The 288,358-nt window shown below is 33.6% G+C and overlaps 2 protein-coding genes across 2 annotated transcripts; one reads left to right on the top strand and one right to left on the bottom strand.

Annotated features, from left to right (window-relative positions):
* Positions 1-15,187: 15,187 nt before the first annotated feature.
* LOC143918990 (uncharacterized) lies at positions 15,188-19,784 on the bottom strand. Its single transcript, XM_077441138.1, has 2 exons — positions 19,398-19,784; positions 15,188-15,749 (listed from the first exon to the last, which is right to left on the bottom strand). Exons 1-2 carry the CDS (start codon positions 19,660-19,662, stop codon positions 15,343-15,345), a joined length of 672 nt encoding a protein of 223 aa, XP_077297264.1. The 5' UTR covers positions 19,663-19,784; the 3' UTR covers positions 15,188-15,342.
* A 170,111-nt stretch (positions 19,785-189,895) lies between these two features.
* On the top strand, positions 189,896-191,978 carry LOC143919189 (uncharacterized). The gene is made up of 2 exons (XM_077441406.1): positions 189,896-190,360; positions 191,506-191,978. Exons 1-2 carry the CDS (start codon positions 189,989-189,991, stop codon positions 191,878-191,880), a joined length of 747 nt encoding a protein of 248 aa, XP_077297532.1. The 5' UTR covers positions 189,896-189,988; the 3' UTR covers positions 191,881-191,978.
* The last annotated feature ends 96,380 nt before the right edge of the window (positions 191,979-288,358 follow it).

Here is a 288,358-nt window from a genome sequence, read left to right as displayed (position 1 = left end):
AATAAAAATCAAATTCAAAAATTTATAATAGAAGTAAGCTCGAGTCTCGATGATCACTATTGTATGCAGTAAAATGCAGCCAATCAGCGGTTCCTGAACATTTTTCCGCGAAGTACCCCCCTGTGAGAACCTCCCCAGGTAATAATAATTACACGTTTTATAATAAACATATAGCCGAGCAAGTATATGTGTATGTACATACATATATGAGTATATTTGAAGCTTTGTTGGCCCGTGAAACTTATTAAGTAGCGTCGAAACTTGTTTTCGTGTTTGCCCAAAACCCACCCCGGGGGAGAGGGAGGAAGGGCTTGCCTCTTCGCTATTATTCTCCCTTCCTTTTGGTCATGTTGTGTCGAAAAATATTATTTCTCTCGCTTTCACAATGTGGCTGTGGGGTATTAGGCGAGATCTGATGGATTACCGATAGGCGGGGACAACTTGGACCCAATCCTGAGAAATGTGTACACAGCAGATGTCTGCCTATCTGTATTCTCTGTGTACTGTCACACAAATTGTCAGAAGGATTTGCCGAAAAATATTTGTGAATTTATTTTTGGCATCTTTAAGAGCGTGGTATTGTTCACAGTGTCCAATTAGACATTGTATAATAATATCACAATGGAAGTGAATTCTGCTGTGTAGGTGGGCCAAAATGTATCATTGCATTTTGTTTTAACACAACTAGAAAAACATTGAACATATATTTAATTTATTAATCGATTATAGCAGTATATATAATGTAGATTTATAATATATAATAATATATAAACTTTAACGTAGTTTATATGAATTTAAATCTGCCGGAAATGAAAGTGAGCGTTTGGTAAACGTATGGCGCAAAAATACTTCATCTAAATTTGTTTCCGTATAATTTAAAACTATTAAATTGTGGAGTAAAATTATTTGCCAATTATAATCGCACATTTATTGCAAATTAGTAATTTTGGTTAATCACCTTATTACATTTTGATTTTTTTTTTTTAATAAAATTTATTCTAATTGCATTATTGAAACTATTCATAAAATTTCATTTGAAATATATTATTTATAAATAAATATATAATAAATTTTATTTATTATGTACGTATACGTCAATTCAAAAACCGTATGTGTGTATTATACAAAAAAGATTTTCGATAACATTAAAAAAAACCGGTGTACACAATGCAAATTTCTATTATCAGCAATTAAAATGCATTGTATGCAGATTGATAATTTCCAACAGAGTGGTGAATTTGACATCGTTCAATAAAAATAAAAATAAAACTGTGTGAAATGAGATCGAACGTGTTCACAGATCGTAAGCATGCTCAGGTGGGCCAAAATTAATCACCTTATTTTGAATACGTACAATTTTTAAATTGAACAATAAAAGGATAAGATTTGAATTGAACTGCCATCATAAAATCCACTAGATTAAGATTCTTTCAAATTACAGCCGATAATACACTTACATGATTCTGAATTTGTAGTACCATACATTGTATCAAATCAATCATGCACACATAATCATCGCGTATCGAATACGAATGCGTATTGAGTTCATTATGTGTATGTAAAAAAATAAATGAGGGTATATCGGTGAAGCCGATAATGAATGCGTCGAGCCGGTTGGCCCACGGAGCCGCTTATTTATGTCCGCTCGATCGCGTTCCGTGTGATTTTTAATGAGAATATCCTGGGCAGACCCTGTGTTTAGTCGTTGGCCAACGACGCCAAAGGGCCTCGACAACCCACCCAGAAGGGTATTATTACTTAAGTCTGAAAAGGGTATGCCAGATTAGGCGCAGGATCCTGATAACAGTAAATAGGGGAACGATTCGACTCGACTCGACTCTGGCCTCGCAATAAACTCATACATATTTATTTGCGCTGAGCGTTCGAGTGTTTAGCCCTGGCCGAAGCTGAGATTTATTACTAAATTTTATACGGGTTGTGAATATTATTGGTCGGGACAAGAATCGATATAATGATTCTGTGGGTTGGGAATTTGAAAGGATTCATGTTGAGTTTTGGGCGAAGGAAATATGACTGCGTAAAAAAAGTAAATTTTCTCGTGATCACCAAACTTAATACGTATATTTATACTTCGTATATATGTATATAAAGTAAGAGATTGAAATAGTTAGGAAATAAGTGAAAGAAGTGCTCGAATGGTACCCAAGAGAATGTAAAAGGGTGCAAGGAAGGCAAAAATGAAAATGTGAAGATGCTCAAAACAAAGACGAATGGAAGCATGATGGAGAGGCTTTCATCCAGAGAAGAGTGGTGAATGGATGTAAGTGATGATCAGATTTTGGCAGCCGAGGATGCCGCCAGAAAATAACAATAGACCTCTCCATTACCCTACAAAGCAAGAGGGCAAAACAATGAGCCATATTTTGTGCATAAAAGCATCCTCGGCCGCCGATTTCTAGTGATGATGATGATATAGGATAGTTAAAGTAAAAAGTGAGTAGATAGAAGATAAATTATCGGTACCTTTTAAGGTTACTATTTAATATTTTGAATATGTCCTTTTTAAAAAGACGACCTAACAATTGATAAAAATATATATATGTATATGATTTAATATTTAAAAAACAACTTTTTTTCTATTGAAAGACTTTTTTCTGAAAAGAAAAACGAAATTTCACTACCATGCATGTCTAATATTGGATATTGAATTATTAATTTAATCAAAATAAATGTGTATTTTCCAGCTATTACAATATTCCAATACATTTTTTTATTTAACATATTTTAATATTAAAATTTAATCTTATAATAAATATGTACTTGATTATTAAAAATAAATGTATTTAAAATCAACATAAAAATACATCTAAATTTTAATTTACATAGATGTGAATAATTTCATCACATAGAAACATAGATTTTATGAAAAAACTAAAAAAATGATTCAACAATAGACTAATGAAATTGTAAGGCAAAAATTCAATGCTTCTAAAGATGACATTGACATACAATGTTTTACAATATTATCAGTAAAAGAAAAAAAATGCATCCTTTTCATTTCAATCATTTTTGAAACATCATAAAAATCTACAGCCATTCCTCAACCACACTAGATGAAGTCCTTTCCATCTTTCATCCATCTCATCCCACACATTTTGATTGTGACCTTTCTTGCATCCTATTATATTCTCTCGGGCACCATTCGATCACTTCTTTCATACACACTTATAGCGATGTATACACGCCAATTATGGTTTATATGTAATTGTACAATTTAAATGAATCGATAATTTTATTTAGTTCAATATAAAATTCATTCAAACATAAAACGTATTATTATTTGTATGCCTGTATATTAGTTTGGATTTTTTTATTATCTTACAGCTTACTTGGGATGAATATTAAAGTGCAGTCATCAAAGACAGACCGGGCTGTATTTAATATGATTTCGAAACCGATAAGATATATGGCAAGCATTGGAGAATAGAAACGAAAGTACGGATCAATAAATTGAGTGAATGGCCGCAGTGTCGCAGATAAGAAAAGATCCGAATATATAAAGATGGGGGAAGCGGGCCTTTGGTTTGAAGACCCCTGCAGAGAGATTGTGTATTACGGTCCACCTCTAGAATACAATTCGCATTTATATTTTTAAAAGGATCGTAAATTATTTTCGCCGTCGGCCATGCGAAACCTTCTCTCTCTTTCGTCCCACAACTACTTGCATAGAATGTAATCAAAGGAAATGCGTACCTACCGTGTACCAAATCGCAAAAGTTAAATTACCTTTCCACACAAGAAAGTGCATTTCTAAAATAACAATGCAAAAAAATTCAAGTAGGAAGAATTTAAACGAATGCTTTAAGTAGCTAGCGTTTACGGGCGATTAGGAAGGAGCGGTGCATTTTTAACACGGCCGAAAAAAAGGTTTCGTATTAAATAATGTGCATAAATTATCCTTTTTTATTTTTTTTTCGCTTTGTATTGTGTGTATTATATGCATGTGTATATGTTGAAGTTTAAATGTAAAAATAAATAAGAGCGTAATTGCAAAAAAATATGACGAAATGGATATGGTTGAAATTCTAATTGAAGGTACATAGTATATAAAATTAGAATTTATACTAAAAACTTAAATTAATATTATGATACGATATTACATTATTACAACATTCCCGTATTGATCCAATTCAAATTTGACCCAATATTTTCGTTCGTAGAATATTTGTTGAACAAAGTTTACATAGCGGTAATATATGTAAATCGAGTTTAAGTTATCGATCCGACGTCTCGAGCTTTCAATTATAGCTTAACTCGTCAAAGTTGTAGTTTAAAAACTATAATCTGTATAAATCGTTGTAAGATTCGATCAAATCATTTTATGAAGAAAAGTTATTGATTGAATGCTTTTGTTTCAATTATAGCATTCCTGTATTGATCCAATTCAAATTTGACCCAATTTTTTCATTTGAATAAAGTTCAATTAGTTCAAATAAAATTACCGCATTAAAATTAATTAATTAATTGAATTAAAATAACCACATTGATGTAATATAAAGACTAAAGCTTTCAATTACAATCTCGATTAATCAAAGTTGTATTTTAATAAAAGCGATGTAACTTTAATCTGTACAAATCATTGCAAAATACGAAAAATCAGTTCGAATTTTAGATGTTTGGATTTAAATTATATCAATGTCTTTTATCAATTCTTAAAACATATATGTATGTACTTAAATACATAATAAACATATTATATATGTAAGAATTGTTCAGTTCTATGAGTTTGATAATACGAAATCGATTTTTTCTAAGTAGAAGATTTACTTAACCAATTTTGATTATTTGTTCCTTCACAATGTTATATTTTCCGTAGAATTATTTTACCCACCGCTTTTATTACATTTGGTGAATTATTTTTTACCTCAAACATACATATGTATACACCCATTTAGTACATATATGTTACAGTCGAAGTGTATTTTCAGTTGTAATATATACCAACTGGTGTTTTGGGCTTATCATATTCGAATACAATGCAAATAGTAAATTTTATGTCTATAAGCGCAAATAAACTTTCAACATTGTACGCCAGTTGTATATAAGCGTTGAGATTTTACAGCTCTGACGTTTTTACGAATACTTTAAAATTCAATAGTGCGTTAATATTTACTAAGTTTTACGAATAATGATAATGAATACCGTATTACGATATCTCTAAGAATGTGTTCAAAACAAAAAAAATATGACCTTCCAACTCACTTTACTAGTCGAGTGAAATTTTCACGAAAACCAAACCTCTCCATCTAACCTGGTACTAACGTGTAGTTGAACTGTATTTTCAGTTGTATTATATTTTGATCAGTTGAAATATAATTCGCCATATGAATCAACTTACGTGGATTAGACGAAATATATTTCAACTGGTCAAATATATTACAACTGAAAATACACTTCAACTATAACAGTAGTTGGTACCTGTTGAATGGAATATATTCCAATTAGTCAAAATATATACAACTAGAAGATAGATACACACCATCTCTAACATATGTATATACCGACATGAATTTACACGCTGGTTACGGAAAAAATAACTTAAAAGTACAACAAAAAATTGGTCTTGCTAAAAAAACATTTAGCTTATAGTACAGGCTATGTGCAAGGCCCCATACATATAAATTTCTAACTAATCAACTAATGCAATCAATCCTGTCCAGGAAAAAATCTTAAACACGCTTGATTGATGAAACATCCATGCAAAAAGTTTCAACGTGATTTCGACCTGGTCAAAAGTGTCGAAACCTTACAAGTTTTTCACACGATAAAAAGCACGTACGAACGTTTCAAATGAACTCGCACACACACACACCATCGCCAATCAAGAAAAGTGCAACACTTGCACATCTGTTGTTATTGTCGACGCGCATACCTTTGACGACACCTGGCCAGGTTCTCCGAGATATAATATAATATATTATGCGGGCGTGTATGCATGCATCGGGACCGGGAGAGTGCAACTGCATACTATACGTGCACACATTATCATACACATAGTACACGTACTCGTGTGCAAAAGTGCACCAGCTGCATCCCGAGCTCGGATGCATTTCGTGCGTTTCGCTCTCGTGGCATGTTTCATTAGCGCGAACAATGGGCCCATTGTAAAAGTGCGCCGATAAGTGGCAGAATGGGTTGAGAGACGCCAATGGGTTAATTCGGTTCCCAATATTGAAAAAAAAATCACACACAACTTTGTACAAGTATGCGCTTGTAAAGAGAGCAAGCAGCAGGCGACGTGCAAATGGGTTCGTTGAATTTCGCACACTTTCAAAGTAGGTTTTTATTATTCTGAGACGCTCTTTGGGAAGGACTTCAGTGTTTGGCTTGTTTGGAAACTTTTGAGGGTCGTCTTGAAAGCATTAATTATTTTTTTATTAAACTTTTCTACGCTTTAAGTAGCCCCTCCTGAAAATTTGTATCATAATAACTAGTCACCGGACCCAGAAGGTGCCGCGTATTGTTCAAAGGTTGTAAATGCATTGTTAAAGGTTTGCCGAACCATTTTTACAAAGGATTTACAACAATGGAACAGTGGATAGCACTGTGACTATCCGGTGACTAATAATAACATTTTAGTACTCATATTATGCTTGAAATTTGATAATCTTCTTCTACGGAATACAAATATGTTTATTTATCCAATAACAGTGCTTTTTCCATGAATCAGGGCGTTTTGGGTCTATTTACAAAGCTAGAGTGCAAAAACAAAGGTTTGGCGAACCTTTAACAAAGCACGACGAACAACTAACAATGAACGGCACGCTTCTGATCCGTTCACTAGTTATGACTAAAGTTCGGACCCAGAGGGTGCCGCATATTGTTCAATTGTTGTAAATGCATTGATAAAGGTTCGCCGAACGTTTTATTTGGACTCTAGCTTTGTAAATAGAGCTAAACCGCCCCGATTCCTGGAAAAAGCACGGTGTCTATCCGCAGTTATGACTAGTCACCGGACCCAGAAGGTGCCGCGTATTGTTCAAAGGTTGTAAATGCATTGTTAAAGGTTTGCCGAACCATTTTTACAAAGGATTTACAACAATGGAACAATGGATAGCACTGTGACTATCCTACCTCTAGTTATGACTAGTCTTCAACGGTGCAGTTTCCATTTCCCAAGAAAATGGGTTAGCTATTGTCAATTACTTGTAAACATAGAAGTAGAATGAATAGAATGGTCATTGTTAACAAAAGTGCCGTCTAAAAGCGAGCCATCGAAGAGAGAGACGGAAAGTCAGGAGAGAGACAAGAGAGAGAGAGAGAGAGAGAGAGAGACGAAGTTTAGCAAACAATGAACAAACTCTGCCGCGCATTGTTTTTGTAGCTACATTTTTGGAGGCTGAGAGCGATTCTATGCATTCTACTTCTATGCTTGTAAACTATTGTCTATTGTCCTACAAAGCTAGAGAGCAAAAATAAAAGGTTGACAATAGTGACAATAGACTTTTTTTTGAGCAAAATCATCCTGATCGCCTTTCCTTAGTGATGACTAAACTGCGGATACAGACCGTGCTTTTTCCAGGAATCGGGGCGGTTTGGCTCTATTTACAAAGCTAGAGTACAAAAAAAGGGTTCGGTGAACCTTTAACAAAGCATTTATAACAATTGAACAATAAACGGAGCTCTGTGGATCCGGCCACTAGTGATAACTAGTCACCGGACCCAGAAGGTGCCGCGTATTGTTCAAATGTTGTAAATGCATTGTTAAAGGTTTGCCGAACCTTTTTTACAAAGGATTTACAACAATGGAACAATGGATAGCATTGTGACTATCCTACCTCTAATCATAACCAAATATCGGCGTTGGGACGATGCTTTTTGCACAAAAAATGGTTTACTATTGTCAAACATGCTTTTTTGCTCTCGTGATTTGTACGTTAATGGAGTGGTCTTTTGTTATTTAAAAAGCACCAAGCCAACGCCTAAGAGCCGAGTCACACCATGCGACTTGCGAGCGATTTAGCTGAGGGCGACCAGACCATATGTATGCAGTTAGATGGAGCGTGCCTCACCCGTCAACTTCTTGGTCGCTCACATTTCCATACATTTTTTCTGGACGCGCAACTAGTCGGCCGACAAGGTTATCCGGTGTGGCCCGGGTCTAAGTCTAATAATTAGAGCCCGGAATCTGAAGGGGCTGTTTATTGTTCAAAGATTGTAAATGCATTGTTAAAGGTTTGCCGAACCTTTTTTAAAGGATTTACAACAATGGAACAATAGGCGGCACGTTTCCGGCCCCTTCAGATTCCGACCTCTACTAATAATAAGTAGAGGTAGGACCGGAAGCGCGCCGTCTATTGTTCCATTATTGTAAATGCTTTGTAAAAAAGGTTCGCCAAACCTTTAACAATGCATTTACAACATGTGAACAATGAAAAGCGCGCTCTGGGTCCGCTCTTTAATAATAAGTTAGTAAAAATATGCAAATCTAAAAAAAAAAGGTGATATAAATAAATCTTTATAAAATATCAACTTGGGTTTTTTTGGTAAAATCCTTTAAGTAAGTTTTAGCATACATAATATGATTACATTTATTTTCTGCTTAAGATTAATTAAAATTATATAAATTTTCACGCGACGAAATTACTTTGAGCCGGAATCAGGACAGGATTACATTAAACTTCGAAATGTAATTTTATTATGACCACTTTGGAATTTATTTTGTCGAATAACGACTTCACGCTACTCACGTTAAATGTCATTTCTTTCCGAGTGGATATAAATAGGTCGAACAAAATACGCTTTTCGGTACCGTGTTATAAATAATACAATAAAAATGTATGACCGTTTCGTTGAAGCGTAAATGGATATATTTTCGACGAGTCTTCTTGTACGCCCAGTCACGGTCTTCGCGGACCAAAAAAAAAAAGGAAAAAAGCCCCTAGCGAAGATAAAAGTGCTTATAAATTAGGTGATTTATTTCATTCACAAAAGAAGGGACCCATCTTTGCTGAAACCCCCGGTGGAAAAATACCCCCATACAATTTTCTATGGCGTCCATAAACGCGGCACGGCTCGTCCCAAAACCTAAATTACTACGGCCCGCCTATTTCGAAACCCCATTGTATGTATTTTGACCATTAGCTTCGGGGAAAAAAATTTAGAAAGACGTCGATCGGTGTCTATTGTTTCGCTCTCGATAATGGCTGAATAAATTCCTAGATTTTTGAAAGCTTTTAAATACGTTTTCAGTTGTGAAAACCTCGCCGTACTAAAACAATTTCAAAATGGACGATAATTTTCTAGTGTCGGTTCGGTGACTTCAAACGCTTTTTTTTTCTTCTTTCAAATGTTCCGGTACAAATTGAATCTCAATTATGCATTCTGCAAGTGGACATTACGAAAAATAAATTGTAAAAGTGGCTAACAATCGAAGTTTTCTTGGTAAAAGATTCAATTTATAAAATGTTGCCGGTTGTTGTAAAACAATTTCAAAATGAGACGGTGTATCGTTTCGGAATCTTCAAACGATTTTTGTGAATTGTACAATTTTTAGATTGGCACAGCATAGTCTCTAATACATTATGAAATAGTGGAAAATATAAAAAATAATAATTAAACTGGGAACAATGTTGGATTTATACCTACTGTACTTAAGTCAACGATAGAAAATATTTATTTTTTATTTATTTATTTAAGTAACGTAACAATATTGATATATAATATTATTATATGGTATAATAGACAGAAAAGTATTTGTAGTGGCCAACACACGACTCTTTCATTATATAGTTATGTATAAAAGTATTGCCAGGCGTTGCTTTGGTTGCATTGTAATCATAGCACAAAGGATAATAAATTTGTTATGTTTTTAGTTATTTTTATAAAAGCAATTTATTTTATATAATATTTCTAAGAAAGGACTATACAAAAAAATAATAAGAGTGGCCGAGAGATAACTGTTTCATTATCAAAGTTTCATTCGTTAATATCGTTCGCAAATAAGCAATGATATCAATTTACAGGCTTCAATGTGCATTTATGATTTTGATTTTTAGATGCTTTTTATCATTACTAAATTATGTTCACAATACATCTTATATATATTTTAATAGCTACCGATCTACTGATTATTTTATAATTTACAATTTTAATTTAATTTAGTTATTATGTTATTCTAATGTACAGCATAATAGGAAAAAGAGTTCAAAAAAACTATATTTGAATTTATGAAGTTAACAGCTATGATATGAAATACGCAAAATCGCGGTATAAAAATTTGCAAAAACGAAATTGAATGGAAAACGAAACTTTTTCATTCAAAAAATAGGTTTCAATGGTATGTTATGAAAGAAATGATCACATCTTTATACCACAATGATGATTTGATCAATCTGTTTTTTTCCTATTTTCATAATAAAATTATACTGATGTTTTTTAAAATAACGTCGACTACATAATTTATGGAAATGTTACAATTCGTTGTATAAATTTTTTTACTTTTACTCCAAAATTCATATCAATTCCTTTCCGAAACTGTGTATATGTCAACGGGTGAAACACTAGTATACCGAGAAGAGATAGGAAACGGTTCACATGGGTGTGAAGTATGACAAAACAAGCTGACATACTAGAAGGTAAGAAGTAATTGGCAGATCAAATTCTTAGAAGAATGGATGAAAGAAGGCTCGAATAATACCTAGAAGAGTGCAAAGAAAACCAAAGCGAGATGAATGAATGATGTTTGAAAAATAAATGAGATTTGATGTTAGCCAGAACAGAGCTTATGGAAGGTTGTAAATCATGATTACATTTAAATTGTACATCACTATTGTAAAGAGAAATGTTCAAATTCACTATGCTTTCCGGAATCGACGACGTGAAATTTTCTCAAAGTACCACCACCATGGGTTGCATTACTTTCCAAACAATCCCCCGTACATTTGGATTGTGGGCTAGAATGTCGCGTGGAGATATTTTGTCGACATCGTTCTAACGAATCGAATAACACGGTTGCGGAAATGTACCGAACCGGAAATGCAATTGGCGTAAATACGGTTTTATCTCCTAACGAGTATCAAGCCAAGTACGGCACAGCACAATACAAAAACGTGTACAATGTAAATGCATAATTCATCAGAATGACAAATGTGTACCGAATTGTTGTGTTCGGCGAATTTTCCCACATTGCACGCGCGCGGAAGTGTCCCGAGCGCAAAAGTGAATAATAGCGAGGGCCGATATAAATCAGCGGGCCCTCAGAACGGCCCTCTCGAATAATATTTCAGAGGGCTTTTCGATTTAAGGGCTATTCGTCTTACTTTGGACGCTGCGGAAAGTCGACTTTGGCTCTGTTGAACTTCTCCGATGACGATCTTTCACCGTAAGCGAGCTTACAAATGCATCTTGCCCTTTTTTTCGGGTGTTCCGTCTATTTCAAGAAATCTAGCTAGCTTACAGTCGAAATAAAAATCCGAATTTATAGTCAAGTGTTTTATCCTTGATTTTGTTATATTTAACAAGAGTAAAATAAATATATGCAATCATTTACTAAAGTTTAAACATTAAAAATGCTATTTTTCATTTAGAATTTTTTCCAACACATTCATCCCTTTATATAATATGTTTTTTATCTTCAAATGTTTATTATGATTGTGTTCAAAGTAGACAATTTTTTGTTTTAATATTTGAATGTTGGTTTAGAATGTGTGCAAACTTATAAGTCGCCCTCCTTGAAATTCTACCCGTAATGGTGTCGTCTATTTGTGCTGATCGATCAAAAGAATATTAACACTTTAGCCCCCCAGGGCATATTTTCATATGCAAGAATGTCAAATTCCCTCGAGCTTCAATTTATTTAAGAAGTTGCAATTGTAAAAGTTTTCCCGGGGGGCTTTCAAGCGATATTGCAGATGCAACTGCAACTCAAACCGGTAGCTCGCATTGTGAAACTTTTCCGTCTAAGGAAATACACGTATACAATAGCAGAGGCTTCAAACCATTTCGTTTTATTTTGTTACGAGTGCTACGTGCACAAAACTTGAAATATAAAGTAATACATTAATTGTATCTAATTTGAAGAGGAGAAAAAATTAAATTCTAATTAGAATCTAAGAAGACATTATTCTGTACGGCTGTTTGCAGTAGGAAAAAAATAAGCGATTCTTATTAGTCAGCTAAGATATTGTAACGTGGGAACATGAGAGAGACTACGCACTGTCTAAGTGCATTCGTGGGTGAACAATAGAGACCCTGGCTTAGGCTAACGGGACTCAGTAAGTGCCCGAACAAAGAATACGCTGGAGTTCTCACAGAATTATAGACAGCACGGTAGACTTTTACGTGCCTAGACAATAGATATATAAATGGATCAGGGAAGCTGTGGTGTGCAACTTGTCCTTTATAAGGAGGTACACACGGTAGATCAGATTATTCTGGAGTGAACGGTGGATCCGTGTGGATCTCTCGAATCGTTGAATAAATGCTGTGAAGCGACTTGGGCCTTTGATTTAGATCCTGAACCCACCCCTACGCAACAATATTCTAACCAATAGGAATTGCAGATTAGTATTTAGAGATTCAAAACCGGCGGCCAAGTTGGTTTTACCCACAAAAATGCTTCATTATTGTCAATTACTACTGCTTTGTAGATCAGTGGTTAGCATGTGATGCTTTCGATTGTGTGGTCACGGGTTTTATTCCTTTGTTGCTGGCCAGATCTTGAATATTTGACTCCAATGTCAATCGTTTTCTATCAGAGTTTGCCAGTTTATCTGATTTCATTGGAAACGATTCCATAAAATTGGAAATCCTGTTCTATTTCTCGTAAAATTCGAGTTAACAGCATCTCATAATTCGTTGATATTTAAAAATACTCCAAAAAGGTTGTCCATAGATGCCATTATGATGATTGTAATGTTTGATGATAGATGTTTGTAATTGACCTTGAATAATACTTACAAATATACAATGTTGACCATAGATGTCGTGCTAATAAAATAAAAATGAGTGTATACCTATCTGCATATATAAACCAGCAGCGTGGACTAGTGGTTAGCATATATGCTTTCGTACATAGTGGTCACGGGTTCGAGTCCCACCGGTTCCTGCTGGCCAAACCTTGGTTTGTGACTCCTGGTCGGTCGTTTCCTATCAGACTTTTCCCATTTCTCACAATTTCGCTGATTGTATAAAAATACTGCAAATTTGTCCCTAAATGTCTCGCAAATTTTCAGCATCTCGGAATGTGACGATTTATAAAAATATGCTAAGAAAATGTAAGTTTGTCAAAAATTTGTTCCTGTTGGCCAGACCTTGGTTTGTGACTCCTGGTCGGTCGTTTCCTATCAGACTTTTCCCATTTCTCACATTTTCGCTGATTGTATAAAAATACTGCAAATTTGTCCCTAAATGTCTCGCAAATTTTCAGCATCTCGGAATGTGACGATTTATATAAAAATGCTAAGAAAATGTAAGTTTGTCAAAAATTTGTCATAGTTTATCCATAGATGTATGTCTCTATGATGCTTTGTTAAAATTATATTAAAAATTGTATATCGATGTTTTTAATTGGCCAGAAAGGCGCACTGCCTGTTAGGCCTTCCTGGTATATATGTACGTAAAAATAAAATAAAAAAATAATTAGCAATCACTTGGAAGCATCTGATATAAAAATATTTTGATACCAAATAAACCCTTAGCTTTTTGATGATATATTTACATACATACATATTTTCTGCGCAATATTGTTCAGACTATTTATTAATAAAGTTAGTTTATGCCTGACACCACATTTTCCAGCTGTGGAGTTTCTTGCAAGCGAGTTTGATTTTTGAAACTCGCCGACCTTTATTTATGTACATATGTATGTATTAAATTTGTATGTATATACTGGATGAGACGATTTATGTAAAACGTTCGAAAATTAAATTAAAATATAATACTATACATATTTACGAAGTTATAAAATGTCACGCTTCATACTCGCAACGTTACTCTGCTCGGATGAGACGCTTTTATTAATGATTTCGTCGTCCTTTTCCACGGTCGCTGGGGAAGATAAGCTTTTGATTAATCGGCAGCTGCGACTTCTAAAGTCGCAAGCCGTAACTGAAGAGAGCCATGTACTGAATTCTCCTCGACGAAATATCAAATAAAGTTTTGCACACATGCCAAAAGCAAATTTGCTCATGCTCCGCTACTGAGTAAATCGATTCTTCCGTGACTTCGATGTGAAGTTTCTATCAAAGTCGATTCTTATCTATGTGGTTTTATTTTATTTTCTTGGAATTCTTGTTGTGTATATATTATATACATATGTACATATATGATATCGATTTTTCTGATTGATGCAAGAAATAGTATCGTATTATTATTGGTCAGAAATAAATTTAATCTATAGCGATGGGGAGTGGTTTCCTGTGTCACTTTATTTCGATCCTCATGTTACGTGACTACTTCTATGCCACAACATTGTATCGACGCACAACCGCAATTCTTCATGTACTGTTTTAATATATTCAAGTATCAAAATAAATTGGAACTTGGCAAAAAATAGCATTTTCAATTCAAATAATTTTTTGAAGCAAAATGTTGGTCGTGTATTTTTATCGCAGCAGCAGCAGCGTCGATTAGTGGTGAACATATAATCCTTTCAAACAAAGTGGTCATGAGTTCGATTCTCACTGGTTGCTGCTGGCCAGACCTTTGTTTATGACTCCCGGTCAATCGTTACCTATCAGAGTTTGCCAAATTATCTGATTTTCATTGAAACGGTTCCTGAACATTTGCATCCCTGTCCTATTTCTCTTGTAAATTTCGAGTTGTCCAGTATCTTGATTTTTCACTGGTTTGTTTAAATACTCCAAATTTCTCCATAGATGTCTCTGTGAATGTTGATCGTATTTGCCTTGTATAATGTTTACACTGCTTCTGTACAATGTTTGAACATATACATGTGTCGTGATTAATGTAAAAATGTATTGTTATTATGTATTTATTATTGGTATTTCTTGATCTGTACATCATATATATAAAGTGTTAGGACGTAGTTATCGGCGAGAGTTAGGACACACACACACATATGATGTATATGTGTGTTTTGATTTTTAGTGTATTAAAAACATACATATTTCTATAGACTTTTTCTCTTATTAGCATATTCTCACAATATACACATTATAATAAAATACATAAATATGCACATTATAATAAAAAACGTGTAATTCGTATGAAAATTAAATTTATTTTTATAATTCAATAATATAGCTATACTTAACCTAAATACACAGCCGACGATAAATTTTTAATAGAAAACTATAAAAAATTGATCAATTTTAATCTAAATTTTAACAAAAAACTTTAACTGATTTCACAACGTTGTTATTGTTCGTCAAACATGACACCAAACATTAATTCTTTTATTTTCATTCTAAACATCATCTTTTTCTTGATGGCCATTGTTTGAAAATGAGGTAGGAGGCTCATCAAAAAATAATAATCATCGTCCAATTCTATAGTTTTCGGCTTTAAAACGACTTCAATCAGACTGTTTTGTTTATTCGGGAAATCTGTACTTGTATTTGAACTTGTGCTAGGTAAATGAGCGATATCAACATGTTCGATTTCACGCATAAATTGCGGATACGGCTTTTCGTCGATGTCGATGTCTTGCGAGTATTCATTCGCCTCGTCTTCTTCGTCCATGATTTCCTCCTTTATTTTATCGACCGTTTCTTCGGCAACTTCTTCTTCATGATTGTTTTCAGCCGGTCGCGGCAATTCGGCCTCTGAAACAATTACAAAACGAAATGCGTGAGTATAATAAATTGTGAATTTTATTAGGAAAAGTTTCTCTTTAGACTGTTAAATTGTAGTTCGCCGCTGACCAAGTTTTATATAGGTCGTTAATAAAAACGCTTTTATGCATGTATATTTGTGTGTTGCCGGCACGTCTTAAAAACTAAGGAAATAAAACCATAATTGAAGTCATAAAAGTTCGCCAAAGCTACGATTTCGTGATGCGGAAAATTATTAACGTTGCAATGAAACGACCGATAATACAACATGGCTGAAAAGTAACTGTTAACGGCATTTGTCGCCGAGCTGGCTCTAAACCTTGTGCTCGGATAGCTTTATGAAATTATCTAATAAATTGTGCCATGGTGAAATGCTCGCCAAGATTGCCTATCGGTTGGATGTTATGCGGGAATCCCACCGTGCAACTTGCTGGACCGATTCGGTTGGCGTGAGAAAATCGGATGCTGTGAATCCTGCATTAGCTAGATAAATGTTTCAAGTTTTGGATATATCAAATTAATCATAAGTAGACAGCGGATGGTCATTAATAAACATCGAATAGCCGTCGGGGCAATACAAACAGACTGTTCCAACAGTGTTCAAAGCAAGAGAGCAAAAAAGCCTGTAAAAAATGAGTTTTCAAAAAAAAATTAACAATAGAAAAGCTCTCTGCCCCGATCCCTAGCCCAAGTCTATTCATTTGACTCTTATTAACTTTGTAGAAAAACCTTTTCCTTGCTTTCTTACATTCAACACTGTTGGAACGTATATTGTTATTTACGTAAGAGTCATAAGTTATGACTCTTACGTAAATAACAATAGACTCATAACGAGTATCCGTCTCTTAAACATAAGTTTTGTAAATATTTACTAGAATTGTTTAATTTTATTTTTTTTATTTTATTTTATTAATTGAAAAATCAACAGACAGGATGTACAGAGATAGGTATAAAAAACACAAAAAGTAAATAAATAATATATGTAACACCCGAGTCCAATAATAGATTTTTACAAAAATGAAAAAGATAAATATAAGGAAAACAAATTAAAAAGTAAAGAATAAAGGCATGACAAAATATGTAGTACATTGCATAATTAAACTATAGTATTAAAATATTTGGAAAAGGTTATAAGATAGAATATAAGAAGAAATTGAAATTTACAAATATAAAAAACAAATGAAAAAGGTAAATACAAAATAAACAAATGAAATGGAAAGGAATGAAAGCTATAATATGATTAAATAGCACATTACATAACTAAACTAAAGTATATTAATCTTCGCTATCCCATAATATTATTGTTCAGGTATACATTCAGCGTCTATTTTATAATCATTAACATTTGAATTTAAATCTGTGAAAATTTAATAAAACAATTAACCCGTTGGGTGCTAACGACTCGCCTGTCGTGATCACAAAATCACTTGCTTGATCAAAATTACTTGCCTGTCGTGATCAAAAATCACTTGCTGTAGTAACGCGGGAAGCATTCCATTTTTTCGCCTTAAAGTCTCTATACACTCAATTTTATATAATGTTATATTTTTTTTTACATTATTCAAAAAATATAGATGTTTTGGTGATTATTTTTTTTTATACAAAAAGTTTAGTAAATATTACTCACCAAATTGATGCTAATTGTAAATGTAAGTGAATATACTAAAACGTCTAATGGGTGATCTAAATATGATGCTATATAGCACTTTATATGTAAAAATGCCAATTTTTTTTCGATTTACCTGCTTACTCGATAATGGTGAGTCGATTCCTGGAAAATATCATGTAATACCATAGGAAAAGTACATTCAGTCTTAGCTCAACTTTCGTTTGAGACATTCATCCGTTTTCACATTTATCCGGTCTGTTTTTTTTATCAATTCGCGACTCCTAACTATTGAACCAACTGCTACGTATGTATATAACTACGACCTGGACCGTCCTTGGATTTATCACTTTACGAATTGACTTACATATCTACTTGACTTTCCGCTACACATCTACAACCTGGACTGCCCTTGGAATAAATATAGGTAATGTATAGCGTGCTTTATGCAAGGTGCAGGTAGACGCGCTTTCCAAGAACTGTCTAGACCCCCACACTGTCAAAACATTTGTGAGACATAGCCATAGATATATAATACACATAGATGGGCCCTGACGTGTGATTTTGGTCGGAGATCTTGTCTTCACTAACTGAGGGGTGCGGGGGGTTTAACTAGCGGGGAAGTTGGAAAAAAAAAGGTTTTTTCCCTACGACGCAGTGGTACCTACCTACCTACTGAGAGAAACTGTGCATGCGCTATGTATTTTGCATGCGCCAAAAGGGAGACCAGTATAAAGCGTGAGGGCGGATCTAGTGTATTATACATCAATGGACGGAGCTATTTTATAAAATATCAGCATAGCACGAAAACAACAGATTCTAGCTCAGCATTGAAAGTGACAGGATTTATGCAGTACAATATTTTTAATTTAAAGCAATAAATTCTTCAAAATTTACGAAAAATGTGTGATATAAAATTAAAAATGGTTTTGAAAATCAACAAATACTTTAATATGTAGGATATATGTATGTATGTAGGAAACAAACCGCACTCTCGAAGTCGACGACGTATAGTTTCGACGCTGATTTCACTTCCACCGCCTGCAATATACTCCGTTCGAACATCGACGGCACTTTTGAATCGGTTTTGTAAACAAATCCGTTTTAAAAGACGATCTTCTGCGGAAGTCGTCTTTCTTTTTGATCCCGAGCCTTGTTTCCGTTCTAAACATTCGGAATTCTGATATTTTTTAATGCAGTTCCTCACAGCTGTTGGGCTGCATCCCACTTCGCGCGCGATTGAACGACTGCTCGAATTTCGCGAAGCTAGGGTCAATATTTGGGTTTTTTTCAACGGGGTCAACTGTGGTATTTTTGGCATGTTGAATGCAAAATCGCTTTGAAAGATGTTTACACTTCGGAAACCAGTGGATAACTGTCGAAATAGTTGGAGGAGACCCTATACTTTTTTTTAAATATCCTTTTGTTCAAAGGGAGAGCGTTCGAAAAAAAATTCTACCTGCTATTGTCCGAATTTGAGGGGGTGAACACCTTTCCGTGACCGCTATTTTAATTTCTCAATACTAAACAAGTTTGTTTCATTAATAGCAATTTAAGCAGTATCAGGATAAGTTCATAAACTCATTCATGGACTATCAAGAGATCGTAATTTTATTTTTTAAAAGAACTTTTAAATAAACAATAAATTATTAAAAATAAATAATTAATAGTATATATCAGTGATTAGCGTATGTTTCTAGCAACCTTAAGGTCCCGAGTTTGAACCGTTGTCAGACCTCAATTGAAAAGAATCATACATTGTATGATTTGAAGTATTTTTGGTTATATTTGGATATACATATGTGACTCCAAGTTGATTATTTCTTATCTGAGTTTACCAATTTGTCTGATTTTATTGTTGAAATGGTTCCTCGCGAATTGACTACCTACCCTCACTATTTGTCACTACTGTCTGAATATAATTTCATATTTATATACATATGTATGTACATATAAGCTTATCATATTTATATACATATGTACATATAAGTGTCGATATTTTAAAAATTAAATAAAATAAAAAAAATACATACTTTCTATATTTTGTATTGTAAGCGATGTTATGAGCTCGCATATTTTACTTAGTCTTAAACTGCCGTTAAAGCTGTCAAATTTCTCTTTGTGTTTAGTTTCGTAGTGACGTCTAACGTTATATTCTTTTAAAACGGATAAGGATTCTCGACATATGAGACAGAATGGATTCCCATATTTGTTGATAAAAAAGTAATCCACTGTCCATCTTTCCTTAAATGTCCTTCTCTCACGGTCGATTTTTCTTTTATTCAACGTTGTTGCCATTGGGGATTTCAATTTGATGACAGTTGTGGTTTGTTTGGTTTGACTTCACAAAATATTTCACATCGGTTACGAGAACAAAAACAAATGTACACCCGCTCGTTTCAACGAGCGTTCTCGAACTGAACCAGTGTGGCCCGCGGGCCGGTTGTTATCGCATTTAATAGGGTTGCCACATTTAAAAATTTGAATCAAAATGACATTTAAAAAAATTTTCTAGAGAATATTAAAATGGGGGCAGGGTGGGTCTTAATGCATAACAAAGAATTTAAACTTGATGAAATGAATAAAAGCAGGTTAAGGTATTTGCAGGTACATATGTACATACATATGTCGACAAAGCTTTTCGACCAAAAGGATTTATGTTCTTACTTCAAAGGCTATTGAAATTAAAATACTTTGGTTCATTTGTATATAGACAATCCAATTAGGAAGTAGATATAGATAGTTCAGAAAAGATTATACAAAGGTAAGTGATTTCTATAAAGAAATTATTAAATATTAATTCATTCGTGGATTTACTTCAATAAAATTGGAGACCTCTGGTTGACACATACCGCAATACTATTAATTAAAAAAAAATAAAAAAGAAGTCGGGGTCGGTTTAATTTTTTACGACTCCGACACCGCTTGAAATTCTCCGACTCCACAGCCCTGGATTTTATCCGCCTATCTCCCCTGGGGCCTTCCTTGTACCATTTTATAGTATCTCTAGTCAGGGCTCGAAATGAAAATTTTCACGAAAGGGAGCGCTCGATAATTTCATGATTTTGATTTTTTTTTATTGTACCTATTATAATGCATTATATGCATATACATATATCAGAGGTTGTATTAGACATTTTGCGTTTCCAAGTGATTATTTTTTTATTTTCTTAAGCAGAAATAAAATATTATTCTTATTTAATATTTTATATTACAAATAATGATGCACCGCAGGCGAAAGTTTTTTCAAATGTTTGAGAAATCCTGTTGTAGAATATGACCTACATGGGCCATTGTTCGAAGAAGAGTATCTTCAAAAGTTTTCATACGTATGTATATCATGTTTCCCAATAGGGAACGCCACGTTTCTAGATTTTACGAAAGGGAGTGGCGTTCCCATGCGCTCCCGTCCATTTCGAGCCCTGTCTCGGGTACCATTCGAGCACTTCTTTCATATATTAATCGCCTGTTCTTCCAGCTATTCGGTTCATATATGTTTTCATAAATAAAAAACTACAAAATATTGAACGTACGATCACTCGTCCTTTTATATAATAATAGATCTCTTTAGGTTATATAATTTTGTATGCGATATTAATCAAGTGGAGCAAACAAAATCACTCACCGGATTTTTTCTTCATTACAATTCCATGACGTTTACGAAATCGCCAAATCCAGCAATCGTTCGGCTGGAAATCTATCTTCATCTGATTTGCCAATCTTTCCGCTGCCGATTTCAAATCGGCTGTTTGTATATCAACACCGCGAGAACGTTCCTGTTTATACCACTTATACACGGCCTCCTCTACAGAAGGTTCCTTTGACATCTTTATATTCTTCCTGGGCTTATTTGGGGAATTCAGATCGCACGTTGAAACAAATTTCTTCAACTCTTCTTTCAACTTACGAATGTCAGAAACAGTCTGCTTTTTGATACCGTACTCCTCACAGACACGCGAAATCGGAATCCCAGACTCCACTCTTTCGATCAATTCCAATTTTTGCCTCACATTCAAGTGCACTCGGGTTCTTTTCTTAAGGCTAGCCATCTTTGTTCTAAAGCAAGACTATACCTATATATTATAACTGACACTGTACGGAAAAGTACCACTCTCCACGATAGTCCGTGGAATTATGTCCGTTAAAAGCGATATCCGTTAAAGTGGGGTCCGTTATAATGTACTGTATCTGTCTCTGTCACTCTGGCCATACGCGCAATAGGTGTGAAAGAGACGCGTATACGTACAAACGCCTGAAGTAGATATTGAATTTGGTCGAGAGCGTTCATCTGCATTTACACGTTCTAGTACGCTCGACCGATCATCAGGCGAGTAGTACGTAGTCGCGTGCATTATGATGGCATTGTTCAAATGCCAATGCATTGTAAAGTTGCATCATTTGCAGGCATTTATCGCATTGTGATTACTTTGTTGGGTGCATTATCACATTCGATGCAATTTGAAAACTTTTATGTCCTTTCTGAACTGGGCTGTAAAAGTAAATAATAGTGCCGACATTGGCTTATGTTGCGTTTCTTATGATAAGTATGTTTATTTTATGATTATATTGTTATAAGTTTCGGAAAAAAAAAATAATAAATGATAATAATAAGTAATAATAATAAATAATAATAATAAATAATAATAATAAATAATAATAATAAATAATAATAATAAATAATAATAATAATAATAATTTAATATCTATTTTAGGCGGTCGGTGGAGTAGTTTCATCCATCGAACATACAATGAAGAATGCAAATGAGAAGATGCAGCAGCAAGAAGACAATTAGGCGATAAAAATATACGAAGGCCGCTCTCATCCTGAGAATGGCTCCAATAATTGGTTTCGTTTGGTAATTTGGTTTAATGTTGTGGAAAATAGGCATCATTAGAACATAGTATTATGATAGAAAATACGCAACCTTTCAAAAACTTTCACAACGAATGACCCATTTAGACTGATATTCAACTAGGTATGATTTTCAATCGTCTTCAAAATTTTCTACCGTTCACCAAATTAATACATAAGCGGTGCTTAATGTATTTCGGAAATGCGTACGTGCGCACATAAGCCCTACTGTATTTTATTATTGTCTGCGATATTTTGTAATAAAAGTAATGCGGTATTTGCACATCAAGTTCAAGGCGATAATGCTGGAATTTCCGGTATAAATAACGTATGGCCTGTTTTTAAAGCTCTCAATTTCAAAAGCTCGAAAGCTCCCGGTATGAAAAGCTCGAAAGTTTCCAAATTTTATGAGCTCCTAATTTCAAAAGCCCAAAAAATCAGAAAGTATGATGTCGTAATGGATTGGTATAGAAAAACTATAAAATTCAACAACAATTTATTTTACTCGGATTTAAAATGTCTGATAAAATCCTATTTATTTATTCTACTTCTAATGCCGAATCAAGCATCGTTTTTGGCCCGTGCGAATTCTGCCCTATTATGGGCAAGTCGAAATAATTTTTCGAGTCCTATTTATTTACTCTGATCAAAAATATACTTACGACCAGGATCCATTTCCGTATAGGTTTGATGGTGCAGATTAAAACGTCCCCTGAACCTGCGTCTCCAGCCGTAGCTTGCGCAAAATGTTTCCTGGCTTCCTTCGTGCTCTGCCTTGACCTGATCGAACAGAACCTTGGCTTGCTGATGGACCGTCGTATGATTCACGGGCATATTGAGCTTATGCTGTTCTCTGATCCAGTCCATCAGCAGCGTTTCCATGACTCCCATGACGGGACCTCGCCTTTTGCTAATTCTCATGGACATGCCAGTCCTGGCGTACTGCAGGATTCTCTGCTTGTCCTTGTGCACTGAGTTTATAGTGGAGCGACTCAAACCGAACGCTCTGCCCACGTGTGCTTCTCGCTCTCCGCTTTCAACTTTTCTGATGATGGCCATCTTCATGGCCATGGAAATCTTCTGTCTCTTGAGGCCGCTACGCATTTTGCGTCTTTCCGAGTTTTCTGACATTTTTTTCGCTGTCAAAATCAACGCAAACCGGACTTACGTACGACACGACGGTACGCGCCGAAATGGCCGCTTAGTGTACGTGCGCAAAACGAACGGTCAGCCAGGGGTCTATAACCTGCTACTATTACATACAGCCATTATATTAGAGCGTCTAAATTTGTAGTTGTAATTGTTTTTGGGTTTTTATTGCTGAAAATAATGTTTTCATTTAGAAAAACTATCGGAAGAAAGGGAGGGGTCAAACGAATGATGTACGAACAACGCAAACAACCAAGGAACATGCTAGAACCAGACCGTCTTGACGAAATTTTTACCATCGATCGATAAACCCCATTTGTTCTGAATCAATGTTGAAGATTTACAGTTGATTGACATTAAATCTTTTTAAAAATGGTCCTAAATAAATGACAATTTTAAAATGAAAAATGGTATGTCGAACTGTGGTGCGCTCCGTTCTACCGACTTGTAATTTCTCGAGACTCATTTGCTAAAATTTTCGTCTACTTGAGCACGAGTTTGTATATTGTGTACAAGCATGTTGTTTTTGTGTTACGGTGAAAGCATATTTCAAGTGAAAATATATTTTCACCAATTCAAGCAGTGAGAATGAGACCCTAACAACTCAATCATAAATGAATAGGGCCAACCCTTACTTAACATAACCTATCCTAACCCTTAAATAATGGCAACCCTAACAATCTAATCTCAAATGAATAAAACCAACCCTGAAAATGTAACTGGTTTTGATTTCACTGAAGAGTCAGTGAAAATATATTTTCACTTAAAATATATTTTCACTGTGACATATACCTACATGTATGTAATATCTAATATATAATTTCGAAAGAGACATTGTATGTAACTATTTTTGGTTCGTAGACAAACCAATGAATATTCAAATAAATTTAAATAAAATAAAACTACTCAAATAAATTAATGATTGCTCACAATATTTAAAAACGTTTGAGAATCAACTACAACTGTATTTTTCAATAGTTAATGTTAATCTCGTATTTCACTATGCAATTTTTTTTGTATATGTATGTAATTTGTATATATTTTAATCTGTTTTTATTTTATTTCATAGAGCATTAACAATCACTCGCCTTAATGGTGAGAATAGTCATTCTGATATCTCGATGATTTTCATTTCTCAAGAAATGAGAATTCATCTCAATTTTCTCGAGAAATTACGAGAAATTTTGATGAACGAAAAAGTGTATGTATTTAATAATATTAAATTACATGTAGTATTGCAGATAGCTTTGAATACATTGGACTGCTAACCACAACTCGCCATATTACATTTTGATTGGCATTACTTTGGAATTTGCTATAATTTTCAATAGTGAAATATTAAGCGGCAAATCACCACAATTTCATTTTAATTTTTAATAGTTCAAGAAACTCGCAAATGAGCTCGTATGTATACCTGACTGAGCTGTTCTGCTTTACACGAACAATATAAAAAAAATCGTCGGATAGAGTAATAGAAAACCATTAACAATTATTTGCCATTCGAATACTTTCGACCTAACAAAAAGTATGCATATTTTCAATAATCTGACACAAACCTTTTTTAGTCTGAGTGGTTCTTTTATTACCCAAGCAAAGATGTGAGTGCTAGATATTTTGTAAACAAATTTGCAAAAGACTGCATACAAACCCTTAAATCTTCCAAGAAGTATGGATATTTTCAAACATTAGACACAAACCCGCCATATCTTATCTAACGGCATAGAATAATCGTAAGTGAAACGTAATGGAGGTTTTTAAAAAGCAAAGATGCGAGTGCTAGTATTTTATAAACAAATACTACATACAAACCCATTGATGTATAATACACTAGATCCGCCCTCACGTGTTATACTTGTCTCCCTTTTGGCGCATGCACAGTTTCTCTTAGTAGGTAGGTAGATAGGTACCGCTGCGTCGTAGGGAAAAAAACCAACTTCCCCGGTAGTTAAACCCCCCGCACCCCTCAGTTAGTGAAGACGAGATCTCCGACCAAAATAACACGTCTGGGCCCATCTAGTGTATTATACATCAATGTACAAACCCCTTTAATCTTCCAAGAAGTATGGATATTTTCAAACATTAGACACAAATCCGCCATTTATTATGCAACGGCATAGAAATGGCTGTGTTTGCAAAACTTGGTAAAAATAAAATATTTAGTAATAAAAAATCGAGAAATCTAGAAAATTCTCGAGAAGAAACACTAGGTAAGAATTTACAAACAAATATAAACACGATGTAGCTTTTGTAGGCTTTTTAAGCCCACTTTTACTTTGCATTTGACACCCTAGCTTATACAATGTATGTAGGTATAAGTACATACATTAATTACAAACACCAAGAAAATGTATTGCTTGCAACAATCATAAATTTTTTTCTTAGGCGAATTTATATACGAGAAAGGGGGGGGGGGGGATGCCGATTTTACTATCGTCACAAAATTAAGTTAAACTTACTTTGTCTACTAAAGTTCTTACTTTGGCCATTGTTTCCGATTATTTTCGTTCTTTTCAAGTGAGGCATATATTAAAAAAAATTAAATTTTAAATAAATAAAATTAATTTCATTGCTATAGTCGAACCGATCTAGCACGAGACTTACGTAAAATGAACATGATATCGCATTCACCTCCCATTTGACCCGCGATGGCCAATCACATTTCGTTTCAGTTTCGCATTGCATTTTGGTCAATATTTACATCAAAACTTACAGTAATATTATTAAAGACCTTGCAATGGTATTTATATTATATTATAATATTGTAATAATATTATATAGTTAAATAAGAAATAATTAAAAAAAATTAAAAGAAATTATTTTACGACAGCATACTCGGTTATCGTAAGTCTCACGCTACATCGGATCGACTATAAGCCTTTTGATAACCTTAATTATATACTATACTTTATTAAAAAAAATAACAAAAATTTAAAAATATATTTATCGTATTTAAAAAAATAATTGAGAAAATTTTCAACGTTTCCATTAAAACTTTTATCATTTTTGTCAGATTTTATACGTAGGCGGGGCATTATAGGGAGTATTTATTTTATATATAATGACACAGTCCGCCAGTTTCAAACCCCTGTTCTGACATCACAGCGATAAGACCCGCTTCGTTTCGATTTAGAACGTACAGTCGTGCACACGTAGCTATCAAAAGCCAGCTAAAGTTTAATAGCGAGTGAGACTGTACGCTTTATCGATCAAATGTACGTCACGCGGACGAAGAGATAAACGCTCGTAAAATTGCGTACGTATCGACGAACTGTACGACCAACGGAAATAAGATACGTGTCATTGTATTGTCACACACTGAACGAGAATCGTAAATTAAATTCTATTTTTTTGGGAATTACATACGATTTTTGTTGCTCTCTTGTGACTTGGTTCTAAAAGGACAGATGTCCAAGCGAGCCTACAAAAAAATCTCAAAAATGGTATTCTCTTTCACGAGTCATCCTGTTTATGTAGTACACGATTAAGGAGCATATTGTTGATACGGTGGATAAAATACGTGTAAACAAAAACCAAGTTTCAATACCTTTGAATTAGTGGAATATATTTATTTTTCTTAGAAACTTTTTTAACACTTGCCGCACGTGATGGATAGCGAGTGACCAGGACTTATATTCTATTTTATTCCTCCAAATATACCGAATACAAGGTGTTCATATTTTCCTCGTCACAACCTGTATGATTCGAATTATGTCATATATAATACTTGGATTTGTCTTGAGATATGCTAGATTATTCTCCAACCCCTTGTCTTCTCGCTTGCTTTTCAACTCGCTTGTTAGAAGTAAGCTAGAGTATAATGCAATTGTGTGGAATCCGCATGAAGCAAACTACTCTCTTATTATAGAAAAAGTGCAAAAAGCATTTCTTCGTTTTCTTTATAAGAAAGAGTATGGGTACTACCCATATCTCTATCCTACTCCTTTCCTTTTGGGCATGCTTGGGTATAATTCCCTTGAACTTCGGAGAAACTTCTCGTTAATTCGTTTCGTTCTCCAGCTATTGCGTGGTAATACGTCATGCCCGTTGTTGCTGGAACAGTTGGGACTTTATGTCCCTAATAATTATGTGCGTGGTAGACATCATCATTTGATGGTTGTACCTGCTGCTCGCACAGTTCTTTTTCGAATGGCTCCTATTCCAAGAGCTATTCGACTTCTCAATGAAATCGTTGCTGCTGTCCCTGAATGTGATATTTTCCACCTTGGGGAGCGAAGATTATTGGATATTATCTTAACATATTTATCTGGTAACCTGCGCTCATCATTACTTTCTTAATTTGAATGTGATGAATGAGTGGAATCTTAATCTACTATCTTCCATTTGGGCCTCGCTGTGATTTTATTTTTTATTCATATTTTGTTTTATTTTATTTTACTTTTTCTTTCTCCTTTGTATATTTTTATATACTATTTTAATTTTGTTCAGTGTAAACAAAGAATGGGATTTATGGATTTTATTTTTAATTTTTACACTTTTGTTATTTTTTTTCTCTCTGAATGATGTATTATTTTCCTTTTGTTACTTTTTTTTATTATTTTATTTTACCATGTTTTCTGCTTTTGCTTTTTTCCTTTATTTACAGTTTACTTGTTTTTATATCATGTTTTTATATATTTTTCAAATGTAGGCCATTGTGGCGCATTAGGTTCTTCCTGTAATGCCACAATGGTCCAAAACTATTAAATAAATAAATAAATGTCATTACGAAATAAAAACATTGATCAATATTAACAGAAATAGTGATTTTCGCGGGAAGTCCCTTATAAACCTGCCGTACAGATACGAGAGAAAGGAGAAATTCAGTACGTGCCACGTTCAAGAGCCAGTATGAGAGTGATATTCACCTTGGAATGACGGCTCTGCTTCAGGCGGTTTTTTTCTTCTTTTTTTGCACTTAAACTTACTTAAATGATTTTTATAGCTACTTACAATAATTAATATATTATTTTAACCTAAAACACATATTTTTAATGGGATGCTTGGCGTCCAGCACACTGGCTAGCGAATTTTTTAGCACAGTAAGGTAAATGTTACATAAGTTGGCATTTTTTTTACAATATTATCATTAATACATTTACCACATCTGATTGGATCTAAAGATCAGTGGAAATTGTACAAGATGACTTTATTGTGATTTGAGCTATTGTGGTAGTTGTCATGATCTGATCTGGATTCCCTCGGGAATGCATTTTTGGTCCCTTTCCGGAGTTCGTCTTCACACATATGTACCTCATCTGCTAATGTTATTATTTCTATTTCCGTCCTTGAACACGTTTTATAGTAATACGAATTTCTAACAACACACGATATATGAAAACCTTTAGAAGAGAACTACACATATACATATTTAAAAATAAAAGATAAAAGTAAAAGAATTGTCCATTATTAATTTAATTATTCATAGTACTGAATTGTATACACACATAAATACACTTGTGTGTGTTTTGAATATTGGATCTTATTTCCATGACGTAGTAATGAACCAACAAAATTCACTACAATACAATATAACGGAAACGCTAGTATTGAATATCAAAAGGACAAAGTTCTAAGCGGGTCTGTTCGGAAATGCGATCTTCAAAAGTGAATTTTCCGCACTTTATAATGGATGCGTACAGTTTTGAAATACGATAAGATGGAAACTGAATGAAAAAAAGGCCAACGTGGTAGAAAATGTTGCAAAGAATGCACAACTATTAGAAATAACTAGAATATGTTGAATTTGATTTCAATGTATGCTCGAATAACCAAAAATAGTATGGGATATACATATATTCGTATAAAGGTCTTCTTCTTATCCAGCAGTGTTTATCGAAAGGTCCACCCTTTTAGCAATTCATTATTTTCTAACCACCTGTCAATATTTCATGTTAAGTCGCGTCTATCAAAAGCAGAACTTTTATAACATTTATAAATTTTCAGGATCTTCGCTGCATGAAAATTTACAAGAAGATTACCCTGTTCATCAATGATGACTTGGACTTGGTAAACATCTAATTACTCATCGCATTCATAAAAGGTACCATTTAATTACTGATTATTTTTCTCTTGCTTCTTCTTGTCATCCAGCTCTGCAATGATTCGTATCTAACCATCATCGCGACTGTTACTTTGACAATAATCATACAAAATCAACAAAAGATTTCTAAAATTACATCGAATAAAGATTTAAACCCACACTAGCTAGTATTACAATTCAATTTATATCTAAAGACTCAACTATTTTATCGGTCACAATCCACAAGAGTACCATAGAGACGCCGAGATTGTTCGAATCATCGCGTCATTGGTCCTTTTGGAACCGAAGCTATGGTCTTATATGTACATATGTGTGTCAGTGTCCGGTGAATGTCTCGAAGGTACATTTACCGGTCAGGCGTTTTCTGAAACACCCTCCCCGTCTTCAAATATATATGGATTTGCCCTTTAACGATTCGGCAGAGGTACTCCCCATTGTGTTGCTCACAATACCCATTCAAAAGATAATTGCTCGGATCATTTGTATGCTCTTTGTGGTTCCCGTCATTCAGGGCGCGTTACCATCGAGAATTCTTAATCGAAAAATGCAAAAGAAACGCTCGCACACACATACCGATAGACCCTCTGGGGATATTATCTATTATTTATATTTATTATATTGTGCGGCGAGCTGCCACTGGAGCGAGCTCGTTTCGATACGTCCTATGATACTTGTTTCTTCTCCACAGATTTAATTTAAAACGAAAATTTGTATGGAGATTTTATTTAGTAGCTTTCGTACGTTATTTATTTGACTGAATTGTGGAGGTTTGTAAAATGTATTATATGTATTATTTGGTCGTTAAGTTTGCAGGTATGATCTTTTATGGCAAAGTCGTAAATCAGTGTTGAATGCAATATTGCACCTTTACTGTCGGTCATCTTTTCATTACAATAAAAATTTACTTTTGTAAATGTAGAAAAAAACTAGACGTGTGTGAGACCATGCATGATAGAAATGAAACTTGCAAAAAAATACAGTTTTTTCATGCCAAAATTCTGTAACTTCTGTTCCATTAAACTTTCAACAAATAATATTCATACGGTTGAGTATTATCATAGTACCTATACATAGATCATTTTCGTGAACAATAGTAAAAACTAAAGACCCGCCCCCACTCCACACAAAAAGATGCGCACGTTAGAATCGTGTACTGACCATTGCTTTTATGAGGAGTGGGGGTCGGCCGTTGACAAATGGAACGAACTTTGTAGTTTTCCTTTAAAATCCACGAGGATTTTATTAAATCTTCTTATCGGTTTGTTTTCAAACTTCCTGGTTGATCTATTAACGATAAGTCTTTTTTAACCTAAGAAACTGTATTAAATCTATCTAGAATACGAAATCACCAATCTAATAATTGAAATTGAGAGATATATCATCATCATTTACAGCTATATATCATCATCATCTACAGCTAATTACCATCCACAGCTGGATTAAGGTCTGGCCAACACGCTTCCACTCGTTTCTGTTTTGCGCAACTTTCATCCATCTCACCCCACACACTTTCCTAATCTAGTCTACCAATCATCCCTGCAGTCTTCCTTTTATAATTTTGCATCATCTTTGGGTACCATTTTAACACTTATTTTGTGCACTTTCTTCCGTTTTTCATTTCCATTTCAATCTCTTCACTCTATCCGATATAATATGGATCATTTTCGAACCAAAAGTGCTCCTATTACAGATTAAGCCTTAAGAGTTGGGCATCAAGATTTAACCAACACGTTTCGATCAGTCAAATTACAGCTTTTCACTACAAAATATCAAAATCAGCAATTTTCTAGTTCGACAGACCGTCCATTAAAAGATTAGCCGAACGAATGGTTACATTTGGTGTATACCAGAAAGAGCCGCAATCTTCAAGCTGAAATCACGTCCAGTCCACCACCCACTGGCCTATTTAGTCAGCATACTTTCTTGGCGAGAAGCTTACGATATTTAGGTCGACATTTCTAGTAGCTAAAAGTCTACATAGCTAGCACACACGATTCTTTAGCACACTACTGTTACTATGGACACTCGAGCTTCGGACGAAAGAGCTTTCAAAAGCCCACTCCAAACTCAAAGGCAAATTCGCCACAGAGAAACCTACCATAAAATCGCGCACACACACTTAACGAGGCATTCTTCTAATTGCAAGCCAGGTAATTCGAAGGTACCTGAAACCCCCACTGAGAGAGAATACGAGTAGATACCACACCCACCCATTGGCGTATTATTACGAATCGTATATATCTCGACGGGCCATTGTCAGACTCTTATTTACGACGACCGGCCACTTATAAATCATTCGTGCATTACGTATTCAATTTCGCCTATCGACCTCGTGTGCCATAAATAGCCATAATAATGCCCCCACTTTACTTTAAACTTGATTCAAGTAAGGAAATTTCGCGGAATCTGACTCCAAGCTGCAGGACGCATTCCGTGTAGCGTTTGATATTCAAGGCGCGGGTTAGGGTAGGACGAAGAGACGATCGCCTTGCAAGGAGATGGGCTCTCGAGTGCTGTTTGGGATATTAATTAAGAGACACTGGGTTTACAAATGCCATTCGTGACTGTCAGATTCGTTTCGAAACGGACGGTTAACTTCTGCCGCACTGACTCTTGTCTTTTATGTGGATTGCTTTGCGAGATGTTTTTTTAGTGTATGTATATGTATATGTATATTTGTATGTAGAATGGAATAGTAGAGAATGAGCAATGGTTAGATAGTGCTGTTAGTGACATGTATATCAAGATTAAGGTTTCTTACTTCTAAAGCCTGTAGCTTAAAGAGAAGAAGGAATAGTATAATGGTGGTTGAATATTTGAATTAAGATTGTTTGTTCATGAAAGATATTCACTACCAATGAAACTATCGTTCTAATTTGTCTTTTAATGTAAGGTTTAGACACGTTGACAGTGTGGCTAAGAATTAATGATTCATATTAGGAGTACATAGCTCCAGGAGTAATCACTAGTCACCGGAGCCTGAGGGGGCCGTGTATTGTTCAAAGGTTGTAAATGCATTGTTAAAGGTTTGCCGAACAATGGATAGCACTGTGACTATCCTACCTCTAGTAATCACTAATCAGTAGAGATCGTATACATGTGGTTTCTTTTTTCTTGATTTGATTTTGATTTTTAAATGCTTTTTATTATTACTAAATTATGTTCACAATACATCTTATATCTATTTTAATAGCTACTGATCTACTGATCATTTTCTATTTTACAATTTTAATTTAATTTTGTTAGTAATCATCGTATTTTATTATTCTAATGTTTATGTTCAGCATAATAGGAAAAATAGCTCAAAAACCTATTTACAATGATCAATTTCTTAGATAATGTCTTTTTTTTTAATCAAAAATGAAATTTTTGTCCTTTCCTTTTTACTCTTTTATATTAAACATTTCGTAAATGCCTTTATTTAACCTTTCAGACCGAATCCTTAGTGTATTCTTAAAAGCAGTAATTTTGTCATTCGTTGAAAATACGTTACTTCGTGGACCATGTAGAGAAAGATTGAGATGATTCATATTGGAAAATACATCTTTGAGATATTGAGATTGGCTTCCTAATCAGCATTCTCAAAAAAATCATCTAAAGTTGATTTCTTCTCTTTCGAAGACTTCTTCTTTCATCTCTGTTTGTATATTTCGATAAGGCGAGACATCTCGCGGACCTCTGAGAAAAAACCCACGGACCCCATAGGGTCCGCGGATCACTGGTTGAGGAACGCTGCTCTATATGATCAAATCAGTAATCAGTAGAAAAAAATATTCCACATTCTTCAGTCGCATTGATTCAAATGTATTTATGGTAAATGATATGATTAATCAACCATTGTTCAAATGTCGAGATCCTGTGAAATTCTTTGGAGTTTTCAGTAGAGTGACAGTACAATCCTGTATGGTATAAATAATTACTAATACAAATTTCAATACAACACAACTCCGATAAGTTTAAATTCCAATACAATTCTGAAAATTCAAACTTTAAATACACAGAAGTCTACAGAGACTAAGATTCAAATACCTACAGCAAAATTTTGGACTGTTAAAATATCAAAAAGTACAATCCAATTTTTTCAAATCCGATATATGCACAGATAATATATTTAAAATAAATATGTATAGTATTGAAATATTGAGTGTTGAGATGTGATACAATATTAAGAGTTATAAATTCCTAAAATCCAATTCAATACAGATCTTAGCACAACACAAAACCAAGAAATGATTAAATGGTCACAATTAAAAATGTTAAATATGTAAGTAAATGAATAAATGAGCGAATAATCAAAAATACTACTTATTATCATTTTTCAATACGACTATTATATATGTATATTTTTTGATTTTTCAAACAAATATATAAATTGGATAAAAAAACTACTTATTTATAACTTCTTCATAGACATTGATTGGTAATAATTTCGGAATACTAAACATCCGAGTTGTAATTTTGAAACCATTAAATTTCGATAAAATGTTTCACACCGTTAATAAACCGTAGATTTATAGTTTAGATAATACATCCCACAGAATCCATTTGGTTATCAAACTTTATACTGTACAGTGTGAGTCAACAGCTTCGTCTAATTTATACAATTAATAAAGACTCCACGTGTCATCTGCCACGAAAATTATAATCTAATCCAATAAGTCTTCTAGTCACATTCTTTTTACAAGGTTTTTATTATTAAAGTTTTAAACACGTCATTAGTAATCTACGAAATGGCGCAAGTCGATGAATCGACGACCAGCCCACACCGTTCATTCCGAGCGTGTTGCGTGTCAAAATTTACATAGACCCGAATTGCATTGAATTTGCTCATGCTCTAATGTGTTTTCGTGGATGCCATTGTGGCGAATGACAAATCTATCTATCATTGCTAAAATGTACGGCGTAAATTTTGGCGAACGCCATTTCGATAGGATTTGTGGTATTCAGTGATTCAATAACAGAGCTAAATTTCAAAAACGCAAATTTCAAACAAATGTCCCTTCACGTGGAATGAACATTTGTTTGAAATTTGTAAATTATTGCCTCCGATTAAATATCGCAATAAAATTTCGAACTAGTTAATTTTTTTTATATTTATTACGAATACATGGTGCTTTTCAATGTATGGAACACCGATTCTTACAGATACCAACAATTCAAAATCGAAAACCAAACAACATATTTAAGTAAGTCAACATCTTGATCTTGAATTTCGTTTAGACAAATTCCAGACAAATAGAAATTATATTGTAACTAAATTCTTAAAGTTTAAAATATAATTAAGAACTATGTAGCTTAAGGGCTAAAGCACACAGCGGTGAACGGCACATCGTGTGCATGGCTCCTCGTTGTGGGTGGTCTCTTCCATTTCTTCATATATGAGATACACCGTTATCGATCACCGTCAAGCAAGGATAAATACAAGCATACAATTTTACCGAAAAAGGTCCAGAGGGTCATTTTGGGGCGGGGCGTGCCGGGCATTCAATGAATCTGTGCATGGTACGGCTCATTTTTACAAACCTCTTCTTATTTTTTTTCCAATTTTTCCAAAAATTTAATATTTAAATAAACAATGTTTGCATATTTGGGTAAGTCAATATCTTGATCAGCTGAAATTTCGTTATGACAAATTCCAGACAGATAGAAATTCCTTCAATCATCATGTTGAAATTCTTTGAATAAAGGGTCCTCAAACTATGCGTTTAATTTAGATTATAGCCTACTAACGAATCTCAAATCACAAGGATCGCTATAAAAATCATAAATGGTATATCTGAAAATATTAAATTTAAAATATTCCTTTTTATAAAGTTCGGGGACTCCTAATTTAAACCAAAATATGCTGAAAAGATATACATACACTTCAGTCTTATGTACAAACTCATATACTGTAACTTAGGAACAAACTTTATTTTTACAGTTACACTATGTAGTACTCATGATTTGGAAGTATAAATAATCAAATACCCAAATATATGTCGGCATTCTGAAAATCCAAAATTAATATAAAAATATGTAGGTTGATTTTTTCACAACATATTTGTTGAAATTTTGAATAATACCCAGATGATACAAAATTCGAAACGACTGAAATGTCGCATACCTAAGTTACGGCTCGATGTTCCTGAAATTCCAATATTCCAAAATGGATTATGTAATAATTTCGAACGTGATCGATGGAACATGAAAGTTTGGAAGCACCGACGCGTTGCAAGTGTCGAAATTGCCTACACATAGTAAACTTTCGATTCGTACGTAAAAACGGGGAAACGATCCCGCATAAAATTAAATGAGCCATTACAAAAAAATGGCGAATGGCGCATGCGCCGAGGCTCATTACCCATCCGCGAAATGTTCTATTTAACTACTGAATACAGGGCCGCCTCTAGGGTCATTAAACCCCCTTACAACCGGCTCGCCTTTGAGCGGATTAATCACTGCCGAGGGGGTTTGGGAGACCCACCTGCTATGTTCAACCCTGGCACAACTGATTCTGCGATTTATCCTCGCGCTAATCTTTTACACGGCTTGGCTTTTGAAACACAGCTTAATTAAAAGTGGACCAAGTATTTTGTAGCCTTGGACTTAAATTTTGGAGATTTAAAAAATTGATTCAATGAATACAAACAAGTAGCAATAATCTGTATATTATTAAATTCCAGAGTCTTCCAAAAGGATTAATCAAATTTGATCTAATACTTACGGGAATAGTTAAAATATCACAAAACCATTAATGATCACTGACATTTTGGCCCCTTTATATTTCATAAAATTGATGTTTTTTTTCGCATGTTTTTGTGTTTGATATAAATACAGATACCTAAAGAGGCTTTTAACAACTTTTATATCCAAAGTAATGATGGGAACATAAAACATATGATTTTCTGAAAAGGCCGCTTTCGCTATGGCCGTTGTGAATGTGACACGTTTTGTATGGAAGTTTCTGGCAAAATAGTGATTCGTTTTAACTGATTCCCATTAATCAGTTAAAACTAATCAATGATTAGTTTTAAATTGCAATAGTAGTAATCATCATAAACCCAATTAAATTGCAATAGTTGATTGTTAGGTGTTTATTCTATTAAAAATATATATGAGAGATAATGAGAGTCTATAATGCAAATTTTATAAGATATAGTGTGAAAATGATAAAGTTATAGACGTTTAAACAGTTAAAATCTGACAAGATGCGTGGGGGACGGAAAGTCAAACAAACAAGACTACTGGCTATTGGCAATGGATTAGCTGTCACCGTCTCCAAAATCAATTCTTATACGTGTTTATTACGATAATATTTCCCCATCGACTTATCGGACTCAATTGAAATCTCAATCGGCGGGCAAACCTCGCAAAATGGTAAAGTTTCAAAGCGATCGGAAGAGTGAAGGAAGTTTGTCCATCCTAACGAACGAAGAGAAACTAATAAAAACCTTGTAAATAAAAAAGGAGAACTGAGAATATAATTAAAAAAAAAACATATCTACATAATTTCAAAAGTCGATAATCGCATTATGAGTATTTGGAGATTTTGTACATACTTGTAATTTACTTAAACTGTTGTTTTTCTTTCAAAATATGATCATATTAGACATAATATATTAAAATAATAATGAGCATATAAAATATGTGCAAAAACTATAATATTTTTATTTTAAAATGATAAGTAAAGATATCGGCTTTTGAAATCGGACGATTTAGATATTTATTTTCAATCTTTCCTGTCTTTTAAATATAATGATGAAGCTTTATGTATGCAAGTATCAAACAAATCAAACGAATCTATCCAAAGATTAAACTGTACCAGTTTGTAAGGCAAAACCCACTTTTCAGGATTGGTTGGAGGCACAGGACATTGTTTAAAACCGATGAAAGTTTTTATTTAACGTTCCCTTGATACTACAAAAGTTTTCCATTGGGTATATCGTGACAAATCCAAAATTTACATTTACATATATAAGTTTAAATATGTTGGGTGAAGTTTGTTTCCAACCGGGTGAGAATATCACGAATTAGTGTATTCATTGAATATCTCATGCTTATTAAATACAATAATTATATATGAACCTGCAAACATTGAGTTCTCAATTGCTTAGAATTGCATACATACTTTTGACATTTGATCTTTTATCGCAGAATAAATTCAAATCTAAAACCAGACTTGGGTTCGTTGCAAATTAAAATCGACCTTTCGTGTATCTCTAGCGGCTAATTTACCTTCCTATTTCAGTACAGTGTTGCAAATTATACCCATTTTCACATTGCGTGTATGGATTCGACCATTTTGAACGAATAAATATATAAATATTCGGAACGAGACGACACGTGTTCGACGTACAGTTTGGAACGTCACGCCCCATAATTGATATATCCCCAGGGATATTTTTACAAATCACAAAAACGGTCCCAACTTTTATCCAAGTGTTTACGCAAGATAAATTCTAGGGTTAAAAGTATGGGAGCAAAAAAAACCTAAAACCACTTTTGCAATTTTTTTTTTCGTTTTCGTTCCATTTAAGTTCGTCCACACAATAAAAGCTCTATGAGTGGAAGACGGAGCTTTTAAAAATATCATTACGATTTACGAGACCTCAAAATGTGAAGTAGACCGCAAATAATTCGAAACGTGGATGCAATCTAGAAGTTTTTTTTGAATTAGACCGCAGTTTGGTTAACAGATCTTATCTCTGAACCTTTTTTTTATATCTATCCGCAAGGCACCTATCAAACTAAATTTGATTCTTTCGAATAATCACAAAGCTCAGTTGATTTACCATCATTTTAATACCGGTCTTGGTTCTATATAAAAGAACCAAAGCATAAATTATTTTTCGAGAAGCTTGATAGGAATACTAACGGACCAAAATGAATCACTCCATTTTTTTTCAATATACTTTAATAATGACTATATTTAGGACGAATAAATTATATTCCGATTAGTGCTATTTGAGTTTTGACTTTATGGAAATGGTGTCGATGAAAACTCGTTACATACTTTATGTGATTTCTCCGTTAGTATTGAATGACAATTGGATACAATTTCAAAATGAAATTTTAATAGAATGAAAGCATATTTAATACAGATATAAATCAATAAGTTCCTTTTGAAACTAAACCGCAGATTATGTTTACCCAAAGTCTCAAAGAATTTCGACAATCCGTCAAAGCGTTTCGTTCGAAATTTTCGATTAAAACGTTATAATAAAAGTACATATTTGCAGTGAATGCGAGGGGAGCGAAACTTCATTTCGGCACAAAAGTAAATTCGTATATAAAATATTCAGAAGTTTTTCAGCAATCGTACATAGAATGAAACTTTTCACGGATAAGAAAAGAGAGGGGGAGCAGCAAGAAAACTTTAAAACTGCTTCGCGAGCCGTATACATAATTTTTAACTGCTTTTCCGGACTACTTTCGCCTTATGTATACTTTAAACTCTACATATATATTTATATGTATATATGTACGTGTGTGGGTGCAGTATATTTTAGTCTGTGAGCAATTTCAGAAATGCAGACTTTAAAAACTTTAAATGACCTGTAAAGTGCCAGCGGCAAAAGTGCGGCAAATTAAATTTGCCGACTTGTGCGCCATAATCGATATGTACCTTTTTATTTTATTTCAAATATATAGCCGATTTATATTTTTTTTAATTTATTTTCAAATCCTTAAGATTATTCTGCTGCAATTTAATTAAAACTTCACCTCAACTGATGCAATTAAATATATTTAACGTTAGAGTACAAATATAGAGCACGAAGCGTGATAAGCAATTTTATTTAATTATAAATAAATATCTATAAGCGTTTGATTGAAGTAATATTTTGCTCACTTTTTGTACAAATCTTTAAGATTATTTCATTAAATTTTGATTAAAATCTGGTATCAAATATAGAGCTTATAATCCGAATGATAAAGGTTAAAATGTTTGGTGGTACGCTTTATATATATTTTGAGGTGTAATTTGTTTTATTTTTAATATATATTTCTACGAGTATTATTCGCACAATGTTTATTATTATCCTCAAGTTTATTACATTAAAATTTGATGCAAATTCTGTATCAAATTTTCAACTTTATTCTGGATCAAAAATATTCAACTGAGAATATGTATGTACATAGGTACCTTATGTTCGGAAGCGTCCTACTAAAATATCGTTTTAACTTAATTATATTTAAAATAAAACGAATGTTTCATAAAAATATTCACCGTATTTAATTTATTAAAATTTCGAACAACTGCTTAATTATTTACAACAACGCAACGAAATTGTATGCATGAACGTGTAATTCGCCGCATTCGTACGAAGTTAATTAGCGAAAATGAGCAGGAAAACGTTTTAATATACCTTTTTTTACACCTTATCAACATTGTATCTGTAAACCCTCGTTTCCTCAACGCAATTAATTGTTGCGAAAAAAATGCAAGAGCCATATGCGGTTTATTCAGTCGAAGGGTTGAATAAAAAAAACCATGTATTCTCGAGTAAGCGAAGGTAATAAATTGAGATTTTTATCTACGTGTAAATATGGTGTAGAAACTTTTAGATGTACGTAATATAATATGAATTATATTCGCTTAATTACCAGCTATCCAATTAATGTATAGAAAAAATCGTGTTTTGATCGCATCGTATAATATTATATGTATTTTTAGTAAAAGTAATAATATCATGCATCCCGGAATAAAGCGGTTAACCACACGAAAATTGTACTAAATTAAAAAATTAAAATTTAAATTAAATTTAAAATTTAATTTAAAATTTAATTTAAAATTTTATAAATTTAAAATTAAATTTACTAAATTGTAAAATTGTAAATATATTATTATATATTTTTTAATACGAAAAGAAGCGTAATATGTTTTTATACGATGTGTATAAAGTGAGGTTCTCACTTTGTGAACCTTGATTTCAATATAACCGATGTTCAATTCATGAAGGGACACGTGGTAGGTACAGATTTACATAGCAATGAGACATATGTATTTAACAATGCCAACTTAATCAGTTTTACATACAATCTTCTGAAATCAGAAACCAATCTCCAATACTTTCATTCATGTCTGTCTGCTCTGATAAGCTTACGTCCTTCTAATCCCATTAATTTTTCTTACATCATCTCATTTGTGAAACAAACTAGGCGAGTGATTATTTTGAATATGTATATCGATATTGATATTGCTTTTAAATTACCAGTGCGTGTACTCGAAGCCAAATTTGAATCAAGGCTCTTTTTGTACGTAATAATTCTCCGCCCAAGTGTTGCACGGGGCACATTGTACCGCAAAGCAGATGCTGTGGTACTCATTTTATCACGAACGCATGCCTCTATCGCCTTTGCCATATTTTCTGGATTCCATGACAGGCGGTTGCTTTTCTTTATATACGTTCGCACCATGGTTATCTATGGTAAAATAGATAAGCATTAATACATATGAAACCCAAGGTTGGGGCACAATGAGCCCCCTGCTCGTTGTGCCCCCATGCAGTGTATTTTTTAATGGAAGCAAGTGTTGCTAAAAATTCAATAATAATATATTATTAGCAAACTACCAGTGATAACTTACCCCAGTACTTAAAAAATGCTTTTGGTTAAACGTCAAAACTGTATATAGAACCATACGACTTGGGGAACAAGTCGAGACTGGGAGAGGAAAGAATCGATTGACTCATTCTGCCCCCAGTGAGGGCTGGTAGCGTGTTCTGTCTAGGGTTGTCACATATTATTTAGGATTTAGGAACTTTATCTACATATGTATGTACATATGTATTTGAGGAACATAAGAAACATATGTTCATACACGTTCGCACATACCGGCCATGAGAGAATTTTCGATACACATTGAGCGCAAATGTAGGGAAACTTACACAAGACAAAAGTTCTACTTCCGGTTGTCGGATTTTGTTTAATTTTTTTTTATTACTTAACATCACTATAAATATTATGAGCATAAAATAACAAAAAGGTATAAATAATTTAAAAGGTCAAAATAAATAATAATAAAACATTGTTTTAAAAAAATTACTACTTCCGGTTTACGAATTCTACCCAAAACCTAGCAATATTAGATTTTTTTTACCAGAAGAGGAAACAATTCCTCTTCTGGTTCAATAAATTTAGTGATTTTTATTTTTATTTTCATCACATTGATACAAGGATTATGCTTGAAATATCTGGTGAAGAGCACACATATTTAAAGTGTTAAAGAGCTATTTTATAAAATATCAGCATAGCACGGATTCTAGCTCAGCATTGAAAGTGTTAAAATGTCGAAAAAAATAGTGGAATAAAAATCGAACAATGTAAGTAAAGTAAACTGATACTTCCGGTTGACGAGTGCTCACCAAATTTTATATATAACTGATAAACTATATACTGTAAAAATGTTTATACTTTTACCCATTTTTCTTGCAAATAAATGTAGAAAATGGCGCCAAATCGTTTTGAGAAAATTTTTTAGGATTTTTTTCTTAAATTATTATTGTTTTTATATAAGTAAACGGGTTTGGTGCAAACGATCGATATTTAAAGTGTTAAAGAGCTATTTTATAAAATATCAGCATAGCACGGATTCTAGCTCAGCATTGAAAGTGTTAAAATGTCGAAAAAAATAGTGGAATAAAAATCGAACAATGTAAGTAAAGTAAACTGATACTTCCGGTTGACGAGTGCTCACCAAATTTTATATATAACTGATAAACTATATACTGTAAAAATGTTTATACTTTTACCCATTTTTCTTGCAAATAAATGTAGAAAATGGCGCCAAATCGTTTTGAGAAAATTTTTTAGGATTTTTTTCTTAAATTATTATTGTTTTTATATAAGTAAACGGGTTTGGTGCAAACGATCGAAAAGCGCCAGACAGATTGAACCACAGATTAACTGGATGGCTGCTTTAAACGCAATTCTCGACTTTACGAATGAAAAATTGCACATCAGATGACGAGTAACCTTTCGATGTGCACAGATGCAATTATTAAAATGGTAATTATTAAAATTGAGTTGGATCTTTCTGGCGAGTTTTTAATAATTTAATATGGAAAAATTCAGAACTAAAGTATCAGAAGCACATAACGTATACAGGGTGGGTATGTCGGGACTTCGGATATATTTCGCTTAGTGTAAGTGCGAGCAGTGCGCACGCATAAGGTACACGTGTCGTTAATTTGTGGTTCAGTCTGTCTGGCGCTTTTCGATCGTTTGCACCGCATCGAAGTAAACACGAATATGTGTATAAATTAAGTGAATTTATAGAAGTCATAGGATCATTTCGCTAGATTTCAATATACTTCACTTAATTTCAATATGGTACTGTAAAGTAGGAATTCCTAGACCAATTTGAAGGGGAGAATTCCGATTTTGTAGGGAATAACGTTTGTAGATTATTCAGAGTTTGTGAGGAATACCATGTGTGGGAAATAACTTTTATGGGGAATGCCAGCACAGTTCAGACTACTTCGTCTCCAAACACTCGGCTACATGCCTTTAAAGGGGGGGGGGATACACGGTGGACTGGGAACTCTAGAGCGAGTCGTAGAATAAAGCTGTGAACCGACTATGACCTATCATCCCTGAACCCACCCTTACGCAACAGTACTTATAGTTTTGTACATATGTATATCTGATCAATTAAATTAAAAACTGAACTAATGTTATACCATCAGTTATGTACATAATTCGACAAATCCTCGAATGCATATATGTATATGTACATATGTATGTGCATACAGGTGTTTCTGCCGTTTACAGGTATTTCAGGTGCATACCGTAATTAATATAATTTATAGCATACATTCATACATAAGTACATAAATAATAAGTATTTCTTACTTATAATACATACATAAGTATTTATATATATAAAATTCTGTATTATAAGTTATAATACATAATTTTATAATATGTATGAAATGGAATCAATATTAAAAATTCGATTTCATAATAAAAAAATAGTATTGACCATTAACAAACGGAGATGCAGAAATATGTATGTATCCGTTATTTAAATAAACAAATTTATACAACTTCCTGTATTAAATCGAGTCACAAAACTAACTTCTTACCTGTGTGTGTGTGTGTGTGTTCGTTGTGCAATTGTGTGACATTCTCAAATGGGGATTATTTCCGATGTCGGAATTGTAAATTTATGGAATACAAATGAGATCGTTTGAAAAATGGGGCCACGAACTTTTGTATTATATTCCAGAGGCGGACGGGGGACGCAGATAGATATTACAGATGGATAGACAGATAGAGAGCCCTCGCTGCACAATTTAATACATGACAAATGAATCACTTATAAATTTTCGACACATGAATAATACAAAGGGCCTCCCACTCGGGGGAATTTATTGATTCGATTAGCGTGCGCTCTGAACACAATTTTCAGCAAATGGGGCCACAATAAAACGAATAACAATAGATAGTTTGTTTGCAAATTGATTACGCGAATGTCGAAATGAAAAGCGCGTGGTTTTATGTATGTATGTAATTGTAATCGTACCGTACTCGCAGATATGATTTTGAGTGACTCTGATACGGTCTTTATGATTGACAAAACTATACTGCGTACTTTGAAAGCCACCTGTTTTGGTTTGATAGTGCCGTTATATCTTATACGTATATAAATAATTGGTTTTTTGCTATTTAAAGTGGTGAATGAAGTTTAAAAAGTGATTTCAAGTGACGCTTGTATGGACAGATTTAAAGATATGGCCTTTACGGCTGACCCAGCTGTACTGCATACTTTCAAAAACCACTAGCTTTAATTTAATATAATATATGTAGATAAATAACTGACTGTTTACTATTTAAAATAGCGAAAAAATGATTTCAACTTGTATTTACATAGCGTTGAAGATATGGAAGACATATATATTAGCCGTTGTATTTACTTTAAATTGGCGTAAGTCCACTTTTCTTTATACCGAGAAATAAAATATTTAAAATACTGCCTGTAAGTTTATTCTGCCTTTCTGAAATTCTGAACATATACCTTGTGATAACAATTCGTGAATTAAGTCAAACTGAAATAATGTTTTTGGAACTGATAATTGGACTTCCGTCACCTTAAAATATAACGGCTCATATCTTAATGTCTATAAAATGCAGATTCTTCGTATTAAGAACTTAAATCTAGCATTTGTAAAGAAATATTAATTTATAATATGTAAGTGTAAAGTTAATAGGTACTTTAGTATAAAATTAACGTAATTGCGTCAATTTTATACTAATATATAATAAAATAATAATAATTAATTCTATTTAATTAATTTTATGATAAAATAATTTTATTTAAATTGATTTTAATGTAATTTAAATTAAGTGCAAATTAAAATATATCGCCCATATAGACACTCCGCGCAAAGTGAAGAACACCAGGCATCAACTATGTAGACCGAAACTCTCATGTCTATAAAAAAAATTCGGGTGTGACCAACCCATGACTTTATCTATGTATTTGATGAATATAAGAAGGTTACAAAACAAAATTCAATATTGAACTGATGACTATGATAGCGATACAAATTGAGCGCAAATGTATGGAAACTTGCACAAAACAAAAGATCTACTTCCGGTTATCAGATTTTGTTCAAATTTTTTTTATTACTAAAAATCACTATCATTATTATACTCATTAAATATCAAGAAAATAAAAATAAATTTAAAGGTCAAAATAAAATAATGAAATATTGTTTTAAAAAAAAATACTACTTCCAGTTTACAAATTCTGACCAAAACCCTACCAGCTCTAAGTTAGTACATAAAGGATAGAAATATAAATTTTCAGCTTAATACGTTCAGGGGTGCGGACAGAGTAGTGGGCACAACATTTTTGACCTTTCTACGAGGAAAAAAATCCCACTTCCGGTTCATTAAATTAAGTAATTTTTTTTTATTTTTACTTAAAATCACTATTTTTATTATACACATTAAATATCAAGAAGCTTAAAACAATTTAAAAGGTCAAAATAAAATAATGAAAAAATAATGAAATATTGTTTTTAAAAAAAATACTACTTCCGGCTTACGAATTCTGACCAAAACCCTACCAGCTCTAAGTTAGTACACAAAGGATAGAAATATAAATTTTCAGCTTAATACGTTCAGGGGTGCGAACAGAGTAGTGGGCACAACATTTTTGACTTTTCTACGAGGAAAAAAATCCCACTTCCGGTTCATTAAATTAAGTAATTTTTTTTTTATTTTTACTTAAAATCACTATTTTTATTATACACATTAAATATCAAGAAGCTTAAAACAATTAAAAAGGTCAAAATAAAATAATGAAATATTGTTTTTAAAAAAAATACTACTTCCGGTTTACGAATTCTGACCAAAACCCTACCAGCTCTAAGTTAGTACATAAAGGATAGAAATATAAATTTTCAGCTTAATACGTTCAGGGGTGTGGACAGAGTAGTGGGCACAACATTTTCAACCTTTCTAAGTGAAAAAAATCCCACTTCCGGTTTATAAAATTTAATAATTTTTTTTCATTTTCATCAAATTGCAACAAGAATTATACTTGAATTTTTTTGTGACGAACAAACATGTTTAAGGGGTCGAAAAAAATAGTGGAAGAAAAATCGAACAAGAGTAAACTGCTACTTCCGGTTGACGGATGCTAATTAAATTTTACAATTAACTTGGTATTAAACTTAAACTTCTAGATATGAAATTTCAGTTCAATAAACCAAAAGGTTTCTGAAAAAAACATAAAAAACTTCGATTCTCTAGAGTAAAAGTACTGCTTCCGGTTCAGATAGAAATATTTAAAAAATATAAGATTATAAAAATGATTATTTGTATTATATTTAAAAAAAATTCAGTTTGATTCAATTAGTGGTTTGGGAGATAATTGAATTCAAAAACTTAAAAAAAGAGGACACCTATAAGGCGAGGTACCATTTCCGGTCAACTTAAAAATTTGAAAAAAATGTACGTCGTGTCGATAAGAATTTCAGTAACCGATACTAAGTTTCAGTTTGATAGGACTAACGGTGTTAAAAATATCCCCAAAATACACACCCACACAGACACACACACACACACACATTTTTTCTAGATCATGAAAACGTGATCAGTGATCGATTCTGAGTTCGAATCAGTCAAAATCTCGAGTTCGAATTTTCGCATGATCACAAAACTTCATCTATTGTTACTAAGTACATAGATAAAGTAAAAATAGAAAGAAAGATGATTTTTTTGTCAAATTTTACAGAAGAAAAGTTATAGAAAGTAATGCTGAAACTATTTTTTTAAATTTTTAATTCATTGTCTTTTTAAAATATTACAATTCATATTTGGTGTGCTTCGCTTTGTGCGGAGTGTAAATGCAATATAACCCCGACGTAGCTCACTAGAAGAGATATTATTTACCCATAGAGAGGTCGTGGGTTCAAATCCCGGTCAAATACGCTTCTGGTAAGATCTTAGTGGTTATTAAAACACAAATCGATCGTCTTCTACAAGAATTTTTCGATTTATCTAGCCATAAATTAAATAATGTAACCATATGTGTCACTTTGGAGTAATTCCTGTCATGATAGAAATTTATTTAATTAAATTAAATAAAACTAAAATAAGATTCACGACAGCAATACATCGAATTTGTTTATTTTCTTCTCATTGTAATATGAGTAGAAATTATTTGTATAAATGAAATACCTACCTACGATAAATTGCGTGTAGGATTGATCGAAATCATAATCGTCGGTGAGATTTCACCTCATACTACTCTGTCCAAATTAAGAAATGCTACTAAAATATATAATGCATTTAGGAGACGGTCTACTTCAGTCTGGATTGTTATGTTAACGAAACATTCGTCTGCTTCGTGTCTGTTTATTATTTAAAGTGGAATACATATACGACGCAAAGTGATTTCAATTGAATCAGATTCAAATGCACATGTATATACAATCAGATTTATTTACACATAAAATGATTGTTTTTATTGCTCCAAATACTGTTTATTTAATTTTTCAATACTGGGCATATAATTGCTTTCAATTGGTACTTAATGGCAATACAATCAAATGCACGTAGTTTTGATTAGAATTGCATCATAACTACATAAACAAACTCAAAGATATTGCCTTTACGGTCGAAGATAACTATTATACATATAATTTGTACCTGGAGACTATTTATGTCATCGTGATTTCGTTATTATACCTATTATAGTTTAGAAAGAGTCCTGATTATCATTTCAGATTCCATTAAAAACTATCGCAATTTTTAACGACTTCACCTTATCCATAAGAATTATGTAGTAGTTAATAGAACTTTTATCGAACTCTCGTTATATTTATTTTTCAATGGAAAATCTTTAGATATTCTCCGAGCTACATATATTGATGAAAAATATATCCTATAAAATCACAAGTTTTAAAAAATAATTATGGCATTATTAATGGCGAAACTTTGCAAGGAAAGTTTTTCTATTTAATATACCAAATGCTGCATTATACGAACGAATTATTCAAGTTTGATATCAAAACTTCTCATATACATACATACATAGGTGTGTTTAATGGGTTAAATACTTCCAACTTTTTAATGGGTTCATCTCACGATAATATATTAGTTTCCAGAATTAATACGACTCGTATACCGAACAATGGACTTTGAAAGTTGTAACGTCTAATTGAATTGTTTGCAAATTCCATTGCACCGTTTGTTTCATACTATAATACAATTAACGAAAGATTTCGAAACAGGGTTGCTGCTTTGTTTGTTTTTTTTTATTTAGCAGGTTTTTTTTCTTCTTTCACTTCTTTAGATTCTTTCACTTCACGTCAAAGGCGATGATTCGGTGAAATTCTCGAAATATCCTCATAATTGTTTCACGTGTTTATCTCCGTGCGAAGAATTGCTTTTCAGCGCGAAAACTCGGCAAAACAGGATGCAATTAGGCGGCATTGTTTTCCAGCTGGCCATTAGGGGGCCTCTGAGGCCTTGGGGGCCGGACGAAGGCCCCATACCACCGTCTGTTGTACCTTTACGAGGCCCATAGGCTACACAGGGTCCCCATTGTTACTGAACAAAGAGACCCTCCGATAGCGGCCGACGATACGGAAATAATGAAAATTAACGTAAGGACCAATTCTATTTTATTTGCACTTTCTCCATACGAGAAGAAAAGTGTGCTAGGAAAATTTATAAAAGAATTGTTCACCTAAGACCTCTCAGTATGAGATGGCGTTCTATTTATAAAGGCCCACTCCTACTCCGCAAAAAACCTGCGCAATACTAAAAGTCCATACAAGAATCGAGCGTGCGCATCTTTTCCCTAGGGTAGAGATGGGCCTTTATAAATATGTATAAAGACTTTTAAAATATCTGTTTGGTATGATAAGCCGAAAAGTTTTCAACACTAAAAGATTCAATATTTTCAAATTTTGAATCATGCAATTGAATATGAAAAGTGTAATGCTTTGAACGTTAAAATTTTGAACTCCAACTCCATGATTTGTTTTTTCAGTTAAAGTCACTATAAAAATATTGAGACCAAATTGAACACAAAATATCCAGAAGCTGGCAATTTGAATAATTAAAATTTTGAAAAATCCATATTGGTATTTAATAGACCGTATAAGTACTCATAATCTCAAAGACTCTTTGTTTGCAGCCTCTTGAACTTGTTATTCAAATTTTTTTGCAATTAACCTGATTTATAAGATCGGCTTATAAACTTATGAATCATATTCATAAGTTATGACTATAGGTAGGATAGTCACAGTGCTATCCATTGTTCGGCAAACCTTTAACAATGCATTTACAACCTTTGAACAATACACGGCCCCCTCAGGCTCCGGTGACTAGTTATGACTAGAGGTAGGATAGTCACAGTGCTATCCATTGTTCGGCAAACCTTTAACAATGCATTTACAACCTTTGAACAATACACGGCCCCCTCAGGCTCCGGTGACTTGTTATGACTAGAGGTAGGATAGTCACAGTGCTATCCATTGTTCCATTGTTGTAAATCCTTTGTAAATAAGGTTCGGCAAACCTTTAACAATGCATTTACAATCTTTGAACAATAAACAGCCCCTTCAGATTCCGGGCTCTAGTTAATATTAAAAAGTAATATCAGAACGACTTAATATTAAAAAGTAATATCAGACTTAAAAAGTAATATCAGAACGACTTATAAACTTAAAGTCTTAATTCTTGAAAGGTTCAAAGACAAAATTATGATAAGTAGCTGACCCAACTGATTGCCCATGGTGTATGTCAGTGGTAGCCACGCGGGCTTTTTTGGGCGTTGTTTATATTTTGATCTTGAGCCTTTTTTCCGACTAATAAAGGACGAATGAATACCTGTCAAGAAAGTGATATTGCTGTCGCATTTTTTAATTGGAAATAACTGCAATGAATACTTATGGTATGTTAGTACCTGCTATGCCCGTTCATAGATACTATTTTTGTATGAAATTACTGTACTAACTAAATATTGTACTTTTTTTTCTAAGCAAGACATTATTTAGGAATGTTCATTTTATTTTAAAATAATACTCTCAAAGGAACCGAATACTTAAAAACAGGAACCAATGTTTATTACGGACGGGCGGACAATGTCGTTAAATATAAGTGCAAGCCTAAATATCAAAGTAGGTATAAACCTCCCCGACAAAGAGAAAAAGGAAACGACGGATCTTATCTAAAATATTTACATTGTTATTGATTTATTTTATAACAATGCATTGTGTTTATTTTATTTCAATACACATTATATTTTATAATTAAAACCCCTGTCAACTGCATCTATAGAAAAACATAGGCCAATAAGATAATACTGCAAAAATTAACTTCGCCCAAAAAAAGCCCGCGTGCCCACCTCTGGTGTAAATATTTAAGATTACTTTCAAAAATTTTGATATCGGTATATTTTTCGAAATTGGGTACATTTACATTAGTCAATTACACAAAGTCAATGCTATACATATACATAATTCAGATTCAGATACAATCCAAAGAACCTACATATGTATAAGTTTCAAAGACTTTACTTTTTGGTTACAGTCTTACAGCCTCTTGAAATTACGACCCAAAAATGTTTGGATTTCAAAACCCGATTCATATGATTGTGCTAAGACTATGATTATCATTGCATTTAAGTTCAAGTTTAACCAATTCGATACGATAGCCCAAAATTTAGCTTTGAGTGAATAATTAATCAGGATCGATTGTCAGTGCCGTATTCCATTTGTGGTCTGATTGATGTCAATGAGCGTCTGTCCATCTGTCAGTCATTAAGCGCACGCATTTATGCACATACATACATATGTATGCAAGTACAAACAGTAGTAGTATATTTAGGTTTATATTAACCGCTTTGGCACGCAACGTTATCTCGACGTAATTACACCGAAATGCAAAGTAAATGTGTTTTTAATGCAGCAACGGCGACAGGGGCGGTTGTCTTGTCTCCTTGTCGTGCGTCGCGCACGCCACTGGCGAGATCGATCCCGTTAATTATATATAAATTCGCGCTAGGGCGACCAAGCGTCTCAAATCTGTCAATAAGAACTCGGCGAAGTTTGGGCTTTAGCTTTTTTGTCATTGAAATTGGAGTCTATGAGCCATAGCGAAGCATTGGACTTTTAAACTTTTGTATTTTGATTTTTACATTCATTCAGTTTGAAAGATTTATTCAATTTTTTTTTTAGGTTTTGAATGCTGGCTACTGACAAGCATTATCAAATCAAATCGATACGCGGTATGTCTTCAATATACCCAATAATCAACCTTCTTACCTCGTTATCATTAAAAAACACCATACTTCGTCTCAAGTAAAAAATAAATGCGATTTAAGGTTCGTTTATACCAACACAAATCAAGCACGGTACGAAAAATAATCCCTAGTACATTCTACTTATACATATATAGACACATATCAGAGATTCCTTATTTTCAAACGAGTGGTTTCACTTTTGAAAAGTCTTCCCAATAATGTAGTAATTTCTGAAAACCTTAATATTTTTAAAAACAAGCTAGATGTATTTCTTAAACTTAAAGGATTTCTGTAATTCTTCTTTCCCAACATCTTTTCTATATTTTTGTTTTATTTTATTTAATATGTTACTGTTCAAAGTATTTTCTTATTTTTTTTATCTTTTGATTTTCTCTCTTATGTCATATCGTTTAAAGTGTTTAATTTTTTGCCTTTTATCTTACTAATGTTATGAGTATTATTGTCTTATCTCATCACCCATACTTAGGCAATCCCCGGGGGCCTATCGGCTTTGCCGCCTTCCCCGTGTATTCTAATAAATAAATAATTCATACATTCCGTAATATTTAAGCAGTAATCGACACAATCGATTCATATCACCGAAACCTATCAAGCATAATCCAGTTGTGGAAATATTCATACATGACGTGACGTCACAGTGGCGAGTGCACCCGTACTAACGAAAGTGTTTCCATGTGAATATGAATATTATTATTTTTTTTTTATTATTTTTATTTTTTATTTTATTTCATACCAGGAAGGCATTACAGGTAAGCCCCAATGCGCCTTCCTGGCCAAATTACAAACAATACAGCATTTTTTATTATATACATAAGTCGCTAAATTACGAGACACTGACTTAAACTCGACAATTAACGAGACATCTATGAATTGTACATACATTTTTATTGTAATATTTACATTAATCATACTCAAATAGTGGTGACATAGTGGGTAGGAAGGATTTTTAGCCAATTTTTAATCGGGAATCGTTTCAACAATGAAATCAGAGAAAATTGGCAAACTCTGATAGGAAACGATCAACCAGGAGTCACAAATCCTGGTCTGACCAGCAGCATTACAGATATACTCAGAAAAATTCTTTTTCAATCGAGGTCAGCTCAAGGGATCGAACTCGGCGCCTCTCAGTGTTAAGCAGAAGCTTAACGACCGAGCCACGCTGCTGGCTAATATTTTCGAATATATTCATATTCGCGTAAGAAAATATAAAGTAGTCGCTACCGATCCGACTCCGACTCTACAGCCCTACAAGCAAAACCATTCGTGAACCGTATTGCGACATAAGGTCCAATGATATAAGATCCAACGACAGCGGTTCCACGAAAGAAGATATACTTGATTGAATACTTGAATAAGAATCTGATTGACGACACCTGAAGTATTCCATCGAGTATCGAGTCAAATTGATTCGATATCCTATTTAAATATGGAGCGTTTTATCAAACGTTATTACATTTTTACTTTATCTATGTTTTATATTTTGTTTTCGGACTTTTTGTGGTTGGACCTTTAGCCGGTTAGACGATTTTCGGTCGGACGTTTTATCATCTGGGTTTTTTATCGTCTGGATCACTTATCGGGTGGACATTCTATCGGGTGGATCTTCTTTCGTGGAACCTTTGTCGTTGGATCTTATATCATCGGACCTTATGTCGTAGAACCTTCGTGAACACATGCTATGAACATGGCTTAGAATACGTACAAAAAGAGCTAAATCGAATTAGTAGATAAATGTATGTCAATTTATATTGTTAATGGTTTCGATTACGCAATAAGAATGCAGAAAACGATTAAGACTAATGGAATACCCAGAAGGGATGAATTAAGTATAATATAATACATTCGTAGCGGGTGAAATGGCAAGTACGAATGCACTTTATCTCGGACGAAGTAGTACGTTCAGAGCGTGACTTTAGTTTTAATGGATTCTGGAGAAATTTCAATCGTGCGTCATAAATTATGTTTATGGTGCGATTTCAGTACGAAGCTCGAGTTGTAGGTATTATGTGTAATAATAAAAAAAATAAAAAAGCGCAGGTTCGGTCACCCTAGTTCCCGACAGCGAGGGTTGCAATTGCGGATCGGTAACGACCGGTTGTGCTACGTCGAATGTATGCAATAACACGATTCCGACAATTTGAATTGCCCTGGAAAATTGCTAAATTTCGAGAGCCGGCGAAAATGTGCAGAGTTTCTGCTCGCTGATACTTATCTGATGCGATTTTTGCGCAATTGCTAACGGTTGAGAAGCGCTTTACGATCGTTGTCTTTGTGCATACTACTTTGTGCATGGAAATCGTTCCACGGTTCCGGATGTACTTGTAAAGGGACTTTTTCTGTAGTCGTGTTTAAATATTATATAATATTATCTGGGATCAAATCTTTGACATGTTTTCAGGTTGTACAGGATGTGTATTCATATTTAAAGTATGTAATCAACGTCAATTAAATTTTAATTCCATACCTTACTATGGGAATCGTTTGACCCAAATAACACTATAAAGCGGGCCAAAATTAATCACCTTATTTTAAAAATTCATATTATTTTCATTTTAATGATTTTTCACAAAAATTTTCTTAAATATTATAGTTAAAGATTGGACAATTAAAACTGTTTATTTAAAAAATATTGATAAATTGATGTAATACTTGATTGACATGTGAATTGTGAGTGCACTGTTTTTCATAGAAACTGGTTCAATTGTGTTTTATTTTTAATTACATATTATTTAACTCAAATTGGATAGCCGATTGCGGGAAAAATAATGCGAAATATTATAAGAAGTTCATCATATGAGCCGTTATAATTGAAAGTGGCTTTCCTTCATTTCGGGAAATATCTCGCAAAACAATAAATACGTAATAATGTTTTGCGTTTAACAATATTTAATAATTCTGCTAACTAATTAAATCAACTAACAAACCAATTAATTAACTGACAAACAAACTGTGTATTGTTAAAAGTCCACTTTTCTTCATTCCGAGAAATATTTCGCAAAACATTAAATTTAATGTTTTGCGTTTAGCAATATTTTAAAATACTGGTGGCCTGTAAAACGTTTATTCTGCTTTTCCGAGATTTTGGACATATCGAATTAAAATAAGTGATAGCAATTTGTGAATTAAGTCAAACAGGAATAGTGTTTTTGGAATTGAAAATTGGACTATCGCCACTTTCAAATATAACGTAATGTAAATGTGGGTCAAAATGAAGCATCATATTAGTTGTATTAGTAAATTATTACTATGCATTGATTTATTTTTATGTCTTTATTCATAAATATGATTGAAAGAATGCTGAATGAGGTCCAGTGCACTTACAGAAGTATGGAACGCTGTATTCTTGGTATAACGAGGAGAGATAGAAGTGAAATACGTGGGTTAGAAAAATGGTGGAAGTAAATAAATTAAAATGGCAATAAGCAGGTCACGTAGTTAGAAAAATAACAATAGATGAACGAAAGAAGTGCTCGAATGGTATCCAAGAGAATGTAAAAGGGTGTAAGAAAGACCAGAGAGGAGACCATGGATGAAATCTGAAAAATGTATGGAATGAGATAGATGAATTTTGCTCTAAACAGAAACGAAGCGTGTTGGAGATGGATGACGAATGATCTTGATGATGTTAAAATTAAATATTAAAACGAGATATATTATTTGTTAATTGGCGACTATCCGAAATTGTATTGTCTTTATTCGACGTATAAAATATACTGGTCCAAAATGCTTCACCTCATTTTAAATAGCTATAAAAATTTTATTTTTAAATATTTTACGTATATGTTTATTGATAATGAAATTAAAAGATTGTAAAATATTTACTGAATTGACGTATTTCTTAAATTGTACAAAAATCTATACTATTTTTTCACTTGAAACTATTCATCAATACTAGTATACTAGGCCTAATTAATAATTTATTCGTAGTAACCGTTGTTAATTAAATTTCGTTTCAATTTATTTTTTCATAATAATTTCTTAAATCTTCACAAAAGGATTATTCATTTTGGCCCACTGACATGAAAATCTTCAAAGACTGCTATTTTTTTTTAATTTGTATCATGTCCTTTGGGTCAATACTGAGAACGCAACGGAAGGTCTACAAGTTCAGGAAAGGTTAAGTACCATTCGACGACACAAAGTCCCATTCGTTGATGTGCATCAAAGACAATGCGGCAATGAAACTAGAGAGCCAATTAAGTGCATCAGATGCATTCACTATACACGATCATCGCTGCAACAATTAACGGACCTTCGAGAGCGCGTTTATCTCCACAACTCCAGCAAATTACTCCAGCATTGTCCATTATCTCGCAAAAATACTTTCGTGGACGCTTCGCTAATGCAAATTTAATGACATGTGGAATCGTCTTTGCTAGTTTGTACACATATACACAGTTGCAGTGTGTCAATAGGATGGGGATTGTTTTCAGAATTGCCATTCAGATGGGTCATTAAAGCCCATCAAGATAATTTATTACGACAGTGAGAGATAATCAATTTAACGACTGCAAAAATAGACGTGTTATGTTGTACGTTACGCCAAATTTGTGAGATGATTGTATAATGGAGCTCAATGGTGATCTCTCTCCTCGTATTTTTAATTAAATCGTGATGGGAGTATTTTGATACTTTGACAGTTAAAGGATCGTCGTTTTTCGCCGTAAGAATCGGTCCGAAACAGGATCGAAAAGGGGTTGTAGTTGGATGTGGGAAGGGGTTATCTGCAAAAAGCAGCCACAGACGTTTACAAAGTGGATGGGTCTCCCTAGTCTGAATTATCCGCGTCGATTCGTCTCCACTAACCCGTTGGGCTCCCGTTGACACGTGTAATTCTTTTCGTCCCCTTTCATTTTTATCAGATGAAAGGACTCGGATCGGGTGCTGACAATCAATGCGAAAACTATCCATTTTCTAAAATTTCATTTTTAATAAAATCAAATAACAAAACACCTATTTTACGTCTGTTACTTATGCAGTGTATATGTGAAAGTATGACCTTCGCTCTAATGATCGATGGATTTCTTAGGCATTTCTGTAATCAAAAGTGTTATATTATATAATAGTGAAAAGTAATCATTTATAATAAAAACTCTAATGGAATCAATGCTTAATGTGATCAGTGTGAAAAAATTATTTAAATATTTAAACTCTGATCGGTGGGTATTTTTTTTTATATAAGCAAGAAGATCCAATTCAATAAAAAATTACGTTCAAATGAGACCGTCACGATGACTTTTAGACAAACCTAATTAGTATTTCATCATCATCATCTACTGCTGGATGAAACCCTCTCCAACACGCTTGCATTCGTCTCTATTTAGAGTAACTCTCATGTATATATCCATCCCACACATTTTTCTGATTTCATATTCTCTCAGGTAGCATTCGATCCCTTCATTCGTCGATTCTTCTAACTACGTGACTCGCCCATTACCATTTCAGTTTATTCACTCTCCGCTAAATCAACTACCCGTGTAATACTTCTCACCCGACAGCGGCTCATCCATATAGCCAGCAGTTTGGCTTAATGGTAGCATATATATTTAGCACCACTGCGATCGCTGGTTCGATTCACCAAAAAACTGCTGGTTAGATTTGGGGATTTGTGACTCCAAATCGATCGTTTCTCTATCAGAGTTTTGCCAATTTTATCTGATCATTGTTGAAACGATTCCTGAAAATTGGTAATATATCCTTTCCTGTTGTCACAAAAATCTTTGTGTATAATTTGTAGAAATTATGCACAGAAATCTGAAATCTATAGATGTCTCTATAATTTCATGTTTATTATGTGTATAAAAATTGTAATAATAATTGTGCACAAAATCTAAAAATAATCCATAGATGTCTCTATGATTATTATTTCTGTACTTGATTAATTATTGTATTCGATGTTTATTGAAGGTACTGTATACGTTGTCTGACCATTCAACGTATTGTATACGTTGTCTGACTGTTCTCGTACACTCGTCGCATTGGAGCGATCTGTAATGACGAGTGTACATTGATTGTAATAAAAAAAAAATAATAAAAAAATATGGGCTGTGGACTGCAGCCCTCCCAGTATAGTACATATGCATGCTACTTTTATCGTAACATATGATCTGTAGGGCTGCAGACCTTCTAGTATAGTACGTATACATGCTATTTTTGTTTAAATTTGGTCACCGGTATGGTCGACGAGCTACTACAGCCCGATTCATCTCTGCCCCCCCCCCCCCCAATTTGAATTATCACGATCCGCCACTGCTTCTCACCCACATTTTCAGTTTCCTATCATACAGATTTCCATATTTTTTTGAGTGTAAGTAAACTATAATCGATTTGCGAAGACATACTTCATATTCGTATGATCTGTCGTAGAATCTCTCGCTACGGCGAATTTCGTAGGTAGAGACTTATCGGCAAACTTTGTTTTATTTACCAAATTTTGTTTTATTTATTTATAATGCGATCAACATTTAATGTAATCAAAATTTCAACGACATCGACACTAACTGCCACTAGTGTTAAGTGAAAACGTCATTATAACGGCTATCAACAGTTATATGCCATTTCCGCAGCACACGTGTATAATTACACCCGTCGTTTACGACCGGCTATACCGGCAGTTTGCACGAGTATAAATCGACCCGTTTCCAGAACGTGACAAAACGGACAAAAACGGAACCCGCCCCGAACTCCGGCCCGACAAGGAAGCTGAGCGATTTAAGTTTTCAAACTTCATCTGGCAATCATCCACCCCATCCCACCCACCGCCACTGCGAAAGCTTCGGTCTTAGCAAAAACGAACTTTCCGATGGAATCCTGCCCTTCAAGTCTTTTAATTCGCAAAGTTCCCGATTCTGATTCGATCAGAAACGTCGGTCTGGTCTCAACCCCTACATTATAATTATGTTTTGCAACTTCAAAGTTGACGAGGAAAAATTGGATCATTGGTTTTTTTTTTGTTTTACACACACGTGTGTGTTTTCGACAGCACCTGGTATTACATGCATACATAGTTGTAGTGTGTAAAAAAATAACACGAATCTCAGCGAGGGACCTCACGCAACATCTCAGCATGAGGTCTCCAGTTCTCGTTATAAAATCTGACCAACTCCATGTTAATAATCGTATATTTTCCTCGCTCAACGTATTAATTGAAAAATTAACTTGCGCTCTTGTCGTCGTCGTCATATATAAATTCCGAAACTTTCTATTTTGTCGCTTAATTTATCACTTTCCTCGATTTGAAACGCAAAACTTGTTTCTGATGTTTACATGCACGTTAAAGGTTAAGTTTTATGCTTGTTTTTTTATTCTTCTTTTTGTTCTTTTCTAATTTATCGACTTCTTGATTGTTCGGCTAGGGTTGTCGAAACATTTACCATTATATGAATACATTGAATATCTTTATCATTTGAGAAATTTTCACATTATACATACATACTTAGAAGAGTTAATTACTTTCTTAAGTATTTTTATTTATCTTTTCTATTTTTTCTTCAAACCAAAATTTAACTTTTTTCACTTATCAATCACAATTCACAATTCATTAATTTCAAGTAACTGCTTCAGATATATTTTAAACTCATTGTTAATTTTCAAATTATCCAGCAGTTCTTATATTAATTATAGCTCGTTGGTTGCGTTAATGCTAATCACTGAGAGGTTTCCGGGCTCAAGTATTGGGTTGACCTCGATTGAAACCAATTTATTCCGAAGTATTTCTGTAGTGCTGCTCGTCAGACTTGGATATTTGTGACTCCAAGTCTATCGTTTCCTATCAGAGTTTGCCAATTTATCTGATTTCATTGTTGAAACGGTATGTCATCAAATTGGCAAAACACAATTATTTCAATATGTTTTCAGATTCATAATCTATAAATTCTATATGTACAAGTTTAATTCCATATATGTATATGTCGCTCAAGGGTAAAACCCGCAATGGTATCATGGTAAAATGTAAATCTTATATAAAAAAAAATCAATACATTGTCAACTTAATCAGGAGACAGTGAAATAAATACTTATAATAACTATAATCCAAATGATTTGAAAATATATCCATAGAGAATTTGTCAACCCTATAAAAATCTTTTGTATTCACATACTACTTCTCTTGAGTGAAAGTTGACAGTCACTTACCACGAATGATTGAAAAGGATAAGCATTATGTTTAATTAATTTTATTTTATGCACAAGAAATATCTAGCTAACTCTCTAATCCTGCAGTGTATTTATGCATGGCAAATTTCACACTAGATCTAGCATTTGAACGGATGCATTTATGAAATTCACTATTTAAGTACCTATACAGTAATCCTGTTATTCAAGAACACACATACACGAAGGCACATACATACACAATCTCATTTGCACGTGGACGGTCGGGCGAGCGTGCGGGGATGGAAAGAAGGGGAAGCGGGGGGAGGGGGTAGCGTGAGAGGGTGATGCAAATTGACCATAAGCCCGGGTGACTTGAAGCGAGTAACTTGGCCAGACCAAGTTACGAAATTGGTTTTCCAGGGCCCGGGATCCTTCTCGACGGCCCTGCTGAGCTGCATACATTTGATCTGGTCGCGCAATAGTCATCGACCTAGTTGCTCACGAGTCTCCCGATGTAACCTGGATCTAGCGACAATAGTCTCGGGTGTGGTTTATATATCAATTTCTTTCCAAAACCACCCGTGGAAATTTCAACGGGCACAACAGCACTAGTACTTATATATTTGTATGTTGAAGGCAAAACAAAATTACGTTTGAGGATTGGTTAACATTGTCAATTACAGTTTGAGGATTGGTTAACATTGTCAATTAAAGTTTGAGGATTGGTTGACATTGTCAATTTCGTAATATTTTATTTTATTTTATTTATTGAAAAATCAACAGACAGGATGTACAAAGATATGTATAAAAAAACAAATAGTAAATAAATAATATATGTAACATCCGAGTCCAATAAAAGATTTTTACAAAAATGAAAAAGATAAATATAAGGAAAACAAATTAAAAAGTAAAGAATAAAGGCATGACAAAATATGTAGAACATTGCATAATTAAACTATAGTATTAAAATATTGGGAAAAGGTTATAAAATAGAATATAAGAAGAAATTGAAATTTACAAATATAAAACAAATGAAAAAGGTAAATACAAAATAAACAAATGAAAAGGAAAAGAATGAAAGCTATAATATGATTAAATAGCACATTACATAACTAAACTAAAGTATAAAAATATTGGAAATATTGGAAAAATAGAATAGGAGAAGAAATGAATCAATCGGTCAAGATTCTCTTGATGTTAGACCTGAATTGATGTAGGGAAATACCAAATAGATCAACCTCATTCAGCTCTCCGTTAAACATACGAGAAACGCGCTGCAGATAAGAATATTTTTGGGAATTAGTATTGAAAGGATCAAGTGAAAAGAGTGCAACGCGTCTAGAGTACCGAACTGGGATTCTGAAATTAACCTAATATGTATGTAGAGTTGAAAATATGTAATATGTATGTAGAGTTGAAAGCTGCACTTAGTAGGGCGAAATCAGACAGCGGTGAATCTGGCACGTGGTTTTTTTTAGATTTTATTTTAGTTTTAAACATACACATAGATAAAATGTGGCGTTCATGGGACAGTGATCGATAACGAATATGGGATACACTGTTGCAAGCATGGATACAATTTTACCGAAAATAATCCAAAGGGTAGTTTTGGTGCGGATCACTGTCAAGCAAGGATAAATACTACCATACAATTTCAACGACAAAGGTCAAATGTGTCGTTTTGAAAAGACTATCCCATGCACGCGTCCCATGAACGCCAAATTTTTTCTATATGTTTAAAACTATTTAAAAAAAACCACGTGCCACATTCACCGCTGTCTGATTTCGCCCTTATTCATGCAAAGAGCCGTATGCGGCTCCTGAGATGCCAGCTCTCGACTACTGAGCTATAGTATACTTGTCTTATATCCAGTTTGGAGTATGTCATACATATTTTAGTCGGCCGTTGAATTATTCCGAGCTTCGAAAAAGTGGGTCCTTTTAAGGCCACCGCTCTGGTCAGAGGTCCACAGTTGCGTAATTTCTTATTTTTTTTGGCCTGTCCAGTTCCACGTACAATGTATTTCTTTTAGGCAGGACAGGACAGGACCTGAATGGGACATAGTCGAGCGTACGGAAAAGGATGTCGACGCCGGGTATGGAGTGCTCACCGGGGACACTAATAAGCGGTTGCCTGGTCAGGGAAATGTTAATGTTAAAGTATGCCATACCTATAGTTAGCCTGGAGGATATATCGCGGTTTCGGTTTCGCAGCGGACATAAATTGCATCATCGACTTTGCTTGTGACATTTGATTGTCGGTTACAGTTATCGCTTCTAGGGTTTCTACGTTTATTTTTTTTACTTTTGACTCGGTCGCCTGTTGCAATCCATTACTCATTTATTGATTGGTTTCGTCGTTTAGCAACTGTAATTGGATGAGTGCGAGATGAAAGTTGGATGACGAGGTCGATGAATGGTTATTGACGCCGGCGAATATCAGCTGTTATGTCCAATTTGAGAAGGTGAAATAAAAAAATAAAAAAATATTAATTAAATGGCCAGTATTTTAACCAATTTAGGTAAGTGTATAAATCAGTTTTCGGCCAGTATTTTATCAACAAAATGGTCAGTATTATATTGTAACGTGGGAACATGTGAGAGAGTATCCACTGTCTAAGAGCATTCGTGGGTGAACAATAGAAACCCCGGAGTAGGCTAACGGGATCAGTAAGTGCCAGAACAAAGGATACGCTAGGGTTCTCACAGAACGAGGCGAGTGCGGGTAGACCTACGTGCCTAGACAATAGACACGCCAACGGGTCAGGAATGCTATGCTGGGCAACTTGTCCTTTAAAAGGACAAGTATTCGGTATATATGTACATACGGGTCTACGTGACGAGCCAGAATGTTAAATTACAGAAAACACAAATATTGGAAGGCAAAGATCGAAAATCGAAAGATCTTAAGTCGAAAGATCAAAAAAAGGGTGCATGGTGAACGGTACATACTCATTCAATTTGCGCGAGCAGGGTACAACAGGAACCAGAGGAACAGGCTTTTCCTCCCGTATTCTGCGCGCGCACATTAATACGGGAGGAAAAGCCTGTTCCTCTTGTTCCTGTTATATCCTGCTCGCGCAAATTAAGTGAGTATGTACCGTTTACCATGCACCCTTTTTTTATCTTTCGACTTAAGATCTTTCGATTTTCGATCTTTGCCTTCCGATATTTGCGTTTTCTGTAATTTAACATTCCGGCTCGTCACGGAGACCGATGTACATACATATTCGGTATATTCAATATACATGGTAGATCAAGTATTCTGGAGGGAGCGGTGGATACGTGTGTACCTCCTGAATCATTGAATAAATGCTATGAAGAGACTTTCATTTGACTTCTGAAACCACCCATATGCAACACTATTATCAAATGTCAGTATAAATAACGAATGGACAGCTTAACAATCTGAGGTATATCCGGCAGAACAGATAGCGATATCTGTTGGATGGAATTGTCTATCAAGATCATATCAACCTTGTAGTGATACCAACCACAAAATAATACTGGCCATTCGTCAAAATAAAACTTACCATTTAACATTAATACTGACCATTTAAATACTGATCACGATATAAATACTGACCATTAATTTTGACCACTTGTATGTATACTGATCGATGGTTACTGGCTTTTTAATATAAATACTGACCTTTCATATTTAAATACTGGCAAAAATAGACTAAAATACCTACCAGTAATACAATAAATACAAGCCTTAATTAATCACGGCTGTAGACTCACAAGTTGTTAAAAATTCGAGTGACTCTGACTCCGATTGCGCGATTAAAGGTGCCGATACAGAGTGGCACGCCACATGTTTTCTTTTATTTTTATAATATAAAAAAAAAACGCTAGCATGCCTAATCTATACTGTCGCAATCCAGATTAAAATTCTTCCGTTTGTATTGACATTATTTTACAGTGTGGTCGATAGAGGTGATTATTATATTTGAAGAAATGTAGGAGAAACTTGTAGAAATCATTGCAAAAGTTGGTCTTACACCATTAAATTTGCCTTCTGATGTATTTAAACATTTACTACATACACTGAAGAAGATTTCAAAAATCTTTTATTGGAGGTAAAAGTAAACACAGCATTAATAAAAGTATCAGAAGTAAGTATTCAGAACTGATGAAATGAATGAAAGTATACTTTCACTGCCAGTATGAAATCACTGGAACATATTTACAAAATAATGTAGAAACTTACGCTTTTGATTATTTTAATAATTAAAAAATAGCATTTATTGCCTCAAACTTAACTAAACTTTATATAATTTGATAGTGAACTAAAGTCAACGTGAGATTAAACCAAACTTAAATCTAATATATGTAATATAATATAAATCGAAATATCACCAAAGCCGAATACATATGTATAACCAAAAATAAATTAATACTAATTCGAATCATAAAAGTAAACTAAGCCAAACTTGTAATGAAACTAAGCCCAATTTGAAAATGTTCTTATTATAATTTAAATCGACTGTACAAGTCACGTCTACATATGTATGTAATTTGAACACAGTTAACACAAAACCTACTAAATCTAATAATACAATTAAACTAATTTTACAAATGACTTGAAGCTAAGCCTAATGAAATCCAAAATAAATTCTAACCCACACTCAAACAAACCTCAACGAAGACTGCATAAAATTAACTTAATCAAAGGTCAAACCCAATAAAATTCAATCTAATATATAATTTCGAAACAGACTTTATATGTATGTATGTATGTTTGTTTGTTTGGTTCGTAGAGTCAGTGACGTTCAATTTAATAAAAAAGCAAATGAATTTTCAAATAAATTTAAATAAAATAAAACTATTAATATACATAGTTAAATAAAATGTGTACTATTAGATTGGCCATGTTTAAGCGGTTTATATTACAAATACCGAGCGAAGTCGGGTAAAAACACTAGTATATAATAAATGCCAGTTGTGCTTTCAAATTCCATTTACAAACTTATTAAAAAATATATCAACAATGCAAGTCAAAGTCCTAATATCATTAACAGTTTGTTTTGAAATCATTTTCCATATATGTATGTATGTATGTACATATATTTTCCATACATATAACATGGTCAGCGAAAACAATGGGTTTCATAGCCATTGGCCGACCGGTTATTGTCATAAATTTCCATTATACGATCTTGGATCACATCAAAAGTTCTATACAATGACTATGCATGTAATAATAAAGCAGAGGGTATATAGGGAAGAGTTAAACTTGCCGGTTAAATCCAAGACGGTTCGAACCCCATCCCCCCCCCCCCCCCGCCTCCCCTTCGCTCCGTTTTAACTCTAATCCAGTTTTGCGAATTTAGCAAAATGGCACCACCGTATTCGACGACAATATGGGGGATAAAACTGGGGCTTCACCAAAATTGTGCTCGCATATTAAATTTCATAACGCTCTTAGTCGAAAGTTATTCTCGGAATAAGCTTTCGCTTAGTCTCGCGGTCTCGAATGTTTTGTGTTTCGATATTAAGTTATACGCGATTAGAGCCCAAAAGGGAAACAAGACCAATGCTATTCAGTTTAACTAACACTAGACGTACATATGTCATGTTTTTTAAACAATATTGGACCGTATTTTCGTCTCCTTTACCTTTCATTTTGATAGTGATACGTTGACATTCGAAGATACAAGAAATTTTGCACAGTTGGCTCACATACATTTTGTAAAAGTTGTTCAATGCGGTTCTTGAGGGAGTTTTCAGGAATTTGGAATTGGACACAGCAGGAGTAAAAATTCGCTTCTTGAATCATCTTTGGTTCGCAGACGATATAGTTTAGACGCAATCCAGCTGACCTACTTAACAGACTAACACAGCTGGACAGGGAAAGTTGGAAATTAGGATTAAAAATGAACGTAGATAAGACCAAACTAATGTTCAACAATTATTGCATGCCTGATAGGATCTTTGCCGAGTCCCATGCCATATTTGTACTCAAAAAGTTCTGTGTAAATATGTGTTAATCAGAATATTCGTAGTGTAAATTCCATAAAGACTTGAAGACGGAACGCCTTTACATATAAAAATACATAAAAATTCGCCAGTACCGCATAAGCCAGTACCGCATAAGAGAAGGCCAGTCCGTGCAAGCGAACGACGCGGCGGACCATACCATAACAATCCACTACCACTACCACTACCTCAAGTAGGGAGGATTCCGGTTTCTAAACTTCGCTAACCCAAGTGAACAATACCAATATGGACAACGATTTAAATTTATTGTAATTGAATTGTTGATATTTTTAAGATTTTGGGGGACTAGCCTAGTCCCTCTAGTACAGTGACGGCACGCCACTGATATGCACTTAATTACATAGTTCTAGAAGATATTTAAAACATGAAGATTCAATTGATCTGAAGCTGCTACGATGGCAGTCAGACATTGATTCAACTGATCCAATTACATAAACAATTTTGATCAACTTCGGGTATTTTCAATCAACTTATGTCTTTGTAAAATCAGGCCTGCGTAACTGATAACGTATACTTATTGATATCGTGACGGCCTCGAGCGATTGCATCGGCCACTATAATTCATTTTTCTCATTTATATATTCATATAGAAAATATAGGGCCATACTATTTCCATTTTATTACTAATAATATACATATAAATGCTTGAAACCTTTGCCATTGAATTGTATTATGACAGTCGATTTCATTACAACTGGCAATAATTTCAAATCCGTCATCGAATTTCAGCCGTTATAACACTTCAATACACACACAGGGATGTAGTAAAATAATATCGACAATATTAAATTACTCGATTTTATACGCGTATGTACGGAATCGGGTTATTTATTACTTGCGCGTGTGCGGGTATAATATTACCCGTGCGCTTATTACTTATAGTACGTTCGTTCGATACGTATGGTTCGTTCGTGTATTTATAGCTTTTGATTACGTCGAACGGTGGATTTAATTAATCTTACGGTGCCACATCATTAATTCAGGTAATCATAATGAAGAGGAGAGTGATGATCGCCGAGACACGGGAAAGTCCATAAACGGGGAATTCATTAACGAAATTAATGATTAGGTCCAAATCGGCCATTACGCTCTCTCAAGGTTCGCACACTCGCAAAAGATTGTGAAAAAAAATTGGATAAATAAATAAGATGGCGATTATGTTTTTAAGTCGTGTTTTTAAGGATGAATGGGTCGTTTTGTTTTTGTTTGAGTTTTGAATAAGCGATGATGCGTGTTGATGCGAATTCGTGTCAAGGATTTTCGGATTAAAGTATGTATTTTTATGTTGAAAGAATTTTTTTTTTGGCATTTTTAGAATAACAGGAAAGCTTATATATGATAATAAAAATATCTCGAGTCGTTTAAGCTTGTTTACGAATACATTTGTAGATTAGTATCTAAGCGGAAAATACGCGGAAAACTTTCGACTTTATCTATTTGCTCTCTCTTATACATATTCCATGTTGAATAAATGACAAGATGAATTTATTTACCGAATTATACGATGTCTTATGTTATTATTTAATTCTTAATATTTTATGATTCATATGTATGATATTTACAATTTGAGTAATATAAAAAAAATACGCGGAAAACTTTTGACTTCATCTATTTGCTCTCACTTATGTATGTATATGTACATATTCTATGTAAATTTGAGTTTATGTTTGTATCAAATTATACGATGCTTTAAAATATTTTAGTATTTTATGATTCGTATATGTGATTTTTTACAATTCGAATAAGTGTGAGAATCATTAATTATATGTACATATGTATGTATGTATCTATTGGAGTAAAAAATAAAAATAAAATAATTGAAACATTTCATTATTGAAATTTATAAGCCATTTCCAACGTATTTATAAATGAGAAAATGATTTCTATAAAAATCTAAACGAATAATTGAATTAATTTATTTTTTAATATTCATTATAGACTTGTTGTATAAGGAAATTTTTCAATTTAATTCAATTGATTTTTCATCATACAATAATCAATATTGAATATAATTTAATTCATTATTTTTCCTTGATTCTTAAGTGTGTTTAATAATAGAATATTCTAGCATTTTTAGGAAAGCGTATATATAACTTTATAAAAAAAATTGTCGAGAATTTTAATCAACGCTGTTATAAATTTAGAATTTCCGACTTGATTGTGTAGAATTTGATAAGTTTACGTTAGATAATATAATAAAAGTAATTATTACATAAATTAATTTGAATTTGGAACAGATTCTGTTTTATTAAAGATAAAATTACAAGTTTATATTTGAACGCTGTAAGCGGCTTTAAGTAAAATTCGATTACATTTTAAGTACATTCTTAAGTAAGTTTTCAATAACATTACAAATTTGACTTTGTTCTCAATGGCTCTAAAGCTTAAAATGTGCTTAAACATTTGAGCATTATTTTGATAAAATAAACATACAAATTTACTATGCTGGAATGTTTTGAAAACATTAATCCATACTATTTGCGTATTGATTCGAACCTTTCATTGACATGATAATATAATACGTTCAGGTAGATTTCCGCCGAAATTCGTAACATTATGCTAAACGATTTCCAGCAGTTTTGAGAGGTTATTCAATGCTTTAAAAATCCCAAATATACATTTTCGAAAGGACGATATGAATTCGAGGAAAATAATGTATTCGAGTCCCTCGGGCGCCTTTTTTTCGAATTCTTATTCGGACCGCGCGGTGCCGTCTAATTTTACGTAATCAATTTGAATAAATTAAATTATACACAACGACCTGGACCACCTCCCGTCCCTGCCTTCGTCTCTACCCCTCCTATTGCTTCTCTAGAATTTTTTCCATCCCCCTTGTTGTTAGTCTGAGCCGGTGTTTCCATTCGGGACCGATTCAAAAGGAACGCTCGCGCGCCATGTGGATGGAATTTCGATTCATCATTAAATTCTACAAAGGAAATCATAAAGCATTATTTGAGTTTTTAAAATTCATCTCTCCGACCTTTGGGCGTCGCTTGGGAACCCTAGCCGATGTCAAACTGTGGCGCGCGCAATTATTTTTACCCCAAACGTGAGCGTGACTACTCAACTGGCATACAAATAATTCAATACCAATCAAACAAATTTACTTTCAAAGTACTATTATCCCATATACGTATTCAAAAATGAGTATATTAGACATACACTCATGTTAAGTATGATTATTCTATAAAAAAAATCGGTATATAAAGCAAATACATGATATTAGAATAAAATAGATGCAATCATAACTGGAGTTAGTTATGAAAACATGTCAAGTTGCCTTGAAAAATTCAATTATATTAGGATCTTGTGATTCATGCAAGTCTAATAATAGTAATAATTTATAATGGAAACTGTTTAGTAGTTTGATGTTTGCTAAACGATGTGATGGTGGAGTGTGTTCTGGGATGCGCCACGTGGAACTAATCCTCGGAAAGGGGACTTCTAACATCCCCGAAACCTCTCCACCTTTCCAACGACCCCATTTTATGACAAAAAACATTTTTGAAGTGACACTAATTGAACCCCTCCGTGTTTATGTGACGTTTAGTCCTGCGGCGCGAGCATTGCTTGCGGAATGAACAAAAAAACCCCACGGGAAGAAGCGAAGGGTTCCTTTCAATCCTTTTTTCCCCTTCGATCAAATTATTAGGCGAAAAAATATTATAACGACATCTCAATTTAATTATATGGCGAAGAGCTGATTAATTACCATAATTTCCCTTTAAAAATTTAATTTTCATTAAAAAAGAAAATATTACCTTCGATGAAAATTTCGTTAAACTTTTCCATTTAAAAATATGTATTAAATTGAGTTTGATTTTGATTTTGGTTTTTCAATGATTTTTATTGATTATACATCCATAGCTCACAATATATGTATGTTACAGTTACTGATACAGGGATCGTTATCTTTTTACAAGGTTTTTCTTAGTACTATCGAATTTCAATGTTAATTTATAATAGAAAATATATAATACATAATAGAAAAAAAAGGTTCAAAAACCTATTAAAAATTATTATAAATGTTCAGATATACAGATGTATGAATTATTTTAAATTTAAGATGTTTTAATGTTAAAAAATGAGATTCTTTCTATTTTTTTTCTTAACATACATATGTACTATGTAGGTACAAAGTACAATTCCATTTTTTTTAAATTAACCAAAAATGAACTTAATAAATTTACTCCGTTGTAAAGTTCAATATTTTCAATCATTCTAAATTTTTTTTTCATATTTTATGTATTTATTATGTGAGTAACTTCGTATGGTTTAGTCAGTAAATATAAAATATTATCAGTAAGTTACACTATCGGTTACTGACTATTTGATTATTATCTATTTGTCAAAACAGACAATAGACAACAGACAGTTCATTTTTATTCATATTTTACAAGATTATCACAAAATTTGCGTAAACGTTACTGACCATTTCATTTGTTGTCTTTTATATTCATTCCAAAACAAAAATCTTGTTTTAATGACTACTTTTTGAATACATTAAGATTTGATTACAAAAAAATCCATACCTGAATAACATTTTTTTATTTATTCAGCAAACTGAAAGATAAGCTTTTTCTGATATAAAAATCATAGTAAAAAGCTTGATTTTCTACCTACATATTTTACAAGAAAAAAAAATAGGACAAACTATCAAAACTCACTTGAAAAATCTTGACTGCATTAAAATATCGAAAATGAACTTTACTTGTTTCAAAAATTTCAATACATTTACTTCAAATAAATGAGACAACCCTATTTTACATCTCCTCGTTGGATTCAAACGCTTAAATTTGACATTAGACCTTTTAGAAGTAACCCAATGAAATGTTAATGAATATAACGACGTAATGACTTATCCGCGTGTAAAAAGCGTGGTGTCATTTTTAACACATGTAATATTATATTTTGTCATGTATAAAAAAATAATCTCTAGAATATTCATTTCCCATATGTTCATTTGAATATCTTTCAATATATAAAGTCTGTTTATAAAAAAAGTATCTATAATAGTATTTAAAAGTTTTAACTATAAAATTTACATAGTGTTACAGTGTGCGGAGCAGCAGGCGTGTTAAAACGAGAGAGGGTAACCAATATTGAATTTCTTTTGCATTAAATATCCATAGAAACGTTCGTGATGAATTATATTGAATACGTGAATGGCGTACTGCGATATGTGAACACAATGGTTCATTATTTGACCTGTCGGTTGCGGTGAGTATGCGATCGCGTCGGATTTTCGGAAAACAACTGTTTTTATTAAAATGGATATGCGTCAAAAACGATGTTATTTTTTCTTTTATGATATTCGTTGTGGTAAAATCAATTTAATTTAATATTTATTATCAATAAAAAATATTTTTATGATACCTAATGGTTTTTATTTACGACACAAAACTATGTGCATAGGTGGTTGATTTTATCGATTTCAGTAGCTATTATAAAAATAGTATTTTGTCAATAATAAAATATACAGCTAGCAGTATAGCTCAGTGGTTCCGTTAATACTGACCAACGAGAAGTCCCCGGGTTCAAGCCCTGGGTTGACCTCGATTGAAAATAATTTATTAGGAAGAATTTCTGTAGTACTACTGGTGAGGTCAGACTTGGATATTTGTGACTCCAAGTTGATAGTTTCCTATCAGAGTTTGCTGATTTATCTGATTTCATTGTTGAAACGGTTCCGCATCAAAATTCCGGCAAAAAACCATCCTACTCCCTATGTCACCACTATTTGGAAAAGTGATTTCAACATTTATAATCTATAAATTTATATATATATATATATATATATATATATATATATATATATATATATATATATATATATATATATATATATATATATATATATATATATATATATATACATATACAAGCTAAATATCGTAGGTTTCACTCAGGTGCAACCAGCAATGAAATCATGGGAAAATATTAATAAAAAAAAAAGTGGTCTATTGAATTGTTTTTAAAATTTGACTAAATAAAATTCATTCAAATCGTAGGAACTGAACTTCTGTATTTAAAAGAATAATATTTTATTATTAATTAATTCAAAAGGCAATCTAGTGGGTCCAAAGTAATTTATCTTCGCAATAAATTGGCCAGTTTATTGCAACGGAAAACTGGTAGTAGGTAGTTAAAAGACTTCTTTTATACGTCAAAAAACTCCCTGAATAGTAAAATGATATCTACAACAGACTAAACTGCTTCATTTAGAGACGTTAGAAAGACACTCCACGAAAAGCGAGTATTTTGATATATCATATTATGCAATGAAGTATGGAACGCTGCATGCTCAGCATAACGAGGAAAGACAGAAAGCAAAACACGTGGATGAGAAGTGTGACAAGGGTAGTGGACATAGTGGATAGCGTAAAGAGATTGAACTGGCAATGAGCGGGCCACGTGGCTAGGAGAATGGACAAAAAGTGGACAAAAGAAGTGCTAGAATGGTACCCGAGAGAATGCAAAAGGGTAAAAGAAAGACCTCAGGGAAGATGGGTAGATGAAATCAGGAAAATGTGTGGAGTGAGATGAATGAGAGTTTCGCCAAATAGAGACTAGTGGAACCGTGCTGGAGAGGCCTTCATTCAGCAGTGGATGGTGAGCGGATGTAGATGATGATGCTGATATTATGCAACAATTTCTATAAAATTACAGCTATAAACACTTGGTACAGTATATTTTGGAACGTGTCGGTATAAATAAACATTGTACTATGTACAATCCTAGGAACCGAACTTCTGTACTTAAAAGAGCACTTTATTATTAATTCATTAGAATGAAAATCTAATGGAGTGTAAAGTGATTTGTCTTTGCATTTAATTGGCCAGTTTGTCGCCAGGACAAATTGTTAGCAGGTAGTAAGTTGTTCAAGGACTCCTTTACTCGTTGAAAATTATCCAACTAAAGCGATCTCTACAACAGAATAAACTGATTTTTTGTGGACCCATTAGGAAGATCAGCCAGTATTTTAATTTTCTCTAAACCATTTCCATAAAATTATAGCTATGATAGTTTGGATCGGTATTTTTTGGAACTTATTGACACTCCGTTTTTAAAAAAATAAATAGGGTTCTTATAATCTTTGCTTTATTGATGACATTCACATGGTCTTTGAAAGATGCAGGCAGATAATATTTGGTGGGTAATTGACGAATGAAAATTCATAACCCAAAAGAGGTTACGGATTCGGGCAACCATTTTACAAGCGGTAATTAAACTGATGAACTCGTCTGTATTTAAACAGTGAGTATTTTCCAAAAAAAGAGGAACGAAAGTCACCCTAGTCAAAACCCGTACGTTCAGTGTCGGACAACCTGCCGGGATCACACCCCGATAAGGGTGCTCGACTGTGAAAAAATATTTTTTTTAGCCCTGCGCGAAGGGTCAGCAACAAAAGGGTCTTGTGTGTGTATTTTTTGGAAGCCGTGCAATCGAAAGCCATATTGAAAATTATTAATGTAAGGTCGAACGGAGGGTTCGATACCCCCACCGAAATCCCTATGTATGTATTTCGCATACAAAAGAAGCTCCACAGCATAATTTTTTTCCACGACACACATACCGGCATCGTTAAATGTTACGGATATCGAACTGAACTTTATCAATGACAAAAAAAAAGAGAAAAAAAAACATTTAATTTGAGTTTTTCAGCTAAAATTGCACCATTCACCTATAAATTGACCCGTCTATTGTGTTCGATGCTTCAATACCGTTCCAATTTACGTTCTTTTCGTTATTTTAATTGATACTTCAGACAGGCGCCACATTATCTTGATGTATGTCTCTATATAACGAAATGACGATGTATATTTTCGTATTATAAATTATGATCATCGCACCTATGTACAGTAGAACGAATCAAAGCTTCAATCTCTCTCTTTGTCCCGAGAAAGTCATATTACGTTTTCGAGTGCCTTTGGGGTCTATTGAAAATCGTTTGAGTCATCTGATAGATCGGTGATTGCCTCAAATTTTCATTGTTGATTGTATGGACGTGGTTTCGCCAGATAGACTTAACCCTTTTGAGCAATTTTGTATTATATAAAAGCATTTTTATAATATTAAGCAAGACTGAACAATGTACAGTTGCTTATTATCATTGAACTTAACAAGCTCGCTTTATATGTACATAATACATACATACATACATATGTATGTATGTATATATAAGGAGATGCATATGTCAAGAAAATACTCACAAGACGAAGGTTAGATCCATTTTCAAAAACTATTTAGCATTTGATTATAAATCTTGTATAAATTAAGTATATATCGATTCATTCAGATGTTGCCTGCCAACAATGGCAATGAATGAATCTGAACTTTTTTGCTGCCAAACCGTTTTCTATACGAGATTAAAGCTTATGCTTACAGCAAATTCTTAACATTTCTAAAGATGATTTCCATCGATATGAAGACCCAACAATTTTCAATCTTATATAACATACATACATACATACATAGATTGAAAATCATTGTCTATACTACTATAAGTTATAGCGATATAACGATACTTATCTTTTAGGATACGATTTGCTTAAAAAAATGACTTTGCTCCTTATAACGAATAATTTGCGCATTAAAATTAAAGAAATTGCGCATTAAATAAAATTTATTGCTGTTAAATAAAAAATCTTACATTGAGCAATATTTTATTTATAGTATGAAATAAAAATGTTTCGATCATTTAACAATTAAAAACTTCCATTATTTTAATTACAACAAATTTGCAGTTTAATTCACAAATATTTAACTCACAAATTATAACTTATATCTTGTAATAATAGGTGTTTAATCTTATAAATTATAAGATTAAACACCTATTATACAGAGCGGACCAGCTTAGACGGTTTCCGGTTGAGACGTTGCCGATCCTATATGCGAGATTTTTAATGCTCAGTTAATTATTCATTTTAGGTGGCTTTATATTTTTCTGTGTGTGAAAGTAACTAACTAACTAAAAAACGCTGACCTAATTAAAACAATGGATTTTTGACTTTTCAAATGATCTAGTATTTTTTATTTATTTACTAGAGGTTTTTATTCTTATTGATTATTATATTTTTTAAGTAAGTATATACATATTAAATTCAACTCTCCTTCAATATGTTCATACAAAAATGTTATTTGTGCTTGCATGGAGATATTAGATCCCTCCATATATAAATATTTTGTGATTTGTTGAAAACTTTTGATTGGATTTGTACTCGAAATGAATTAAGTTTAAATTATTAAAAAATAATAAAGGCAAAGAGAGATTAAGGCGGATTAATTTATAGACTACATAGTACATGATAAGATAAGGCACAGCTGTATACAGATTAGTAGCTGGATTTGGGCCTTCACCCAATCGAGATAATAATGAAATAAGACAGCCCTTTCACACAGACAAAAAGTTATCTTTTAATTGACGAAAGTATTAAGCGGATTATTCGTTTGAATGGAAAAGTTTGGCGACTCTTACAAAGCCATAAAAGTTTCAAATATAGCTAGCTCTCCGTATTTATAGGATGTGAATTGTGCATTGTGTAGATCCCACACACGTACACATTATGCAGATGGAAATGAGTCGTTTGAAGAGTCGACAATAAATCCACGATTCAATTCGGTTAGTCTCTCTACCTAATGAAATGTTTCCTTATTTAGTCCCTGTGTCACCGGGGCCGAATCTAAACACATGGGAATGCGGGTGTGGGATCTATAGGTAGTGTGTAGGATATGTTTGATTGAATCGTTCAGACAATGGGTTTCTAGAATGTTAAAGGATGTTCGGCGGTTCCCTTGATAGGCAGCTTCCCGGAACGTTATTCAGATATTGAAAGCAAAAAAAGATCAAGTAAAAATGGAGCCGAAAGTGGAATGGAGGAAGAAGTGTAGAAGATATACATACATATGTAGGTTCTGGGAACACCAAAATCGAAGGGTATTCATCCTTCTCATATAAGCCCTCTCTCTTCTCACGGCCGAGAAACTCCTTCGGGGAATTTGTTTTGGCGAAATAAATCTAAAATGCAAAATCCATCTGGGGACTTGTCAATCAATGTTGATTGTCCGCGCTACTCGGAACTGGAACTGAATGCACCTTTGTGTTCCGTCGACAATCGACTGCCAAAAAAAAGGTTCAGAAAGAACGCACACGCTAAAAACTTTACAGACCCTGTCTGTCGACGAAAGCTAACAAAGTTTCCATATAAACGGCTATTTCAGCTTTGAAACAGGGAATGTCAACTTGAGCAGTGGCTTTCAAGCGAAGTCGCACTGTCCTCCAATGCGATAGTTAAAAAAAGTCCATTAGATTTCCGTAAGCAAAATCTACTATGTATGTATGTACAAGTTGAGCGTATGTTGCTAGGTCTTGGGTTAGAACCCTGGTAAGACCTCAATTGAAAAGTGATGATGACGTATGGATGTGAAACTTAGACATTGAACGCCAAGTTGCTACACAAAGTCCAATGCACACAAAGATGTATGGATTTTCTACCTATTGATGTATCTTTTTCTATTAGTATGAGTTTGCCAATTTGTTCAATTTAATTGTTGAAACGGTTCCTTAAAAATTGGCTACGCACCTTCTATTTTATATAATATAATGAGGAGACATAGAAAAAGGAATACGTGCGTGAGAAGAAAGAAAAGCAGTTGATATAATGATGAGGTAAAAGGCAAGCCACGTAGCTAAAATACAGAAGTATTCAAATTGTACCCGAGAGAATTTAAAAGAGTGCAAGGAGGGAGATGAGCGGATGAAATCAGAAAAATGTGCGGGATAAGATGGATGAAACTTGCCCAAAACAGATAAGATTGGAAGCGTGCTAAAGAGGTATTTATCCATCAGTGGATGGTGAATAGCTGTAAATGGAGATGGATCCTCTATTTGTCCTCTATTTATATGGTTTATATATATGTAGGTATAATACATAATAAATGTGAATTTTGAATATTGAAAGTTCAATACACTCAAAGAAATATAATGAGATAGGAAACGGAATATATTGGTTAGAAGTGTGACAAGGGTAGTTGATCATGTAGCTAAAATAATGGCTGAAAATAGTGTTCGAAAGGTACATGAAAGAATGTAAAAGGGCGCAAACAAAAAACTACAACAGTTATGAGTGGATGAAATAAGAAAAATGTGCAGGATGAGATGGATGAGATTTGCCAAATCAGAGACGAATTAGAGCGTCTTGAAGCGACCTTCATCCAGCAGTGGATGGTGAACGTGTCCGAACATTTCATTGCAAGACCATTTCACCGCGTTCGATTTTTATCGCGGGGACAACCGCTACCAGATTTCATGCAAATATTTTTTATCCACAATATTAATATTTAATTTTTATGTTGACTGTTACTTTTTGAAATGTATATTGAAACCGTTATTCAAATATTAGGAGAAATGATTTTTTTAATAATACATACATAGATATGTATGTACATAGTTGCTCTTTTTCAATAAAATTAATTGAAAATTTTCTACCTATTTTTTATCAAGAAAACAATAAATTATAAATTTTGTTCAAAAATTTTTATTGCCGTATAATACAATTAAAATATACATCTGTCGGCGAGTTGTCCCGCGAGATAATGGTCGTGCGAAGGAATGTCCTAGAATCATGGTGAATAATGATGATGATAATATGATTACTAATTTTTTTACCCCTTCTAATATCTGGGTAAGGTCTATAAGATATTATATCAAATAAGTATTTTGAAGAAAAAATCAGATTGAGTTTGTAACGTAATTTTCAAGGAAAAGGGTGGCGACCTTTGTAGCTTTTCTATTATTTCATTAATATTTTATATTTTATATTTGTTTTACATTTATCCTTATTTGTTTTTAATTATGGTTATTTTATTTTTCATCTTATTGTATAATTTCCTTTTTATATAGCCATATTAACGACTTGGAGCTTATCTGTAAAGTCACTATGGCGAAATTGTAAATAAATAAAAAATAATTAAAACTCAAAAAAGTAGAAGTGCAACGTTTCGTATAACCCTATATACATAATTCGGTGACCGGAAAAATGCACTCGAGATAGTTGCACTCTCGAGACATCCAAACTTTAGATAAGCAAGAAAAACTAACGCAATAGAATTCCACAAAAAAGCGTCAATGGGTATTTGGATCCTATCCGAGGGTGCTAACCTATTTTTTGTGGAATTCTATTTTGTGGAATTCTATTCCAAGTTCTTTTTGAGCACCTTTGAAAATTATGACTTCTCTAAACTGCACTTCTATTCAGTGCAATTTAGTGCATCTTTCCGGGAAACATATAATTCACCTTACTGAAGTTTCACTTCAGTAGAGTCGTTTATTAAAATTAATACAAGTAATCGTATCTTAGAAGTGAATACTGAAAAATAAAGATTGAGAAGTAATATATTTCGCTTGATCATATCCATACATGTGTATAATAGGAGTCAGATACATACATATATGTATTTATTTTTTATTGTTGTGAATATTAAAGCTTGAAAACTCCTGCTTAGAAACTTCGCAGACTGGTTCCGTAAAATACTGGCTGATGTGTTTAAGTCGCTTGCATTATTTGGATAGCTACTGCCATTTTATGTTAATGTTTTGTCTTTTTGGCCCGTTTGATCGCTAGGGAGAGCCCCACGCGACTTTCCGATCCCTGGGGGAGATACGACGAGTGCGTGTCAAACGTTTATAATTGTGATTTACTCAGATTCCCTTCCCCGAATGCGAGATAACGCGGCTCGAAATGCGTGTGCATCATGTGGGAAATATATTACAATAAATAAGTGCACGATTGATCGCGAACACGAACGTTTCTCCCGTCAAAATTGACGGCTCGAGTGGTCGCTCTTTTCGATTTTCTGATTCACGCCACTTCTTTGTTCGGCTCGATCGTCTTGAAAATTTATATCTCTCTTTTTATGAAGACGCGCTAGCGAGTGGGCCGGAATGAATCAACTTGTTTGTTATGCTCGTAATTTTTTATAACGTTGAATAAATATAATGTATAAAATTCAAATGTTGTTACGAAATTTAATTCAATTAGTTTTATATAAAAGTATTTTACTTAATTGTTGCAGTCGAGTGATTCTTAGTAAGATACATATATGTATGTATACATATATGTATGTACATACATATATGTATATATCTGACTCCTATTATAAGAATTTCTTACATACATACATACATAGCGGCCATTCTATTATCATTATAGTTTGATTATTTGGATACTACCTAATCATCAAATTGTCATAATTACAATAATGCATTGTTCATTTAAAGATATTTTTATAATTTAAAATTAAATATATGATATACATATATGTCCGGTAGTAAAGAAGAAGAAATGAAGAGACGTGTTAAATTGGAATGGAGTGCATTTGGACGAATGAATGCGGCTTTTAAATCAAAAATGTCACTTTGCCTGAAGAAAAAGATCTTCGAATAATATATTTTGCTAGTGATGACTAGAGGTAGGACCCGAAGCGCGCCGTGTATTGTTCCATTATTTTAAATGCTTTGTAAAAAAGGTTCGGCAAACCTTTAACAACGCATTTACAACATGTGAACAATGAACAGCGCCGCTCTGGGTCCGCTCTTTAGTGATGACTAGAGGTAGGATAGCCAAGGTGCCGCTCATTGTTCCATTGTTGTAAATACTTTGTAAAAAACCTTAAACAATGCATTGACAACATTTGAACAATACGCGGCACCCTCTGGGTCCGGGCTTTAGTGATGACGTATGGATGTGAAACTTGGACATTGAACGCCAAGTTGCTACACAAAGTCCAATGCACTTAAAGAAGTATGGAGCGTTGTATGCTTGGCATTACGAGGAGAGACAGGAAACGGAATACGTGGGTGAGAAGTATGACAACGGTTGTGGATATAGTGGATAGAGTGAAGAGATTGAAATGGAAACGGTTGGGCCACGTGGCTAGAAGAATGGACGAAAGGCGGACAAAAGAAATGCTAGAATGGTACCCGAGAGAATGCAAAAGGGTAGAAGGAAGACAATTAGGAAATTAGACGAAATTATAAAAATATGTGGAGTGCTGAAAATAGAGACTAGAGGAAGCATGTTGGAGAGGCCTTCATCCAGCGGTGGATAGAAAATAGCTGTGGATGATGATGATATACTTACACATGATATTTAAATTTGAGTCATCATTTTGAAATGGAACAATAATTTGTCGTCAAATAAATTATAATGAATTTTAAATGCAGTATAAGTTATCCAAGGTTTTGATTTAATATTCTGCTTTAAAAGTTTTATTTATTATAAAATGAAATAATATGAATTATTTAAATAGGGTGATTCATTTTGGCCCACTCTACATTTAAAATACGATCATATAAAAATAATGTTTTGAAATATAATATACATATATGTAATATATTATTGAAATTGTAACCATATATAAAATTTCGACATTTTTTATGTCATTTAAATTTAAAAAAAGGTAGAAAATAAAATAAATTTCAAATGGTGTGATTAATTTTGTCTCAATGATTTGGTAATCAATAGTACTATTGTAATATTTTTCTAAAAAATATGATTTATATAATTGTATAGGCATGAAAGATAAAATAATTTTGTAGTCAATTGAAAAAATAATAAAATTCACAACGTAAGGACTATTCGGAATGTGATGATTCATTTTGCCACACTCTTTTGTATTTCAATTTCAATTAACATTCATATTCATATTTGTATCATTATTTTTTTAAGAAATCAATAACTCATATAATTTTCCCCATTCTATATGTTTCTAGTTTGAATAAAAATAGAAAAAATAATAATATCAATAAATAATTCAATTCAAAATGAGGTGAATAATTTTAGCCCACTCCATCAAAGCTTTCCCCAGTACTATAATTATACTTAATAACGTCAAATTAAAAATTCCAAACGATCATAGTAGAAATCAGTAGAATAGGAAAGCCGATTCTTTACGCTTCATAAGGGATAGAGCCCTTTGGAAAAGGTCACGCAAATTGAGCACTCGACGACACTGGAAAGAAGCTCCTAGGGGACGGATACTTAAGGACGACTTTCGAATACAATTAAGCGGCCACGTTTTTACGCATTCGATTTTATTATTATACGAGAAATGGAAACCGTTATGTGGTCTTTTTATAGTTGGATTTTGGCGGCTTTGATCGCCGGTCGACTGCACACGAAACAATTTAATCAAATCGCATCGTTGGGTTTCCGTTTTTCGGGTCTGTGTAATCTCGGACCTCGGGTGCTGATAAAGACTCCGACGACCAAAGCCCACAACGGATGTGGCCCTACACACAGGAAATTATGGGAATGTTTTTATTATACCTACGATTAAAGTAATAATAATAAAAAAAATGGTAGATTTTCATATCTATGTCGTAGTTCGTGCTAGAGCATTCAAAATTTGGTCACGAAATGTATGCATGGTTTCATCGTTAAGTCCCATTGTACCTTATATATGTACACAGATAAATAAACATAGGTTTTTGAGCTTTTATATGCTGTATATTTTACAGTCGATTCATTCGTTCATGAACAGACTAGTTCGTTCATAGACGAACCAATCTGGCCAGTTATAGTGTACACGAAAGAATAATCTGACAAACGAACTAGTTTGTTCATGCACATACTATTAGGCATAAGCTTACGAATCATCAATCGTTTGTCCCATCCTCTATGTACATACATACATATATGCAATATTTTTTATACTAGCGGAATCGGGAATTATAGCAACGTTGTATGTAATGTATTTTCCATAAGATTTCCCTTTTAAACATTTGGAATTTTGACATCTCAAAGGTTTTGATGGCTTAAAAGTTTTGACAGCTAATAGTTTCAAGCGACACTTGGTGGAGTCTGTTTGTAGATAGCTTTTGACTTTAAGCACTTAAGCTGAAACCAATAGTTCGTGTATGAACAAATTGGTATATTAATGAACGAACCGGAGTGAACTCTTGGACTACAACATAAACACTAAAATTAAAGTAAGATCATATCTAATATATGTAAATACTAACAAGAAAAAAATTGTTTGATAGGAAATAATCAATGGATTAGTAGCTATTAGAATAGCAAGCATTTAAAAATATAAATCAAAGTATTCCTTTGAAATATGAATCCATATTATGCCAAGAAAATATGTATCTTGATGATTCAAACTTGGTTTGTTGACTTGATTTTTGATTTTTAAATGCTTTTAATTATTACTAAATTATGTTCACAATACATCTTATATCTATTTTAATAGCTACTGATCTACTGATCATTTTCTATTTTACAATTTCAATTTAATTTTGTTAGTAATCATAGTATTATATTATTATAATGTTTATGTACAGCACAATAGGAAAAATAGCTCAAAAGCCTATTAGTTTGTTGAATTAAGTTGTATATGTGTACATATATGTACATACATTTTATACAAGTGGTAAGACAGGTATATATGCATGTACATATGTAAGTACATACTAGGGTCAGTTAATTTACTAATTAGCTGGAGTCATTAGGGTAATAAAATAGCTAAAACCAAAATGTATGTCTGAGTAGCCTGAATGTAATCTGCGATTGAAAGAATCAGACTCTGAAGAAAGCTTTCAGCTTTATGATCAGACAACAGATGGGATAAACCACAAGATTGAAAATTTGTAAAATCTTACTTCAATAACTAGACAATTTAACATAAATATTGTGAAAATTGCTTTTAAAGTTTATGTATCTTGTACCAAAAACTTGTGTACATTTGTCGTGAAATTGGTTCAATTTCTGTTGAAAACTTGAGGTTTTTTAGGTCGGAATTAGCATTAATGACAATGAATTTTTCTGAAAAAAATAAATATGTAGAAAATTTTGGAAAAAATCCTATAAAAACTGAAATGTACTACATTAGTTCGGATTCTATGAAAAACAATAGGATCACATTGTTCATTTACATAAAAAATGGCTCATGAATAATTTCGGCTCCTCTATAGAATTCTTGGTTATCAGAATCAGATTAAAGAGGTTTTCAAATTTTACTAAATATATTCATATACAAATATATTGTATGGAGGTCAGTCTTAAATCGTCCAGGTTTTCGGACAAATAAAAATTGGTTTGACTCAATCGATTAACGTATTGAAGAATCCGCGAAACTTGAATAAATTTGCGTTTATTGTTCACTATTCAAAGATGTAAAGTTTTGGAACCCACTTCGAATTTTTTGCATTTTAAAAAGATCCTAGATAAAAGCCGAAAAACTCTTGAAATATAATTCCGATTAAATTTGCGATCCTCGACAATGCAACAACACTTCTTAACTACGTTTATAATCCGGCGTAATTTAAAACCCAGTCAAAAAGTCAAAGAGATGACAAAAAACCGGAAATTCAAGACCTGAAAGTCTGGGGGTCGCGTCCATTGAAAAATGAGAGAGCTCCACCCTTCCCGTATCCTCTCATTCACGTTAATTGCGAAAAATACCTGAAGGGGCTTCTAGCTTAGTGTTTACATTAATCTATCCCGACCGGGGAGGGGGAGAGCCGAAAAGAAAAAAAAACCCACCCTTAATGGATGGTTATTTTCAAAGTTCAAAGAACTGCCGGTATATTTCTATGTTAACAATGTGAGATAATTAGAAACGCGACGAGCGAATTTGAACTCGACTTTTGAATGTTCGTAAGGGTCATAATCGCTCGCTTCAACTATCGTTCGGAGGGGTGGGTGTGGTGCTTTAGAAACCCCTCCCCCGGCCGGCAACTGTTAATCCAACAATAATTCCTAATTTAATTTTAAACCCGGTCCAAATCGAGGGACGCTACAATACAATACACACACGCATATGAGATGCGGGATTTTTTGCATTTACTTAATTTAAAATTAATATGGCGTACAAATAGTGGCAATTTTGCGCAATGCTCGCTTAAAAAATGTTCACCCTCGCTGCACCAAAGCGACATTCGAAATGCTGAATTATTTGATCTGTGAATTTATGGTCGTAGCGTAGTGGCGCAGCTGTGACTTGTTTAATTATGAGATATTTTTCTAATAAAAAAAAAATGTGTACGCAAACATAAATAACGCTCTTTTACACTTTCTAAATTCGTAAACTGCCTATTCGATTTGCATACTTTTCGCATAATCCGCACAACAATAGCAATTTCATCCGAAATGTTATTTATCTTCGCTCCTATACGCCCAAATATTTGATAATAACCGGCGAAATTCGGGCTTTGAACTGTATCGTAAATTGTATACGGTATCCTTAATATGTACCTATATAACATAAAATATACAATAGGAAATAAAATTGGCGTGTCAGATAGTGTAACAATGCGATTGATAAGTTATTTGTCATTACTAGTGGTCGGATAGTCATTATTAGGTATCGGATGATCATCAGAACAATGACAAATAACGATACCGGTTCCAAAAGTGTTCAAAGCAAAACCCTCTGTCTCAATCTCAATCCAATGTCTAGTCATTAAAGCAAAGATTGAAAAAATGTTCACTTATGGGGCCGAATTGGGAAGTCGCTTTCAAGGAGTTATTATAATTTATAAAATTAAAATCATTTTTTAAACACGAATATTATATTTAAAAACGATAATATTGATTGTAATTATTAGTACCAAATCAATGAAATCTAATATTAGCTTTGAATATTTTCTGTGCACCACGAGGTCCTAAATTCTACTTCTGATTAATTAACAAAAAAAATGATGCGTGTTCCAAGGACATGTTTAGGTTGATAATGAATGGAGAGAACGTTGTTTGTTATGTTTCCGCTAGCTTTTAGATATTATTTAATTTATGTATATATGTAATGTGTTACCAATACGGACCTTTGGCAACTTGCCATGCCCCAAAACGGTACTGCAGTTAAAATCCGATGTACATATAGGTAGACGTTCGATGGATGCTTTTCGCACCAAAAACAGGTTACAATGTCCATTTCTTAGAAAAACATGCTTTTTTTGCTCTCTTGCTTTGAACACTAATGGAGCGGTCTATTTTACTAGCCTCTTTTCAGCTTGCTCTCAATTTTTTCGTCTGACAATATTTAATAAACAACGGATAATATACTTTTGGTGCCATATGGCCATTGTTAACTTCGTAGAAAACTATTGCATTCAGCACTGTTGGAACGTGTATTGTAAATTGTCATTGACCTTATCACTATCCGATCCCTAGTCATTACTAGACTTAGACTAGAGCTTGGGGCACTGTCGTTCATTTCTTAAAAAAACTAGTTTTTATAAGCTTTTTTGCTCTCTTGCTTTGAATACTGATAGAACGCTATATTGTTATATTACAACTGCCTTCCTGGTCATTAGTAGTCACCGGACCCAGAAGGTGCCGCGTATTGTTCAAAGGTTGTAAATGTATTGTTAAAGGTTTGCCGAACCTTTTTTACAAAGGATTTACAACAATGGAACAATGGATAGCACTGTGACTATCCGGTGTCTAATCATTAGTAGAGGTAGGACCGGAAGCGTGCTGTTTATTGTTCAATTGTTGTTTATTCCTTTGTAAAAAAGGTTCGGCAAACCTTTAACAATGCATTTACAACATTTGTACAATATACAGCCCCCTCAGGGTTCGGGCTTTAGTCATTAGTTATGAGTTATAACTAAAGACCGGACCCAGAGTGCGCTGTCCATTGTTCACATATTGTAAATGCATTGTTAAAGGTTTGTCGAATCTTTTTTACAAAGCATTTGCAATAATGGAACAATAGACGGCGCGCTTCCGGTCCTACCTCTAGTTATAACTAAAGGGCGGATAGGAAGCGTGCTTTTTCCAGGAATCAGGGCGTTTTGGTCTATTTACAAAAAAAGGTTCTTCATAAAATTGAAAAAAGAACAACAACAATCAACAATGAACGGCACGCTTCCGGTCCGATCTCTAGTTATAACTTATGACTACAGACCAGACCCTGACGGGGCCGTTTATTGTTCAAATGTTGTAAATGCATTGTTAAAGGTTTGCCGAACCTTTTTTACAAAGCATTTACAACAATTGAACAATAAATGGCACGCTTCCGGTCCTATCTCTACTTATGACCAGAAACCGGCGGAAATGAGCAAAAAAAATTGACAATAGAAATTGACAATAATGAACCATTTTTTGTGCAAAAAGCATCGTTCCAACGCCGATATTTGGTAATGACCAGAGGTAGACGTTGGCTAGATGCTTTTCAAATAAAAATAGACTAATCCATAAATGTCAAAAGCAAGAGAGCAAAAGAGCATTGTTTTTCTAAGAAATTAACAATAGTGAACTATTTTTTTTGCGAAAAGTATCTTCCGATCTATGTATAATAAATTATTATTAATAATGACCAGAGATAGACCAGAGAATCACACACATTTCTTTTGAATCTTTCATTAGAAATGAGTCGTTACATAATAAAGCAACAAAATAAAAGTGTAGTCCCTTTTTCACTTTTTTATCTTAAATGTAATGTAATCTTTACCAAAGATAAATCGTTGCATTTGTCCTAACAACTGAATATTTCAATTATTCTAAATTAACTTCTTACGCATTTTAATTATTTTCATTAATCAATTTTATGCATATCTCTCGTGTACAATCTATCGTAATTTGATTGCACCGGTATTGATAATGATCAATGGTCCTTAATGAGTCAAGTTGTAATTTGAGCGTTTACCCACTAATGTCATACTAATGGTATCTACGGTGATGAATATGCATTGTAATGTAATAGTATGCAAACTATGATAATGTTCAGGAATGAAAATGGAGGGGAGGCTGATATAGTAATTATAATTACATATAAATATAATGATATATATGTATGGACATATGTATGTACATATTATATCCAATACCTGAAAGTGCATAATTCAAGAACACCACAAACCAAATACTTGATAAATGTATGAAACGAAATGGAGGGAGGGGCATAGGTGCAAATATGCAAATGCACAGAGTTTTGCGAATGTTAAAAAGCGCTAGCACATCTAATCTATGCCACCTCGATCTTTGGCAAAATTCACCCCTAAAGTATTTTCGATGATTTTTATTCTTGTATTGACATAGGTGATTCTGATATTTGAAGAAAAATAGTAGAAACTTGCCGAATAAATAAGCACTGACATAATGACACGCCTATCACAACTGGGGTTCACATACGCGCGTGCCATGCTGGACTTTTGAGTGTGTTCTTACCATTACCTTTGGTAACAATACAATTTAATTGGCATTAAATTTTTGCGGGTTTCAGAGTGATCAGAGTGTATTTTACCTTTTTATGTACAATGAGTGTAGCTAGTGACGCATTTCGCTACATTGTTTCCACAAAGGTGTATTGTTAAATTTCCCCCAAAGAAGTTTCCACTTCAAGTAAAACTGGAAAGCTATTTCTTGATCCACTTCATCCACAATCGATCTCAGTTTACCAATAGAGAAGTTTAGGACTCAAATCTCGAAAAATGTATTCAATTTTCTCAACGTTTATATCTGCTGTCAAGATTTGGGTGGTTACTAAACCCAGATCGAATGTCTCATGTTTTTTGTTTGACTTTTTTGTCTGACTTAATTGTCGTACGTTTCCAGTAAAATCAGCATCCCTTCCCTCTCTTGCAAAATCGTCTAGTTGGGATTTGTTGATTGTTGCAAGAAATGCATATTCTTGTGGTTTGAAATATCTGTATATGTACTTACATTGTGCAATGAATGCACTTGGATATATATTTAATAATTTAATTTAATTTAATTTGACTATAAATGTCACTGTGGATGTTAATTGATATATATTTACTGAATTTCAAATTGTTTAAAACATGCTGCCAATTTACAAATTTGACCATAGATATGTATGTTAATTGATATGTATTTACTTTGTATAATAATATTTGTATTAAGTGTACAATGTTTCTGACCTGGGAGGCGCATTGAGGTTAGCTGTTAGACCTTCCTGGTATAAATAAAAATAAATAAATAAATAAGTATATGTACACAGTTAGTCATAATGTCGATTTAGGGTGACTTGTCACAGCTAGACATCGGATGGTCATGAGGGCAATGCCAAATTATCATACATCATTCTAACATTGTTAACAAAACTAGAAAATAAAATAAAAAAGGTTAAGAAAGGTTAAGAGTAATAATAATTATAATTATATTATATTTATTTATTTATTTATTTACATATATACCAGGAAGGCCTTAGAGGTAAATCCCAATGCGCCTTCCTGGCCAATTACAAATACAAATGCAGTATTTTTATTACAAGTCGTTGAATTGCGAGACACTGAAAAACTCGCAAATTAACGAGACATCTATGAATTGTACATAAATTTTATTGTACATCAATCAAACTTCAAATTGTGGTGACATAGTATGTAGGTAGGAAGGATTTTTAGACAATTTTTTTTCCGGGAACCGTATCAACAATGAAATCAGAGAAAATTGGCAAACTCTGATAGGAAACAAATCCAGGTCTGACCAACAGCATACTCTGAAAAATTCATTTTCATTCAGGGATTGAACCCGGCACCTTCTTGACGCTAAGCAGAAGCTTAACGACCGAGCTATGCTGCTGGCTAAAACTAAATAAAGCAAAACTCTCTTACCCTAATTACCCTATGTCCTTTAGTACAGAGGTTCATATGTATGTACATACATATATATGCACTAATGCATGTATGAAGAAAAAAGCATAAAATAAATTTTAGAACGAGTAGGTGGTGGGATTATTGGAAAAGATAAGTAGTAATATTGAGGTGGAAGGGGGAGGGTCGTGAGGGAAAGGGGAGGGAGGGGGTTTAACATAGCGACCAGTGCCGAACTATGCGGAAAATTCACAAGTACTTTGAGAATGGGCGACGATGGCGTCTGAGAAAGTATGCATGTGGTGTGGGCGTGCTTCACATACACGCCAAAGGGTTAATCGAAAATTTATCGCGGCCGACGCTGAACGGGTCACCGCATACCGTTGGCTATCTCGCGTATCGGTCCCAGAGCATTGCTGCACATGCACAAAATGAAGATGTCTGCAGGAATTTCCGCCGGTTATTGTGATCGCGATAGTGAATTTCACTCTTGACCCTTTCGTGTCCACTCCTGCTGGCTCCACATTTTAAAAATAGGATGTGGAATAATTTCATGGTTTAATAATTTGGTTTATTTTTCTTAGTTTTTTCACTTCCTTCGTTAGTCTGACCAACTTCCTACACTTCCGATCGCTTTGAAATTATGCCATTTTGCGAGGTTTGGCCACCGATAGAGATTTAAATTGATTCCGCCAAGTCGATGGTGAAATATAATTGTAATAAACATAAACATAGACAGGGTGACAGTTCACCTACAACCAATAGGCAGTAGCTTATACATATATTTGGAAGTGACATATGTAAGTCCACTTTTCTCCATTTCGAGAAAAAATTTGCAAAACGTTAAATATAATGTTTTGCGTTTAACAATATTTATAAATACTGGTGGCCTGCAATACGTTTATTCTGTTTTTTTCGGAGATTCTGGACATATGGAATTAAAATAAGCAATAACAATTTGTGAATTAAGTTGAAAAAATTACTTCCACATTCAAATATTCAAATATAACGGCTAATATTGCCACATTCGAATCACAGGGCTCAATTATATTTTTCACAAGGATTTGCTTGCGTTATGTGACGCTTTTTATACAAACGCCAGAAGTATAGGTCGTTGACTGCGTAAATGCTAACCACCGAGAGGTTCCGAGTTTGAGCCCTGGGTTGACTTCGATTAAAATTAATTTATTTTGAGTATTTCTGCAGTGCTGTTGGTCAGACTTGGATATTTGTGACTCCAAGTCGATCGATTCCTATCAGAGTTTGTCAATTTATCTGATTTCATTGTTAAAATTGTTCCTTATAAAATCTAACAGTGCACTCGGACCCAGTAAGTGCCCGAAAAAAGGATACGCTGGAGTTCTCATACCCAGGCGAGAGCTTGCGACTCACCACGGTAGACCTGTACGTGTCTAGACAATAGATACGTAATGGATCGGGGAAGCTATGGTGTGCAACTTGTCATATATAAAGAGGTACATACGGTAAATCAGATTCGTGTGAACATCCTAAATCGTTGAATAATTCAACGATGGGTGGGTTCAGGATTCAAATGAAAGGCCAAAGTCGCTTCACAGTATTAATTATCAATACTGTGAAGCGACTTTGGCCTTTCATTTGAATCCTGAACCCACCCCTACGCAACAATACCATAGGTGCCGCTCAGCAGCAACCCGTAATAAAATATATATTTTTTTAACAATAATAAACATTATAAAATAAACAGATGCATAAGTACAGGTGATGATATACATATAAATGCATACTTGCTGCATAATATAATTCAATGAAGTGATCTATAAATAAATTCAATACAGAGTGTTTCAGAACTTAATATTCATGCACCGTTCGCCAGGTTCGTTAATTGCGCATCGATAATGTAATACGGGTGGGAAGGGGGTTTATTCCGTTTTTGGGGTTGATTAACGCAACGGCATGTGAACGGTAATCGCATAGTTGGACAATGAACACACTCCGCACGAGCCGTTAACTTTAACGGATCGATATTGTTCGCTTCGAAGCTCGTTTGGTACACTTTCCACAGTAGTGATTTTGTGATCCTGCTGCTGCATACGCAGCTGATAAGGCAAACCACACTGCACTCACCTGACCAAAATTTGCATACGAGCACATACATATGTACATGCAGCTGTGCAAAAGGCCCTATCGGAAAGCTTTGGGAAGCTTTATTTATGTAAAATTCATCCCATGTCCTGGCTTGGACAGGTATAAATAGACCGTCATAGTTCGGACCGGAACATGTATAAATAGACCCAGTGTATAAGTAGTGGCATGTATAAGTAGACCTTTTTATAGATCACACCCGAGCATATATTTATGTATAGCTCAGCTACATAAATATATTATTTATTTATTTGAATTTTCTTTAGTCATAGTTGGTAATATAGCAAAGCGATCGGAAAAGTGGAAATGGTTTAAAATAAGCTCATAAATTTCGGATGGTTAGGAGTTTCTCCTAACTAACCAAGTGAAACTTATAATTTATTTTACATATTCTATATATGTATATATACCAGAAAGGCCTTACAGGTAAACCGCACGGCGCCAATTACAAACATTGCAGCCTTTTTTTATAACATAAATGGCTGAATTTCAAGATGCTGAAAAACTCCAAACTTACTGTTAATTAATTAATTAATTAATCTATAGAAACATCTATGGATTTAGACTTAAACATAAATCAAATTCAGATAGTGGTAACGTAGTGAATAGGATGGTTTTTGCCAATTTGATGGAGGAACCGTTTCAACGATGAAATCGGATAAATTAGCAAACTATGATAGGAAATGATCGACTTCACAAATATCCAATAGTCACCACTATCATCGATCTATTCACGAGTATTCAAGTCTGAACAGCAGCATTAAAGATTAGCATGGGATCGAACCCGGCAACCTCTCGGTGATTAACATAAACGCAACCACCGAGCCATGCTGGTGGCTTTATATGAGTAAATGAGTAAATAAGTTTATATGAGTAAATGAGAGTAAAAAAAGTAACTGTTACAACAGTTTGACTGTTTATTCTGAGAGTTGTGAAGGGGTGGTATAAAGAGGCGTATGGAAAGCTAGCTGTCATCGCTTCGATCTGACACAAGACTCCGATGTAATTTTTAATGATTAAATTCTAGCTTAATGTCGGACATTAACTTAATGTCGGACATTGACTTATTGTCGGACATTAAAAATGTTAGCTACCCCCGTATGTCGGTAAGATATAAAAGCAACCTAAAAAGTGGAAAAAATCAGATCACAATTTTTTGACGGGCAGGAAAGTCACTGAACTAACAGACTGAAGCTAATAAAAAGCTTGTAAAAACGTATAAGAGGTTAGTAAAAAGGACGTAGACTACCAAAACCCTACATATATCTGCAGTGACTCTTCAGTATTTGATAACTGGAGATTCTTATACAAGCCTGATGTATCTTTTCAAATTATCAAAGCATATGTATAATACCGTAACGTGGGAACATGGGAGAGATTATCCACTATCTATGTAAGTGCATTCGTGGGTGAACAATAGAGACCCGGATTATACTAATAGGACTCAGAAAGTGCCCGAAAAAAGGATACGATGGGTGCGGGTAGACCTACGTGCCTAGACAATAGATACGCCAACGGATCGGGGATGCTATGCTGGACAACTTGTTCTTTTTAAAGAGGTACACACGGTAGATCAAGCATTCTGAAGTGAGCGGTGGTATCGTGTGGACCTCCCACAACGTTGAATAAATGCTGTGAAGCGACTTTGGCATTTTATTTGGATTCTGAACCCACCCTTACGCATCAATACTGTACATATATATGGTACCAGAATAGAGTGAAACTCTTGTATTAAGATTAAAGGAATATGTGAAGGTAAGAAAATACTTTTATTAATTATTTACATTATTTATTGGTTCATAAAATCATTGGCTGCCTCCACAGATGTTGTTGAACGATCAGATTGAGGATTATCATATTTACCAAGTTGAGCATCAAACAGTATCTTGGTAATATAGCTCTTGGCAACAGTTTGAGCATATTCACTTTTTATTTTCCTTAGTTCCCTACCAACGAGATCACCGAAAACGGTAAAATCATCTTTAGCTTCACGATTTTTTTGAATAGAAGATAGTATATTTAAGGCATTCGCCAGTTGTACGTTAAAATTATTAATTCTCTTCTTTGCTCTGAATACGGGTGTACTTGGTACATATGAATTTGTTCTACATGTACTTGGAGCATATTGATTTTTTTCAAATGATGATTTTCTGGATATATTTTTGGAATCAATCACTTCATTAGGCGATAAAACACTTTCTTCTTCCTGAAATATCCAATAGCGTTAATAGTCTATTATTGTACAAATGTATAAAAGTTTCAGTGCAATTCAATGAACGGCTTTTGAGATAAAATAATAAAAAAAGAAACAGACAAGAAGAGACCTATGTACATTCATATAATAATAATGTGGAATGTATAATGTTTTGTAACGGACGGAAAATTTGTGAAAATAAACTATCACTTATCAGGTGATCCTTAATCTTACTACTCCTTAACGTGTGTTACGAAAAATATTGATGAAATGATTTGTAATTTCAATTTTGAAACAAATTTTGGCGGTGGGGGGGGGGGGGGGTTAAGCATGCTAGCCCGGGGGCCCGGCTTGGGATATGCGGGCCATGGTATTAATGATCAATAATGAATAATTAAATGGATATCAATAAAATATTAAAGTAGTAAAGTAGTGTTGCGTAATGATAGGACGATCAGTGCACGCCGCCCAATCAGCGTGCGGCACTCATCGTCCACTCAGAGAACCCGACTCATTGAACAATAAAACCGCGCAAATACCTGTATGCGCTGAGTGCCCAATATGTATAAATATGGGCGCTCTCGAACTGTGATTCATTCGGAACCTGGCTACCACCAGAGGAGCAGCATTAAAGAGCTGAAACCTACCTGATTGTTTTCTTGTACCTCGACTTGACTCCCCTTACCTTTGAATACTCTTCAGTAGTAATTAATAATAGTGGATTGTGAAAAGTCGAGTCAATGCGCTCTTGGTCAGGCTCATCCAGCTCGCTCGCCAACGTACAAATGAATGAATGAACGTGTGCATGTGTGCGATAGTTGAGGCGTATTTGACATCACCCGTTCCAATTCATGTTACCAGACGCACATAATGTAAGGATAAATTGTTCAAGCGTCTACATGTATCCATAAACAGATACACGCGATCCATCGTCTACGTCACACACCCGTTCTGGGTTTGCTATAAAGCAAACGACGCGGCTGCATGCTCATTTCGATTTCGGTATTTGACGTCTCGACGAAATTCGCGACTGTTTGAATTTAAGCATGTACGAAAGACAAGATATTCATTGTGTCGCGCAGATGACATTTCGATGTGCATTGATGATTGCAAGTTGGATCTTTCTGGAAAGTTTAAAAAGGCAAAAGTATCAGGATCACAAGACGAATGGAGAGGTATATTGGGAATCTGACATAGACTTCGCATAAGTGCGAGCAGTACTCGCGGCAAAATATATGCGTGCGAAAGAGACATCCATACGTTCGACGTCGATACAAGTTCGAGTGAACATGCAGTCGCGAATTTCGTAGAGACGAAAAATACCGAAATCGAAATGAGCATGCAGCCGCGTATTTTGCAGCGGTTTGTAGCATAGCGACCCGTTCTACGCTATGTGCTCCTGATAATTGTAAAATTTATTTTTTGAAATCTCCATATTTTCTATGCAAATAAACAAACACCCACACACATACATGATCTAAAATGTAACAATAACCAATAACTACATATGTACCTCCAAATTGCTTTCTCTGGTATACATATGTTGACTTGTATCTATCGGCTAAAAAAATCATGTGGCTGTATCCGTACCACACACTTTGTAAGGCTTCGTTCACTGCCATTCCAGATTTCGTCATCTTAAATATTTTGCCGCGAGTCCTTCGATACATTGAGAGGATCACAGGAATCTTCCTTTCCACTTCTTCCACCGTCTCGTCCAATTGCTGTGATATCTCTACTATGGAATCTCTTTTCTTGATTTTGTTTTTGTAATCGGCGTTTTTTGGTGCCCACAGATTTTCGTGTTCTCGGTATAGTTCGATCAATTTTAATGTCTTTTCTTCATTCCACACAATTTTCTTGCAAAAATTCCAACGCAACGCACATGCAACTCAGATAACGTTCTCGCCAAAACTGGCGAACTCGCATCAAACCCAAATATGTACTGCTACATGAGCGTGTACAGTCTCAGTCTCAGTCTTGAGTTGCAGTCTCGTGTGACGTCATGTGGTTGCAGTCACGCGGTTCGCGGGGTTGCAATGTTGCAACTCTGTCAGGTACTGCGATATAAGACAGCCAATTTGGATTTATACCGTTTTAACCCCCCCCCCCCCCCCCATACTCGATCGAACATGTTGGGTTCGTCATAAAAGCACCGAGCCCAATTCCAAACCCCAACATATTGGCGGTTTCTAGCGGTGGCTGTCACTGCAACGAAAGTGACTTGATCGAAAGTCGAAAAACCAAGATTTTTCTCGATTTTTATGCCAATATATGAAATAGTCCGTTTACCATACATGCATATGAAGGGCGGGTAGTATTACCATACATATATAGTACCATTTACCATGCATGCATTCTTTTTGATCTTTCGGCTTTCGACTTTTGATGCAGTTACCCAGACCCGGTTTCTAGATATTTGTTCAGTAGGTTGGGTTTTTGCAAAGTTGTGGATTTTCTATTATATCACAACTAGTGTTGTACCTGATGAAATATCATCGCAAGGATGTTGGCATATTAAGTTATTAAATAAAAAAAAATTATAAGAAATTTGTCATCATTATATTTATACTTAATTGTTTAATATGAAAAAAAATGGTAAAAACTATCAACCTACCTACATATAAGCAATATAAAACACCGATAGAAAAATTAATTAATTAATCAATTAAATAATTTTTCAATAGATGGCGGTATATTATTTCAAAATTATTTCGGTCTATTTTCCTAACGAAAACATTCGCATCGAACAGTATATATAGAACTTTTTACTTTACCTATGTTTTCTTTTGTTATTGTCGTTTTGTTGGAAGTGGTCTAGCTTACGTACACATGTATGTCGAATCGGAACGATTATTATAGTACGGCGAGCGTTATTTCAGATACACAGACGGAATAGCGAAATTATATATATGATAAAGTTTCATATGTTTAAATATTTTGTGATGTTTAAAAGTGGATAAAATAATTCGTTAAAGTAATTGAAAAATGTATACTTTACATATGTATGTACATATACACATATATACCAGGAAGGCCTGATAGATAAACCCCAATGCGCCTTCCTAACCAATTACAAACTAACAAACATCATCCAGATCTCGCCAGCAGCTATACACGTGTATATTTGATTCCGACTGGAATTTGAATGCTCGACCTCTATACTGATAAACCAGTACTTGAATTATACACAAACCTCTATATATGTAACTCTCTCAATGGACCTCACCACACTTAGCTATATACGTAATTGTATTTCAAACCGAATCCAAAGTCGAAGCGAATTCGAGCTAAAATATAACCATTGTCAAGTGCGGAGCAAACGGTGCACTCGAAAATTGCAGTAGCAGTCGATTTAGAGAGCAATCGTCTGGGTACTACTGGGTACCACTTTAATTGTTCGCGCAATTAAATTCGAACGAGTGTCGCCCGTATTTAGGACTGCGAGCTCGGTTTTGTATCGCCGAGAACCGATTTCTGTTGTTGAACACACAGCCGGGAAAGGTCGTCTGAACCACCCTCCTTCCTGTTTCTCACCCCCTCTGAGGTACTTTGGAGCACCACTCGAAGTTAGGAGGGAACGTCTCGCGACACTCCCCTCCCAATCGGTAAACGTCGCCACTCTCAAACACTCCCCAAACACAACAATTGAGAGAGTGTAGAAATGCTCTAAAATTGTACTCGTGATCCATAATGCAGAGTGGGTCTGAATTAATATTCCCTTTGTATTGCTGGCTTACTTTCTGAGCTACCGTTGGCTTAGTGTAAATGCTTAAGAAACTTTTGGGTATTGGCTGCAGCCGGTTCGGTGAGAAAGCTCTATTCCAGTACTAGAAAACATATTAATTGAGAAGAGCTAAAATAATAAAGAAACCGATGCGTACACAATCATAGTGGAGTAACGACATCTCAAAGCTATATACGTTTCAGGATGGCTCATTGTAATTCTAGTTTCCGAAGTGAATTTATCATATCTAAATTTGTAACTAAACAGAGATGAGAACTTTTGCTGGTAGTCATTAGCATAATGATTCTCAAAATAATATATTAGTGAATTAAAAACGTAAATGTAACGTATAAAAGCTGGTAGTATCAAGTTGATATGAGATGAAAGTCCCTCTATATCGGATAAATATCAAAGCGATATAAAGAGATAGAAGTGGTTCAAAATTGGATCACAAACTTTTGACGGGCAGGAATTTTACTGAACTAACAAAGTGAAGCTAATAATAGCTTGTAATTACATTTTAATGAGTTGAGTTACTTTAATATATAAGCTTCATTGAACTGTACTTACTGATTCATACAAATGGACGCTGAAAACCCATTGCAATTCCAAATTCCAAAGTGACCTAATCATATTTGAATTTGTACCCAAACAGAGCTGGATATTTTAGTTAGTAGTAATTGATTATCTGGATTAACGCATATTATTGAGATGAGCTACATTCATTTACATATACTTCATTGAATCGACCATAAAATCAGAGCGTGCATATTGGAGCGACCATACCCGAAGTTACGTTCCTGGACGACTATATTATAGATAATTTATCATATCCGAAATCGTACCCAAACAGAGCTGGACACTTTCTCTAGTAGTACTTTGCATAATATTTCTCAGAATGAATACATTTTATTGGACTACATATGTATATATACAATAAGGGCGAAATCACACAGCGTGGGATGTGGGACGTGATTTTTTTTAGATAGTTTTAAACATATAGAAAAAATGTGGTGTACATGGTACGACACCTGGTACCGTCATTTCAAAACGAAACATTTGAGCTGTTTCGTTGAAATTCTATAGTAGTGTTTATCCTTGCTTGACAAGTGATCGATAACGGTGTATCCCATATGTGAAGAACTTATCGATACACCATTATCGATCACTGTCAATCAAGGATAAAATTTTGCCGAAAATGGTCAAAACCGTCATTTTGCTTTATATCATTGTCAAGCAAGGATAAACGCTACTATAGAATTTCAACGAAACAGCTCAAATGTTTCGTTTTGAAAAGACGGTACCAGGTATGGTACCCTGTACAACACATTTTTTCTATATGTTTAAACTATCTAAAAAAAACCATGTCCCACATCCCACGCTGGGTGATTTCGCCCTTAATCGAGCAGGGACAGGAAACGGAATACGTGGGTGATAAGTATGACAAGGGTAGAGGATGCAGTGGAGAAAGAGAAGAGATTGAAATGGCAATGAGCAGGTCTAAGAGAAGTGCTACAATGGTACCCGAGAAAATGTAAAATAGTGCAACGAAGGCGACAAAGGACTTGGGTGGATCAAATTAGAAAAATGTGTGGTATGAGATGGATGAGATTTGGATGGAACAGAGACGAATGGAAGCGTCTTGGAGAGGCCTTCATGATGATACTGAATCGTGGACTTGTAGAGGGTTTCCAAAATTGGAGTGAGTAGTGGTAGAGGTAGTTTATTGTTGTTGATACGTTGCTCAACCAGCTACGAATGAAGCACGGAAAAAACGCCGAATATTTATACACAGCGTGTACTCTCAATACAGAGAGTTTATTGGTCGATGGTTCGCGAGATCTTATTGGTTGTTGTATACAGCTTGTTCATACGGCGAAGCCATTTTGGCGCGAACGCGCGATCAGGCGATTGGTTATGGTAAACTTTGAAACACTTCGAGCTAAATTATAAGTTGAACGTCTCTCTGTTCGTGTCGTGTCACTCCACTGTACACCAGACCTTAGATAGTAATGCAAAGTGCTCGCGAGAAGGGCAGTTAGCGATGAATTACGCAAATGGATAACATTATAGTCGAGAGAGTTGATAGCGTTTGATGGGTCGTAAGCGTTACTCGTTTCGATATTATTCATAAAAGTGTTTCCCCGCTGATAAAAGGCAATTAAAGTCGGAAACGGCTCGGTGCAAAGCCCCACATTCGATAGCCGTAATAAAAACCCATTTTACGCCCTGGAATCTATCCCTCGACTTAATCTGGCGGGGCTCCCTTACGCCTTACCCACGATTGCAATTTACCTTTCACTTTTACGACGCGCCGATAAAAACCCCGACGGGGTACTATCGGAGAACCCACCCCTCCCCCTCGGTGCTCTCAAAGAGGGCTTTCACGGCCATAAACTCGCCGCAGGGCACGCGAATCTACAAGAGACGCACCCGGAGATGAAGCATAAAACATGCACCCTGGGCACCACCTGTGTCCGCCACGGGGGCAAAATTAAAAACGGTGCACGCACGCGGTTCCGTGCACGCAAAGCGTTGGCTCGTGAAATTTATATAATTTATTAATCGTTTGTGTGTGTAATATTTTTTTTAATAAGAAAAATATTTTCAAAATTTAATCTATCGAAAAATATAATTTTTTAAAATTAAATTTTTAAATTTTTAAATATGGTGATTAGTTTTGGTCCACCTATAAAACGTTCTCTTTTAATTTATATATGTCCGTAATAAAAATAGATGAAATTTTGTGATTTTAGTAAGTTTTAAATTAATTATGATGCAAAGATATAATAATCTTTAGGCATTTCTTATAATTTATAACTTATTCAACCAATAATTTGATATAGTAATAGTAATTTAATAATTCATAATTATAATATATTATATAAAGATTTCATTATATGCTTTTATTATGTAATTTACTTAAATGGGTATTTTACTATTTTTTCTGATTTTCTTTTTTCTTTCATTGTTAATTTTATAATATAAGTTTTCATTATATGTTTTTATTGTGTAATTTACTTAAATCGGTATTTTACTATTTTTTTAGATTTTTTTTTGTCTTTTATTGTTATTTTTATATTATCAGATTTCATTATGAAATTTTCTTAAATGGATTTTTACCTGTATAAATAAATAAAACACTCCTACTGGGAACGGTGCGTCATTTCTCAAAATTAATTAAAGATTCATCTACATAATGCTAAATGATTAAATTTACAATTAAAAATTAATTTGTAATAAGTACATTTTAAATTAAAAAAAAAAAAATTATTAAATTTATTACGATTTATCAAAACTAGGCGATTGATTTTGTTCCGTTTATAAAATATTCAGCACTGGAATAATTTTTCGTTTTATGAAGCTAATCTTATATGTATTTTTGATTTATTAAATGTATAAAACGTTTCCAGTACCAAAAAGTTGATTTTAAGAAATATAATAATATAAGAATAATATAATATGCTGTACAAAATATTCCTACTGAGAACAGCGCGTCCTTTCTTAAACATCAAATATACATTTACATAATAATAATTAAATTAAATTTGCATACAAAAATAAGTTTATATAGTAGTACCTAAGTATATTTTAAATTAAAATAATAATTAATAAATTTGTTAAGATTTATCAAAACTAGGTGATTTATTTTGGCCCACCTATAAAATATGCACCATTGAAAAAAGATTCTTTGTATTTAATTAATGTGTAAAACGTTTTCAAATAAAAAAAAAGATTTTAGCGAGTTATTATATGCCAAATTTAAAGCATCTGCATATAAACCAGATTAATAAATAATTCTTTTCGTGCGAAATTTCGATCATGAGATTTTCTTATCGATTTATAGCAAAATTTACAACCACACGTACGTATGTACTTTCAAATTAATAACATCATTCAAAATAAATTATTTTCGAACTACGCACTATATTTATAGTATTTTAATGTTCGTGTCACTAATAATAGAATTTTGTCAATTTGAACCCGATGTGAACGGAGCTTTACGATACAAGATGCGTGTCATCAACATCGTCTACCGTCCATCAACGCAAAGCTCCGAAATACATACTTGCCCCAAATTACTTTTCGTTTATTTTCATTTCAAAATGTGAATATTTGCGTTGCGTCACATTTAAAACAAATATGTATATAATGTGTGAGCGTTGAGAACACTTTTAATTGATCAATTGAATAAATTTGCCCGATGTAATGAAGAGCAAACGGCCCGGGTTGTTCAAAGGATGGGGGAGTTCCCTAATAGAGTGACGGGGGGTGAAAAGGGGAGGGTCTTTCATATTTGATCCGAGAAGAAGAGGAGAGGAGCTTGAGTTTAAAGGAAGCAACCGTGACCCATTAATTGATTCCTTTCAAGAGTTTGCTTTTCAATAACCAATCTGAAAACGCCGGGGGAATACTCTGAAAGCTCGTGCACACCCTTCCGGTTCGATTTTAAGTTAGACCCCTCCCCCTTTACCCTCCCCCTTCAGCCCTCTCTCATAACCCTTCAGAAACCTTTTGTAATATTCTATAAAATTATACACAAACTATTTTGTAATTATTCCGTCTAAAGTATGTTTAAGCTCAATGCGAATTAATTTACTCGTTTCTCTTAATTATGTATTTTAGTAGGGAGTGGGCCAAAATTGATCACCTTATTTAAATTAACCACAATTTATTTCCTATTGAATATAAAAAATATATATTATTTTATAAATCAAGTGCGTAGTATGTAAATATATTAAATGTAGCAAAATTGTTAAAAAATTAAATAAGATTTATGTGTCGTGTAGGACCAAAAGAAATCACTTGCTATATGTAGTTAAATAAATTTTAGCTTTATGTAGTTATAAAGTATTAAATATATTTTTTTTAAACAAATTAAGGCTATGGAATATTTACAATTTTTATTAAGAAAAAATAAAAAAAAACCGTAAAAAATAATTTATATAGTATAAACGTCAATTTTTGACATTTATCATTTTGCATAATCAAAGTTATAGTGGTACAAAATGAGTCACCCTATTAAAAATAACATAAAAGTATAATTATTTTCAATATATTATGTGTATTATTTTTTATAATTATACTTGGATCTTAGATAATTTACAATAAAAAAAAATTCAATACTCGACAGACATTGTTAAAAATCACACAGAAAACCATTCATTAATTATATTGATGTACCTAACGATAATGGCCGCAGCGTTCGCCAGATTTAATTGCACCTGTCTTTTTTATAGAACCATTTCAACTAATGAATTTACGATCTGAAACAAAAAATCTCTAAAATTACCAGATTGTTAAAAGATGTTTCTTATTAAATTTTTATAGGAATTAAAAAGTTATGAGCACGCTAAGTAGGGTGATGCATTTTGGACCACCTCATCGAAGCAAAATTATACAGCACAGCATGTTTATATTACTTTTATTTATATGAAACACTATAGGGAAGTTCTATTATCAGATTAATAATCATCGGGTCGTCTTTCTTTAATCTGAGGGTACGCTTTTGAAATTGAACAGCGCGTTGGTCTCGGTCTAGCGGTCGGTGTAACCAACAGTCGTTCGCTGATGACTATATTATATTGACCAGAACGCTGGTCTGGTCTAATGATGATGATCATTTGTTATGGCAAATGTGGTGGAAGTTGGCCAGAGAGGGAAAAAGCAATAAGCTGCCTCTGAGTATTTTTTTTTCTTTTTACTCGTTTCCCCCTCCTTTGGCCGTACTTTATTCATCTGGCTAAATTGACGCGGCAAAAAGCAATCGCAAAACGATAATGGCATCGTCAAAAGAAAATCCACTTTCAGAGAAACTTTAACGCAAGTCTGTCCATCTGTCTGTCTGTCTGTTTATAGGATCGCCCACTTTGATATTTCAATGAAAGCTTTTCGAAAAAACGAATCGACGTGGGGTTTGTGAAGTTATTCGAAGCGTACAGGTGCTTGAAATTAATTTTAGAATAGTTTTGTGCTAGATATGCTCGTTGAATCTACTGTATAATTTTTTCAGCGTTTTGATACCTGAAGTGCCAAGATGTGTGATTTTCAAGTTAAATATGTATTAAATATATTTTATTATTTGTCAGAAGTCTATGTATATGTATGTACGTATTAACAATAGATGAAGTTTTGTGATCACTCGAAATGACGATTTGAACTCAGAATCGATCACGTTTTCATGTCTTAAAAAAATGTATGTATGTGTATTTTGCTATTTTAGATAACGTTAATATTAAAAATTAATTTAAAAACTTGATTAAATTTCAATTTTAATGCAAAATTAATTACAAAAGAATCATAAAACCATCACAATAAATTTCTCATTCAAAAAAGTATTACCTGGAATGGGCAAGGCAAATTGTGTACGATTTGAACAAATGCGCAGCTTCAAATGCACACACACATTAAATTAACACATCCACACGAAAACAAAAAATACTGTAGTAAAAGTACAATACTATTAAAAATTTCTAAATAAAAAAAACAAGCAAAATAATGCTATAATAAAAGTGGAAAAAAATTCTAAATAAAAATACATATATTTGACGTTTGAATTGAAATCGTCGATTATTTGGACGTTTTTAAAAATTGAATTTTTTAAAACTCGGCAAATCAAATGCTCTTATTTAATTTGAGATAATTGGATTTTGTGAGAAAAATTGTGCGCTTAACAAAGGCCGCATATTTTCAACAACGTATAGCGAAGCGTATTTGACAACAATTCGCATCGCAATTGATTACCATCACTTTGCGCGGCGCAAACTTGGTTTTACTTCACCGCCAGCGCTTCTGCAACATCCGAGGATAATTTATTATTAATTAAAATAAATAAAGGCTTAGAGAGAGAGAGAGAGAGAGTATGATATAAAGTGCAGGCAAAATCCAATAAAAGCTGTCGGCGGTCCGCTTCGGCGAACACACTCGGCGAGCTTTCGGGCCAACCGGCGCATTTTACATTCAGCGATGCGAAAAAATTACCGGAGTTCAAATCCGGCCATAATCCGGCTTAGCGGCGTCTGCGTCCATGGACCGACGGACGGACAAAAGAGGAGAGACGCAGTAAACTGCACAAAAAATAATAAAAAAAGTTACATAGCACTATTATACATTCGGTCGGGCTTTCGTACGGGTGTAATATAAACTAGGCAAGTATTTTTTTACGCTGTGAATTATTATATGGTTTATGATCGTGATAAAATACCGAAAAACCCATCCCGACCGTCGTAATACAATAAAGCTAGCTATTCTCGATTTGGATCAATTAAATTATGTATTTCAATTTGCGCCAATATAGATAATAATAGTGCCGTTGTAAAATTTATAGTTTAATCGCTTTACTGTTGTATACTATATTGTATGCGAGCGCGTGGGTATAGACCGGAAAAGTGAACCAATTCCGTAATATTTTGGCGTTATTATATGGCGTTTAAATTAAATACAGCATTAGTAGGATTTTATATAAATATTCATAAATTAATTAAAATTTCTACGCTCTAATGTTATACAATTTACGTTTGATATTACATTTTAAGTGGCGTCTCTGTTTTGGTCTACTCTCATCGATCTCATTCGACATATTTTTCTAATTTCATCTACCCATGTCCTTTGTGGCCTTCCTTGCACCTGTTTACATTATCTAATTAGATACCATTCGAGCACTTATTTTGTCGATTCGTCATCCATTCTTCTAGCTTCTATGTATAATATCATTTTAAACTATTTTTTTATTGCAGGAATATCAATACTATCTGAAAGACATGAAGCAATATTGAAAGGTATCTATTGAAATTTATACGTATATTTATATATGTATGATAGGTAGTTGATATAGTGAAGAGAGTGAAGAGATTGAAATGGCAATGGGTGGGTCACGTGGTTAGAAGAATGCACGAAAGGTGGTCAAAATAAGTGCTGGAATGGTACCCAAGAGAATGAAAAATGATAAAAGGAAGGCCGCAAGGAAGATGGGTCAATGTATGTAATTAGACAAATGTTTGGGATGAGATGTATGATAGTTGCGCTAAACAGAAACGAATGAAATCGTTTTGAAAAGGCCTACATCCAGTAGTGGATAGTCAATGACTATTAATGATGATGATAGTGATTTAATTACTAATTAATAATCATTAAAATCACACTGACAGATTTGCAATGATAGCCCAGATCGAAGACTTTCTAATCACATGATTATTCGCATGATTATCTAGTTTTAATCTAATTACAATGTAGCTTCAATTTTGAACATACATATTTTAAAACGACAGTCTTGAACAAGTTTTGAATTCAATACATAATATGTACAATCATTTTCAATGAGCATTCACAGTTTTGAACATACACAGTTCTTAATAAGAACATTTTTATATTTCAAAACTTCGCAGCATTACATATAACCTTTATTAAATATGATCAGAATGCAACAATGGATACGTACACTTTTATTATTTTTTGACTAAAGCCTGCCACTCCTACCTTAAATCCTTAGACGATGGATAGATCTTATCTACTTACAAATATTGCATTAATGACGGTTCAATATTGATGTTGCATTTCACACAAATATGCACTGTAATAATACATGTCCCTCAAACGCTTCATACTCAAAGCTGCACAGAGCATCTGCAGGATATTATGTCATGTAAGCGAGGACATATCGGAAGGGTCTGTCTTCGCGTACATACATACATGCATTTGCATGCTTATAGTTATATGTAGAGACATATTTGTACAAAGGACACCGAAAGCGTCTTGATTAAACATCAGTGAACCAACAACTGTCTGTGTGTAACGGTGGAGTGAGCACGGTTTCCTCTCTCTCGGCTTTTGTAATTGATCCGAGCCGGAGATCTGGACTCCTCTTAATTTCGAAACGTTTGAGAAACGCCGACAGAATGCATCGTTAACTTTTCAGTCTGCGATTGGTTATTTGTCGGCCAGCTTCGTATAAAACATCGGTGGCTAAACTTTTAAACTCTAGGAGCAAGTTCTTGTATGTTTGTTTTTTCAAGTATTAAGGGCACGTTGCTTTTGACATGTACATACATACATTGGAATCGGAAGGACGACATAATATATACCAAGCCTATGAAATATACTTTCAACATGAATACATGGATTTATAGACAGATGTTTCGTATCTCATGGGCTGATAGGATAAAATGATTCAACTGAAAAGCAGACTAACAGCATTCACCAGTCAAACTAAATAAAAGCTTTTAATAAAATAAAAAAGTACTGCATAGAGATGTCAAGCTTCCAAAGACAATAAAAATATTTTGTTAATATAATGAAACTGTGGAGTCATGCAACTCGTATGCAATAGGATACTGTAGGAAAGAAAAAGTAGAAAAGGAGAAGGGCTTTTGCCTTTAAGAATTTGGGAATGGTTTAGAAAGAACAAGTAACAGTTGTCACAGCGATAGTGAACTATTTCATAAAATTTAACAGAAAAAGAAGAAGAAGGGCACTTTATTTTTTCTTCAGTAGTTACCTATAAACAAAATAGCTCTAGTGTAACCTACGAAGTGTTGGGAGAGAAGATTTCAATGGTGAATGCTAGGTTTTAAAAGACAGGACAGGATCTATTGACTGATCTGGATGAATCTGATCAAACCGTTGTTATTCTCCCCTTAGGTAGAAGCATTCAGATAAGAAGATATATAAGCAATGGGCATCTGCGTCCACTCTAGACAATCCCTCAGCGAACATAAATATCCTTCGATTAATATTATCTTAAATACTTATGGGGTAGCCTACAATGTGTCGGAAGAAAGGAACTCAATTGTAAAAGGCTGAAACTTCAGTAAAATCGAGTTTCAAAAAGGAAAACCGATCGACAAGATCATCTGGAGGAATATAATCAATGTATACTAGCTATCCTATTTGGTAGAAGCATTTAGATAAGAAGATCTATAATAAATGGGCATCTGCGTCCACTCTAGATAATCCCACAGCGGACATCAATATCCTTTCTTTAATATTATCTTAAATACTCACGGGGTAGCCTACAAGGTGTCGGAAGAAAGGAACTCAATTTTAAAAGGCTGAAACTTCAGTGAAATCGGGTTTCAAAAAGCAAAACAGGATCATCTGGAGGTATCTGATCAAATTGTAGTAGCTCTCCCCTTTGGTAGAAGCATTTAGATAAGAAGATACAAAAGCAATGCTCATATGTGTCCACCCCAGACGATCCCACAGAGAACAACATTTTTATTTATTTATTATTATCTCAGTTAGTATCGATAGATAAAATACTTATGGGGTAGCCTACAAGGTGTCGGAAGAAAGGAACTCAATTTTAAAAGGCTGAAACTTCAGTTGAATCGGGTTTCAAAAGACAAAACCGGATCGACAGGATCATCTGGAGGAATCTGATCAAAGTGTAGTTAGTAGCTCGCCCCTTTGTTAGAAGTGTTTAGATAAGAAGATACAAAAGCAATGGGCATCTGTGTCCACCCCAGACGATCCCACAGCGAACATCAATATATTTTTATTATTATTATCTCAGTTAGTATCGATAGATAAAATACTTATGGGGTAGCCTACAAGGTGTCGGAAGAAAGGAACTCAATTGTAAAAGGCTGAAACTTCAGTTGAATTAGGTTTCAAAAGACAAAACCGGATCGACAGGATCATCTGGAGGAATCTGATCAAAGTGTAGTTAGTAGCTCGCCCCTTTGTTAGAAGTGTTTAGATAAGAAGATACAAAAGCAATGGGCATCTGTGTCCACGCCAGACAATCCCACAGCAAGCATCAATATCCTATGCCAATTTTTTTTCATGTTCGTGATTTGTGGTATGTCAGAATTGTGTTACTCATCTGCAAGGTCTCTCAGAGATGCAAGGATAGTTTCGTGGAAAAATTATTTCACGAAAGCAAAACTAGATATTTTTCTAATTTTTCTGGTTATAATGTATGAGACCCACAGCAGCTGCCATTTCTGTCTCTCCCCCTGTTATATCTTGCTCATATATCATATGTATGTAGGTTAGTTCCATTAGACAAAAGTACGTCCAAATTAACTCATTAAGGATACGTCATGCTGAAAGAGAAAGCAACACTAAAAATATACACTATGAAACTTTATATCTTGGCCACCCCTGGTATAGAATGTACACCGGAGTAGAGACAAAGGGGAAGGTTGCATGTTTCAGTTGTAACGAGGGACACACTCGGTTTTTAGCGAGATAGTAGGAGATGGGCTGTGTGTGGGGGGGAAATAAGGAGGGAAGGGAAAGGTCTCGGGACAAGACGGATGTTCCCCGACGAAACCATCGCATCAATTTACATTTTACACACACAGCCGGGTTCCTCTCCTCGGAACGGGTACCGGTCGAAACCTAATACGCTTGTAAATAAAGCCAATCCTTCACCTTCAGAGCGTGGGATGACGCCGTCGTTCAAAATGAGAAACCACTGAAACTAAAGTGTATCCACTGTAAGTATGTGGCAACAACGCATTATATACAGAGCCGGGTGAAGGGGGTGGGGGTGGCTCCAGGCGTCAAAATCATCATCAATCAACAGATTGAATTTGACATCAAACTATAGAGTGAAAAAAGAAAATGCTATAGGCGTTTAAACAATTAAAATATGACATAGCGAGAGAGTGGCGAAAAGGGAAAAAAACTATAGGAACAGTATGGACAAATGCGCCAATGTGGACGTCAATAGACGTCACTGAGAAAGATGATGGAGTGTTTTCAAACGTGTCTATTACGATTATTTTTCACCATCGTAATGGTGGACTTCATTTCCACGGGTTTGCTACAAAATTTCGATTGAATTGTGACTGTTTGAATTTCAGCATGTACGAAAGACGAGATATTCATGGGGTTGCGCAGATGACATTTCGATGTATGTACATTGATGATTGGCAATTCTTAAAATTGAGTTGGATCTTTCTGGCAAGTTTAAAATGGCAAAAGCCGAGACAAAAGTATGAAATGAGCATGCGGCCGCGTTGTTCGCAACGATTTGTAGCGGAGCGCATTTCCACATATATTGATGACCAAACCGAGCAAAATGGCAAAGTTTGAAAATGATCGGATTAGAACCCAAATTTCGTCAGACGAAAAAATCGAAAGTGAAGTAAGAAGAGCCTAGTAAAAAAATACATACCAAGATATCGTGTAAAGATGTCTTGAGTATCCAAATAACGGCCGCATCGGCTGGAAAATCTTTTAGTTAAGTTAAAATAGTCGAAAGTTATTTAAGGTATTCAATGACACGACAGACTGATTAATTTTTGAATACTTTCAATTGAAAGCAATGATGATTTTGGCATCGCTTATTTGCTCTGTCAAACCAAACCAAACAACAAGTACTAGCTGAACCCGGCATGCGTTGCAATGCCAGAATAAGGCATGCAATTCCCGTTCCCGTTTCAAGTGATGGTTGGAGCTAACTAACTCAACTAACGTCTCTTCAACGCCGTATCGTCATAAACCAACTGGTAACGTGGTTACCAACAAACACATTTCCTTGACTACACAATGGCGCTTCAACCTTTCGCGTCGGTAAACTCGTAATTACGAATATTATTATTAAGAGGTTTTTTCCAGTTTTTCTTTCACAGTAAGCTTCCCGGACATGCATAAAACAAATCCTGAAAGTTACATCGTAATCGGTTCAGTGGCTTAGGAGCCTATACGAGACAGGCAGACGGACAGACAAACAGACATTCAATTTTATATATGTACGTACAATAGATTTGAATTCTTCTCAAATTTTGATAGAGTTTTCGAAGATTTTGCCTCCATTAGAGCAAAGGAACATTTTTTAAAACGAAAAACATTGAAATTTTAATCATATTTCTCTATTCTTTAACAAAATATGGCATTGGATAACTTTAAAATGCACCTAATGGCCGAAAAGGTTCAAAAATTTCATCAAACATTAATTTCAAATTACATATTGAATATCAAACTTAAAATATGTATATGTTATTAAAAAAGAATTTTAATAATGCATGTAAATTAAATATCATACAAGAAGAATAAACGACATTCTAATTGTGACATAAAGTGGGCCAAAATATATCACCCTATTTTACATTTTTTTATTTTTTTAAATTTAAATATATTGTTCAATTTTATTTATTTATTTATTTGGAAAATTTACAGTTTATTAAGTTACATAGATTGATAGTAAAAAAACATAATTATGTTAAGTAAACCATTAATAATTTTCACATATAGGTAAAAAAAAGAAAAGCTCAAACATTTAAAATAAGAAACAAAAATGATAATAGAGTAAGATAGTTAGAGAAAACAAAAAGAAAAAATAGAAATAACAGTATAATAAAAATATCAAAATAATAAGAATAATAATATGATAAAAATTATGAAATAATAAAAATAATATAATATATAACAAAAAACAAAAAGACAAAATAAATACATCAAAATAAAAATTCATAATCACAATCGTAAATTTTCAATAAAATTTATCATCGAAAAACAAATTTGCAATAATCACTCTAGCTTGTATAGCATTAATATTAAATAAGTCAAACATAGAAATTGTTAAAATTAGTGTGTTGACGGTGAAGCTTGCACGCCAGATGAATGAGCTTCTTTCATAATTAGAAAAAGTATTAGGTATGTAAAGGAGCTCATTACATCTAGTCATTCTATTTGGCACACGCAATGATAGTCTTATAGATATTTTCTTTTCTAAAGTTAATTTATAAGCTTAGAGAATTTATATAAAACTATCATTTTATACTATTATTAAACAAAAAACTATTGAAATTAAAAGAAACGTTACTTATATAGACATATATTGTAAATTTGTATGTACCTATGTATGTATGTGCATACATACATATGTAGGAGACTAGGTTTATTTTGATTTAACCGGATATAAATTTTGTCAACTCATCTGATGTGTATTAAACGAATCATTGTATTAAAATAGTAATAATTATTCCCGCTTTGAGCTTCGTTCGAAGTTTGATTAAGTTTTCAGCGTTCCTATTCCGATTCTGCATTATTAAATTAAATTCTTGGAAAGTTTGTCCGTTCACAATATCCAGAGAGCAAAGCGAAGCGTGCTAAATGTCCTTGCACAAGCCGTGAATCACAAAACTTGCTGTGAATCCAAAAAAAAAAAAATGCAAAAATCGATTTCAATCAAATTGTATTAATTTTGGCAAAAAGTATACATTCGTTTGCGTGAAAGCTACGTGAATTATAATAAAAAATTTACTAGTACTCATTGTATAGTGCGGAAGTCAAATATCTTCTTTATGATTTAACAAAAGCCTTCGAAGCCGGCAAAGTCGGTTTGTTGAAATAAGTTGGGCTTCAGAAAGCCCCGAAGCCTCAACGCGTTCTAGGAAAACTTTCTTACGAGCGCAGTCTTAGTAAGCAAAGTACGTACGACGATAAAACTTTAGTGTTATTAAACGGCATTAAAAGTACGTACATATATACAATATTTGAAAAGTTCTTCGCGTGTCTAAAATTCCTTAAGAAAGTTGGCAATACGTAAAAAAATCAAATATAAAAAAGCAAAGTTTTGAAGAGCGCAGTTTCAAAACTGCTACGTATTGTATGTATGTATGTACATTGTACCAGTGAAATGCAAGCATGGCGAGTTTTCCTTCTCGCTCTCAACATTGTATTTTAATTAAATTATTCCATACATTTAGAACTACTGATGTAATTATAAAATGCATATAAAGCGTTCAACGGAATTTACATTGTGACAAAATGGTGGTCCAAAATTATTCACCTTATTTAATAAAATCATAGCTTTTTCATTATAGAAAATTTTGCATGAAATATTATATCAAATTAAAGAAAATGCTTTGGGAATTTATATAATTACATTTAAAGTTACATTTTGCTTAAGTTTTCATGTATTTCCAAGCACAGTCCGTTACGTTCGAGATCAGTCGGTGTTTGGTTTAACTCTAATGTTTCTTGGTCGGGTAAACACAACTTTAAACTGAAGTGACTGACGTTGTAACCAGACACACGAGAAAACTCGATCTGTTGAGTGTATTTGACCAATAATATAGTATAAAGTCAAACTGAAACTACATGGAAATGGCCAGTGCAAATATGTACGCTCGAACCGAATGTGTGTGTGAAACTTTTGAAATTTAAGTGAAACCTGTTAAATTTGCCACATCTACCGTATTCGAAGAGTGTCGAAAATATATTTTAGCACGTTTTAGGTACACGTTTAAATCTTCAATGAGAAATTGTATAGGCAGCTACTTACATATATATATATATATATATATATATATATATATATATATATATATATATATATATATATATATATATATATATATATATATATATATATATATATATATCATCATCATCATCATTTACAGCCATTCGCCATCCACTGCTGGATGAAGGCCTCTCCAACACGCTTCCACTCGTCTCTGTTTTGCGCAACACTCATCCATCTCATTCCGCACATTTTCCTAATTTCGTTCACCCATCTTCCTTGCGGTCTTCCTTTTACTCTTTTGCCTTCTCTCGGGTACCATTCAAGCACTTCTTTTGTCCACCTTTCGTCCATCCTCCTAGCTACGTGACCCGCCCATTGCCATTTCAATCTCTTCACTCTATCCACTATGTCCACTACCCTTGTCATATTTCTCACCCACGTGTTCCGCTTCCTGTCTTTCCTCGTTATGCCAAGCATACAGCGTTCCATACTTCTTTGAGTGCATTGGATTTTATTTTGCATCTTGGCGTTCAGTGTCCAAGTTTCACATCCATACGTCATCACTGGCAAAACGCATTGATCAAAGATCCTTTTCTTCAGGCAGAGTGGCATTTTTGATTTAAAAACAGCATTCATCCGTCCAAATGCACTCCACCCCAATTTCATACGTCTCTTTATCTCTTCATTTTTACTACCAGACATGTCAATTATTTGACCTAAATATAAATAATTATTTACTACTTCTACTGGTTTATCATCTAAGGGGATGCTATCAGGCATGCAATAACTATTGAACATTAGTTTAGTCTTATCTACGTTAATTTTTAATCCTACTTTTCTACTTTCCCTGTCCAGCTGTGTTAGTCTGATAAGTAGGTCAGCTGAATCACGAGCTACTAAAACTATATCGTCTGCGAACCGAAGGTGACTCAAAAAGCGACCATTGATGCTTACTCCGGCTGTATCCCAATCCAATTTCCTGAAAACTCCCTCAAGCACCGCATTGAATAACTTGGGCGAGATTGTATCTCCTTGTCTTACTCCTTTTCCTATGCTAAATCTATCTGTACCTGAAAAAATTTTAACTGAAGCTGTGGCATTCTTATATATTGTAGCTAACAGTCCCACATAGGGTTCCGGCACTCCCTGTGTTTTTAGAGCGTTAAGTACTGCATTATGACTAACTGTATCGAAGGCTTTCTCATAATCGACGAAACCTAGGCACAGTGGCCGTTGATATTCGTTGGCGCGCTCGATTAGTTCGCCAACTACTTGGAGGTGGTCCATTGTGCTGAAATTTGCCCTAAACCCTGCCTGCTCTATAGGTTGGTTCTCGTCGAGGATATTCTTCAGCCTTTCTGTAATAACCTTCGTGAAGAGCTTGTAGACCGCTGAAAGTAGACTAATGGGTCGGTAGTTCTTGATATCGCTTTTGTCGCCTTTTTTGTGTATTAAAATGATAGTTGCGTTATTCCATCCTTCTGGTATAGCTTGGTTCTGGATGCATTTGCTGAAAAGCCTAGCTAAGATATTAATTAGGGGGGGGCCGCCACATTTTAGTAAGTCGATGGGAATATTATCTTCCCCTGGGGTTTTACCATTCTTTGCAGTTTTTAGCGCGGCCTCTACTTCGCTAGGCAATACTGCAGGAACCCTTTGGCCGTGTGTCGATTCCAGAGTGGGGAATTGGCCGTTGTCGTTCTCGTATAGTTTTGCATAGAACGTGTAAACTCTGTCTATGATTTCTTCTCTATTCCTAATTATTACTCCGCTCTCTGATCTGATTGCGATCATTTGGTTTTTGCCTAAGAAAAGATCCTGTTTGCACTTTTTCAGGCTACGGTTATTCTTAATGGTATTTTCTATTAGCTTGCTGTTAAAATCCCTGACATCCCTGACTATTCTCTTCTTAATTTCCTTATTTACTAGATTGTATTCTTGCTTATTATTATCCCTATCTAAATTCCTTTTATGCTTAATTAGGTTTTTTGTTTCCGCTGAAATTTTGCTTAATTTAATCTGTTTCCTGAAACCACCTAATTTCTTACCTGTTGAGGTTAGAACCGAACTAATTACAGTGTTCAATTCCTCGATGTCTGCTTCTGGGTTTAATTTCCCGTATCGATTTCCAAGTTCGAGTTCGAATTCCTTTTTCCTAGACCTTAGTTGAGCGAAATCTGGAGAGTTACTGCATCCTTTTATTAATTTCCTACGTTCGCAATTTATATTAATGGCCATCTTGGCACGGACTAATCTGTGATCGCTGCCTATATCTACTTTACTTAAAACACTAACGTCTTTAACGGAGTGCAGGGCATTTGTTAGGATGAAATCGATCTCGTTTCTGTCTCCTTTAGGACTCTCCCAAGTCCACTTATTGTTGGTGTTTTTCCTGAAAAATGAATTAGTGATGAAGAGCCTGTTGTGTTCTGCGAATTCTATGAGGCGATCGCCTCTGTCGTTTCTTTGGCCGGTACCAAAATTGCCTACTGCTCTTTCTGTGTTTGCCTTTTGTCCTATTTTTGCGTTAAAGTCGCCCATGATTATTTTAAAGTGGTGGCGGCTATTATCGTATGCGCCCTGTAGTTTTTCGTAGAAGTCTTCTATTTCCTCGTCTGGGTGGCTAGATGTGGGGGCGTACACTTGGAAGATTTGACAAGTGTACCTGCTCGAGATTCTTAATACTACATAGCATATACGTTCCGATATGTCGTTTATTTCTATAATATTTCTTTCTATTCTCTTATTGATAAGAAACCCTACTCCTCCTATTCTACCATTTGGTAGCCCTCTCCAGTAGAGACAGTTACCACTTTTTAGGATTATTTGGTTTTCCTGTTTTCGTCTTACTTCGCTAAGTCCTACTAAATCCCATTTGATACTTTCTAGTTCATTCTCTAATGCAAGCACACTTCCTTCACTCGATAACGTTCTTACATTGTACGTGGCTAAATACAGGTTTCTATTAGCTAAGCTATCATCCATCGTCACTCTTACCTTGTTGGAGGTTTGGATATTATTTTTCTCGCATTTATCCAAGATGTGTTGAGAAAAAGGCGGTACTTGAGAGAGATTTCCATTCAAGGAGTGAGTTCTTACCGCCATAAACTCTTCTCTGTGGTCAGCTTTGACATATAGTCATCCTAGGTATCACTTGGATCACTTATGAGTTATTACATGCCATTTAACAGGGTTACTTTGTAAGTGAAAGTAGTTAGTTATGATAATAATAGATTAGCAATTGTTATACTACTTTTTTACAGATCTTTATCGTGAGACGCCTCTTTGGAGACAACGGATTTATATATGTGAGTGCGGTTTGCAATTTAATATTTTAATAATAACTTTAGTAAAGTATATAAAATTACACGAATTACTTTAATATAATTTAAATATGAAAAAGAACTGATAGACAGTTGGGAAACACCGTTTCTGTTTGCTATTATTCTATTAAGTAAAGTTCGTTAAAGATTTTTGGCTGGAAGCAATTATGTGGAAGATTTATTGCTTCTGTGGGACCGACTTGGCTGGCGAAGGACCCTTTTTTTGTATTCAGGTAGGGAGATGTATCTCGTTTGACACCGATTTGACACAAAAATTAGCACAAAATTTTTCGAAATAACTGATATAAAACCGCTTTTTACGACCGATTTGCTGTTTATTTTTACACTTAAATTATACTAGGATGCAATTAGTAAAATAAGTGATTAGATGGTTAAGTTAAATTTCGTGCAATAGCCGGGTTTAAGCGAGTAATAGCGGGAGGAACGCAGAAGCACGTCCTCCTCACATGACACGAAAGACCGAACTCCATATATATATATATATATATATATATATATATATGGGCGCGGCAAAGAAATGAGCGATTGTGCAAATAAAATGGCATATTACCGATAAGTTCGCAACCTTTAATACTAAAATTGTTTCAGGGATAGTAATAAGATCAATAGATATATAACTTTTAGAATAAATGTTAGTTTATTGTTTCAAGTAATTGCCTAAAGTTCGTGTGGAACCATACACGCATTCACTTTGTACTGCCAAACGATTTTTTCCCGATTGTGCCTCAAATAATAATAAAGTTTCGTTAATTGTTGTAACAAAACAATTAATCGGATTATATTTTATATATTAATCTATATAAAGAATGTGTAAAATACAAACATTTTGATAGTTTAAACAGATTTTAAATGCGCTTGTTTATATGCCGCACGATCAATATCCACCACAACGATATGTGTGTGTATTAATTCGCCTTTAGACATTTTTCCCGGAAAATTTTCATGATTCAAATTTTATACATTGTTATATAATAGATGTATGATGTTTTAAAAATATACATATGTACGTACAATGTTTTCATACTAAATTATACTTTGTTTTTACTTCTAGGAATTCCCGGGAATGTTCAAAAATATCAAAATAATATTCAAAATTTCAGGAATGGAATTAAATATGTAGGTACAGAAAAATCAATAAAGCTGAAAAATACTTTTGTATCTACATATCTGGTTTTTCTTGGAAATAAATACAAGATGAGATTAATTACTGCGTTGGATTTAAAAATAAGCAGTTTTATGACGAAATGAGTCGAGACAGGTCTTGGCTATTCTGGCAGTGTCCTAATGAAGGATAATAAAAGGATGATGATAATAAATAATGACGAAAAGAGTTGGTACGTTTCGTGCGGCGGTTGCCCTACACGGAGTCTCTCGTTTTGAACCGTCACGACACGGGAAGCGCCCGGTAATTGGATTCGCCTAATGGACGACTTAAACTCTAAATAAAATAAAAATAAAAATAAAAAAATAACGGAGAAAAAGTTGCGAGAGACTCGCAAAGCACGGCACGCTTCCTCTCCGCCTCGAAACTCAGGTGAGCGAACAATAATTTACCTGTATGTATGTATTTATAGCGACAGGTGCACACACTTAATCCTTATACCAAACGGGTTACGCTTTTGACTGATGAAAATGTATACTATCTGAATTTTAATTACCGTCAATGTTATGTTATAATTTATACACGCATCTTCCTGTTTGAGATTTGATCATTAGTGAGTATTATATAGTTGATATTTGCCATACAACTAGGATGACTCTAAAAATACCATATACCGATACCGCTACTACCGAAAACTTATCTCTTACCGATAATACCGGTTTTAATTTATTTAAGTAATAAGTGCAATAGAATTTTATAAATTTCTGATAACTTGGACCGTTCATTCGGACTATAGAAAAATTGCAATACATCTATCTTCCTATCATTTTAACAATTCTAGTCCAAGTCCTTATATTTTAATTATTTATTAAACGGGCTTAATATATGTAGTTAATATAATAGTTTCTTCGAAGGTACATATGTACATAGTACCATTTTAAGGTAATACGAAATAAATATGAATAATTCTAATGAAACTAGAGCTGAAAACGGAACGATATCAGAGACTAAACATAATTTAGTTCTATCGCTAATCTACATATGTACATACATATGTTGTTAGTTTGGTATCAAGGTCGGTTTTTACCCCAATATCGGTACCAATGATATAGGTATTACTAATATAGTCACTGTCGGCATCTGTAGTATCGATATGAGTATATCGGTATGAGTATTGGAATCCTTACACACATATAACTAATAGCTCAGTATTTTAGAATATTGCATAATATATGTATATGTATGTATAATATGTATATATATCTATGAATTATGTGAAACTTTGTATGGAGAAATTTGATCCTGAATCAAATCAAAAGTTAATTATAGTCTAATTTATAAATATTGAAGCCTTTCAATCTATGTAGATTTACAAACTCTTCTGAAATCCGTTGCTTATATACGTATTTCAGAAGTTTAATAGTACCGAGGTCGATTTTTACCCGAAATTTAGTACTATCGGTATTGGTAGTATCGGTATTGGTGCAGAAACAATAGCACCAGTATCGGTAGTACCGATATTGGAATCGTACATAAAACATTACTCAGTTTCTTTGTTATTATATATGCAAGTTAATAAAGGCTACATACATATACATATCTACTAATGAAGTTTTATATTTGAATTACCAGGCGTTGCTCGGGAGGATGAAAGTTCGTATGGAGACAACTTGATCCTGTGCTCTCCAAATCCTATCAAAAGTCTGTTAATGTAGATTTCCAAACTTTTCCAAAACGCGTTAATGTTCTATATTGGAATATCTTGAAACTATGTTTACAATAGCAAGAAGGTTAATATTTTTTTTGGTCAGTTATTAATCACAGTTGGCTAGTAACTTTAAAATTAAATTAAATTCCAGTAGCTATATATGTATTTGATCGGATAATTTATCAGTTCGGTCAGCGAGTACATATGTATGTATGTTCTGACTAATTGGATTCATCGGAATGTTCATTCTATAACATCATTCGCGTGATTTCATTATGTGTAATAGCAAAATATGTATGTGTGTATAGGTAGAATATCATATGTCAAATTACGAATCAACTGTCAAAATGAACAGTAATTTAAATAAAGTACTGCCTGTTAAATATGAAATACTGACCAATCTATATATGTGTATGTACATTATAGTTGAGAATTTGACAATTTGACCCGAATGTATAGACCGTAAATTTGTTTTACTGACCATAATAATGTATGTAACAAATAATAGTCGTCTGCCTGTATATACCTACATATATCTTGACCGCAACCAATACAAATATTTTTTATACGTATTAATTACATCAAAATTACAACACGTGTATAACCTAATTGTCATATTAAATACAGGCGATACGAATCACTTTTTGCTTTATCTTCCTACCGTTAAAAATACTCATTATTGCCGTTAATTTGTACTTTTTATTATTTTTCTGTTTCAGTAAGTATAAGGTAAGAAGAGTCTGTAATTAAAAATAAATTAAATACAATCTTGAAGTGATCGTTACAAGCGCACATTTTTTACGACGTTGGTCGGTCGTTTTAGAACCGAGTCACATTTTTTTATCATTTCCTCGAATAAATTCGTATCAAGTACATATTATGTTTAAAAATTTAAACAAAGAAACCGCTATACATTATCCTACATATTCCACATTTCGAAACCGCAAAACCGACCGATCGTATAATTGCATTTGCGCAAAATGCGATTAGTTAGCACGCATGCAAATAATGACAGTGCAACGTAATCGAATTTATAACGCTTTTAATTGAAACAACACACATTATACGCTCACATAAATAAACGGGGAAAATTCTATTTTTATATACCGACTCTGTACTCTTTTCTCTTCTCAGCGAACATATACATACATATGTACATATGCATGTACATGCATATGTGGATGTTGTATACAAATCATATTAAAAATGGTATTTTTATTCAATGTTATACTATTACAGCCACAGCTTCATCCGATCGAGAATAGATGGTTGAGAATTTTGACAAGAGTAATAGATATAATTAAAAGAGTAAAAGAGATTGAAATGCAGCTAGAAGAACTGTCGATAGACAGACGAAATAAGTGCTCGAATGGCACCTGAGGGAATGTAAAAGGCCAAAGAAAGAAAAGCCACAGAGGATTAAATTTGCAAAATGTGTGGGATGAGATGGATGAAAGTTAGCCCAAACAGAGACGTGTTTGAAGCGTTTCGAGGATGGCGAATGGTTGTAAATGTTGATGATGATGATGATGATATATTTATAGCCATATAGCAACATAGCTTGGTGATTGCGTGAATGCTAAATATCGTGAGATTTTTGGGTTGAAGCCCTGGGTTGACCTCAATTGAAAATTATTTGTTTGAAGTATTTCAGCAGTGCTGATATTTGGATATTTGTGACTCCAAGTCAACGTTTCCTTTCAGAGTTTGCCAATTTATCTGATTTCATTATTGAAACCGTTCATCCTCAAATTGACAAAAACTACTTTGGCACCACTATTTGAATATTCAAATTTATAATCTATAAATTTATATATGTACAAGTTTAGTACAATAAGTGTCGCTTATGGGCAGTAATGGCGTCTTGGGCAAATATAAATTTTATATAAAAATATATATACAGTCAATTTCTTACATTGATTCGTTTATTAGAATCGCATTTTCAATATGTAAGTTTTTTCAGTATAGAAAAAGTTGACAAACGCTCAAGAGTTGTTAAAAAAATTATTGTGATTTTCTTCAATTCAAAGTCTAGTAAAACTTGTCTCAAGTATACGCACAAGGCTTAGGACTACCGCAGGCAATTTTTATTTTATTTATATATGTTTTTTGTTGCTCGTTAATTAAGGCCGTGTAGTGTTTTCGTTTCGGCGCGCCCATATTTTATCATAACGCGGTGAGAATCCAATTTTTCACACAGTGAAAAAGACTAATTGCCGCGGTTGAGGGTTCGAAGAAGGGTCTTCGCATTCCCTACGAACCCTCCCAAACCCACCCACCAAACTGGAGCGAGATACGGGGGGTTGGAAAATCCCTTCTCAGCGTCCCTACTTGTTCGCTCGAAATCCCAATCGCCATCCCGTGTGTTAATTCCTGTTTGAATGCCTTCCCTAGTCCCTTTTAATAATTCCTTAAATAAATGGGAAAACCGTACATATTCACCTACATATATAATATAGGTATAATATGAAAAAAATATTCTCCCATCCGTGAAAATCTAAACGACACGTTGCCTGAACTCTCCTAATGGTATGTATATTAAATACACCTTTAGAATTTTTACTTTCAAATACACATGAGTGAGTTGATCGCTTAATAGTCTAATTTGCAGGTCTCGTAATCTTTTCCGCTATGCTTAGAAGCCTTATAACTTTGATCCTTTTTTATTTATGTTTTATGTGCGCTTGGATCGGGGTCGTTCCCCTTTTTTCTGACTTGTAAATAATATTAAAAAATAAATGATTTAATTAAATTATAAATTATATTTAAAATGTGTTTATATTATGTATGCAGCAGCCATGACGTTAATTATGTACATTATTGATTCAACGGTAATGAACGATACATCGACTACCTTAATATATGTTTATTTAAATTTGATATGTTGAATTTACAATTGTGATTAATATTTTGAATATTCGTTGAATATATTAAAATTTTCTAGCATTATAAAATAGGTGATTCATTTTGGACCACTTTACGTACAAAACACCTACATATGTATGTATTTACTATAAATAATTTTTAAGTAAATTTGATTGAAATGTTTTTTTTTTCATATAAAAGTTTTATATATATCTTTAACAAATTTTAATTCAAAGGTTAAGCATATACATACATAATAAAATTATTAAAAAATAACTTAGCATAAGCGATATGAATCTAAATGCACAATTTCAAGGTCATTCTATTGTTAAAATTTATTATACGTTGATTTTATCTACAACTAAATAAGCTATATTTTACAATTAGATTTACATTTTAATATCACATTCAATATTTTAAAATTTATATTCATAATAAATGCGATGATACATAAATATTGGTCCGCATTACACATGCATACTACACATTCACAAGAATCTAGCACCAACATAATTAATTCAACAATAAATATTCACCGTAATACGAAACTTAATAAGTCATTAAACGTAATTAAAATATAATTTATAACTGAAATGCGATAAGATAAAAATAAAACCCACTCGAAGCAAGGCGACCGATTTTAGCCCACCTCATACTTATACGACGATTAATAAGCGCAATAGCGTCCATCCTATCAGCGACGATTTAATTTAAATTTATTTCATATAAAACTTAATAGACTTTGGCATAATGTGCAATTTAAATTCTGCAATTTTATCATTTGGCGGAAAAGTTACAAGCGCGCAAAAAAGGGTGATACATTTCGGCCCACCTCCGGACTATGTTAAGGCGGGATCTACACATTCCTCGGAAGAAATTGACTCGGATTTTGGGGATTCGGACCGAATGGAAGCGGCTCGTCCGAAATGCAATCGGCTAGTGTTAGTAGTGGTAGTAGTAGGTTTGAAGAAGAAACGCGATATGCAGCCGCATTTAATGGGGGACTAGGGGCTCTGTGGCGCAATTACCGCATTCGTGTTGCGGCATAAATAACCGCCAGACGCGCCTCACCTTTATCTCGGATGCCTCGGGAGGGCCGCGTGCCTGGGAACCCAAAGCTGAATTGTTCCACATGTATATCTCTGTATGTCAGGGGCTGCCAACGTGTTGAAATCGGAGCTATCTACGGTCGACATGTGAAGAAATCACGGTCCAAGTCTGATCCCATAATGCGAAGTGCGAATCTTCATACATATAATCAATGGTGTAGTCGGGCCAGGTCGGGGCAGGTCGCCGCCCTGGTACTTTGATTGATATAAACATTGTTTTTCGAGTACAATTAAAAAATATTTTGACTAAAATTTCACATAAAATTTTGTATTCCAAATATTGTGAGCAGAAACTCGTTCTAACACTCGAATACCACAAGCGAATAATAATCTGAGCACATTCAAAACTTAAAAGACGTTTAATGAAATTTATTGGCTTTTTTTTATCTATAACCACCCAAAACTTCGAAAGAAAACAATCTTTGAACTATTGACCATACACACTTTAGGATACATAAAATGAGGGAACTCATCTCTAAATTCACATGTTAAAATTTGATAGTTTTTTGACATACATATGTATATGGTTTTAGCATTGCTAAAAGGAAATGTTGCTGTTGACACACAAACACGGGTTTTGCAAAATCAACGATGTTGAAGAGGATGCATTATGGAAGTTTTTATAAAATATAAGAAAATACATCCTAATTTCAACAAGTAAGAATATTTATTAATTATTATTTGATTTTTTTTTATAAATATTTGAACTAATAATATAAGGATACAACTTTTTTTTAGTAAGGAAAAAAGCGGGATTTCGCCCTGACAGTAGTGGAAATAGTAGATAGAGTAAAAAAAATTAAATAACAAAAATTAAATAACAACGTAGCTAAAAGAATAGACGAAAGGTGGACATACATTGTCTGATTGTCTCATGCACAGATGTGTCCGCTTTGTGTCTCCGTGGGCGCCTTGTGTCTCCGTGTGTCCTAGTCAGAGATAGGCGCGGAAGCGTGCTTTTACCAGGAAATAGGGCGTTTTGGGTCTATTTTCCAGGAAACAGGGCAAACTACAAAGCTAGAGAGCAAAAAAAAAAGGTTCACCATAAAAATGAACAATGCACGGCAAACAATGAATGGCGCAAAGTCGCGCCGGCCTATAGTCCTAGTATAGAAGCACCTTCATATGAGCCGTTATATTTGAAAGTCCAATTTTCAGTTCCAAAAACACTATTTCTATTTGACTTATATTATATCACAAATTGTTATCATTTATTTTTATTCGATATGTTCAGAATCTCGGAAAATCTGAATTACCTATTACAGGCTACCGATATTTTTAAATATTGTTAAACGTAAAACATTATATTTAATGTTTTGCGAAATATTTCTCGAAATGAAGAAAAGTGGTATTTTGCCGCTTTCAAATATAACGGCTCATATGTGCATATCGTCCACTTTTCTACTATCTACAGACTTTCAAAACGAAATATTGTAAGGCAACATTCCCACATCTCGTCACAAGATGACTATTCGGAGACAACCCTGTGCTAGATCACTGCCATCAATTTCAGCAGTCCCTAGAGCCAAAAAGCTTTACAGCCCCTGGCCTATATATATATATATACATACATATAAGCAGGAGTAACTACTACTAGCTTCGCTCTGTGCTTGAAGCAACAAAACCAATCGGTCCACCAATTTGAAGCAACAAAAGTAACGTCCGCCTTTTGTCCGGTGACGAATTCGCAACGAGCTGTGCTACAGAACGACATTGTTCGCCTCCACTTCTTATTTCGCTTTTTTATTCCTCTCATAAAAAAATCACGTTCTCAGGAAGTCTCGGGAAAATTTTGACGCTGTAAAAAAATTATTATCGCTAACGATCCGCGCCGGAGAGACATTTGCGTGTGCGAAAATAACGATGGGGGAATTTAGCGATTCGCTCGGCGATAAAATCGATTAAGTATGAATTTCTTGGGAATTTCGAAACTACCGCGCTTATTATATATCTATGTCTATGCGTTATTATGCCCAGGTAGGTATTCGGTGAAAGTGGAAACGTTGAATGTGTGTGCCGTCGTAATAGTGCGAAAAAAAATTTGTGCAATCTGTACGTAATGACTTTTTAATGTAAAGAGCTTCGGAGATTAAGTGATATGGATGGTTACGTGTAATGTTGTTTAAGATGGAGATTCCGGTGATTAGAGTGTGTCAGATTTGGATGTAGGTGTTTCTTTTTTTTATATATAACGTACACATGCCCTAAAAAAAGTGCCACCATATACATAGAAGTGTTGACATATTTGTCAAGAGAACTGAAAAGAGCTTTTCATTGTATTTGAAAATAATAGATAAAACTAGTCATGGAGTGATTGAAACATGCAGCTGCTGCAATATACGAATATACATATGTACATACATGCTGAAGTTTTTTTATATTTTTAGGTAACTTTGGAAGTGTATTTGATATTACTTGTGGCAAAAACTTGTGATTGTCATTGAAAGTGAGACCAATATTTGTTGTGTTTACGGAAAAGCTATAGCTGTGGAAATTTCTAGGAGCTATGGAATTTCCCAGAATCTGTGGAAGTTTCTAGAAGTTGAAGAAGTGTCTAGAAACTGTAAAAGTTATGGAAGATTTGGAGACTTTGGAATTATCTGGAATCAATGGAAGCTTCTGGATGCCGAAGAAACTTCCGAAGGCCATTTGTTGTCTTTACTGAAAGGTTAAAGCTGTGGAAGTTTATAGATGCTATGGAACTTTCTAGAAGCCGTAGAACTTACTAGAAGCGGTGGAAGTTTCTCGAAACTATAGAAATAATGGAAGATTTGTAAACTTCTGGAAGCTTTGGAAGTTTCTGGAAACTATGGAAGGTTCTGGAAGCTGAATAAGCTTTTGAATAATAATATGCGTTGTCTCTACGGAAGGGCCGAATCGTGTAGAAGCTGTGAAAGTTTCTAGATGCTGTAGAAGTTATATAAGCTTCTGAAAACTGCGAAAGTTTTTAAAGGCTATGAAAATATATGGAAGCTTCATATGTTTAGAATTTTTAATATTCCGATCAAGTTTAGTAGTTTCATCTCAGTTTTGGAGACGATTTCGTACAAAATTGTCAAAAGTTATACAATTTCTTAAAAAACCAAATCGTAATAAATGTGATCAGATGGTTGTTTAAATTATGATCGAAACTTTCAAATGGTCCAAACTTCAAATAAATAAATAAATATATTTCAGATATTAGTGACATAGGGGGTAGGGTGGTTTTTCCCAATTTGATAAAGGGACCGTTGCAACAATGAACTCAGATGAATTGACAAACTATAGGAAGCGATCAACTTGGACTTTGAATATACATAGTATGTATGTACGTATGTACTATTTAACCAGCGGAATAGACTAGTGGTTAGCATATAACGCTTTGAGCAGAGTGGTCACGGGTTCAAATCCCACTGGTTTCTGCTGGCCAGCCCTTGGATTTGTGACTCCAGGTTGATCGCTTCCTATCAGAGTTTGCCAATTTATCTGATTTTAATTGAAACGGTTTCAACAAATTGGCAACCTTACTCATTTTCTCGCAAATCTCGGCAGTTTCGAATTTCGCTGAATTGTATAAAATGCTGGAAATTTACAAATTTGACCTAGATGTATCTGTGGGTGTTAGTTGATATGTGTTTACTTTGTATAATACCAATAATTTATGAAATCCTTACGCTACCGTTTTCCTACCTACGCTCAGACTACTTTTTCCGATATTTTAAAAATCCTATCCTTTAACAATCTTTCTGTCAGGCGACGACTCACTGATGCTACATTATTTTTTAAGCTCCTGAATGGTTTCCTTGATTGTTCTGTAAGGTTGGTTTCAGGATCCCAGTTAGGTATCCTAGACACGTTGCACTCTTTTCACTTAATCCTTTCAAAACCAATTCCCTAAAATATTCCTATCTACAGCGTGTTTATCGTATGCTTAACGGGGAGCTGAATGACGTTGATCTATTCCAGTGCTTCCCAATTACTTTCATGTCACGACCCCCTAAATCTGAAAGAATTAATTCCCGGCTCCTAAAAATTTTTTTTTTCTAGTTTAAAGGTTTATTTTGCAGTAATTATTACAATTATAATACACATATTTATAGTCACCACAAAATATAGAAACTTGCTTAAAAACATTTTTTTAAAATAAAAACTATACATACATGAAACAATTTAATACAATAGATCGCATGTTTTTACATAAAAAAATCGATATCGGGTTCAATGTCAGAAATGCTAACTCGCAAAGCATCTTCTAAAGTCTCCGTGGAAAGGCATGACCTTTGCTTATTTTTTAATATAAGTAATGACGAAAATGCTGTTTCGCATAGGTACGTATTCGCGAAAGGAATAAGAGTTACATCATTCAAAACACGAAAACATCTCCATGCGTCCTTGACTAATACCTTTTGACCACAAAGAAAGCTTTTGTTGGAAAGTTTTCATATAATGTGTTATTACAGACTTAATTATATACATTCCCTAAATATGTAATGTGGAAAAATATTCATAAATGAATATTTGTACTTTCTACTGAATATTTTCGTGGCCCCCACGAGAAATCCTACGGCCCCTCAGGAGGTCGCGATCCCCAAATTTGGGAAGCACTGATCTATTCGGTATTTCCTTACATCAATTCAAGACTGTCATAAGTAGAGGTCGGAATCTGAAGGGGCCGGAAACGTGCCGCCTATTGTTCCATTGTTGTAATTCCTTTGTTAATGCATTTACAATCTTTGAACAATAAACAGCCCCTTCAGATTCCGGGCTCTAGTCATAAGTAGAGGTAGGATAGTCACAGTGCTATCGATTGTTCCATTGTTGTAAATCCTTTGTAAAAAAGGTTCGGCAAACCTTTAACAATGCATTTACAACCTTTGAACAATACGCGGCACCTTCTGGGTCCGGTGACTAGTCATAAGGAGAGTCTTGACTGATTGATCCATTTCTATTATATATTCTTTGTCCAATTATATTATATCACTTTATGTCCTATTTAGTCATATTTTAGTTTTTATTCTTTTCTTTTTCATTTGTTTATCTATATGTACTAGATATAATATATATATATATTTTGTAAAAATCTATAATTGGGCTCAGATGTTATTTTGTTATATTTATTCTTTGTTTTTATGAATTTCTACATCTGAGGCCTGTTGATTTTTAAATAAATAATAGTACTTGTCTTAAATGTGCAATGTTTCTGGCCAAGAAGGCTTATCGGGGTTACCTGTTAGGTCTTCCTAGTATAAATTAAAAAAAAATAGTAAGAGCCTTCACTTCACACCAATTTTGATATGAATGACGTGTCGTATGACCTATTCATACAGTCTTCGTATACTACATATGTATATGTAGCAGTTTCGGCATACCCTCTTTTTATTACAGAAACATTCCGAAAAAGAAAAGAATTAACGGAAACGTGTCGAATTCGACGTGCCAATTGAAAATAAAAACCATCCCGAAACCCAACTAAGGTTTATTGGGGAATACGTTGTATACGAGTTTGCTTAGGCTGGCCGAACACACCGTACGATTTAGTGTCACGACACAACAATAGCTCTCACATGACCGAACACATACCCACATCCACGTAGATAGATAAATATAAATTTTAGAAGCTTTTAAAATCCATCATAAAAAGCAAAGCAAACACGCCGTTGAATAAACAAGCGCGCCCGCTCAGGTATGTAGTAGGAGTATATTATGTATATATATATATATAGTAAGTACATACCAGTATACATTCGTATGTATGCATGTATATTATAGGCATACACTAGTGCCGCCTTTTCGGCCTTTTATCGTCGTCGGGCTAAAAGCGTCCGCGTCGGCCTTTTGATAAATGTTTATACTAACATTTCGTTATCCGAACCATTAGCGCACAACCGTCAGTACATTTTGCGCATATGTATCGACCTAATAATTTTGTATAATGGGACAAAATCGGCGCTCAAGCTTGGTCACCCTAATGAAAAATGTATAGGCTACCGACACTGCAGCGGTGCTCAAACTTTGTCCAATAAAATCGGCTTGAAATTGTTTTTGAAGTAGTATTACTGTTAAGTTTGATAGTATGAAATTTTTAGGTATTTACATGTGGATAAATTAGTATATATGTACGTCGCGGTCCTTGGAAAAACTCACCCCCTGGAGTGTTTTCGGTGATATTTAATCCTCGTATTGACCTGTTTGACAGCACTCGATATCGGTGATTTCCATATTTGAAGATATGTAGGAGAAACTTGAAACGCAAATCATAAGATCGTACGAATTAATAGTGGCATGAGGATACGCCCATCACAGCTGGAGTTTGCCTTGGCATGCCATGCCATACGATTCAGTTGTACGCCTAATCTATACCTTTGCAATCCTCGGTAAAATGCACACCCTAAAAGTATTTTTGATGATATTTAATCCTTGTATTAACCTGTTTGACAGCACTCGATAATAGTGATTCCCATATTTAAAGAAACGTAGGAGAAACTTGTCGAAGTAATGAGATCGTACGAATTAACAATGACATGAGGATACGCCCATCACAGCTGGAGTCTGCCTTGGCATGCCGTGGCGTACGATTCAGTGGTACGTGGCACGTATTTTTTTATTTTAGATAATTTTGTACATTAAAAAAAACGCCAGCACGCCTAATATAGATTAGACCTTTGCAATCCTTGGCAAAATTCACCCCCTAAAAGCTTTCTTATTGATATTTTATCCTTGTATTGACATAGGTTTGACAGCGCTCGATAACGGTGATTCCCATATTTGAAGAAATGTAGGAGAAACTTGACAAAATAATAAGATCGTGCAAATTAATAATGACATGAGTATACGCCCATCACAGCTGGAGTCTGCCTTCGCATGCCGTGCCGTAAGATTCAGTTATACGTAGGACTTATTTTTTTTAGATAATTTTGTACATGTTAAAAAATATTCTAGATGAACTCTGGAACGTCGAATCTCTACCTTTTATCTTTGGTAAAACTCACCCTCTGGAATGTTTTCAGTGAAATTTTATCACTGTATTGACATAATTTGAAAGTGATCGTTTATGGCGATTCCCATATTTGAACAAACGTGGAGGAAACTTGTAGAAATATTACAATCGTACGAATTAACAATGACATGAGGATACGCCCATCAGAGCTGGAAACCACGAGCACATCCTGTGCCACTCTTTTGAGTGTGCTCTTACCATTAACATCGATTTCGCGTTTTAATCGCATTTTTTTTTATTGTGAATATTGAAATGCTAAATACTTACATATACACAATGTATGGAGTTCTAAGATGTGGTGGTTCTATATTTGTATTTTTTTTCATGCTTGAGGAGATCTGATATTTGACAAATCCTTTACGCCAAATGTGTACAATTTTAATCAAAGCTTAATGATTTTCAATAGCTTACTTTGTAAGTGCCAACTGTATTATGTAGTACTCTAAAGATTTCCAAAAATTAAAAAGGACAAGAAAATGAATGAAAATTAAATTTTATATTATTTTAATGTACATACAACTTGATAACCAATGTTAGTAACTAATGAACGCTAAATACTATACATATATATTGAATGAAAAGCTTTTATGGAAATTAGATGATTAATTCAGCGCACTTTTCGACATACGCAAATTATATAGTACAAGCGTATTAATAAATTAGCAAAGTAAGATAATAATAATAACAAAGTAAGATACAAACGTATTAATAAATTAGCAAAGTAATAATAATTATTTAATAAATCATGTAAATTTATAAAATTCGAATTAATATTTCAAAAGTTGTGAAAAATCACAGTAAGGTGATTTATTCCGGACTAAACTACAAGCGTGATAACTATGATAGTATACATACATATATTCCTAAATTTATTCAGTTAATACATCTTTATATTATTTAATATAAAATTAAAAGTACATTTTTTTTATTATTTTATTAAAATTACATATATTTATAGCGTGTTTTTAAAATTATTAGTTGTGAAAACTGGGTGATTGCTTTTGACGCACTCTTTAGATACAATTAAAAAAAATGAAATAATAAATGTATAGTATACAATGTTTATATTATATTAAATACAGTCTAAATATAAAACATTTTTGATTATATCGAATTAAAATTTTAAATATTGATTGAATAAAGTTATGCGCTCATTAAATGTGACTACGCTTTGGACCGCCTTACATAACATAAGCTCGAAATATACTCAAAATTATTATGATTTTATTTAAAATTCAAGCTAAATTAAACTTGATAAACAACAAATTATTGTGCAATTTCAATTTTGAATTTATATTGAAAGATTATGAAGTTATACGCTCACCAAACAGGGTGATTAATTTTGGCCCACCATGCACGTATGTACATACAGTATATGATAGGACGATCGATACATATTTCATAATTCCAATTAAAATAGTTACATTCTATTTCGGTAAAATATAAATTTAGATTAATTACAATCGTACTGTGCACATACATAAGCACGTATCCAACCGTGTCTAGCGTATCAAGATATGTAAGTACATACATACAGAAGAATCGTAGGAAAACGAGAGTGAAACCACTAGGCGCCTTCTATGAATGGGAGAGCTCGATATAATTTATTCGCGCCGAGTCACGCTAGGCTGACCACGAGTCAGCGCCGAACGGGACACCGATTCGATTAAAACGAACACTTGCATAATAACTCGGCCGAGGCATATTACCATAATCTGGGCCTCCGTTCCGTTCCTCGAAATCGGAGAATTATGCTAATTTTTATACCTACCTCTATATCTATACCTGCAACACAATAATATTCGGCCGATATAATAACGCGTGGTCACACGAATGCACGGGACGCTCGTGACGCTAATCCCACGGCGATTGATTGTTTCATATCGGTATCCACCCACCAATTTTGCATTTGCATCATTCAGGGATGTTCAATCCCAGGCCTATTTAATGTTGCAAATCCCTGCTGATATACAGTGAGCTGTAACTGTTCGCTATTTCTAGATTATTTCGAGCGGTAAATTTCAAACGGAAAGTGATGACATACTACCGGATCCATGACAAATTAGATTTTGCTAAAGAAATTTGTTACACCAGCAAAAATCATTTTCATATTCGAATTAAATGGGTCAAATTTAGTAAAGATTGAATAATATCCGCTCTGTTAACATTTTTTTTGCTCAATTTTATATTTCGTATAAAAATGCTGCAAATTTGTCCATAAATGTCTCGCAAATTTCGTGTTTTTAAGCATCACGAAATTTGACAATTTATATTTTAAAAAATGCAAAAATTTGTCGAAATTTATCCATAGATGTCTCTATGATGCTTTGTTAAAATTATTTTCTAAAAATTGTATATCCATGTTTGTAATCGGCCAGGATGGCGCATTGGGGTTTATGTACATGTTAGGCCTTTCTGATATATATGTACATATATATATATACATATGTATATAAAAATAAATATCTCATAGCTCAGAGCGAGAGTGGAGAAGAGCTTTGAACATTTTAACTGTTCTGATACATACATATGTATGTACTTTGTTTTCAAAATAAATTAAAGTTATTAAAAGGCTTAACTAATTTAAGAAACAATCACAATGTGAAGTACTCTAATATAAGAAAAAATCCAAATTGAGATAATTACATTTTGAACTATGTATGTAAATATCAAAGATCATATGAAACTCAAAGTAACATGGATGGAAAACTTGAGCGTTGTACTCCAGAATGCTGGATAAAGTCCAATATACCAAAAAAAGTGGGAAACGCTATTTACTCGGCATAACCAAGAGATATAAGAAGTGGAATATGTGGATGAGAAGTATGACTAGAGTAGTGGATATGATATAATGGTGAGAGTGATTGAAATTACAATGGACGGGTCAAATAACTAGAAGAACGGACGATAGATGGACGACAGAAGTGCTTAAATAGTATCCGAGAGAATTTAAAAAGGGAAGACCATGGGAAGGGGGGGGGGAGGAAATAGGAGATGGGTGGATGAAATTAGAAGGATGACAGTTGACCAAAACAGAGACCAATGGAAGTACATATGTTGAAAAGGCCTTCATCCAGCAGTGGATGGAGAATGACTGTAGATGATGATTAGTATGCCTGTAGCATTTTTTTCAAGGACCTGAGAATGGCTGTAAATTATGATAATAATGCTATTGAATATGTTTCGTTCCCGAATATATAAAGTTGAACTTTGAGCAGCAAATTATACATATATGTAGGTAGTTCATAATCATCATATGGTTATGTACTTTTCAAACCAGTCTCAAGTATGGCTCAGTCAATAGAGCCAAATTGCTAGAATGTATAGGTAGTTTAAAAATTAATCCGATTTTCTATTGAAGATTCATTAGCATTCTACAGCTGCCAGAAACATTTGTATACATGGATTTAGATTTTGTATATGTACGTATATCCAACTTATGTAAATTGGTGTCTCATATTATTTTATAACTGAAATGATTGCTTACAATCACATAAAAGCATTATTTCTATCCACCAAATCGTGGAATGTTCCTACATAAATATGTATAATAAGTACTGTAAACTGCAAGACGATTTTATGCAAATTTTCCTCAAAAATGATATGGACAAATTATTTTCCAATATGGCAGACAGCAAATATTTGCCATGATGAAGCACCGATACTTGAAAGCAGGCAATTTTCCTGAAATTAGTCAGAAAATGGTTAAACATAACTGCATATCCACTTATGAGTCACAATCATAAATCGCAGTCATACAAACTGAGCATTAGACGAGGCATATATCTATTAGTTTAACATTCATCATACCCGTCATCTGCAAACCCACATATCGGGTTTTAACAACAGCGAAGGTCCCATATACGCCCTCGGCCCCGTACATACATACATACAGACTCGCTAAATCATAAATAAGCACTTGAATATAACTACGAAGCCATTTTTCGAAAGTGACTTTGCATAAATACTTCCAAACAGGCATCAGTTTGCCTTTCAAACACGATCTTTTTTTCCTAGAAATTTTATCGCATAAATAAACACACACACACATGCCAACGTCTGTGTGCTTTTTATTGTACACTTTTTTTAGTGTTTATCTGTCAAAGTAAGCAAACTCTCGTATCTCGCGTTTCTTTCAAAAGCCAACACTCGTGTTTTTCCTTTAAAATATCGAATTTCTGTCCCCTCGTTCGTTCCGTCCCGTATTAAATCAATTTGCTTTAGCTTTCGGTTTTTTTCCGTTGGCTTCACTGACATTGAAATTAGTGCTTGGTGGTGGGATTTAATTGAATTTGAAGAGGATACATCCATCTACGTATTGTCTGTTCGAAATTTTAAGGCGCAAGCTTAACCCACATATGTACATTCATTCTCATCCGAAAATGTGTTGTGCTCGTAAATGGCATTCTTTCCCCGGTAAAAGAATTTACAAAAATAATGTACAGAACGGAAGGGATAAGGCCCTATTACGTATTCAACGTAACAAGGGAGATTCTGTTTAATTTGAATTAAGAAGGGCCTTAAGTTAAAAAATAAAAAAAGTGTTGATGGCGCAGTGTATGTGTGGGTGGCCAAAAGTAATCACTCCATTCTTCATGCGTATAACTTTTGAAAGGTACAATATAATATAGTTTTATCTTATTTGCAATACTACTTCAGTATTAGATTTTTATAATATAATGTTCGAAAATAATTACTTAGATAAGAGCCGTTATTTTATTTGGATTTAATTCAAGTTAGTTCTCATTTTTATTACACATTAGCCTACTTTCGCATCAAATGTATCAGAATAATAAATAATCATTTTATTCAACACTCATAAATATATTCAATAGCATTAAAAGCATGCATATTATTACTAATACAATATATAAATATATAAAAATATGCTTGAACCAAACTTTTATATTGTATTATAAAAGTTAATCCAATGTAAAATGATTTTGTTTATTTAGTTTTTACATATCTATTTATTTGATTTTAAAGTCAAATAATTTGAAAATATTAATAAATAAAAAAGTTGTGCCGGTTACAAATAAAGTGATTGTTTTTGGACCACTCCGCACACACACATTAACATTAACAAAAAACATTTTGTTAATGTTAATGTATTCGCTCAAGTATTAAAAAGTTGGCGAAGAGTTTGAACCAAATGCATAAATTATCCTTATCCTACACTCATTCTACATTTTAATTCGAATAAATAAATCAACAATGTTTCGTTTCAACCCCACAAACGATAAAGGGTGCGTTTCATTGCATTTTTTTTATTTTTCCAAAATTTCGGATACCTGAATGGAAATGTATTGCGTCATAAAAAAGCATTGATAAATAGGTACAAACAAGAACTCACTCGACCCATATACAAGTTATTTATTGGATACATTTATCAGTTTCAGCTTTCATATTGGGCGATGATTGATCGAAGGTTATTAACAGAGGGGCAGCAAAAGGAGGAAAGGTAGGGGGGGGGGGAGAAAATGGGTCGTTCGAGTCCGGAAAAACCTCACCGAGCACAGCTGAACAAACACTAGTGAAAATATCAATTTCGATAGAATGAAATCTGTCGCAAAACGACCCGTGAAAAGACCCGATCGTCAATTTTCAACAAAACGTATAAGAGTGAGCGCGGAGAATTTTTCCGTTCAAACCGAACAATAATGATCTAATCCCGCCAATCTTTGGCGAGGCTATAAAGCGGGACTTGGTTCACTTTTTGGTCGATTCAGTGCGGTCGCTAGTGTGTATATAAATTATGTAAGTACAACACGAATCCAATTAGTGGCGCAGCCACTTCATAGTGTTGTAATCTCGTTAGGTGGAAGCGCTCCGAGGAAAACCTACAATTTTCCCGCCGGCCTTGATCCGCTGGAAAATTGATATGCTGTCTGTGCCATTACACCCTCACCCCTCCCATTCTACCCCCTGTCTCCCACCATCCCAACAACACGCCACAACGTGCTATTTCCATTTTTATATGCGACATAAATACGTATGGGGCTTTTATCTTGCTCAGCATTATGGTGAAACGATTTTGCTCTTCCGGGGATTAATTTTACCTCGTTCAAAGTTTGTTGATTTAATTATTTCGCTTTTCGACATCCTTTCAATTCATTTTGATAGTATACTTTCTATGCAACATATTTTTAAAATGAATTTCAATCAAATTAAAAAAAAAGTTACACACATTTTTGATCCCTTTTAATATTCCACACACGCTTTTGGTCAGTCATTGCTATAAATAGTCATAAATATTAGTACAATTGTGTCAGTTAATACACTGGCTATACATATATGTACATATCGATTGCTTATATAATGTTTATCGGTCAATTCTTTAATAAAATAGTCGGTTCGTAATTTGACATATGAAGTTCTGTTGTGCTAAGTGTTGAATCAAAAACCACAATAGTTTATACCGGAAGTCATTCATTTCCAATCCTTCCCTGTTTTATTATGATATAATATACTCATAAGTGTAGTTTTCTACTATTTTAAATATGCTTTAACCATCTTTCTATTTAATCAATACGCACATTTTAACATAATAAATTCGTTCCGCGTCAATTCAATTCCTTTTAAATCCATTTTGATTCCATTAACAACACTTTAGAGATTTACGTCTATTATATAATGGCTTCTTTAATAATCGTTTTTTTTTTTAATGGCATTCAATTCCATTTGAATTAAATTGAATCAGAAAATTACTTTTTAATTTATTTCGGTACTTTCAATTTGGCTTTGAATCCACTGAAGGACAATTCTTCTATATTTTTAAATATTCTTGTACATAAAGTTGAATGCCATTAAATAGTTTATAAAGTAAAGTGAATGGGATTACGTAGATTGAATTATACACGTTACAAACTTATAATACATTAATTTGCAGCACCTTAAATGCCTTTAGTGCTTTTAGATGCACTTAGAATTATATTAATTTCCGCACAATTCAAAAGATTTCAATTTTCAGCACCGTTTACAGACCTATGAGTTACTTTCCATTTATTTAAATAAAAATTGCCTCTTCCTTTGACATTTCAATTAAATTATAGTACACTTTTCAGTCTAGGGCAGCGGTTTCCAAACTTTATGCTATTACGCCTCCCTACCTTTTATTTTTTAATAGATATAATAATATAGACACGTTTTAATAGATATAATAATATAGCTGCGATATGAAGTTTTATTTATTTGTAGATATTATGGTATGCGAAAAATATCCTTTAGTACACTATAGATATTGATACATTCGTATCCGAACCAGCAGTAGCCGTCACGATTTATTCATATCATACAGCAGCACATGTCACTGACACGTATAAAGCAAAACCGATTTTCTTTGGCCACTATCGAAATATTCACGGATGATGTGATGCCATAATAGCAAGTGCACGCGTATTAACGGAAGTACACACGCGCATTTTCGAAAACATATGTATATTTCGCCGTATTGTCGCACTCGGTAATGTACATATATGTAAGCCGATTTAGCCTTGCACTTGTCCAAACCAAACATGAACGTGCTGAAAACGGGTGGTGCTGTATAGTATGAATAGAAGCTGTCTTTTCCGTGCAGTGTTGACATGCCGAGATATTGACGAGCGGTACTGTATAATATAAACGGACCTTTAATTCGCATTGGCAAGTATTATAAAATGCATAGCAATTACTAAAGAGCGGACCCGAAGCGCGCTGTTCATTATTTACATGTTGTAAATGCATTGTTAAAGGTATGCCGAACTTTTTTTACAAAGGATTTAAAACAATTGAACAATAAACGGCACGCTTCCGGTCCTACCTCTAGCAATTACATATGTATATATTTTTTTAATTTCAATAGAACTTGTTTGAATACAACCAAGCTCTTTTTTATTATTATTAAAAGGTTTATATTAGCTTCACTTCGTCCGTTAGTATGGACAAACTTCTTACACTCTTCCGATCGCTTTGAAACTTTGCCATTTTGCAAAGTTTGGCCCCCGATAGAGATTTCAATTGAGTCCGCTGTCGTCTATGGCAGCGGTTTCCAAACTAGGAGGCTGGCAATAGTCCGTCTGTCTATTGTAGTGTTCAGTATTTTTTTTTTATATAAAGGTTTATTATTTAAAACGTGTCTATATTATTATATCTATTAAAAAATATTTTTTTTAGGGAGGCAGCATAAAATTTGGAAACCGCTGGTCTATGGTGAAATACAATCTTAATAAACACGTTTAAGAATTCAAATTGTCAAATCTAACCCATTGCCAATAGCCAGTAGTCTTGTTTGACTCCCCCCCCCCCCACTTGTTTTGTCAGATTGTAATTGTTTAAATGCATTTAACTTTATCTTTTTCACACTAAATCTTATAAAATTTGCATTATAGGCTCTCATTACCTCTCATATATATTTTTACTTCACTAAAAGGTTGCTGATAGAAAAGTTTCATTCAAACATTATACTCCTTTTATACGTGTCCTCTTTTTAAATTCTTTTTATATGGCACGCGGAACTTTTTCAAACTCGATATTCAGACTTTCAGACACGCCAGCTCAAAAAGTTTCACCACCGCTGGCCAAGATCGATTTATTAATATTTATCAGAAGATTTGGGAATGTTTGATTCAACGGTTTCGATTCGTAGTGTGTTCGCGCGTGCGTCAGTCCGGCATTGAATCGTTTATTGAATTCGCAGGCGAGCGAGCGGCCTTTTCAATAACTCACTGATTGCTCACTGATTACATCTGCATTTATATGGGGACTCGTCTGCCTCTCCATACATACATATATACATATACGAGTATATAGATGAATGTATATAGCCCCTAGCTCACTCTTGTGGACAGTGCTTTACAATATCCCACATTACACACGTACGTGCAAAATTGCTCGAATAGCACTATCAAAATCGTACGTACAATGTAAGAGTTAATGATTTAAGCTTCATATCATATGAGCGATTTCGACGTATTAGGAGAAGCCTTTTAAAATTATCTTTGAAAAAGTAATTTGCTTTGTAATTGTGGTGAGTGTTAAGCATGTTTGTCAAAGTTATAAAAAAATATGCAAAATCAGAAATCAGAGATCAGAATCCTATGAACGAGTCCTTTGATACATAATTACGTTTATTCGTATTCGTATTAGCCTTATCAGAGTGCCTTTGAAAACCTTATAGATGTGAGATTGTCCATTGTGTGGTTATGGTGCTTAAATCGTTTATGGTTTATAGTTGTGGTGATTACTTGGTGTCAAAGACAAAGCTGTAAGAAAAATGAGCTAAAGTAGCTCACATGACACTGTAGGAATCTTATGAATGAATGTATTGTATTTGGTGTAGAACTACATTATTTATATTAGAAATAGCCTTGAAACAGTGTGTTTGAAAACGGTATAAATTCGAGGTTGTCTCTTTTATATTATAAGTGATGGTGCTAAAATCATAGATGCTTTATAATTGTGGTAATTACTTGGCATGTTGATTTGCAAGTTGTGAGAAAAGTGAATGAAAGTGTATTAGGATGATTTTCGTAAAGCAAATGTACAAGGAAATGATAATTATAGGTGTATATGTAAGTATATTTCTTTGTAAAACAGCAGTTCATTTCCGTAGGAGATTCTAATTTAAACACAGAAGGCAATATCGAATTTGTTGTATTTAAATCAATTTTGAATTAAATACATACATACCTACATACGTACAACAAAAATCAATCAAAAATGCGGCACTCGACATGCAGGTGGATTCCAGATGTGATGGGCGTGTATTCATGTCATACTTATAGTATTGTAAATTTAGATTGGCAATCAAATGACCAATTGGATTCATTCGAAGTCGTTGTAATAGAGCGACAATTTATCTTCTATACCAGGTCCAATCCTCCACAAAAACATATGATAAACCAGGTTCAAACGATAATCTAGCTGTCTGTTAAGTGCTAAATCATCTTTTGACATACTTATGTTTTAATAAATGATCTGTGATCGGGTGGAACATTTACCATATATTTTCCACTAAGAACAGGCATTTTTAAAGTGCAGACACACATAATCCTACGGCACAGCATACTTAGGTAGACTCTAGATGTGAATGGGCGTGTCTTATTATCATTGTTAATTCGTACTATCTTATTATTTCAACATATTTCTCCCAGATGTCTTCAAATATACCGTTATCGATCACTGTCAAACCTGTGTGAATACAAGGATAAAATATCATCGAAAAAACTCCAGGGGGTGAGTTTTATTATTAGGAGTGCTAGTGTTTTCTTTTGCATGTTCAAAACTATCTAAAAAAACACATGTCGCGTACTAATCTGTTTGTCTGCACTTTTGATTTGATTCAGAAATGCTTTAATAGCATTTTCATATTCTGATTTATATATTTTATGACTCGGTATGTATCTGCCCGACAGTGTCTGGTAACATTTTATTTAAAATGCATTGTAGTACACATAAGAACAAACGATGATTGATACTTAGGGTAGGTATGAAAATATAGCAGGTTCAAAGTGTATAATGTTCCATTATCAAAAGTTGTAAATTTCCTATGTAGTTACAAATAGTATATTTGTAACTACCTAGATATATACTGGTACTATCATTTCGTGTAAATTATTGATGATATTAATTGCGTTAAACCTTGATTGGATTAAAACGTTTCATACGGCCAAAATTCGCATCGCGATGAGAACAGAATTATACATAAATTCACCGATGCAAACACATTCTGCGTGGAAGGTCGCTTTCCGTCGTTTATTCAAAATGCGAAATAAGAATTGTTGAAAGCGGTGGGTAAACATTTGGAAAAGGTATTTGTTCCAAAGGTTAAGCAATTTGCATAGCGCGAAAACACAATTAAGCATTTTCCTAGTCGGTGACCTAGAATAACAAAACGGTTTTAATATCACTGACCTTTCTCCGTTCTTTGGTAAACAACATACGCTTTTGTTAACCAAATTCGCGATGATAAACTTTCAATGAAAATCGATTTCGATGCCATATTTAAGTACCTATGAGTATTCGGGTCGCATTAATTAAATTGACTCAGTGGTCAAATAAAAAATTAAAATGAATCCTCATCGAAGCTTATACAATGGCATTTCAATAGAATTATGTACTTATATAAGTACTCTATTTAAATGATGTTTACATGTTTTACAATAGATAATGCAGTGTTTGGTTTAAGGCTGGCTATGGTATCTCATTTGATTTAAGATATTTAAAACATCTTCTTCATATGCATTCACATACATACATACATTCAAGCTATCTTCAAACACAAATCATTATGTAAATATTATTTATTTATCACTGAGACGAACTGTTTTAATACATTTTTTTAATATCAGATGTTTTGAAGCGTTTGAATAAATGTCACATAATGTTTATTAGGAATTTAAGCATTTTTCAACTGAATATAATGAATATACATACTTTATGTATTATAAACCTTGAATCAAAATAATAAAAGTTTGATTATTTACCTACATACATATATGTATATGTATATGTAATGCAGTTTTCAAATATCGAATATTTATAAAAAAAAAAGTAGATATGTATTTGTTTAAGATAAATACATTATAAGTGGCATGGCTGATGTTATCCAGCAGGTTTTTTCAATCAGTTAATAAATTTACAAATCAATAAATAAAACATTGTATTTATAAAGAAAATTGTGTAAAATACGTACAAAGAAATAAAAAGAAAATGTTAAAATAGAAACCGAAACAATTATTGTAAAGAGAAAGAAAATAATAGTAACTGAAAAGAAAAATAAGTATTCATCTACAAAAACCGTTCATTTTTATTTTTAAAATAATGAGTAATCGTCGAGTTTATTTTTAAAAAAGGTTTCTAGGTTTTTTATAAATTACTAGACTACTACTAGACTATTCCAAAATGTTCACACTCTTGAACTATAACCACTCAAATTCGTGTCAAAAAAATATGTATTTTTAAACTTGTTTTGTACCAAAATTGAATAAAACATTCAATCAATCAAATTCTGAACATACACATTACAAACTTAAAAAATTCACATTTATTAAAAATGAATAAAATTGCAAACTTTTTTACACATCTTATATAGTGTATAGTTCAATTAAACATATAAAATCAATACGGGTAAATTGAATTGTATTTTTTCATATTAAACAATTCGAAAAGATGAAAGGCGTCGATAAAATTGCCCACAATGGACGTATTTATTCCCCCCCAATATAGGAAAAGTGCAACTTCATTTTTATTTTTAATTCGACCTAAATTACCGACCGTTTGGTCCCCCTATCCACCATGTTTATACAGTCGTAGGGGGTGTGTGAAGGGTGTGAGAGTGGGATGGGGATCGAAATGGGCGACATTTATAGGCAATATGAGCACTCGCATCTGGAGTATATTTCACGGTTATAATATAAACTCGATTCAGTCGGGCTCTGCGTAATGCGAATTTTTATTATCCAATAACATGGAGCGACGAGTTCAATGCGTTATGGCCGCAGTTTTGTGTGTTTATACCTCTATATATGTACAATAATATAAAAAATACATACATACATATTCAAATGCTTATCGCGACTCGGCGCCATTTTGTAAATCGAGCCAAATCGGCGGCGAAGATTTGCATAAAAAATTCTGTCAATAACATCTAACTTGGGTTGAAATTTGAATGTGGCCAAATCCACGACTTCTTTCATATTACATATGTTATGAATTATCTGGTACGAATGAAGAGGTTAAGTTATATAAATAAGCCGCAAGATGCATTCAAATATATTCAGATAATCAAACATATTGACAGAAGTTCAAACATACGTACATATTTATTTATATAAAAAAACCGTACGCACATATGTACATATACAATATATGTATGTACATATGTATATGTAGATGAAAAGATTATTGAAAGATGAAAATAATTAAAACATACATAGCTAGTAAGTAAAAGATAGAAAGCCCGATGAATATGACATGCAAATAAATGACACAGATAAGAATCAGATACATCAAGAAATAGACACAACTATGTATGTGTGTACAAATATGAAAAGAGACAGTAAGAAAACTACAGATGCAATTTTTTATAAGAATATTCCCTACAATTACACACATATACAATTAACAAAAACAGGGAGAAAACAAAAAAGATTTAAAAAAAAATAGAGAGACGAGCATAGATCAATAGAAACAAATGTATGGACAAGCAGACACATTCAGAGGAAATCAGAAAGATAACATAAACAAATGCATGTACAAGCAGAAATAGACAGAAAATGTACAGATGTGCAGTTAGATCAATATATGTATGTATATACAGATACAAAGATACAGATATCATACACATCAACAAACAGAAACAACTATGTATGTACATATTATGAATAGCGACAACTATGTATATAATTCAAATACAGATGCTAGATATGTAGTAACTAGTAAACAGAAATACATAAATGTGAAATAAAATAATTGATAAATGTTAAAATACTAGTTAAATACGACAGACACAGATCAAATTTAAGGACGACTTTATTATTAAATCGATGTTCTTTGTTTACAAATGAGTATAAATTTAACCTCGTTTAATTCAACTGTTGATTTAGGCGGGGTTTAGATGTCTAACGCGCATAGTGTTTGATCTTTGTAGCGTTTATGTTTTCATAGTAATGTGTGTACATTGTCGGGAATATTGAATAGCAGAATATGAACTTGGATTAGATTATTACATTGTTCGGAAGTCGCTACTATAATATGTATATTTATAGACAATGTAAACGTTTCACACACGCAGTTTTAATGAGTTGCAAATGGCGTAACTTACGCCCCATATCAGTCGCAGATGTGACGAAACTTCTAGTGAAATCTTTAAGTGCCTATCCTGTGTATCTCTGCAGATAATGATCTCCATTCGTGCCATTGTATTGTATGAGATTGCTTCTGGAAGTGAAGTTCTGGTCATTCTGAATTGTACGTAAGGATTGCATGTATCTATATGCTGGATTTGCTACTGATAAAATAGTGTATAAATTGAATAAATAAACTAATGATATTTTTAATGTACATTTTGCAGGTTTCAGTGTATGTATGATTTTACTTTGAGTAAAGTCTTGGTTAATTAAATTAATTCATGAGGTTCAACATTGTATAAAATCCCTTTAGGGATTGCTTTGGGTTCGGAAGTTTCGCCACTGATGAAGCAACACCACCTGAAACCTTACATTAAAAAGTTTAATAGTATGCCTTATATATTTTTATACTGTGGTGACCCCCTATAAAACGCACCCCAAGATGAGGTCATGTAAAATTTTTAAGACGCCACTTTACGATGACTGTCCTGTCCTAAAAATAATGTAGAATGTTAAAATAAACGCAAAGCGTTATACAATTTTAACGATACAACGAATATCGTCTTTTTTATTATTCCGAGCTTGGATAATTACTTAAGTTTAAGTTAAACTTTTAATACAATCTTTTTTATTATTATTTCGTTCCAGTCTTTTCGGAGGAATGATTGATGATCCGTTTCGAGCGGTTATCGAATCAATTCCTTTTAAGAATTTTTATCAACTTGTAAAACTATATTAATGCAAATTTGTTTTTATATTATAATAAGTTAAGAAGATAAACAAGTTTATCGTAAAATATTGTATTTTCGATTGACTCATTTCATTGATGTAATACTTCAGTAGGTACACTTTTACAAACGATTAAAAATTTGAATATCTAAAAACAAGTATTAAGCTGTAAATATTAATTGAACAAGTGCTAGAAATTCAAAATCAACTAGCAAATAAACTAAACAACTCTTAAACTAATTAACTATGAGTTGAGTAACTTTCAATCAAACTTAATAAGATACAACTAAGCAAACTTAATAAGAAACAACTTACCAAACTTACACAATCTAACCTAATATATTTCATTATAAAAATTGATTTTGAAATAAGTTATAAATATTTTGCATTTTTTATTTTTAATAAAATGTAGAGTAAGATTCGGAGTCGCTCGATTTTCAGACTTCGAATTCAACCAAAAAGCCACGATTCAACGACTCCGACTTCATATTTCTGATTTCTTACATATGAATATGAATATGAAATGAAAAAACAGATTTGTCAAATATCAAACCTCTCCTCAGTATTACCTTAACATAAAAAAGCCAAAGATCAAATCACTGAGATTCAGGTCTGCATATACATACATAGTATTGGTGAGTCACTGTTTTGGTAATTCATATAAATTATTAATTAAAAAAAAATATTTTAAATTTAACACGAAATCAGTGTCGGAGTCGCTCAATTTTTATTATCAAATTCGACTCCAGCTAAAAAGCCACGACTTAACGACTCCGACTCAGACTCCAGAACTCTGATTTTTTACAGATGAATACATACATACATATATGAAACTAATAAGATGTACGCGTTTGACTTGACAGACTTGTCAAATATCAGATGTATCCTTAATTTGAACTAAAAATGAGAAAAAGACAAAGATAGGAACACTGCGTTTCAGATTTGCATACTTAAGCTATTGATGAGCCATTCATAGTTAGTAATTCTATATTCATAAACATACATTATTATTAAGTAAATAAATAAATGCGGATTCGGAGTCGCTTGCATTTTAATCGACTCATATTATACATAATAACATTTTAATCGACTCAAATTGTACATTGGAAACTATTCAAAATAGCATCTTGTTCGAAATTATTAAGGCTTACTTAAAATTATGTGTCAATTCCTTTCCAAAAACAATCCATTGAAATATCAACGAGCACAACACTTTCAGGAAATATAAGATAAAGGAACACTCAATTGAAAATTGAAGTATTTTTATTTTTTAATTCAATCTTTTAAGTGGTGCCGTAAGCAATTAATTTTTACAATTTTTTACCTTAAAGCTTTAGAATACGATTTGTTGTGTTGATCTCTATAGATGGTTCACCTCATACATTACACGTCAATCACAGGCTGTCTTATTAAATGGATTTATATCGAGATGGATGAATATTCCTTCTGGTGTTGCGCAAGGCTCCCTCTTGGGACCTCTATTATTCAATATCTTCATCTTCGATATTGAAAAATGTTTTCAGAATTCAAGTGTACTATTATTTGCTGATGATATGAAGATTTTCAAGAGAATAGACAACCGAAATGATGCTTTGGCCCTACAAGATGATTTGTTCAGGCTAGAGGCTTATTGCAGCATAAATAAGTTGGAAATTAATGTAGCAAAATGCTCCTGCATAACCTTCACTAGAAAACTATGTCCAGTTGACTTTCCTCATTCAATCAACGGACATAGACTCACAAGGGTTTCGGAAATTAGGGATTTGGGAGTCTTTTTAAACTCTGATCTATCCTTTAGTAAACATATTGACAATGCTGTAGCTCGAGCGTCAAAGGCCCTCGGGTTCGTCATCCGGTCCTCCAAATGCTTTACTTCTATTAAATCATACAAAATACTATATTGTGCATACGTAAGAAGTATTGTTGAGTTTGCATCCCAAGTTTGGAACCCAGAGTACTCTGGTGCAAGAGACAGATTGGAGCGCATTCAGAAGAGATTCTTGAGGTACATCAGTAGCCGTTTTGGATTATCCTATACTTCCTATGAAGATGCTTGTAGGTGTCAGCATCTACTTCCACTTGTCAAAAGAAGGGAGATAGCTGACATCTCAACAATTTTGAACATCCTTAACGGGTCGATCGACTGTCCTCAATTATTGAGCAGACTATCATTGCGTGTGCCAAATAGAATGACTAGATGTAATGAGCTCCTTTACATACCTAATACTTTTTCTAATTATGGAAGAAGCTCATTCATCTGGCGTGCAAGCTCCACCGTCAACACACTAATTTTAACAATTTCTATGTTTGACTTATTTAATATTAATGCTATACAAGCTAGAGTGATTATTGCAAATCTGTTTTTCGATGATTAATTTTATTGAAAATTTACGATTGTGATTATGAATTTTTATTTTGATGTATTTATTTTGTCTTTTTGTTTTTTGTTATATATTATATTATTTTTATTATTTCATAATTTTTATCATATTATTATTCTTATTATTTTGATATTTTTATTATATCAAATAATAAGAATAATATCATTCTTTTTGTTTTCTCTAACTATCTTACTCTATTTTCATTTTTGTTTCTTATTTTAAATGTTTGAGCTTTTCTTTTTTTTACCTATATGTGAAAATTATTAATGGTTTACTTAACATAATTATATTTTTTTTACTATCAATCTATGTAACTTAATAAACTGTAAATTTTCCAAATAAATAAATTTCATACGAAGCAATTCAAGTGGGTATAAATAAGTATGTAGAGGGATTTGTTCAAATAGAACGGGCAGTTCCCATAATTTCCAACCACCACTCATAGATTACTTGTTTGTATTCGTTTTTCATTCAAATCTAATCCCAAAAATCTAAACTGTATACTTAGACGAGCCTAAATTACCACAAAAACGAGTCGATCCTTCCTCACTTTGCCGGCGAATGTGAGTATAATGTCCGTCGTTACGGAAGAGTGTGATTCGGCCGTAATGAGCAGTTCTCGAAACGGGCCACGCTCGTAAATCTTAATCGAAAATCAGGTTTTTTTAGTTGCGGCCCGCGGTCCGTCATTAGGCCCGCAATCTTCGCGGGTAGTTGGCTTTATTGCGGGCGAGCAGGGGCGGCCAACCTTCGGCCGTAATGATAACTTCCACAGTGAACCAACCACTGTGAAATTGGAAGACGATAGTCGTCACCGTGACGATCGATGACTCGTATTCCGACTCCGAAGGCCACTGTTGCATTATGTTTTCAATATAATTATATTAATTTACTTTATTGCGTTGAATCGAATGTGTCGTAGATTTTGTGCCGTTCTGTTCGCCGCGCTTGTAAAGCTTTTGCGCTCATGTAAAGTGGGCCAAAATGTATCACCCTTACTTTAGATGCAAATATATTTTTATGTTATATAATAATAATAATAACTTTTTATTCCATACGATAGGGAGAATAGTACAATCCCCAACGCCCATATATGTAAATCTAATATATAATTTCGAAGGAGACTTTGTATATACTCGTATATGTACATATATATATAACTGTCGTTGGGAACTTTGTAAACAGGTAAGTTTCTATGACGATATATTTTCATTTCGATTCAAATAAATTCTCCCCCGGCCCCGGAGGGCACCGAAGGCTACGGGGACGAAGGCGCCGGGGGCGCAGGCGCTGAATTCTGGTATACATATAATTTCGAAAGAGACTTATGTTTGTTTTTTCGTGACAGTCAATTTAATAAATAAAAAAAACAAATGAATGTTCATATTAATGTATATAAAATCTATTCAAATAAATTTAATAAAAGGTTTACTATAAGATTAGTCATGTTTAAGCGGTTTATATTATATATAAATATAAATACCGAGTGAAGCCGGGTAAAACCACTAGTGATATATATGTAGATAATAAATTAAATATTATTGAAAAACAGTAAAAAAACACATACATAATAAATAATAATAATAATAAATAATATTAATAATAATAATAATAATAATAAATAATAATAATAATAATTAATTCATTGATCAATTTAACGTCTATTTAAGGGGGTCGGTGCAGTAGTTCCATCAATCGAACATACAGTAAAGAATGCAAATGAGAAGATGCAGCAGCAAGAAGACAATTAGATCATAAAAATATACGAAGACGTAGAGAGGCCGCGCTCATCCTGAGAATAGCCTCAAAGTGAGGCACATGCCCTTCCACAAACATTTGCAACGCACTGCAGCCCCTAGGTAGCCTGAAGAGAGCACGGTAGCAGTTGTTATATTGTACCTTTATCTTCCTCATCGTCTCCCGCTTATATCTGGTCCAAAATTCTCCAGTATAGATGCTAGTACAAAAGGATATAAATAGTTGTCTCTTAACCTCTACACTGGAGGGGTAAAACCGTCTTGCCAGCATATTTGCCCTTACACAAATAGCTCTTCTTTGTCTTTCGATGTCACGGTCATCAGAGAGATCCTCCAGCAGGTGTCCCAGGTACTTAATTTCCTAACGGTTTCAAGATTACGTACATGTGGGGGTGGGTTCAGGATCCAAATGAAAGGCCAAAGTCGCTTCACAGCATTTATTCAACGATTCAGGAGGTCCACACGTAACCACCGCTCAGTCCAGAATACTTGATCTACCGTGTGTATCTCTTTATAAAGGACAAGTTGCCCAGAATAGCATCCCCGATCCGCTGGCGTGCTTATTGTCTAGGCACGTAGGTCTACCCTGGCGAGTCTTTTGTTTACGCATACACTCGCCCAGGTCAGTGAGAACTCCAGCATATCTTTTGTCCGGGTATTTTAGCGACTCCCATTAGCCTAATCTGAAGTCTCTATTGTTCACCCAAGAATGCACTTAGACAGTGGATACTCTCTCTCATGTTCCCACGTTACAATATAATAATAAATGTATATTTTTATTCAATAAAAAGCGTTTGCGCGCGTAAACAGGTGGGCCAAATTGTATCACCTTATTTTGGATTTGAAAAACTTTTTCAAAGGTTAAATAAAATGACAAAATTCAAATTGTATATGAAATTATATACTAATACGTTTTATAAACATTTTTAATTTAATAATAAATATCTATAAATATATAAATAGTATACATAAGTAAAAAGCGTTTGCGTGGGAAAATGGGGGGACCAAAATGTATCTTATATTGAATGTCAATAACTTTTTAATATTTCATATCATTTAAAAATTCATTAAATATTTAAATGCTTATCATTTTTTCTATAAAATAATTATAAAATTTATGTTGAATATAAAAATAGTTTATTTTATTTGGTCTGTTTTTCCAATTTTACTTATAACTTTATAACAATCTGCCGCGATTTGAAATTAATTGCTCTAAACTCAGGTGGCCAAATAGTGTAAATAGTTTCTTAAATATGAAATAATATGATAAAATTTAAATTGTAAGGAAAAATACAAATGACAACATGTTATTGTAAAATCTAAAATTATTTTATGTATAAAAATAATGTATTTTATTCAGTCTATTTACATTTTTATCTGCAATAAAAATCAACACGATTTTAAACCGCACAAAATTCAGCTGGGCCAAAATGTATCACCTCATTTCGTTTGCATATTAATTTTAATTTATCCAATTAAAAATTAAAATTAAAATTTCATGTAAAATTATAATCTATTATATTTTATTACAAATAATTAAAAGTTAATTAATGGCTTATTTAATATTTTTAATAGCACGAGATATTCAAATCTTGTCTACACGCCTACGCAAAATGAGCAAACATACAACCTCGTAATATTGGAAGCCTGTGTAATAGAAAGAAACTAATCCATACTTATTGCTTGCCTACTTTAAAGCTTTTTGGTTATAATTTAGTATTTAAAATTCGGATGACATAGAACATAAACGACATCTGTACTTGCTTTCATATCAAAGGGTAAACTTTCAAGCCAAAGTATACATAGATAGTACATTAAAAAACTCATTTGCAAAATGAAGACTTGTCATTATACATTATAGTTTTCCTAATGATCACCAAATCCTAATAAACACACATAATTGCCACTTCAAGTTTTTAACGCGTCCATTGAAACGACTATAACAAAAATATGTGTATGCGAAACGAGCGTTCCGTATATACGGCACCTGTTGTCTATTAATCACGTACATTTTATACACAAATATAATACTACATCGTAAAATTATACGCGCAGCTAAATTGCAAATTTATTAATTTTCGATTTAATTGGACGTGGCATAATAATGATGATAATATTCGAGCGAATATAGGTATTATGTGTATGTGCGTTGAATGAGGCGCTCTTTTTCGGCTTATACATATTATAATATAATGTCGCCATATGGCAATCGTCTGAATCGAATGAATGAATTCTGTGCATCGAGACGACATACATATGTATGGTTTTTATTTTTTTTTACACACTTTCTGTCAGACACGTGTGCCCCATTTCGCGAAATGGTTAAAAATGTCATTAGTCGACTGACATCCTCACTTTTGCGATGCTGTATACGTTTTTTTTATTCTCTGAAGAATTCTTGGTGAGATTCGTTATGATGTCGTAATGGTGTTTAGGCTCGGTGCACACTATTTTGTGATTTTATTTAATAATATTTATTAATTATATTAAGAATGTATAGGTACATACACATGCAGCTGAAAATACATCTAAAAACGTTTCAAAATATTGAAAATTGACATTGATTGTATAAAAATGGAGGGGATGTATATTTTTTTGCATGGACAAGTATGGAGGTTTCAAAAAAATAAATATTACAATTATCAGAAGTTTGTTTATTGAAAAATCAACAGACAACAGATGTAGAAATGCATGAAAATAAAGAGATAAATGTAACAAAACAACAAGTGAGCCCAATCATATATTTTTACAAATTACATCATATAATGGTACATAAAGATAAACAGAAAGAAAATAATAAAAACTTACATAGGTAAAAATAACAACATACAAATACAAACATACATAGGTAAAAATAACAAATATACATACAATACAATTCTATCAATATTGTAAAAAAGAGAGAAATAAGAGAATAATTATCGTTATTTAACTCGGCACGGATTTAAAATTCGACTTAAAACAAATTATACATGCTATTTTCGTACATTTCTAACGATTGGTAAATTTTTTTAGTAAAATTATTAAAAAAAATGTCTATAATATAAATATTATGTAAAGGTTATTTAAGCTAACAATTAAGCGCGGACAAATAAGCAATTTTTTTTCAATAAAAATCTATTTTTTCCTTCATATTATTACAGTTGATATATTAGAAGTTGTTTGTTCAAATGAATATAAATTTAAAATATTCTAACCAAACATATATGTATTTACCTGATGATATTTTATAGGGCCTATCAGTCACTAGTGATATAATATTATTTTAACATATTTATCTGGTAAGCTGCGCTCATCATTATTTTCTTAATTTGAATGTGATGTATGAGTGGAATCTCAATCTACTCTCTTCCATTTGGGCCTCGCTGTGATTTATTTTTATTGCTTTTTTTCCTTATGTACATTTTATATACTATTTTTCTTTTGTTCAATGTGAAACTATGAATGGGAGTTAAGGATTTTATTTATTCTTTTAATTGATTTTTTCACCTGTGTTCCTTTTATATGTATTATTTTTCTTTTGTTTTTTTTTGCTTTTGCTTTTTATTTTATGTATTTTACTTTTTTTGTTTTTCTTCTCTTTTTCAAATGTAGGCCATTGTGGTGCATTAGGCTTTTCCTGTAATGCCACAATGGTCCAAAACTATAAATGAATAATATCTTAGCAGTCAACACTTATATCTTTAAGGTTAAGTTAGGTTAGGTTAAGTTAGGGTTGGTTTTATTTATTTAAGGTAAGGTTAGTAGTAAGTTGTGATTCGAATTCGTTAGTTGTAATTCGAATGCATGGTGCATTGGCGTTCGAATTACAAATTCACTGACATTGAGCAGTGAATTTGTAATTCTATTGTTACATCCGTACTCACTGCTTGAGTTAGTGAAATTATAATTTCACTGACAATAACAGATTTACTGTAACATATGGATAATATATAACTATAAAATAAAATAATATATTGCAAATAAGTGTGTGCCTGCCTTATTACCATTGGTTTTAGAAGCCTGGCGTCGATTCTCCTAAATAATGTAAAATGGGACGATTTTATGAATTCGACGTGGCGAACGCATCTGAATGCATTAAATATTCCCGTCGCATAAAAGAATAATAAATATTTAGCACGAAACGTTCGAATCGTTTGAATATTGTAAATTATTCCGTTTGAATTTTACACGAAGTGTACGTAACACAGTTAACACTTTAAAGTCCGCCATTGTAGCATTACGTAAGCGACGGAAGTTTACAGGCCAAACAGAGCATTTATACAGATTCGCTCAGTTTAATATATTTAATTGAAGAAATGATATTTTTACAAGGCAATGCTAAAATTTTATCACATACACAATTATGGCATTCGCGTTGAATTTAATACGTATTTATTTTATAATGTGTGCGGCAGATGGAGTCGTTCTCATGTTTTTAAGATCTCTGATTAAAGGAGTCATTTTTGTTAATGATTTTTTAAAGCTTCCTGTATGTGGTTATGCGTGTGTGCGTTTTTTTCCCGAATAATTATAATTGTTATTGTTATGACTCATTTTATGTAACGTTTTTATTTTCGTGAGCTCGTTAAAATGTAAAGAAAAAACCGGCAATTATTATCATTTTATGTCGCTTAATGTCACCACGTGTTCCCGCTGATTATGACATGCGTATGTATTCTTTGCGTCCGTATAAAATAAATTTAGACTGTTGAAAATGTGCCGTTCAAATTTTTCGTAATATGAAAATAAAACCAGTAGGCAGAAATATTATAAATCGTATTATTTTGTTTTTTAATGGTTTTTATATTATCAAATGAATTGACGAAATTTATACTGTATAATAAATTTCGACTCGTTAAATTTAATTACAACCAATTATTATAAGGAAATTTCTCTACAGTACAGTACTTATGACAGATTGATATTTGTCAAAAAATGAAGAGAAATTTTCTTGATATCAAGTTAACTACCTAAATATAATGAGTAATATTAATTTTATTCATTTTTTCGTTGTGGCCTTTTCTTACTTTCTTTTGCCTTCGCTTACTGTAAATTATTTTCAGCACAATCTTTCATCATTCCAGATTTTAATGTTTGTATAAATATGATGAAGACACTTTCAATTAAAGATGCTACTCTAAAAAGAAGAAGACGAGTCTTTCGTTATCATCAAATTGCTTGTTTCTTTCTGTATTTTGCTTCTTCTACAGAATACAATGAAACATTATGAAATCGAATCCCTACTCTACACTTTAATATCCACATGAAATAAACATTGATCAAACAGAGAAATTTCATTAAAGCATCACTTTATGAAGAAAAAAATATATCTAAGAAGTTTGCATTAGTTCGTGTCCGATTATTATTATTGAAAAACGCTTATCGTCATGTATGAAAATCGGATACGAACTTATGCAATCATTCAAATTTTGATCGAAATTGAAGAGCATATTTTCTTAATTTTAAAAAGTAGCGTTCAAAATCAAATATTCTACTTTAAGATTTTTATTTGCATTCGCTTTCTCAATATTTTCCCCTTGTGTTGTTAAAATAATATTATTTTGTAATCATCCTTAGCTAATATTAATTATAAGGCGAATAAATGAAAACCTTCTCAACAATTCCTCGTAATTTTTCTACCTTCTTTCGGATAGCAAAAGGAAATTTTCTACCTTTTTCGGATAGTAAAAGAAAATTTTCTAAACCATATCTTTCTGCACATTCTTTATTTATTTTTTAAATATTTGGAAGAGGTGAATTCAAGGGGTTTTTCAATTATGATTTATTTTAAACAAGAATGAAAATTAAATAAAAATCTAAACTAGGGTAAATAAAATTAAAATTGAAAAAACAGCCAAAAAATAATTTTTAAAAGCCTAATTATTTTTAGGAAACCAGTAAAGCCTATTTAGTTTTAGGAAATCAATAAATTTATTTTTAAAGGGGTTACTAAAAGTTACTAATTAATTTGGTAGACTATAAGGAATCTCTTTTTTTATTGAAAGAAATAACTTTTTGGAGTTACACAGGAGAATGTTTTTTTGAAGCGTTATGTATGAGGCTAACTAACTAAATCACCTCTCATTCTTCTCGTGTATAATGTGGCGAGATTCATTCTTTTCAATCTCATATCGCATGAAAGCGAAAGGCATTTTTGAAAATTTTCATTGAACTTTTCAATACCTATAATATTTCAATACCTATAACCTTTATAAAATGAGGGTTCCAAATACAAAGTATATGCAAGTTCAAATTTAAGTCTAATATAGATTTAATAAGGGTAGTTGATTTATTGGAAAGAATGGAGAGATTGAAATGACAATGTGCGAGTTACGTAGTTGGAAGAATGGACAAAATAATTGCTGGAATAGTACCCAAGAGAGTGTAAAAGAGTGAAAGGAAAGCCGCAAGGAAGATGATTGGGTGAATTTAGAAAATATGTAGGGTGAGATATGTAGATGAAAGTTGCGCAAAACAAAGACGAATGGAAACGCGTTGTAGAGGTGTTCATCCAGCAGTGGATGGTGAATATGTGTAAATGATGATGATATAATTTATAATTTTTAATCAAAAACTTACGTGGGTGATAAGTATGACAAGGGTAGTTAGTGGATATAGAAGATAGATTGAAATGGCAATGGGCAGGCCACGTGGCTAGAAGAACGAACGAAAGGTGGACAAAAGAAGTGCTAGAATGGTATCCGAGAGAATGCAAAAGAGTGAAAGGAAGGCAAGAAATATGAGTGGATGAAATTGGGAAATGTGTAGGGTGAGATAGATGAGAGTTGCGCAAAACAGAGATGAGTGGAAGCGTTTTGGAGAGGTGTTGGGTGAGGTGAGAGTGGTGAGTGGATATAGTGGGCCACGTGGCTAGGAGAATCGACAAAATAATTGCTAGAATGGTATCCGAGAGAATGCAAAAGAGTGAAAGTAATGCAAGGAATATGAGTGGGTGAAATAAGGAAATATGTAGGGTGAGATAGATGAGAGTTGTGCAAAACAGAGACGAATGGAAGCGTCTTGTATAGGTCTTCATCCAGCAGTGGATGGTGTATGTATGTAAATGATGATGATATATTTTATAAATATTGGTCAAAAGCTTAGCATTGAGACAATTTTATATCTTAAGACGATGCTTAAAAGCAACATCCAAAATAAGCTTCAGATCCTCAAAAACACATCTCAGAATCTTCCTTTTCTTCCACTCACAGATGAAACTATCGAGCATTTCCTGCCAGAAAATCCATTCCCAAACCCGAAAGCGAGCATTGAAACCAATCCCAAAGACACACCATACGGAACTTTTACGACCCACAGTTTGAGATGTGTGCTCCCGAGCTGTGGAGCCTCTCGGTAATTAGGCACGTTTCCCGCAAACGATGCTTCGAGGGGTTTCTATATATCGGGGCTAGAAGTGTCATTAATCACGCGCTCGCTCTCACAATGTCACCCACCTCCCATCCTTTTCATCCCGCTCAGAATCGGGGTCACGAGATGTTTGTTCGATAGTGACGGTTTACGTGGGTCCACTGCCCCCTTCCCCTCCCCCCAAAACCACCCCCTCGATTCTCATCTCCCGAGCTCCTTTATATTGTATTATTGTCCATTGACGCTAATACAACCGTTTTGAATGAGGCCTTTCTCCTTTGAGCCATCCTTATCGGGCTCATTGTGTGCGATAATGTTAATCCGGGCACAACTTGGATCTACTAATCTAGAGATTCGACGGATGCTGCATATTGTGGACGCACTCTACTTAAAGCTTGGGATAAGCTCTTTAAGGTTTTGTCGGTTATTGTGAATAAAAAAAGTTATAAAGGCATATAACTTACTTCGTTGATGAAAACCGCAAACCGGGATAATGTTTCTTCATCTATTGTTACGACGTACATAGATAAAGTAAAAATAATAATTTGATGGATCCACTGATCTGGAGATACACTCTCTTCTGAAATCTCTTTGAGATTTTGTCTATTTTTACAAAGCTTTTTATTAGTTTCATATTACCTGTACGTGGCGTAATATTTGTGAATTGGTTTTGAACTATTTCCACTCTTCCGATCGCTTTGATATGGTATGCAGAGGTTGGCTTTGAATGAAGTAAGCAAATAACTCCAACATAGCACTAGAAGAATTTAATCATTAACGAAATCATCCGAATCGACTGTCAGATCGACGTGATGACAGCTGGCTATCAGATGCGCCTGCTCGCCGCCTCTACTTAACTTCACAGTTTGCATAGTTGAATAGTTATAACTAGTCACCGGAGCCTGAGGGGGCCGTGTATTGTTCAAAGGCTGTAAATGCATTGTTAAAGATTTGCCGAACAATGGATAGCGCTGTGATTATCCTACCTCTAGTTATAACTATACTTAGGCTAGGGATTTGGGGATTAGGCTAATTTCTATTTTTTTTTTAATTTTTCGTCCTTTCTAGAAGACATTCGAAAAACAACGTCAAACAACCAAGCTAAAATATTTAAATAAAGATAGTTATGATGACATGATGATCACTAACAAATATGACACGTCAAGAAAATGGTGTTAAATTTACGCAATTTAAATATAAATATATATAATACATACATATGTATGTACATAGTTACCCAGTGTACGCCGTAGCGATATATAGAAGGAAAATTTATATTCAATTTAAATTTGATTATTGTACATATTTTATAATCCAATTGACCTTTGAGGTCGCATATCGTCCATTCGGTGTATAAAATTGAGTCACGAATTGCCAATTGAAGTTGGACAAGTTTCACTAATCTATTTAAACGGAACAGAGCGGTTAGTTGAAAAGCCGATTTCGAGCTCTCTTTTTCAGGACCGCAAAAACTTCACAGACTTAACAAGAGAGGAGAGCCGGAATACGGCCGGTTTTTCCAATTTCTTTGTTCCTACTTTGTTTCGTACGCGAATAAAATCGCTATTTTCATTACGAAAATAAGCCATCACCCCACCACCCATTCCACCCCCCATCGAAGACCCCCTCGGTAATTGGATTCGACCCGAAAACAGTTCATTAAGTCCATTGAGAAGCAAACGACGGATTATTGCCGTCGACTTTTACTTATACATATTGTACATATATAATATACAGGATGTCACAAAAGTATCATCTCACATCACTCGATATTGCGTCTCATACGCCGCTACCAATTCAATTTCGTTACATTTCCATTTTATTCACGCTTTTTTATTTCTTTTACTTTTTTTTACATCGCGTCAATTCAATCTTTACAATCTCCCGTATGATTTCAAAGGAACGTTCGCGGAAAGTAATTTTTTGCTCTTTGATGTATTTTTTTTTGCACGTTCACTAAAAAAGGACTCGATCGAAATTATTATCGACGACATATTATTCATTTGTGACACGTCGAATGTATACAATTCCATGTTAAATAATTCATATACGGATTGCGAGAATTGAACACAATATACAATCGTACAACATTATCAATTTTAACAAGAATATGTACTTTTATTCAAAACGTACTTTTAGTTATATTTGACTAGTGGTTTTACTTCTTTCGGTATTTATAATATATACAGCTTAAATATGGTAAAAAAATATAATAGTAAACATAATTATTTTTTTTATTAAATTTATTTGAATCAAACAAAATAATATTCAACGATGTGGATATCGTCGTCATAGAAACTTTGATTTGTTTTCGATGTTCCAACAAACCTTACTTACAAAGTTTTTTTCGAAATTATATATTAGAGTGATCATGACGTTAAATTCGCTATAATTAAGTACGTATAAATGCATAAAATCACGTATTCGCCAATTACTCTGACGCACTGTGTAAAACAGCACATAATCGGCACACTTTTGTAATAAAATTTTTAATAATATAAATTATTAATTTAAAATTTTTATAAAAATACTGCAAAGTACTCGAATATATACTTGATTTTATAATGTTGAAAATATTATGATTTCGCGGCACAATTTGACAATAGCTCCATTCGAATCTGCGACTCGAGTCTCCGGCGAAGTTTTTCGCTTCGCGCCTCAGGCTAGTGACTTTTGGATAATTTTAAACAACCTACAAAGAAACTGATGGGTCTAAAGAGGGTGTGGGGATTGTGGAGGGCAGGAAGAGGGATTTTGTCGGCGTAAAGTATAAAAATAATCGCAAATATACGCCAATTAAAAAACAGCGTCCGGCGATAAATTTCAATTTAATTTAATACGACCGAGTAGTGCGCCGCGCCTCTCGCACCTGAAACGCCATATTTTTTAATTAATTCAAAACCATTCCCAGAATTAATTCGGCGAGAAAACCGGGACTAGAGGGGCAGGGCAGGGAGGGGTGGGTGCACGTTAATTGCGGCTTTAATTAATTTCATCGTTCAAATTCGCCGGAGAAATCTAGCCTCGGACTTTTAGTACACGAAGTGTACCTACCTAAGAGGAAGAAGAAGACCCACCGAGTCTTTTAACATTTTCCTCTTTCGTCGGCTAAATATGAAGTTCTTTTTCTTCAGACCTCGGAAACAACTCGTTCTTCTCTATATATAGAATTCGGAATTAATTAAAATATTATTTCGCTCCGAGGCGAGAGGGGAACGCACTCACTCCGTCGGATGATGAATTCGGATGTAAAATTTAACAGAAGAAATTTTTCAATTCAAAATTAAGCTGCGGTTAAAATTAACCGAAATTCCAACGTAGTAGTATTTTGCGTTCTTCATTATTAACAAAAGTTTTGAACAAATTTATAATATATATAATACATATACATTGCATATATAATATTTTATTTATGCAATTTAGTTGTCCAGATAACGAAATTTTTAACGGCTAACTTTTAAATTAAGAAGTTATTAACTAATATGAAATGATCAGTCAGAAAAATGATCAGTTTGACTCATCGCATTGTCCATTATACTAAATTATAAAATCGCTGACGTGTTTTCGGCTTCAAAATCTCATTTCGTTATGCGGAATAGCACGAAATAGCTTCATATTATATATAAAATTACAAACCAACTGTCAAAATAAACTAACCATTTTAATCATAGTACTGACCGCTTTAAAACACAGACCAATTACTGAATTTTCACTGATCCGAATGTAGTGACCATTACTATTACTGACCATTTATTATGAAAGCTGACAAAAACATACATGGCATTTTAAAAGGGAGCAAAACATTATATCCATTTTTGAATAAGATAGTATTGAAAATTCAATAGAAAAATTCTATAAAATTTTTAGACACTAATTTCAAAATGCATTACTTACCAATTAAAGATGAAGTTTAATTCTAACCAGCAACATAGGTCAGTGTTTTGCGTACAATGTTATCAACTGATGGATCTTGGGTTCAATCCTCAGCCCCGTGTTACTGACCAGACCTTTGATATTCATATGTACATTCATATGTATTTGATATATCGGAGTTTGTAAATATGTTTCGTTTCATTGTTGAAACGGTTCCAAAAAATTGGCAACCTATCCTAATTTATCACCATTATTTGAATATATATATATATATATATATATATATATATATATATATATATATATATATATATATATATATATATATATATATATATATATATATATATATATATATATATATATATATATATATATATATATGTATGTATGTAATTTCAAATTTATAATAATAAAGTTATAAATTTATATAAGTACATACATACGTAAATTTGACCATATGCGTCACCTTTGTTAAATAAATAAATTAAAAATACAAGTCACATGTAAATAAAATCCCTGGAGTGTTTTCCATTTTAAAGAAATGTAGGAAAAATTTTCCGAAATAATAAAATCGTATGAATCAACAATAGCAAAAGACACTCCTACCACAGCTGGAGTCATCTAGGCGTACTATGCCTCACTTTTTTGGTGTGTTCTTACCATAAATGATAAGATGCAATTTAAAAATAATCGAGATATGTATAACTCAATACCTATTGTCCATAATATTTTGGCAAAACAGTCACTAATTTTTCTCCATATGTACTGGAAATAGCCATTGATTAAATATAGTATGATATTACCGATTGTTACAATTTCATTGTGATGAATAGTATCAATTTTAAATTACCTTGTACGCATTATAATTAATCTAACGATATGAATACATATGTTTCTTAACCAATTAATTACATGACAGCATACTTGATACAGAATCACAACTTCCTACACTTACAAATAATATGCGACCTTCAAACCAAGGATCATAATAAAATAATATACATATATTGTACATATACCTTGATGATAATTTAACAACGATTATATAAATCTATACTATATAACTCGTCAGTACATACATACATATGTATATATGTACTGTTAACTTGTGTTGCTTCATAGAGTCGTATAATTGGTGTATGATGCGAACTGGATTAACTCGTAGACCTGTTGTTTTAATTAAAAGTTTGAGAAGCGGCGACGTTGCGGGCTCCACATTAAAATCGAAATTAATTACAGACGGTTATATTTTTGGTTTTTTATTTAATTTTAAGCCGCTCAAAGCATCTACAAGCTACTCGGTAACTCGGTCGTCTTCCATTCTTATTGATCAAATCGTACTTTGGCGACCAACACGCTATTTTTACCGATCAATATCTGCTTTAGAATGTAAACGATCGAATTAGCAAGTTTTGAAATGTATGTATGTAAATATTCGTATTGACAACTTTCTAAGCGCGATGCTTAAAACGCCATAGGTAATTGACAGGTTAATTGAATTCGAGAAAACGTATCATAGATCCGGTTCGGAAGAATTTACGACGAAAGAAATGCTTAATGTGTATAATATAATGATAGTAATTTAACTGGTTATACTTATACCTGTTGATTGATTAATTATTACAAAGCGGAAGTGTAAACGCGCTTTTCAAATTCTTATTCTTTCTATGTATTTATTTATAGACGAAACATTTTGTCTTTTCCATTTTCACTATCTTTAGAATATACGTGTTGTTGATTTATAAATGGCAGTTGTGTCAATCAAATGTGTCGTCAAACAATAATAATGATAACTCGATAGTTTTTGAAGGGCTTTTGTTATTCCGTTTGACGAATTGAAAAGTGCGCATTAAAAAGTATGAACGTGTAATTAATAATCGATTGAATTGAATATTCATACGAACGATTCAAAAGTTCTTTTATTTTTTTTTAATATTATATTTGTGTTCATTATATTCAAACATGAATTGTTTAATATGATAAATAATATAATTTTCATATAGAAAACTTATTCGCAAAGTATGGCACTGAAAAGTTTCAAGATGCATATTAACATTATAGGGTGATTCCGGTTAAAGTGGCTCGTCATATTTTAAACGTGTATAATTTTTATAAATGTACAGTGTGTATTCACAGTGTATTTTCTTTATTTTTTTCTCTTATAATATGTATAGTCTGGCCATAGTGACGTATTGGGAAACTGTAAAGCCACGATGGCACAACATTTTTTAAAATAAAATAAAAAATTCTAATATTATTTTCCTTAAAATACACATATTTGAAGTATCTTCAATTCGTCGTCATTAAATTAAGATTAGTCCCTCCCCACATAAAAAAAATATTTTGCGACCCAGTGAAAAAAAAAAGAGTTAAATAGGCCTCTTTTATGTAATAACACTAGAAAAACATTTTTTTAATTAACCAAGGTGCCCTTCAAATATTCAAGATTTGTTGAACACTGGGTGTTCCTTTTTTTAAATAGTTTAAAAAACCCTGGACTTTACATTACATAAGTGACATGGCGAAAATAAATTATAAAACATTCATCTCATTAATTTCAGTTGGCATGTAACCTAACAACACTTACTTCTACATACAGAAAGGTTAGGTTTGTGAGGTATGTAATGTAGTACGGGGGGTGGGGGGGGGGATGTTACGAAACATTGCAAGATGCAATATTTCGTAACAAACCTATTTCACTGTACCGTGCGTGAAGAAGTTTTACTTTAAAAAGTACTCAAATTGTTTTAATCCCCTTTATTAGCCGAGCTTCCCCTTTACCTACATTTTTCATAAGCTTTTGCACGGAAAGTATTTTCAACATGTAGTTTTGAAATTTTGATCACTTTGAAACAGTAGTCTAATTGAAGCACCTGTGAAGTATGAAAAAATAACAGGTACGAGCCCTTACCACAGTTTCAGCATATAATGCAGCAAGTTTAAATTTCAGGCCAGTTTATAAACCGAAATTGCAATTGCAACAATCTAACCCAGCCGCTTCCAAAACGATTACATTGTCGCAGTCTCGACTGGGGGTGTTAACTCTGAAACCGCAAGCAAAGTTGCAGTTGCAGCGTCGAATGCAGTTCTGCGGTCCCTTATCGTCCGTATGTGTAAACATACATACATAGTATTATTGCATATGTGTGCATCTGAAGTGCATTTCCTTGCAGGCGGTCGCCAGAGCCCGCACCACCATTAAATAACGTGTCCATAATTCATTTCGATGCACTTCACCGAGATGACGTCGCTTGAGAGCCCCCATGCCCGGTTTTTCATGCTCAGTAAATTGAACGGAAAATATCTATCAAAGTCAAAATGGTTCTTTTTTTTTCAAAACGTTCAATCTAATCAAGAACTGACACGTTAATATTTTCCGTCGTCACATTTATATATCATATATTTTCTCATGAATAAATTTGAAAAACTAGATAAATTTACATTTTTGCAGCATTTTTTTTATATAAAATGCCAAATTTTGAGATGTTGAAAAACCCAAAGTTTGCATCAAATTAATGGACGAATTTGCAGAATTTTATATTAATCAGCAAAATTTAAGATGCTGAAAACTCAAAAATTGCAATAAATGGGTAAAGGTTGCCAATTTTTAGCAACGGTTTCTATGAAAATCAGATAAATTGGCAAACTCTGATAGGAAACAATTAACCTAGAGTCACAAACCAAGGTCTGGCCAACAGCCACCAGTGTGACTCGAACGCGTGACCACTTTGTTCGAAAGCATTATATGCTAACCGGTGACACGACAACTCGTTCACAGATTTTCCGTAAACCGAGGATGCGCTCCAGGCATTACGTATACGGCCATCTCTTTCTCACCCCGTCTGTTCACCAAGATCTCGTTTACTATGCCATTACGTATGCATCCATCTCTTTCACAAACCGTCTGTTCACCGATAACAGACGGTCGGTGAAAGAGATGGCTGCATACGTAATGGCATAGTAAACGAGATCTTGGTGAACAGACGGGGTGAGAAAGAGATGGCCGTATACGTAATGCCTGGAGCGCATCCTCCGTTTACGGAAAATCTGTGAAAGAGTTGTCAGGTAACCATGCTAACCCCTACACAGTCCATGTTGCTTAAAAACTAAAAGGTTGAAATATCAATAAAAACACAATACTAATTATGTTGTATATAAAAAGTCATCGTGTTTGAATCAAAGTGCTTTAAAGTAAACGAATGAATAATAAAGGCGCTCACTATAATGTAATTTACGAAGTTGAATAATGAACTACTTTACTACGTACAAATTTATTATATTAATATCGCGGCGTGTTTCCACGGTAAAGATATCACGATTTATTGTATAGTGTGTGCTTTATTATTGTTGCAATATAATAGTATAATAATAATAGTATATTATAATATTAGAAGGTTGCAAACCTCGGTCGGGGCGAAACTATCAATCAAACTGATACGGTAATAAATGCGCCGATAAAAATATTGTTTCGTGTATAATAATATTAAGTCGGACGTTTCGTGTGAATAATGCTTGTGCGAGACTACCTTTATTGTGTATCCGTAATTCCTGGCTCTAAGGACCAAATTTGTGTGTGAAAAATACTATATCCTGTCTACGTCTATATCAATTGACTGGTCTATTCTTGAACTTATTATTTTATTTAAAAATATTGATCACATAAAAGCTAGCAACTTAAAATGATGATTATAGCAAAATTTGATCACATAAAGTGTTTATTTCATATTTTGAGGTTGATCACATTATACAAATTTGATCAGGCCGATTACTTCGACGGTATTAAAGTTGATATGATCACATAAAACTGAGACTTGAACGTCGATTGAATTAAGGTTGATCACATCAAACAAATATTGTATAAAATTTCATCACATTAAGCGATTCCGCTCAGTGTGTTCACATGAATCTTTGTTTGCTTTCAAATTTGGTAAAATATAACACATTAAACATAAATTTCATTCATGTTGATTACAGTTATCATAGAGGAAATTTTATCGTTGCATGTCAACCACTCGGCACAAAACTGCACGTAAAAGACAATTACTATTCATACTATACAGCACCGCCCGTATTCGGCACGTTCATAACTTTAATTTAGATGAGTGCAAGGCAAAATCGCCGTACATATATGTATGTACATACATTACAGAGCTCGACGATAAAGAGCAATATTGCTTGCATCGTATCGTCATGTCAATATTGTCACAATATGTACGTTTCTAAAAATATTCACATGCGCATGCGCACTTTCGTTAGTACGCGTGCACTCGCCTCTACGACGTCACGTCATGCATGAGTATACATATCCACAATGGCCAAAGAAAACCGATTCTGATTGATACATTTCGGTGGCATGTACTGCTGTATAATATGAATTAATGGTGTCGGCTACTGCTGTTACGGATACGCTACTTACAAATTAGGAAGCATATGAATGTGCAATATAAAATGAACTAAAAATATTTTTCGTAAATTGAATATTGACTCGACTATATCAAGCATATTTATATGCATACTTAGTAAAACTTTTTGGTGACGTTTCGATCCCCTTAAAAGACGAATTTCTCACTCTTATAATATATTATCCAGCCGCATAGATCAATGCTGCTGATAAATGTAATTCTGTCGATTGTGTGGTCACGGGCTCTATCCCCGGTGGGTGCTGCTGACCAGACCTTGAACGCGTGACTTCAAGGATGATCGTTTCCCATCAGAGTTTGCCAATTCAGCTGATTTCATTGAAACGGTTCCAACAAATCAGTATCCCTGTCCTATCCCTCTAGCAAAAATTCGAGCTATTCAGCATCTCGATTTTCACAGATTTGCATAAATGCTTCTAATTTGTACATAGATGTCTATAATATAATTTTTCAATTTTATTTATTTGTTTTTTTTTTGTTTATTATATATATGTACATATTTCTTACTTGATTTTTATTATTTTTTTATGATTTTTTTTATAATTTTTATTATTCTCGATTTTATATATTTTTTTAAATAAAATAAAATAAAATAAAAATATGGATGTTAATCGTTGTTTTTATTTTCCTTGTATAATACTTATAATACTTCTGTACAATGTTTGAGCATAGATGTTATGTTTAATGTAAAAATATAATTAATAATTATTTACCTTATATATAATCAATAACAATTCTTAATATATATACATACATACATACATATATAGCACACTCGACACATTGGAGTAATCTGTCAAGACGAGTATGCATGATTGATTGAATAAAAAAATAAAATATACATAAATTTACCATTTAACTAAACCCCAATTTAATTTTATACGGTAGACATTGTAGATATTGGCAATTGTGACGGATGTTGATCAAATAAAAATAATGGACGTTTTCCCTAATATATTTCCCTAACAACTGAAACAACGGTCCTTCGAGCAGGATATCATTTCTATTATTATTATTGACCGAGCTCCTATCTTTTGTAGTTTTGAATGCGGGATGTCGCCGAGGCCTTTATGAACGGTTTGATTGTGTCCGGGAAGGGAAAAGGGGAGAGTTTCGAACGGGGTGAATGGAAATGACGGGATTTGAAATTATAATGAATGTGGTGGGTTTCAAAATGTAGATTGTGTTTCGTCACGATGGATTATGCGGGCGAGCAACAATAATCCTCGCAAACTTCCTGGATCACCGACGGGATTAACCAACGACGACTACGAACCACACCAAACGTCACCAACCTTCTCCTGAACATAAATAATATATATGTATATTTAATATAGCAAAAACAACGCTTTGATGTCAAGTATAAAACCAAACCAAGACGCTTGCATACGATGCAAATATAAAGTTAGCGCGAAAACACACATAGAGGCAATTTTTGCACATGTAAAAAAACGCTAGCACGCATAATCATTCTTGCAGCACTCAGTCCAAAAATCACCCCCCTGGGGTGTATCCTTGTATTGACATGGATTTGACAGTGATCGATAACGGTGATTTTCATATTTGAAGAAATGTATGAGAAGCTAGTCGAAATAATTAGAAAGTACGAATCAAAAAGGAACTGAAGGAACGCACTTCCCAGCTGAAGTTCACGAGGACAAAAGAAAACACGTGCAACGTGCCTCTCTGTGTGTTTAAAGGTACAGACACCAAGAGTGGTACGCGTCTTTTTAATAGTTTTGCATATGTTAAAAACTCCAGTTCGCCCAATATATGCTGTCGCAATCCAAGGCAAAATTCATCCCCCTGTGGTGTTTTCGGTGATGTTTCATCATTGTATTGACATAGGTTTGTCAGTGATTTATAATGATGATTCCAATATTTTAAAAAATGTAGGAAAACTTATCGAAATAATGACATGAAGATACACCCATCACAGCTGGTAACCATAAGCACGTCCATGCCGTACAGTTCGGTGAGTTCTTACCATAACCTTAGTAAGTTTGTGAGTACATACATATTATGAACATACGTATAAGCAAATATACATATGTACGTATGGGATATCCAAATCTATCATTTTCCATTTGAATGCACTAAATTTGGTAATTCGTGATACTTTGAACTTGAGTTAATATAACGTACTTATTATTTTTATTATTATTATTAATCATTATTATTATTATTATTATTAGTTGTTTGCTTATATATGTATATGTTTTGTTTTTGTTATGTCTAATTTCTTTAGTTATTATTTTGTTTATTTTCTTTTCTATTATGTTTTTGACCATTGTGGCGCATTAGGAATTCCTGCAATGCTACAATGGTCCAAACTTTAAATAAATAATAATATAGGCAGGAGCGACTGAAAGGTTTCCAGTTGATTGCTCGATTTGAAAGAGTTATACTTTTTATGGTTTGAAGTGTTTTTACTGCTCAGTTTTGGATATTTGTGACTGGGATATTCGTTCGTGAAGATACTAGTTTGTTCATACACGAACTATATTGGTTTTATTCATGTTTGTTCATACACGAACTAACAGTCAAAATATATCTTCAAATAGACTCACCAGGTGTCGCATGAAACTTTTAGCTGTCAAAACCTTTATGAAGCTCAAACACTAAGTATTTAAAAGGGAAATCCGATGGAAAACACATTAAAACGTTGCTGTAATTCTCTTTTTGTGAATATTAAAAATATTCCAACGCAGGGTAATCATACATACATACATACATAGAGAATGGGAAAAATGATTAAGAAAACTTAGACTTAATAGTTTGCGCACGAACAAACTAGTTCGTTTGTCAATTTGTTCTTATCTGTACATTAACTAGCCAGATCGGTTCTTGTATGAACTGACTAATATATTCATACACACAATATTGGTTTTATTTTAACTAAGGTTAATTTTAACTAAGTTTTATTTTAAGGCGCTAACAGTCATAAGCTATCTTCAAATATACCCGGTAGCAGGTGTTGAAACTTTTAGCTGTCAAAACCTTTGAGATGTCGAAACGCAAAGTATTTAAAAGGGAAACCCTGGAGAAACTACATTACAACGTTGCTATCATTTCTGTTTCTGCGAATATTAAAAATATTGCAACCCACGGTAAGCATATGCATACATAGAGGATGTGACAAATGATTGAGAAAATTTATGTCTAATAAAATTTATGTTTGTGCATGAACAAACTAGTTTGTTTTTGTTCTTATTTACACTAAATAGGTTCATGTATGAACTAACTAGTATGTTCACAAAGTAACAAAATGTACACTTGGACTGAAAGTATACATATTTACAAGTTTGGCCATAGTGTCGATTTGCGGAAACTTTTATGGCGCTATGGTAAGAATGAAAAAGTTTCAGAAGGAATTGGTACCCTTTAAAATTGATCAATTTCAAATAACACCCACCTGAGTAATGCCGGGTAAAGCATCACCGGCAACGCCGACTACTTAGTCAATGCCAGTTACATAAGTTGTTAATGAATGCTGTCAGATTTAAATTTAAAGACTGTACTTCTATTCAAGCTCAATTTGAATATGACGTCAATTCAGTTGCGACAATCACAGATTTGATGCAATTAGGTGGATGAAAGAGATCCATCCAGCAGCATTTAATAGAATTTCGAAGTCTATTATTACAATCTAATTCGTAGAAGGGCCATTCGTCCTATACTCGGTCACGTAATTTCCAAGCAAGAGAAACTTACATAGATAGAACACTCCTCAAATTCCAGGCTCTTCCACGTTCGTCTCCACGAGCATGTTTCCCTATTTGTCTTTCAGATTAGGAACGGCCGCCTAGTGCTGTTTATTTTTCGCCATTGGCAAACAGACGGCCCTGCACAAATAGGACACACTGTGTACATACATACATACATTCATATATGTACCTCACACAAACTACACTATACTACATTATTTATCAACGGATCGTCGATTACTATAGCACTTCGTACGTGAGTTGCATGTGCATGATAAAAATTATAGCACGTGCATCTCGAGGTGGCACGGAAGTCGCCTTTGCTATGGTAATTTGGCTCGTTCGAAAAAAAAATAGTGTACATAATAATACAAATAAGTATAATCTCCGTAGGAATCGCGCAAGTTTAATAAGGCGGCCGACACGTGTCTCGGTTAAATTAATATTAATGTCGTTTCGAGTGCACGTGGCACGGTGCACTTTTGGGTCAGAGCTTCCCTAACTGCTTTGTTGAATTTCAATACGCGCCAAATTGTTGTATTTTGTGGGGGAGGTATTGTTTGTTGTGTTCTGCTGAATAACAACTTGACGGATAAGGGTAGGTCAAAATTAATCACCTTGTTTTGTTTGACTGTATTTTGTTTAGTTTTTAATATAATTATACGATTTCTAATTTTTGGAATTTTAAAACTATATATTTTATTTTAATGATATTTAATTTACAAAAAAAACTATTATTAAAATCATTTTTAAATCGCCTATGAATTTGCATGTAAAATTTGGACCAAAACAATCCATCCTACTTATTATTAATATAAAATTACATAAAATGAAATTATTTAAAGGCATAAAAATATGTAATATCTTAATTTTAATAAAAAAATATTATGAAATAAAAATCACTGAAACAGTGTTTTTGATTTTATTGCTAAGCATATCTATGTAAATTGTGCTCAAATTAAATATGATTTTTTTAACAATACTTTAATATGTAAAATAATTTGTATGTAAATAATAATATTGTAATTTTATATGTAAAATAATTTCAAATATTACTCATGTATAATATCTTTAAACATATTTTTCTTAATTTTTTTTATACATCTTATGAATAAATGTGCGCTACAATTGAATTATTATTTAATTTTATTAGTACTCTAGCTTATTTAAAGTTGTATTGACGTACATATTTAACTATTTTATATTATATTATAATTGATTAAAAATTCAAATGTCTTTAAATATGATAAAATTTTTAAAATATTAAAAAAACATTGCATAATAGAATATTAAAAATATTTTAAATAGGGTGAATAATATAGACATCCAATTCGTTCAAGAAAATTTCTTTCGCAAATGTCTTTCGATATGTTTAATTATGCACGTAAAAAAAATACGCCGGCAGACTTTTCCGAATTTTCCACAAGTAGGTTTGGTTCACTGGTCTGCATTTTAACCGGTCAAATGGATCCAATTAGCATTTCATTGGAAAACTTAGCGAACGGGGAGTATAAAGTGGATACGCGCGACAAAGGCACCCCTCTATGCAATCCCCAAACCAGATTTGTTTCACTCTTCCCCAGTTGCCCCCCTTGTGACCCCAACCCCTTTTGAAAATCTAATTGGTTCAATAATCCTTTAAAATTCCTGCAACATGCTCTTCCACATTTGCTACGGATTCCCAGAGCCGTCTTTGTTGTAGCCACTTCATACAATAAAACCGACGACAGTTTTCATACAATAAAACCGACGACGCATATTATTTTTTAAATTAATTTTTATATACTTATTAGTTTGTATTGTAATGCCAATCGTAAGGATTTGTTTTTATATTTTTAAAGAAACGTTTTATTTGTTTTAACCGATTTAGTACCTAAAGGATATGAATATATAATATTTTATGCAAGATTCTATGAATCATAAAATCTTTCATTACCAGATATGTCACTATTCTATTTATATGTGTAAGTGTTAAAGACATATTATGACAGCTTTATATTAAGACTGTCGGAACAGATTTAGACGAAATTTTATATAAGTGACCTTTACAGATCGATACATTTTAACCCGATTACTTATTCTTATCTTGGGTATGACAAGCCTTGCTTATGAGGTCATAACTATTTGAGTTATATATTAAAAAAAAACCTACATTTTTCATATATTATGTAAAATTGTTAACATTTAATTAATTTTTACTAACCTCTTCTTATTTTGCTATACATACATAGTATGTAAGTTTTCCTAGAATAAAAAAATACAATTTCAGATATGACATCATGTTTAACACATGATAAGAAGCGAAGATAAACGTTTTAATTCAAGTTCTATAATATTTGATTTGCAATGTATTATATTTATTTCAAACACACTTCAGTTAGGTTGAGTTGAATTTACAATAGATTATGAAAGTAAATATTGGCATAGCAATGTAAACCAAAAAAAGTCAAATTCGATCATCGTAATGTGGAAAATATTAAGTTATCAGTTTATCACATTTATGTATGTATAATATCAATTTAATATTAATTAAAGGCAATACTTTTAAGGATTACATATCTTATATCTACAGTGACAATATTTTTTTGGAGAAAATAAAGGACATATAAAGAATCGTTTTATAGTTTAAAAAAATGCTTTATAAGTTAGTAACATTTATTATAAAATAAATATTAGCATACAAAATTTAGAATTTTAGACAATCTTAAATCAATATTTTTAAAAATCAAAATTTACCGCTCGAATAAGTGTACGTTTAGATAAAAAATATTGAGATAGAAAACCAATAAACGTAGTTAAGTGAAAAATTAGCGAAATAAAGCTTATTAAATCTCGGGAAAAAAATATTTAACAAAAGTATATTTTTGACTTTTAAAATTCGCTAGATAAGTATTTTAAAACAATTAAAGATAAAAAAAATCACAATCAATCCGTATTTTTTATTGATTCGAAAACATCTGATTATTGATTTCAATACTCACATTGGACATAGCAATTCCAGATTTTGAGTTAAAGACTTAAAAAGTAAAAAAAAAAATTCATACGTAAATATATTACTTAAAGCGACCCAAGTCTTTAAGTAATATATTTAATTTCATTAACTTAAGCCGGGATAATAATTTTAATTGAAATATTAAACATCATTGCATTACATCATTACAAGATATTCCACTGACTGTTATTTAGGGCGGGATAATAATTATGATTAAAATCTGTTGTATTATTTAAATTTTATTTTTATTTTCTATTTATTTTTTTATATATTAGTACATTTTTATATTTTTTATATTATATTTACTATATTTTAGGAGGTTTTTTTATATATTGTCTTAATATTTTAACACACATTTTTAACGGCATTATAATATAAACATTTTTTCATTCATTATATAATCTATTAGTGAAGTATAAAGATATATGAGAGATAATGAGAACCTATAATGCAATTTTTTAAGATACAGTGTGAAAATGAAAAAGTTACAGACGTTTAACTAATAAAATCCAACAAAACGAGTGGGTGGCGAAAAGTCAAATAAATACTGCAACTACCTATTAAACGTCACCGTGATCAAAATTTTCGCTAATTTGGACATAGTTATTACGATTATATTTCACCATCGAACTATAAAACTCGATTGAAATATCCATCATTGACCAAACCGCACAAAATGGCAAAGCTTCAAAACGATTTGAATTTGAAACGATCTATTGCAAAAGCAAACTAATAAGAACCTTGTAAAAAGGGCTTTTGGATATAAAAAATCTAAAGGACAAAGCAATTAAATAAAGAACTATCCTCTTAAATAATGGACGTATGGTCAGCGTATGGAAAAATATGCATATAATTACAGATGCAATAAGATCTACGAATTATAAAAATTTCATATACATACATATGTAGTTGATTTAATCAGCATATTATGATTCTGTTGAATCGATCTTCATATAAATCTTAACCAACAAATTCATAGCTAGTTACCTCTAATTGAATTTCACGGGAGTTTTCTTCAGTTTTGTTCTACATATATGAAATCATATACTTATTTATTTATTTATAGGAAATTGCTAATGAATATATAACAACAGTAATATAATTAACAAGAAAAAACTATAATTAGTAACTAAAACATAAAATTATAATGCCAAACATTGCATTTATTAACTTATATAATTACATCCTCTTCCACAAAGGTATCCATTAACACCCTTCAAGAAAGCACCAATATTATTAGCACTTCTAATGCTCTCAGGAAGGGCATTATAGATTGGAACACCTCTGTGAAATAATTAATTTATTCCTATTTCTAGTTTTTATTTATTTATTTATTTATTTCATACCAGGAAGGCATTACAGGTAAACCCCAATGCGCCTTCCTGGCCAAATTACAAACAATACAGCATTTTTTTTTTTATTATATAAGTCGCTAAATTACGAGACACTGACTTAAACTCGACAATTAACTAGACATCTATGAATTGTACATACATTTTTATTGTAATATTTACATTAATCATACTCAAATAGTGGTGACATAGTGGGTAGGAAGGATTTTTAGCCAATTTTTAATCGGGAATCGTTTCAACAATGAAATCAGAGAAAATTGGCAAACTCTGATAGGAAACGATCAACCAGGAGTCACAAATCCTGGTCTGACCAGCAGCATTACAGATATACTCAGAAAAATTCTTTTCAATCGAGGTCAGCTCAAGGGATCGAACTCGGCGCCTCTCAGTGTTAAGCAGAAGCTTAACGACCGAGCCACGCTGCTGGCTAGTTTTATAATTATTTAAATCTCTATTCCTAATTATGTCATTATTAAAATATTTGGTTAATACATATATTCTTATCTAGCTTATATACAAATTTTAAAGTGCTTAATTTAAGACTGTTTCTAATATCGAACCATTTCAGTTCATCTAACATCTAACATACTTCTTATACGTATATATATTCGTATAAGCAGTATGTTAGATGTTATGCCTTTTATAAATACATATACGTATTATATTTATAAAGGGACAAAACATAAAATCGGAATTTGAAACGCCGAGAAGACACAAGCTTCAACGAGATGGGTTTTAATTCAAACAGTACCTTTGAAAGTATACAATGCACGTTTCCAGAAAATTTTCAGCACACAATGGAGCCTCTGGAGCGCGTCTGTACGTCCATAAAAGTTTGCAGAGAAAACACGGTGACTGTAATCTGACGTGGCCGGACGTCCCTCTGGACTTTTCCATCCAGACGTGTCCCGACCGAGCCCCACAATCTTGCCATGTTCGAAGGATCGTTTTATTTCTGACCGAATATTCCCGGAACGTGTCTCGTGTCAAAATTTTCGCAAGCACATCCCACTTCCCCTGCCACTCATCTTATAATAAAACCGTGGGGTGGTGGGTGGGAGGGACAGAGACCGGAAACGTTACACTTTGCGGGCGTAGGGAACGCGACGGCGATAGTGTATGTAGTGGCCGGACCGGGAAAATACGTTACATTTCGATCGCCGTAAAATTTTATGTTTCCTTCAAGGAAAAACTCAATTTTACGGCGACGAAGCCTTTCGTGTACTAACGATATGTGTATACGAGTGAATACGTGAGTTTCCGCGGGAAAAAAGGGACCAAGTCGGAATAAAATACGTTTCAAATAAGAACACGTGTATAGAATGTATGCTAGGTGGGCCAAAAAGGTATCATCGTACTTTGATTAAATATAGTTCGTTTATTTTAATTAATTTTTGAATTTTTATTTTTTATTCAAAAAAAATTGTATATAGCCCCAAATAGCCTGAATATGGGTCTAAATTGAGCTAATGGTCTCGGACATCACGCCAAATCCAATTTTTCATTTCGCCTTTTTTTTTAAACATTAATTGAAATATTCCTTCTCGCCATATAAAAATACGTAATTTTAATAATTTCATTTAGCGAGGTTTTGAACCATTTTTTTATGTATTTATTTTCAATTAAATTATAATTATAATTAAAATTATTTATATTTTGACGATATTCGAGAAAAAAATTGATTTCATTCACCGCGGGCGCCGGGAATCGAACCTCGGACCCTCCGATCCAAACGCAATGTCCTCATGAGCTCGCGTCGAACGCCATATACTCGCCTAGAATACGTGTTGTAAATACACATCATATGTATATGCACGTAATTTGTTATGTGTAATAATAATATTCAACGTTACGAGGTCAATGACCGTTTGTGTATAATCGGAAAATATTACATTTTGTTAACGTTAACTTTAAGAATTGAAAATTATTACAAATAAAGAATTGAAAACTATCTATGAGAGTCTACGAAAATAACGGTTCCGGTTCCGGATTTTTTTTTAGTGTTTTACGGGTATATAATAATTTTATACCCATGCGATGATATTTCATCGGGCTATTCACTAGTATATATATAAAACCGTACGCGATGTACATACATAAATTATATATTAGCCAGCAGCATAGCTCGGTCGTAAAGCTTCTGCTTAGCGTCGAGATGCGCCGGGTTCGATCCCATGAGCTGACCTCGATTGAAAAGAATTTTGATCTGAGTATATCTGTAGTGCTGCTGGTCCGACCTGGATATTTGTGACTCCAAGTCAATCGTTTCCTATCAGAGTTTGCCAATTTTCTCTGATTTCATTGTTGAAACAATTCCCGGTAATATTGGCTAAATATCCTTCCTACCTACTATATCACCACTATTTAAGATTGATTAATGTACAATAAAATGTATGTACAATTCATAGATTTCTCGTTAATTTGCGAGTTTTTCAGTGTCTCGTAATTCAGCGACTTGTATAATAAAAAAAATGCTGCAATGTTTGTAATTGGCCAGGAAGGCGCATTGGGGTTACCTGTAAGGCCTTCCTGGTATATATGTAAAAAATAAATAAATATGTTTGAAGGTATGTGGCGGACGCGTCAACCAGTATGGAGATTTCAATAAAACAAATTTTAGAATGCCTGGAGTATATGTTGTCCCTAGAGATATTAAATAAAACAAATACACACGAACGAGGCGCACAACCAATCCACGTGGACTAAAATTAAAATTTGACCAATTACAGCAACGACGATACATTCTGACCAATGGCGTGACGATAAATCGTATCGAGCAGACGCGGAGAAGCAGGGTAGCGGGGAAGTGGGAGGGGGGTGTGGAGCGTTTAACATGTGCTTCTTATATTGAGTACCGAGTGACGTCAGGCCGAGCGATGGGTGACGTCCGCGTCGAATGCACTACGTAGGAGTGTACACACACACAAAACCACGAAGAAACACACATATTCATTTATCATTTCAAACGGGTGAACTTTCATGTATTTTAATGGTTAATTACGACTGTATTTTCAGTTGTTATATTTATTGACTAGTTGGAATATATTCTGTCTCACTCACGCAAGCTGATTCATATGGCGAATTACATTCCAACTGGTCAAAATATATTGCAACTGAAAATACAGATCAACTATAAGTTAAGTTTCATAGAGAGGTTAGGTTTTCGTGAAAACGTCACTCAACCAGTAAATTGAGTTAGGAAATCACATTTTTGTTTTGAACACATTCTTAGAGTTATTGTAATACGGTACTCATTACCTTTATTCGTAATATCTAGCAAAAACATCGGAGCTCAACTATAGTATTTCTAAAAGGCATATATATTATTATACATATGTATGTAAATGTCCAATCCGTATCCAGGCACCGTTTTTTTCCTAAGTCGAAGATAGTGAAATACTAAATCGAAGACACACACATAGTATAAAATAAAATACATAGGTATTATATCTAAAATCCATATCTTCATGAAATAAATTTATACACGTACGAGTTGAAGTCTGAGCAGAAATTCGCCATACTTTAAAATCGTCCACTATTCATGACGAGGTATCATACCTTTCATAAAAATTGTATAGAATCGACCGTGTGAAAAAAAACCCATAAAAGGAAAACGTTCAACACATATTTTCATTTTCAAACACTTCCTCTCCATTATTACGTACAAGATCAATCAATGCAAAAAAACCTATTAGAAATTTTCCGGATATTGAACGGCACACACCGGAAGTATTTTTCTCACGCGCGTCGACCGGAAACGATCGCAAACGCCATTGAAAGGGAATCACAACATTATCGCAATATCAAAGAGACCAAAATTCGAGAACGGGGAAACCAAAAGATACGTTTTAGTATTGATCAAAGCTCGCCAGGGCAACCAAGATGACATCAAAGGGTGACAATTTACCTGGTCATCGGTACATCTACAGTTCGCGGGGAAACTGGGTGGGAAATGGGGTGGATTTCCCGACCCTCTCCTCCCCATCCTCCCATCTGTGTTTATGTCAAAGGGTCGCGATACAAAAGGGGCTGGATTAGCTTGTGTGTGTGTGTGTGTGTATACAATTTGTACATTATCTCGTGTCGATTCCGATCGGTTTAATTTGACACGTGTGTAATTTAGGTTGGATTATAATAAGCGGGATGGCAGAATTTGCGATTGACGGGCGCTTAATGTTGGAAAATGTTAAATCGTACATATGTATGTACCTATATATATATATATATATATATATATATATATATATATATATATATATATATATATATATATATATATATATATATATATATATATATATATATATATATATATATAAATATATATAAATATATATACACGTCTACTTGGATGGTACCGCGATTAAATTATGAACGTCTTTGCAATGAGGAATATAAGTTGTGTTTATTAATAAGTAAAGTTTGGCCGGTTTATGTTAGTAGGTACATATTAGTACATGGAAATTTAATTTAGGAGAAATTGGTTTATTTAGACGTAGTTGGTTTAGTTAAATAGTTGGTTTAGTTAAATATATCTGTTTAATTTGCAAATGTATTAAAAGACTTTCTTGCGAGCGTAGTTACGTTAATAAGTTATAGTTAGTGTGCTATTTAGCTTTGATAGTTTTGTTAGTTAGCAGGTATAGTGAATGAAATTTATTTTTATTTTTATAAAGAAATCAGGTTTTATATAGTCTTTCATAGTTAGTTTAGTTTAGATCATTATTGAGTAGATTATATGAGCTGTTATATTTTAAAGTAGCGGAAGTCCAATTTTCAGTTCCAAAAACACAATTCCTGTTTGACTTAATTCACAAATTGCTGTCACTTATTTTAATTCGATATGTCCAAAATCTCAGAAAAGCAGAATAAACGTTTTACAGGCCACCAGTATTTTAAAATATTGCTAAACGCAAAACATTAAATTTAATGTTTTGCGAAATATTTCTCGAAATGAGGAAAAGTGGACTTGTAACAATACACAGTTTGTTTGTCAGTTAATTAATTGGTTTGTTAGTTGATTTAATTAGTTAGCTCGTTAGTTCAGTTAAGCTGTTGGTTGGTTTTAGTTTTATAAATGGATGAATTCAAACATTCCACTAATAAACTAAGGATTAATTAATTGACACATATCAAGCAGGTAGTCTTGGCATTTAGATTACGTACATACAAGAAAATGTTGACACTTTGTTGCTCTTTTATTTTTTAGTCAATATCAGGGCTACGGACTCGATAAAAAAGTCGTTAAATCGTAGTGACTCCGAGTCCGATTTCACGTATAAATCGCATTTATTTATTTACTCAATTGAATTACTAACTGAGACCCAGTGATTCTATCTTTGTATTTTTCTCATGTTTAGGTCAAACTAAGAATACTGATATTTAACAAATCCGTTACGCCAAATGTGTAAAAATAGTTTCATTTATAAATAAAAAAATCAAAGCTTTGGAGTTGGAGTCGTTGAGTCGTGACTTTTTGCATGGAGTCATAGTCGCTAAAAATAGAATGACTTCGACTCTGATTTCGTGTATAAATGACATTTTTTTACCTAAGAATGTATGTATGTATATAAATATTAAACTACTAATCAAAAATGACTCGCCGATACCTAATGTATGCAGATCTGAGAGTAATTCTATCTTTGTTTTTTTCTCATGCTTAGGTCAAACTGAAGAGAAGACCGGTATTTGACAAATCCTTAACGTCAAATGCGTACATTTTATTGCTATTGTAATGTGGGAACATGAGAGAGAGTATTCACTATCTAAGTACAGTCGTGGGTGAACAATAGAGATCCCGGATTAAGCTAACGGGACTCAGTAAGTGTCCGAACAAAGGATACGCTGGAATTCTCACAGACCTGGGCGATTGCATGTGTAAACAATAGACTCGCCAGAGTAGACCTTTAAGTGCCTAGACAATAGACACGTTAATGGATCGGGGAAGCTATGCTGTGCAACTTGTCCTTTATAAGGAGGTACACACGATAGATCAAATTATTCTGGAGTCAGTGGTGTCAAAGTGTAGACCTCTGGGATCGTTGAATAAATTCTGTGAAGTGACTTTGCCTTTTATTTGGATCCTGAACCCACCCTACGCAATAGTTTCATAAATATGGAATGAAAAAACTTAAATTAAAATCTATTTACATATTTACATCAGCTCATTATATACATATGTATGTACATATGTACATATGTATGAGGCACTCTATATAAGTACTCCAGAGCTATTCAGAAATCAACCCAATGGGATATATGGAAACAAAATTGAAAAAAAAAAATTACATTTACATTGGAGTCGGATTGTGGGAAAATGTTGGAGTCGGAGTCTTGTTTTTTATTAACGAATCCACAGCCCTGGTGAATATACACAGCATTTGCATCAAATATTGGACATTTTGCTGATAAAGTGCAAGCGCTAGCACGTGCTACCGACTGCATTATTCATCCAGTTCGCGTGCACCCGTCAATTCGAAACACTGTAAATTTTAAAACGCGCCGCTTTTAAGCCGAAAGAATAAGAAGAAGACGAAAAAATGGCTTAATTGCGGCCATAACCAGCGCCTGAATAAATAATAATTGGCCGCTTTGCAACCGCCACAGTTTCTTCACCGTAAAATTTAAACAAAAACCGGCTGTGGAGATGTGCAGCGCAAAGTATGCAATTAAACCGCTACCGAGAGATGCATTGTATGCGCACACGCGCATACACATATTTAGTACCTTTCATAAACACGCTATTGTGTGTGCACATTGTATAGGCCAGTAAAAACCCGACCATATGTCTTAAGTCCGCAATTCAGAAGAAGTTCAGATTTTTACTGTGGGTCGTTGCCATAAATGGTTTAAAAGTCTATAAAGACTCGATTATATTATTTTTTTTGCATATATACCAGGAAGGCCATACAGGTAAACCCCAATGCGCCTTCCTGGCCAATTCCAAACATCACAGCATTTTTATTAAACAAGTCGCTGAATTACGAAACACTGAAAACTCGAAATTAACGAGACATCTATGAATTGTACATAAATTTTATTGTACTTTAATCATACTCAAATAGTGGTGACATAGTAGGTAGGAAGGTTTTTAGCCAATTTAATCGGGAATCGTTTCAACAATGAAATAAAAAAAATTGGCAAACGATAGGAAACAATCGACCTGGAGTCACTAATATCCAAGTCTGACCAGCAGCACTACAGATATAATCAAACACTACAGAAAAATTATTTTCAATCGAGGTCAGCTCATGGGATCTAACCCGGCGACTCTCGGTGCTAGGCAGAAGCTTAACGACTGAGCTATGCTGCTGGCTAATATGTACATATGTACGAAAATATGTATTTAAGTTTGTACATATGTATGTTCTAGCTTTTCACTATCGACAGGTCACCCTAAAGATGCAGAGTGAAAAGTGGGAAGGTTTTTTTTAGATAAAACGCTAGCACGCCTAATCTATTCCGTCGCAATCCTTGGCAAAACTCACCCCTGGAGTATTTTGGTAATATTTCATTCTTGTACTGACAGAAATATTTGAACAAATGTGGAAAAAACTTGTCGAAATAATAAGATCGTACGAATTAGCACTAACATGAAGATACGCCCATCACAGCCACGATCATGTGCCACACTTTTTATTATATTCTTGCCATAATTCAGTACGATGGCTCACTGTGTATGTATCCAAACACAGTAAAATGACAAACAACAAATTCAGATGAAATTGCGAAAGAGGGAGGGGATGCCGATTTTACTGGAACCGTCACAACAATTAAGTTAGATAAATTGAAAAACTCTAACAGGAGATGGTTGATTTGGATTTAATAAACATCCGGATCTAATCATCAAGAAAATCGAATATGTACATGTTTTTTTTATTTCGGCCGGGATTTGAACCCACTATCTTATTATTGGTAAACATGAGCTATTATTAAGTAACTCGTTTGTTTATTTAAATTTATATCTAGATTTATATTTGATGTAATACGTATGTATTTTTAACAAGGCTTTTATTAGTTTTATTTGATCAATTGGTCTGACAAACTTACTACACTCTTCTGGTCGCTTTGAAACTTTGCACCTTTGCCAATAGAGATTTCAATTGGGTCCGCAAGTCGATGGAGAAATATAATCGTAATAAACACGTTTAAAAATCCAAAAATTTTGGAGACGTATGGAGACGTTTCCTTTTGTATGTAACAAAAGGGTTGATAGTCTTTGTTAGTTTACAATTAGTTAAACAATTTATCATATATTTCATTTCAGTAGTTTTGGTAGTAGGCAAACTCTAAATCTCGGTTCCTACTGATTGAAAAGTTTTTAGAATACGCGTACTTCCAATTTCATCATCCGTTCAATCAAGCATTCTATCAATCGTTCGGTTAGAACATTATATAACTTCTCCTCCCTATAAACAGCCATGAAATAAAAAATAGTACTTAATTAATAAACCTATTAGATTAGTTTTAAATATACATTATAATATAAAAGAGTTTTTGCATTAAGAAAAAGTTGATATATTGAAATCTACGACAGGTAAGTCTCATAAAATACGCACGGCTTTTGTACCAGTAATAAATCTAGATGAGTGGGATTTTTTATACAGTGAGAACCTTTTCGATCGATCATAAGGACCTTAATGACCATCTTTAGTTGTGGAATCCAGGTATTTAATAAAAGTATTCCTTTTTGCTAAAAGTGCTACTGTCTGATTTTACGTGTTTCATTTCAAAAGAAGGTGAACGAAAATTTGCAGTAAGCCTTATATTCCTTTGAGGAGTATTCGTATAATTAATTCCACTCTCATAAAGTATAAAGAAAATTATGAAAGTAATAATATATTCAGGAGAAAAATTAAAATGAAAGAAACGTCACAAATGATGGAAATAATTGTAGGATGTCGTAAAGTAATTGGTACTTATGCATTTTACGCATGAATAAATAATTACAGCGTTTTAATAGTTAAAAGGTTTCAAACTACACGCTGAATAGAGAATATTACATTGGACACAAAAAGTAAACGGTGAAGTGAATAATACAATCGAACGATCAACAAAGTGAATTTTAAACAAATTGAAATAGCAAAGTGTGCGGGAAAAACGAAACTGCACACTATTGAATCGATTGAAAGTTTATTTTTTTATTTTAATTCTGAACAAATTGCTTCTGCTGTGAAAAGGCAAACGTTATAATTGCACATTGAATAATAGATATATTATATCTATATTATTAGTTATTTTTGCTAGTGCATAACGGAAAAAAGAAGGTCCTTCCTTATACCTGTATATGTATTCGACTACGGATAAAACAATTTTTTCGAAATTGTTTGAACATTTGTATAATTTTAAGCAAAAATGACATGAATTTATGATTTCAAGCAATGGGATTTTGAACAACAGGTTTCCGGAAACCCACAGAAACCAATAGATTGATACCACTGCCGGTACACACATGTTACAGTTTTCACAAACTTACATAATACCTACAGCTAAAACAAAAACAGCCCTTCAACGAGCAATATATCAGCTGATCAATAACTAGCTACGAAATTTTTCGTAGCGAGCAATACCTCGAAATTTATCAAGAACAATTTTATCAAATGCATTTTATTATAGAATCATATTGAGAAATCTTTCAAGCGAACTTCTTAAATCTCAACCATTTTGTCCATTATTTTAGAATATTATTAATCCTTGAATATACTATTTTGTGAACAAAAGCCGCATTAGTTGATAGACAAGTTACAAAAGACTACGACAATGGATTGCTACTTAAAACTTAAAATCCAGAAGAAAAAATATCATATTACAATACAATCTTAATAAAAGTGTCTAGGTACGAAACGTACCGAATATATCAATAACTACTAAAAAAAGTTTCACAATCGATATTGAACTTCACACAACTGGTTTTTCCAAATATTATCATTTCACATTATTAATATGTAAGAGATGAGGCCATAAATTTACGATGAAGTCTAAAAACACATAATCTCATAATGTAATAAGTTATTAAATCACGAGATTATTATTATAACTAATAACAATCGAGCATTGATTTATTTACAGTTCAGAACTTATCCATTTAAATACAGTGACGGAGCTCATATTATCAACATCTAAAAAACATGTATTTTCATGCATAATCATAGATATAAACAAACATAATAAAAACGCATGCTCATTGAAACCGTGCCGGTCAGTTACACTCAGGGTTGTCGAATCGGAGTCGTGGAAATATAGCACGACTCCGACTCTGATTGGCATTTCATTTACCGACACAAAATTTTAGTGCACAGTTTTCGACACACACATATCAGTAATGGCAAGAAACCACTCAAAAGTGCGGCACGGGACACGTACGTGGAATCCAGTGGTGAGAGGTGTAATTCATGTTATTATTAATTCGTACAATCTTATCAAGTTTCTCCTACATGTCTTAAAAAATTTGATTCACCGTTATCGGTCACTGTCATGTCATATCTTTAAACTAACAAGTGTAAAATATAACTAAATACATTCTAGGAGGTGACTTTTGCCAAGGATCGCGATGTCATAGGCATAATTAGGCGTTATTTGTGCATGGGAAAAACTATCTATAAAAAAAACACCTCCTGCGTACTAACTACTCTGTATTTTTAAGCTTAGGGTCAAATATCAACCAGAGCAGTATCCTTTTGGGGCGGGGCAAGTTGTCAATGGGCCCCGTATTGGAAACAAATTAAATACATGTATACATAAAATAATATCTAAAAGGTCGTAGAAATATAACAAACAACGTTCTCTTCTTCTACTATCGACCTAAAAATGTCTTGGACTATTTTTTACAAGCTTTTATAAGCTTCACCCTGTTCAGTGACATTCCTGCCCGTCAATATTTACTTTATCTACTTACCTATGTACGTAGTAACAATATATGAAGGTTTCTGGTCATGTGAAAATTAGAACTCGAGATTTTGACTAATTCGAACTCAGAATCGATTACTGATCACGTTTTCATGATCTATAAAAAAATGTGTGTGTGTGTGTGTGTATATCTGTGTATTTTGGGGATTTTTTGAACAACGTTGGTCCTATCGAACTGAAACTTAGTATCGGTTACTGAACTTTTTATCGACACGACGTAAATTTTTTATGATCTGATTTTGAACCACTTCGATATTTTGCCGACATATCACTAACTAACATTTAATTAAGTTAGGTTAGGTTATGTTAGGTTATTTAAATTAGTGAATTGCGTTAGCTAACATTGAAGTAAGTTAAAGTCTCCAACAGGAAGATAGAGGAGTTCACCTTTTCATAATCATTATTGAACTTATTAAGAATTAAATAGGAATTTTTATCATATTAAAGCGATGACAGCTAGCTATCCAAAAGCGGGTTTCTACCGCCCCTTTGCAACTCATAAGCTTTGATATCTTACCGACATACATGAAAAGGAGTTCCATCATTAACGAACTCATTAAAATTGACATCGAAATCTTGTACCAAATCGGAGCGATGAAAGCTAGCTATCCAATCACGCTTATTTACTAGCCTCTTCTTAGCTCACTTTCAAGTTTTTCGTCTGACGAAATTTGGGTTCTCTTTCACACACTTCCGATCGTTTTCAAACTTTGCAATTTTGCTCAGTTTGGTCATCAATATATGTGGAAATCAAATCCGCCATTACTATGGTGAAAAATAATCGTAATAGACAAGTCGGAAAATACTCCATTATCGTTCTCGGTGACGTCTATTTGCCGTATTTATCCACGTTGACGCATTTCAGATTTTAATTGTTAACTCGCTTTTGTCGCTTGTTTTGCTCACTTTTTCAGATTTTAATTGTTTAAACGCCGCGTAAGTACGTATGTAACGATATAAAGGCGGACCAAGCCTCTTAGTAATATATTTAATTACATAAGTTTAAGCCGGGATCATAATTTTGATTGAAATCCCAATCATTGAAATGTTTTTTGATTAAAATGCTAATCATGAAATCCCACACATTTTATATATGTATTTATAGTTTATATTGTCATACATTTGGTATTGAAATATTATTTAAATTACCTTTTTATTTTATTTTATAATTTTTTTTTATATTTTAGTACATTAGGTTTTTTATAAACATTTATTTTTTTATATATTGTATTAATTTTTAAACAAAACATAGAAGAGGCTAGTTTTTAAAAAAACTTTTTTACCACCCCTTCACAACACATTTAAACATATTAAGAAAAAATTATATTTTAAACTATTTTAAACTACACAACCCTGGCTACCCGTCACAATCGAAACATTAACTCAACAACCATTCTTATAACTTATAAGATATGTATGTAATTTATTCTACATATATTTTTTCTGCTGATATACGCACCGTAATGATGTTATGATACATATAAATATTTTTTTATCGCACTATACAATTTATGTGTGCGTACATTTGGTAAGGCCGGGCTCATGTTTTGTTACGCACTGTGGCTCGGCATGTACTAATTACGCGCCAATAATGTCGGCCTGCACAGACACACACATCCACCCACGCACCAGATATGTATATGTAAACCATAAACGTTTGTTATGAGCACGATAAAAACCGCACTGGCTGTTATACCGGTCTTACACACGAAAAAACACCTATTTTATGCGCGCCTACTGCAGTGTAAACGGACCTTAATTATTATCATCGTGTACCAATGTACTTTTTCGACCAATAAAGGCTCAAAATGATTAACCGGTGTGTGTACGCCGAAGTATTGTAAATGGACCGTTTGAATTATCCTCTTGGGCCTTGTTGTGTTTAAACGATAGGTTATGCGGCTTGGATGTGATCAAGTGTGTACTGATTTCAGTCTCAGATTAAAATATACAATATACACAGGTCCGGCCCGGCGGTATATGGCGCCCTTAGGCAGATTGATTTCAGCCCCCCCCCCCCCCCCTTGAAGTTGTAAACAATAAATTTCTTGAAATTTTATGTTGAAGAAAAATATATAAAGACAAAAACAAATAGATAAATTTAAAAATTTTATTCAAAGGCACGTTTTATGTATAAAAATGAATAAAATACGGATAGCTATGAATAAATTCGGTAATGAAGATATTAATGTATATACAACAATTAATTGAATTACTTTCGAATATGATTGGTTTTATATTTAAATTCGTGAAGCAAATCCATCCCTGATGCATACAATGTATTTATTTATATATATATATATATATATATATATATATATATATATATATATATATATATATATATATATATATATATATATACATATATATATATATATATATATATATATATATATATATATATATATATATATATATATATATATATATATATATATATATATATATAATATATATATATATATATATATATATATATATATATATATATATATATATATATATATATACATATACACACACACACATGTTTCAGCGGTATTTTATATAAAATACAATTCCAAATTACCATTTGTACTGACTACAGTTTGCTGTTTTACAAGTTTTTTATTTTTATTTTATTTTATTTTATTAATTGAAAAATCAACAGACAGGATGTACATGTATAAAAAAACAAATAGTAAATAAATAATATATGTAACATCCGAGTCCAATAATAGATTTATTCGTGAGTTGTTGTTATTCGTCAACTACCTGTGTTCTTATTTTTTCAATTTAAAAATCATAAAAAGAAAAATGGGGGCGCCTCGCAGCGCCCCATATCTATGGCGCCCTAGGCATGTGCCTAGTCTGCTGCACCTTTGAGCCGGCTCTGAATATACATTATTATTATTATTTTTATTTTTACATAGATATATGTGTACCAGGAAGGCTTGACAGGAAGACCCTAATGCGCCTTCCTGGACAATTAATTACAAACAATGCAGAATTTTATTATTATATAAATCACTGTATTTCTAGAAGTTGAAGTACACGAAATAACAATTAATTAATTAATTACAGAATTACTCCATTGAGACATCTATGGATTTAGATTTTGTACAAAATATACACAAAATAAATACAGAAGATTTGTGACAACAGGAAAGAAGATTTTTTGCCAATTTTGAGGAACCATTTCATCAATGAACCATTTCATCATAAATTATACACACATAAACTCATACAGGAAGTTTATATTTTATAATAACATGAAATTTTGATCATTTTTCTCAATGAAAAATAGTGAGGTATCGCTGAAACGAAAAATTGCTCAGTTGTCAAAATTTTGAAGTGTTGTTCGATTAATGTAATTAATCAAATTATATTAAGCGTGTGTATTTCTAGGGTTCGTACGATTGTTATAATTATATCAGAGCTGGATACTTTTAATAGTACTTGTATTCATAAAATGGAATGTTGAGCTGAAGCAAGAACATTTTTAATACAATTATAATATAATTTTAATACGATATAATTTGTATTAATATTTAGTATTGCCTTAATGTATATTATTTATTAAATATTCTCTGATTATAAATTATTTTTTTTATCAAGTTATTATGCAAAAAAAAAAAAAATAGCATTTATTACGCATTTATTAAAAAATACTATAAATAGCTTGTTCATTATTTTTTCGATCAAGATCATATTTATTACGAGCACTTATTTATTTAAGATATGACTGAAATCTATGAAATCCCAAAAGAATAGGCAAAAATAACATCATTCACCGGTCAATAATTTTTAGTACATTTCACTTATTAATACAATATATACACATATTGTATGTATTTGATTTTAAGAAAACTCAAGATTCAATGATGCAATTTTCCAAAATAATACGTCATGTTGAAATGACACTTAAAAATTTTGACAGTATTATATTATTTTATTTTTACATACATACTTACCAGGAAGGCCTAACAGGTAAACCCAATTGCGCCTTCATTGCGAATTACAAACATCGATAAAAAAATGTATAGACTACTTTTTCAGAACATTATATAGACATCTCTGAGTAAAATTTGACAAACTTTGATAAATTTTTGCATTTTTTTTTTTATAAATTTTTAAACATGAGACGAAAAACTTTTTGAGACGAAAAACTTGAAATTGGACAAATTTGCATTTTATAAATCAACGAGTTCGAGATGCTGATTTATAAAACTCAAGTTTTGCGAGAAATAGGACAGGGTTGCAAATTTGTTGGATCCGTTTTAATGAAATTAGATAAATTGGCAACCTCTGATAGGAAATGATCGATCTTTGAGTCACATATCCAAGGTCTGGCCAGCACCACAGCCAGGAATCGAACCCGTGACAACACAATTGAAAGCATTACACACTAACTATTGATTTATGCCGCTGAATACATACATACATATTGTTACGTACGCCGCGGATTAAGCGAATAGAATCCCAGAGACTACCGTTCAAGAGTTATCTGTTAACGGATTAACTAAGTTCTTGCACTTAGACCAACGGATATCTGTTATCGGATTAACTAAGTGCTTGCACTTACTTCCAGGATTATATCTGGACTCTAAGTGCATTTAGGCTAAACAATGACCGTTATTAGTCCTTTCTCAGAATCGGTACGGGGAGACCCAATGTCGTGGAAATACATATCCGAATACGTGACTATACAACAGGTAAACAGATTAGACGTCCTGAGAGATCTACCCTTTATAAGGCGGTACGTAGGCGATATAATTCATTCTGGACTGAGCACTGCCAGGGCGTGTATCTCCTTAATCATCAATAAATGCTGTGAGACGACTGTTGGCCTTTTACTTGGATCTTCCACCCACCCCTACGCAACAATATGAATGTTTTCATAGGTTGGGTATTGATGACAATATCCGAATTTTGATATGATTGGAGTGGTAAGTGAAACAACGCCGCACGGTACGGCAGAATGAAACTGTTATTGAAGCAATGTTTACATATATGTAATATGCAAAGCAACACTAAAATGATAATTCGTCGCATCTTATGTCGCGTCGCGTCGCTCCACTGTGCACTCAGGTTAAGAGGCGACCTTCTTCATAGTTTGTTGGCACTGCCATTTCTATTATATCATTATTATACAATCCTTTTGAGAGTCACAGGTCAAAGAGCGTGCAGGGATGAGGGTGAGAGTGAGGGGGTGGGTGGGTTGGGGTATCCCTGTCCCGAGCAGGGGTGACAAATCACATCAACGACGCCCGAGATTGGAGCTATTGTCTCTACTTCTCCTAAATTCATTATGCATGCGCGCCCTGTCCGCGACCGGGTGACTGAGGGCCACTTGGTACCACTCCAGGGCTGTGCAAAGTCGTTAAATTTAATTGGACTTTAAAGTAAGTATGAAAAAATAAAGGGTTTTCTAAAAACTTTCACCGGTCGCACGAGATCCCGAGCATGGATAATTTGTCACGGCATGGTGTCTCGCATATGATAAGGAGAGTTCCCCTTTGGGTTCGTTTTCAAAAGCTAATGGCGGATAATTGCACGTTGTCCGATTCGAATCCGGCCCTGCGGGGTTGTAAGACCTGTGAGAAAAGTGCCAACGACACGCAACTTCGCCATCGCTGGTTCAAATTCGACCAGAGGATTCGCTGATGTTGTCAAAATACGCGCATATGTCCGGTTCGGGGCCCGGACTGTAGCCGGGCCGTGCCATGAATTGTATGTATGTATATAAGTCACAGCGATTGTTAACGAGTACAGAGGTCATGAGCTCAAATCCCTACCGGAATCGAAAAATTTATTCAATTTTCTCGATGACTACGAGTACATATGTCCATCACTGCTGGCGCAATCTGGATGGACATTGAACCGTCTACTATTAAGGCCCAGAATTGCACGGCCTGGCATGCCTAGGTAGACTTCAGTTGTAAATAGGAGTGTTGAATATCATTGTTAATTCGTACGATCTTATTATTTCAACAAGTTTCTCCTACATTTCTTCAAATGTAGGAGAAACCAGCAACATATCTACAATAGATCAGTGGTTATCATGTAATCCTTTCGATTGTCTATTCACGGGTTCTATCCCCCTGGCTTTGTTGCTGGCCAGACCTTGGTTATGTGACTCCAAGGCGGATCGTTTACTTTCAGTGTTTGCCAATTTATCTGATTTAATTGGAAATAGTACCAACAAATTAGCAAATTGAATTTCCAGCATCTCATAACTTGTTGATATTTAAAAATGCTGCAAAATTTTGTCCATAGATGTATCTTTGATGCTTGTGATGTTTGATGATCGGTGGTTGTATTGTTTGCCTTGAATCAAGGCTCGAAATCGACGGGTGCACATGAGAACTCGTGAAAAAGCTTTCCGTACCCTTTCGTAAATTTAAAAAAATCGTTCAGTCTTGCGGGACATGCCTCTGATGAGAAAACTTGAATTTAACGAATGTATCAAATTGATCAGTAATAATTAATTTGAGAAACTCTGACTTGTCACACACAAATATGTACATATATCTATTATGAATACATATATTATATATGTACATATGAAAACTTTTGAAGATCCTCTTCTTCGAACTGTGGCCCATTCAGCTCATAGTCTACCCCAACCTATCTCAAACGTTCGAAAAAAATTTCGTGTGCGGCGCTTGATTATTTTTAATTGAACATATTGAACAAGTATAATATTTTATTTCCGATTAAGAAATACTCATTGAAAATAAAATAATTACATTGAGGCCCAAATTTTTTCTGTTACCTCAGGTGACAAAATGTGTAGTACTGGCTCTGATATGTATTATATTAGGTACAATAAAAAAATCTAAATCATGTCATGAAAATTATTGAGCGCTCCCATTTATGAAAATTTCCATTTCGAGCCGTGCCTTAAGACATATGCACAATGTTGACAATAGATGTGTTCTCCACTATCACCACTATCGATTACTGATCAACCTATGTCAATACAAGGATAAAAAATCACCGAAAACACTTCGGGAGGTGAGTTTTGTCAAGGATCATGACGTAATAGATCAGGCGTGCTAGTTTTTTTTTATATGTGCAAAACTGACTAAAAAAGACTTGCCGTGTACGATTCTGAGTCTGCGCCTTAACATTGCTGACTGATTGTGAGTAACCAGGCTAACTATTTGTTAATTTTATATATAGTATGTTACAAAATAGTATTCTTTTTCTATTCCACGGCACAATTATTATTTATTTTTATGTAAGAGACAATTTCGGATTTATACGCAGACGAATATGTATACACAGTTCTATGTACATATACGTCATGGACATATCAATTAGTTTTTCTGAATGTAAAGCGTTTGAGTCGTATTCATTGAGCACCTCTGGTGTAGTGGGGAGAGTGATACCGTTACAACTGCGCAAGTTCAGTTCAAGCAGATTCGTGCAGTCCGGCTTGTGCCGTCTGGCTTGTGCCTTGTGTGTATCTCGATTTGCGCGTTGCTTGCCCACGTTTTGGCAACGTCGCAAAAACAAAATGTCGTTCGACTTGCGGCTTACTTCAAAGCGGTTTCTGACTGAATTCATAGAAGTGTACAAATCTCATCCGTGTCTGTGGCTGATCAAGTCCAAAGACTACTCCGATCGGGCTATGAAAACGGCTGCTTACGACGAATTGGTTGAAAAATTGAAGGAGGTCGAACCAGAGGCAAATAGAGAAGCCGTCGCGAGAAAAATCAATTGTATTAGAAGCTGCTATCGCAAAGAGAGGAAGAAAGTAGTCGCTTCTCAATTGTCCGGTGCTGAGGATGTGTATGTGTCGAAATTGTGGTATTATGGTCTGTTGGATTTCTTGGATGAGCAAAAATGTCCCCCAAAAAAAGTCAACCATGTTGAAGAAAGTACACAGGTATAATGAACGTTATCTTGCATTCACCAATGTCTCAAGTAGCTCATTAGCGTAGTTATTTGCTAGTAGATATTTTACAGTGAAGAGTAAAGGTGAAAACACACTGAAAGGAACCGCACGGCATGTCTTCGTGACTTCCAGTCAAGAAAGTGCGTTCCCATTTAGTTGTTCATTCGTACGATCTTATTATTTCGGCAAGTTTCTCCTACATTTCTTCAAATATGGGATTCGCCGTTTTCGATCACTGTCAATATATCAAGGTCAAAATATCACCGAAAACACTCCGGGAGGTGATTTTTGAGACTGGGTGGCTCAGTTATGGCTAGGCGTGCTTGGATTTTTTTTGCATCTTAAAAAAAAGCACCGTGAACCTCTCAGTGTGTTTTCGCCCTAACTTGGTTACTGATTCTCAGAAATGAACTTAAATATTTATTTCTCGATCAATCTCATATGATCGGTCGTATCATATGGCTGTTATAATTGTCAAGATGCCGACCGGGACGTTTGGAAATTGAATGATAGAAGGTAGAATTTATGATTTCAACTACAATCCACAAATTTGCAGTTTTATTTAACTATATCAAGTAATTTAGACGAAACTATTGTAACACTTTTTATTGTATTTTCATTTTGGTATCATATAAAAAAAGAGGCCGACAAAGAAAGTGTGTGGGATGAGATGGATTAGGTTGCTCAATGTATGATAACGATTTTGGCGCCCCCAAATTTTGAAATCTTCGCACGGCTCTGTCTATACAATTAAGTATTTCTCCACGGTGAAGAGATCGCACGGTGAAATGGTGAAATGAGCATGTGATTAGATCTGGCGATTCTACTAGTAATTCGCACTTGTCCTTGGCCCTCTGCTGCCCTTACACCTTTCATTCCCATATTTACTTGTTTTTATTTAATTGTTTTTGTCAGACTAACTTGTTGCAATATAGAATATCGGGACACATATCTATAAACCAGGACATGTTCCGCTCTATGGCAGCCCTATCGTAGCTTGCTACGAAAAATGTCGTAGAAAGAATAAATTACTCCGTGAATGTGCAGTTATAATTTTAACTGCAAATATACATATTAAAATGTCCCGAAACTCTGCACTACCATGATGTATGAAATTGAGAATTTTTATATTTTAGAGTTTCGAGATTATGGATGCACTTTCTCCAGGATCGGTGGAATCTCAGGCGATATCTGAGCATGATATTGATCCACTCCAAAGTACCAGCACGAAGCGAAGCAAAATTGACCCTGTTCCAACCAAAAATTCCGTTCGGAAACGACTTCACTCTTCGCATTTAGAAGATGAGGATGAATATTTTGCAAAGTATATAACTTTGAAATTAAAGAAGATTAAAAGTGACCAACGCATTTTTGTGGAGAAAATATTCAGTGATGTTTTGTTTGAGGCCGAGATGGGTACTCTGAACAGAAGATGTTATTTGCTCATGGACGAACCACCACAACCAAAAATTGGGAAACCCTATGTAGTCCTTCAAAATGATTTTGAATAAATATAAAACCTATCTGTGATTCATAAAGAAAATATTTGATTTATATATTATTAGTGTTAAGCATTCTCTATAAATAACAAAATAAACATATTTATTTTATCACTATATTTCATTTCACCTTAAGATGAGTTAGAAGCTTCCCAAGAGAATTTAGCAAGAAGCTACGTGTGCTAAAAATGCATTAAGCGGACGTGTTACGAGATACAATGAACCAAATAAAGAAAATGAATGATAGAAGATAGGTTGGAAGATGCGTGCATGTTTCTAAATAAAATCAAGAAAGAAGCAAGTTAGCTTGGATTAATGAAGTATATAAATTGACATTGTTGAGTTTGAAATGTTGACAGAAAAGTTCAATAGAAGTTTGTTCAACTTAAATGCTACCCAATAAAATTTACCTATAGATGGAAGAATACAAACACACTGGGTGAATGAAGTGAGAAAAATAGTACATAGATAATTGAAAGAAATGTTATATTGCTCTGCATCTATTATCTGTGGATGGTTCATGGCTGAAATTTCAGGCACTTGCTCCTTCTGTGGGACATTTTCTCAAAGTTTGAGCAGTACTGGCTAACGTAAGCTTGTGCAAACCCGTCATAGTTAGGCGCAGCATGCAATTTGTAAGAGCTTTACGGCGAAGCTATGCCATTATATTTAGGTATAATATATATATGTATATATACATAATGGGATATGGAAGTAGAGCTCCCCAGGTTCGGATGCTTCAAATCCTCATATCCGGAAATCCGGATACCCCGTCGGGACCTGCAGCAGCAAGTGCACTCGAGGGGTGGAAAAGTGCATACCCAATCTAAGTTCTGACGTAAGCCCAAATCGAATCATCTATGTATCGATGTATTGATTTTAAAATGCATGTATAATAGTACATATTTCATGTAATTTTTTTTTAAATATCTAAAGGTTAGTGAGAAGTCCTTTAATATTTAGTTAAATTATTCTTGATGACATTACATATCAAGTTATTATATTATTACATTCATTATAATATTTGATCTCAAAAATTGTCAATCTGCAATCATACTAAATCTTTATAAAAAAAATTATAGTATTATTTAATTGCACTAGTTTTTTTTTGTCAATTGAGCGTCGACCATCCAAAGTCCTAATCACTTTTTGATTATACTGAGTATATGATCATATTATAACTTGATCGTTTAAAGCGATTTTCTTACTAGGTCTTCAACATATTAGTCACCGAAAGCCGTTCGTCTTAATCACATTAAGTATCGATTGCATTGAAGTTTGATGACACCAAGCATTGATCACACCACGTATGTATTACATATGTATGTTCTGATTAGGTTTTTATATTAAGGTTTGAACACATTAAACGTCGATCAAACTAAATGTTGATCAGATTATTTACAATATATTAATTACATAAACTGTTAATAACGCAATGTTTTGATCACATTAAGTGTTAGATCATACCAGAATTAAGTGTTAGATCACATTAAATAATGATAATACTAAATTAAGTACTAAAAACACTAAAACTTGATCTATTATATTAATATATTAATTATATGTATTAATAATATTGAGGCTTGAACACATTAATCGTCAATCATACTGTTTGATCAATTGATTTCGTGTCATACCAGAATTTGATCACATTAAGTTTTGACTACATGTATGTAGGTATCAAAATTTGGGGTCTACCTCACGGGTCCGAATGTGAAACGCCCGAAAACGTAAATATCGGAAGGCAAAGATAGAAAATCGAAAGATCTTTAGTCGAAAGATAAAAAAGGGTGCATGGTAAACGGTACATACTTACTTAATTTGCGCGAGCAGGATACAACAGGAACAAGAGGAACAGGCTTTACCTCCCGTATTCTGCGCGCGCACATTAAGTGAGTATGTACCGTTTACTATGCACCCTTTTTTATCTTTCGACTTAAGATCTTTCGATTTTCGATCTTTGCTTTCCGATATTTGCGTTTTCGGGCGTTTCACATTCGGGCCCTTGACGGAGACCGCAAATTTTGATAGCAGTAGGCGTTGATCGTATTAAGTCGCAGGGATTAAATTTTCATCACACTTAGTGTAGTTTGAGTTTTGATCACATTAAGTATTAACCGCATTAATGTTTGATCACTTTGAGTTTTGTTTTACAATTTTATAACAGTAAATTTTGATCACAGTGAGTCATGACTAGAAACCGGATAGTCACAGTGCTATCCATTGTTCCATTGTTCCATTGTTGTAAATCCTTTGTAAAAAAGGTTCGGCAAACCTTTAACAATGCATTTACAACCTTTGAACAATACACGGCCCCCTCAGGCTCCGGTGACTAGTCATGACTCATGACCACACTAAGAACTAAAAACACTACATTTTGATCGCTCTAAATATTGATAATATTGAGGTTTGAACACACTAAGCGTCAATCGCACTAAGTTTTGATTGCCTTAAGTGAGATCACATTAGGCAATTATCTACAAAACTTAATTACATAAAGTTTGTATGACATTAAGCATTAGCTCATACCTACATACGTGCATATATGTATATACTAAGTAGTAAATATGTACATACATATATAAAATTTTGATAGCAATAAGCTTTGATCACATTGAGTTTAGATTATATTAAGTCGCAGGGGCTAAATTTTCATCACACTTAGTGTTTTTTGCATTTTGATCAAATTAAGTACTGACCGCATGTTTGATCACATTGAGTTTTTATAACAGTAAATTGTAATCAAATTGAGTTATAATCACATTTAGGACGGTAAACAATGGATTTTGACAACTTTAAATATTGATAGTATTGAGGTTTGAATACATTAAGCGTCAGTCGCACTGTTCCGATTGCCTAAGTCTGATCACATTAGGCGATTATCTATTGTTAATACATCAACTGTCAATGACATAATGTTTGGATTAGATATTAAGTGTTAGCTCATACCAGAATTCGATGATTTTAAAGTGTTAGTCAATAGTAGAATTTGATCACATTATGTAAATGTTGGCTCATATCGGATTTTGATCACATTATATTTTGATTCCGCCAAAGTTTTTATTATATTTAGTCGCATAGATTAAATTTTTTACACAAATGGTGTTGGTTTGGTTCAGATTACACAAAGTATTGAACATGTTAAATATTTCACTGCTAAAGAAGAGGACATCAAATATGCGAATAGGCAAAATGTCTCTCGTGCATCAGGCCAGTTCGCCTGCTCGAATTGCCATCGGAATATTTTATCAATGCAGTTTGGCAAGTGCATCGGCCTCCGGTCGCAGGTGCTCAAATCGACAGGGGGCGGCTTAGGCTGCCGCCCCGTCACGGACGGCCCTGTGCTTATTCAACGGCGGCTAGATCAATACGAGACTGGAGATTGCTGCGGAAATGCGCGCCCCCTCGTCTTCTCATCCCTAGTACGGCCCTGTATTTACGCTGTCGCCTGTGATATTTGACAGGGCACCCACCGATAACCCTACATTGTTACCCAATATATACATATATAAATATATCTGAGACTTGGTTCCAAAAGGCCTGAAGTATCAATTTGCATATTATTACTTTCATACTACAACGATAGTTCAGTTGCTACAACTTTTGTATATACTATTTACATACTTATGCACCTACATACATGTATATGTACATCTTGCATCTAGAAAAATGGCTCTAAAAATAAACACTATCCTTCACTACAAGCGGTTGAACATCGTGTTATCAAAACTCAACTTATGTAGGTTAATATGTGCTTTTAAATAAAATCATACATGGTTTTTAAAGTTTTACTGTTGAAGAGTAAAAGATAAAACAAACGAATTAAAATTATCACACCACTGTCGAACGTCAACCATGTCACGTCATATGAGTCATGACACTACCACCAGTGGATATACTTATATCATCATTCATCATCAATAACACTGTTCGACACGAAAAATGTTACAGAGACGAGATATGACTTTTCTTATAGATCTATGCCCAGTGAACACGAATCTGGTAATAAAAAGTGTTGATTGGCTCGAGATTCGGAGATATATGTGTTTTTTAAATCGCGCAATTTTTCTATATCTTGGTGTTGTTCGGTCGATTTCTCAAAATCTGTTAATTTCCTGTTAAAAATGAATATTGGAATCTACAGTCGGGTATTTTATCTTTCATTTGTAGTACTTTTCAGCTTTCAAATCTCTCTAAGTAGTCGTCCAGTTCAAATCAAAAGTCAAAATTACGTATTTTCACTTGGGATTTTTTCCCACTGTTAATACTATATTATATTAAGTATTTTCTATTGAAACATGTTTATTAGGATAGTGTTCTGGGCACACTATTTTTTGATTTCGTTTAAAAGGGGTAATTGGATGTGTGGTGAATTTTAAACCGGTTAATTTTCGAGCAAAAATTTCGAATTAGTAGAGAACATATTTGTGTTGCGTGCGCTTTAAAAAACACATATATCTCCGAATCTCGAGCCAATCAACACTTTTTATTACCAGATTCGTGTTCACTGGGCATATATCTATAAGAAAAGTCATATCTCGTCTCTGTAACATTTTAAAAGTCGTCATTTGTCGAACAGTGTAATCATTCACCATCCACTGCTAGATCAAGGCCTCTCCGACACGCTTCCATTCGTCTCTGTTTTGAGCAACTCCATGTCAATCCATCTCATCCCACACCTTTTTTTCATTTTTTAATCCACCAATCTCCCTTGTGGCCGTTCTTACACCCTTAAAATTAATAACCAGTATCATGGACTAGTGGTTAGCATATCTTGCTATGGTCAGTGTGGTTATGAGTTCGAGTCACACTGGTTGCTGCTGGCCAGACCTTGGTTTGTGACCAGGTCGGTCGTTTCCTATGAGAGTTTGCCAATTTTTCTGATTTTTATTGAAACGATTCCTGTAAAATTGGCTTTCCCTCCCCATTTCTCTCGCAAAATCTTGAGTTATTATGTTATATCTCAAGGTTCGCCGGGTTTCTCTCCATAGATGTCTCTGTGGATGATTGTTGTGTAAACATTCGTATTGTTGTATAAATGTTTGGATCGAAATGTATACGACGTTTGCAATGTACTTTGCTATGTTTGACCATATGTAGATACCATGTATAATTTCGAATTATGTTATAATTTGTATATAATTTGGTGTGTTTCATACACTCGTCGCATCGGAGCATAGATTTATTGATTGATTGAATAAAATAAATAAACATGAAAAAATATATTGGGTACCATTGGAGTACTTCTTCGTCCATTTTTCTGGCTCTTTCTACTATATCTACTATATGTTTTATATTTGTAAATTTCAATTTCTTCTTATATTCTATTTTATAACCTTTTCCCAATATTTGAATACTATAGTTTAATTATGCAATGTTCTACATATTTTGTCATGCCTTTATTCTTTACTTTTTAATTTGTTTTCCTTATATTTATCTTTTTCATTTTTGTAAAAATCTTTTATTGGACTCGGATGTTACATATATTATTTATTTACTATTTGTTTTTTTATACATATCTATGTACATCCTGTCTGTTGATTTTTCAATAAATAGAATATAAAATAAAAATAAATAAAAAATAAAATATCAACTAACCTTGTCATACTTCTCACGCACGTATTTCGTTTCCTATTTCTCACTTTACAAACGTAGCTGCAAACATTATTATTGCCCACCAGATTATGGTTGTTATCTTTATTTCATTTATGTTATGACTTTCCAATAAAATATTTCAGGACAATTTCAATAAGTAGGTACTTTATTACGAAAATAATACAAAATTTTGAGTTTTATCTGAAAGTTCCATTTCTCAAAATTAACTGCTTACTAATCGATGGTAAAATATACGTAGACTTTTTCATTGTATACACCAAAGCTGAAAGTAGATTCTAAGTAAGGAAGTCTCACTATATAAGAATGATTTCAATACTCAAAAAATGCTCATTAATCCAACCCAGAGATTAAGATTTTTCATCTCTTTTTTACTATACCTATTGTTAATGGTGTGTTTATACATGATCGTGAATGTATCTGAGCTTAATTAAAATTCAACCATTAACGAAAAATCGAATCAAACAGTACATTAATGAATAGATCTGAATTATTTTCTGATTAATATTTAGTCTCGATTTTCATCCGCCTCTGTCATAACGTAGAATCACTCTAAAAATACCCTTTCTTCTACATTTAAGCATAATGGTTATATGTAGTATGTATAGCGGAATGAATCACTTGTCCTTTTTGTACAAGACGTAATTTCCTTTGTCCACTCACTCGTAATGGACAATAGTAACGCGCAAAGAGGGCAACGTCACGCACTTCCCTCTGGATCATATTCCCTTTCGGATGCGAAAATCCTCTGGAGTGGAAACGACCCGCAGCTGGACCATCGCTGGTTGGTAGTTTGACGTAGACTTGGGACAAGGGAAGAAGCAGGAAGTGTGGGAAGAGAAGGGGAGTGAGCTTTGAAGAGGGACATACTAAAGGACCGCTTGGGCTTAGCGTGGCTGCAACAACGGGCGACCCATTTATCTACATAAATACCAAGGGCGGCTCGCGGTGATAAGACCCACATTTTTTTCGACCAATCTATCTCGCCACTGGTAATGCTTTTAAACCCCTCCAAACGCAAACTTAAAAACCGATTAAAAAAAGGCACAGAATTATTATTCTCTCAGGCCCCGGGTTTGCCTATGGATTATCAGTTAATTGAATGCATACAATAAAGATACAGACACACACATACAGTGGTACGCGGCATGTGTTTTTTTTTTTTAGATAATTTTACATGCAAAGAAAACGCTAACACACCTTATCTATGCCATCGCGATCCTTGACAAAACTCACTCTTTATAGTATTTTCGGTGATATTTTATCCTTTTATTTGCAAAGGTGCGACAGTGATTCCCATATTTGAAGGAATGTAGGAAAAAATTGTCGAAATAATAATATCGTACAAATTAACATCACAGATGGAGTAGATCTAGGCGCGTGTCGTGCCGTACTTTTGAGTCTGTTCTTACCATTATCTTCTGGTAATAATATAGTTTTATTTGATATTAAATTTGTACGGGTTTGAGATAGATCAGAGCGTGTATATTACCTTTTGACAATGAGTGTAAAAGAGACAGGAAATGGCGCGTTTCGTTACATCATTTCCACAGTGGTCTTTTGTTAAATTGACCCCAAAGAAGTTTACACTAGAAAAAGTAAAACTGCCAACATATTTATTGATCGAAGTGATCCATAGCTTGAGTCAGTTTACCAGTTAATATGAAGTTGACTCAAATTCAGTGCCGGCATTACATCCAATATTTCCAATAAAAGGGCCCTCGGGCAATTTTTTCTTAACACCCTTAGAAAAAAATTTCGCCTTTGGCGCTCTAATATAAAATTTTGTATGGCTTATGGCGCTCTAATTTTAAAATTTAAAGCGCCTTTGACGCATCGAGCGGCGCCCTAACTTATTTGGCGCCCTCGGGCACCGCCCGACTCAGCCCCCCCCTAAAACCGGCACTGCTCAAATTCCAGCCGGAATCGAAAAATGTATTCGATTTCCTTAACTGTTAAGATCTGGATGGTTATTATAAGGTTATCTGATGGTTATATATGTGTAGGTGTGTATGTATGTATATGTATGTATATATGTGTATTTTTATATTTATGTATGTATATATGTGTATTTGTGTATACGTGTAAGTATTTGTGTATATATGGATGGTGTACATATATGTTTATATAATTGTCTTTGGCCAGGAAGGCGCATTGGGTTTACCCGTTAGGCCTTCTTGGTGTAAATTAAATAAAAAATAAAATAAATAAATAATAAATAAGGTCGTGCAAATTAGCATGACATGAAGACACGCCTATCACAGCTGAAGTCCACCTACGCGTGCCGTGCCATATTTTTCAGCGTGTTAGTGCCATAAAGGGCAGTCAATGTTTCAAACCAAGAGAGACATGAGCTAATTTCCCAAATAAAATCATACATAATAGTATGCTATTATATGTTATGTAGAAGCAAATGGGAAAATCGTATAAAGTCCTTTTATTCCGACTCGATTTGCATTTGTATTCAAGAAGTTTTCCACAGGCAACTTATAAGTAAAATGACTAACCCAATGAGCCTCACGTCCGATATCAAACTATGTAAAATCCAAATGAACAAAGCGCCTCACGACCGGAAAGAGTTAATAATAAAAGTTTTGACTCTTTCAAACATTTCAAAGGGTTGAGCTGTTTTTTTTGTTGTTTTGAATTTATAAAAGTTAAATTTTTACGACTTCCCTTTACGTCAGTGCCAGTGAGGCAGTGCAACAACCACCCACTATGGGGTGGTCTGTTTTGCTCCCATAGGCCATTCTGCATTCTCCACAATGCTTCAGGAATGGCGTCCACCGCAAACCCGTACAACGTGCAATTCAAAGTTTGTCAAACTGTTTTGTAATATCGAACAAAGTCTTCAGAAAGTTCAGAGCCTCATTCTCCTAATATATTCAGTTGGCAATCGCAGATTTGGTTTTAAATATTTTTTTATATATTTTTTCACGATGCCATTAAATGCTTTTCATTATTACTAAATTATGTTCATAATGCATCTTATATATATTTTAATCGCTACTGATCTACTGATCATTTTCTATTTTACAATTATATTTTATTTTTGATAGTAATTATAGTATTATATTATTCTAATGTTAATGTACAGCGTAATATAAAAAAGAGCGCAAAAACCTATTTACAATTCTTATAAACGCTCATAATACATCTTATATGTACATAATATTAACTAAAGAATCCAAAGTCGACAATTTAAAGCGGATTGTGTTTAGGTAATCTGTGTTTATACCTAAAGGCTGTAGACATTTTGTTGTAATCACCGAGACTCTTCAAAGGTGTGTTAGTATGGTTATTAGTAAAGCCCGGACCCAGAAGGTGCCGCATATTGTTCAATTGTTGTAAATTATTTGTAAAAAAGGTTCGGCAAACCTTTAACAATGCATTTACAACATTTGAACAATATACAGCCCCCTCAGGGTCCGGGCTTTAGTTATTAGTGATTCTGTCATATAATCTACTGGTTAGTTTGTTAGTGATGTCTGTGACTAACGGAATATTATTTATGGCATGCAGTTTTTTCAGGTTAGTATACATACATGGGTGTGTTATGAATTATTTTTAGGGATTTATTTTGTATTATTTGGAAAGGTTAGTGTTGGAGGCGTTATTCCATACAGGTGAAGCATAGGTTAATATTGGTAATATGAGCGCGCGATATAATTTTATTTTATTTTAAATTGATAAAGAACCATGGCGATTAAATATAAAGATTAAATATTAAATATAAATGATTAAATATTAGTATATTGAGGATATACCACGTATCGCCTTGAATTTCGCTGCCTCAATACGAATCTCATTATTTTATCGAACGTTACTCCTAAATATTCTATTACTTGTTGCCATATCATACTTTCTCCAGAGGGGATTTCAGATCTGAGCTTGGCGCGGATTGCCCTTGAACGACACTTACATATGGTATTAAACTTGGACATATATAAATTTATTTATTATAAATTTGAAGTCATATTCAAATAGTGGTGACTAATAGTAGGTAGGATGATTTTGGCAATTTTATGAGGAATTGTTTCAACAATGAAATCAAATAAATTGGCAAACTTTGATATGAAACGATCGACATGGAGTCACAAATATATACATAAGTCTGATTAGCAGTACTACAGAAATACTTCCGAATAGATTATTTTCAATCGAGGTCAACCTAAGGTTTGAACCAAGGAGCCTCTCGGTGGTTAGTATTAACGCAATCACCTAGCTATACTGACTTGAATATGTAATTATGTTGAACCATTTTTCCAAAAGTTTTGAAAATCTCTGACATTCGCAGCAGGGAAAACCTAAACTGCCCCGAGCAAACGGACCGTGAGATGTGGCGTAATGTGCCTGGGCGTGTTTTCCCACTGTGAACGATCGCTCCTTATCAAAGGGACGTTTGTGTAAAATAATAGCTTTTCGATGTTTCTAATACACACACGTCATTACCGTAAAAGTACACCATAAAACACACATACACTGTATTATAAATATAGATGATGGTGGAAACCACTTGAAAGCACCACTCAGCTTGCAACACGCACACACACATGTCGCAATAGTAAAACTTGGCGTTCCCACGGGGTCTCGTTTCGCATTTCAGCAACATCTGTCGAATATGTATATACGGCTTGCGTGTACATGTACCTTCGCACTTGTAGACATGTGAACGTGTCATGTGTTCGATATGTAAAAATGAGCCAAATACCGAATCCATACGAGATAAAATTCGATACGCTCCGACGGATTCGATATTGAAACTAACCCCCGCTCGTGAAACGGACTGTAATCGACAGGGGTAGATTGTGAGATTGGAACTGTCGATAAGAATATACTGTAGATTTATTTATTTCATATTAGAAATTTCAGGGCTTAAGTTGGCACCAAAACGAGAAGTTTATTATAAGAAGATTATTATACATAAAACATTTTTTTTTTAATTTTCATATGTGGTATACATAAATTCGGTCTCCGTGGCGAGCCGGAACGTGAAATGACCGAAAACGCAAATATCGGAAGGCAAAGATCGAAAATGGAAAGATCTTAAGTCGAAAGATAAAAAAAGGGTGCATGGTAAACGGTACATACTCACTTAATTTGCGCGAGCAGGATACAACAGGAACAAGAGGAACAGGCTTTTCCTCCCGTATTCTGCGCGCGCACATTAATTTTGATCTTTCGACTAAGGATCTTTCGATTTTCGATCTTTGCCTTCCGATATTTGCGTTTTCGGTAATTTCACATTCCGGCTCGTCACGTAGACCCACATAAATTACCTTTAAATAAAAAAATCTGAATTATTCCAGCTTCTACAAACTGAAAATTTTATAGAAATTCAAAAATGGACGTACAATATCTGTGCACCAAGCCATCGAGCGTACATACATACATATGTATATACAAAAATGGGTGACGAAATCATTTCATATGTACTTATATACTCTTATAATGGAATTAATAACATTTCAAGTTAAAAACATGACACTATTGTACTTAAAGTCAAAGTCTGATGAGTTAAAGCATGAAATTTAATCGGAATTTGAACTTTCGCTTAATTTGGGTTTAAAGTTGAGTTCTCAGTTAAATTTGAAACTGAAATCTTTTAATATAAAGCTTTAAATTTTAGCTTTGACTATAATTATATTATCAACACATAATCAAAGAATATAATCACATACTCCGACACACTAATTGTTTGATGCTTATTTTTATCAAGTTCACAAATGCGTGCACCTAGTTGATGCTGTATATATGTATGTATGTTACAGTCAAATTGTATTTTAAGTTGTAATATATTCTAACTGGCGCTTTAGGTCATTCATATTCGACTACAAATCAACTAGTAAATTTATCTCTACAAGCGCAAATATACTTTCAACAGTGTGCGCCATGCTTTAGAATTCAATAATACGTAAATATTTACTGGGTATTACAAACAAAGGTAATGAGTAGCGTATTACGACAACTCTAAGAATGTGTTAAAAAAAAAAAGTGACTTTCCCACTCAATTTACAAGTTGAGTGACGTTTTCACGAATACCTAACCTCTCCATCTAACCTGGTACAAACTTATAGTTGACCTATATTTTCAGTTGTAGTATATTTTGACCAGTTGGAATGTAATTCGCCGTGTGAATCAACTTACGTGGGTTAGACTAAATATATTTCAACTAGATAAAATATATTACAACTTAAAATACTGTTAGTACGTGGTATGATCTTACAACCTATGTATGTATTAATGTATTATACTGTTTTACCTCAAGTATTGTCTAATCTTAACTGTTAGAACACACTCTTCATTTTTAACATTATTGATATTTTCTCTTAGAGCTATCTCTCATTATTTATGAGACTTTCAATATCTTTGTTGCTACCAGACTCTACAGTTACATATTCTGTTCAATTCTATCTACTTAACTTTTATCTACTATAATTTATACGAGTTTCAATACAATTGTTATATAAGATACAGTCAATGACCTGTTGACTGTTGTTTTAATAATCTTTAGTGCATTTTGTCTCACGACACGTGTAACCCTCAAATATTATTATCACTATTTATCTGTATGATTAAGTGTGTGTATCTACTCAATAATGTCTCGATACTCTCAAAGGATACATAAATCAAATACTAAAACTGTCTTAAACGCGGATGCTGTTTATATCTTAATCACTTTATTGTTTAACCAAAATTCTGTCATTGGTTAAAACTTATCATTGTTTTTGTATAAATGTGAATGTAAAATGTGATTAAATCATTTAACAAGTAACTACCTAGTTACTTGTGTTTAACTACCATACCATAAACTTGTAATTAAACTTCCAAACTAGTAACCTGTGTCTGTAAATAATCATTTGTGTTTGAGACTTGTATCATGCATCTCAAAACATGTCTGCATAGATCTCGCTAACACAAACTGCTTCTTTGAGGAAATAAAATATAAACATCAAAATTGTTTATAATTGACTCTTTTAGTATTTTTAGGACAAAGGTGAAGAAAATAATATGTGGTTGATTTGCTTCTTCACCCTTATAGTCTTTCTTTTTCTTTTTTACTTTATCTGTATCTTTTTCTTTATCTGTTTCTTTTCTTTTTTTTAAAATCTTGATGTTTTTGTAATTTTACTTTTTTATATCACCATGTGGTGCTCACTGTAAATGGAATATTATATTTTTATTTATGTTTATTATTATTTTTTGTCTCATTATACAACTTTCTTTTTATATTTTATTCTGTATGTGTGCCTATTTAAATAAAATAAAAAAAATAAAAAATAAATAAATAAAATTATACCATCTCCCACTCGTCCCCGTAACAATACACTTCAACTAGTAGTGGGTCAGTGGCGTAGCGTTAATTCCAGGTGCCCCCCTGCAAAATATTTTAAGGCGCCCCCCCCCCCCTCCCCTATATATTCATATTATTTCCTTACAGCAAAATAACTTTCCAAATTAACAATTCATACCTTTTTTATGTATATACATACCTATGTATATATCGAAGTGCATTAATAGTCTTATCTGGACGACCAACAAGCATTGCATAATCTGTTTAAACATAAAATAACTGATGGTGAATCTTTCTTAAAAACTTCCCACCTGTTAATTTTGAGAGAATTCTCAACAAATAGGTTGAAAAATGGCACTGAGGTTTAAAAGATGGAAAAAAGGCAGTCTTCCAGCCCTATTGGAGTGACCTGTGAAGACACTGTGGTATACTTGTGTATTTAACAAATAAACAAATATTAAACACAATGAGGATGAATTAAAAATATAATAATGTATGGACATTATTATATTTTGACATACATTAAGCACATACAATAAAACGAGATGCAAATAGATTGAAAAATAAGAGAGGTTTTAAAAAATATATTACAGAACAAATTAAAAAATCTGTAAAAAAGGCGCGCCGCTTTGTGGCGCCTCCCAAGTATCGGCACCCCCCCCCCGCATTCCGGGGTCTGCGGGCGCGGTAGCTACGCCACTGTAGTAGGTACCAGGTTAGATGGAATATATTCCAACTAGTAAAAATATATTACAACTGGAAAACACCCTTCAACTGTAACATATGTACATATATAGTAAATTAAAAAATAATTAATTAATTAAAACTGAAAATGAAAACAAACGAATTTAGCTTCAACTATGTATATTTTCCTTGTATAAACAATTCGATTACATTTCAGCCTTAGCCCACTGTTGCTTTGAGCTCATCCGCATTATTACGTCTCACATGTACGACGTAATATAGAGAGCGGAACTACCAGTAGTTTTAATGGTCGTAAAAAGTTCACCCGGCGTTTCTCATATCTGCGAAACGTGCAAACCCCGTAATACGGATTTATACTACCGTACTATATATGTACCTATATACATACATATATGTATGTACGTTACACCGCACACATCCCCACCTACATCGCACAACAAACGCACTAAACTACATACACTAGTTAACGATTTCCCTTCACCACGTCCCAGTTTAACTTTCGGCGTTTTCCGTCCCCACTTCCGGTCCACGTATATAACATCGAGGACGTATGACGGAATTTTCGGTCAGCAATACTCGCGTATTTATGTGACACTTCCGTCGCTTTTGCTCGGGGAAGCTTTGCGAATTCAGCTGGACTTGAAGCCTGGCCCACTCTAGTCGTTTGGATTGCGCATGACGTTATTTACCGCGTCGTATATAATATTTCATTGTTATTTTTTTTATGAATGTGTGTGTGTGTGTGTGTTCCCACTCCAAAATGTAGGAACAGCCACGCGAAAATAAACTGCGGAACATATATTTCGCTTTAGCCGCGTGCCGCGAGCCATGGCACGCCAGGGGGCGGCCGGCAGGAAGGAAGTTTGTATCAACATAATAATTTAATGTGCACGTGGTGGTTTGTGTGTGTACAATCTGTGTGGGGAGTCGGTGTAACTATGCCTTTATATGTATGTGCATGTACTTGATGTATATTTGGATTTAATTCTGTTTTATACAGAGCTGTGGAGTCTTTAAAAATCAATCCAAAAAGTCGAAATCAGAGAGTTTAAAACAAAGATAAAAGAGATCGAGAAGCAGTGAAAATGATTTGGCCAAAGAACAAACCAAACCGCATAGGCCATTTCAATTTTATATAAAACATATTTTTATCATTCATTAGATATATATCCTATTAATGAAGTAAGAATATATATAAGAGATAATGAGAACCTATAATGCAAATTTGATAAAATATAGTGAGAAAATGATAAAATTATAGGCGTTTAAACAATTAAAATCTGACAAAACGGGTGGGGGGTGGAAAGTCAAACAAACAAGGCTACTGGATATTAGTCGTGGGTGAGCTGTCACCTTCTCCAAAATTTTTTAATTCTCAAACGTATTTATTACGATTATATTTCACCATCGATTTAGCGGACCCAATTGAAATCTTTATCGGCGGCCAAACCTCGCAAAATGGCAAAGTTTCAAAGCGATTGAAATAATGTAGTAAGCTTCAGACCAATTGGCAAAATGAAATTAATAAAAACCTTGTAATAAAAAAATGCGCCTCCGACTTCGACTCAGTCTCCAACTCCTTAGCATATTAAGTAAATACAGTCACAATTGTGAAATGTGTTATTTAACATTTCCAGGTGCATATTAAGTAAATACAGTCACAATTTCTCGAACCAATGTGACGAATGAAATAATTATTGAATATATGAACTAGGGAATACATTTACCGGTGAATGGTCCGAAAAATAGTTCGGTAATTTATCGGTAAATTATTACTTTTACTGGTAAATCAATATACGGGAGCACATGGGAGCACATGCTCCCTCTCGTGAAAAACCAATATTGAATCCTTTCGTAAATTTAAAAATCGTTCAGTCTTGCATGTCTGTCTGATGATAAAACTTGAATGATTAATTTGAGAAACCCTAACTCATCAAAATGTCACAAAGATTTCAATCTATTATGAATACATATAATGTATGTACATATATGAAGACTTTTGAAGATACTCTTCTTCGAACAGTGGCTCATTTAGCTAATATTCTTCCCCCGGGCTTTCTCAAACATTCGAAAAAACCTCACTACTATACTGCAATTCTATTTCAACATGCTAAAACGGAAGAGATCGTCAAAAGTGGAACCGAGCGAAGCTGGGTAGCACCACTAGTTATCCATAAGTTTAAATTTAAATCATATTAACTATAGTAAAAATATTCAAAATTAAAATTCGACGTCTATAATTGTCTTTAGACTATTTACAGTTGATTTAATCGAGTCTGTAATCATTTTTCACGAACATTATATTATTATTCGGCTCGAATGAAAGGTTTTCGATCTATTTTGTAAAGTTTTGTAACGTCGTTTTTTCGAAGCGTACGGCGCCATTAAAATCAACCATTATAAAAGAAAAATTGGCCGAATCTAAAGATATTTCTTTGGGAACAAGTTCGACCATTTTTCTTTTGATGTGGCGTATCAAAAGAGCGAACGCGAACGCAAAAAAGCGTAATGAATAGACGCTTCAATGTAAAACAGAAAAAAAGTTTCAATAAGAAAAATTTCATAAGAAGTAATATAAATATTTCGCTGCAAAACGGGAGCGAACGGCAGAATGAATACGCATTCGAAATATACATACATAAAAATACTCAAAAATTCATGTATTATTAATAAAAACATTAATAATACTTTAAGCTGTATAATTTGTACGAGACGTTTGCTTTATTTAATTGTAATAATATTTTATATTATGCGAGCTATAAAACTGTCGATAATACCGGTTGATTAATAAATAACTTACGCTCGATAAATTGTTACAAAATAAATGGTTGTTATTCTCTTATTATAATAACAGGTTTTCGATTTAATATTATTTACGACTCTGTCTGCACGATTATTTTTACATTTTATCATACATTAGAATACTTAATGGCTTAATTAATAATTTAAGGCTTTTCTTACAAAAGCCTTACATGCAAGCGTATTTCAAATCCTATGAATAAATTACACAACTATGTATATTATTTATATAATATGTATTATATATTGAGATTATTTTTCGATGTTTTTCAGTATCAATGAACTGTAAGACAATAAATAGCCTCAGGCGCTAATCATTTAGGTAGTGTTTGATAAGTAACGCAACTTTTTATACAATTTACTTTTACCACCAATCTAATTCCATACAACAATAAGACCTTAAGAATAATTGAATTGATTCTATTCACTTCAAATACATACATAGGTTGCGTTACTTTACGTACACACATTGAAAATTTAATTCTTACAGAAGATTAAGTATGCAAAATTTTCAACAGCTACATATACATACATACATATAGCTAACTGTCAATATTTAATATAACATATTGACAGTTAGTTCGCCGAAATTTAATCGGATTTTCCTTATTCGCGTTTTAGAATGATGCAACTATTCGTTTGAAATATTCATGGACTATGCAACTATTTGTTATCAGAGATAGACTACACGTGGGGGGGCACTATTGTTAATTACTTAGAAACAAAATGTTATTATAAAACTTGCTTTGAAGACTTTAAAGAAAAGTATGTTGTTACTTTTACAAGACGCCTATCTATAAGCTCTGACAAGCCTAATCTCTATGTATTATATGTAATTTTATGGCTCAAAAATATTATGGAATATGATTCATTTGTCCAAGATTCGAGTAGGGTGTCAAAGTTTAAAGTGATTGAATATTGATAAGAAGTGTTCTTATTGAAAAAAAACACTTCAATAGTTGGGCCACGAATTTCACTAATATATTATTATATCTATTGATGAATTAAAAATGTGTGTGTTAAATTATAAAAGCTTGTAATATTCATTTGATAATAAGATGAGAGTAAATGTGAATGAAAAAGTAACTACTTTTACTACCGATCAAGTTGCAAAGGAGCGGTAGAAAGCTGCGTTTGGATAGCTAGCTATCATCACATGTATGGAGAAATTTTTGCAGCATTTTATTATAGAAATTGGCGAACCTCAAGACACTGAATAACAAGAGGTTTGCAAGAGAGATTGGAAAGGAAATTTAAAAGCCAATTTACAGGAACCGTTTCATTGAAAATCAGGAAAATTGAAAGGAAACTATCGACCTAAAGTCACAAACCAAGGTCTGGTCAACAGCTACTAGTGGGAATTGAACCGTGAACACTCCACTCCGCTCCAAAACCTAACATTCTAACCGCTAGTCCACGCTATGTGTGATTAAAATAGTGTAAGCGCAAAATGTAAGTGTGAGAGATGGAGGAGAGGACTTTTTAGGTTCTATTGGAGGAGAGAGAGAGAGGAAAGGTGGTGGTTGAGCAAACAATATTATTGAATTATGCGAAGTTTGTTTCGCCAATTTATGGCGCGGTGTGTTTGTGCGTGCGAGAGCGCGCTTCGCTTTACTTACATTTAGTATAGACACGCGAAAGTTGAAACGGCCATTAGTCAAAACCGGGGCAAAACCGACCGACTCTCACGTTTCCTGCCCGGTTTCCCGGTCCGTCCTAACCGCATTTGTATGCTAATAATCTTCGTGCCCGGTTTCCTCTCGTTTTTGGCCGGTCGCGTTCAAAACACTGATTAAGAATTTAATCGGACCGCAATTAAGCGGTGCGGTTTTTAAGCCGGCCGGAAAACGTGCGTAAGGATACGGAGAATTTAGATATGCGTAGATACATAGATACGTTTCGTTTTGTATTGCGTATCTAAATTCGCATTAGCTAAGCTTCTTTTTAGTCACGTTCCTCGTGGCTGGGTCTCAATGCCTACCTAAGTCCGTTCTACTCGCTGGTTTTACCAACCGCTATAATTTTACTATTTGTATTTAGTCTGATAGATTAGTTGCTCAACTTTATCTACTACTTTCATTCAAACACAAAGACAATATTTTAATCGTTGTATAATAAGTAAAAAGCGGATAGTTTTCCGCCGTTCGTTGTTCATTGTTCATTTTTATGATGAACATTTTTTATGCTCTCTAGCTTTGTAGTTTGCGCTATTTCCTGGAAAATAGACACAAAACGCCCTTCCAGTCCTACCTCTAATAATAAGTTATTAGTAGTCACCGGAGCCTGAGGGGGCCGTGTATTGTTCAAAGGTTGTAAATGCATTGTTAAAGGTTTGCCGAACATTGGATAGCACTGTGACTATCCTACCTCTAGTTATTAGGCTATTAAGGAACAATATTTATATGTATAAATATGTATCAAACCCAGCGTTACTTGAGCGCTTGTATTTATTTGTTTATTTAAGTTTAAGTTTGGACCATTGTAGCATTACAGGAGTCACTAATGCGCCACAATGGTCGAAAAAATACAGAGAGATGATAAAAATAATAGTATATACATAGACAAAAATACATTGATACAAAATCATAAAAAAAAACAATTGCATTATAATAATAACAGATAAAGTAATTAATCAAATAATAAAATACAGAGTAGGGAATGTCTTGCATCTACAGCCTAATATATGTAGTATGTACATAGATCTAGAATATACTAGATCCGCCCTCACATGTTATACTTGTCTCCCTTTTGTCCCCGGTAGTTAAACCCCCCGCACCCCTCAGTTAGTGAAGACAAGATCTCCAACCAAAATTACACGTCTGGGAACATCTAGTGTATTATACATCAATGAGTATGTATAAGAACCAGCCACAGATACAAAACATCCCTGAGTGGCCAAAATGGAAGAGAGAAGATCAAAATTCCGCTCATACAACAGATTAAATTAAGAAAATAATTATGAGCGCAGGCTGCCAGACAAATAAGTTAAAATAATCTCCGATAACCTACGCTAACTGAGGTGGAAAATGTCACATTCAGGCTCAGCAACGATTTCGTTGAGAAGTCGAATAGCTCTTGGATAACTCATTCGATAAAGAACTGTGCGGGGAGGAAGTACAATCATCAAATGATGATGTCCACCACGCACATAATTATTAGGGACATAAGTCACAACTATTAACTAACGACGGGCATGACGTATTACCATGTAGAAGCTGGAGAACAAAACGAATTAATGAAATGTTTCTCCGAAGTTCAAGGGAAATATATCCAAGCATGCCCAAAAGGTAAAGATTAGGGTTGAAATATGGGTAATACTCAGTCAAATTTTAGCGCTCAAAAAAAAAGTGCAACTCGTGAAAGCATATGTAGTTTGCTCATCATAAAGCGTTTCGTATATGTTCAATGTTACATAACAAGTGTCAATAGTTTCTAGAAGTATGGATCGCGATACTTCACAAACTCTCTCAGTCATGATAATTAATACTAATAATACTAATAGTCTGAGGAGCTATGGACAAAATACATGCAGGAGACAATGAAGAGGATAAAATAAGTGCTCTCTTCAGGATACCAATGGGTTGCAGCGCGTCGCAGATCTTTGTGAAAGGGCACGTACCACTTATTTTGAGGTCATTCTCAGGATGAGAGCGGCCTCCCTACGTTATCGTGTCTCTGTATCTCATTGCCATTTATCACTGTATATTCGATGGATGGAACTGCTTCACCGACAACCATAAATTATTTGTCAATTGATTAATTAATTATCATTATTATATGTATAATTTGTATTAACTTTTATATTGTTAATATTTGGCGATAGGGATTGCACCATTTTCCCTATCGTCTGGAATAAAAATTATTATTATTATTATTTTGCTTTAAGATGTATCATACATATGTACATGTACATAGAATACCCATTAGAGCAATCTCAAATAAAAATACACCTAACAAATAACAAACACAAAACCATCTAAGAAATATCTCTTTCCACTAAGTTAACAATATCAAAAGAATCTTTGTGATTATTCGTAGTCTAGTCATAAACATAAAATACATATTTCGAAGCATATCAAAATACGTCTTAAATCCCATTAATCTTATAATCAATCTTAAAACAATTGAATTGTCGACGCGAAAGTAAGCTCGGGAATACGCGTCCGCTGCAGAAAATGCACCACTGAATAAGAACGCTCTAGTTGCGCAAAATAATGCACTGACGTGCAATGCACTGCGCCCGGGATCCTATTGTGCATCCACAAAGATATCAAATAAACAAAATCACGAAAACGCTACAATTTCATATAAACACTCCGTGCAAATGTTAGTAAGTAGTTTGATATTAGTTTGTATTACATTAGTAAGTAGAGTTGCAGGTATTGAATTAATATTGTTCGTATGTTCCGCGAATGCAATTGTACACATAGTGGTAAAATAAGAAACGTGCATTGTGAGGTTGCATATCAGTTCGTAGACGGGCGTGTTTCCAGTGGGTGAACAGAACGAGGTCCGGCTGCAACAATGTGCAACACTGATGCACATTGCACATGCACCGCAGGCACCGATGAAATTCAAGATTGCGCAGTCTGCGGTGTGTACTGTGTACTAAAGCGAATATTCTTAATCTTTATTATGACATTTGCATATAATAATAATTGCATAGTTAATTTGGATCGAAGTTGATTCACAATCAAAATGTACAATTTTGCCCGGGGAAGTTTCACTTATGTAGTGTGAAGTGTAATACATGCATTTTACATATATACACGGGCGATTTCTATTAGTTCTGAACAAACTCTTTCAATATTTCGTTAGTTGCTATTACAATATGGTTCAATACCTTTTAAATAGACACAGTTTTGCCAAAAAAAAATCAACCTTCGTTTAAAAATAACTTTGTTTAGCAAAATCTGTCGAGGTTACACTATAAATATTCGTTTATACTAGTACTATACTGCACGTAAACAGCAGTACGAATAATATTATTTAATAAATTTTATATAGACACATTCATATGTTCCGTAGTATGTATGTAGCGTATACGAAACAGTAGCAATCGAAACGATTCATTCATATTATATGTATATCAGTACATTTCACCGAAACGTTATCAAGCAGAACCAATTTTTCTGGCCACTGTGGAAATATTCACGCATGACATGACGTCATAGTGACGAGTGCACCCGTACTAATGAAAGTGTCAACATTTGCATATTAATATTTTCAGAAACGTCATATTTTGACTCGACGATACGATGCAAGCAATATTGCGTCGTATCGTCGCGCTCTGTAATGTATATGTAAGTCGATTTTGCCTTGCACTCGTCCAAAACAAGTATGAACTTGCCGAAAACGGGTGGTGCTGTATAGTATGAATAGAAGTGGTGTTTTCCGTGCAGTGTTGTGCCGGGATGTTTACGTACAATGCCGGATAATATAAACGGACCTTAAAATGCTTTTATTTTTGGATTATTTGTAACGTAGAGATTAGGTGATTGGTGCTCGTTGATCACTGATTTACTAGCGTTGATCATCTAATCTCGTTTGACAATCCTAAATAATTTTAGCATCAGTCGTATTCGATGCTTGGTGCTCGACGTATGTCCGATCCAAGCTTCTCTGTTTGTTTATATTACTCGCAAGATGGACAAGCATCGGTAAAAATTTCACAATGCATTCAAAAACACACAATAAACAACATGGGATACATTTTTATAATTAAATTGGTCCAATTATATTCCGTGCGTTGTAGCGTATTTATAGAGACGTACTGCGTAATATTGACAACAATTATTTATTCGTAAGGGCCCTTCTATTATTTTTACATTTCTCTGCCTCTACACGTTCAAGCTACAATATTATATGTATATTTATCATTGTGTATACATATAACAAGTGAAAATTCGTTTCATGTTGACTACTACTTACATAAATATATTTAGATACAGCTTTACAAGGTTTAAAGTCTTGACATCAGATATTCCATTATATTCTGGGACCGAGCAATGAAAGTTTCATATGAAACCGTTTCGTGCTTCTTATAATACATATATAAATTTTTATACGAAGCGTCTATTATAAATCATGAAAGGGCTCCACGACGACACACTGTAATACGATTTTAGTGTTTGTCGTAAATTTTGAGGAGCACTGGTCCCAGCATGGCAGTATGAACATTTCAAAGACGATGTAAAAAGACAGAAAGAAAAGGATAAGCATCGCCGGTTACGTTGTAAGGGGTTTCACTATGGCTACGTTAATAACGTCGTAACGTGATACGAGACACCCGATACAGCTTGTCGATTCCAATTTTTCCACACCTCTACACTCCTTTTCAACCATTTATCTATAATATAAAAATACTTTTATAATAAAGAAAGAAATAAATAAATTTTGAGTTTGTACTATACACATCCATTGAATCTTCAGTTATATACAACTCGTTTATAAAGCTGTAAATGTTATAGTAATATCATTAGGCTATATGAGTACCGTACAAAAATTACTCATAGTAGTTAAAGATACTGTTAAAGATTGTCCTTTCAATTGGGTATTTATGCAAATAGACACATAGTGCAACCTTGATTCTGCGAATAACTTCCGTATAAATATTTTTAAAATTTCAAAACCTTTGATTTTTTTATTATTATATCAACTTGAAAAGTTTCTGTATTCAAAAGTGCATAGACGAGATATTTTACGATGATTTCGACATCAAAAGAACAGGGGTGAACGTTCCCCTCTGCAATCGTCGATGGAGACTTAATAAAGGTGTCTTTATCGAAAAGTGATAACGAGCTCGAAATGTCTCCGAGCTGTGCGCATCTCAAAGTTTTTTTTTTCATGTAACTATTGATGGAATTTTCGAAAGAAAATCTTTATCAAGATGTCGAGGCATAGAAGGAAAATTGCTCAGTGTGTGACAACGAAAAAATGTTAAATGATGCATCAATATAATCAGAACGTGTGTGAGAAATAACGCAACCCATGAAACTTATAATACTTTTTATACAAAGTATATATCAATGACAGTTATGATCTAGACTTGAAAGTGAAAACTATCAACGTAAATGTAACCAAAACTTATCCAACAGTTTTATTTGACAGGCTTTTTATTAAGTTATATTGCAAAATATTACTGTAACCGACCAGGAGTAAGATCACTTACTTCTTCAATTTAATATAAACTAAGACCATTATAAATCTGCATAATAGAACCAACCTTCATGAGCAATATTTAAATATTAGCTATATCGTACATATTTAATTTTTTCACAATGTGAAATCGAACTAATGAAATTTTGACTATTTTTACAGATTCTGCAGCTATCGAATACAATAATCATTCATGTGGGTTGGATCTTTTATACAGAACTTCAAGTAGGATAAGATATGAGATTAATAACTAAAACATATTATCAAAAAAAGTTAATTATAACCAATGAATTGAACTCTAACTCACAATTAAGCGACTAACTAACACTGAATCAATCAACAAACTAGGACTAACATGAAATCACTTACATAAATTGAACGTGTTATCATCATATGTACATATGTACATATATATAATATCGCTATTCTATTTGTATGTCTGTCTGTCTGAGATAACGCTCTGTATGTCTGTCTGAGATAAAGAAAACAACTTCAATATATGTATACTAATCAATGCCAATCTTTCCACTTGGCTGAGATTTTACCGCCACCTATTGAAAATTTATTTAATTAATTAATTTTTCTATTGGTGTTTTATATTGTTTACATTATAGTGTGTAGGTAGGTAGGTAGTTTTTACGTTTTTTTTGTATTAAACAATTAAATATAAATTTTAAATCTAAAATACATATAATTTGAAAAGAGACTTTGCATATATGCGTGTATGTATGTAACCTTCGTTCGTTGTTTCGTAGTTTTTTTTTTTATTTATAGGCACCGATTCGATTTTTTTCGATCCAAAGGATTTGAAATCCCTGGGGGCGAAGGCGCCGAGGGCGCAGGCACCGCCGGGGGCGAAGTATACATATAATTTCGAAAGAGACAGTATATACATATGTTTGTTTCTTCGTGACAGTCAATTTAATAAAAATCAGCTGATAACTAAAAATAAAACTATCACTGTTTGATCTGTGTACATGTGTAGCTTGTATTGGTTAGAAAGTTTGTTATGAAGGAATAAACAATGAAATTTGAGGTAATGAGTTGCTGCCGGCAATATGTATACTCACTTATGCCGGGAACCTTACAGTTTAGAATAGATTATTAATACTAAGATTGCTTTAAGAATAGTTTATCAATGTATGATTGTCGATAAATGAGTTTATGTTTTTACAGAAATTAACTTTTCAATCATCAGATAAATTAAATCAGCTGATAACTAAAAATAATTGTATGTGATGTATGTATGTAAGCTTATTGTAAAAAACTAAATGTGTGTAAGCTTATTGTAAATCATATTAACAATTAGATACAACATAACTTATTATTGAATACTTATCTCGCAAATAAAACCCAGTGAAGAGATATACTTTTAGCCGTGAAATGTCAAATCTGACATATTTGGCCAAAAATCAATATACATCGTGTATTACCCTACAAGAAACTACACGCCAAATTTGAAATTTATATATACATATGAGAATTAAAACTATAAATATTTATATATTAGAGATAACGAGAACCAATAGAGCAAATTTCATAAAATATAGAGTGAATTATAGGCGTTTAAACAATTAAAATCTTATATCGCCATATCAAGGCGAACAGGTTGGAAGATACGGGACGAACGCTTATTAAACGTCAAGAAGATTTATTTTCCGCGTGTTTAAAACGCGTTGTATACGATATTTTATCTCCAACGTAATGTCAGACGATACATTAACGTGTATTGATGACCAAAATGAGCAATATGGCAAAGTATGAAAACGATCGGATAAGAGATAAAAATGACCACTGACACGAAAGCCATGTGAAACGTAAAGGAGGTATGTAAAAAAAGAAATGAGTATTGAAAAAAATTTATATAAAATAAAACTATATAAAATGTTTACTATTAGATTAGTCACGTTTAAGCGGTTTATATTACAAATACCGAGCGAAGCCGGGTAAAACCACTAGTTCAATATATTTAAAAGGTATTCGAAAAAAATTCGACCACGTGGGGATCGACGACACATTTCTTTTAAATTTTCTTTTATTTAATAACTTAATATGCCAACACCCATGCGATGATATGTCATCGGGTACAACACTAGTAACTTATAGTACTAGTAACTAGCACTAATAAATTAGCATCGAACAGTATATGCATACATAGCTGGAACAAAAATATGCCAAGACCGATCATGACACCCGCCTACCGTATTATAAATATGCAAAGTTTGAGAGTCATAGTTCCAAGTTTGCCGATAGAGGGGACACACTACTACCACGATTCCTTTCTCCGATATTTTAAACCTGCGAGTGGCAGTCCAACTTTTCATCTTTCCGTTCCATTTGCCCCGCCTTCCCTCCTACCCCTTCTCGGCTCCTTCATCTACCCTCTCCCTTCTTCCCTCCTTTCCACCACCTCCCCCTCCCCTTCCCCCAGCTCTCTGTATCGCATCTATTTCATCGTGGCACATTCATTGTTCTGCGGATAAACGAGGTTATTGTTGCGGCGGGGCATTGTTTGGGTTCATCTTCGCATGCAGCTGACGCCACGGTAAAAAATGCCCCGCCGCCTAACCGATAGCGACCGGACACACCCTGGACCCAAACCGGAAGTGTTGAGATAAGGGCCTCGTGCACGTGCTCGTACCTATAGGTACATATAGTGGTGTAATGTGAGCGAGTCGCTCGCCGATTCACTCGAGTTAATTTGAAAGCCTTATTCTATGCATGAACATCAATTCCATTTCGAAGCGCGTTTGTAAAGTTGCACAACCCATGACTAGATTATTTTTCATAATACGTACGATGTGACTATACATTTGTGGATTATCATTGATGATGTTTTAAATCAATTCAGTCGGTCATAAAATTTTCATGGGTTGCATTACTTTTCGAACACTCAATTTTTTCTGCCTTGGCCTTGATTCAATGTCTAAAAGTTCAAATGTAAGTATTATTCAAAGTTTCCACTACTTTTCATACACAATTTTTTTTTAAATGAATATAAAATTGTTATCATTAGAGGTAGGATAACCAAGGTGCCGTTTATTGTTCAAATGTTGTAAATGCATTGTTAAAGGTTTGCCGAACCTTTTTTACAAAGCATTTACAACAATTGAACAATAAGTGGCACCTTGGCTATCATACCTCTAGTTATCATATACATATTGCTACCATTAAGCCAGCAGTTTGGCTTAATGGTAGCGTATATATTTAGCACCACTGAGGTCAAAGGTTCGAGTCCTCGCCAAAATCTGCTGGTCAGATTTGGGGGTTTTGTGACTCCAAATCGATCGTTTCTCTATCAGAGTTTGCCGATTTTATCTGATCATTGCTGAAACGGTTCCTGAAAATTGGTATTAGATCTATTCCTGTTGTCAAAAAAACCTGCCTGTGTATAATTTGTAATAATTATGCACAGTAGTCTAATCTAGTAATCATAGATGTCTTTGTGATTATTATTTCTGATTAATTGTTATATGCTATATATTCTGATTGTATATGTATTACTGTATTTCTGATTTTCTGATTGTTTATGTATTCTGTATTTCGTTAACGTACACCCGTCGCATTGGAGAAATCTGTAATGACGAGTGTATATTGATTTGTAACGAATAAAATAAAATATATAATATATGTAGCTATTCTGTCTGTCTGTATGTGTATCTGAGATAACGCTCGCCGTACTATAATGTTTCCTCTAGGCTAATAATAGACGGCGCCAAGTCTTTGAGCATTTAGCGCCATTTATTGAAAATTTATTTAATTAATTAATTTTTCTATTAGTGTTTTATATTGTTTATATGTAGGTAGGTAGGTAGTTTTTACCTTTATTTAATTAAATATGAATATTAAATTAACTATTTTTACACATTTCTTTTATTTATTTTTTAATTAATAACTTAATATGCCAACACCCATGCCATGATATTTCAGAGGATACAATATATATATATATGTTCATAAGATTCAAAAGTAATCATGATCAATTCATTTTGATTTTTCTTGTAAATAAATGTGGGTTGCTTTATGTTCGAACGCATAATATTGTTTTATACACTTTTGATTCCAAATCAAGCAAACAACATACAACATTCAACTTGACCAATGCAATCCAACTAACACTATGAATCAACAACTAACACTAACTCTATTAATGAACTAATTAATAAAATTCATACCAACATAAACTAATAATATAATGTATGTGTGTAAGTGAGAGCAAATGTTCCAACACTAACAAATATGATATTACCGAATTTCAAAATGACATAAATTGCATTTGCTGCACCCCGGGCGTCAAAACACTCAAGCTGCAACTTAAGACCGCCTCACAGCGCGCTCGCTTCCGATAATAATGAGTTATTTATTCGGTTCGGATCGCAGTCTGGAACACAGACAACAACCCCATCAACCCCCTACAACTACCCGTTCTTATGAGAAAACGGAAGGAGAGGGGGTAATGTGTGAAGATGTGGGTGGGTTGAAGGGGGGGGGGGGGGTTGGTTGACTGGCAATGTAACGGGGGCGTAATCGTCCCTGAAACGGCGCCATATCTATAAACCCGCTTGAGGTACTTGGGGTAGTGAAAAGGGGGTGGGGATAAGGTGGGGGTGGGCTGGAAGCCGCGGATGCGAGCACCATCTGTAATTGCTACAAAGGCTTCATTATATCCGAGCGCCATGTGCCCCTAACATTCGAGCAGTAAAAACTTTTGCTAATCCGCTTTACCACCCCCCCCCCTCCAACCCCCTCCCCCCTCTGTACTATACTTTAGACTTACTTATCACTACTTATTATTAGTTGACGTTGGAGCGCTAGGTTGGCCCAAACCCACCATACCTTTCTAGGCGTGATTCAATTTAACTTTTGATTGGGCTGAGCGCTGTGTTGCATGTCGTTTTGTTTTACAAGTGCCCGAGTGTCAGAGAGTATCTACTACAGTGCCAGTCAGAAATGACGGGAATGTAAAATTTGTTATTGTATTTGTCAATTGTAACAGATCGATTTCGGTTTCGTATGCGTATTTCTTTTTAAATTCATCCGTCATATTTGGCGGAAATAAATGATCATTTTATTAATCGAATAATACGATAATGTAAATCTGTCACTTTCAAACTAAAAATGTTATATGTATGTAATAAGGTTAAATAATAAAAAAACACCATATAAAAAAAAAGTTTTTTAAAAACATACCCCTTCTATAATTTGTATATAAAATTATTATTTTGAATAAAAATACCAATAATTTTATGTTACTACTGCCATCTATGTTTAAAACTAAACACTGGATAAACGTCAGGCACTTTTCAGAAATTCAAATTTCAAACGCGTCTAAACCGATATTTTTTCTCCATCGTAATGTCGGAGGAAACATTTACTTATATTGATGATCACTAGAGCAATATGGCAAAGTATGAAAACGATCGAATAAGAGATAAGGGATATAAAAAATTACCGCTTACACGAAAACCATGTGAAACGTATAAGAGGTTAGTAAAAAGTTAATCCTTCAAACTAATGAAACTCATTGAAATTTTAATTAAATTGGCACACATACATAACAAAATATAAAAAAATAAGCAGTACAGTGAGACAAAACATATACAAATATAAATGAAAATATTATATTCCATTTACAGTGAGCAACATATGGTAATATAAAGCAAACGAAAAAGAAAAATTACAAAAACATATTAAAATTAATAAACAATGAATGACAATAAAGGTGAAGAAAAAAAACCAATCACAGATTTGCTTCTTCACCTTAGCCCTGAAAGTACTGAAAGAGTCAGCAAAAACGTCGGGACAATCATCCATACTATCGAATCCATTGTCATTCAATCCATAGTTATTCAATCCATAGTCATTCAATCCATAGTCATTCAATCCATAGTCATTCAATCCATAGTCATTCAATCCATAGTCACTCAATCCATAGTCATTCAATCCATAGTCATTCAATCCATAGTCATTCAATCCTGACTATGCTATTACATAGAATATTTAAGTCAGACAATGACTATCCTATTATAATTATACAAAAATGATAAAAAGAAAAACCTTTATATGTATATGCAGATATTTAAGTACTGAGAGCCGTCAAATTTGGCGATAGCTACTACGTACTTAATATAGTATCGTGATTAATTTCGGAAGCGATTGGAGTAATTGGATTTTCCGTCCGTTGCATAGACCACCGAGCCAGGGGAGTGTCAAAATCGATCCGTCATTTCTGACGGCAAAAATTTAAAAACCGGATTTTCGACGTTAACGAGGTAAAAAAACCGGTCAATACCGCCGACAGTTATGAAACGACGAATTCGTTTCAGCGGACACACGCTCTCGGAAGTCGGCGAGCTTTTGTCTGGCCAAAAGCTCCGCGCTGTGTTTTCGCCTTTTCATCAGACCCCCCATTGTGCTTGCGGCGACACACTGTTGACAATTTAAACACGTGCCCCCCCCCCCCCCCCCCTTCACCCCACCTTCTTTTGGCCTCGTTACCCCTTCACCTCCCCCTCACCTCCTCCTGCCGTGAGATTTCTTGGCCCTTTTGTAAAAGCGTTGAAAAGGCGAATGTACGTAGAGGCGGAATGGGGGGGGGGGGGAATGTTACAAAACTACGCGTTATGTGTATGTATACGATTGTATGCGTATGTATGTGCCTGTATGCGTTTATTGTGCGACCTGTACACATCCCCGTAGACGAAAAGTCTTTTGTTCCCAAGCGAGCGCGCGAGCCATGCGTCAAATGCAAAGCTTGTATGCGGGTCTTCATTGTGTGTCGTCGTCTCGAACAATTTTCGACGTTTCGCTCCTCCTCGCTGTCGAAATTTTGCGCTTCATTGTCCCGCATCAGGCGGAGAATAGTTTAGATATAGATCCGTCAAATTTGACGGGTCGGCGCCGTGTACGGCCCCGCACACGGCGTTCACACGTGATCCGTGCGTTTCGAGTAAAGCGGGCGATAAAACTTCTCGATTCATCAAACTGCCGTCAAATTTGACGGCAGACATATAAACATTTTTAATTGATTACTTGCAGTCTATTTATTGCAAAATTATAAAGTTCTTTGGACATATTATCATACCAAAAATAATAAATTATAAATTTATAAATGTACATACATAAGCATTTTCCGTCAAAAATGACGGAAATCTACATATATATGTACATACATATATTGGTTTCCGTATAAATATCACCCAAAAACGGGAAAATAGGAATGAGTGGCGATGCAACGCAATAATATCAAATGTGCTCACGTTGCCACCTGCGCTGTTAGGGTAAAATAAAAAAATAAAAATTGAATAATTTCCAATGTGTATGCATTTTTCCGACAAACTATCATTATTGTAATTTAAGTTGATTATTAAGTATTAATTTGAAACTGAAACATTCACTTATCGAAACACATCCAGAAACGAGAACTGGAACAGGAACGGGAACAGGAATTGCATGCGTTATTGTGACATTGCAACGCATGCCGGGTTCAGCTAGTTACTTATATAATATTAATAAATATATAAATATTTTCTCTTTTGTTTACTTATGTAGGCCATTGTGGCGCATCAGGTTCTTCCTTTAATGCCACAATGGTCCAAAAACTATAAATAAATAAATAATTTATGTATACACACATACATACATACTTCAGTATAAAATTCATGTGGTTTTTTTTTAAAGACTTTTAATAAAAACACCAAAATCTCACAGTCAAATGCTAATACTGCTAATTGACAATAAGTTAATTGTTAATAAGTTAAAAGTGGTATGTTAGTCAATTATTATTTTTTTGATTTTCTAATATTTATTCAATCAAATACAACCATCTGTGTCAACATAATAAAATATTAGGAGGCACAATAAGTTTTCCAAAATTTGTCAAGTAGGAACAAACTGATATTCTTTTGTATTTAAAAAAATAACTGAATTTTCCTTAAGAGGTCAAACCTTTTTAATAACATACCTGCTCATAGCCCTTTCTTTTAAGATATCACTCGTGCAGATATCCTGCCAATTATATCAGAATTAGGATGTAAAAACCAAATTGAGGGAGCGCGCCGAACAAAGGTCGCCATTCACAGGCGACTTTAATTTTAACTTCTAATTCTAATATATAATTTCGAAAGATACTTTGTATGTATGTATGTATATAAGTAAGTATTTTTGGTTGGGAACTTCGTAAGCAAAACAAAGTTTCTATGACGACAATTCAATTGGTTGAATATTATATTTTTTTTGATTCAAATGAATTTAATAAAAAAACAAATGAATATGTACTATTAGATTCGCCATGTTTAAGCTGTTTATATTACAAATACTAAGCGAAGCCGGGTAAAACAACTAGTGTCAAATATAACAAAAATTTTGCTAAAACATTTTCTTACACGAATTCTAATGCACGTTAGAGTCGTTTGTCTCACTTCCGTGGTGGTAATTTTGGGTTTCACCTCTTCTTTCATGGTTTGAAAAGATTTTTATATTTTTCTGATTAGCTTTTTTGCTCTTGCTTGGAGACACACTGAATTGCACAGCACGCCATGATAATGTCGCCATGACAAAGGAAACCAGCTGGGTTAGGCGTATCCTCATATCATTGTTAATTCGTACGATTTTATTATTTCAACAAGTTTCGCCCACATTTCATCAAATATGTCAATCAATACAAGGATAATATATCACCGAAAACACTCCAGGAGTGAATTTTGTCAAGGATCACGACAGTGTAGATTAGGCGTGCTAATTTTTTTTTGCATGTGCAAAACTATCTATAAAAAAACACGTTCCGCGTACCACTCTGTATGTTTGCGCCCTTATACACTCCATTCAACATGTTCAACAAGCGAATGTTCAGGGAAAGATGCTTCAATGATTTCCAACTGCCTTCCAATATAGAACATTTAATTATTTTTCAACCGAGGCTAATGCGTTCCAATAGTACGAGCACACTAATTTGAACGACGAGAATAATTTTTCACGTTCCAAAGCATTTTCACATACGTACACGCTTTCCGCCGGGATTATACTCTGAAACGTTTCAGTGTGTTAAGTTTGCGGTCGTAAAGTTAACGGCGCACGTAAAACGAGCTCGCACAACGCGAAACTGCCGCCTCGTACTGCGATGCGCCTATTCTACAACGAAAGGGTAAAAATAAAACTGTACACGGGGCACGTAGGGAGATAATATAATCATAATTATACGGAACAGTTTGGGAAACGGTCCTAGTGATTAATGGAGAGCGCATACAAGTTCTTGGCAGGTATTCCACTAGGATTATGAACGCGTTGTGTATTAAAACGTATGGGATTTGCCTTCGGGTACTTTGAGATATGGTACCTATATTTGCACAGGGGGTGGGATGAGGGGGTGCTTTGATCAAAAACGAGAGCTTCTCAATCCTAACAAGTGCCTTTGATTAGATACGAATGGTCGGAGAATGACGCGAACGCGTCCAATAATAAATTTGCCTTATATTATATTACATTATACGGAGGTTTATAAAGAATATTTTCAATTTCGTCGGATTCGTGCTCGTGGCGTACTTTGATCTCTAATTAATAACGTATTTTAATTTGTGGTTCTGCGGTGACTTGGGCCAATGGGGTAGTCAGGATTTTGTCAAGAGGGGAGGAGTTATCGAGAGAAAAAAATGAAATATTTCAGAAAAAATCTTCACAGTACACATATAACATAAATAAAATTGTAGCATTTAAAAATAAATGAAATACGCATTTAAAATATAATATGTATAAAAACGGACCAGATGTATGTATCTAAATATGTGTGTGGGTATGTGGCGGACGCGTGGACAAGTATGGAGATTTCAAAAAAAAAAAATTAAAACAGCAGGAGTACACGTTATGATAATTAATTTGAAAAATCATCATCGGGCACTATTCTAGTAATACATTTATCAATACAGACGAGGCGAAAATAAGTACATATGTTGGAATAGTTTGCTATTCTAAAAGAAAGCCGTATTGATGTTTAAAATTCAAATTGATTGGTCTGAAAATAAATAATTTAATTTCATGGATTGTCTAATATATAATTTCGAAAGAGACTTTGTATATAACTATGTAAGGTTTGGGTGGGAGCATCGAAAAAACAAATCAAAGTTTCTATGACGATGATATCGATATCGTTGAATATTATTTTTTTTCGATTCAAATAAATTTAATAAAAAAAAAACAAATGAATGTTTACCATTAGATTGTTTTGCCATGTTTAAGCTGTTTATATTACAAATACCGAGCGAAGTCGGGTAAACCCACTGGTATTATATAAACGGAATATTTCGATAATTAAATGCACCTCGTTCGATCCACTTCTCCCCTACGACCGGCAGGGAACTCATTAGCGTACAAATTATGTATATATATATAGAATTTAATAATTAAATTTCTCTTGAATACTATTGTAAATGGAAGGTAAGCAATTTAGCACGGGCGGACGGATAGACAGACAGACAGTCAACAGTGTCGGCTCGTTATCGCAACGCTTAAAATGCACAATATACAAAAATGTACTCGGAAATCTCTCGCTCGAGACGGAAACGAGTGCCAGTCTCGAGATAAACGTAAAATGCCCCGAATTATTATTATATGTGCACATTTCAAAAGAATAGATAAGATTCCAAACACGCCGAGGGTTATATCGCGTGAAAATATCAAAATCGACTTTAGATTAAGCCGATTAATACAAGTTTTTATTTTAAAATTGGACTCTGAAGGAATTCTTATATCAAATTTGATCGAAGCATTAAAGTGGCATCCTCAGTAAAGGTGGGCATTCACGATAGCAGATATTTCTTTAATCTTTCGACTTCATTTCAAGGTATATTTTTGTAGGTTCGGTGATTACTGGTCACAAATTATTCGTCACAAAGTCACTAAAATCTCTATAACGGAACATCTGGCAGCCGAAAAGTCCATCATACTAGCTATAACTATCATAGTAACGAGAACTTGAGTGCCAAATATTGTGTATTCGCGATTTTCATTGCAAAAATTGTCTTTGTGACCACCCCAATGTGACGAATAGTCCAATTACCATTTTTGTACATGCTTTTTAAATATGGTTGTACCCTACCTATCGTACAATGCTTTATCGGATGGCTAATATTCCAAGAGCTATCCAACTTTTTAGTGAAATCGTTAGTCCTTTGTGTATAATTCCCTTGAACTTTGGAGAAACTTCTCATTAATTCGATTTGTTCTCCACTTCTACGTGGTAATACGTCATACACATCGTTCCCGGAACAGTTGGGACTTTATGTCCGTAATAATTATGTGCGTGGTAGATCTCATCATTTGATGATTGTACTTCTTGCCCGCACAGTTCTTTATCGAATGGCTCCTACTCCAAGAGCTATCCGACTTCTCAATTAAATCGTTGCTGCTAAGCCTGAATGTGATATTTTCCACATCAGTGAGCGTAGGTTATCAGAGATTATTTTAACTTATTTGTCTGGTAGCCTGCGCTCATCATTATTTTCATAGTTGAATGTGATGTATAAGTGGAATTGTGATCTTCTATCTTCTATTTGGACGTCGCAGGGATGTTTTGTTTTTGTGGCTGGTTTTAAAACAAATATTGGTGCTGGCTGTAGATGCAAGACATTCCCTACTTTGTATTTTATTCTACTGCTTAAACATGGCCAATTTTGATAGTAAACATTTTATTAAATTTATTTGAATAGTTTTGTTTTATTTAAATATTCATTTGCTTTTTTTTTTATTAAATTGAACGTCACAGAATCTACGACTCAAACAAACACATACATACAAAGTCTCTTTCGAAATTAAATATTAGATGTGCGTGGTAGACATCGTCATTTCATAGTTGTACCTCTTTATCACATGGCTCCTATTTCAAGAACTATCAAAGCATAAGTTATCGGAAATTATTTTAACCTGTTGGTCTGGTAGCCTGCGCTCATCATTATTTTAATAATTGGATGTGGTGTATGAGTGGAATTTTAATCTTCTATCTTCTATTTGGGCTTCATGGTGATTTTTTGTATTTACGGCTGGTTCTTATACATACATATATTGGTGTTGGTTGTAGATGTATGATATTTCCTACTATGGATTCTGTATATTTGATATTTTTACTTTATCTGTATATTTCTATATTTTATATATTTTTGTATATTTTATATATTTGTATATATATTTATATTTATTTAGTTGTATATATATTTATATTGTATTATATATTTGTATATTTGTGTATATCTATATTTTTCATCTCTGTTATATTTTTGACAATTGTGGCGGATTAAGGATTCCTGTAATGTACAAGGCGCAATATTATTAAGTTCATTTTGAACCATTTTCACTCTTTAAATCGCTTTGATATTCTCAAATGTAATTAAATGTAAGCAAATGTCTCAGGCATAACGCTAAAACAATTTAATCATTAACCAAATCATCAGAATTTACGTGAATGCCTGCTCGCCGCTTCTACTTTCACAGGTTACATAGTTGAACATCTATGCTTAGAACACTTACTTTTTTCTCACTGTCTCATTATCTAATACAATTTGAGGATCCCCAAGGATCCCGATGGCATAGATTAGGCGTGTTAGCGTTTTTTTGCACGTGCATAACTATCTAAAAAAAAACACGTGCCGAGTATCACTCTGCGTGTTTGCACCTTAAAGATCTTCTCCTCTGACCTTGATATTTTAATATAATTCAAATTTCAAGACTTCCGTCAATTTAAAAGTATTCACGTGAATGACCACCTTAAAGCCTCGCAAAAGCGAACGAGAGTGCATCGATAATGGCAATCTCCTTTCAATCAAGATTTTATCAATAACATTCAATTAAACGAAGAGACGTCTTTCACAGAAAACGTTTTTCATCAGAAAAACTCAATCAGACTACATATATACCTATATATGTACATATATGTCACAACACACAATATTACGACCAAATTTTTGAATTACCCCAACACACAAAATGTATTTATTTTTATTTAAAAAAAGGTTCGAGCTATTACTATTGGCATTACTATTGCGCCACGTTGTTTTCGTCGTAGCAGAGATATAGTTAAGAAAATGGATGAACCTTCTTGAGATGCAAGCCATCCAATAAAGAACCGTGCGGGAAATGGGAGCAGCTATTAAATTATCACGAATATAGTTTTTAATTTTTTTTTCCGTTTAAGTTTGGTGTACAAATTAAGCGGATATCGACAGACTGGCGATAGTGTGGTGATGTTGACATCGAAATAATAGATGTCAGAGCCCCCCCCCCCCATTCATACTCTCGCGCTATGTTTAAAATTCATTCGTGATTTATTTTCGCGTCAGAAATGAGCGATCGCCGCGAATAAAAGCCTCCCCCGAGCGAAGCCTTTCGGAAAATTAATTCAACGAATAAAGGCAAACCCACCCCCTGCCCTTCACTCCCTTACCTGGGACGCAAAGGAAGGGTGCCAAAACATTTTTACGGCTCAAAAGCTCTGATAAATCCACTCTAATGCCCACATTCGATTCAATACTGGAATTGAAAAGCTCGTGCTTATATTCACACACTCTCTCTCTCTCTTTCTCTCTTCTCTCTACATCCTTTATGTGAAAATATTATACTTTCGAGAAACAAAAAGACCGAAGTATAAATTCGACCGGTTCATTCGATCGCTATTTTATACGGTGGCAAAGCTCGAACCGGTTCGGATTTGTGTGGCGGTTTTTCGATCACCATCCCTATTCGAGTCCACTCAAGTTACGGCTGTATCGATTTGTTTTTTTACCCGGCGCTTCCCGGTACTATCTTTGGCCGGCTTCGTGTATATTAAATACTAGTGTTATACCCGATGACACATCATCGAATGAGTGTTGGCATATTAAGTTATTAAATAAAAAAAATTAAAAGAAATGTGTCGTCGGTCATGTGTTCGATCCTCACGCGGTAAATTTTTTTCAAATACCTTTTAAATATATTTAATTGTTTAATATGAAAAACATGATAAAAACTACCTACATACAAACAATATAAAACACCGATAGAAAAATTAACTAATTAAATAAATTTTCAATAGATGGCGATAAATTCTCAGATATTTAGCGCCGTTTATTTGCCTAGAGGAAACATTGGTATCTTACAGTATATATAGAAGTTTTTTTTCTTTTGTTATTATATCGTATATACGTTTTGGCAGTGGTTTAGTTGTGACGTACATATGTATGTCAAATCAAAACGACTATTATAGTACGGTGAGCGTTACCTCAGACAAACAGACATACAGAATAGCGATATTATATTATATTATATATATGATGATGTATTTAATTTCTGTATAGTTAATTATTTTGTTTCTTTTCAGTTATATTTTTGACCATTGTGGCGCATTAGGAATTCCTGTAATGCCACAATGTTCCAAACTTAAAATAAATAATTATGTATGCATATTATGAATATTCACAATCAATCAAACATGTGCACATTTACCAAAACTTCATATCAACAACCAATTTGATTGATGAATGTAAAAACAAAAAAAAACACACTCATGTAATGGTAGATTGTATACAATTTATAAATGTAAGATTCAATTCGTAAAAGGATACGTGGAGGGTGGTCAATGAGACTGAAATGAACTGTCCTTTGTCCGCAGTGTTTAGCAGCATACCAACTTAATCGTTTATATCTTTTAGATTAATCATAAACTCCATGCCAACTTAATCATTTATACATGGGTTTGAAAACTTTTGTTTCGAATATAAATTTTCTCACATTTACCAAAAAATAAATACGCACATTCACCACTCATCCGACAGTATAGATTCGAAAGAGGCTTTCGGGCCAGTAGTTACAACACGTCACGCGTTTTAACGAGCGCCAGGGGTGGCAAAAGTTACGACCGAGTTCGCAGGTAGGGTAACCATAGAGCGGATAGGGATATAACACTTTAAAAGGGGGTGGGGTTAGGGTGGATAACCTGTCCCACTTCCCTCGGCTCGGATTTACTCGATAAAGCGTCGTTTTTATTCTTTGTATCTCGCGCAGACTTACTTTTTATAAGGGACGTTTCGTGCCGGGTAATATGAAACCGGCTAACGCTCCTTGTCGCTACATATAACTTTGTTATTTTATAAAATGACTTTTTTTTAGAATACATTTCATTTGAAAAGGTCGTAATTCGAAATATTAAACGAATTGTTCGGCTTTGCTCAAGCGGGCTAAACTTTTACAGAAAAAAATAAAACTTTTTAAAAAATATTGTTAAGGGACCCCCTTGAATCCGGGCTCTGATCTCTTTCAAGAATCGTCTACGATTCAAGTCGAATACTATGAAATTGTAACGTGGGAACTTGAGACAGAGTATCCACAGAGTGAACAATAGAGACCCCAGATTGGGCTAACGGGACCCAGTAAGTGCCCGAACAAAGGATACGCTGGAGTTCTTTCAGAACTGGGCGAGTGCGTGAGCAAAAAATAGACTCGCCAGGGTAGACCTTTAAGTGCCTTGACAATAGACACATTATTGGATCGGGGAACCTGTGCTCTGCAACTTGTCTTTTATATGGATGACAAATTTTGAAACTCTATCTGGTGAGGACTTATGGAATTCATAACTTGAAAATCATAATCGAGAAAGAATATTACGAAATACAAAAACCTTGTAAACATAGGATGAATTCAAGACGATAAACGATATATAATAATAATAATTATTATTTTTAGTTGTTTGTGTATATATATGTTTTGTTTTTGTTATGTCTAATTTATTATTTTGTTTCTTGTCTTTTCTGTTATATTTTTGACCATTGTGGCGCATTAGGAATTCCTGTAATGCTACAACGGTCCAAACTTAAATAAATAAATAAATAAATATGGAGGTACACACGGTAGATCAGATTATTCTAGAGTGAGCGGTGGTTCCGTGTGGATCTCCCGGATCGTTGGATAAATGCTGTGAAGCGACTTTAATAGGGGGGATATTACTATTCGTTTTGTATATGTACATATTTTGTAAATAGCTCCGTTCCAAAAAAAAATCATTATTTGAAACATTAAGAGGCAAAGCACTACGGTTTTTACACTTCAAATTCGTCATTTTACAAATCAAATTTGTCGTTTTACAAATCAAATTCGTCGTTTTCAAATCAAATTCGTCATTTTACAAATCAAATTCGTCATTTTACAAATTAAATTCGTCATGTTGCAAATAAAATTAAACAATTGAGTGTATTGTATATTAAAAAAAATGAGAATTTCTTTTTAATTAGACCTTTATACTTTATTTAATACCATTATTAATTTCATACCTAATTATGAAATTATATTATTTATTAAATACTATATAATTATATAATTTATTATAATAATATAATTTAATACTTAATTATATTATTTCATACTTAATAAAAGTATGAAATTAATAATAGTATTTATTAATAAATTAATAACAATATTTCTTTATGAATTAATTAATTAACAAATGAAAAGTCTGAAATTGCCTGCAGCTGCAGCAAATGAACATTTATAAATTTTAAATAATATATTCTCTATGTATAATATATTCTCTATACATACATATTGTATTAAATATTCTCTTTTTCTCTATAATATTCTCTATAAAGTTCTCTAATAAAATGAATATTAAAAAAATACATCCAATTGTTTAATTTGATTTGCAAAATGACGAATTTGATTTGTAAAATGACGAATTTGATTTGTAGAATGGCGAATTTGAAATGTAAAATCTGTATCTATAATAATACAAATGTATGCATGTATATTGATATTTAAAATTCATACGAACATACACAGTAGGTAAACATTTGCTATTCCAATTTCATATTTTAAATGTAAATTTTAAATGTCAATTGCTTTCAGCTGCGATTCGCAAAAAAATCATATCTATGAAACTTAATACGATAAATTGGATTCGTCGCAAAATAACTATTGAAAATTTTTGTTTGCGTCACGCGGCTAATAAATGTCGCCCGTGTGTGCTTCTCGTGGCAGTCAACGTGTTAACGCGATTATCCTATAAATTCAATAGGATTAGACTTATATGTATACTGGGTGTGCCTTTCAGAATAAAAGCGAATTAAGGTTATTTATTGTGTCCATGGCATAAGCTCTTTTATGACGTTATCGAAAGCGATTGTATTTCATGGTTGTTTTTAAATTAATATTGCCTGTAATGGAAATTCAATACTGTACAAAATTAAAATTTTTATAGTCCAATTTTGTATTATAAATATATTTTACATTTCATTAAATGTAAATTTCTAAATTGTAAATAGGTTTGTGAGCTTCTTTTCCCATTATGCTGTATACATACATATGTACACTAACATGAAAAGAATGGATGTGTGTACACATTGTCAACACATTTATGTTAAACAAAAAGTTGTTTTGGGAAAGAAAAAATGTTTGGGAATATTTATTAAAATGTGTGGATAAAATATTTATTAAAATGTAAAATAGTTTATTAAATTTTCATTTAAAAATATTGGATTTCATTGAATCTTATGTTGAAATTAATTTACTATCAAATATTATCAACTATGAAAAGTATGGATGTGTGTATGTCAACACATTTATGTTAAATAAAAAGTTATTTTTTGAAATATTTTTTATTTGGAAGTATTTATTAAAATAAGAGGAATAACTGATAAAACTTTCAAATAACAATTTTAAATATCATTGATAAGAATCTTATATTGAAAATAATTTATTATCAAATAGTTGTTCAAACTTTGAAAAGTGTAGATAAATATGTTAACAGATTTATATATGTATAAAACAAAAAGCTATTTTTTTTTGAAAATATTATAAATATAAGAGGAATTAGCTGATAAAATTTTCAAATAAAAATATTAAATCCTATTGAATAACATCTTATGTTGAAATTAATTTGTTATAAAATAGTACTTATTCAAACTGGGTAAAGTATGGATGTGTGTAAACAAAGTTATTTTTTAAAATATATATTTATTTAAAAGTATCAATTAAGGTAAAAGGAATAACTGATAAAATTTTCAAATGAAAATATTAAATTTCATTGATAAAATTTGTATTATTCAGTATTTCTTCACACCTTCATACTTATACATATTTAATCTTTGAATGCGGTTTTCGATTGGATTACTTTCATTTAAATATTCAAATATTAAATCGATCCTGATAAGCATATTAAATAAAAAATTCACACACTTAATTTAAATCAAATAATTCAAAGCAATGCCGAAACCTTCAAGCCATAAATAACAGTCTTAAGTAAAACATTCCTAACAGGTTAGTTATGCCTTCAATTTTAACACATCACCACACAATATGTACAGACTTAATCCACTATTAACCGAAATATTCCTCAAACAGAGGTATTTGATAACACAACCGATCATTTCCAAACACCCAACAACGACATTCGAAAATGTGGGAAACGAATTGCGACACTTTTCTCACATCTTCATCCACAATCTACGAACAAAATCACAATTACTACGAACCGATCGTGAAATAAGGATTATTATTACACCGAGTCACGATTCCCACCGACAATTAATATAATATACATCAAGAGTTTAATCCGCTCGCTCGCCAGATTTATCATTTAATTCATCTCGAACGTAATGGACGGCTAATCGAACCAAGATAATGGATTGTGTATATTTGGGTCAATTTCGCGAGTATTTTTAAAACGTATCACAATGAAACGTTTGATTGAATATAAGTATTATACATATACATATGTAAAATGTATACTCGTACAGTAATCGCGTTTAAATCGTCGACACGTATTCAACGTTTCCATTCAGAGTGTTTTCGGTCCTTGAAAAGGAGGCTGAGGGAGTCCTCTGCTTATCTCGAACCTTATAAAGAGTCCCCTCGGTATCCAGAAAATGCCACATTTGTGTTTATAGCAGGCTAGTAGCTCTTCAGAAGGGAGCATCAATCTTTGTTGAGCTGGCCGCATCATCAATCATACAACTAATGGTCTCGCTCACTTCTACTTCTAGATTCTAGAACCAACACCATTGTGACGATAAGGTCTGAGCAAAAATGTGCACAGCATAACCTGTCACGTTTCAGCTCGGAATATTTGTTTAATAAATACCTCGAGAGGAATTCGCATGAGGAAATTTCGTCAGCGTGCGATTTTCGTTAAAATTCGTGATGTGGCAGAAAAAATATACGAGGACAAAGATTTTTTCACAATTCACGCTTGAAAGTTTGAATGTGTTCATATTTCAACGGAAAAGGAAGATATGCGATACGAAAGGTATCGCGTCGACAGGTGTTCTAAAAGCAGGCAGACCTGCTTTTAGAGCTGTCAGTTTGGTTAATCTTACAAACTGATTATATCTGTCTAATCGTATGGTACTTGATAACGTCTGAAGTAAGATCGACGATCGCTATTGCATGTTTTCAGTTACTTTATAATTGGATCGGTGAACCGATTTGATCGTACTCTATAACCGATGATTAGTTCCAGTTGATTTTTACATACCTCCTTTACGTTTCACTTACGTTTACAATTCAGGAAAAAGTTTGCGTCTTATCCGATCGTTTTCATACTTTGCCATATTGCTCATTTTGGAGCCTCCGCCATTACGAGTAAATGGAGCCTCCGCCATTACGACGGTGCAAATATATCGTGTAAGACGCGTTTTTAATTTGCCCGCCGACATTCTATTTGACGTTTACCGTTGACGTTTGTTTATTAGTTTTAAACATAGATGGCGTTAGTAAAATAAAAATTATTGGTGTTTTTATTGGTTACCTGACAACTCGTTAACAGATTTTCCGTAAACCGAGGATGCGCTCCAGGCATTACGTATACGGCCATCTCTTTCTCACCCCGTCTGTTCACCAAGATCTCGTTTACTATGCCATTACGTATGCAGCCATCTCTTTTACAGACCGTCTGTTATCGGTGAACAGACGTTCTTTGAAAGAGATGGCTGCATTCGTAATGGCATAGTAAACGAGATCTTGGTGAACAGGCGGGTTGAGAAAGAGATGGTCGTATACGTAATGCCTGGAGTGCATCCTCGGTTTACGGAAAATCTGTGAACGAGTTGTCATGTCACCGTTTTTATTCAAAATAATAATTTTATATGCAAATTATAGAAGAGGTATGTTTTTAAAAAACTTTTTTGTAAGTAGACCTTTCATATGCCGTATCGAGTTGATGTATAAAAAAATAGACGTACATACATCGTTTTATTCCTTAGCATATACGGGGGCATTAAGTTGATTTATAAATATACCTTTTTACAACCTTTTATTAGCTTCACTCTGTTATGGCTTGGTGCTTTTTAAATAACAATAGACTGCTCCATTGATGTACAAAGCAAGATAGCAAAAAAGTATTGTTGACAATAGTGCAAAAAGCATCGTCTACGTATACGTCCTGTGCCGCACTTTTGATTGTGTTCCCACCATAACCGATGACAGTTCCTTACATATTTCAATAGTAGGTACATTTCAGATTATTTTTTATCATCAAACTTCAAACCGACCAATATTCCAACGAACAATAAACCCAACACTGACCTATGTATTTTAATTAACCTTTACTTTAGCACTGAAACCGACATCACCCATGAATTATACATAACGTTCGAAAACGGAACACACAGCTGTTCTTCCGAAGTACACGGTGTCCTTAAGATTCGCTAACGAACCTCGTCCACTATTATTTACAATGAAACCGAACATATATCCGTATACAATATGTGTATATATGCTTTTGAATATATACATATCGTTGGTGATTTGTCAATGTCTGGCGCATCTGCAGTCCGCACAGAGTAATACTCTAGGTACACTCTCGCGCATACATAATGGATAATTCGTTCGGATTACGTTTCCCGTGGAAAACCCCATGGCTGCGCTCGGCCCCTTTAATTAATATGCCTTCATAATTTATGAACTGGCAGAGGGGGTACGTACGTACTCCACTTTCGATCCATATGAAGATTATTCGCGTAGGGTTGTTTTTTACGGCTCTTTGTTGGAAGCAAACAACGGCTCGTGTACTGCCCTTGGGTTACATGTCTGGTGGCGAAGGTTACAACAACCCCATCCCCTAGTAAAATTCACCCCCATTGAAGAATGTGGGGCAGTATGTCAAGAGGAGTCGCAATAGACTAGTGTCTGTGACGCGATTATACCGAAATAGGAATAATCGATTCGGATGTTGTTGTTTTCATTGTGAAAAAGCTTTGGTGACTTTGGGTGGGGTTGAATATTTTATCGAATGGTTTTGATTACTTGCTCAAGACAAGTTTTGGGAATATTCTATTACATGTACATACATACGGCTTTAGATTTATATGTCTTAAAATGCGCATTGACGGAAATATTCTGCTAAGCCCTAGGAGAGATAAATCTTTTGACTTTTTGACTCTGATTTCCGAAATCAGAATTAAAAAGTTATTCATAAAAAAACCGTGCTATTGTTATAAAGATAAAATTTTTGGCCTATTGATTATTTTAGCCTATTTTAGCTAGTGCCCTGACGTACGTATTCGTGCATTTGATAAAACTGTCAATTGATGGAATCCTATTTTGTGAGTATTTATTTACCAGCAACATTTAAAAAAAAATTTTATTCAATAAATAATACACACTCGTCTCACAAATCGCTTCAATGCGACGAGTGTACTATAAAGATCAATAAATTAAATTATAAACACATAATTATGATATATTTCACGTTAAACAAGACACTTACGCTCAAACATTGTTAGCATTTTACAAGGCAAATACGATCAACATCCACAGAGATATCTATGGAGAAATTTACAGCATTTATGAAAACCAGCGAAAAATCAAGATGCTGAATAGCTCGAATTTTGCGAGAGATATATGACAGGGATGCCAATTTGCAGGAATCGTTTCAATGAATATCAGATAAATTGGCAAACTCTGATAGTCAATCAAAGCAATCAGTGGAAATCGAACCCGTGTCCACTTTGTTAGAAATCATTGTATGATAACTACTAGTCCATACTGCTGGTTCAGTGGTTAGCTTGTAATGCTTTAAACTGAGAGGTTATGGGTTCATTCCCTGGCCCGGTGTTGCTAGATATACATATATGTGACTCCAGGCCAATCGTTTCCTATCAGAGTTTGCCAATTTATTTGGTTCCACCAAATTGGCAAAAGCCCTTTTTGGGCCTCGCTAATTTGAATTTATAGCTGATATTGTAAATATATTACTCACTTAGGAAAATGTATGCATTTCTCGATATATTAGTATTATCGAATTTGTCAATAGATGTCTCTATGGTACTATATAAACATAATTGTTTATCGATATTTGTTGTTGGCTAGAAAGACCTTCTCGGTATATATAATAGTATACATACATACATATGTATAAAAATATCTTGATCTCAATGACTCTATTGTATTGTGACTTCCAATTGAAAAGTTTTCAATGAGAAACAGCTATGACAAAAACTAAACGTTAAAAATAAATCTTTCGTAGCCAGAGATTTATCTAGAACGCTATTTTATATATTATCTCCATTCAATCAATTCTCATTAAAAAGAAAATTATATATAAATGAGGACAATCAAATTATTTCTGGAATAAACTTAATTAGTATAGAAGCTTTATTCGATTTGGTGTTTTTCTTTTACATTCCAGAAGGCAATCAGAAATAATTGGAAAGCTTTTATTATATCTTAATTTGCTTCACTATGACAGGTAATGAAAGCGATTAAAATGCTAAAAGTCAAAGTTTAATATCAAATGCGCCATTTTTAGATGCATCGTCATAAAAGACGATTGAAATTATGAAATTTTTAATTAATTAATAGCCACTTTTTTATATTTTTGTAATATTCTGACAATTCTGAATCGAGCGATAAATTAATTGACACTTCCGGTCCGAAAACTTCAACGTCTGACGTAAAGGCTAATTTTCAACTCGCAATTTGAGCACTTTCATACATTGTTAAAAATATTAAATTTTTACGCGACAAAGAAACGGGCACTTCCGGTTTTAATGCAAACTATAAAATCAATATGTGTGCATTTAACAGTTTAACGTTCTGTGAAATAAAATAAAAACGATTGATTTTATACGCATTTACATAAATGCTAGCAATTAAGTTTATATGTATACGTTTTATTTATATTCCGGTTTAATAATTCATCAATGATAGTGCTAATATTTATCTGTGGGTTGAAATCCCACAAATACTCACAGTTTCCATTTATTGCCGTTTAGATGGTACAGATCTACATTATGGTATTACATTTTAAAAATTACGTTTTAATCTGTGATTTTTTCTCATGAATATTTATTTTTGGGGATGTTATGTGATGGTTTCGAGATTTTTTTTAATATATTATTTTTAAATGCTTTATTTTGTTTTTATATTATGTTCTCAATACATCTTAGGTCTATTAGTCTCATAGTTACTAATCCAGTGATCATTATCTATATTACACGTTATTTTTCTTGTTAATATTACCTCATTTTTATTTATTTATTAAAAACAGAAATATACAGTATCAAAATATGTTTTCAAAATATTGAAAACAAAAATGTTACATATTTATTTCTTTATTTATTTATCCATTATATATTTACCCCAACCATGAGTACACCACTACACGTTGCCCAAGGCGAAACCTATGATCAAACTTTTGTACATTTTACGAGGTTTGGCCGCCGATTGAGATTTAAATTGGGTCCGATAAGTCGATGGTGAAATATAGTCGTAATGCACACGTTTAAGAATCCAAAAATGTTAGAGAAGGTGACAGCTCGCCCACTGCCATTAGCCAGTAGCCTTGTTTGTTTGACTTTCCGCCCCCCACTCGTTTTGTCAGATTTTAATTGTTTAAATTCCAATAACTCTATCGTTTTCACACTATCTATATATCTATATATAAAATTGAATGTCTTTTTACATACCTCCTTTACGTTTCATTTGTCTGTCTGTCTCGTATAGGCTCCTAAACCACTCAACCGATTACGATGGAACTTTCAGGATGTGTTTTATGCATGTCCGGGAATCTTACTGTGAAAAAAAAACGGGAACCAACCTCTTAATAATAACATTCGTAATTAAGATTTTACCGACGCGAAATTTTGAAGCGCCATTGTGTAGTCAAGGAAATGTGTTCGTTGGTAACCACGTTACCAGTTGGTTTATGACGGTACGGCTTTGAAGAGACGTTATTTGAGCTCCAACCATCCCTTTAAACGGGAACAGGAACACAATGGGAACGCAACGGGAACTGGAACGGGAACGGGAATTGCATGTCTTATTCTGGCATTGCAACGCATGCCGAGTTCAGCTAGTATCTTATAAAATTTGCATTATAGGTTCTTATTATCATTCATATATATTTTCACTTCACTAATAGGTTATATAATGAATGATAAAAATATCTTTTTATTAAACTGAAATGGCCGATGCGGTGTTTGTTCTTTGACCAAGTCATTCACTCCTCTTTTTTCGTCGTTGACGTCTCTCTTTTCGATCTCTTCTATCTTTGTTTACAACTCTCTGATTTCAACTTTTTGAATCGATTTTTGTTAGTATCTAAGGCATATTAGCAAACACTCATAAACCTATTGGCGTTTTCAAAAGCCAATAGGTTTATGAGTGTTTGATAATAATTAGAACTAAATATAATAGCGTTGAATTTAAAACACACACACACACACATTAGGAGCACTACTGTCTGTATTAAAACTTTCACAATTAATATCCAGAATCCGTCGTCGGGGCAGCCTGGGGGGCGCCAGTTACGCCCTCGTGCACTTTTTATCTCACCATTCACACTCGACGAATAATGCCTATCATTTATTCAGCGCGAAATTCTCGCCCCCGCTCGCATAAAAGTTTCTCGCATCCCGTCCCGGGCGTGCAGTTCGAGAAGCTGTGGCACATGCACATGCACATGGCGCATGCACACACGCTAACCCTATAACGCTCGGCACAATGGTCTAATATTTATTATTTAGCGGCCGCGTATCGCCGCTTTTGTTGCACAGTTTATTGCTCCTGTTCGTGCACAGCCGCCATTGTGCTCCACCAGACCTTTCCGAATGTGTGTGAGTGTGTTTTAATCTGGATATGAACTGAACCCCTCCCCCGCGTGTGCTGGTGGTGAAGTGCAACGTCATTGTAAATTGTCACTGTCTATTGTCGTGCTGTATAAAAAATTAGTAACGTCCCTCGCCCTCGCCCAATCCGTTAGAGTGGCGCCGCAGGAGACCCAGAACTATCTAATTTTATTTTATTTTTAATTGTGTGAGCGTGATGGGGGACTTTGGCGTGTGAAATCTATATATGTATATACAATATAGTGTTTAATTGATGGATTTCGTAGGTCGGGTTCAGTAGTCGCTATGCGAAAACATGTCTTAGGGCGAAATCACACAGCGGTGAATGTGGCAAGTGATTTTTTTTTAATTTTTATACATACAATGTCAACGACATAGGTCGAAAGTGTCGTTTTGAAAGGACGTGTGCCATGAACGTTACATTTTTTCTATATGTTTAAAAGTATCTAAAAAAAAACCACGTGCCACATTCACCGCTGTGTGATTTCGCCCTTATGGTACGTACACATTAAGTCAATCAAAGTAAGCTTAGTTCGGACAGTAGCGTACAAAATATCGAAATAAAAAATAATTTAAATATCAAAATTAAAACTATTATTATTATATTAAAGTTAAATTAAATTATCAAAATTAAAATATTAATTCTTCCTTCGTTGACTTAATGTGTATGGACTATTATGCAAGGCAAGCCGAAGGTATAGCTCGGTGGTTGCGTTAGGGCCGGGCCGCACCGTGCAACTTTGTCGGCCGACTAGTTGTGCGACACGAAAAAATGTATGGAAATGTGTGCGACAAACAAGTTGACGGGTGTAGCATGTCCCATCTACCTGCATGCATTGGTCTGGTCGCCCTCAACCAAGTCGCTCGCAAGTCGCACGGTGCGGCCCGGCCCTTAATGCTACCCACCGAGAGGTTCCCGGGTTGATGTCGATAGAAAAGAATTTATTCGGATTATTTCTGCAGTGTTGCTGGTAACACTAGAAGATTTTTGCAGTATATGTCGGGAGTATTTCATCAGGTAAAAGTCGAGTTAATTCAGAGCGTGGCAATACTAAAGTACTCGCAAAGAGCAACCAATGACATGAAGGAGCGGGTTGACCGAGCCTCGCTTCCAAGCCTAGAGGGTCCGCCCTGTCGAGAATTCCGACTTTTTCCATATTATATTATACAAATATTATAAATTTTCCGACTTTTAACAAAATCAGTTAAAATTTTTCAAATCTCCCGAATTTTACCCAAATCACGCAACAAACTTTTGAAAATATCTCAACATCGAATTTTCCACGACTTAAATTTTATCTTGGGGGTTTGGTTCACTGTTGGCCGTCGACGAAGGGTATTTTCCAGTCGAGATACGATTGCAAATCGCATTTCGGAGAGAAGTGTGTGCGGGGGCGTATACAGCCGGTTGTCATCGTTTTTAACGCGGGTTTCGGCCGAGACGTGTCGTCCGCTCGTCGGCGTCTCTTTTCTGTCCGTCCGTCCGTGTCGTAATGTCTCTGCCATATCTCTAAAAACATCTCCACAAACATCTCTCCGCTCTTATCTGCTCTGCCCCTATCTGCTCTGTTTTATCCGCGAGTAAGCGCGCGCTCGCTCGCTCGTTTTATCATGATCATAGTTTTTGTCCCGTCTGGCTCTGTGTATATTCCGTTCCCCGGCCTTTATTTACTCTTCAACTTATACATTATATATCTCTATAATATATCATAGATATATCCTACTCGGGTTTCATATTTTATATATAAGAAATAAGGTATATGATATATGTACATATGTGCATACATGCCGTATCCGTTGTGCTTTATCGCATAGCATCGCTCCAAATCTGCACGAAACAAAAATGTGTGTGTATTCGTTCGGGTTTATTTTAGAATTTTTTAAATTTATTTTTCATATATTATGTTCACAAAACATCTTAAGTCTTTTTTAATAACAACTGATCTAGTGATCATTTTCTATTTAACCCATTATTTTTATTGTTAGTTTTATTTTTTCATCAATTGCAAATTGCTTATTATAACAATATATAATTTATTACCAACAAAATAAAAAATTATAATGTTATATTATTGCTATTTATTTTATTATTTCTATAAATGCTCAAAATATATTTTATACATATATGTACTATGTACATTATTTTTTACTAGAGACTATTTTAAGTCGATGGTCTTTTGAATACTTATTTTTGAGGATGTTATGTGATAGTTTCAAGATTTGTTTTATTTTATTATTTTTAAATGCTTTTTATTGATAACATATTAGGTGTTCCCGGAAAGATGAACTTAATTGCACTGAATAGTAGCACAGTTGCGACGCAAGTCCTAATTTTCAAAGGCGCTCATTAGGAACTTACGCAATAGAATTTCACAAAAAAAGGTTATCACCCTCGGATAACATACGAATACCCCTTGACGCTTTTTTGTGAAAGTCCATTGCGTTAGTTCTCCTTGAGCATCTTAGCAAGTTTGGATGTCTCGAGAGTGCAACTATCACGAGTGTATTTTTCCGATCACCCATATAGGCCACTGATTCAGTGATCATCGTGTATTTTACAGATTTTTTTTGTTTTTATTTATAATATTAACTTATTTTAATTACAATGTTTAAAGCAAAGTAAGAAATAGAGCTCAAAAACTTATAATATTAATAAATAATACATTTATACATACATACATACATATGTATGTATATGTATTATTTTTAAACAATACTTTATATTTAATTCAATTTATATTCTAACATTTTTAATATTTTATTTTGTATACACGCTTTGCAAAATAATCATTAATTTGATAAAAGAACTGCAATAATATGTATAAAACATTACTTGATTATTTAAATAAAAGCTCAGAGGTATTTATTAAAAATTCAATTTTTTTTCAGTGCGCAATAAAGATTATCAAAGTAGCAAAAGCTGTTCCGAAAATAAATTGGCGAAAAATGAAATTGAAATAATAATAAAAAAAACCCAAAGTAAATAGCAAAGAAAAAGCTCCTTTTATAATAACTCCCTTTGTAAGGAAGTACATTTTAAAAATAAAATAACATCTTTTATGTAATAATCTTAAGTCAACACCAACATTATTCAAACGATATAATATTTTTCTTGAATATACGTATATTTATTCTTGATAAAATGTACATTAAAATATAAAAATATAATGAAACGTAAAGGAGGTATGTAATAAAATGAAAGAATCATACTATATTATATTAATAATTTTAAAATGTTATTGTATTTTATTACAGCGAAAAAACTTCAGTTCACGCATCGGCGCTTCTTAACTCGTCTCAAAATTTTCCCCCCATATTTTCTGCACCACTTTTGTGAAATAGTTTGAGAACTTTTAATGACCAATTAGGTTGGATATGGCTATGGAAACGACTTCCACATCTCTTGCCAAGTGTCAGTAAAAGAAAGAAAATATTATAGATATACAATATGTTTGAATGCCATAGAAATATATCATCGTTTTGTCCTTCTGCTAATTAATACAAACACAACAGTTTCGCTTTGTGAGAAATCAATGTTATGTTTTTATATTATTATTTTTTTTTAAGGACAAAAATAATATAACGACGAAGAAAATGCGGCCAAGTTTTTATTTTTCTACTTCTCAACTATCAAATTTCATCTCTGAAAGCGGAGTGTGCGTGTTATTTTCTTTTTTACTTTCATTTCGTCCTCCCATACCATGTTGGAACTTCTGAGAAAATTGTTTTCGACTGTTTCTGTTCGGAAAACTATGCCATTCGTGCGACTATAAAATGTATGTGATTCATCATTTTGTGAAAAAATGACGCATTTTATACATATTGCTAGTTTCAGAATTACATATGTGCTTCAAAAGCTGGCGATTTTATCATTATTTTTTTCTTTAACCGATTACATAGAGCTTTTGATTCGTTTCGAAGCATATCGATCATCTTGGGAGTATACATAGTGGAGCTACGAAAGCTACGAAGGCCATAGCATGATAAGCTAGAACTGCAATTGATTTTCTCATTTCAATTCAGTCGAGTCTTGTATCTTTAGAAAAATAAGAAACATATTACATGCATTACTGATACGATGTTTCTGACAGTATATTTACATATGGATGAATGAATATGCCTAATGGAAGCAACTCGCATGAGAAATTATTTTGATATATGCTACGTTTTGAACCTATTTTTAAAAATAATATGTATTTTGTTTCTTACTATTAAAAAAATTCCATAGAATTGACTCATCATATTGTACAAAAAGTATTTGAATGTTTTATCTTAAAACTTGTATCTTGTACTCAAATGCATCATACAATAATGATGCTGTAAATCATATAAAATATCTATAGAACTGTTCAGTGCTTTTTGACATTTGGCACTTCTATAAAATGGAAATACATACATACATATACATATATCTTTGGCAAAATCGAGATACGGAAATACAACCAAGTATGAATATGGCAAGTCATTATCTATATTGAAATCAGTAAAATTTGATGCAATACATCTAGTTAACATTTGGAATTGTTTTGCATCATGTTTAAATGTTGATTTACAATAATGAATGACTGCAAGAATTATAAAAATATCAACATTTATTTGGCGCATTAATGACACCTGTTTGATTTTAAATAGCACTCCAAACAGAAACATGTACAATTTAATTTAATTTCCATTTGAGGCACTAGGCTAAAATCTTATAGTCTTATAGATCGGCCGCATTTATTACGTCAGTAACTTCTTTTGATTTGGTCGGTAAATAGATGATCAGTCACTGATTGCTTGATATGAAATCTATTTATCAAAAAAATCGTAAGACCATAAGCAGTTTACTGACCGATCATTTTTGTACATGGTACACAAAATCACTAAATTTTTTAAAAGTTACTGACCATTTATTGAAAAAAAAACTAATCATTTTAAATTTTACGGTCGCAAAATCGAGCGACTTTGACTCCGATTTCGCGCTAAAATCGTATTATTATTTTTTACTTAATAATATTAAATCACTAACTAAGAGTGACTCACAAATACCGAATGAATGAAAATATGAGTCACAGTGTTTATATATTTTGTTGTATTTTTACATACTTCCTTTGCATTTCACATGGCTTTCGTGTTAGTGGTCATTTTTTATATCTCTTATCTCTTATCCGATCGTTTTCATACTTTGCCATATTGCTCATTTTGGTCATCAATATACGTTAATGTATCGTCTGCCATTACGTTGGAGATAACATATCGTATACAACGCGTTTTAAAAACGGGGGCCGTAGACTTTCTTGACGTTTAACAAGCGTTCGTCCCGTGTCTTCCAACCTTTTCGCCATGAAATGGCCATATCTGATTTTAATTGTTTAAACGCCTATAATTCACTCTATATTTTATAAAATTTGCTCTATAGGTTCTCGTTATCTCTAATATATAAATATTTATAGTTTTAACTCTCATATGTATATATAAATTTCAAATTTGGCGTGCAGCTTCTTGTAGGGTAATAAAAAGAAACCTGATATTTGACAAATCCGTCACGTCAGATGCGTACATTTTATTAGTTTCTTATATGTAAATATAAAAAATCTGGCTATGTAGTTGGAGTCGTGGAGTTGCGGCTTTTTGACTGGAGTTGGGGGTTGTTAAAAATTGAGCGACTCCGATTCCGATTTCACATTTAAATCGCATTTATTTTGTTCAGTTAGAAATATATTCATATATAAATATTGAATTGCGAACTAAAAGTGATTCACAAATACCTAATGAATTCAGATCTGAGTCACAGTGCTTACATTATATTTTTGTATTTTTCTCATGTTTAGGTCTCATTAGGCCTGATATTCGACAAAACTGTTACGCCAAACGCGTATATTTTCATAAATGAAAAATACTTAATATTATCTATTATACTTATAAATTATTTTCATAAAGAAATTATATTGAAAGAAAAAAAAAAGGTCGATTAAAACTTAATGATTTACATGATTTCACTATTAGTATATGCAGCACCCTGTCTGTAATAATACTTTAGATATATTTGAAATTAACTGAATGAAAACAAATTCAATTGTGCTTTTAAATTTATGCTTCCAATCCCGGTGTTTTCTGGTACAGTGAATCCTGGTGATGAAACTTGTCTGAATACCAGGATTACGGTGCTGGCAGAATTTTTTTTTAATATTATTTTTACAAAAATAATAAGGAAAAAACATAAAACGACATTATATAACAAACAATGGCAGTCATAGTCCATTTGTTTGCTTTGAGTCGTTTCTATTTAGGAAACAGTGATTAAGCAATTTAACTGAAGGATTCACTTTCTCTTCGAATAAACGAACTCGTGTTTTTTCTTTATTCCAGTTTTTGCATAAGGGCAAACAGGACGACACGAATAAATACGCCTCTGCTAAAATTTTAAAAGATTAAATAAATCATCAATAATAAACGTTGTTAGCATGTCCAAATCGTTACATAATACTTTAGAACCAGATATAGAAATAATAGACGACGACATAGAGGAAGTCAAACTAGAAATTGAACAGTAAAAAAACCGACATTCCCAGATTTATTAAATATGTACATTGAAGTATAATGTATAGAATAGTCATTCCTAACAAAAGTATCGCTTAAAAGCGAGCCATCGAAGAGAGAGACGGAAAGTCAGAAGAGAGACAAAAGAGTGAGGAAAAAAAAATCGTGGAAGTGATCGTCCCTTGACGTTCAGGGACGCACGGGCACATACAGATGTTCGGACTTTGTCGAACTAATACTACCACACAATTTCACTAGTAGAGCCTATTTCAAAGAGATCCTACTGCTACAGAGATTAACAATCAACTGAGCAAAACAGCCGAAATCTCCGTTTGAACGGAGTTTTTGTAGCAACATTTTTGTAAGCTAAGAGCGCTTCTACCCATTCTACTTCAATGATTAAATATAGTCAAAAAGGAGCTACAAAATTTTAGAATCGATAGTAAGCCTCAAAAATTGTTATTACAATTTAAACTCCTTACCACCCGCCAGTGTGGAAATTGAGCGTGTTTTTTCAGCATGCGGAAAAATCGTGACTAAAATAAGATCACCATTGAACGATGAAACCATAGGTACTGTAAGTTTACTTCGAACACATTTTAAAATAAAAAAATATATAATTTAATTCAGAACTTTATTAGAAAAATAATAAATAAATAAATGAACTATAATTTTTTAATTTCATTTTATTATTTATACTTGGATTTTACTAGCTGAACCCGGCACGTGTTGCAATGCCACAATAACGCATGCAATTCCCGTTCTCGTTCCCGTTCCCGTTCTCGTTCCTGTTCTCGTTCCCGTTCTCGTTCCTGTTTTCGTTCCCGTTCCCGTTTCAAGTTATGGTTGGAGCTCAACTAACGTCTCTTCAAAGCCGTGTCGTCATAAACCAACTGGTAACGTGGTTACCAACGAACATATTTCCTTTACTACACAATGGTAAAATCGTAATTACTATTATTATTATTATTAAGAGGTTGGTTCCCGTTTTTTTTTCACGATAAGATTCCCGGACATGCATAAAGCACATCCTGAAAGTTCCATCGTAATCGGTTGAATGGTTTAGGAGCCTATACGAGTCAGACAGACAGACAAACTTATTAGATTATTATAATTAATATTCTAAATGTATTTGTATTTATGTGCATATTATTATTTTTTTAAATAAACAAGAAAATATACAATTGAACATATTTTTCTTTTAACTTTTAATTTCCCGCCGCTAGCACTGGGATCCTGAGATAGAAAATTCACAGCACCGCACAATCCCGGTGCTGAAGAAACCTTCCGGGATTGGAAGCACTATTTTAAATACATTTAAAATCGGAAACGGAGGTGGATTGTGGGGAAATGAAAATGTCGGAGTCGTGATTTTACATATAACGACTCCACAGCCCTGATAAAACTATCTACGTTTATTGACACTTATATACCGCTCTAAATTTGAAACACAACATTCAACATCTGCAATAGTAACAGGAATAAGTGTCTACATACAAACCGGTCGTCCGGAATAAAGCTGGAGATATGGATAAACGATACGACCAATCAAACATAAACCGGAAGTGGGGTTTATCGTACGAAACGACCGACGATTTTCGCCAGAGCGTGAATAGTGACAAAAACAGTCGACAGGGGGAAAATATATAAAAAAAAAAAAAAAATATATATATATATATATATATATATATATATATATATATATATATATATATATATGTATGTGTGCATGTTTTGGTCGTGGTGTCAACAGAAGCGCTTCCGGTTGTGTAGACTGCATACACCAATTAAGGGGAGCACAGTGCGACGAATGTAAGCGGTCGGCCGCGACCCGCACGCCAATAAAACATAATCGATTTAGAGCGCAAAATGGGGGCGTACATCCGAGAGCCACACTGTAGTTGTTTTTTTTTTACTTTTTTTTGCTATCCAGTACCCAGTCGATTCGAATATCCGTTTTTTTAGCGCAAATTTCGTGGCGATCCTTTGTATGTGCGTGTATGTATGTACTAATAATTGATTGCACTGCGAGCTTTCAATTAATATACGTGTTTTCTATGAATGAGTGCATTTAATATCACTAAATGCATGGATTGGTTCAATCAATTCATGTTTGTTAAGAGACCTGGAAACGAGCGACATTTTTCAGCAATATCGTTCGGCAACCATTCATGATGTGTGGATAAATGATTGCCGGCAATTAGTTGTGTTGTGGCTGCTCATATGCGATTTTACAAAATGATTAAAGAAGAGAAGAATTTGAATAAAGCTATACCAAAATAAACGTGATTTGATTACTCCTATGAACCAAAATATAGAATTGGATGTCCAAGTCCGATTTCGAAGATTAAATATGTGTGATTAGATCAAATTTTATACGAGATGAGAGTGAAAACTGCTAACACTGTTCTAGTTTTTATTCTGTGTGTTGCGAAGGGGCGGTAGAAAGCCGCGTTTGGATAGTTAGCTGTCATTGCTTCGATCTGACACAAGATTCCGATGTAATTTTTAATGATTTGTCTATATTCATGTCGGAGACATTAACTTACTTCAATGGTTAGTTAACCCCCCCCCCCCTTTGTCTACAAAATATCAAAAGGATATAAAGAGTGGAAGTAGAGGTTGTGATCTCGAGAAATTTTGATTCTCGTTTCTCGAGAATTTATTGTAAAATTTCGAGATTCTCATTTCTCGAGAATATTTTATTATGAAAATTCGAGATTCTCGTATCTCGAGAAATCGTTTATTTGAATCTCGAAAATATCGAGAATATTCTTAATTTATCACTACATGCTTTTGCTCAATAAACTGACTGATTTGTATACTTGTTAACTCGTAAATAATTTTGTGAAGTATTGTAATATGTATAGATGGTCAGTATTTTTATTATTTGTCCGCTAAGTTATTATTCGGTCATCATATAAGTACATATACACATGTTACAACGAAATCGCACCATTTTTAAGTTACATATACATATGTATGTATATGCATGTAGGTACTAGTCACTACTGCGAAATTATGATATCACTAAAACGCTAGTGAAAATATGACCCCACTTAACACACATAAAACAAAGATTTTTGATTTATTATTTATTTATTCGAGTATTTGTTCCTTAGATATTAATCAATTTATAGTCAGTATTTTAATATGCATAGATGGTCAGTATTTTTATTATTTTTCCGGTCACAAAAACACGGGCAAAGCCGGGTAGCAACACTGGGAATTTTATAAAATTCTTTTTTACATATTGTTATTTTTACTATTTTAAATTACTTTTGTATATTTTTATTTTCTTTTCGTGCCTTCTTTTATAATATTTTTTTTATATAATTTTACTTTTTTTTCTTTTCAATGTTCTATTATATCTCTCTATATCTTTCTTTCGTCATGTCTTTAATAAAGTTGTAAACCCCTGATATAATATACATATGTATGTTGTGTTTGTGTCCTTTTGATTTTTGTATGTTGTCAAGTTTATATGCTAAAAAAATCAATTCACTATATTAAAAAAATATATATACTTTCTCGAGAATTCTCGAGAATCTCGAGAAACAAAAAAAGAAAATCTCGAATTCTAGAGATTCAAATATTTCGATAAAATAAGATTCTCAAATCTCGAGATTCAAATATTTGGAGAAAAGGAGATTCTCGAATCTCGAGAATCAAAAAAAGTCGAGAAATCACAACCTCTAAGTGGAAGTGCTTCAAAAGCAGACCACAAACTTCTAACGGGCAGGCTACGACAGCAATAGCTCATTGATGATTTTTGAAACTGGTGACTTTAATGTATTTAGTCAAAGTATCGGACTCTTATATTTCTCATATTGTACTGGAAGTGTTTAAGCATTAATGGAAATACTAAAAATATGTAAAGGTAGACACATCAGAGACCCGAGTATGTGAAAGAGCAAGAATTAAACATATGTTGCCGAAGTATTGCCGCAATATGGCAGCAATACTCGGCAGCACGGCTATATTGCCGAACCACATAGCCATATTTCCGGCAATATTTGCCACAGTTTATAAAATAATTAAGGCAGTAAAAAGAGGGTTTATCTTAGAAAATGTACTTCTACAAAGAGATTTGTCTGTCAAAAAGATCGATGTTCGCGATATTTGTATCGTAGCTAGCAATTTTATATTATTATTATGTCATTTTGTACTAGCCTCTATACTGGTGAATTATGGACCAGATACAAGCGGGAGACGATGAGGAAGATAAAGGTACAATACAACAACTGTTACCGTGCTCTTTTCGGGTTACCTAGGAGCTGTAGCGCGTCGCAAATGTTTGTAGAAGGGCATGTGCCTCATTTTGAAGCCATTCTCAGGATGAGAGCGGCCTCTCTACGTCTTCGTATATTTTTATCGCCTAATTGTCTTCTTGCTGCTGCATCTTCTCATTTGCATTCTTCATTGTATGTTCGATGGATGGAACTGCTACACCGACCGCCTTGAATAGACATAAAATTATTATTATTTATTATTATTAGACTTATTTATTATTATTTATTTATTATAATTATTATTATTATTATTTATTATTATTATTATTTATTATCAGTAATATTTATATATTTACTTATGTATTTATTTATTTATTTTTTGTTTACTATTTTTCAATACTTTTTTTTTATTATCTATATATTATTTATATGGGCGTTGGGGATTCCACTATTCTCCTCATCGTCTGGAATAAAAGCTATTATTATTATTTAGTAATCAGATCGTTCAATTTGCTCCCTTCATACAATTTCAGTCAACAAAAGAATTACAATTATAATCGATCATGTTGTCGCATTCATGCAATGTGTTGTAACATTGAAAGTACATAAAATAATTTTCCCTATTCTTTTTTTAATTATTTCTTATTTAACTACATAATATTATTACAATATAATTCAATACATGGTCTTTGATAATATTACTGTATATTTTGTTGACGTCGACAATTGCTTTTATTGTCTAAAAATATAAATTTCCTTTAATATAAAATATATCTATACGTATTTTATATATTGTATATAGTTGATATTATTTATTTATTTATAAATAAATAAATAATATCAACAACTAACATATTTTATACTAAAGTTTTATCAGTGCCGGTTTAGGGGGGGGGGCTTGGTCGGGCGGTGCCCGAGGGCGCCAAACAAGTTAGGGCGCCGCTCGATGCGTCAAAGGCGCTTTAAAATTTAAAATTAGAGCGCTAAAAGCCATACAAAAAATTTAGGCCATACAAAATAAAGGCGAATTTTTTTTCTAAGGGTGTTTAGAAAAAATTGCCCGAGGGCGCCATTGGGTGTAAGGCCGGCACTGAGGTTTATAAATGTATTTTTTTTTAAATATGAAACGCAAACTCAAAACTAACAAAAAAAAAAGTCGAATTTCTTGACCAAAATGCAATGCGAAACTGAAACGAAATGCAATTGACCATCGTGGGTTGAGTGGGGGGGGGGGGGGGGTGAATGCGATAGCATGTACATTTTACATTAGTATCATGACTATAATATGATTCGATTATAATATGATTTTTCACCATTTCGACCAGACACTTGAATACATACCTATTGAGTATTATTTATTTTGCGATTAGCATAATCTCATTACCAGAAACGATCTATTCTTAGACAAATGCTAAATACCAAATCAAACATTACATTACTTAATGCAATTCTTTTAACGACACAATTACTAGCTACGTTATTATATGTACATAAGTCTCATGTTCTCGGTTCGACTATATAAATATGTAAAATCGCTAAAACGTTTAGTTTTAATTAACTACAAGTCAATTGATATGATAGTTCTTCGAGTTTGTCACTACAATAAAGTGTCCAACTTATTGTAACGCTAAGATGCTACCACTGCTGATAATCTTCTTCAACGGTATTGTAAAATCTATTTAAGAAAAATGTATATTTAATCCAATAGAAGGTTCGAAAGAAATGACAAAACTGAAAATGACGTTCCTTCATAATTTATTACTCAAAGCGTTCTCTCGCCACTCTCCCTTGAGAACAATAACGAGATAAGTCGCCGTTCCAGGTCAGTCCCCCTCCTCATATCCCAACATCCAAAACTCTACGTGCATACAAATGTATACACGTTCATACATGTGGAATGCGATAACCATAGTCTACTTTATTTTATTTTATTTTTATTTAAATTAATCATGCACACTCGCCTAACAGATTGCACCAAAGCGGCGAGTGTGGTAAACGGATTAAGACTCGAGAAATTATTATATTAAATACATAATTATTACTTACATACACATGTAAATCGAAACAACACCTGACCATAGATGTCAAGTGTTGTTTCGATTTTCATGTAACAATACGAATTTTTACATTCAATTATCATCCACAGAGTCATCTATCGAAAGAAATCTGGCGAAACCTGAGATATAAAAATAACTCAAGGTTTGCAATAGAAAATTGGATAGGAAAGCCAATTTTACAGGAACCGTTACAATGAAAATCAGAAAAATTGGCAAATTCTGATAAGAAACCATCGCCTTGACAAACCAAGATCTGGCCAACAACGAGACTCTAGTGGAAATGGAACCCGTGACACCTTGCACGAAAGAATACAAACCTCACCACTCGACCACGCTGCTGGTTTTCAATGTCACTTAATGCATATATTTTCCTAACATCATCCTTGGATAGCTACTTGGATTCAATTTTGAGCGCATTCTTTGTGTTATTCTAAAACATAGTTTCGTATGATATTTTGAGAAAGACAGCCAATTACATAGAAAGGACATGTCAATTGAATCAAATATATCAATATGATCCAAAACTTTCCAGAAGCTGTAATAACTTATTGCTAAACTTCGGCGCGACACCATTGTCCATTTTTATGGTGAACCTTTTTTTTTGCTCTCTAGCTTTGTAGTTTGCCCTCTTTCCTTGAAAATAGCCCCAAAACTTCCATTTTTTGTTCCAAAAGCACGCTCCACCGCCGAAGACTACTTATTACTAATAAGCAGAAATCTTTACAGCATAAAAAATGGTTCAATATTGTCAACCTTTTTTTTTGCTCTCTTGCTCTGTAGGACAATAGTAATTGACAATAGTGAACCATTTTTTGTGCTGAAAAGGGCGATTAAAGGGTGGCGGTCAAGTTTCAATTGCCACAAAAAATGGTTCACTATTGTCAATTTTTTTTTGTTCTTCTAGAACTATAGTGAACCATTTTTTACGGGCAATGGAAACTTGTGACTAATAATCAGACTTCAGCAACCAAGGATGCCACCATAAAATAGCAATAGACCTATCCATTACCCTACAAAGTAAAAGAGCAATAAAAAGGGTTGACAATAGTGAACCATTTTTTGTGCTGAAAAGGATCCTGGCCACTGATCTCTAATGATTAAAGGGTGGCGGTCAAGTTTCAATTGCCACAAAAAATGGTTCACTATTGTCAATTTTTATTTTGTTCTTGTAGAACTATAGTGAAACATTTTTTACGGGCAATGGAAACTTGTGACTAATAATCAGACTTCAGCAACCAAGGATGCCACCATAAAATAGCAATAGACCTATCCATTACCCTACAAAGTAAAAGAGCAAGAAAAAGGGTTGACAATAGTGAACCATTTTTTGTGCATAAAAGCATACTCAGCCGCCGATCTCTAATGATGATGATTATAAAGTAAAAAGTGAATTAATAGAAGATAAATTATCGATACTTTTTAAGATAACTATTTAATATTTTGAATCAGTGTTTATTACGATTTAACAATTGATAAAAAAAATAAATGATTTAGTATTTAAAAAACAACTTTTTTCTAGTGAAAGACTTTTTGCTGAAAAGAAAAACAAAAATTCATGCATTCAACCATGCATGTCTAATATTGGATATTGAATTTTAAATTTAATCAAAATAAATGTGGATTTTCCAACTATTTTGTAAAATATTCCAATACATTTTTTTATTTAACATATTCTTTTAATATTAAAATTAAATCTTATAATAAATATGTGCATATAGCACTAGATTATTAAAAAAAAATGTGTTCGAAATCAACAATAAAAACACATCTAAATATTAATTTAAGGTATGTATATCTGAATAATTGTAACAAATTTGAAACAAACGACCTTTTTCGTGGAAAGCTTCCCAAACTATCCAGCTTAGCCATTGCAATCAAATTGCAAATTCCAAGTTGCAATAAAACGAAATTCAAAACGCGATGCATTCGATATACAAATTTGCAGTTTGCGCGCGCGTTCATTGCGATTTATCGTGTGTGTGTGTTTTGTATTTACTTTTGCACATTAAATGGCTCGTTAAGCTCTCGAGTGGGGCTTTCAGCTGAAATTTCAGCAAAAACTCCAACTGGTGGGAATTTTCTAACCGTTTTCTGCCAAATGTTACCCCCATTTGGCATCGTCTACAATTTCAAAAATGCACTTGCACAACTGCGCGTCGAGCTCCGAGTGCATCTGGCAAACATTTCGCTACTGGCTCTTTTTAAGTGCCCGGCTTCGTCGAGGCGGCAGTTTTTAGAATTGGATTTTCGAACATGCGAGGAACGCTGTCGAGTGGACTGAGATTTTGTTGTGACCCGGAGTACAAAAAGTAAGAATCTTTACAAGAAAATTTTCAAACGAAAAGGAAAGAAGTTCAACCATCCCAAATTGAAATTCTCTGAATCATATAACGGAATAATTGACTACTTATGTATGTACATGCATACATTGCTTTGATCGTAATGATTTTAATTAAGCGCAATAAACCTTACAATATATATGTAGGTATTACAGGGTACAGATTCACATATAGTATATGGACGGAATTTCGTTATTAAGTAGGTATATGTAATTACAGCCTGCAATTTAATTTGCAATCTGCTTATGTGTATGTAGGTATATTGTTAGATAAAGTTCAGATTATATTACGTTGCTGACTCAATTACATTGTATGATGAATACATACCGAAGTACATACAATTTTATTTCTAGAAAATGCTAGACTGCATTGCAGATCAAATTACAAATTGCATTGCTGACTACCGAAAGCACTTTATAACAGACATAATATACATATCGTATATAATAATTGTCTATTGCGTGCGTGCGTGCGTGCTCGCGTGTGTGTGTAAAGTGCGTTGAATATTCTCTAACCAGCTCCGTCTCTCTTTCTCCCCTTGAAATCGTATATCGTGGAAATAAACGCGGCATATCACATCGTTCAGATAATCGGCCGACAAAAACAAAAGAATGAATTAAAGATAAGATTTTTTTTTTCAAAAAAATTAATTAAATTTTACATTATTAATTCCGTTGATCCGAATTGCGATATTTTACCGATAACGCAATTATATGCACACAGGTCACTAGTAAATAATAAAAAAAATAGAAGCTATTATCAGTTTCACTGACTGTGTACGTGGCGCAATGTTTGTGATCTTATTTTGAAACACTTATACTCCACCGAACGCTTTGATGTAATATTTTACGGACTTACGAAGGTAAGCTCTCATGAAAATTAATAAATTTCTTCGACAAAACGCTAGAAGAATTTAATTATTAACGCAATCATCAAAATTTTATTAGAATCGACTGTCATATCGACGTGATGACAGCTGGCTTCAGATGCGCCTGCTCGCTACGTCTTGCTTGCGGTTTGAAAATAATATCTACAAACCAGGGCTCGAAATACGAACGTATCAAATTAATCAGTAATGATTCATTTCAGATATCCTGACTCATCACATACAAAAATATCAATATATTATGAATACATATAATAGATATACATATATGCAACATGGTTCGGTGGTTGCGTTGATACTAAACACTGAGAGGTCGCCGGGTTCGATCCCGTGAGCTGACTGCTGACTTTAATCCTGCTGGTCAGACTTGGATATTTGTGCCTCCTAGTCGATCTTTTCCTACCAGAGTTTGCCAATATATCTGATTTCATTGTTGAAGCGGTTCCTCCATCAAATTGGGAAAAACCATCTATTTCACCACTATTTGAATATTATTTCAAATATTTCTTATCTGTAACATAAATGTCTCGCTAATTTTCTTATATATAGTATTATGCTTGTGTGTTTGGTCACAGTGACGCGTTAGAGTATTCTATAATATCACTGTGGTTAAAAATGTAAATAAATAAAATATGAAAACTTTTGAAGATACTCTTCTTCGAACAGTGGCCCATTAAGCTCATACTCTACACCAGGCATTCTCAAACATTCGAAAAGAATTTTAAATCAAAGATTATTTGATTACAGCCTGTAATTCGCTTATATGTAAATGACAAAACTTCTTCATTTAACAGAAACAATTTTAAATTCCACCGTCAGATTGCTGACATAGCTGTCCACGATTGGAAGTGCCATATTTGCCTGATTGACAATCACGTGTGATAGTGTTGTATGTATGTGTGTGTGTGTGTTTGACGATTATTAATGAAACGAATCGAGTGTTCGTTGCGAACGCATCCTGCACGGCTCTGCCGTTCATACATCAACGTCTGCGAACGACACAGGAAATAAATCCCCGTTAATCCAGGGGCGTGCAGTGGCCGGGCCGTGGGGAACGAATACTAATGCGACAGGGGGAAGTAATTGCACCGGTGCACTGCTCTTCATCAACTGCAATAATTTCGAATGTGCATTTCCGCTGTGTACACGAATAAATTGCAAACGTTCAAATTTATCCACCGGCATAAGACATCGAACAATCCCGCATTTGCAGTCGTCTTAAATTGAATTTCAATTTCAATCGTTCGAACGTTCGCTCGGATATGCAAGTTGAATTGAAATTTGTTTTTAAAATGTATGACATGGACCTTGTCGTTGCAGACGAGAACCAATTTTTACGCTTTCAAAGCTGACAGTGCAATTTGACGTCAAATACTTGAACGGATTATTGTATAATGTCATTTTAAATCTTAAGCCCTGACCGCACATGAATAGTGTTGGTTATTGGAATATATTTCAAAAAAATTAAATTTGTGAAAGCTTACTTTAATAGTATTGAAATTATTGAATTCAAGCTAAGAGTGTATATGTAAAGTGTATTTTCAGTTGTAATATATTTTGACCAGTTGTACTTCGATGGGTTGGACGGAGTATATTCCAACTAGTTAAAATATATTGCAACTGAAAATACACTTCAATTATAACGATAATTGGAACCAGGTTAAATGATGGTCTTTCAAAAACAATTTTCTCTCGGAAACTCTTTTGGATACTACCCCAAAATATATTTGTTTATTTATGTACATACATATATATGTATGTCACAGTCGAAGTGTATTTTCAGTTGTAATATATTCCAACTGGCGTTTTAGGTCATTCATATTCGAATACAATTCAACTACTAAATTATATCGCTTTCAACGATGTGTGCCAGTTGTAATATAACAGTTGAGTTTTGACAGCTCTGATGTTTTTACAAATGCTTTAGAATTTAATTATGCGTTAATATTTGCTAGATATAATACGAACAAAGGTAGTGAGTAACGTTTTACTATAACTATAAGAATGTATTCAAAACAAAAAAATCTGGCTTTCCAACTCAATTTACTAGTACCAATTTATATATGAACTGTATTTTCAGTTGTAATAAATTTTAACTAGTTGGAATGTAATTCGCTATATGAATCAACTTGGGTGGGTTGGACGGAATATATTCCAAGTAGTCAAAATATATTACAACTGAAAATACACTTCAACTAAAACGGTATTTAGAACCAGATTAGATGGTATATACTCCAACCAGTCAAAATATATTACAACTAGAAGATACACTACGACTGTAACATATAAATATACTCGATGTTGGGCAACTTTTGTTTTCTGCAACTACAATAATATTGAGCAACTAATGTCGGGCAACTAAAAAGCTACAGTTTCAATATTGAAATCATTCGTTCCTATTTTGTTCCAATTTTAAAGTATACAGTATCAATCGACCTCAAACAACTTTTATGCACTATTAGTTTAAGGGACTACTTCACTATTGTCGACCTTTTTTTTTGCTCTCTTACTTTGTAGGACAATAATAATTGACAATAGTCGACCCTTTTTCCTGGGAAAAAGGAAACGCCACCACCGAAGACTGTCTATTACAGATCAACTATAGTGTACTGTCCAACATCAAACCACTTTTCCACAAATGTTTCAACTTTAATGTCTTTCAACTACAATTCCATTAAAATTATATGCCTTGCAAATTTACTTAGTTTAGTATTGAATATTCAATTTCAATCAAGCCAGGTCAATAAGTATAATAGAAGGAAGTACAGAACAAATACTTGCGTCTTTACTTAACCCTCCCTCTCTGAAGTGGGGTATGCAAGTGCCACAATTTTTACGTTTTTCGTAGTAACTATGTGGTTTTCAAAGCTATACACCCTATATTTCTTGTATTCCTAGAATGAACTACAAGAAATTTATTTTAATAGATTTTGCATGATTTAGAAAAGGGGTACATCGTAAAAGAGTACATTTATACATTTCTACGTTCCAAAGTATGATTTAAAGGCGGTAGCGATAAGTCATGTGTTTGAATGTTTGCTTGCATTTTCTTGTTGATCGATGAATCAATGCGAGAGAAAGAGACAGCTATATTTTCGTAAGCTATTGTTTTCGTCGCTTTTGGCGCGTGGCTATTGAGTCATGCAGTCGCCTGTTGTCCTTACCTATGTGCGTTTGCGTGTTGATACTTGTCGTTATTTTTTAATACAAAAATAGTCAAAAACATGCTATATTTTCAGTTGTAATATAATTTCTTATGTTGATGTATAGAATGATTAATAAGCTATACATATATTGAACCCGTTTGTATTGAGAAAAGCTGTATTTTGATTAAAAAATACTTGGGTTCAGGACACTCGTTCGATTTCACGCTCTGTCCTTCAAAGGTTAACTTAAGCCAAACTTGCTTTGTTACTTGAATCACATTCGTTTTAGTATTAGACATATCATATAAATTAAATATAAATAAAAATATGATTCTGATTCTGAAAGCAAATGTGTTTATATGTCTCCTGATTTGGATGCAGCATTAAACGCTTATTTATGTACAATCAACCGAATAAGCTTCATAAATATATTATACGTTTTTACGAGTGTGCAATCAAGCTTTTACAGCCGCATACTACTTTATATAGAGATATTATAATTAGCTGGTATTCCGGCCGTGACTCTTTTCAGATGGTATCCGTATATACATTTTTTTCGAGCTGTGTCTGAAATGTAAGAGAAACTTTTCAGCGGGGAAAAAAATAGATATGAGAGAGAGACAATCGGGCTTTGTTCGGCCGACATGTCATTTGCAAGATAAAGCATCGGGCCTTGTCGTAAAAATAATGGCGGTCTGTATCGTCGGCCATGTTGTGCTCCTCTTTCAGCTGAAAACCGTCACTGCCGTAGCAGTTTGCTGTTACTGTTATTGTTATTAGCGCTCGGAAGCTTCGGCGTTGCTCTTTTTTTTCCAGCCACACTGCACGACGGCCATTATGTGCGGGAAAACTCTCGAGCGACAACACATCAAGAAAATTTCCCGAACTGAAAATTCGGAACGGAATCACAGAGGGAATGACGACAAGTACCTATACGGGTAAACGTTATCGCTTGCTTCGTCTGTATCGTTTTATGCGGAATTGTTTTTAGGGGCGATAAATATGTCGGGATTGTTACTGCTATGATATTTAGGTTTTTTCGTAAAATGGTGTATTTTATTTTTGATATAGTTCATAAAATATATTTTACAAAAAAATTTCCCATAGAGAGAAGAACAGCTAATAAAATAAATATTATTTTCCTAGTGATACACATCTCATTCTTTTTTGCACGGTTTCGAAATAACAAAGTCGAAAAAAATGTACTGTTATTTAATACTAGTGTAACACTAGTACTCGATGAAATATCATCGCATGGGTGTTGGCATATTCAGTTATTAAATAAAAGTTAAAATAAATGTGTCGGTGCGTGTTCGATCCGCACGCGGTCGGTCGTATTTTTTTCAAATACCTTTTAAATATATTTATATTTAACTAGCTGAACCAGGCATGCGTTGCAATGCCAGAATAAGGCATGCAATTCCCGTTCCCGTTCCGTGGTTGGAGCTATACTAACGTCTCTTCAAAGCCGAAAGTCTCTTCAAACCAACTGGTATCGTGGTTACCAACAAACACATTTCCTTGACTACACAATGGCGTTTCAAACTTTCGCGTCGGTAAAATCGTAATTACGCATATTATTAAGAGGTTTTTCCCGTTTTTTTTTCACAGTAATCTTCCCGGACATGCATACAACAAAACCTGAAAGTTCCATCGTAATTGGTTGACTGCTTTAGGAGCCTATACGCGACAGACAAACAAACAAACCAACATTCAATTTTATATATATATATATATATATATATATATATATATATATATATATATATATATATATATATATATATATATATATATATATATATATATATATATATATATATATATATATATATATATATATATATATATATATATATATATATATATATATATATATATATATATATATATATATATATATATATATATATATATATATATATATATGTAGAATTGATTTTTAAGCGAGCCGTAGGTATAGTTGGTCAAGCTGGGATAAAGTGTGTGTGGTATGCATGGGAAAGACCGGATGCGTGTTGTTATGGTCACTTGTTGGAGAGCAAGCCCGAAGAGATGTGTTAATAAATACATAGTTCTGACTTAATCTGCGTTTCACTTGGAATCCTTCACATCCGGATCCTATATATATATATATATATATATATATATATATATATATATATATATATATATATATATATATATATATATCAGTGGCGTGCGGTAAAATTCTCTCTCTTTTTATGATACAGCCTTACTTAATGTGCGCGAGGATACAAGGGGAACAGCCTATTCCTCTTGTATCCTGCTCGCGCACATTAAATAAGGCTGTACGACAAAAAGAGAGAGAATTTCACTGCACGCTACTGATATGTATATAGATAGTGTGAAAACGATAGAGTTATAGGCATTTAAACAATTAAAATTTGACAAACGATGTAATATACTAACGATAATATAAGTAACGATATTTGTGTAATAAAAATGCTGCATTGTTTGTAATTAGCCAGGAAGGCGCATTGGGGTTTACCTGTAAGACCTTCATGGTATATGTAGTATATGTAAAAAATAAATAAATAAATAAGAATTTAAAATATTTGTTTACAAAGATTCATCTCGGCTAGTTAAAATCCATGCTGGCTTCACTGTTGATGTGACATACCAAAATGCTTCAAACTATTCAGATCCATTAATAAATTAGAATAGACAAATATATGTATGTATGACATTATTAAAAAAAAACTGCGGAAAATAATTATAGCTGTTATGTTATCACATGATTTGTAACTGACCCTTCAACGTCTGAGTCTAAAAATTTTTCTCTGACTTAAGTATAAAAATATGGCAGATCACAACGACAAAAACGTTCAACAAAGAATGAACATGAATTCACAACAGAGATTCATTCAAAACACATTCAACGAAAGCTCCAATTAATTTTTAAAAAAATCGAACCGTCAAACAAAGTTCACTTGACCGGCACGGACATTTCTGTTTTGGTTCACTCTTTTTTATTACGATTATTATTTATTTTTTGTAGGCTGTTTGTACAGCGGTGCGCGCCATCAGATAAATTCAATTCATCGAAGTGAAAAATAAACAGAGAGCAGTGGAGAGCAGATGCGTCGCTTATCGCGATCGTACAGAGCCGTACGCCCGTCGGGGACCACATACAGGGTAGGGGGCGGCACGAGGGAAACCCCCCGCCCCCTCCCTCCATCCCCCCACAAACGCACACAGAACCGCCGGTATGCTTATTAATTTTGCGAAATTTCATCCCCCGTTCATTGTAGAGTATTAGATCCGCCTAAATCGCATGACGCAAACGCGTGTGCGTCATCCAATATAATCGAAGCGTAAACATGTAAACACGCACGGAATTATGTGGAGGACCAGAGGTGGGGTATGGGGAGAGTTAATGAAGTAAAGGGTGGGTAAATAAAGTCTGCGATCAATTAGTTTCAATTATTATGTTATTGTTTCGGTGGGGGATGGGAAGGTATCCTACTGTTTGCTATGATCGGTTGATGGGCGTTGTTGCTAGCTTTGATCAAAAACTAATCTCAAGTCGTATTTAATATGATTCTAAAATATGTTATTTAGGATGTGATGAAGTTTTTGGCAATATTGACCGTCCTTTTCAAAACAAATTGTAAATATTGCCATTATAATGAGTCGTTAAAAATTCGAAGGACTCCGAATACAATTTTGCTTTTAAATCGCATTTATTTTTTTACTTAATAATGTAGTGACTCGCCAATACATTTTGATGCAGATCTGAAACAGTGTTTCTTTGTCTTAGCAACAAAAAATTGAAATCAACAGGAAAAACAATTTTTTTTTTTTTACGAAATTACATATGTTCACAATACATCTTATATCTATTTTAATAGCTACTGATGTACTGATCATTTTCTATTTTACAATTTAATTTAATTTGGTTAGTAATCATAGTATTATATTATTCTTATGTTAATCTACAGCATAATAGAAAAAAGAGCTCAAAAACTGTTGACTCCAGTACTCACTTTTAGCACGGAAATACTAGGTTTTGAGTTAAAGACAGTAAAAGCCTAAAAAAATTTGACAATTTTCTTGAACGCTCAAATCTATTTCAAAAACGGAAGCAAACAAGAAAAAGTCATTATCAAATTTAGTAAAGATTGATTAATTTTCGCTCTAGAAAATCAAAAAGGTGATTTTTTGTTGTACAGTAGTTAGAAGTTAGTAGTTTTACTCAGATTTACGTAGATTTACTCGGCTCAGTATTGGAATTTGTATATTGACTTAAACGCTCATTTTGTCAACATTAATCTTATAGGTTTGGTATATTATGTCCTATTCCATTTACCAATTTGAGCAATTAGAGGTTAAAATAAATCAAAAGTATCGAAATGATGAATACAAAGTCAACCCTCGCTGAACCAAATCAGCGAAAAAGCTATCCAAAAAGTTATATCCTGTATCACTTTATCATTTTTTTTTATACTTTTCTCATTTTATACAGCGCTTTTTATTAAGGTAGACGCATACTATCATTTTTTTACAATTGAGCATAAAATCTTATACATACATACATTCAACAATTCTTTTCGAACGTGTCAGCAAATTTCATGAAAACAAGAAACGCGACGTAACACGTTTAAAATCAACACTGAGTTAAAGCTCATTGTTTTCGTATGTAGAAGGCTTTAGATTCAGAGGTGTTGGCATTCTCTTGAAAGTACGTATATATGTATACACATATAATACATAGGTAAGTATGTATTTAACTTTATGCTATTTTAAGTGAGAGTTGTTTACGGGGGGGTATTGTTCCATTTTGAAACGGAAGAATGGAACGCGTCACTCTTAAAATGGCTGACGTGCAAAATTAACTTACTCGTGTTTAAAGTACACTTAAGTGATGTAAACCGTAGCTTAAATTATTATAGATCGTGTGTTGCTCTCATTATATTATACCTACTATGTATGTATATGTATATTTTGACTGTCGGACGATTAATCAATGAAAGCCCCAACATAAACAGAAGCAATGCTATCATCTACATATGTATGTATATTGCTTTATCAGAAAAAGATTTTCTGTTTGCTTATGATTTTTTTTATTTATATTTACCATTGTGACATTACGGGTTTTGCCCCAAAGACACCTACGGCTTAATTTGTACATTATATAAATTTATAAACATTATTATTATACTTTTGAAATTATATTCAAATAATAATGAAAAATGAGGATAGGTTGCCAATTTGTTTGGAACCGTTTCAACAATGAAATCAGATAAATTAGCAAACTTTGATACGAAATGACCGATCTAAAGTCACATATGTGTACGTGTTTTTATATTTAGATAGTTTTACACATGTAAAAAACCCCTAGCACGCATGTTATGGCACCCAGGCCTAAAATCCTTGTATTGACATAGGTTTGACAGTAATTGGTGACTCCCATATTTGAAGAAATGTAAGAGAAACTTGTCGAAAAAACACTCCTGCGGATTTTTCACCATAGGAGGTCAAGAACGCGCCCGTGCCGTTTGATTCAGTAGGTTTGCTCCTTAAATTACATTTTCTCTCGGTGCTTATAACCATGATAAGATAACGAGTAAATTGCTTGAATAATTTCAAATGAAAATAGATCTGGAAAGATTATTTCAGTTGAATTAAAATTTTCAAAAAGAAACAATTTTCAATAGTGTCATTTTCTCTAGTACTCTAGCCAACAGTATGGCTCAATGGTAGCGTGTATGTTTAGCACCAAGTGATCAGTGAGTTCGATCCGCCATACTGCTGGTTAGATTTGGGGGTATTTGTGACTCCAAATCGATCGTTTCTTATCAGAGTTTGCCATTTTTCAAATCATCTTTCCTGTTGTCACAAATCTTCTGTATTTATTGTATTTACAATTTGTAAAAATTATGTACAAATCTAAAATCCATAGATGTCTCAATGGATTAATTATTTAATTAGTTCATTAATTTATTGCTATTTCGGGTTCATCAGCTTCTGGAAATACAGTGATTTGTATAATAATAAAATACAGGCGCATTGGGGTCATAGATACTGTCAAATCTTAAAATCGTAACACAACTACAAAATAATTTGGATTAAAATCATAGACCTTTGACTTTACGAGTACAAACTATATGTCCATATGTATGCTCCACCGACTATGAAGAGGAAAATTTAATTTAAATTGGAATTTTAAAGCCGAGATGTTTCCCAAAATAAATTACACACCTCTGTAATTTTATTCGGGTGGTCAAAAGGTTAAACGGGCTATTCATATAATAGTAAGTTGGGGTACGCAAGTAGTAATAATTATTCTAAACTAAACTCGCAGATACACACAAGTAGATGCATTAAGTATTCCGGGTCCGTTGTTTCGGGGGCACTCCCTGGGCCTTACCCACTGTCAATCGACCCTCCCAACCCTCATCCTCTTTAGTTCGAGTAAATCGCTTATTCCAGACTTTATCTGCCTCTTTTCAGATATGCCCGTGAGACCGATGATTATTCATGGGGCTTTTGAATTATTATTACTATCGTGTTGAAAGGACTTAGCCCTATCGACCGAAACCAGCCGGAAATGTGTTGTGTGCTGTTTGCTTATCGAGAGCGAAGATTAAGCAGCTAGGCGTCAATCGCTAAGGCAGCTTTATAAACAAACCGTGTATAGTTTTCAAACTGAGCCCTTGGGAAAACGAAACTCTGGGGACCACTGTTCAAGGGTTGACGATGTGGGATCTGGTTGTGGTATTAGTTTCAGTTTAAATGGCGAATTAAAAAAATCGCTTTGTATTAAAGTCGTTTTGTATTAAATGCACTTTGCAAAAGTGCTTTGTGCTTTTAAAAACAAAGTTGCTGTATTAAAAGCATAGACCACTGAAAATATAGAAATTCAATTTGCTATACAATGATTCCATAGATGGATATTTAGATTACAAAGAATAGACGCCAATGTTTCAATTAATTTCAAATAGTAGGCTTTTTAGTTGTAGGACAATGAAATCGTTATAAATATTAAATAAACTAAAGTTGGCAACTTGATGAATAGAAAACTTGATCGAATCGATCGAAGAAAGTTGCCATACATTTGCAGATAAAATTGCTTCATAGTAAAGATGCAAATCAATTTAGTTACAAACTACTTTAGTCATAAAATACTAAAGCAGATTGATAAATACTGAAATTATTAATAAATTAAATCAGCTAATAACTAAAAATAAAACTATCACTGTTTGATCTGTGTACATATGTATGTATGTAGCTTGTATTGGTTAGAAAGTTTGTTTTGGAGGAATAAACAATTAAATTTGAGGTTATGAGTTGCAGCCGGCAATATATATATATATATATATATACTCATTTATGCCGGGAAATTTACAGTTTAGAATAGTTTATTAATACTAAGATTGCTTTAATGATTTGATTTAAAAATAGTTTATCAATGTATGATTGTCCATAAATGAGTTTATGTATTTACAGAAATGAACTTTTCAATCATCAGATAAATTAAATCAGCTGATAATCAATATATATCTTGTATTACATTACTCGAAGCTAAATGCCAAATTTGAAATTTATATATACATATGAGAGTTAAAACTATAAATATTTAAATATTAGAGATAACGAGAACCTATAGAGCAAATTTTATAAAATATGGAGTAAATTATAGGCGTTTAAACATATAAAATCTGAAATGGGCATATCAAGGCGAAAAGGTTAGAATACAGTATAACGCGGTTGACGTCGGCGTTGTAGACGTCAGGCAACTCGATGAGCTCGAAATTTGAAACCCGTTGTATACGATATTTTATCTCCAACGTAATGGCAGACGATACATTAACATATATTGATGACCAAAATGAGCAATATGGCAAAGTATGAAAACGATCGGATAAGAGATAAAAATGACCACTAACACGAAAGCCATGTGAAACGTAAAGGAGGTAAGTAATAATAAGTTAAAATTGCTCAAAACTACAGCATTGTTTGTTAAGTTGATTGTAGTTTGAAATTATGAAATACCGAAACTGTATACAATATACAATAATACTTACGTAGCAATATGTTAATTTTATTTAATTCTGGAATTGTCTGATACTTTATTTATGTGTCAACAATAATGGTGCTTGCTGGAAGAGTTGCACAATATGAAGTTGCTTGATTTTAAAGTTGCTCGATACAAAGTAGCTTGACACAAAAGTTGCTTGATATGAAAGTGGCTCAATACAAAAGTTGCTCGTTACGAAAGATGCATTTTTATTAAAATTGCTTCATACTAAATTCGCATTTTTTAATTTTAAATTAAAAAAATTATATTCTACCATGATGCCATTACAGGTGTTACCCTTGAGCTACATCTAGTATTAAACTTGTATTTATAAATTTGAAATCATACTCAAATAGTGGTAACAAATAGTAGGTAGGATGGTTTTGCCAATTTAATGAAGAACTATTTCAACAATGAAATCAGATAAATTGACAAACTCTGATAGGAATCAATCGACCTGAAGTCACAAATATCCAAGTCTGACCAGCAGCACTGCAGAAATACTCCGAATAATAATCTTCAATCAAAGTAAACCCAATGCGTGAACCCGGCAGCCTCTCGGTGGTAAGCATTAACGCAACCACCAAGCTACATAAACTGCTGGCTTAAGTTGGTCGATACGAAAGTTATTTGGTATGAAAGTTGCTTTATACAAAAATTGCTTTATACGAAAATTGCTTGATAATAAAGTTGCTTATTAATAAAGTTTCTTGATACGAAAGTAGCTTAAAACAAAAATTGATCAACATGGAAGTTGCTTGAAACAATAATTACTTGATTCAAAAGTTCCAGAAGTTGCCCGATGCTAAAGTTGAACTTTTTCATTACTCAAAAACAGTTATAGTGGATCTAACCACGCCCAAATTTTAACACAAAAGCATACCAACCGGCTTAGTCCACTTTCGCCCGTACTATCACCTCCCCCTCGTACATTTAGTCAATATCAGCTGGAAACATGATAAAGGGCGCTCGCATTAATAACGGTTAAAAGTCCTCACCCTACACCCTCCCCTAAAAATGATAACATCCCGCACCGGCCATTGTAAATAAAGCACTTGTAACACGGCAACGGGGGGAGGGGTTGGGAGAGAGTCAGAGAGTGGGGGGAGGGGGTCGAAGGGTCACACGTGACGCACAGGTGGGCATCATCCTTTGTAAAGACCCCGACCGCAACTTCAGACCTCGGAATCCCAAATGGCGTATCCGCCCCCATCATCGACGGCTAATGCAATTTTGCCCGGTGCATCCGTGTGCAACGTGCGTCTATGCACACGAACATTGCCCGCATGCCAAACTGCATCCCTCATCCCCTAGGCTAGGCATACCCTCGTCTTTCGGGACGAAGAATCCGAAGTGGTATCCCGCTACCGACCCCCCCCCCCTCTGTTATCCTCCCTTCGAGGGAAAATGCAGCGATCGGCAAATTAATAATGCAATTCCTGTCTATGTCAATATGAGCGCATCGGTTATTGTGATCACGTCCGTTTTTATTATATGGATGTATTCAGGCGAAGGGTTGGGGGAATATTCCGCATGAAAATATAAAAATATAATTCATGGGGGGGGGGTTCCATACAATTGCCAAGTGAATAATTGAAATTAGTGCATATTGAAAAGTAAGCAAATTGCCATTTTTTGATTATATTGTCGTTCATTTGAATAATTATGCAATCGGCGTATATATTGTCGTATAACGTTGTCATTTCAGAAATTTTTGAATTTGAATTCATTGAATTCATTTAAATTTATTGGGTATGTGGAGTTTTGTAATTGACATTGTAAGTTTTGGATACTTTTGGTTGATTGAAAGTCAAAGTTGTAGTTATAAGTTACATGTAGATTTCGAATTTTTGTAAATTCTAATTGTCCAGCAATTACATAGTGCATTGACATTAACAATGATAATTAGAATAAAAGTTCTAGCCATAATCTGAACTGGGTTTTATTCAATTGATACATTTTTTTGAGAAAGTTTGAGTCAGATTCGTAACCGCATTTGGATTCAAAACTGAAGTTGGAAGTGTAGTCAAAGTCAGAGTTGAATTTGTGAATACATAATTAATGTAAAAGTGAAAGGGAAACACAGAAACAAAGTTGAATATACATACATACATAGATTGTGTATTCAATATATTAAAAATGCATTTATTGAATTAATTAATAAAACTATGTAACTTACCGACGGTATAGTGTATAACTTTGAAATGCTAGGACCTACATATAAAAGCATTGAAACATTGCACGAAATTAAAATGAGACTACCACTATATATATAACACTCCTCTCCCCCCCTTCCCCCCACTCCCCCTTTTCTAAGAATTATTTCACAAACATGCTTCTTAACTGATGTATGTAAGTTTTACTTCTGTAGTGTAAAATATACATTTGATTAAATATTATTTTTAAGTTAATTAATGAATATAAAACTTAAATACTGCATAATTGAATGTATAGAATAAAATTTCGAAAATAATTAATTTTATAAAAATTGGATGAACCTTAAATAGGGTGATATATATGGCCCGCTTGCGTTCATGGAGCGTGTCGCCGCTGCAGCTTTGGTTTTTTAAGTGAAATTTATTTATTTTCATCTGAAATATGAACGAAAAGTTGCGTGTGAGCCTCCCCGGTCTATTTCCTAATATAGATTAAAACGAAAGCTCGAAATTCGATACAACATGCCGAGTTAATTCACCGAATCGTCAAAGTTGAACGAGTTCGCGTTCGCGGGCAACCGAACCGCAGTGAAGTTTTTAATCTACCCGTCACACCAATTTTAACTTTAATCTTTTGAGCCGATTTTTTGACCTTTTTTTCTCTTCGGCCTTATTTTTTCTCCACTTTCGAGGTCCGCACGAAACGGTTAAGTCGACAGGCGCAGCTCATTATTGCGGAAAATCATTTTCTTTAATAGAATCCGCTATCGGGGAGACCGATCGAAATGTACGTGTTTAAAATTTGAAGCCTCCAAAAGACAACGCACAGTAGAATGAATCACTTAAAAGTTATAAAAAAATGTTTTATGAAAACTAGTTTAATATAAAGTTCGTAAAATGTCGTAGTTCGCACTAGACGCTATCAGTCCAAACAGAAAACCAGAAAGTCGAAATCACAGAGTTGAAAACAAAGATAAACGAGGCCGTGCAGAGAAACGTCAAATGTAGCGTGCGGCAGTTGGCCATAACACGCATATCAACATTATAGTATATACTTTTTAACATTCATTATATGTAAAGTTATATATATATGTATATATATATATATATATATATATATATATATATATATATATATATATATATATATATATATATATATATATATATGAGAGATAATGATAATGCCATAATGTTATAGGCATTTAACCCTTTGATTGCTGACCAACGCCTATCGGCGTTTTGCCAATAAGCCCATAGACCTGAAAAACGCTGATAGGCGTTGTATTTTGAACATGTACAAAGTAAACAAGAATACTACCCGCTAAACATTTCCAGGTAGCATTGAAAAAAAATGTTTAACCCTTTGAATGCTGACCAACGCCGATCGGAGTTTTGCTGACAAGTCCATAGGCCTGCAAAATGCCGATAGGCGTTGTAAATTTTGCATGTACAAAGTAAACAAGGATACTACCTGCTAAGCCGTTAAAAGTAGCTTTGAAAAAAAAGCATTGAACATGGGTCGTGAAATCCGTGTCATTCATTTGTCAACGTTTATAAAGACTCGCTTACACCGAAACTTCGGAATTTATAACGATTTATAATTTCCCGATGGAAATCGTTTAGTTTGGCATTTATATTGTGAGCATTACATTTTAACAACAATGAAGAAGATGGAAATAGTTTTGGAAAAATATATTCATTAATAGACTTATTTTGCTTTTTTTATATTGTTGCAAGATTATTTATTTATTTTATTTAATAGTTTTGGACCATTGTGGCATTACAGGAAGAACCTAATGCGCCACAATGGCCTACATTTGAAAAAGATATAAAAACATGATATAAAAACAAGTAAACTGTAAATAAAGGAACAAAGCAAAAGTAAAAAATAAAATCCATAAATCCCATTCTTTGTTTACACTGAACAAAATTAAAATAGTATATAAAAATGTACAAAGAAGAAAGAAAAAGTAAAATAAAATAAAACAAAATATGAATAAAAAATAAAATCACAGCGAGGCCCAAATGGAAGAGAGTAGATTAAGATTCCACTCATTCATCACATTCAAATTAAGAAAGTAATGATGAGCGCAGGTTACCAGATAAATATGTTAAGATAATATCCGATAATCTACGCTCCCCAAGGTGGAAAATATCACATTCAGGGACAGCTGCAACTATTTCATTGAGAAGTCGAATAGCTCTTGGAATAGGAGCCATTCGAAAAAGAACTGTGCGAGCAGCAGGTACAACCATCAAATGATGATGTCTACCACGCACATAATTATTAGGGACATAAAGTCCCAACTGTTCCAGCAACAACGGGCATGACGTATTACCACGCAATAGCTGGAGAACGAAACGAATTAACGAGAAGTTTCTCCGAAGTTCAAGGGAATTATACCCAAGCATGCCGAAAAGGAAAGGAGTAGGATAGAGATATGGGTAGTACCCATACTCTTTCTTATAAAGAAAACGAAGAAATGCTTTTTGCACTTTTTCTATAATAAGAGAGTAGTTTGCTTCATGCGGATTCCACACAATTGCATTATACTCTAGCTTACTTCTAACAAGCGAGTTGAAAAGCAAGCGAGAAGACAAGGGGTTGGAGAATAATCTAGCATATCTCAAGACAAATCCAAGTCGACGAAAGGAAACGTCAGCGATTGTCTTGATGTGGTTGTGAAAGGTGAATTGAGGATCAAAAGTGATACCCAAGTCGACCATTGATTCCACGCGCTTCAACAATACGGATCCAATGGAATATCCGTGACAATAGAGCGTATTATAATAGAGAGTAGATTATAATATAACACACCTTTACAAAACTCGAAATCCTCGGCGGCAGTTATCTAGGGTAGTGATCTAGGGTTTGTTTGTATTAGCTACAATTTTTATGCCTGCTTTCTATTGGATTTCTAAATAATTCTAGTTGGAAATGTTGGCGAAATTTTCAGCGTGGCGGGCTTTCAACAAAAAAGACGCCAGCAATCAAAGGGTTATAACCCTTTGATGAATAATTTTATCAAAGCATAATAGAGACATCTATGGATAATTTTTTTGATAAACTTTTTTTGTATATATAAATCGTTTAATTTCGAGATACTAAATTTGTGAGACATTTATGGAGCAAGTTGCAGCATTTTTTATACGAAGCGGATAGCTGAAATTCGATAACTGGAGTTGCTGATAACTGGAAAATTGCGAGAACGGCATAAAAGTTGCAAATTTTTTGGAACCGTTTCAATGAAAATCAGATAAATTGGCAAACTTTGATAGGAAACGATTGACCTGGAGTCACAAACTATGGTCTGGCCAGCAGCAATATGCTATCCACTAGTCCACGTTGCTGGTTATTTCTTTAACGACTTTCGAAAACAATCGGAATTTCTATCGGGGTCCAAACCTAAGTTCGAAAAGTTTCAGAGCGATCGAAAGAGTTTGGGAAGAGGTGCCTTAAGAAAGTACAAAGTGAAACTAATTAATGCCTTTAAAAATAAAATTAAAATGTATTAATATACTTTGTAGCCAAACTACAAAAATGTATACATATGTATATATGTATGTATATAGCCAGCAGCATAGCTCGGTCGTTAAGCTTCTGCTTAGCGTCGGGGCGCCGGGTTCGATCCCATGAGCTGACCTCGATTGAAAAGAATTTATCTGTAGTGCTGCTGGTCAGACCTGGATATTTGTGACTCCAGGTCGATCGTTTCCTATCAGAGTTTGCCAATTTTCTCTAATTTCATTGTTGAAACGGTTCTCGGTAAAATTGGCTAAATATCCTTCCTACCTACTATGTCACCACTATTTGAGGTTTATTAATGTACAATAAAATTTATGTACAATTCATAGATGTCTCGTTAATTTGCGAGTTTTTCAGTGTCTCGTAATTCAGCGAACTGTATAATAAAAATAAATAAAAAATGCTGCAATGTTTGTAATTGGCCAGGAAGGCGCATTGGGGTTACCTATAAGACCTTCCTGGTATAAATGTAAAAAATAAATAAAAAAATATATATGGTTTTCAAACGTCCCATGGCAACGGCGTGGTTCTCAAACGTGCCGACCATCAGCTACGCCATTGTTTCAACATTGGGCTCGCTTATTGTTTTAATGCATTGTATCGCAAGTCGGAGATTGGCACAATAGAGTCGCAATCGTGGGTGCATAAAATAATGCGCCCGCATCGCCTTTTGTATACGCGATACGATTCGATAACGACTCCTATGCACTCTTTCGAATAAGATTCCACAAAATGAAAAACATCAAACGATAAATAATCGCCTAGCTAATTTTGTTTTTATGACATACGTACAATTTAAGCGGTGCGGAACTGGGTGGTTTCGCCGGTTTGGTATAATTTATGCGGTTGCATTTCAGGAGATGGGTATTCATATCAAAATATGAAAATTAAGTATTGTGCTCAGGGCTATGGAATTGGGTTCGGTGATTAGCCTAAAGAGCGGACCAACTTTGCGCAGTTCATTGTTCATTGTTCACCGTGCTTTGTTAATTTTTATGATGAACCTTTATTTATGCTCTCTAGCTTTGTAGTTTGCCCTGTTTCCTGGAAAAAGCACGCTTCCGGTCCTACCTCTAGTGATTACAAAGTCACTAAAATCTCTATAACGGAACATCTGGCAGCCGAAAAGTCTATCATACTAACGATAACTATCATACTAACGAGAACTTGAGTGCCAAATATTGCGTATTCGCGATTTTAATGGCAAAAATTGTCTTTGTGACCACCGCAATGTGACTAATAATCCAATTACCATAGAATTGTTAGTAGGTATGATTCCGATTTTACAAAGGGATAATATTTTTAGTACGGCTGTAAAATAAATTACGCGACTAATGTCAAAACGACATTTAATGTCAAATTAACATCTCTAAAATAGCTAGCTCGGCGTTCGCCGGGCAAATCAAACGTCAGACGGGTTGCCAGTAACAAAAATAAAATTTGATGCTTCAGTGAAATCATAACCATTTACATTTTCACTGGGTAATCGTAATATCTTAGCAGCCAACACTTATTTATTTGAGGGTTAGGTTAGGTTAGGTTAAGTTGAGAAGATGGAAGCTTGGGTAATCATTAGTCACCGGAGCCTGAGGGGGCCGTGTATTGTTCAAAGGTTGTAAATGCATTGTTAAAGGTTTGCCGAACAATGGATAGCACTCTGACTATCCTACCTCTAGTAATCATCGACACGTAAGCGTCAACGGTGATGCGCAAGAAGGAGGCGCATGAACGAGAGAGAAGAATGCAAGCGAGATGAATGGAAGAAAGAAAGAAAGAACGACTAGAAACAAAGAATGAACGAAGATGAATGAATGGACCACCACTCTTTGAAGTAATACACAGAAGTCCCAGAGAGTGGAGGTCGGGGGTGGGGTTTAGCCGGTAAAAATCCGGCACTACCCTGCAGTTCGGACTGTAGGCTGTCTTTCTAAGATTCCCCACCTCCAGCGCAGCGAAAAAAAAAAAGGCTAGGTTAAGTTAGGGTTGGCCCTATTCATGTACGATTAGGTTGTTAGGGTCGGTATTTACTTTTGTCAATTTTTACAATTTTTGTTACTGGCAATCCATTTGACGCTTGATTTGCCTGAATAAACCCGAATCTGTCGTGCGAGCTATTTTATTTTTATTTGCCGGGCCGATAAATGGTACCTTTTTACAGTTTTAATATTGATTTTTTTTTCTCACTGGGTTACTGTTCGAATATTTCTGTTGGTAGAACGACGCGCGCTATCGCATGATGCATTGCAGTTTGAATTACTAATTCACTGACATTGAGAAGGGATTTTGTAATTCTATTGTCATGAATCTCACTAGTGACAAAAGGAAAATAATACATCATTCAGAGAGAAAAAAAATAACAAAAGTGTAAAAATTAAAAATAAAATCCATAAATCCCATTCTTTGCTAACACTGAACAAAATTAAAATAGTATATAAAAATATACAAAGGAGAAAGAAAAAGTAAAATAAAATAAAACAAAATATAAATAAAAATAAAATCACAGCGAGGCCCAAATGGAAGAGAGTAGATTAAGATTCCACTCATTCATCACATTCAAATGACGACACGGCGTTGAAGAGACGTTAGTAGAACTCGAACCATCACTTGAAACGGGAACGGGAACGGGAATTGCATGCCTTATTCTGGCATTGCAACGCATGCCGGGTTCAGCTAGTTAAATATAAATATTAAATTAAATATATGTAAAAGGTATTTGAAAGCTGAAACGGGAACGGGAACGGGAATTGCATGCCTTATTCTGGCATTGCAACGCATGCCGGGTTCAACTAATCTAATATATACATATGTAACTAGTGGTTTTACCCGGTTTCGCTCGGTATTTGTAATATAAACCGCTTAAACATGACTATTATAATAGTAAACATTTTATTAAATTTATTTGAATACTCATTTGTTTTTCTTATTAAATTGACCGTCACGAACAAACACATATATATATATAAACTGTCTCTTTCGAAATTATATGTATACCAGAATCCGGCGCCTGCGCCCCCGGCTCCTTCGCCCCTGGTGGTGCCTGCGCCCTCGGCGCCTTCGCCCCTGAGAACTTCGAATCCTTTGAATCGAAAAAAATCGAATCGGCGCCTATGAATCGAAACAAAAATAAATCAACGAACGAAGGTTACATACATACATAAATATATGCCAAGTACATCTAATACATAATTTCGAAAGACACTTTGTTTGTATGTATGTATGTTTGTTTGTTTGGTTCGTAGAGAACTTTCAAATAAATTTAAATAAAATAAAACTATTCAAAGAAATTTAATGAAATGTTTACTATTATATTGGCCATGCTTAAGAGTAAAAACACTAGTGAATAAATAAATAATTTATTTAGTAAAAATATTAATGAAAGCGATTTAAACTTGAAATCAAAGTCGGGGTCGTTCGAATTTTTTACGACTACGACTCCAACTCTAACCAAAAAGCCACGACTTCACAGCCCTGGTTGTGCATATATAATGAAATGGAAGAGTGAATGCCGACGCCATGCCATGCCATTAGGCCCAGTTCCTGGCCAGTGTATACTTTACGATGCGGTGGCACACTGCTTCTACATCTGTTTTCCATTAAATGTAAATTAAAGGAAAACACCACGAGCCGCGCTCCCCACGTCGACGCCATGCAAAATAAATACTTGCTTTAAGCGATTTTTTTTTCATTTAATAACAATAATAATCATAATCGACGGGGAGATTCCGTGCTGATTCAAAATGAGATTAAAAATTCTGCATTGTATATTATTTTTACATTATCACAAGAGTACTACTAGAGCACTAGTATGTATGTATGCTATTTTTTTTTTAAATAACACTATTTATTAAATTGAGCTGCCCTGTTGTATGCTAACAACAAAATTTAATGGTTTTATTAGATGGCCGATCTGTGCAATGGGCGAGGGTGCAGATGCTAATCTAAACATGACCGTTTTCATATCTGATCCCGTGGTAACCATACAAAGACCATCCCAGCAATAGCTATTCGTCGGACGAGGGGGAGCAAGTATGTACATACATATACATACATATATATGTATGTATGTTCAGCGAATTTAGCTCTCGCTGAGGGGTACTTAAATAAAATAGTTTAAATTTTTCGTAAATTAGAAGTAGCATGCTGCCAAGTTGCTTTTGAAAGTGGCACAATGTGATTTTTTGCCGTCATGGTGTTGGTAGATTACATACATATGCTGGTTGTTCAGACCGCGTACCGGAAACGAGGCAAATCTCAATCCACTTTGATGAAATTCGTCTGATAATAAAATATAGTATATGTATTTGAGATAATTAACCAAGTTAATTGAGTACGAAATTAAACAGTGTTTGTTGTTAGTGAGATATGTGCAATAATAACATTTATATACACGCTCGTTAATATCGCGTTTGCTTATTATGTATTAGTATAATATTATTATGGTTCAATGTATTAATATATATGTATGTAGTCTTATAATGATTGAAGTGGTTGCGCTAAATTGAGACGGAAGCGTAATAAATCTTGTATATGTTGTGTAATACTACATATATATAATAGATAGTTTTGTTGGTTGTATCATTAGTATATCTATGTATGTATGTATTTTTGTTTTCGAAATGATACCAGATTTAGAGTGTGGAACAAGAAGGCAGTAAGCATTTAATTGGAGTTCAAGAGGAGCAGATTAATTCGTATCAACTTCGTTTTACTCCTAAATACCACAAATCATTATTAGAAATACATGCTATTTTCTTTAAAACTTAAACCAGCAGCGTGGTCTAGTGGTGAATGTTGAATTATTTCGTAATTGATGTTACGAGTTCGATTCCCCGCTAAGTCTCGCTGTTGGCCAGACCTTGATTTGGCTAGGTCGATCGTTTCTTATCAGAATTTGCCAATTTTTCTGATTTTCATTGAAACGATTCCTGTAAAATTGGCGTTTCCTTCCCAATTTTCTGTTGCGAACCTTTAGTTATTGTTATATCTTAGGTTTCGCCATATTGCTCACCATAGATGTCTCTGTGGTTGTTTATCGAATATAAAATTCGTATTATTACATGAAAGTTATTCATCGTTATTTATCGTATTAATACGATGTTTTTAATATATGTATACTGACCATAGATGTCAGATTTTGTATCTATGTAATAATTATGTGGACCAATAAGGCGCATTTGGGGTTTACCTGTTAAGCCTTCCTGGTATATTTGTAAAATAAATAAATAAATAAATACATTGTAGGGCCCTATGACATGAGTCGCCATCTTGTGAGCTAGGACCGATTTGACCATATTGATGGCTACTACTTTACTTCCTTCTCGCCCCCATTAAACAGTCGTGTTTACATACGATAATACCGTCATTTCATTTCCTTTTGCCCCCATATCGAAAAGATATAGCTATTGATTGAAAGGTGTCAAATCAAACTGGCTGGGTCACTTTGTTAAGATGAAATATTCTGAATATAAATAAATGATAGCTTCCTAAAATCTAAGACCTTAAGGAACTGATCTAAGTAAAATGTCTTATTTTGTATTTTATATAACGGCTCATATGTATAATAAAATAAATATTTCCATAATTTAAGCTTAATATGTCATTCAGTTTGATTCAAACCTGTCTAAAAATATCAACAGTTTCAAATTTATACCATTCAAATACACGAAACTGTATATTCAACACACTATTCCTTTCAGCACGTAAATACAGATAGAAACATATAAAATACAGGCAAATGACGCGAATCCACGTAGCCGGCTCTCAACGCCGGGGCACAAACACTACATAAATTTGAATTCGCGCAATTAATTTTCATCGTCGCTTCGTACTTCGACACAAAGTCTCACAAAAGACAATGTTTGCGATTTAGCAACGCTGTCTAGCGACTTCCCAAAACGCCCTACCCACCTTCCTCATCCCCCTCGCGTGCCAATTAAGCGACTTAAAACTTAACGACGACAATATAACGGCGAAATTGCGAGTCTGGCCGTCGTTAAAGTCGATTTTGTAGCGCAATCAATCAGATCGGTCGCCGCCGATAGAACAATGGCATTCGTCGAAGTTGCATAACAACGCAAAAAGGAGATGAGAAGACGAAGAGAATGGGGAGAAGGGGGGAGGGAACCCTCCCGAGGAGGACCTTTGTTTTCTTTCCGGAGGTAATTCGATCTGAAAAACCCTCCTAGGCGGCGAACGAAAATATCTGCAGCTGAAACTAGGGACGACAGGTGAACAAGGCAAACTCCAAAACAAACTCGATTACAATGACAACATTTTTTGTGCCTCCTTTTCGCTGTACAAGCAAGCTTTGAGTTATCCGTTGATTTATTGTCGTATTATTAATACGGCCTCGTCTTTAGTACATACATATGTATAGTATGTACTTGCCTCGTTGTATAAATAACCTTTAGATGCTAGAAACGTTGACGAATGCTTGGAACCGCCCATGAACATGCTACCGTGTGAAACAACTCCTGGACAGTGTCAGTTGCAATAATTGATGGCTAAGTTTGCAAGCAGATGTGTCTGAATAATAGAAACTTTTAAGCTCAATCGTAATATTTCGCCCTATATTAACATTCATAAGAATGTAAGTATATAGGGCGAATGGACACTAACCCTTTGCCCGTGCTAACTTTCGCAGTACTTTTTAAACGAATTTTCTACCATAAATATATATTGTAATATTTATTAAAGTGACCAAATATGTCAATTGATACCTGAATTATTTTTTTTACTTTGTCTAATATGTACGTAGTAACAACAGATGAAGTTTTGTGATTCTTTATGTACTAAATTAGAATTGATAAGGTTTTAGCTGGAATTCGTAAGCCGGAAGTAATGTTTTTTTTCAACATTATTTCATTATTTTATTTTGAGCTTTTAAATTATCTCTATTTTGTTGATATTTTTTCTTTATAATATTTATAGTAATTTTAAGTAATAAAAAAAATTTCAATAAATTCAGACAACCGGAAGTAGAACTTTTGTCTTGGGTAAGTTTTCCTACTTTTGCGCTCAATTTGTATCTAAAATGCTCTAATAGCCGGTATGTGTGAACGTGTATGTATGTGTCATGATCGAATTTTGTTTTTATACTTCTTATATTCCTCAAATATGTACATATGTAGATAAAGTCGTGGGTTGGTCACATCCGATTTTTTTAAATAGTGAATCGGGCCTGAAATATTTCTTTAAACAGCGAATCAGCCATTAGCGCTACTGGTGTTTTAAGCATGGCGTCTATAGCGGTCACCCGCAAGGAAAGTGTCAGAGCATTGATAAATAGCAATTAATGTTCTAACAGTGTTGAATGCAAGTCAGCAATAATAAAGTTTTTCTACGCAGTTAACAATAGCCATAACGCTTCCAAATAAATTGCCCTAATGACAAACCGATATCTAGTTATAAATAAATTACAGACTGTATTATAGGTTTGCGAATTCTACATTTTAAGTCAATTTATGGTAAGGACACACTAAATAGTATTGCACGTCACGCCTACGTGACTTCCAGCTGTGATAGGCGTATATTCATGTAATTGTTGATTCGTACGATCATATTATTTCGACAAGTTTCAAATATGGAAATCACTTTTATCGATCACTGTCACACCTTTGTCAATAGTGAGTTTTTCCACGGATCGCGATGACATAGATTAGTCATACCAGCATTTTTTTGCATGTACAACACTACCAAAAAAACCACCTTTTAAATTAGCAGTTTATATATATTATACATAGATCGCTTTTCCAAACAATTTACTTACATACGCATGTATATTTTTATTTATATATTTACAAATTTGCCATAGTGACTTTACAGATTAACTCCAAGTCGTCACTATGGCTACAAATGTATGTACAGTACAGTAGGAGTCCAACACAATTACAGGTAGATTCATAGGTAACATTGACAATATTTCTACTCTGCGAACTGTTCCATGTCCATATCCAATCCACACATACAATTATTTTTTTTATAAAAGCTGTGTTCAATTTAATTGTTATTACACTTTTCAATAGACGCTTGTCTTAATTAACTTATTATGACTTAAAAAGTGGACCGTAATTTCATGTTGTAATTAGTGTTTTTCGAAGCGTACATCACAAGCTAATTAATTACATAAGGACAAACGTTCATATCATACACGTCTTCGGAACTTTTTCAATTTAATACAATTTAAATACTATAGTGTGATATTTTGCGTATATTACAAGGTAATTGCAAATATGAACTACGATGATTATTTTAATTTATTTTTTATATTAATTTATTTTTTATACAAATATAAATACCAGGTAGGCCTGGTAGACCTCAATGCGCTTTCCCGGTCAATTATAAACATCGACAAATAATTTATAGAGAAATTTTACAGAGCATCATTGAGACATCTATGATAAATTTGACAAACATTTTTGCAACATTATATAAACCAGCAAATTCGAGATGGTAAAAACTCGAATTTTGCTAGAAATAGGACAAGGTTGCCAAATTGTTGGAACCGTTTCAACGAAATCGGACAAATTGACAAACTCTAGTAGGAAACGATTGACCTGGAGTCACGTATCCAATGTCTCGCCTGCAGCACTGGGTCAGGGATTGAACCCGTGGCCACTTTGTTGAAAGCAATGCACGATAACCAATAATCTGTACTACTGTTTATACTCCTACGCATTTGTTAATTAGATGGGGCTGAACATTTTGTGAGTTCACTTCCACTATTGCAATCGCTTTAATATTTTACCGACATACGGGGGCTTACTGTCAATGAAATAAGCAAATGTATACTAGATGACGCTAGAGGAATTTAATCATTAAAAATTACATCGAAATCATCTGTCAGATCGACGCGATGACAGCTGGCTATTTAGGTGAACATCCTCGCCACACTATTCAGTTACATACATATGTAGTTTAACAGTTACAACAATTAATTTGTTTCATACATCATACATATGTACATAGATACAGTAGATTCCATCAATACACTAGATGATACAGCTTAATAATATGCAGATGATACAGCTTGCTTCACAAGTAGCAAAAAACCAGATACTATTCTTAAAAATCTTGAATTTGCAATTAAAACAATGACTGAACACTTCACTAAGTGGAAAATTCAAATTAATCAAACCAAAACAGACGCCATATTCTTTAGTGTTAGAAAGCATAAGCCAAGTTCAGATCTGAAAATCCCCTCTGGAGAAAGTCTGAAATGGCAGTCAGTAATAAAATATTTAGGAGTAACGTTTGATAAAAGAATGAGATGGGCACCTCACATTGAGGCAGCGAAATGCAAGGCGATGCGGGGTATATCCTCAATATATCCAATATTTAATCGCCATAGTTCTTTATCAACGCTAAATAAAATAAAATTATATCGCGCGCTCATATTGCCAATATTAACCTATGCTTCACCTGTATGGAATAACGCCTCGAATACTAACCTTTCCAAGCTCCAAGTAATACAAAATAAATCCCTAAAAATAATTTATAATACACCCATATATACTAACCTGAAAAAACTGCATGCCATATATAATATTCCGTTTGTTACAGACATTACTAACAAACTAACCAGTAGATTCTATGACAGAATCACTAATAACCATACTTACATACTTGTGAAGAGTCTCGGTGATTACAACAAAATGTCTATACCCTTCAGGTATAAACACAGATTACCTAAACACAATCTGCTTTAGGTCATCGACTTTAGAGAGTCTTTAATTAATATTATGTATTAGATGTATTATGAACATTTATAAGGATTGTAAATAGGTTTTTGAGCTCTTTTTCCTATTATGCTTTAGATTAACATTAGAATAATATAATACTGTGATTACTAACCAAATTAAATTAAAATTGTAAAATAGAAAATGATCAGTAGATCAGTAGCTATTAAAATAGATATAAGAGGTATTGTGAACATAATTTCGTAATAATAAAAAGCATTTAAAAATCAAATCAATACACTAGAAAATATTACGGGGTAATTACAGACATGCTGTAATTACTAGACATCAGATAGTCATCAGGGCAATTTTCTTCTAAAGCATTATAGCTTATTTTTAACTTCGTAGAATTTTTATTTATTTCTGTCTTGCAAATTCAACACTGTTGGACCGTTTATTGTTATTTGCCATAGCCCTAATTAGACCACCCGCCCTATAGAATTATATTCGAATTGTTTTTCTTTTTTCACCTATTATACTTGACTTAAAAATAGTCGAAAATTTAAAGTGATGTTATAAAATATTGCGGTTCAATTATTGGCTAAATTTGTCGATGACATAAATGGATAAAAAATGCCAACCCTTTTGCATGCATGAATTTATCGTGAAGGGAGGAGAGGGGGGGGGGAGAGAGCGATTTTATATTTTCTTTGACCGCAGTAAAATCAAAAAAGCATCCATACGGGAGGATCGTCGACCCGCGATAATAAAAAAAAGGTTCGGCGCCCCTATCGACAATAAGTTGTGTGTGCGTACAGAAAAGGATAGGGGCGATGCGATGGAGTCATAAAAAATACGACATATTGAATTTTACAATCTTCGTACAAGATTTCTTCGTACAATGTAGTAGTTTTTTCTACAATGGAGGTGGTTGTAGTGGTGTATCTCTCTAAACAGGGCCGAATTTCATAAATATTATATACAAACAATACTCGTATATAAAGACCGACTGTCCTATACATATATTATACATACATAAATATACACAAGTCTGATGGCAAACATAATAATGTAATATTCAAGATTTGATAAAGTGTTTGTGTGTCGTAAAAAACGCATATATTGAATTTTTAGAATATTATTTGCACTCCAATATGGCTCGAAAATGTACCGATGAACGTATAAATAGACCTTTATTAATATTATACTAGTGTTGTACTCGATGAAATATCATTGCATGGGTTATGGCATATTAAGTTCTTAAATAAAAAAAAATTAAAGAAATATGTCGGTTCTGTGTTCGATCTGCACGCGGTCGTATTTTTTCAAATACCTTTTATGTTTAATTTATTTATTTATTTTTAATTATTTAATATGAAAAAATATGGTATTTTCAAACGTATCTAATACGATTTTTTTTCACCATCGTAATGGCGAATGTCACCTCCACTTATATTGATGACCAAACCGAGCAAAATGGCAAAGTATGAAAACGATCGGATGAGAGCCAAAAGAGAGATTTGAAAGCTGAAAAGTACTACAAATGAAAGATAAAATACTCGACTATAGTTTCAAATATTCATTTTGAACAGAAAATTGACAGATTTTGAGACATCGCCGAACAACATCAAGATATAGAAAAATCGCGCGATTTAAAATACGGGTAACCGTGAAAAAGTCGAAAATATACGTTTATCATGCATACGTATGAAAAACGGTTAGTATATATATATCAGTGGCGTGCGTTATATTACAAACATCGTATTAATACGATAAATAACGATGAATAACTTTCATGTAACAATACGAATTTTATATACGATGAACAACCACAGAGACATCTAAGGTGAGCAATATGGCGAAACCTAAGATATAACAATAACTAAAGGTTCGCAACAGAACATTGGGAAGGAAACGCCAATTTTACAGGAATTGTTTCAATGAAAATCAGAAAAATTGGCAAATTCTGATAAGAAACAATCGACCTAGACAAATCAAGGTCTGGCCAACAGCGAGACTTAGCGAGGAATCGAACTCGTAACATCAAGTACGAAATAATTCAACATTCACCACTAGACCACGCTGCTGGTTATATATCAGTATATATAACAGCCAGCAGTTTGGCTTAGTGATAGCGTATATATTTAGCATCACTGAGGTCATAGGTTCGTGTCCTCGCCACTGCTGGTTAGATTTGGGGGTTTTGTGACTCCAAATCGATCGTTTCTCTATCAGAGTTTGCCAATTTTATCTGATCATTGCTGAAACGGTTCCTGAAAATTGGTATTAAAAAATCTAATCCTGTTGTCACAAAAATCTGCCTGTGTATAATTTGTATTAATTATTTTATTTTATTTTTATTTTATTTATTTGGAAAATTTACAGTTTACAGTTTATTAGATTGATAGTAAAAAAAATATAATTATGTTAAGTAAACCATTAATAATTTTCACATATAGGTAAAAAAAGAAAAGCTCAAACATTTAAAATAAGAAACAAAAATGATAATAGAGTAAGATAGTTAAAGAAAACAAAAAAAGAAAAAAAATAGAAATAACAGTATAATAAAAATATCAGAATAATAAGAATAATAATATGATAAAAATTATGAAATAATATAAAAAATATAATATATAACAAAAAACAAAAAGACAAAATAAATACATCAAAATAAAAATTCATAATCATAATCATAAACTTTCATTAAAATTAATCATCGAAAAACAAATTTGCAATAATTACTCTAGCTTGTATAGCATTAATATTAAATAAGTCAAACATAGAAATTGTTAAGATTAGTGTGTTGACGGTGGAGCTTGCACGCCAGATGAATGAGCTTCTTCCATAATTAGAAAAAGTATTAGGTATGTAAAGGAGCTCATTACATCTAGTCATTCTATTTGGTACACGCAATGATAGTCTGCTCAATAATTGAGGACAGTCAATCGAGCCGTTAAGGATGTTCAAAATTGTTGAGATGTCAGCTATCTCCCTTCTTTTGACAAGAGGAAGTAGATGCTGACACCTACAAGCATCTTCATAGGAAGTATAGGTTAATCCAAAACGGCTACTGACGTACCTCAGGAATCTCTTCTGAATGCGAATTATACACAGTAATCTGAAATCCATAGATGTCACTATAATAATAATAATAATAGCTTTTATTCCAGACGATGAGGAGAAAAGTGCAATCCCCAACGCCCATATAAATAATATATAGATAATAAAAAAATTATGATTATTATTATGATTATTAAAACTATGATTATTATTTCTGATTAATTGTTATATGCTATATATTCTGATTGTATATGTATGTATTACTGTATTTCTGATTTCTGATTGTTTATGTATTTCATTAACGTTCGCATTGGAGCAAATCTGTAATGGCGAGTGTGTATTGATTTGTGACAATAAAATAAATAAATAAAATATATATATCAGTGGCGTGTTGTAAAACTCTCTCTTCCCCCGTCGTACATCCTCACTTAATTTGCGCGAGCAGGATACAACAGGAACAAGAGGAACAGGCTTTTCCTCCCGTATCCTGCGCGCGCACATTAAGCAAGGCTGTATGACAAAAAGAGAGATAATTACACCGCATGCAACTGATATATATTATATATATACATACTACCGTTTACCATGCACCCTTTTTTTTGATCTTTCGATTTTCAATCTTTGCGTTCCGATATTTGCTTTTTCGACCTTTTCACTTTCGGTGCCGTGAGGTAGACCCTTAAAAATCTCTATATATCTCCGAATCTCGAGCCAATCAAATTTTTTTATTACCAGATTCGTGTTAACTGGGCATAGATCTATAATAAAAGTCATATCTCTTCTCTGAACCATTTTTCGTGTCGAACAGTGTAATTAGTAAAAATCAAATATTTTCGTCGGACTTGGTTCACTGTCGACTTGAATCCTTCACACAACACGCACACGCATACAAACAGACGAGCAGAGAATGAAACGCGAAACCGCACGGTGTGTAAAGTAATAGTGTAATTGTTTTTTCAGAGGGTCGTTCCGTAATGGGAAACGGGGCAAAAATGCGCGAGAGTGGGCCTTTTTATTTTAAACACACCAGGGCCGCATTCTGTATTCATAACTCCGGCCCACTTAGACGGCCAAAGTGGGCGAGGGGCGGGGTGCGGGGAGGGGGGCACCGGCTTTGACAAAGGCAATTGGATTGATTAAAAAATAATACGAGCCAGCGTCGGATCGGGGCGATTCAATTATTTTTGATTTAATCAAAAGCCGGCGGCGGGCGAGCGGTGTGGCCGTCGTAATTACGCGACGACAAAAGGGCGACACTAACGCCCCCCCAGCTCAATTATACGACGTGTATCTGTGCGGATGTGTGCGCGGCGCTGGTCACAATGATCCTCGATCGTGTGTTTCGTCTGTCAATTTACCGTTGATTTCAGTGGCGTGCCGTCATTAGACTAGAGGGCTACGCTAGTCCCCTAAAATATTTCACCTAAAATTTAAAACTATATTGTACATATTAATAATGTTCACTCGGATTAGTGAAGTTCATACACTGTAATCAGCTCTACATGAGGTAGTGTTAGTGGTAGCCAGTGGTGTAGTCGGGCCGGTTCGCCGCCCTGGTGCTTATTTTTGAGCCAGATCGCCGCCCTGGTACTTTGATATAAAAATTGATATATGTTAAAAATGCACCGCACCGAATGTTAAAAAATTGAAAATTTATTTATTTATTTAATAGTTTTGGACCATTGTGGCATTACAGGAAGAACCTAATGCGCCACAATGGCCTACATTTGAAAAATATATAAAAACATGATATAAAAACAAGTAAACTGTAAATAAAGGAAAAAAGCAAAAGCAGAAAACATGGTAAAATAAAATAATAAAAAAAAAGTAACAAAAGGAAAATAATACATCATTCAGAGAGAAAAAAAATAACAAAAGTGTAAAAATTAAAAATAAAATCCATAAATCCCATTCTTTGTTTACACTGAACAAAATTAAAATAGTATATAAAAATATACAAAGGAGAAAGAAAAAGTAAAATAAAATAAAACAAAATATGAATAAAAAATAAAATCACAGCGAGGCCCAAATGGAAGAGAGTAGATTAAGATTCCACTCATTCATCACATTCAAATTAAGAAAGTAATGATGAGCGCAGGTTACCAGATAAATATGTTAAGATAATATCCGATAATCTACGCTCCCCAAGGTGGAAAATATCACATTCAGGGAAAATGTTCGTTTACCATGCATACATATG

Source organism: Arctopsyche grandis, chromosome 11, assembly GCF_051622035.1.
Source record: "Arctopsyche grandis isolate Sample6627 chromosome 11, ASM5162203v2, whole genome shotgun sequence".
In the NCBI taxonomy this organism is placed as follows: Eukaryota; Metazoa; Arthropoda; class Insecta; order Trichoptera; family Hydropsychidae; genus Arctopsyche; species Arctopsyche grandis.
Note: the sequence above shows the minus strand (reverse complement) of the source record. Positions and strands in the feature narration are given on the sequence as shown.

What these genes read in the sequence shown, in the direction of transcription:
- LOC143919189 (XM_077441406.1), top strand. Translation starts at nt 189,989, where the DNA reads ATGTCGTTCGACTTGCGGCTTACTTCAAAGCGGTTTCTGACTGAATTC. An exon ending in ATGTTGAAGAAAGTACACAG is followed by an intron (nt 190,361 to 191,505) that starts GTATAATGAACG and finishes TTTATATTTTAG; the next exon opens with AGTTTCGAGATTATGGATGC.
- LOC143918990 (XM_077441138.1), bottom strand. Translation starts at nt 19,662, where the DNA reads ATGGCAACAACGTTGAATAAAAGAAAAATCGACCGTGAGAGAAGGACA. An exon ending in TACAATACAAAATATAGAAA is followed by an intron (nt 15,750 to 19,397) that starts GTATGTATTTTT and finishes TAATTGTTTCAG; the next exon opens with AGGCCGAATTGCCGCGACCG.